We start from the raw sequence: 258,178 nt of genomic DNA, 5'->3' as shown, positions 1-258,178 counted from the left end.
GCGGCGCCAATTTTACGTCATTAAAATGAAAGCAAGAGGAGGGTTATCAGATATAGCCCCAGACGATGATTGGTAAAGGGGGAGGGTTATCAGATAAAGCCCCAGACCATGATTGGTGTCAATATGACCCACAATGTGCATAGAGATGAGATATGAATTAAAGATGAGCTGTCTTACATGCATAATGGAATTTGCTTTTCCTGTGTTTAAATATAAATATTTAATCCTAATATGAAATAGATGTTACTGCTTATGACTGGTTTTGAAATATCATCAACATGTACGATGACAGCTGCAATATGTAACTGAAATGGATGAGACTAAATGCATCCACACGACAAAGCAATTATTGTACTAACTGTATTACATGTGTTGTGGTTTTTAATGACTTCGAAATAATTAAAAACATTTCTGAGATTAATTGCATTCAAGTAATGGAGTACGACTTGGGCTATATAGAAATCGACTCATCTTACCGAAGTTTTAGAGGCAGTAGCTAAAAGCTGAATGTTTTATAAGAGTGTCAGTGAAATTTAGTACACGGACAGAAATTGTTTTAAAATTTAAAAAAAATGAATCAAAATGGTCATTAATGTTATTAGCTTAATGTATTTAAATAATGACGCATACCGATATTACAGTGTTAGTTGCACCATGTTATTGCTATTAGTTAAAGGGAGGGGGTAGTTTAAAGTTGTTTTAGTAGTAAAAAAGAGGGAAGTGAGGCAGATAAATCGCCGTACAACAAATAATATAGGAGGGGGGGGGGGGGGTCACATATAACAGCACAGTGTCAATAGAAACACGTGGGAGGGAACATATTCGACTTGTGGTAAAATATATATAGTCCAGGAAATTCGTCTTAACGCATGTCTGATTGTTCCTAAATAAAAACAACATATGGAGATTTTATACGAAGACCCTGAACCTAACGATACATTTTCATGGAAAAAATTTCCAAAGTCAATTTTTTGTAGAAGAATGTTGACAATATTATTTCTAAAATGTTCTTCAGAAGAAGTTATAAGCAATGGAAGATTGTTTAAAAAAAGGAGATGAATGGCGTGTGACTATGACCATCCGTCAGAGAGAAGACCACACATAGAAGGGATAGGGGAATGTGATCTGTCGACTATTTTGTCTGTGTATTATCATGATCTACTTGTTAAAACATATAAAAATGCAGAGGAAAAATTGTTTAACAACGTTATCAAAATTTGCGATCAGAGGAATATACCACAAAGTGTTATGTAAGATTTTGTAGATTGGTTAAACCATAATTATAGGACCAATGCAGATGGAGTGAACGGAGCTATAAACGACTATGTTTGTCTATTATTATCATTAGAGTGAAAAAGAAGAGGGTTTTTTTTTTTGGGGGGGGGTATGCCTGGCAACAGGATGGATGTTTAGAATGAATTATTTACTTCCGTAAATATTTATGTCCGAACTTCATCACTACAATATAAATAAATATATGAAGTGATGACGGGGGAAAAAGATTAAAATTTAAAATGACCAATCAAATATAGGAAATTAAAAAGGTGAAGGTTTGTTTTCTTTACATTATTCGGAAGTATGGACATGGAATCGAATTCAGAAGTTAACGATTTGATGGTGTTAAAGTGAAAAGAAGAATTAAAACTATCGGACAGAGTGATGCGGAGAAGGCCCGTCGGACAGGTGATATTTTATTGCACAATAGTTGCTATGATGACATTATTATCTGTTACCACGATTATTCTTAAGAGGAAAAAGAAATTAAATTAGAAGCTCTATATGCCCGTGACTATACTCAGTGGAAAAGCGAGAATTCCACAGGACTAAAACTAATGTGTCAATACGTGAATAAATTTCCACTCAGCGAAGATATCTTCGTGCGAATCTGCGTCAAAGAAAACAACGAGCAATAGATATTCGACGTTATAGAGGACACAAAGCAACAGAAGAAGGAATTATTTAAAATCATCAGTAAGACATATAGATTTCTCAATTACAAAGAGTGATTCGTAAGAGAATGTGAGAAAATATGTATTTTTCCGATGTATATAATAAAATTAATTTTGAAAAAGAAGGTTATCTGAGGGTTTTTTTTATAAGACAATTTATAATTGTGTATAAGAAGAAGACGAAATTTGTATGGTAATAAATTGCACGTAGACAAAGCCTTTAAAAAAGTAGGAGGAGGAGTCAGAGGTTTAATTAACGATGAAACGATTTTGAAATTAGGCTCTAGATAGTGTTAAAGAAAAATGGGAGGAGTCAAAACTAATATTTAAGAACACATCCATTTTATTGAAAGCACTGTGAAAAAACATCAAATAAATAATGCTACATTGATTGAAAGTAAACATCAATTATGGAAGTTATATCTTTAGCAAATCTTGGGAATGAAAGAGAAGTCACGGTTTGCATAGTGAACAATACAAAATAAATTATAATAGGAGAATTGGAAGGTGATGACCGGCAATATATTACGTTGGACAGATGCCAGTGGACACATTTAATGGGGTCTGCTGAAAACGCAACAAAAGCTATGCAAAGTATGCAAGAAGAAGAAAGCAGCGAAGTCAATTATATGCAAGATGTAGGAGGTGTTATTTATCTTCAAGTACATTCGCCATTTCAATGTGTTACTGTAAGAAAATTTGTATCTGTGCCATACAGTGATCCTCTTTTACCTTATCCGCATTGTCCAGCATACAGGGGGAAAGAATTGTGCCCCACTGAAGACGGTATAAGTATATGTGTTTTAGAATGAAACCGTTTGACTGAACGCTTGCAGCTTATATTAAATTTTTTTAATTGAACATTTAATTTAATTTAAGGGTGTTCTATGGTTATAATAAGATGTACAAAAAAAAAATAATAAATAAGTAAAATGTTGATTTTCATAGTTTTATTCAGTAAATTGTAATCTTTGTACAGAAAATCAAATTACAAGGAAAAATGCATAAAAAAGTCACATATAAGAAATGCACCAACAAAAAAATCCCCCAGAAAAAAAAATTACTATAAAGGAAATACACAGAACATTAATCTCGTTCAAAACATTTAAATGAAATGTCGAAAAAGATTTATAATTGATAAATTTGAAGCAAGAACTCACGAAATACTTACAGAAAAAGAGGTTATATACAAAGAATATATTATAAAAAATAATAATAACTTTACAGAAATAGACGTAACATCAATCTTTTAAAAACATTTAAATGAAACGTCATAGAAGATTTATAAGCAATAAAACGTATGAAAACTCACGATTTCAAATACATATCAAATGATAGATACATGTATAGGAATATGTCGTTAAAATTAAAATGTCGATAAATTTACAAAAAAAGGTTGGAAAAGTCACGGAAATGAATGTATTTGTCAGTAATTAGGCCAAAATAAATTAATAGCGTGTTTCCTATTCCAGCTTGAAAAAAAATAGGGTAGGTAGGTAGGGAAAACATTTTATTTTATTTAAACATTTTATTTTTGTTTTTCACTTCAACAACAATAAACAAGTTGGAAAAGATGAGTTTATTTTTTTTCTGCCAAAAGGGCGGCTTACAACTGGCAATTTTCCCAGAGTATAGCAGTCATTGGACAGAGGAACAACAATGTGCTTGGCAAGCACGATGCCATTTTCAACAAGAAATCGCTGTCAAAATAAATCTTTAAATTGGTGTAGAATATGTGTTTTCTCAAACACGGAAGTGACTAAGATTAGAATTTCTAAAAGTAAAACCGGAATAGTTGATATCAGGAGTAATATATCGACGATAAAATGTTTAGGGTCGGGGCATACTTTTAGGGTCGGTCGGGGAACCGGAAACACACAATTAATTTATCTACGCCTTAGTTACATAAATTAGCCCTCACTGTATAAAAGAGTAAAAAAGAGAGACCAGATCAAGCAGGCAAGATTCATTGGATAAACGATTGAAAAGTAAGTCACATTTTATGTTGTTATCTAACAAAATTGAACATTTAGTTCTAAACATTTCACATGGATGTCTCCTTTCAAGACTTCTAAATTGTTCGCCAAAAGTTTTATGTCCCTATTCAGAGCATCCGTTTGTTTGTTTAGGTCCCCTTTTTGTTTTCCTAAGGTTTCTTTGGCACCTTGTTTTGATGCAAGCTCTGTGGTCAGCTTTTTCTCGTTTTAATGTGATAAATAGTGACTTTGGTAGGTCCGAGATCTACAGTACAAAATTCATCATCGTCCGTTTGCGAAAAATAATGACTGAAAAAAGGTCATAGAAATCAACAACGATTGTTTAAATAAAAGCGGGAAAAATTATAAAATTAAAATTCCTCTTAGGGGGAGATGTTATTTCCGGCGAAGTAGATCGCGATGAGACAGTGGAAGGATATCTGAAAAAAAAATCAGATGATTTCATGCCGAAACACATAAAGTTTGTTTTAAAAAAGCCCACAAGATTGTAGTTTATACTTAAATCAAAACTTAAGAAAAGCTCTACCTTGTTATTGTCGAAAATGAAATCGACAGGTGACTTGAGGATGATGAAACAGACTCAGACGATGGTGATTTTAAATAGTAAGTAATAATTAGAAGAAAAAGTAGATTTAAAAAACCGAGAAGTTTTGTTGTAAAATTAGTATGACAGGAATAAAGAAATATACCCTATAGACTGGGATGCGGAAATTGAGGTAGATCCAAACCGCCCAGGATGGCTGCAATTAATAAACGAGCAGTATGTGTTCATGAAAGATCATGAATACGAGGCCATGTTGGAGGCAAAAGAAAAGGATCAATAAAAATAATCAGCATCTAGACCTACAAAAAAGAAATAAAACGAATCGATCCTGTGTGTACATGTTTCTCTCTCTTTATAAAAGAAAAGATGTGTGTTTAATTACTTACTAGAAATACTTAGCATTTAGTACATGCCGAGATTATGGTACATATAGTTTAGTACACGAGTAAGTGAATTAATGAATGAAATTATATTTATACTGCTACCCAAAAAGTTCACTTCATTTTCTTATAGTCTGAAATAAACTATCGCTTTTATTATTCACGGCGAGTGACTATAAAAATAAAATCTACTTAAAAAAAAAACAATATGAAGATCCATTCAAAATAATGAAACAACATTTATTCAACATATATATAATGTAAACTATTTTCACATTAAACATAAAAGTAAATAAATGATACATAAAATAGTTACAAAACAGATGAGAGAAAAAAAATATATATATATACACACATAAAAAAGAAAATTAATGGCGTCTGAGCACCCGTGTGCTTTCGCAGGTGGGCAACCTTGGGTTTCGGTAGGGACGCCTCCACCACCTCCTCCTCTTCCTGCTCCTCAGACGCGGGACAACATAAACAAAACACGGACAAAAACAGGACAACAACTATAAAGGAAACAAAATGTAAAAAAAAAATTAAGGCATTTACTCATTATACCCCCGCTCCGAAGGAGAGGGGGTATACTGTTTTACCCTTGTGTGTCTGTCTGTCCGTCCGTCTGTCCGTCTGTCTGTCTGTCCGTCTGTCTGTCCGTCCGTAACAAAAATTTCTGTCGCATTTATCTCAGCAACTATTTATCGCAGATGATTGAAATTTTAACACAGTGTTTGTTAAGGCATGCCATATCGTGGGATATATTTTTGTACCAATCGGACGTCAACTTCCTGTTAAATGACGACTTTGCTTATTTTTTAACCAAAATTTTCAAACAAATTTTCGTCAAAGATTTCTCAGCAACTGTTTATCGCAGATGCTTGAAATTTTTACACAGTATTTGTATAGGCATGCCATATCGTGGGATATATTTTTGTACCAATCATACGTCAACTTCCTGTTAAATGACGACTTTGTTTATTTTTTAGCAAAATTTTCAAACAAATTTCCGTCAAAGAATTCTCAGCAACTGTTTATCGCAGATGCTTGAAATTTTTACACAGGATTTGTATAGGCATGCCATATCGTGGGATGTATTTTTGTATCAATCGGACGTCAACTTCCTGTTAAATGACGACTTTGTTTATTTTTTGCCAAAATTTTCAAACAAATTTCCGTCAAAGAATTCTCAGCAACTATTTATTGCAGATGCTAGAAATTTTAACACACTATTTGTTTAGGCATGCCATATTGTGGGATATATTTTTGTATCAATCGGACGTCAACTTCCTGTTAAATGACGACTTTGCTTATTTTTTAACCAAATTTTCATACAAATTTTCTTTTATGATTTCTCAGCAACTATTTATCGCAGATGCTTGAAATTTTTACACAATATTTGTATAGGCATGCCATACCGTGGGATGTATTTTTGTACCAATCTGGTGTCAACTTCCTGTTAAATGACGACTTTGTTTATTTTTAGCCAACATTTTCAAACAAATTTTCCTCAAAGATTTCTCAGCAGCTATTTATCACAGATGCTTGAAATTTTAACACACTATTTGTTTTGGCATGCCATATTGTGGGATATATTTTTGTATCAATCGGACGTCAACTTCCTGTTAAATAATGACTTTGCTTATTTTTTGCCAAAATTTTCAAACAAATTTTCGTCAAAGATTTCTCAGCAGCTATTTATCAGAGATGCTTGAAATTTTTACACAGTGTTTTTTAAGGCATGCCATATCGTGGGATATATTTTTGTACCAATCGGACGTCATCTTCCTGTTAAATGAGTACTTTGTTTATTTTAGCCAAAATTTTCAAACAAATTTTCCTCAAAGATTTCTCAGCAGCTATTTATCGCAGATCCTTGAAATTTTAACACACTATTTGTTTAGGCATACCATATTGTTTATTTTAGCCAAAATTTTCAAACAAATTTTCCTCAAAGATTTCTCAGCAGCTATTTATCGCAGATCCTTGAAATTTTAACACACTATTTGTTTAGGCATGCCATATTGTGGGATATATTTCTGTACCAATCGGATGCCAGCTTTCTGTTAAATGTCGACTTTGCTTATTTTGCATATTCACATCAGAGCGGGGGTATCACTAGTGAACATTGGCTCACAGATATCTTGTTCTTAGGAGGATGGAACACCACATCAGACAAATTAGAGACGACAAAGTCGCCGTCCCCCTCTCCAGACAAGGGCAGGTGATGATAGTTCCTTTTAATATCACCAGGGGGAGGAGGGGAACCGTGACAACGACGACAAAAACACAAACAGAGACACAGACCAAACAGAACGACGAATAACAAAACACCTACAAAAAAGTCGTTTATACGAATGAATGAATGAAGTTAAACTGTAGTTGATTTACATATAGTCTCTAATTGTATTGATGCAGAGCGTGTAGGACGATGCGTGCGCTTATAATATTTAAAAAGCAGGACAAGCACTACAGCAATAGGAATGGATAATAAGGATAAAAAACTTAGATATACTAATCTGTGGGAGTCTCGGATGTTATCTGTTTGTTAAAAAAATTAATTAATTTAAAAAAAAATGTAATTATAAAAAAAATAAGACAGAATAAATAATAAATAGATGTGTGTTAAATTACTTACTAGAAATAATCAAAACTGCCGTAGGAGTCAACGTGATCTCTCCTGAAAAAAAAAAGCCCACGTCATTTTAATAATTAAATTAAAAAAAACAATAACAACAACAACAACCCCCCCCCCCCCCGTTTTTTTCCCAAAAAAATGTGCAATGTATTGTCATATATATTTACCTGTGCTTGACTCATGAACGGAGGTACCGTCTACTACTACAAAAAACCAATAAAAAAAAAACAAAACCCGAGATTAGAGCATGAAGGAAGATTGGAGAAAGAGAAGGTAATTCAATACATCGCTACCCCCCCCCCCCCCCCCATATATATATATATATATATAGCATTACCGGAGGTTGATGATGATGTCCAGGACACCCGGGAAGTCTCATCGTGATCTATAAGAAAACACAATTCTTCTAATTAATATGATATGGGAGGGGGGGGGGGTGTTTTATAAAAAAAAAAACATTCTTTTCTTTTAGAAAAAAATATATATTTACCATGCGTAGTGCGACGGGGACTGGAGGACGGGGGTGTAGTCTTATCTCCCTGCTCTACAGAGGGGAGAAAAATAGAAAAACTTACGACTATAATTAATATGTAATGGGGGGGGGGTATTAAATCAATCTCTCACTCTCTCTCTTAGAAATATTTATATATATATACTAACCATGCGTAGTGCGAAGGGGACTGGAGGACGGGGATGTAGTCTCATCTCCCTGGTCTACAGAGGGGAAAAAAAAAAAGAAAAACATATGACTAGACTATAATTAATTTGTTACGGGGGGGGGGGGGGGGACACACGGCTATAACTTATATGCATTGATGGATGTTAAATGATCAATCTATCGAAATAGAGAAAGAAATAGTTACCAGGTGTGGTACTTTGAGCTGGCTCGGACAAATCGACTAAAAAAAAATCAGAATAATATTAATTATGCATTGTAAAAGAAAAAAAAATAGTAGTATGAATAAATGGGGGTGGGGGTGGACACACTTACCTCTAGCAGGGTGGACATCGCCGATGTCCGTCAGAGTTATTTTCTTGAAACTGAATTCAACCCGGCGCACCCCTTCGCCAAATCGGATGTGGAGTGTACCGGCACCCCCGGTCATCCCCACCGTAAAGAAAATACACTCACATGCCCCCATACACGAAACGAAGTCTTCCTCGCAACAAATTGTTGCGGGAGAACATTGTAAATATGTACCTCTGCGGAAAATCGAGCATATGACACCGCAGGTCATACTGGACCACGTTAACCACGTCCTGACCAGTCATGAAGACATGCCCTTAGATGAAAGTTTTTTTCTTGACATCGGTACGGTTCAGGTGCCCTCAGGTAATATGATTTCCATTTCTCTCTCTCTCTCTTTTTTACTAAACAAAGACAGATAACTCTAAGTACATTTCTTTTTTATTTAATATTATAGGCGGTCGGGGAAACCAAGCAATCAGTGACTGGGGATGATTCATCAATTAAGAGTAAAAGGTCCATAATTACCATTGTCAATCAGGACTATACCTGCATGGCTCGCGCTGTAACTATGGCATTTGCCAAAGTCAATTCTGTCACCATCGCTAAATGGCGCGAGCTCACTGACGACGACGACGGGAATACAGAACAATTAATCTGGAGGTACAGAAAGGTTCCAGACTGGTATTATAACAAACTGCGAGACCCCAGAGACCCTTGCGACCGCCAGACAAAACTAACTACAGAACTTTGTAAGTTAGTAGATGCACCTACTCATCACCCATTAGCCGTTTCAGATTTACATGCTTTCGAACAGTTTCTTGATGTCGATATTTTAGTGATTAAGGCTTCCGGGGGAAATAAGTTTATTAAAACCCCTCCCACAGGCAGCGAAAAACAGCGTCTTTATTTATATCTTCATGATGTCGAGGATAAAGACACAGGATTTAAAGTACTGCATTTCGATGTTATTGCAAATATCTGCGGGTTTTTTGGCAACTCAAAGTTTTGCGAACATTGTTTGATTCCTTACAGAAATTTTCACCAATGCGAGCGTGCGTGTTATGTATGTAAAAGAAAAAAGAGGTGAAATTAAGTTGCAAATTATGTCACATGACCTGTAGATCGCTCTCCTGTTACAAAAATCATTTGATTCCGCAAGGCAGACGAAAAGAATCGTCGTGTGCTAGGTGGTGGAAATGTGTTATATGTACGAAAGTGGTGAATCGAAAGGTGCGTGATCCCGAACAGCATGAGTGTGGCGAATGGTTGTGTAGAACCTGTGATAAATACGTCAAGTCTGATCATTTATGTTATATCCATCCAAATGAAAACAAGAAATCGGTCCCGAAATTTATTTTCTTTGATTTTGAATGTACGCAAAGCGATAGCAGGTTAGAGTGTCCCGAAGGATATACTCACGACCCTGCGCGATGTAAATCCTGCTCCGGACCGACTTGCGCATTGTGTTCAAATTGTCGCAAGTCACACTGCGGAAAGTTTGAACACGTGCCTAATTTGGTCATTGCACATTAGGTTTGTGAGATGTGTGTAGACGAGGCAATTACGACCAACTCTACATGTCAATACTGCGGAACGCGTTGTCCCGAATGTAGTCATTTTGATAAAGAAAACAAATGTTTACCAAAGAACCATGCGAAGAGACTTGCGGTTTTCGCGAAGTCATGTTTCGCGGAGAAAACGTCAAACAAGAATTTGGTCGGTGGCTTTTTTCTAAACATAATAAAAACTATACAGCGCTCGCTCACAACATGAAAGGGTACGATGGATATTTTTTGTTAGAATATCTTGTAGATAATAGTATCATACCGCAAGTTATTTATTCGGGATCAAAACTCATGTATATACAAGTCGCAAAACAGTTAAACATCCGAATTCTCGACTCTTATAATTTTTTGCCGACCAAATTATCTAAGCTACCCAGTGCGTTTGATTTAAGCGAATTAAAGAAAGGCTACTTCCCCCATTTTTTTAACACGTTTCAACAGCAGAATTATGTTGGTCCTTATCCTGACTCTTCTCAATACGGGTGTGACACGATGAGTGATAAAGATCGCAGCGAATTCTTAACCTGGCATCAATCAAAAATTAACAACAACGAACAATTTGATTTTGCGAAAAAAATTGTTGAATATTGTCGAAGTGATGTTGATATACTGCTTCAAGCATGTCTAAAATTTAGAGAAATTTTAATGGAAATTACGGGTAAGGGTGATTTTGACCTCAATGATGAGGGAAACATAGAATACTATCTAAATGGTAGTGTAGATCCTTTCAAGTACATTACAATAGCAAGCGTTTGCATGGCTGTCTTTCAGTCCAAATTTTTGAAAGAGGACTTAAGAGTTAAGTTTCGTCACCACGACGAATGGATAGAGGGTAGGCGGTCAGATGGGGAAGTTTGCGTAAATTTCCCGGGAATGGGGTGGGTAAACACTAGGACTTTACAAGACCATGATTTTTTTGTCGAGAAAGAGGAGTATGTGGGTAGTCCCATTGCCCAGGTTCCGTCAGCCGGATACCATCGTGATCAGTATAGCAAAGTTTCGATCAGATGATTAGAGTGGCTTATGGAAAAAGAAAACAGGGAAGGAATTGTTCCCATATATATTCGGCATGCTTTAAATGAGGGAGAATATAAAGTTCCAAATTCAAATTTTAAATTAGATGGTTATTGTTCTGAAACGAATACAGCTTATGAGTTTAACGGATGCCTGTGGCACGGATGCCCTACATGCTACATAGACAAACGTCGACTCCTCGTCCCGCGCACACAGCACACAATACAAGAACTTTATGCACTAACTGTGGAAAAACATAGGTACCTCAAATCCATTGGTATGAATGTGGTGACAATGTGGGAGCACGAGTCTACAAAGTTAGTGCAAGAAAATAAGGAAGTTTCAGATCTCGTGACCTCTTTAGACATTCATGAGAGACTAAATCCCAGAGATGCTTTTTTGGGGGGGAGAACTAATGCTGTTAAATTGTACAAAAAAGTCGAAGATGACGAAAAAATTCATTATTTAGATTTTTGTTCTCTGTACCCGTCAGTCAATAAGTACTGTAAATATCCTTTAAAACATCCCCGCATCATAATCAAGGAATTTGAAAACATTGAAAATTATTTTGGCATAGCCAAAGTTAAAGTGTTACCCCCTAGAAATCTTTATTTTCCCGTTTTACCCCAAAAAATAAATGGCAAATTAGTTTTTGCCTTGTGTAGAAACTGCGCAGAGGAAGGGAGGCAACTGCGTTGTACTTGCTCGAACGAGGACCGGTGCATCACGGGAACGTGGTGTACACCAGAGATCGTTCGGGCAGTTCAAGTCGGTTACGAGATTGTCAAAATGTACGAAGTGTATCATTTTGATAGCGTCTCTTCACCCGGTGACCCTGATAATGACCTTTTTGGAGGATATATTGATTTATTTCTAAAAATTAAACAAGAATCAAGCGGTTGGCCTGCATATATTCAAACCGAAGAGGAGGCATTTCAGTACATTAGCAATTATGCGGCTAGAGAAAATGTTAAACTTAATTTTGAGGCTATCACCAAAAACCCTGCAATGAGATCCATTGCCAAATTGCTTTTAAATTCATTTTGGGGAAAATTTGGACAACGCTTAAATAGCCACAAACCTCTTTTTTTCACGAAACTGAAGCGGACAAATTTTTTAAAAGTCTCTTTGATCCGTCTAAAGAGGTTACAGATTTTCATATTATTAATGACGAAATGATCCATACTACTTGGAAAAACAAAAGTAACCTGGTTAAAGAAGATTATCAGACAAACATATTTATTGCGGCATTTACTACCTGCTGGGCTAGGCTAAAACTTTATGACGTTTTACACATGCTCGACACACGTGTCTTATACTTCGATACAGATTCCGTCATTTTTGTCAGTAGACCCGGTGATGTCGAACTGGAAATTGGCCCATATCTTGGAGAGCTCACAAATGAGTTATCTTCTCCTGATGATTATATTATAGAGTTCGTGTCTGGTGGACCTAAAAACTATGCTTTTAGAACCATACAAGGAGAGCAGATCTGTCGCATTCGAGGATTTTCACTGAATTATCAAAATGCACAAATTTTAAATTTTCATTCCATGTTAGATATTGTAACAACTGATCAGAGCAAAACTTTGACTGTCACAAATCCTAGAAAAATCACAAGGTCCAAATTCCCAATAAAAATTTATAACAGTGTAGAAAATAAACAGTACCAACTTGTGTATTCCAAAAGAGCAATACAATTAAATTCTTATGACACTCTACCTTTCGGATATTGAGGGAGATTTAAAAAAAAAAAATACACACACACACATATATATGTGTCAGAATTCTATTAATTATTGTATATGGACAACATATATTGCCATGCGAATTAAAGTTTAAACCAATGCACACTCTTCTTCTTCTTTTGTATTGTCTTATGTACACTGTGTTTTGAAAATCCAGGTGGAAGTCCATTTGTTTGTTTCTTTACAATGAATCCATACCCTCGTTGACTTCTTTTAGGCGTGGTCGTTTTCCGGACATTAATTGTCTTTGACGGTTCCTTCATTTGGATTTCACTTGGTACATCCTCTTTTTGTGAAGTAGAAGTCATTCGAGGGTCTTTTTCTTCTTTTGATTTTAAAATCATTTCATACTTTTCTTTTGGTATTAGAAGTAATTCCCTAGACATTATTAAGTACACTTAAAGCTGGTTTAATTAAAATCGGTATTATTGTATTTTGTTGTAGCAATAGTTTCCGTTTGACACTCTTCTTTACCGTCTTGCTGCTCAGTTTATGAATGACCTGTCGATGCGGAGACAATCGCTTAATATAGTACTTAGTAAGTGGAAAGGTCCCTTTGTACACATTTAAAATTACCTCACACAATGCCTGCTGTTGATTTTCGGTCATGGTTTTTATTAAAGCTTTTCTTTGTTTGGTATCCGTCGAATACAATATCTTGAGAAAGGCTGCATTCGATGTTACCAGATGGCTCATGGTTCCTGAAAATAACCACCCCCTGTTTATTCCTTTGGTAAATATATGAGTGTTTCTTCTTGCGGAAATATATGCGTGCGCAATCTATATTTATCATGACTGGCGGGGTTCATATCAACGAGTAGGTATCCGTACGATTTAGATGTTGCTTTTTGATATGCATCCTTAAAAAACGACGACTGGCCTGGGTACACTTGAGCTCCAAATGACAATATTTGCCTCGAGTCTCTCAATGACCGAAATAATACGACATAATGACAATTTAATGACAAACTGCGAAAATTTTTGGACTGAAAAAATAAATTTTGTGTTAAGAAAAACACAGTGCAGTTCTTGTGATGTGCCGTGATGCTAAATACTGCAACAGTTTCTTCGCTTTTCGCTACTTGAGTCATTAAATCGTCTAAAATTACCAGGGTATGATTTATGCCTTCTGTCCATTCTTCTATTTGCTCTTTAGACGATAGTCCTTGATATAGAACAAGATTCGTAATGTTACGTTCCATCTCCTCGTACAAAGGTTGATACTGACTATAACATTACATTATTTTTTGAGGAGGAATCTCAAACATCCCGTTTGCATTCAATAAAATACGATATATGAAATGAGTTTTTCCTGACATGGTTGCACCCGATACCATACAGGTTGTAGGTGATCGAAATGGTAAAATTGATTCGTTCTCCCACCAATCCATACTTCCTCCTTTGAAAACCAGGACTCAAATGATAATAAGCCTATTTTACAAAACCTTTTTTTTTTTATTAATTTTACAAAATACCATCATCTTGATTGACACATTGGTAGAATATATAATCTTTCACCTCAATATATAAAACATCACATAATATGCAATGTTGAATTTTTCTTTTACAAATATTTATGTACAAATTCTTTAACATAAACATCGGGATTAATGCAATGGCTTAGTAGTCTTATTACTTGTGACATCAAATTATTATAACATTTCATCCATATATAAAACAATACATGATATCCGCATGAATCACTGTCCCTGTGTTGAATTTGAACGTTATTGTATTGAAGCGAAGTTATGATCAAAATCGAAAATATCCCTTCGGTTCCCTGTGGTAGAATTGTGCTGACTAACTTCCGGTTTCATGTACTCATCCCATTCGATCCTCAGCTGGTCACGTGATACCCGAAGGGTATATAAGCTGAGAAAATCAGTAGGATCAGAGAGTCTGTGTTCGACGGCCGAGACATCAACACATCGAAGCCAGGAAAGAAATAAAGGTTGGTAAGAATAACCTGTCTGTAGTCTTACGTGCCTGTAATAGGCTTTCGAGACTATAGGTGTATATTTGGAGTAATAAATATACAAATTGGCTTGTTGACAGTAGTTAGAACGCTACAGTCCCGGAACGGCGCGTGCGCTCCTGTCTCCGAGCAGCGCATACGCAATCGTAGTTTGAAGTGCGTGCGCCACAGAGAACCGGGGGATATTATTTGTACATATTTCAAATTCAAATCTGTGATTGAGGAAATAGATCATTTAATTCACTCTTTGATTTGCTCAGGCGGAGCAGCCGAATCCCATATCGAACTCAGAAACGTTACATAAATTTGGTGGCAGCGGTGGGATTCGGCAAATAAAAGAAATAATCACATTTAAAATTACTTGTTAAATTAGAGTACTGTCTGTTTGTTTCTCTTTTATTTTTTAAATGATGAGTGCAATGGATGAAATGCTGGATGAGGAAATCTCTTTCCTTGAACAGAGTTGTGAGCGATTGCGCCTTGAAATAGAAAAGCAGTCGACACCAGTAGTGAGAAATAGATCGATGCGCGATTCTGGCATTGCTACTATACCCAAGGAAGTTGTAGTTCGGGAATGCTTACCTGATGGAATTGCGGATGATACAGTGGTGAGCGTGAATTTAAGGCAAACGGAAAACTCTCAGGCGGAGGGTAGTTACATTGATGGTGTTACTTTAAGAAAAACGGCACAACGAAAGCCTGCTTCTGCACAGAATGCACATTATGAAAGTGCACAACAGTATCAAGCGGATGCGCCGGTAGCCGTGACTGATAGGCTATCAAACGCATCAAATGCGCATCTACAAACGGCGAGTGCGCCGCAAGAAAATCGTATGCATGCGCAACACCATTTACCACTGCAAGTGCATTCGCAGATACCAGCGCAAGCGCAACAACAATTAGCTACAGGTGAATTGAGTACAGTTACAGATTCTGTGGGCCAGAGACGAAATAACGACTTTGCGCGAAGGAGTTTTAACAGTCGTCCGCCTACGCAAATGCCAATCACCACCGACAGGAATGCAACAAAATGCAATATAAAACCTGCGACTTTTGACGGTAGTCATTCTTGGATTGATTACAAGTCTCATTTTGACGCTTGTGCGGCCATTAATAACTGGTCTGATAGAGAGAAAGGACTCTATTTAGCCGTATCATTGCGAGGTGCTGCGCAAGGGGTGCTTGGGAATGTCTCGTCAGAGACGGGACAACAGTATAATCTGTTGGTTGAAGCACTGGAGGAGCGATTTGCGCCGCCGAATCAAACTGAGCTTTACCGTGCGCAATTGAAAGAGAGACGACAGAGAGCTTCGGAAACACTGACAGAACTAGGTCAAGCAATTAGGAGACTTACTTGTCTGGCTTATCCTTCAGTACTAATGGAGGTAAGAGAAACACTTGGAAAAGAGGCATTTATAGATGCGCTGGTAGATTCCGACATGCGATTGCGCTTAAAGCAAAGTAGACCTCAGAATTTAAATGAAGCAATACGCTTAGCAGTTGAGTTGGACGCATATTACAAGACTGAAAAGAGAAGCCACGTGCACAGTGTAAACTTCACAAAACCCACTAGTGAGAATGAATCGCAGTCCAAAGATTTATTTGAAATGATGCAGACACTTCAGGATAAGATAGAATCGTTAGAGAAGCGCATTGAGGAGAAAGGTAAAAATCAAAGCGTTCTTGAAGGTCACAGATTTGCCAATACACAAAGAAGCGGGAAAGTGAAGTGTTACAAATGCTCAGAAGAAGGACACATCCGTAGAAATTGTCCCAAATTGAAGAGAGAGCGCGATAATAGTACTCGACGCAGTGAGCAGCCTAAAGAGGGGAATGCGCGTCGAATTCGCGGTAAGCAGAGGCGAAAAAATGGAAAGAGTTCTAAAGGAAATGTAGGGGCAAGCAACTTATGTGAAGAAGCGGGTATTTTTATAGATTCAGAAGTAAACGGCCTCAAAACAAAACTTCTCATTGATACTGGTGCATCCCTGACTTTGTTGTCTAAGAGAATATATGACAATCTACCAGACAAGCCCGTATTAGAGGAGAGTAGACAAGTTATAACGAGTGCCAGTGGCTCAAGACTTTGTCAGTATGGAAAAGCCGATTTCGTTATAAAGATAGGAAGTGACGAAGAGGAAACCCACGAGACCACTTCCAGTTTATTTTCCTAGAGCAAAGGCCAAAGTGAGTCCTGATGCCGTTGTTCCAACTGCTCCAAGTCCTTTTGCGACTCCGATGATAACTCCACGTGAGCGAGCAGCTAAAGACCTCACCATTACTGCTTCTGCATCCAAATCAAGCACCTTACGGGCCGTTGCTGTTCAAGCTGGTATACTTACCGTGGACGCATCTACCCAGACCTTGACTTCAACGGGAGTAAATGTTGACACGCAGACAGAAGGAACTAAGAGGAGGCGCTTAGATCGAGTTCAGAAATCGTATCAAGTTGGTGGAGAATCGGTGATAGAAGTCCATGAAGAGGAAGAGTGGTTTTAAGATGACTTTTGGTCAATTTCAAGCTAGAGAGCAAAGACATTGCACTGTTGTTACTATTAACCCTTACATGTTTGCTTTGAAAATTAGATGTAGTGCATCTGAAAATATATGTTACTGTCTTAGATAAACGGAAAAAAAAAAAAAAAATGTATAGTGTTGTTTAATCTTGTTCCTTTTTGATATTGATTTGTGAGAATGCGGGACGCATTTCTCGGAGGTGTGGGTTGTGAAGCGAAGTTATGATCAAAATCGAAAATATCCCTTCGGTTCCCTGTGGTAGAATTGTGCTGACTAACTTCCGGTTTCATGTACTCATCCCATTCGATCCTCAGCTGGTCACGTGATACCCGAAGGGTATATAAGCTGAGAAAATCAGTAGGATCAGAGAGTCTGTGTTCGACGGCCGAGACATCAACACATCGAAGCCAGGAAAGAAATAAAGGTTGGTAAGAATAACCTGTCTGTAGTCTTACGTGCCTGTAATAGGCTTTCGAGACTATAGGTGTATATTTGGAGTAATAAATATACAAATTGGCTTGTTGACAGTAGTTAGAACGCTACAGTCCCGGAACGGCGCGTGCGCTCCTGTCTCCGAGCAGCGCATACGCAATCGTAGTTTGAAGTGCGTGCGCCACAGAGAACCGGGGGATATTATTTGTACATATTTCAAATTCAAATCTGTGATTGAGGAAATAGATCATTTAATTCACTCTTTGATTTGCTCAGGCGGAGCAGCCGAATCCCATATCGAACTCAGAAACGTTACAGTATACACAATATTTACAGTTATTTTGTAAAAATACATCAAACGCAACGCCGTAATATCCAGGCAAATTTCCGAAACTGTCGTAAAACTCGGCTCGTACTGGACTGTGGATCCAAAACACTACCCAATGACTTCCTGGCAAAAAGGTAGGGTCGGTGTTGCAAATGTATGCAGATGGGTATTTGGATACCTTTTGTGGCAGATTATTTGATGAAAAAACTCCCCTCATGACATCAGCAATATGTCTATTATTTCTTGTTAGACCTAGTAACTCATGTCCATTCATACTCGGGTGTACTTGATATCTCTTGACTGATCAATTTCGAGCAAAGCGGGAAATTCAGCATACGCCAAACAATTCAGTGTCTCTGTAGTATGCGTTGCAAATTTTACCTCTAATCTGATGCTTCCCTGGCGAACCAAATTTATATATTTTTCACCAAGATCGCTGGGAGCGATACTAAATGCGTAAACTGTGTACCCCTCACTAAACATTTTACGCGTTATGTTAAGTCCGGAGTCCTTGTTCCATTTCTCAGCCACCTCAAATAAATTAATAAATGGTGTGACGCAATTCTTGTTATCCCCGACATCAATTTTCATGGGTCTCGCTGGAATGCTTTCGCCATTTACGTATAGTGCAATTTCCTCCGCCAAATTTTGGAAATTAAATATGTTTTTGGTGTAATCTCCATTTACAGCAGCTTGTGAAATGAATGCAAAATATGCTTTTGATGGTAGATTGGTAGACCATACGTTCTGCCAAATGAAACTCCCAGAGCCTGTGGGACAAGTGTTCATCTTCACTTCGGTTCTGACCAGTGGGTATTTTGCGGTGGTTTCTTTCAATATTTCCGCGTGATTTATTAATACACCACTGTCCACTTTGATCATGCAGGCTTTAAAGGATACATCTAACAGCTGCACTTTGTACGAAGGAGATCCTTCTGCACTCATTATCAATAGAGGGGCTCTGTTTCGAAATAATTTCAGGTTAAGGTCTACACCATTCACAATGTATTTATCCAACCGGAAAATGTCCTCGTACAAAGGTCCTTCCAAATCAAAAACTTTGCTTAACTGCGTAAATGTATACCTCTTCGCCAAACCGCCGTTCGTCCCACCGTATGCATTTGCATCGTCCATATCAGCATCGTCCGTGAAAAAAAGTTGAGATTGCAATTGCGATTCTGAGCCATCGGTGCCACTGGACAAGATGATTTTTAAATAGGCTTTCCATGGGTATAGTTAGTGTTCAGAGACACTAACTTCCCGTTCATATAAGTGTCTATCTGCGACCAAAGTGACTGTAAAGGGAGGTTTATGATGCCAGTTTTTTCTTGAGATTCTAAAGCTGTTCCATCTGTTTTGACTATTTTACATTTTGCATATAAACGACTCCTTCGCAAATCAATGTATTCGTTTCCTTGACCGGGTATGGAAATTTCTATCGGGGCATCTTCCGTATTATATGCTGAGACTGGTCTGTGTTCCGCAAAATATATTTTTTCTACTGCAACCTGATTAGGCGGCACGGTAAACAGAGACAATTCAGCAGGAAGTCCAATTTCGGTTATTTTCTCACTAAGGAAGGACATAATTTTCAGGGTTTTTTTTACAAATACTTTGTCTTTGTTTTCTTTGAACGAAATATATTAGAATCCAAGTCTGTGACCTCTGACTTGCGTTTTCTTGAAGTAATGTGTGATGGTACAACTTTTTTAATTGGCTTCTTCTTCTTCTTCCTGATCGTAGGAGAACTGTGAGATTTCTGTGCGCTTTCTGCTTTTATACTGGCCACAGGAACGTGCGGAACATTGTCATGCATTTCTTCTTTCAAGTCTTCTTTGGGTCGTTCTTCTACTGCCGCCATGGGAGTCACCTGCTTACCAAATATTTCTTTAGGTTCTTCTACAGTAATATGTGGATTAACAGGAATCATGTAAGGTTTTTTAGAATACATCCCAGCTATTCCACTTCCTGACTGTCTACCTTTATAACTTCTAGGGTTGAAATTTCCATCTACCATGTTTTTGTAAAAAGTTTTCCATATTCTAGGATCAGACACGTATGTAGGTCCAGACATCCTTCTTATAGACTTTTCCACTTCAATAAGAGTGTTACAGATGTATCTTTTTGTAGAAATGACGCTTCCTGACCATCTGTATCCTTTATATATATGTGAACATCATGAACCTGTCCAAGTCTCGTAGATACTTCGTACGGATATTTAAATATCTGATTTTCTGATGACTTTTTTAAATACACACGCCTTAATAGTGGCAGTTCTTTGTCCCCGACTATCGTATCTTCGCAGAGATTTGAGAAAATATAGACATCCGTTTCAGATTCGGACGAAGGTAAACAGGTCTCTAACAGTGATACTGACCACTGTCCATTTAAAGTTAACGGTCTTGGAAGATGAACGTGAAAATCATAAGGTTTATTGTTTCTGTAAAAAGCAGAACTGTCTGTAGACTTTAAGATCATCCGAATGTCCATAACGAAAGATTTATATGTCAATCAATTCTGATTTTTTAATCCAAGAATTATACTTCGAAGGCCACTGGTACCAAGAGACTAAAACCTCCTTTTCACCTTTTCTTGTCCGCTCTTTTAAAATTTTATCCACTTTCCATACAGTGTCTTCCTTTTTGTTGACTTTTAAGGTCTTTCCACCTTTCAGGTGAAAGACCTTTTGTTTTTCTTATGTTTTTTATTATTATTATTATTATTATTATTTTTCTTCTCATTTTTTCCAGGGACAGCTTTTTTATTTCAAGAGATATTGAAACAATTTTTTCTTTATGTTATTGGCCATTAAAAGTTATGGTACCAAATGATCCTTTGCTCGATAACTCCCAGAACTTACAAAGTTATTGCCCTTGTGTACGAAAAGCTTGTTATCGCTACTCCTCTGAAACCATAAGAGATATAAACTTGGAACTTTTACCAATGTCTTCAGTACACTTAGAGGGTTCTTCAATCTATTCATACCGAAAGGATCTGAGCCCTGCTTCTAGTAGTTATTGCCCCTGAAAGTATTTACATATCTATAAAATCACTTCCAACTTTTTTATTATTTATCATAGAGACTTCAGACCACCTGGGATGGAAGCGTCTACCTCGGCCGAACAAAATGACATAAAGGTCAAAGGTCAAGGTCATCTGAAAATCTCTTGATTAATGAGTTTTTAGATCTCTTTTGTTTAGTGTAGTAAAGAAAAACTTTTTCATGGATGTAATAGGACATCTTAAGACATTTTTAAATATATTCCCTTGGCTCCTTTTTTAAAATAGTTACAGAGTTATTGCCCCTTTTGTACGAAAAGCTTGTTATCGCTACTCCTCTGCAGCCATAAGAGATAGAAACTTGAAACTTTTACCAATGTCTTAAGTACACTTAGAGGGTTCTTCAATCTATTCATACCGAAAGGATCTGAGCCCCCCTTATAGTAGTTTTTGCCCCTGAAAGTATTTACATATCTATAAAATCACTTCCAACTTTTTTATTACTTATCATAGAGACTTCGGACCACTTGGGATGGAAGAGTCTACCTTGGTCGAACAAAATGACATAAAGGTCAAAGGTCAAGGTCATTTGGAAATCTCTTAATTAATGAGTTTTTGTATCTCTTTTGTTTAGGGTGGCAGAGAAAAACTTTTTCATGGATTTAAAAGGACATTATAAGACATTTCAAAACGTAACCCACTAACCCTTACCATGTAACAATTATAGAGTTATTGCCCCTATTGTACAAAATGCTTGTTATCGCTACTCCTCATTAACCGTCAGAGATAGAGACTTGAAACTTTTACTAATGTATTCAGTATACTTAAGCGCTTCTTCAATCTATTCATACCAACAGGGTCCAAAGTCACTTTCTAGCAGTTATTGCCCCTGAAAGTTTCGAACATTCAATAAAAACACAAATAACTTTTCAATAAATAATCATAGATACATCGGACCACTTGGTATTGAAGCGTCTACCATGTCAGATGAAAATGACATAAAGGTCAAAGGTCAAGGTCAAGCAATAAAAAATTGCAAACTTAATCGTTTGACACTTTTTATAAATGAAGTAACGCAGAAAAAATACTTTATTCTATTGAAGCAATCTTATTTCAAACATAAAAAACAATGAGGTGGAAAGACCTCTAATTGTTCGAGAACAATTAGTCTACTAGTTGTAGTTCCTGTGCGTAAAATGTACCGGAAATAGATTTATCTGCATAGTCTTTTAGACGATACACTTCAATGCCTTGACGTCGAAATCTATGGGTTATAACGAATATTTCACCTGTCCATTTCTGATCATACTCACGTTGAAAGGTGTGCTTTAGATGTGAAATTCTAACTCGATCATTTACTTTAAATTTAAAATATCGTTTTCTCTGTTTCTTCCCCTTAAGGGAAACCCTCTTTTCGTTTGTTTGTTTATCATTTTGTGTTCTTTCTAAAAACGCACTAAACCTGGCCTCTCCTTCTGTATCTTTTGTCACATCCACTGGAGCCATGTCTCCTAATGGTCTAGTAGGTGTGGCGTTTATGCTTTGTGTAATGTTTGCTAATTCATCCACAAACTTGTATGAATCTTTCTGTACAAACATTCGAAATGTTTTCCAATTTTTGAATGCTGCGCTCGGCAAAGTTACTTTTTGTCTCGTTTTCTGTGTATACCGAGTGAACTTCCTCTTTTTTTTAAAATGATTTGACCCATTTGTTTTTAAATTCGCTTCCTTTGTCCGTTCTTGTTACTTTAGGTTTTCGTCCTTTTGCAAATATTGACCGAAGCCCTTTAATTACTTCCGCCGCAGTTTTCTGTTTAAGTGGAGCGGTAAAGAGAAATCGGGAAAAAATGTCTTGCAATACCAATATGTACTGAATTCCGTCATTGTACTTCGAGATATTCCTTACATCTTGTAAGTCTCCGCCCCAGATAGTATCAATTGAATCTGTTATAATATGACGTCGTTTAAATTTTCGTTGTACTCTTTTCTGCAAGGAGTATGCATCAGTGTCGGACAAAAATTGCTTAATTCTTTGCAAACCAATTTTATGTTTGCCTTCACGTTTTACAATTTGATATAACTTATATGGACCACTAAATGCGGCAGGCTGTGTAGTATCTGTCCATATTTTTTTTAAATAACGTTCCTCTTCGTTGGACAACATTATCAATACTAATTCAATTTTAAATGCGTTTCGGGTTTTTTTATTTTCTTCGTACCTTTTATACTACATAAGTATAAAAAAAAAAAGAAATATTCTTTGTGGAATTTTTTTATTGATATATGTGTCATTCATAACCTCACAAAATAACTCACGTCCTGATTTCGGGGTTTTTTTTTATCAATAATTCATAAATCCGTCTGGATTACAGCTTCGACATTCCAGCATTGGCATTTGATTGTTATGATCTAAATAGCAATATCTAATACTGTCCAACTCTTCCTGGAACCTTTTCCGTATTACAGGAATAGTCTTCTTGAGTTCTTTCCACATTGCAACAGTGAGAGAAATGCCCTTCCTGGTCGCAACAATCATTTCTGCTTTTTCAGGCAGCCACCATTTTCTTATGTCTACGAAACCATACTCCTGGTCCACGGTCACGTGAACATTATGACCAAGGTGTTCCTTGTTAGACACATTGGCATCTTCTTGCTTTAGGTCATCTAACGCTTTGTCAGTGTCACCAATACAGTCCTCTGTTAGTTTTTTCCATTTCTCTAACGTTAATGCTATGCCTTTTTTTGACGGGTATGGCTTTCCTCTGGGAGTGGTATCAAAATACCGTATATGTATGTACATATTTCCTTCGTAGTTCTGTGCTGACACATGACAGTCCTTCCCAATGTCAAACTCTACCATTGTAATTTTGTTGTAGGGTTTTATTCTCTTGACATCTTCTTCGTCATCCTCCTCCTCCCTCTCCTCCTCAAAGGTCCTTTCTGGTGACAATACTAAAAGATCATCGTCCATGCTTTTCATTCTCTTGAGGTCTTTTTTCCTTTCTTCATGAGGTATTTTTGGTGTCAATATAACAAGGTCGTCCATTTTGTTTTTCTTCTGTTTTCAAATTATGTTTACTTATGTTACTTCAGTCAACTATTTATATACAAATGATACCAAATAAACCATCCCATATTTTTATTACCCTGCATAAAATCTAACTATGTACGTGGTATGGATATAATTACACAATAATATGCTCCTCCCACTTATTTCTATTGCATGAATGCAATCTGTTGTGAAACCTTCTTAATTCTAATTACACGCCGCACCAATCATCGTCTGGGGCTATATCTGATAACCCTCCCCCTTTACCAATCATCGTCTGGGGCTATATCTGATAACCCTCCCCTTTACCAATCATCGTCTGGGGCTATATCTGATAACCCTCCCCTTCCTTTCATCTTGATGACGTAAAACTGGCCCCGCCCCCTGTATTCCTAGGGGCTATACATCTTGATGACGTAAAACTGGCCCCGCCCCCTGTATTCCTAGGGGCTATACAGACACTATTGCAGCAAATAAATGACTAGAGTAAGAACAAGCCACAGTTTTTTACCGATATTTTCTCTTTGCCGTGGAGTCTCATGTGTGCTTGATAACGCTTCTTAGCGATATTTTCATGTTTTAGCCCCCATTTTATTGCTGCTGTGGTTAATTGCTCATTATTCTCACCTATGATTTTTTTCAACCAATTTACCTGGGTTAGTGCTTTCTTTGCGTTTTAGTACATCATGAAACAATGATGCAGTTATTCTGCCTTTACGTGCCTCAAACCACAGCTCGTTGTCAGACTGTACCCTTGTTCTTAATTCAACCTCATTACAGACGTCAGTGGAAAGGGGCATTTCATTATCAGATGTAGTACAAGACTGAATAAATTGAAGACTGTTTTGAATTTCAATAAATTCATCTGATGCATATGTGATCGTATCTGAAGAAACTACTTCTTCTTCGTGCCCTACATTCAGATCCCCACTGACATAAATTTCATTATCAGGGGTATACAAAAGATGGTTAATAACAGCATTTTTGTTTTGTAACCTGCCACATAAACTATCGCGAAATGATTTGCAATCATTATTTTTCATTTCAATGATATTAGGAGTTTGATTTACATCTTGTTTATATTTTTTAAAGTTCAGCTGATCAATTGTTTTGCACTCTTTTGTTCTCTTGGAAGGTTTGTTCCAGGTGCACGGCTTTGATGTACAGGGCTTATTACTATGGTTCTCGTACAATTCCTCTAAAGTGAACAGAAGACCGGCGATTTGTGTGCAACCTTCTCCGAGGCTTTAAAAGAAAATATTTTTTTAAGCCCAAAATTTGTTTTAAACTAAAATCACAAATTCTATAAAAAAAACTGGTATTTATTAAAGCTGAACACACTCGCAAAAGGCGCTGTCCGCTACTGATATTTCTCTTTCATTGCCGATAATTCATACAACCCCAAATAGATGAGGTCTCACCTTGGTGAACGTACACCTCACATCGCAATTTTTCTCGATCGCGATGAAGTTATCGTATTATTATAAATAAAATATACAGAGTAATGCATTATTTACTAGTAAGAACAGAAAATGCACATATAAACAAGAAATAATTGTAAAAATATATGACAAACAATGGGATACTACATGCACTTCGGCCGCGAGTTTTAGGTATGCATTCGGGTGTAACGAAATCGAAGGGTTTATTCCTGTATGATGGTGCATGAATTATGAGTGGTGTTCAGCTTTGATAAATAGATTCACAATAAACTCTCGTTTTCATAATCTTCTTAAAAACTGTTGATCAACGTAGAATCAAATTATCGGTTTTGATTTATTGAATTGTCTGAATTTTATTTTGAGAAACTGAATGCTGTATTTAATTACCCTGCAGGACATGTACAACTGGCTGAGTGGATAACCATTGGTGACTCTTTGGAAACAGCTACCCACTGTGTGTAAATTTCTTTTTTCAATGATGCATGACATTTTGACCGAATGTAACAAAAACGGTGTTCGTCTGTTATTTTATTTGCCATAATTTTATGAATATATTTTTCCTTTCAAAACTTATGTCCCTGTATGTACTGTCGATAGCAAGCCATTTTCTGGCGATCACGCGTTCGGTTGCTACTTCTTATTAAATAATTTTCGATATCTTTCTGAGTTACAGGCAGGTTGTTTTTTTTCTGAAAAGTTACTTGACCATCCATCCGTAAGTTCTGCAAAAGACGGTATGGAAGAACAATCCTCAAACGATGCATCCGTGGGCGTTTCACTCGCATTGTTTATAATTTGATTGTGTTGTGATTGATTGTGATCAAATGCTCTCCTTGCTAATTCTTGTTTTGAGCCACTGATTTTTAAGTTTTCGGATTTAAGATAACTTTTGATTTCTTCCTTTTTAAAATTCAAAATATCCTCAAAGGTTGTTAAAGACGATAAATTCATGTCAATTTTGTATGTTCCCGCACTGATAACTATGATTTACCGGAAGTGTTCTATACCTGCTATAAGGAGTAGATAACTCTAAAAGTAACGATAACTCTATTTTATGGGAAGACCGAATAGAATGAGTATAGATTACGTTAACACTTCTTTCATCTTAATGATTATTTTAGTTTAAATTTTTTTTGTTCCAATGCTTGACCAAATTTTAATGTATGAAATTGAATTTAATGAAAATTTAACATTCTTCAGTTTCCGATGTCGGAAAAGCGTGCTCCGGAGAAAGTCTGAGGCAAGATTTTTTTTGTGCGCAATAAATATGCAATTTTTTTGAGTGGTTGGTACTTTAGCTCCCTGGTCGTCCATCCGAATTTTTTTCAGACCAGGAGCTAAAGACCTGCATTTGACTGTGTCGGACCGGAAGTATTTGATAAAACATCATTCGTTTCAAAAACCAAGGGTTTATCACACTGATAGTATACACCACACGTGATAAAATAGCTTATAAAAACGCTTTACATTTGTATATCAACTGCACGCAGTTTTATAAATAAAAACACTTAAAGCAATCATTAAATAGAGAGTTTTATTATAAATGTAAAACTGAACATTCAGCTATTGAAAACCTCACCTCAACTTATACATAATTATTTGGTTGGAAAGAGAATCGTTTCGTTAAGACATTAGTAATTATAATTAGACAGAGTATCCAAACACTTCAACTTCACAAAGAGTGAGATACTCAGTGATTATGGAGATCTTTACGAATCTTCCCTGTGGTAATGTCTGACAGGCGATTACTACCAGCTGTGACAAAGTACCGGGACCAGCAAAGAATCCACAGGGAGTGTTGACATCTGACTCTGTCAGCCCTACAGTGACGGTAACATTCCGCAGCCAGTCTGACACATCTAAGTAAAAAAACAAAACATATATTAATGTGAAACTGTTTACTTATAATTCGAAAACCTGCATAGATTCCATTTTTTTCTTATATTTTTTCGTTCTTTTATTACCTTGCAAAAAATAAAAACGTAAAAGATAAAAGGGTATTCCCCGTTTTATTTTCACGGATGTAATCAAAGCTGTTCTCCACTATTTTACGTCGTTTTACAATGACGTTACTTTGTAGACTATACCGATAGTTCGTTTAACAATGTTTCTGTTTACCCTTACCTTGTCCCCACTCGTCCATTCCTCTATTGAATATTCTGACAGATCTGATGGAGTACACAGCCTGCAGATCCACCAACCACCACGGTTTTGTGTCTCCACCCGCTGTGCTGGTACTCAAGTCTACGACAAAGTCTGTACCGTTGTTGCCATCAACTGCCAGATTGGCAGAGTAGTTCAGTCCAGCTTCTGGCCATGTGAACGTTGATGATTGTGTTGCAGGCTTATGGAACGCAAGGTTGGAAACAGCTGTCAACAATATTACAAAAATGCAGATATATATTGATTATTTAAAGGAAAAAACAAATATTATCGCTTTCCCTTCCCCTCCTCCCTTTTCTGTCTATCTCTATTTCTCTCTTCAAAAACCTATCATCCACCTCTCTCTCTCTCTTTCTCTCTGTGTTGATATTATAAGCATCCCATTTAACATGCAGTTATAATATAAATTGAGCCCCCTAAAGTTTGTAAAATGCAACGAATTTTTTTTTCATCATTTTAACGTGTTAATTTGAGAGAGAGTGTGAGAGAGAGAGAGAGAGAGAGAGAGAGAGAGAGCAAAGGATCAACTTGTTAATATTAAAATGTTAACTTTAAAAAAATGACTGGTTTATCAGATACATGATGTAAAACAATGTGGTTTCAACAATAATTCCAGGTACATTTGTACATGGCTTATTACTGAACACTTTGATTATGTGAAACATATTATCTTGTTATTTGAGAGTTTAATGTTTAAAGTATTAAACATAAGTCAAACATTCGATTTTTTAAAAACAATATTTTAATAGCATACCGCAGAACCTCAACTGCGCAGAAAATGTATTAGAATTTAAAGAACGATGCAAATAGAACAAAAACCCATTTTTTTTCGTTATATACATGTAACTATAACTATAACCATATAATGGAGTTGTCTTCCTTTGCTTGTTCATATTTAGTTATTTATCATTGAATATAATGATTAAGGACGTTTTATGATCAAAATTTAACAATTATCTTTGTAATTTCTAAATAAACAAATAAACTTGTTAATAAAAAAGTATTATTGGCTAACCACAATCAGTAATAAGCAACATTTAAAATGATTTTGGTATAAATGCCAGATGTGGAATCAATGAAGGTTAAATATTTAAAAGTTTTAACAGGAGAAGTGAGTAACACATGGTAGATTTTAGAGCTTATTCTTTAGTTTATATGTCCACAGGGAGAGTGTTTGTTCCCCAAGGGATTGGAGATGGCAGGTTGTTGTATTTAGCCACCTTGTTTTAGTTTATCTATGAAAGCATATACTGTTATACACATAAAAATTTATTGAAAGTTAACAAATATGGGAAAATTATTTTCATCAGTCTTGCACCTTTTAAATATGCACTTTATTCCTGTCTTTTTTCTTTTTTGTTAAAATTGTAGGCCTTATTGTCCATTTTTATAATATTTCTAGCAGGGAGGTGGTCGTCATTACAATATTACGATTTTTCTACTCCATTATGAAACTTAATTTAATGCATATATAAGACTCCTCGACAAGTATTTGTATAGGCTATGGTACTTAAGTGACTATTGCTTTTGTTGTTGTAATAAGCTAGACTTATGCATCTTTCTTTTTAACTTAATGGGTATTTGTTTTTATTGATCTTGAGATAAAATATAAGCATACGCCAACTCTTTGTGTTGCAGCAAAAGACATATCAATGAAACAAATATATTAATTATTTTAAGAAATGAGGATCACTGTTTTATTAGTTTCATTTTATATTATGTGAACAGATTTACATTGTCTGTATAAAATACTCGACATTTAACCCACCTCGAATACAATGGACTTCCTTACTGGACAGCGTCACGCACTGATCGTCTGAAGAGCACGCCAGACATTCATGGTTCATTTCTGGTACATTTACAGTCTACAAGACGGTCACGGTTGATTATAAAAGCATGTTATTCACTTTGGTTAAAATAGACATGTACATTATTTGTGACTGTCTGTTAGGTTTGGTTTTTTTTATAACAAATTTTGCGAATTTCAATCGCTGAAATTTTACTTATAGGTGTTCCTGCAATGTATTTTATGTTGCTGTTGATAAAACACACCAAGTCAATATTCAAAAGTAAGAAAGAATTCTCATTAATTTATTCCTCCATTTACTGGCTTCAATTTGCGAGCTATGAACTATACAGTACATGTAGGTCTCAAATTGGTATTGTAACTAAGCGTACCTGGGATTTTGGTTAATCGGTGCATTTTTACCCTGAGAAATCCTTTTTAATCTTTATTTTGCAAACTCACGTTTCTTAACTTCTTTTTTTCTATGATATATCTTTCATTCAATTTAAACATTACTATTCTAACTACTAATAACTTACATTGTTTACAAGATGCAGAAAAAAAATTATAATGGGTATCTAAAACGCCATGATTTAAACAAATTAGCCTCTTAACCAATTGAAGGTTCTTGCACACAATTTACAGCTTTTTTGAAGAATATTTTTTCTATATCTTGTAAATTTACAAGAATGCTTTATTATTCCCCCTTAAATATAAGGAGCCCGTTTTTCTAACAAACTCTAATTCCTCAGGACATATGATAAAACAAGCAATATTAAAAATGTATGATCTTAAAAAAATGTCATTGATACTTCGTATTATGAACATTTCTTACGTATTATTGACCAGTCAAAAACAGAAGAGAAAAAACAATACCTGATTAAGTTCAATTCTAACATAGTCGGGATTGGTTTCCGTTTTGTCGATGGCCGACACGAGTTCACACAACAGTTCCTGTTTCCGGTAGTTGACTCCCCGACATAGCTTGGGTCTGTGTCTACATTCTCGGACACACTGCTGTTGTCCAATGATCTCCAACATTATTTTTTTTTTTTTTTTCTACCACTTTTTGTATTATTACTATTTTTTTTTCTCTTACTTACTTGTGCTTACTAACACATGTAATACTATGTTGTATTATAATTTATATATAATTTATTAGACCCTTGACATCACAATTTAATGTAAATATGTTATTGTACCTCATGTACCATTGTATGATAATGGTTTGAGAGAATAAATTGAATTGAAATTGAAATTAAACAACGGGACCACGGTACCTCTCACCGGGAACAACCGCAGATGTCACTCCCTCATACAATGATACAACACACAGCAGTACTGTTGAAAATGTCACTTCATTCAAATATTTACCAATCAGAAGGTGAACTATTCTATGCTTGTTTCAGATTTAAGTATAAAATTAAATGATGGTTTTTAGGTTTTGTTTTTTGCTTTGCTTAAACAATTACACTTTGTATTATATACCACCAGCCTAATACGTGTATCTTTTTCGCAGAAAAAATATAAATTAAAATTGAATGAATTTCTATCAAAGAACTTTCCTTGAAAAGCTTTTAACGAAATTAATAATATATATTAAACGATTCTCTAGAAAAGCTGTCTTTGAACAATGGAATCGACAAAAAACCCAGTTCAATGAACGATTATATCGTAAACAGAATGTGATATTTTTGCAAGTTACTTTGTTCTTTATGATATTTCTACATCATTTACAATCAATTTCCCTTATAGCTGTTCTTTTAACTTCTGAATTCAAAATCTGTTGGTATTTCCGATAATTATAAGACATCGTTGCCATTTCTGTATAATCATTGTTCCCTTCTGTTAATTAACTGTACATCTACTGTACAGAGGCAATGTACTCTACTGACCATCCACTGTACGAGATTCTAACAAACATTGCATTGTTCTGTCACCTACTGCAACATTTCTTTTTTTATAATTTGTAAAAAAAAAAGTAACTGAAATTTAGTTTCTTCCAAAGTCCATATTTGATACCAAATCCTGGATTTTTATATTTTGTTTTTTTTTTGCATTCCCCATTAGGCCAGCATTTTTTTTATTTTTAGGTTTACAAACAACAAAATGATTAAGTTCCGTAGGAGGAGGAAATAAAAAAAAAAATGAAAATCTCTTTTGACCTACAATTTTTTTATTTTTAGGTTTACGAACCACAAAATTGTTAAGTTTTGTAGGAGAAAAAAAAACTTTCATGACATCATCTTTATTCTAATAATATAATGAATGACAACTTCATGATAGTGGTGTGTAACTGCATCAAGTTTAGCATGTGAAAGTATGTCATCTGTGTAACATATCACTGAAATAGTACAATAGAATATTAGACATACAGCTTTGATAATACATGCACATATAGCAACGTCAGGGGTGTGCAATTACAAAATTTGGCCACAAAGTTACTAGCCCAAGATTCAAAGTTACTAGTCAGACTATTGTCGGACATGTCAACATTTCATTTTTTTTTTAAAAACCTAAATTTTATGTACATAAAGTCATAATGTTTTCTCCTGTATGATACTAGTATATAATTATTAATATACAAAATATTTATTACTTTCATGTTTCTGCAGTTAAAAAATATTCAACTTCATTGATCTCTCACATTTTATTTACAAAATTGGTTTGGGTGTTTATATGTGAGAAAACTCAAACATAACATTGTGAATGTGAACAGACTCTATAAAATCACTGCAACTATATGTGTGCATGTATTTTATCCTGTTGAATTTCCATGTACAAAGTACAACTATGCAATTAATTATGTAATGGTAAATTTTAATTGAAAATAACGGAAAATACGCAAACAATAATATGATTTTTTTTAATTCACTAGGCAGGTCACTTTAAAATGTGTTCATGAGAATAGTTACTGCAGAAATTTACAATATCTCTAATACATCTCTCTCTCTCTGTAAAATAAATTTTAAAAAAAGCCAATTAATACATATGCCAAATCAACACAAAATGAAAGGGAATCATTTTACAGTGATGTACTTGAATACAGCTGCACAGGTAACTATCGAAGCCGTGTTCAGTGAGGTGTGACTATCTCGTCTAGCCACTGGTCAACACTGTCGGTAAAATTTCAAAGTATGAAACTTACAGCAGAGTGTTTGTAGAAGCTTCTCTGAAGAATGTTGCACAAGAAAAAGATGCGTAAGAAATTGTTAGGCTATCATGACACAAAAAGAGCAGATTTTATACCTCTGTGATAACAATGACGACACACTTTTCCTACTAGGAAAAATTTGCTGTCGGGGAGAAAAAAAAGATCTTGTTTGTAATTTTATTTTTTTTCTAAAAACTCAGAAAACCGAGCGGCGGGTTTGTAAACCTAAAAATAAAAAAATGCTGGCCTTATTACTTAAAAGAGAGAACAGGCTTCTATTTTTTTTTTTTTTTTTTAAATTTTTTGGCGAAATAATTATTACATACACATATTTAGAATTATTTCCGATGTAAGTGCAACATATGTATGTAAATTGCAGAAAGTTGAAGTTGTTTGTACCATTAAGTCAATACAGTAAAATTGATATTATTTTTTTAACAATGAAAAAATATTATTACATGATTGCAGAAAGTGGAGGTAACCGTTCACTCCCGACTTCGAGCTTAGTTAGTGAAATTTATATTATATTTTCGTGTTAAGTCTTTTTTGGTTCAAAATCAACTAACTATCAACTAGTTGACAATATTTGATCTACACATTATCGGCCAATAGTAACTTTTTTATTAACGACTGGTGGTAGCTTAACAAATGCAGTACACATTAGAGTGTACGTGTAACTGCCATACAAATCGCAATTTATTTTAATTTTCCAACGGTGTCTTACATTTCACCAAGTGTCCCTGTAAAAACGTTACCAAGCAGTCAAGGACAATGTCTGGGAAAATGGAAAAAATTTTATATCAATTGTTGTAACATTATAGAAAGTGTAATGTAACATTTGAAACATGCATTTTTTTTCTAAGCGTGTTTATTGAAACCGCACATGCCATAACCGACTTTATGTGTATACTACCCGTGTGATACACCCTCGTGCAGGTATGTTAAGGCTTCTTTCAGCGATGTATAGAAAAACATTTGTCTGTACTTCATACAATATGGCGGTACACTTAACTTTGATATCACAATCTGCATTCCATTCGATAGTACTCTGGGAATGTATCGTAACGTTGATATTGAAACATTTATTAAAACTACGTGTTTCCTTTACATAGATGTTGCTGTTAATCGTAATGTAGACAATAGACCTCATTTATTAGAAGTTCTTACTTCACACAAATATTGCTTATGATCAAAGGGTGTGTCATGACCTTGACCCAAGGTTAATTGAGGAAGTTCAAGGTCATTATTCTAAAAATGCTAAATTCTGTCTGTGTCATGTCTTGTATTAATGTAAAAATTAGAAGCTAAAATTTGACACAAAGCTTGCTTGTCTCAAGCCACAAAAAAGTATTTTTAGATTCTCATCCCCGTCTCTCTGAAAATGGACTGCCCCGATGAAATTTTTTTTGTTGGGGAAAAAAATGTGTGGAAAAAATATTCGGAAAAAATCGGAATACCAATAAAATGTTTAAATATTATATGGCTGGCTGACATGTGGATTTCATTTGATTCAAGTCATGGTTGTTAACGGAAGGATGCAAACGTTCTCATGCATTAACAGTTAACTTAAAATAAAATGGAATTAACGGATAGAAGTGGGTTTGTTTACTCCTATTAGCTTTAACAGTTTTGAAAAATAGAGCAGTTGTTATTTATAGAAAATGGACAGTGAAATAGATTAATCCAATATTTTCTATAATAGCAAAAATACACTCCTTATGATTTTTTTCTTAGCGGGGGATATCAATTGTGAGCTTGCTCACAGTACCTCTAGTGTTGATGTTAACTATCAAATAGTCGACAGATTATATAATTTAGGTTTATGAATATAAGTATGTTTACAAGGTATTGATTAAAACAAAACAGCTTTCTTACTGATCAAATAAAGTATCTAGCATTGCTGGGAATATATCATCAGTGTGAGGAGTGTAGCTTCTACAGTTATTCCTACCTGTAAAAAAGGTTGTTGTTTTTTTATTGACGGTTATAAAACGGAATCAAACCCAACACGTTCTGATTAGGTAAAAGCACTCCAGTGTAATAGGTATTTTTAATAAGAGAAACTCAATATAAAAGTTCATAAAAAGCATGCATGCAGTGTTATAGATATATAACATTTAGTTTAATGTTAAACTCCAAGAATAAGTATCGCTATGATTTCTCACATCTATAAGGAGTGAACCTGAAAGGGTGGAAACGCGCAAACATTTAACATAAAACGGTATCGTATCTTTGATATTAATTAGAAGGATAATCCAAACACGTCAATTTCACATAGAGTGAGAGCCTCAGTTGTCTTGGAGATCTTAACGAATCTTCCCCGTCGTAATGTTGTACAGTCGATCACGACCAGCTGTGATGCGGTACCGGGACCAGCAAAGAAACCACAAGGAGTTTCAGATTCTGTCAACCCTACAGTGACGGTAACGTCCCAAAGCCGTCTGACGCATCTTTAAAAAATTAAAACGCAGATGTAAAAGTTAACAAAAACATTTAAAGAACAATGTTGTCCAAGTTAAAGTTGTTTCTTCATTTTATTACTCATATGCATGTTATATATTTTTTAGAAATTTAATTACTTCTCAACAAAAACATTTGCAACCAAGTAATAATTTAGCAATGTAGTTTCTCTGTCAGCATACCTGATAACGTCACTTTGAACACTTACCTCCTCCTGCGTCAATCCCTCTGTTGAGTATTTTGCCAGATATAATGGTATACAGAGTCAGTAGGTCCACCCTCCACCATTTGTGTCGTTTCCTCTTGTGTATGTACACTCTTCTTGGAGAAGGTTTGTACCTCTGTTACCATCTGCTGCCAACTCAGCTCCATAAAGTTGAAACGTTGAAGACTGTTCGGTAGGTTTACCCAATGCAAGTGCTAAGAGAACTATCAACAATATTTGGTGATTGTGTTAATAAAATACAATGTGATACTGTGACTGTTTATGACCAAAAATAAAAAAAAATAAAAATTACTTTAAATAATTTTCCATTTTAGATGAACTTTCATTCAATGTCTACAATGCCAAATTATGTTTCTGTTAGAAATTTCAAAAAAATTAATTTCATAATAAAACGCTGTCTTTGTTCTTAATGTTGAAACTAATTTGACTTTCATTACTTGAAAATTTAGCTACTTTCCATTATAAATAGCTAATGCTGAAATATGATGCGATTAAACTCCTTCCGACTTTTGCAGCAAACATTAAGGAAGTCGTTTCCTCATGGTTTAGTTGTCAAATTAAAAACATTGTAAATTTTATTGTCATAAGTAAAATTTGTTCTGCACAAAATATTATTTAAATGATATTAATATAATTTTGCATTTTATGGTTTAAGCTGATACAAAAATAAATCTAAAACAAAACAGATGAAATTCGATCTAATTTCCTAAATTGTTTTCTTCAAGACTTTTTTTGCAGTGCTAAAAAAAAAGTTAAAATGTATTTGTTAGTCAAAAAAATTGGCATGATTTCTGTTGATTCTTTTCTTTATGATGATTTTTTTGTACGACAATTATATGGCACGCAATTTAAACATGTTTAAAAAAGCTGTAATATCACCGCAAATTAACATCAGTATAAAATCAGTATATAAAAGTTAAAGATAATTAATATTTAAGTATCATCATTCCTTGTTACTTTTAGCTCAAAACCTTATCCTTTTTGTTTGTTGAGCTTCACCGCCCTTCGTGAGTAAGCATTAAATGTTAAAAGGATTATTCGATAAATAAACCGTAAAATGTGTCGTTTCTATTAAAGTTTAGTCATTATACATTGTCTGTGGATGAACAAAGGCGTTTAAAAGTACATGCTTTTAAATATCATACATAATACATAGAAATAAGTGATGTTTAAAATCAATTTGTTTTAGAAATCAATACAGCTGTGTTTACATTATTTTTGTAAATACTTCATGATTTCCCTTCGCAAGCGTGGAAATATTCATTTTACAAATGAATATTTTTAAATGCTTTTTTTTTTTTTTTTTGTATATTCTGTGTCCAACATTTTTATTTATTGCTTTCTTAACACATTCCTGAAAATTGAAATACCAACAAAATAATTAAATAAATTGCTAGATATTTAAAAGAGCAGACAGGTATGAACAAATCTAAACTAAAATAAATGATCTATAATTGTACATTTGTGGTCTTAATTTCTTTTAGTTTGAGTTTCTTATTGTTGTGGTTATCCCATATGTATTGTTATTGGTGTTTTGAATTTTAAAACAATTATTGTAAAAAGTACCTTGAATCGAATGCGATTTAACAGATTTGTCTAATTTGTATACAAATTAAACCACTATCACATCGATGTAAAAAGCTAATCCACCTGGGAATGTGTGCTAAATAAAGCCTGTAAAGGTCTTAATTCATTTGGAAAACTACTGCTAGAAAAAAAGAATGAAACAAATGTATTTAGATGTAGGAGTATCTCATTACATGTGTTTTTCTGATTCCTGAGTAAAATTCAGATCACTAGATAACCCACCTCGAATACAATGAACTTTCTTACTGGAGAAGGTCACACACTGATCGTCAGAAGAACACGTCAGGCATTCACCTGGTACATTGGCAGTCTACAAAACGGTCACGATGGGTAATGAGAAAATTTGTAAGTTGTAATTGACTTGAATCAACAATATCATGCACATGATGTCGTTGATTAACCTTCACGAATCATTTGCAAAGTTTATTTTAACCATTGTAATAAAATCTTTTAAATTTGGTTCACAAATATTTCTAAATACCAAATTTTAAAAAGTGAGCATCTAAACGGTTGATAACGGAAAATAATAAATAGCAAAAACATAAGTCATAAACAACATCTCTGGAGAGTGTAGTTAGAAAGATCCTATATAGAAAGTCTATAAAAGGATGTGACATTTTTCTCCAATTATTCTTAAAATCAACATAAAAGATGTATGGTCACGATTTTAGCCAAATTTGATTTTCCTATTTTTATTGTTTACAAAGCTTTAGAAATGCACTTCTACGATTAAGGAAAACTCGAGTATCGGTTAAACAGTTATAGCAAGATACAGAGCTCACTATTCTTTTAATGAAAACAAGGCTTGTGCCTGTGTTTGTTTACGTCAATTAATTAACACGGTAACAATTCTTTTTCAAGCTGATTTCTGTCTCTTCTCATTCATTTTAAGCATGAATAAATAGTTTCTAGCATTTATCAGATTTATTTAAGGTCTTTAACTGGAATTTTTACTTCAATTTTCAAAACGTAAACAAAGACAAAGAATCGCGAGATGTGTATATCGCTTATAACATGACCCTAAAATTTTTTTTTGAATATTACCAGTCGAATATTAGAAATGCCACACAGAAGCATCGTTAATAACAAACCGTTGGCCTTGGGTTAAACATCATACTGAGCTGTTCCCTGGACCTTGGCAAAATATTCTGGTCTATTGACTACTCAAGCAATAAATAATTGCATACATTTATATAGTCCTATAGAAATTCCACCCTCTCCATTCTGGCCTCACTCTACCAACAGGAATCATGATTTGAATTAACTCACACCTCACAGCCTTATTAGCATAATCGGAGCCTTTCTGATTTTTATATTAACGAAAATGTAAAAAAAACCTAGAGAACGCCGAAATATGTCAATTTACGAGATTTTAACGAGACCAGTTGAAGACTCTTGCAAATCGAGAGAGGAGTTTAGATCGAAAAAGTAAGTAAAAGTTTATGTTTATTCCAGCGGCAAGCTTTTTAAATTATTTAAAGTTGCAGAACAATTGTTTATTAATGTGAAATCGAAGTTTGGGAGGATTAGTCTTATCTCGTCAAATATTGCTCAGCATGAAACCGCATGAAGAGCAGTTTTCGATTTTGTCAACAATCTGAAACGTGCTAGGGGTAGCCATCTATCGGTACGAACATACTTACTTACAATGTTAAACTAGATAAATACCCTTTTAAAAACCTGCAGTGCAATAATTCCACTGCATGTGTTACCTAAATGTAAATAAATAATGGTCGTTGTGAAATGTGACTTGAAAGACATGTTTCAGTATGAAATATGTATGCAGGTGTATTATAGTCAGTTTTTACACATACTGGTACCTAGTATACGTTAAAAAATAGTGTATGTTATTCCTAGAATATTGCGTTTGTGTCCATCATGCCTTCACTGGTTTCAGTCATTACAGAATTTCCTCGACACATACATGTAGTTTTGATACACGTATATCTCTTTCAAACTGTTAACTTTATGTCTTATTTATCTATTAACGACGAGAGTGTTTATTAATCAAGGGTCTGTATTTGTTATGTAAATATAACTTATACAATTGAGAGAATGAGAGAGAAATAGAGATAGACTGTGTGTGAGAGAGAAAGAGAGAGAGAGAGGAGAGAGAGAAAGAGAGATAGAGAGAGAGGAGTATGAAAAGCCATGACAAATTTAATAGTTACATATATATGTCATTTCCCACTCAATGAGTTGGTATGGCTGTTACTAGGGTAATGTTTTGACCCATGTCTCAGATACTGCATGTGCCCATAAAAAGTGTAATCTTGGACACACCCTTTGTTTTGATAATGACAGCATTTAGCTTTGTTATGATAGTGTGTCTTTTTTCTTTTAATCTACCGGTTTACCTGTGGCCTCCAGATGATCTGAAGATCAGGAATATAGAAGATATTGTCAATTTGATATAGCTTATGATCCAGTCAAGTCTACTGAAGCCCAGAAGGTACTTTCAACTTGTACTCATTATGTAGATATATATTTAGTTTAAGCTGATTGAAAGCCAAGCGAGGTCCTCTAAATAGCCACCATGTCTTGAAGGTTTGTATGGGCATCTTGTTGCAACACTGCATGATTATTGGTATTTGAAGTAGTGGGAATTTTTACCTCTGAAAGGAATACCGGGAGTTTGAAAATGTTATTTAAACTTAAAGAAATGTCTTTCACACTTTTTGAGAGAATGGGATTTGCAGAAATCCCATGAATTTCTTATGTTGTAAATATTTTTTTCAGATTAGTTTTTGTTATTGACACAATCTTATATTGGTGTACATAGAATGTTCATAGTTGCAACTCGTACAGACATTCATTTGTTACACAAGACTTTGTTCAACATCTTTCTGTCCACTGGAAATCTAAATATCTTTGAAGTAAGACCAGTTGGTAACAAAGGCAGATGGTTTCTGGTGATTCTGTTTTAAATATTTGATTCATTACATTTTTCACATGTGTGCAGACTTGATTGACCCAAGTTTCCTGATTTTGTTGTACAAGTGATATTGCTTTAAAATGCATATCACTTGTGACTTTAATACTGGTATATTAGTACATATTTGATTTGTTTATACAAAATTTGAAAAACTAAAAGTGTTTTGTAGGACTAAAATGTTTTTATGGCTTTTAAAATTTCTGAAAATACATGCACATAATGCAACTATCTTTTGACATTATATATATAATAAAAAAATAAAGAAACTGTCAGCTGTGTTTAAAATTAGCGGCAAAATGATGTAATACATGTATGTACAATATTAGAAAAGATAACATTGTCAGTATCACTTTATAGCACATTCTCGAAATAACTGCATTGAATATATAAGTATTTGGTGAGTGCACAATGTTTCAAAAATAAATTAATTCTTTTAACACTTTATGTTTATTCTATTTTAGTTTCCAGACCATGACATTAATGAATATTTCTAGAATGGAATGCATGAAGATTAGGATGGAACCTTATTCTGCCTGTTTACCAACTCACACCATCTTTTCAAGATTCATGGAGCCAACCACAGAAGAATTTGTTCTATACACATCATTCATAACATTCTTATTTATGTTACATAAAAAAGGTGTTGGCACTTTAAATGTTACTGGATGAATTGTTTCAACACTAAGTGTTCACATAATGAATACCAACACACTTTTTATTGAGTGCACTTATTTTGTATTTTTTCGATACATCTAACATATGTTTTTATATAACATATTCATATAGTACATGTAACATTTTTGGAAACAGCTTTCTTTATTTAATTTAAATTTGGCATTACTATTTAATATAAGTTTTCTAATATACTCTTTTGTATACAAACAGAACAAAAATACTCAGTTACAATTGGAAATGGACATAATACATATAAAAATTGTCTGATAAATGTATAGGTCTTGTGAATGAACAGAAGAAATTGACAGAAAAATATTAAGTTTTAGCCATCAAATACAAATATTAATATTTTTTAGATTATTATTTAATATAAGATGAAAAAGAATTAAAATATAATTTTTTCCCCTTTAATCATATGTTTGGAAACAAAGCCACTGAAATTTGTTCCATTTATATCTCATATTGCTGCACAGTATATCCTATTGATCCCTGTACAGTCAGTTCAAGCATATCTTTTACAACATACACCATATCATAGCATAGCATTGAAATCTCATAGCATAGCATTGAAATCTCTTAGCATAGCATTGGAATCTCATACCATAGCATACAATCTCATAGAATCGCATTCATCATATCATACCATAGCATAGCATACAACATTATTTTAACTCGGTTTTAAATGTTTTTGTTTGAAAAAATAAATGTTTACATGATAGATTTGTGGTAAACTTTGGCTTCTTATTATTTTAATTCGAAATGTGTGGAACTCTTCTGTGTATGGAGGTGTTTTTGTTCAAATCTCATAGCATACCATAGCATTGCATTGCATACCATATCATTAAGCCCTTCATTTCAATTTCTCATAGCATAGCATACAGATCTCATAGCATAGCATACCAATCTCATAGCATATCATTAAAATCGCATACCATAGCATAGCATTAAATTGTAAAAGATATGCATGAAATGACTGTAACATATCACTTTAGTTTCTAGAACAGCATGTCAATTACTATATCTTATCTTAGAATGATGTATAGGGGTCATTAGTTTAATTTCATTATATTAAACTAGATACAAATAGGCCTACTGCAACCATTTCATTGTTTAAATGGTATGGAGCTTTTGAAACAACTCTAGTGATTAATTTTGAATTACCTTTAATATGAAATATGACATCTTAATCTTTTAATTGCCGTACAGTATATCCTATCCATTTAATATATCACTTTATTTATGTTGAACTGCATGTCTATGAGTTTTATGATTTTTAAAGATTGATGCAATTTTATTAATTAAGAATATTTATTTTAAAAAAGATCTCTTACAACCTGTGTATTTTTTTTCAATTTGCATAATACAGTGTATTACTAGTACTACATTTGATAATGTACTTCTTTCATGCATTTTTCATACCTTATACTCATTGTAATATGTATTAAACATTAAAACACTTTGAAAACTTTTCTGAATTTATTTATTTTAATAAGATAAAGAAACGGACTACAGTCAATGCACGTTTTCAAGAGTTGTCTCTCTTGGGAGCAATAATGAATGCTCCCAAGGGTTCATGACCCTGAATATTGAGTAGGTTGTGAGGTGTGTTAACTAGAATATTCACCACTAAGATGCTTTCATACAACTTACACTATTTCTGGCGAAATCGTTTTCGAAAAGAACATCTTAACTTATTCTTTTAAAGTACAGCAATTACTATTTCCTCTTTTAAGATATAACCACCTTATTTTACATTAACAAACTTGAATTACTCAGGATGCTCTGGTTCGGTTCTTCTTGAGAAGAAATGGTAAATTAGCAAACAATTTACGGACAGACAGGCGCTGGACAAAAAGTGTTTATAACTAATTATATATGAGCTTTATATTAGAGCTTAATAAGTTTTAATAATATTCCTTTTAACGCGTGTAAATTTTCATGCTGCATTACATGTTATATTTAAAGAAACTGTTAGATTATCATGATAATTCTAACAAATTTTAAACTAGATTTTCATGTTTATTAACGTGACATTTATTGCAGGATGACAGTTGACAACATAGAATAAATATATATAAACAAAAACCAGGAAACATTACAAAATATGATGCATTCAACACATTGTTGTTAACAATTCGTATTATAATTACTTCTGACTATAAATTACCAGTAAAAACAGAAGGAACAATTGAAATAAACTGGATAAAACGATACCTTATCTACTTTAATCCTCACATAGTTTGGATTGGTTTCCGTTTTGTCGATGGCCGACACGAGTTCACACAACAGTTCCTGTTTCCGGTAGTTGACTCCCCGACATAGCTTGGGTCTGTGTCTACATTTCCGGACACACTGCTGTTGTCCAATGATCTCCAACACCCGGACAACAGGACAACGATACCTCTCACCGGGAACAACCGAAGATGTCACTCCATTGTATAATGTTACAATGCAAAACATAACTGTTGTGAATGCAACCTCTTTCAAAGATATATCAGTCATTCTGTTCTTGCTCTAAAACATAATATACAGTTAAGTAAGATTATGGTTGTCTTTGCTTAAGTGAATGGTTATATTTTGTGGTGAATCCCGCAGCCTTTTTGTGGATCAGTGCTGTTGCAAAGAGTAAAAACAAAGTTAAAAGCATCAAGTCGAGTTTTAACGTAAGAATTATTATAATTACCAATATTTCATATTACATTAGACGAAAGGTTTTTATTTTCTTATAAATAAGTAATTAGCTTTTAGTTGCAAAAACATTTCAAATATTAGTTTTTTGCAAAGCTATGCCCTTTTTCACATATTTCTACGGCATAAATAATATATCTTATGAATTTCTCTAGGATAACCGTCTTTGAAAGGTTCGGATTCATTTATTGTTCATCAATAAGAACACAAATGAAAATCCTCTTCAAAGAATGAATAACGTCGTCAACAAACTGTAATCTTTTATTCATGTAGCTGTGTTTAACAGTTCTGTGAAGATATCCCCCATATTATTGTGAACCATATTATACGTTAAACTTTAGTTTATGTTAATACCATATAATCCGCTAAATAAAAGATCGTTAGTAAATAAACTACATACAATGACTACATTTTTAATTTTTTTGGAATATTTAAAGATCTCGGTATTTTTATTAAATCATGTATAATCATTTACTCACTTACTTACCATTTTGATAAAAGAAATTAAGCAGTGGAATACCTTTGTGTTAAAAGAAATAAATTAAGCATATCATTAGAATACATGTGATGTTGCAAAGAGTAAAAACAAAGTTAAAAGAATCAAGTAGAGTTTTAACGTAAGAACTATTATCATTACCAATATTTCAATACCAATATTTCAATTATATTAGTTGTGTTTTTCCATATAAATAAGTAATTAGCTTTTAGTTGCAAAAGATTTTGAAAAATATCTACATCGCAAAGCTATGCCCCTTTTCACATGTTTTTACGACATGAATAATATATCTTATGAATTTTTCTAGGATAACTGTCTTTGAACGGTTAGGATTCTTACATCAATAAAAACAAAAATGAAGATTCTCTTCACAGATTGAATAACGTCGTCAACAAACTGTAATCATCTTTTCATGCAACTGTGTTTTACAGTTCTGTGAGAATATCACCCATACTATTGTGAACCATATTATACGTTATTTTAATATCAGATAATCCGCTAAATAAAAGACCGTTAGAAAATTAAGTACATACAATGACTAAATTTTTAATTTAAATTTATTGGAATGTTTAAATATTTCAGTATTTGTATTAAATCATGTATAACCATTTACTCACTTACTTACTTTTTTTTATATAGAAATTGAGCATTGAATTACATACAGTATTAAACAGTAAGCTCTTAAAACAATTACAATGTTCAGTTAGTTCAAGCATATCTTTTACAACATATACAATAACAAAAGCTGATACAGCTTTGAAAACTCATAGTATAACATTGTAATTTCAGACTATAGCATTGAAATATTATACGATAGCATACAATCTCATAGACTCTCACCATACCATAGCATAGCATGCAACATGATTTTAACTCGGTTTTAAATGTGTTTTTTAAATGTTCACATTGCAGATAAATTTTACTTCTCATCATGTCATCTTATCACCATTATGAACTGGTTGGAACTCCTCTGTGAATAAAGGCGTTTCTGTTCAAAGTTCATGTCATACCATAGCATAGCACTTTATATCATTTCGCCCTTCATTTCAATTTCTCAAAGCATAGCATACAAATCCCATAGCATTTGAAGACCATATTTTAAGCCACCTCCCCTAAAACATACCTGTACCAAGATCAAATAATTGCTGCTAGTCAATCAAATTAAAAACAATATTAATGAGAAAAAATCAGACTTCAATCTCCATATGATCAATACAAAAATCAAGCGTGATACACGAATACAATGTATACATGTAGCTAACCCCCGTGTTTAGTTTTCTGAATATAGTTATATAAATGTTACAGGTGGCGCACACAACTCAAATAACACAAAACTTTTAAAATCAGTCAAATGAAATAAAACAAATTCGAGAAAGTGATGTTTTACATGTCGCTATATTATTGCACTTGTTGCAATCAAATTTAAATACTGCATCACTGATTTCTATGCACAATGTATGGTGTGTACACATTTCTTCTTCAAATGCCTTTTATTATTCACACAAAGAGTAAGTTAACTAAAAAGTTCTGGAAACCACTTTGTTGTTTTTTTTTTTTGAAGTTCTTTAATTATCAAATACGTTTATCAATGATAACGGTTACTGATTACCAACTTGTCAATAATGCAGAATGCTACTAACGAAATCCATTACAAATGCAAACTGTTAAAGGTCCTAATTATTCTTTTGAAGTGCGTTATTCAAGCTGTTCTTGGTAGAGAAAGGAACTTTATTTCTCATGAAACTTCCTCCTACAGTACAATGATGTTGTTACAAATTGGTAGATGGTGGTGGATTTTATACAGTTTCCTTGTGCCGTGTTATGGCAGCCTAAAGCCGGGTTTCTCTCAACTTCAGCGAGGACACAGACTGGACGGGAAAGTAATTCAGTCATTCACAGAACTCAGTTTCTTGGACTGTGTGATAGAATGTCTAGTTACACCAAGGTGTAAATCTGTCAACTATTTCAAAGGGGCTAATTTCTGTGAAAGCAATTACGATAATCAGACGACAGCAGAGACTAAGTATGTGGAGATTGCTGGTTGGGTGTACAGTGACAAGGAACATTGGCCAAAGGTAAATGTGCTAGAATCCTTACGTACATTGTCTCTGACACTAAAATCGAATCGCATATTTTTAATCATTTGTATTGCAACTCATTTACATCTATACACCATTCAGTTGTTACACATATTTGAAAGTCTTGGTTGTAGTGATGTGAGTGGAACTCTATATTGAAAATATTACACTTTTATACGTTAAAAAACTTAAAATGTTTGATAACAAAGTCGATATATATCTTTCAAATAAAATAAATTTGTTCAATCAAAATTTTTTCAATGGAATCAGCAAAAACAAAGAAACGTTTTTTTTATATGTCCAAAAGTTGTCACATGATCATCATGTTACAACTTTTGGACCCATCAAAACACCGTTTCTATAAAAAAAAAGAAGAAGATGGATTTAATAATTCTTTAAAATCACCTATTACTTTGAAAGATTAAAAATAGGAGTTGATCAATTTCATGATTAACTTAATGCTGAAAAGGGTGCTAAGTTTGGTAAACCAAAAAATTGACAGAATTATACATATAGTTTGGTATGTAAAACCTTAAGATTTAAGTATATCAATGCACACATGTTTTCTCTCTTAATCATATTGAAACATTTAGCAAGGGTATGGATATAGTGTACGCTTTTTTAAAGTAAACTGTTTATCCACATGAACGATTACCGATTCATGCTGATTATGGCAAATAAAACTACAACGTTATATTTGTTAACATTCATGCATTGAAGTAACACACGCTTTAACTAATAGCCAAAAAAAAAAAACCTCACATTGCACCAAACACTTGTTTGATGGATTTAATCTCTAACTTATAGAGGAAATAAAGAATGTCTGTCTGTCTGTCTATCTTAATACTAAGTCTACTTAAAAAGAAAAAAACATTTTTTTAAATCCTTTTATAATATTTTATAAAATGAGCATATTTCATTATTTCTATAATTATTAATGAGTAAAAATAAGATGTTATGATAACGAACAGTATTCAGAACCAAAATCTTAAGGAAAAACAGTTTAAGGATGTTGGCACCTGAAATAATAGAAATGTCTTTCATCCGAAAACCACTTAGATATAAAAATGGGGAAAGGTCATTTATTTTATTTGTGACCCATGTCACGCGCCATTGTTTGGAAATATTGGGCTCCAAACAGAAATGATAATTTACCTAAAATTTTTGCTAAAATTTGACATAGAAATTGATTTTTTGAAGAAATCAAACAAATATCCATAGTTTGAACTACTATTTAGCTATGATTTTATTACAGTATGAAGCTGAACACATGTTGTGACTATAATGTAAAACATAAGTCAAAGTTTAAAAATTCTTGCTTTACTGGTGGCTTTAAAGGCCAGTACATAATGAACACAACAACACATGTTACAAAACTTTTGGAGTAATCAAACTATAACGTGAATAACAACGATCATAATAATGTCGTCTTTTCAAAACTTTGCATACAGATAGACATACTCTTAATGTCTCATTTAAAAGTAAAACAAGTAGTGGTCACACCTCAAAAATTTGATATATAGCATGAAATAAACTAATTTTAGGCCAAAATTGGAGTTAACTATTTTCTTAACTTCTATGAAATATAAGCTAAATATGACAAAATATATCGAAAGGAATATCTAAATAAGCTTTTTAGAACATTATTAATATATCGTACAGGTCATGATACTTATATCACCATTTAGATAGCAGGGTTTTTTTAAAATCTGTTTTACACTTGTTCATAGATATTTCTTCCAGGCTTTTTCATTTCTTTTAGAGTAGCATGTTCCTACATTGATAAGGCGTCGTATTAAATCAAAAGTACTACCGTTTTCAATCAAATCAACTACATTAACTGAATTAAACCCAAATAAAACTACAGAAAAGAGATACAGTTCTAAAATATTCTTATTTAACACAGAGCATGTCTTTATAATTTGATAAAACGGACAAAACAAATGAAGGGATGGACATTTTTGCTAAATCTTAACCGTTTGTGTCGTGTTATGTACAGTTAAAATTCAAAAATAAGGCGATATATTCACATCGGCGATCCTACAGAAAATGACACGTGTTTAACTATTTTCATGTAGTCTTAGCACTCTTTAACCTACAAAACGATCTTACATACATATTTTACAAAAAATCAAACAGGGAATTTAGCTCCTTTAGATAAGAAACCAGGTTTGAATACGTTTCGGTATTTTATTATTAGTAAACTAACTGTGTATCACGAGCATGAATATCATTTTTAATAGGATCTGGCTGGAGCTTGTTCAAGCTCGAATTGTCAACTCAACGAGACATGTAAACACAAGAGATATACTGAGGATACTGTCTTTGAATGTGTTTTGTCAGGTAATATCGATCATCAATTGTTTTGATTTAACATATAAACAAATATTTATATGACTTCTATAAAACTTCATACATGCCAATATTGAGAAGGTACCTTTAGTTTTATTCTGTACTTAAATAAGATGCAGATATTGAATTCGTTTACTATAATTGATTATAATATATTTAAATTCAAAGTCAAAGATAATTCATTACATAAGACTAACTGATGACATTGTTATTCTTTTTACTCCCTAGCGCAACTTGTTGCCCATCAGCATCGCTGCTGTGCGCGCGTGTGTGTGTGTATGTACGTCTGTCTTCGTCAGCTTGAAATCAACTACAGTACCGATCAGACCCAACCTAACAGAAAGTAAATCCCAACTAAACTCTGGGTTTACTAGAGTGGACCCAGAGTAAACCCCAAGTAAACCCAGAGTGGACACGGAGAGTAAACCCCGATCAGAAGTATACCCTAAAAACAGACGCTACATGTGTAGTCGGAATAAACAAGGGGCAGGAATTGCAGGCAGTATGATGATAAGATAAAATACAGGTCTGCTTAACACTGCAGTGCGTATAGTTGTCTCCAAAAGCAATAATCGAGTAAACCCAAAGTAAACCCCGAGTGGACCCAAATTTTCAAAAAGTAAACCTTAAGTAAACCCAATAAAGTAAACCTAAGGTTTACTTGGAGTTTACTCTGGTGTTAGGTTAGGTATGATCGGTACTGGTCTTTAATAAAAGAAAACCCTTGCACGGATATATATCAAACTTCGTACACTTATTTGGCATGGTAAAAGGATAAACCCTGTTTTCAAGGCAATTGGAAGTATATCGTTAAAATAACACACTTTTAAACATACATTTTATGTACGACTTGACGATAACTACTTCCGCTTCACTACTGTAAAAGTAATTTGAAAGTAGGCAGTTCAAATTAACTACTTGATTTTGTTTTAATTTAGTACAGTTAAAAAAAACTTTTTGTAGTAATAGAGGATTAGTACAATTACAAGTCATGTCGCGAGGGGATGCTCCATTTAGCGGTGCCCTTTTTATAACGCAGCTACAATAAACAGTATGTTGACTTAATTCTTAAAATTTAAATTTTACCAATGATTGTTTCAAATGTACCTTTACTCATGAGATTGTGGAATACCCGATCTAAAAGGTATAGACCTGAATACAACACGACGTGAGGACGCCATTGGTATACACAGGAGGATACACGCCTCGTGTGCTGACGGATACTCTCAGTCTGGTTCAGGACGGCTGAATTGTCAGTCAAACGGAGAGTGGAAATACGACATTGTCTGTAGAGAGGGTAAATGGTTAATGTTTACTTTTTAAATAACACATCTAAAAAAAACAAAGATATAATTTGTTTTGTTGCAATAACACAGGTATTAAACCATGGTCACAGCGCCAGTATTGTCAACTGAAATTTTTAATCCAACTTAAGGTTATCAAATACAACAAAGCATTCACCAAGATACCCTAACACAAACGATAAATTTTTCATTCATTCATGAGTTAAATTCAAAATGACACTGTTTTCATCAATATGTATGTCTCCATATTGTCTTCCTCATAAATTAGTTCACATATATCTCACGCCCGTTTAAAAACTAAAGTTAGTCAGACTCGGTCTTCAAGCCTAGTCTGAAAAGAAACTGACCTTGGACTTCCTACAAAAAATAGTTTTTTAAGCAGTTTGCTTAAATAAATACCGTGTTATTTATATTATTCATCTACGTGAATCCAATTAGTTGTAAAAAAATTAAGAATGTTAATGCCCAAATAAACTTTATACACTCTTTAGTGTTCTGTGATTACTTTTTTTTTTAATCTTGAGCATATTACATGTACTACATCGTGAACATTTTTTTTTCAAACCTTTTTTTTCAATAATTGCAATCCGTGATGATAAACATCTGTATCATAGAAATGTACGCCGAATAAACTGCACACTTTTAAACATTATTCTTACTGCTTTTAGCGAGAGAATCCGTTATCAGAATAATACTTTATTCATATATAGATTTTAAAACCATAGATATTAAAATCAACTGGATTGGATCCTACACAATTTCTATCGTATATCATTAGAGCATATAGGGTAAATGTACGGTACTTTGAAAGATTCGACCTTGTAAAATAATGTACTTATTCATGATCTGATTTGATTCGTCTACTAATTGAGATAAGTTTAGTTTTTAAAAAAAGCTACTTAATCAATGATGTTTTTTCACGATGACTATTGCATTTTCATTTGCATTATCACTATACCTTTGCATGTTTTCAATTTTATATCGTTGACAGCTAAAGACATCTGGTCTCTGTGCTATATTGCATTACTAAACAGTTCGGTAATATCATTGACAGTTCTGTTTGAACTTGCATTGGATAAACCGGCGAATCAGTCGTCAACGTTTGAGATGTACCATGCCCAGTATGCAGTAGATGGCAAAAGAGGTACAGACTTTATTTACGACAATTGTGCACACACAGGAGAACAAGACGAAAATCCGTGGTGGAGGGTGGATCTACAGGCTGTGTATTCCATCACATCTGTCAGAATACTCAACAGAGGAATATACAAGTGGAAAATAGGTAAGAGTACAACATAACGACACTGAAAAGTCAAAATATAATAAAGAAAACAATACTGTTATTTTAATTTTGATGTTCCAAGCTATAACGTTGACTTAATTATTGAAATTAACCGAAATATCTGATTTGTTACTCTCTTATTTTCCCGAATAAAATTCACTTTACACAAACTATTCTTTAGTCGCAAATATATTTCGTTATGGAGTACTTCATATTCTGATAAATGTACAAAAGCACCATGCATACAGAATCTATTATGATCATTAAAAAATACAGTTCTATTAATAAGTGCTGTTTTATTTAAAATATCTTATTAACATTATAATATCTGATATTTGTTTTAGATGTGTCAGACCGGCTAAGAAATGTCACCGCCACTGTTGGTCTAACAGAATCAGATGTCAACACTCCCTGTGGATTCTTTGCTGGTCCCGGTACTGCGTCACAGCTGGTCGTCGTTGATTGTCCGACATCACCAGAGGGGAGATTTGTAAAGATCTCAAAGACAACTGAGTTTCTCACTCTTTGTGAAGTGGACGTGTTTGGCATCGCCATCTAATAAATAAAATAAATGAATACTAAACTGGAACAATATCGTATGTATAGATACATGTGTATACTTGCGCATCCTGGAAAATTGATTATCTATTCATTTCTTAATCACATTACTAAGAACCTTGGGTAAAACTTTGCCTAATACAGCTGTGACCACATATATGCACTTGTTGGTTAGATTGCATATGCCTTTTATTCTTTTGTTATTAATGTTGAGTCAATTTATAAAACGTGCAGTTTTTATTCGTTTTTTTAAATAGTGTAATTTCAAATTTAAGCATTTTCGATAAATACAATTAAATCTATTGTTGTTAGTCTACAAAAGATCCTTTGTTTAAAAACAGGCTACATCTTTGATATATTTCAGTTGCGCAGTTTACAACATGTCCCTCTCACTGCTGTCCGTAAACAACAGCAACAATGACCTATTCAGAGATTTAATACATGTTTTACCACAAGACTATATTACGCCTCTCCCAGGGCCTAAACCCCGGACCAGGGGTCATGAATTTCACAATTTAGGTAGACAACTTCATAAACATGCATCAATTATAGCCACGCAGTTAGTTTTTTCTCAAAGATATATGGGGGAAGTTAGTAGGACCGTGTCGTGTCCATCCCTATATTTTAATGACGTTTCTCAGTAAGCCTACCTTATTTCGTCACTTTGGACCCTTAGCTCCTATTTCAATAACATCACTTCATAAGTGATGTCTTTGGTGTTTATGTTGAAAAAAAATTGGACTATTATTTCTGGATATTTAGCGACTTTCCATTAATTTAGATAACACTGAAATATCATGCGATTAAACTCGCATCGACTTCTGCAGCAAATATTAAGGAAGTAGTTTCATTCTGGGTTGAGTTGTCAAATTCAAATTTTATTAGGTATGCACGAAATATTACTTAAATAATATTGATATAATTTTGCAAATTTTATGGTTTAAGCTGATAAAAAATAAACAGGTTACATTCGGGCTAATTTTCAGATTGTTTTCTTCTACTCTATTAAAGCAGTACTAAAACAATTCAAACTGTATGTGTTGTTTCAAAATAATTTTGCATGATTTCTGTTGATTCTTTTCTAACTTTTTTTGTACGATACTTATATGTCACACAATTTAAACATATTGAAAAAAAGCTTTAAAAAAACACCACAGTTGCCATATGTCAAGTTCTGCAAACTCATAAAGATTCAATGCAAGCAGATAACATCAGTATAAAAAGTTGAGAACCACTAATATTTTAGTTTTACCATTCCTTGATAATTGTAGCTCAAAACCTGATGCTTTTAATTTGTTCAGCTTCACTGCCCTTCGTGAGTAAGCATTAAATGTTAAAAGGAATATTCGATAAATAAACAGATTAATGTGTCGTTTCTATTAAAGTATATTCAATACTCATTTTCTATGGTTGAACAAAGGCACTAAAAGTAAATGCTTTTAAATGTCATACATAATATGTAGTGATACGTGATGTTGAAATACAATTTGTTTTAGAACTTGTAAAAGTGTTATAGAGCATTTCCAGATTACTAACAGACGACAGTGTTGGATTGCACCGATACAATATCTGAAACCGATTGGCAGCCTTGAAATCATTCTATGAATTAGTTCCTCTTTGGTATATAATATCAACTCCTTTTGAAAAATATTGTCAACACTCTATAATGAACGGTAAATGCAGCATAAGAAAATTACCACCTGTTAGACCAATTATCGCACAATGCAACACGTCGACAAGGAAAATAGGACAGTACTGAGATCACTCTCTCGTCCCTATCGTACAAAAACAACGTATATTAAAGACACTGCGGAATTAATCAACAAAATAAAAGCCACACGCTGCCGACCCACCAAACGCATTATTAATTATTAATTACCTGACAAGCATGTACCCCAACATGGAATTCAATGAACTCTTTTCATCTATATACGAGGCTTATGCACGCAGTCTAATAAAATTAAATCAGACATTTTTTATTCCACACCCAGGGAGCTAACGTTTTCATTGAAATGCGTTTTAGAAAACAATCACCTTGAATTTGACGGAGAAGTCTACAAGTAAATCATTGCAGCAAGTGTTACATTAAAGTTTTAGAATTCAGGGAAAAGATAATTTTAAATTCCCTGAAATTTTAAACTTCAATCTAACCTAAATATGAAGTCTTAAATAACTTTGGTTAAATATATGTTTTAAAAGCAATTGCCTTAATACTGCGTAAAATTACAAACCTTGGAGAATAGAGTGTTATTCTCTTGCTCAGCGTCTTGATGATGAGAGACTGCTTCTGCTTCACTCAACCCCAGACTTCACCTTCAGTGGTTTTAAGGACACTTCTTTTTAACAATGTCTTTTAAGAAAAAATATTAAGAACAGCGAACGCTAACGCCTGTTTCCCGCCTACATTTTACATATAGATCAAAATATATCGGAATTTCTGTTAGATATTTAAAAAAAACAAAGTTTTCTGAAAGTTTAAACCAATTGCTAATGATTTATATAGAAATAAAATTGGATGTCAAGTAATTATATTTTAAACCAAAGTTTCGCTTACGGGGGGGGGGGGGGGGGGGTCTATTTCTTTCTTTAAAAATTTGTCTCTATGAGTGAGGCATCTTCGCTAGCCAAGGGTTTTCGGTCCACTTTGCTCCCCATAAACCCTTGGCGGATTTCATTGCGAAAACTCGGTGACGAGCTCCGTTTTATGATTGGCTGCAGCTGCGAGTAGCTGATCCAATCGCATTGCTTGTTAATATAAACTTTAAAAGAAAACACGTGTGTGATCTTAGGTAAATCATTCGGGGCTTTTAACAAATTAAGACACAAGTTCTCGAGTACAGTGCCTCGCCAACGATGGTCTAACCAGATCGCTTAAAAAACCTATATATTTTACTGGGATTGAACATAGTTCTACAAACTTGTCAAGGCTCGCGTGATAGCATGGGAAGTAAACATGGCGAATGTAGAAGCTGCCCATCCCGTTAGTATATACGTTCCTGCTTGTGGTTATTGCTTTTAAAGGTTCAATGAGATTTATTTTATTAAATTTCTTTGGTTCACATTATTTACGACAACGATACCTGGTTTTATGACATGAAAGCTTTGATATAAATCGCGACTTTTTCACTCCTGGTACAGGTCCTTACAAAACACTATGAATAAAACATTCCATGCTTTCCCTAGTTTATAACTTAATTCGTATTTAATAGCATCGTTAATTATGTTCCGATATTCGGTAGTCAACATGTTTTCAAGTTGTATTAATGCCGTAGTGTACATATAACCCGTTGTTTAATTCGATTAAAATGTAAATATGCAAGGGGCGCAACTCAAGTTGCTCGCTAGATAGCGCCACCACATCACCGAGTTTTCGCAATGAAATCCGCCAAGGGTTTATGGGGAGCAAAGTGGACCGAAAACCCTTGGCTAGCGAAGATGTCTGTGAGGAAAATCCTATTAAAATAAATAAATTGAACTTTATTCATTTTACAACGATTGATAAACAAGTTCTACAACTTATATTTATATCTTTCGTTTGCACGGATGTTAGAGCGAGTGGTTCTTTGATGTGGGAGGAAGCCGGAGTGCCCGTAGAAAACCCAGGTATCCAAGAGGGCGACCACCATACCCTTTTACATACAACCACTGTCGATCACGGGGATCGAACTCGGGTCGCAGTGGTGAGAAGCGAGTGCATAAAACTTAATAAACACATGTTAAATGTTAGATATTAAAGAAAATTATCATTTTAATTCATATATTTTAATTATTTTTTAAAAAGTAACAAAGCAAAATTCTTGTTTGGAATGTATTTCTGAATATACAATATAACAAAGTATAAAAATCCCCAAAATGTTTGTTTCACCGGTGGGGGAATGTTTGTTAAAAATCAGTGTTCCGTTAGATCTATTATAAAAAAGCTGTTTCAATCCAAAATACAAAGTTATCTGTCTTTGTTTGACCAAATCATTTATATTTAGTGAAAATATACATAATTTTTTTACATTATTAAAAACAAATTAAATAAGACAATCATTAAAAAATGACTTTTAGTAAGGCGGCTGGACAAAGACTTTTAGTTAGGCGACTAGACAATGCTACCGTTCGCTGTTTTCTTTGTAATTTGCTTATTCTGTTTTGTGGTGAATGGGAAAGCTATATTTGGCAGATCTTGTACAGCGTTCCTAATCCCTGATGTTCATGGCCTCATCCCGGTGTCTGTGTGTAACAGATTAATTTAAATAGAATGCTGTTGTAATCCCAAGTTTTTTTTCTATGCCCTGTGTGTTGTTTCCTGCACCTTGATAACAGTGTTATGAACTTTCTTTCTTTTTTAAGTGCTAATGCACATCGCCCATATGAAACAAATAAATAGTGATTTAAGAAAACCAAAAGCCTAGAATGCACCGAAGTTTTTTAAACATGTGATAATAAAGATAATTATATTTTTATTTATTATTTTACGAAGTTTTCTTTGAAAAAATAATTTTGTACTATCTTCTCATTTTGTATCACTAACACTACTGCCGCTGAAAACTTAATTCTGACTCAACATTAGCAATGATCAAGATATATATGTATACCAATAAACCGCATAACTTATTACATGTATTTTAACAAATGATCGGGTTTTGTAATTTGTGAAAAGAAATTCAGAAGAGTGCGGGAAATCTGCAACGTTCGGTGCCATATAGAAAGGCTTAATAACTCAATATGATAAGCACGTGCCGATAATCACATACCGATTCCAACAGTTGCGATGCCTAAGAATCGCGAAAACGCTAAAAAAAGAAACAAAATCTAGATGAAAACATTTTATTTAAGTAGTTTTTGAAGATGGATGAAAACAATATTCTTTGCTTATTCAGGAATACATTGCATAAATGTAGTTTTCGGAATTTTTCCTGTGTTTTCTTCTTTCAAGTTCGTGTACTTGTCTGAAAAATAAGATTGCTTTTATTGTAGTTATCTATATTTAATCACCGTACCATTTCTCACTTCTCCATCTCAACCTCTCTCTTTTTTCGCCTCTCTCTCCCTTATCTAGGTTTCCTTAACAATTAAACAACTTGTATCGAGTTCTATGTGTTTATATTTTCTTGATACACAGTATTGAATTAAAAGTATTTACAGGTTACCAAGAATAATTAGGAAACTCTGTGCACTTTCGCAGACGAATTACAAGCTTTGAGAGTGTGTAGCTGGCTGTAGCATTTATCGTTATTCTAACGATGTTGACTCTTGTAGATAGGCTGTTCACCACTTTAACGTCCCAGTGATCCAATCGTTCAATTTTTCTTGAATACTACAACACATTTAATTTCAAAAAAAGACATAGCTGAGTACATTTAAAACTTGACTACAAGATAATATCATAAACTCTGATAACGTCCTCATTTGTAATCTTTTTCAAGCAATAGTTCCATAAGATAAGAAACAAATCTATAATAATTCTTGTCTTTTTATTATCGACTTTAATGAAGGTTTGGGGGAGGTTTATAGGAATCACCTTGTCCGTCTGTCAGTTCAAAATCTGGGTCAAGTCCACATCTTTCTTTATGGAGAAACATTAAAAGGTGTGACTTCACACAAAGATTGTTTACATGTGTGGCCTGAAAGTTCATGTCTGGTCCATATTTGTTTTAATGGAGGAGCATTGAAAGTTCTTACTTCAAACAAATGTTTATTATAACCTTGATCCAAGGTCATTTTGGCAAAGTCAACTAGCAGAAATATTATTCAAATATTGCTTATGACCTGAGGGTATGTCATGATTTTGACCCAAGGTTATTCAATCAAAGTCAAGGTCATTAGAGGAAAAAGTTTATAATCCGTGTCGGCTTTGTACTGTTTTTATGGAAAAACATTGGAAGTTTCTTTCATAAACAAATTGCCGAAAATGTGTCATGAATTTGACTTGCATGTATCTGTTCAAGTTAAACATTGTCATTGTTTTAAATAAAGCTGTATCCTGTCTGGGGCAAATTATAATTGAAAAGTATTAGAATCTATAATTTGACACAAAGACTGTTCATGACCTGTAAAAAAATCCTGCCACTATAAGAGAAGGAGGCATATGCTTTTTTCTAAAAAAAAAAATCGTTCCCTTGAAAGACATGACGGTGAGAAACAGGTCATTCAAGTCGTCCAGACCTATCCTACATCTTGGCTCCTGAGACTGTTGGTGTGTAGCTTTCTTTGATTCGTTTCTGGAATCACGTATTTCTTTGGTAGGGATGACCAACGATCTTGCCATGGCTAATTTTTTTTCGTATTCAGACTTCGTGTCATCGTCATTGTTCATTAAGAGTCTCGATAAATCAGCTTGATTGGCTTTCATTAATGCCACTCTGAGACCCATAAAAGCCCTCGATCCTCGGCGTAAAATGATACTAATCAGTTTTCTGTTTTGGTCATAACTAGTTTTCTCGGCTTCTATCTGTTGTCTCATTTCATCTGTTATTATGTTTGATGCGTACAGATGTTCTGCTACTCGAATCGCCATCATCTCAGCTATGTTAAGGGCGTTCATACAAAAATAGCGATATTTATCACATAAAATGTTAGCCTTTGAACAATCTTAGTATTCTACTCCAAACATTTGTTCAACAAAGTGATATTTTATCGATTATAAAAATTAAATAATTTGTTATCGGATGAGCAATTTTTGAGTCTCTTGGGAATACCCTGTCACGTGATACTGCTAAAAATAGATGAACCAGGAATAATACGAAAAAATGCAAAGTGCAAGGGCATAACATAAACAAATATAGTTATTTCTGTTTCTAATTTGTAAAATGAACCTTCAAAATTTCGAAAAGTGCTGGGAGTTTAAAATATTCAAGTAAGAACAATTATTAAATTCAATGTAAACAGTGTATGAACAGCAATTTACTGGGATTTCCCGCAATTAACGCTTATTCATATGAAATGCGTAGCGACTTCATACAGCTCCCAGCACTTTTTGATATAATAGGGATACAATGGTAAGACATGGAAATTTTCAATATATTTGATCAAGTGTATGCCCTTGCACTACTGCTTTTTATCTGACCCACTTTACTTTCAGCGTCATTTGCGTGAAATTCAAACGCAACACTGACTAAGATCATGATTTTAATTTTCATTCTTAAAATAATTAAACGCTGTGAATTTCACTAAAATAATGTTAAAATGTTGTTTCTGTTCACACCAATCATCATTATAAAATTGTTGAAATTGGAAAAAAATAACTTCATCAGTTGCCTTTATTGGGGGGGGGGGGGGGGGAGGGGAGGGGGGTGGTGTAAGTGTTGAGTTTGTAAATATTTACACATTTATGTTTCATAATAATTTATGTTACTATGCTGGTGAATAAATTCTTTTAATGTATTATCAGGTTTACTTTTAATCATAATTGATATTTTAGTACTAATTAAAGAAAGCAAGAAGAAACAATATATCAATATTATCAAGAATTTATTTTGATAATCAACTTTACAAATACTATAGAGATTGCTTTTCTGTGACAAACTGTTCAACAAGACTAGTGTTTTCTGATTTTTAGTATTTTTCAGTCATAATGTGTAATTTATGGAAATTGACAATTCTTCTTGCACACTACATGTTCTTCTCTTCTGTCTTTTTGATATTAGGAGGTAGTCCAGTTGATAAGAAAACCAATACCTGAAATGATGAATATATATCAATTTCAAATTTCATTTCAATAGATATCAATGCAAATTATTATAATAGGTTACATTAGTATCATTATCAATATGATATTAAAAAACAACAAACTAAGCATGAAGTTGAAGTTAGTGAGTAAAAGAAATATTTATATAGTACCTACTTTTTATCAACATCCCAAGAAGTGTTTTCAGTGGACCATCTACTGCCTAAGTAACCCTGTGAAAAGTGTCATAATTAGCAAGCTATTGTGTAAAAGAAAACATGAAAATGAAACATTACTCTATTATAGGGCATATTAATGGCGGTTTCAATTTTAGTGATATTACAACAGGTATAATCAAATGTTTATTCTTTAAAATGTGTGGAAATTCAGTTTGAATACACTTTAATTTTGTCTTAAATAAAATTAATTAGATCTTCATAAAAGAAGGCTGAATAAAATAACACTTTTTGATTTACTTAAACAACATTACAATCTTGTCTATAATCATTCCAGATCCTCACAGTAATCGTTGTAGTGCTAGCACATACAGTGTTTGGCCATGGACTTTTTATTGTGTACTTTAAACATGGATGAAATGCGATCTAATATTATCGCGATATGAGACCAGTAAAAAGCTACAATGAGCCTCAATGTTCTTTATGATCAAAAGTAGCGAAACGCAGAACAATTACTTTGCCTGACTGAGTCACCAAACTGATGTTTGAACACAATATTACATGAAAAACAAATGTAAACAAGTAAACAAAATCGAAGCCGAGGAATTTCACTTCGTTTCCGTTCCATCCAACAATATTAAATAATATAAAACAATATCTAGGGGAAGTACAGATAAAGCCTACCTTGTTCAGTTGAATCCTATGCCGATTTCTGTCCACGCTGGTTGTAAATGGGTTAAATTCCGAGATATATCACAAACAAGTCCACATGTTTATTCTGATCACAGCTGCCAGCGCCGATGTGACATTGTCAGCCTCGACACGTCATCAGACGATTTAGGAATTTCATGATTTCGGGAGATGTAAAGAATAGTTTATGAATTCATTTCAGTACACCTTTCTTGAACCATTCAAACCCAATAATTAATCATATTCATTTTGGTAGATGTTTGTTAATTACCGAAATACTAATATCTCGCAAAATCTCATGAATAAGGGGCAGGGCTTATGCAAATTTTTCTCAATCAAACGTGGTAGAATTCTTAGACCTTCCATAACATAGCTGAGTTGTTTGTTTCTTGTTTTTCATTCTTGTTTGTTTCTTGTTTTTCAATTTCATTTCTATGACCTTTTATAGAGTCCACACTCTCTTCTTGACCTTTTATAGAGGTGACGCTCTCTTCTGGACCTTTTATAGAGGTGACGCTCTTATTTCTAGGACCTTTTATAGATGCTGCTCTCTTCTGGACCTTTTATAGAGTTGACGCTCTTATTTCTAGGACCTTTTATATAGTTGACGCTCTCTTCAAGACCTTTTATATAGTTGACGCTCTCTTCAGGACCTTTTATAGAGTTGACGCTCTTATTTCTAGGACCTTTAATATACTTGACGTTCTCTTCAGGACCTTTTATATAGTTGACGCTCTCTTCTGGACCTTTTATAGAGTTGACGCTCTCTTCTGGACCTTTAATAGAGTTGACGCTCTCTTCTGGACCTTTTATAGAGGTGACGATCTCTTCTGGACCTTTTTAGAGTTTACGCTCTCTTCTGGACCTTTTATAGAGGCGACGCTCTCTTCTGGACCTTTTTTAGAGTTGACGCTCTCTTCTGGACCTTTTAATGAGGCGACGCTCTCTTCTGGACCTTTTTTAGAGTTGACGCTCTCTTCTGGACCTTTTATAGAGGCGACGCTCTCTTCTGGACCTTTTAAAGAGGTGACGCTCTCTTCTGAACCTTTAATAGAGTTGACGCTCTCTTCTGGACCTTTTATAGAGGTGACGATCTCTTCTGGACCTTTTTAGATTTGACGCTCTCTTCTGGACCTTTTATAGAGTTGACGCTCATATCTTTGGGACCTTTGTTGGAGTTGACGCTCTCCTTTGCCTGATGCCTCCTCTCTTGAATTCTCTGTTTCTGCTCCAGGGACTTCCTGGAGCCAAATTTCTTTGATTTGCGAGACATGATTCTGAAAAATAATAAAAAATATTTGAAATAACAACCAGATTTTTTTCAATTGTTTATATTTTAACATCTTGGTTTTTTTTAATGTAAATAAAATTTAAAAACATAACAAAACAATATATTGGCCAATAAATGCTCTTTTAATAAATAAATGTAGATGCAGAGCTTTAGAATAAGGAATATTTTTTTTTTTAGTTTCTTAAATTTTATATTGAAGAGATACCCCCTATTCTAAAAACAAGATGCCCATGGTCCACATCGCTCACCTGAGGAACAACAGCCATAATGAAATAATGTTTATGGAGTCATATACAAAATATCTGGTTAAATAGTAGAATAGAAAAGATTTTCAAATGTTTTTCTTCAGGTATTCTATGTTGAACAATGAGCCACTTCTGAACAAGATGGAAATATATATCAAACTCATATCACATAATGTGTATTACAGTTCTCGAGAAGATCTTAAACAATATATTTCAAAATCAATAAGCCCTATTGGGTCAAAGTATTGTCCAGGGACAATTGAGAATATAATTTGTGAAGACGCTCACATATTAGTAAAACAATATAGTATAACAATTTATTTTCAAAATAATAACAATTGCTCCTTCCAACATAGTCATCCCCACCCTACCACCAAGAATCATGACTTGAACAACTTGGCCAATTGGTTTTGGAGAAGAAACGTTTTGGAGATTTTACCCAAAACATTTCTATGTAAAAATTTGACCCCATTGTGACCCTACTCTACCCCCGGGGATCAAGATTTTAACAAAATTGAATCTACCCTAGCCCACAATGCATACACACAAGTTACAGCTTTTATGGCCAATTGCTTTTTGAGAAGATTTTTGAAAGATACCAACAATTTTTCAATAATTCTTCATTATCTCTCTTTGAAAGAGAGTGTGGCTCTCCAAAGAATGCTTTGTGCTAAGTCTGTTTCATATCGGCCTTGTAGTTCTGGAGAAGAAGTAAAAAAAAAAAGTTTACATACAGTCGGACGCTCAAACAAAATTTGATCAGAATAGCTCACTTGAGCTATGAGCTATATTTTGAGCTATATTCATTATATCGTTTTTATGGGGCGTGGAAATCTCGGGCGCTCCGCGCCCGAGATATCCACGCCCCATAAAAACGATATAACCAATAATACGAGGCATATATGATGCAAACAACTTGTCGCATATCTGATGACGTAAATTTCACAGAAATAAAAATAATAGAGATTCATTTCATGATAGCTTGTCAACATGTCGGACGGTGTAAGCAATTTCGATTTTGATTTTTTGACGAATTTTGAAGATTTAGACGATTTGTCTTTGAGCCAGGCACTCGACAGATATGAAATTACTGAAGAAAATCTTTGAGATTTTAATGATATAGACTTCGTTGATTTTGACCTCTTATCTAAACATGAAAATGCCATTTTGACGTCTTCGAGAAAGACGGATTCTGATTGGACCATCAGGAATTTTAACTAATGAAATTGAGTTTAACATTTTCTATCACAATGGCCGGTCTGGTCAGAAGTTGATGTGGCTGCAGAATAAAAGTTCAGTTTGGAGAGTATTTAAGGAATTTTATCGGAATTTAAGGATGTAACACTACTGGCTCTAAAAACCCCTGTCCGTGTGAAAATCCCCTGTCTTCCCCTGTCACCCCCTGTGTTTTCACTGTCATCCCCTGTACATCCCCTGTGTGCCACTGTACAGAGCCCTGGTATACCCTGTCATCCCCTGTGCGCCCCTGTACACAACCCCTGTGTGCTACTGTAAGCCCCTGTCACCCCCTGTACGCCACTGTCATCCCCTGTAAGGCACTGTATACCCCTGTGCATGCCCCCGACATCCCCTGTACGGTCTTTAACTGCTCGCTAAGTAAATAAATAGCTTTTAATTAATTCAGATTTTTAAAAAAAATTATATTTGGCATTCATGTTTTAGACGGTGTTTGTTTTTCTTTGCATTTCATACAGGACAATATTACTACAAATGTGAATAATTTTGACTCAGTATTGACACAAATCAAGATAATTCTATACTTGTATACCAATAAACCGCTTATTTTATTACATGCATTTTAAAAAAAATAACCGTGCTCTGTAGTTTGTATTAAAAAAAGGAAGTAGAGGATTATGTGAAATATGCAATGTTCTGTGCCATGTAACCTGCCTGAGCTAAAGCGCATAATAACACAACATGATCAACGCGTGCAGATAACCACACAGAGATCGAAATGTTGAAATGATCACCTATATCTTGACTGTTTTGTCCAGTGTAACAGGCACGAAGCATCAGGTGGGCCAGGAAGGCCTGCCCCCCTACTTTTTCTTGCAGCAACTAGTTTTTTTAAAATGTACATATAAAAAATAGAATTATCATGGAGTTGCCCGCCCCACTTTTTGGGGAACATGTAAAAGATTAATATAAAAAAAAGGAAATTAGGGGTGAAATTTAAATTCTAGATTTACGACATACGACGCAAGTCCCCCCCCCCCCCCCCCCCCCCCCCCCTGGATTAGGATTTTGAAAAATTGATATTTTCCTTTTTCCCTTTTGCTTGTCATGATTTTCTGGATGAGTCTGCCCCCCCCCCCCCCCCCCACACACACTTTCAAAAACGATGCTACGAGCCTGTGTAATGATGCATAGTTCAAGTAAATCGCTGGTATTTGCTGTCAGCTTTTTTTATATATATCATGAGAGAGAGAGAGAGAGAGAGAGAGAGATGAGTGTTTTTGTCGGTAGGGGGAATTAGACCGGTCCATTGACACTTTTAACTTTTATTAGTGTGCAATTTTCAATTTAATTATTTATATGCATTACTGTATAGAATTGCCCTCATGCAAATGCCGGTAACGGGGTAACATGTATTCACACATGCATTATCTTAAACAATGTTCCGGGTGTCGGATTAGAAAAATACATTGTATCATACATTTATTTAAATTTGATTTCATTCGAAAAAAGAGAGAGCAATATACAGTTTTAATTCATATCACTGTGCAAAATAATGTTCTGAATTAAAAGCTCTTCAATCTTTTCATGTTTGAAATTCTCAGAACTGAAAAATCGAAATGTTCAATTTCTTGTTTCTATACCTTTAACAAATTGTGAAAAAAGTCACAAGGGTCTTTAAACAACATATTGCATCATTGTGTACCATTACCGAGAATTCAGACCTGAGGACGTGTGTGTATATACAAGTACACGTGTGTCTGACACCTCATTGTTTCCAATCTCGCTACCGTGCACAGCAAATTGTCAATGAAGGCTGTATACAGTATATAACTATTATATCATCACTGACCGACCAGCCAGATCTTAGGAAGTGTGTGTATATATACATGTACACGTATGTCTTTCATCTCTTTTTCCCGATCTTGCTACCGTCCACTGTAAATTGTCAACAAGGGCTGTGTACAGTAGCTATTATATAATCACTGACCGAGTGAAAAAAATGTCAACATCTTCTTCTTTTAGAACTGTAGCTTGAATCAGCTAGTTGTTAATCATGTGTCTTCAAGTTTTTTGATCAATTGATCTGGTGTAGAATAAAACATTGATGAATTAAAAATCAATTTGACAGCTCTAAGTTAATCTAGATAATTATAGAGAATTGGTTATGAAGATTAGTTAGGATTGCGTGTTTACTTATTAGGAAATTAATTCCCGGGTATAAACTATTAGTAACTTTTAATTTAAGATCAATGCAATATATCCTCATTCTCTCTCTCTCTTTCTCTCTCTCACTCACTCTCTCTCTCTCAGTATTTTTACAAACTCCTTAGGCTACATGTATATAGAAAACACTAGTTCTACAATGGCATGTATGTTGTGTATGTTATGACCAGGGCCGCGAAATGATAAAGAATAAGTGATGAAATTAGGATTGCATGTTAACTTATTATGAAATTAATTCCCCGGTAAACTATACAATTCATAAATTTAATTCAAAATCTTTCTCTCTCTCTCTTTCTCTCTCATGATTAATTAGCTGGGTTTTTTTTACATTTCTCAATATCTACATAACCTCCTACATGTACATGTATAGAAAACATATTTACATGTTCTGACCTTGGCGGCACACTTCTGTTCACTGGCAATTAATTAACACTAGTTGCAGTAAAAAGAGATATGAAAATAAGATTTTAGAAATTAATGGAATTAAATCATCAGTTGAAATTCAATTCAAGAGTCCAAAAAGCCGGTCAGAAACATACTAAACAAACAAACTAAAAAAAATTCTTAGGCAAACTTATATAAGCTATTGAAGCTTTATTTTGATATTCACGGGAAATTAATAAAGATATAACCAAGAGCTTGATTAAAAAAAAGAAGAAAGGTGTCATTACATGGCTGATTATAAATTCTATATTTTGACTGATTCATTGGTTTTAGTGCGCACCTATATGTTTAGATATATACACGATTTAAAAACCATGTGCCCCGCTTTATCTTAGTTTCTATTGTATTGTTTATTATCAAGATTCGTAAGTTTAAGATATTCAACAGTAAAGGGTATATATTTATATATATATATATATATATATATATATATATATATATATATATATATATATACTATTAAAAAATATAAATAATTCACTCTATGTTGTATTGTTCGTCTGTTTTTCCAACATAAGGGAGTAGCGATGTTCCCAAGCTCTAAAGGACTATATGCCCTGAGGGCTTTCACACTTATATTAGATATAATCCTCGCCCCTTACCTGAGGTTTACCACCCATTGAATCTCAAATTTTTAGTTGTTAGCATGATTATTTAAGTATCAATAAATTATCAACTAAAATATGCGATTTCTAAAATTACGATAACAGTGTGTCTTGGGATTCGGCACTGTTGAGTGCAAATATTGACTTAAAGCTCAAAATATAACATGTTATTTCAATAGTTGAATAAGTAAATAAATAAACATTGAAAAAAAAACCCAGTCAAAAGCCGTACAGTGGAGGTCAGGGGAATGCACAGGGGTATACAGTGGCTTACAGGGGATGACAGTGGCGTGCAGGGGGTGACAGGGGCTTACAGTAGCACACAGGGGTTGTGTACAGGGGCGCACAGGGGATGACATGGTATACAGGGGCTCTGTACAGTGGCACACAGGGGATGTACAGGGGATGACAGTGAAAACACAGGGGGTGACAGGGGAAGACAGGAGATTTTCATACGGACAGGGGTTTTTAAAGCTAGTAGTGTAAGTAGCGTGCGTTTGATGTGAGATTTTAAAAGATTAGTGCGAATATTTAAATCATCTAACACATGAGAAATACACGAAATACCCAGTTTAAATATCGCTATCCACTCTAGCGCCGTCGAAAAACGCTCGAAGTAAACTTCAGTTTGTAGAAAAATTCTGAAGTGTTGGTGATGACATAATGCGACCAATTTAACTACACTACACGTGTTATGCAAAACTTTAACAACTGCTCAGAATCCCTCCGGTGAATATAATCGTCTTACGTCATTGCCTTCAACCTTAAGAATGATATGATCTGGCTGTAATGTTTTAATGAAAGGTACATTGTGATGTAAAATGCCATCAATAGTACGACCCCCTGTTTCTTTGTACTTTATTGCATGTGAGTTAATACACAGATCATTAACATACCCTAAATCTTTATCGTCAATAAGAAAATGATGGAAACGACGAACAATAGTGTCCAAGATTCAAAACTTTGGTTGAACTCTGGCGTAGAAGTACACACAACTACCAAAAAAACAAATTTAATTGTTCGTACTATATAAAATCTAAATATTTTCAAGGTATTTATAAATACGGTTTTTGAAAAACAATGGTACAGCATGCAGTACACCGAATTTATCTATTATTTTCAAGATCTAAGTCTTGTCAGCGGTGATGATTTGTGCTTGGGTCCAAACACTGTTTCACTTTCGGTTTGTCAGAGTAACTGCATAGGAAAGTTAATTAAAATCAACTCTGAAAAATGCTATTTCGCAAGATGATGTGGATGTCCACTACTTTTTGTGCTCGGGAAAATCTTTCAGTCAGCATGAGAGGGACAAATTGGCTACTGAATTTACAACAAGAGAAGAAACTTTAGTTAGGGAGAAAACACAGAATGAGAAAAACAAAGTTTTAAAAAACAAAAAACACCATGGGCCATTCAATTCATACAAAATCAATAAAAAAGTACTTTAAAATGAATTGGGTTGTATGCCCTCAAACCGCCCTATTAGCTGGACTAGGTTACCTGAAAAAATAAATGTTACAAAAATCAAACAGTTTGCTATATCAAACGGCATAAGTCTAGAAACATTCTCTTTCAATGAATATTAACGACGAGTGAGGAGTAAAAAAAAAAGTGCATACAGATTATCAGTTCCAACTTCACGTTCGGCAAAAGTTTTCAAAAAAAATCATTAAAAGAAATATTCAGTGCAAGAATTTTTTCATTGGTGAGGAAGTCGCTCCAAAATGCTACAAGACAGATTATATTGACCAAGACGGTGAATTGCAAGAAAAACTAAAAAATATATGGCAGAAAATTCCCCCTCAAAACAATTGTCACAAATAAGATCGACCGGCTTGAAAAAGCTGGTGTAGTCAAACACATCAACTACATAGACATGAAAGAAGAACAAGTGGAACAATTCTGCAAGCTGATGTCAGAACCTGGAGACATTGATAATGCCAGAAACACACTACATCAGAAGGAAAAGGAATGAATGTTAAAGATGTGGCATGACCACTCATATATATTGAATCACTCTTATGTAAGTTTTATGTCATGCTTTCTCTATCACCCTATCAACTTTCTTACAGATGAAGAATTCAAACAAAGAAATTCAGAAAAGAAAAAAAAATGACGTGCAGTCATTCATTGAGAGATCCCATCTCTATATTTTTGGATTATCTGGTAAGACAATGAACAACAAATATTAGAAAAATAAACACACAAAAGTTACCAATACAAAAAACCTATATGAAATTGACAATCACATTAAAAAGGGGAGACAATTCTCCTACAAAAACAGTAAAAAAATACAGTCACATTCATGGCATGGCACACACTTACAAAACAATAAAAACATATCTTTAAGAAAAATATATTAAAGTAAAACATTTGAAATTGATTTTAAAAAATACCTTTAATTTTTTTTCAAAAGCTGTTTCATGATGTACACTGTTTAGTGTTACATGACCATACCTTAATTATACAATTATATTCAGTATTATACAGAACAGGTCACGAGTATCCCGACACCCACCGTGTAAAAACATTTGTCTGTCGGCGTTGGTGTTGGCATTGTCGTTGTTGGAAACTTTTCACATTTTCATATTCTTCTCCAGAACCACTGCGCAGATTTCAACCAAACTTGGCACAAAGCATCACTGGGTGAAGGGGAGTCAAGTTTGTTGAAATGAAGGGCCACACAATTGAATTCGCAATCGATTGAATTCGCGGAAAACAACAAATTGTATATGGAAAATGTTTTAAAAATATTTTTCTCGAGAACTATAATGCTACAGTCTGTGAGATTACTATGCTAATAATCCTCAAAAAGTGTAAATTCTAAATTGTTAAAGCCAACCATAAACCTTGGAACAATACTGGAGCCCCAGAAAGGGGTTCAAATTTAAAATAGAAATAGCATATTTTACGAATTAGAATGTTAATGGAACTGCTGTTCAGTTGAGCGATGTGGCCCATGGGCCTCTTGTCTTATTTTCTTTTCACCTTAAACCTTTTTCTTATGTTTTCTTCATAGGCGAGGCAACTTCTAGCAACAACTGCATACAAATACAGTGTATTGATAGTGCTAAAGATGGTCCTGATTATACAAAACAGCATTTTTGCCATTTCTGCCTGAAACCTCAGAAAAAAAATTTCAAGACACCTTTTGTCACAGCATCAAGAAGTGGATTTAGAAATTGCAGCTAAAGGTAATGAAAATAGAATGAAGATTCTAGACAAGTACAGAAGTCTTGGTGATTTCAATCACAACATCGAAGTTCTCTTGCAAAAGAGTGGAAATTTCATTGTTGGTAGAAGACCGAAAGATGATAAACTTTACAGTGCAGATCAGTATCTTCTCTGCCAGTATTGTCTAACCTTTTATGTTACAACTGACCGTTGGCGTCATATAAAGAAATGTTCATTGCGAACAAATCCGCATGATCCTTCGAAAATAAAGAACTTTCCATATAAAGAGTGCATGAAAGCTGGTAAGATGTTATTGCAAGGTGCAGTTAACTTGGGTGAAGACAATGCGTCAGAGGTCCAATCATGTGTTGTACAATCCATGCATGCAGATGAAATAAGCAGAACAATGAAATCGGTCCCATTGTTGTTACTTTTTGGACAAACACAATTCTTAAAACTCAAGAAAGCCTCCCTTGTTAGAGAAAAACTACGGCTTGCAGGAAGACTCAAATTATCTCTCAAAAAAACTAACTGGAATGGAAAATGCCCGTATTGAAGATTTCTTGATACCATAGCTTTTTGATGCATGTGTGAATGGGGTAAAAGAAATTGCAGAAATCACGAATCAAAACTCCCTAAGTGGAACCAAGGTATTTGCTAGGCCTTCTGCTCTCAAAATGGGGCAGTTGCTAAAGAAACTCGCAAGTTTGAAAAGGGGCCAGGCAATGAGGAATCGGAATTCCATATCCAAAGAAAAAACAGCTGAATTTATTGAACTATACTCAACGGAATGGAACGAAATATAGTGGCATTGCTCACCAGAATATGAAAGATTTGAAATTCAACAAGGAAACCATTCTCCCTTTAACTGGAGATCTTCAGAAATTGACGGTAAGTTTTATTTTTAAAGTTGTTTACTTGTTTAACGTCCCTAAATGAATGCACTTGAAGTTTCTGTTTATACCAGGTAAGTTGCCTGTCCATAATAGTTTCAGTTTAGAAGATGTTTGAACAGATTTTATTTTGTCAGATAAATTATGAAGGTTATTTAAAAAAGAAATAAGATTAAAATGGCATGTTCAGAGAACTATGATGTAATCTCAACAAAACTAAAGTGGTCAGAAGACCAGTGTCATAGATTTTGAGATGCTGTAAACCACCTTTTATTTGTGGTGACCTTATTTCACGATTTTACTTCTAATAAACTGGTTCATGATGACTTATTTTCATGACAAAGCTTTATCCCGACTAACAACCGTATGAAAAAGACAGGGTCGCACTGAGAAATATTTGCAAGGACAAACTATGCGAAAATTTTCTGCATAAGGAAAGTAGGTTTTGAGAAGTTTTAATTGATTTTTAAAATTGCACATATTTAGTGATAATTATAGTTCTTATAAAGATATGTTCAATCTCTATGCTGACACATAAACACCGCACAATTACTAAATTTGAATTTTCGTAAACTCTTATGTATAGTACTTTTTTTATACCCCTGCTCCGCAGGAAGGGGGGGGGGGGGGTACGTTTTACCTTTTTGTGTATGTCTGTACTGAACAAATTAATCACATTTTCCCCAGCAACTGTTAATCATGTTAATTGCAGATGCTGGAAATTTTAACACTCTCGTTTTAGAAACGCCATATGGTGGGATTCATTTTTATAGCTCGTTAGCTATTCTGATCACTTTTTGTCATGTCTGAAATGGTTCTTATTCGCTGAAAGAGACACCATGAGCTCATGGTCAGAAGAGTAAATTGGGCTATGAAGACAACTACGTGTGGTTTGAAAGACCGTTAGTAGCCTTCTCATGTTTCTGCCTATTTATTTATAAATAGAATGGATAGATTTACCCTTTGTGTATCACAAACGTGACCTAGTTGACTATTTATCTTTCTTTTGCGAACAGTTACTAAAAAATTGTATACCCTCATCTGACTTTATTATCTAGTATTTAGGACAATTAATGAATGGAAAGAAGAAAGGTGTGTACCAAAAATACTTTTTTTATGGACCAGCTTTTTTCAATCAAGTTACTGAGAATGAAAACTTTTCCTCCACTATTCTGGTTATTTTATCCACATATATACATGTACAGTATTGATATTAAAAACAATATTTTCACTAGCCTTTTGGACGTTTTTAGCTCACACCTGAGCTAAGCTGAAAGGTCAAGTGAACATTTCTGATCACTCTATCTCCGGCGTCCGTTTGTTTGGAAGTAATCTTCTTCTTTAGAACCACTGGTCCGATATCAACTAAAGGACTAAATCCATGTTTAGCCAAAATCGGCCTAACGTCAAAAGCAATTAATATTGTATTAAAAATATTCTAAAACAATTTTTCATTCGTCGTGTAACTTTTTTTTCGTGTTTAAGAATTCAGAAATTCTATTTCTGATGTTTATTTTAAGACACTACAATAGCGAAAAATGAGGGGATTTTATGGCGTCAAGCATGACGTTACGTCTTTAAACATGTTAAAAGTCTTCAAGTAAACTAAATATGAGCTATATTTTTATTTATGAAATTGAATATATTTGTCATTAAATTGATGTTAAAGATAAGTTCATTACCAGAATTTAATCGAGAACACAACGGCCATGATTTATTTTAACCCGCATGGCACACCTTAGTTTCCGTAAAGTCGGCCATTGTGACACGATTTCGCACGGTGACAAACAGGATTGTACAGCGACGGATGCAAAGGAATTAATCAACGCATTTGCAAAGTAAGTGTTATAAACCATCTCGATATTCTCTCTGTAACGTAAGGAAATATAAAACAAGAAATATTTGAATTATTTTATATGAAAAAAGTTAGATCAACGATCGAGTCACATGTACTGTTCAACACGCTGCGTAGCCACAGAGTATGGTGTGTTGGCAGCGTTTCAATTGTTGGCCCATTTCATTGCGGAAAAAAAGTTCACTTTACTATAGATATGTTTATTTGTTATTAAAGGTATTATTTTTTAACACATATCATGCATTTCATGGATTTATTTTTTCATCAGCTGATCTGAAACATTCACACATTTTCCCAATTCCAAGAATATACAAGGATATACATTAGATCCAATGCAAAACAAAACAAAGAAGAACAACAGCTATAACTATGCTCTATTTGCAACATTTTTAAATTCTACATAGCATACATGTAACTACCATTTTCAACCCAAACAATGTCATATATTCAAGAAATATATATAAGAATATTTACTTGTAACATGACTGCAGTTATTTTAAAAATTAGATGACACAATGAATTGATTCAAAATTAAACGAACATGATACAAAACAAATCATGCAAAAATGCACTGACATTTGTTTATACAAAGGAGATACCCCTATCTAGTGCAAACAATGTTTTAAGTTATACAGACATGTAGGTAAATATATAATCATGGTACAATTTATCTGCAGTAAAGATTTTGTAATTGACAAGAAAATTGCATGATAACAAGTAGGTAGTGTGCTTCCATCATGATTTAGATAGATTGTATATTGTACTTAAAGACAACAATAAACATCTTATTTAAATTAATGCACAGAAATATCTTTTGACAGTAGTGTATTAGAATTTTCTACTAGTACATATGTAAAATAATTATGATTATCATATAATTCTCACTTTAAGTCATAATATGTTACAATTGACAAACTGTTGATTACAAAACATTTGTGTTATAATAATGCAACCAGATCTGTATTATGTTTAAATGAATCAGATAAATGAATATTTGATATTATAAATCATAAATGTTCATATTTTCAGGATACCAACAGAGTCTGATTGATCACAAGAAGAAGAAAAATGAACTCAGTTACTCCTCTACCTCACTGTCATCACTGTCCTCAGATTCGTCAATGACAGCTGCATCAGTGACAAACTCGGACCAGTCTTGAATAGACGAAATAGCCTCCCTGTTGTGTCTCCCAACAGCAAGAAACCAGATAACGGCGGCAACATGGGAACATACTCCCACAACACGGGCACCCGCTCGACATCTGCAATACCATGCAGTGATCTCAGACTCGGAAAACTGGATCCAGAGCAGATACTGTCTGGAAGAAACATGACGGCTCTGTAGCTTGACCCTGATAAGACCAGGGAACTCACTGTGAACCAAGATATCCACACCCCCCTCCAAATACTCCTGAATATAACTTGGACACAACTTAAGTTTATAAACTCCACAGGTCAGATTTCGAATATCATCTTCGCTGATGTTGGGGAATTCCAAAGAATCAGTAGCCACTTCCCACTTTACAGACTTCTTATCTAGACAGTTTTCTTCAACAAATGTCTTTAAAGAGTTAACTTTAGTTGACAAATACCTCATTTTGCATGCAAGGGCCATATCGTCATCTTCACTTCCTGTTGACAGAGGCTTGCAGTATCGATTGGAGAGGGCACAAACAATGCGCACGTAGTCACCAATAAACGGCACTTGATTGGTTGGAAAAACATGAGCAAGGTACTTCCATCGCTTTATCCTTGCATTGGCTGCCTCAACGACCCAACGAATCTGTAAAGTTAAGAACAAGCACCACTAATAAAAAAGGTAAAAGTGCCTTATATAAAATTAACAGTGGATATAGCTTTACTGAAAGAAAAAATTATAAATGATGAATATCATAAAATCAATGATTTGGAACAGCATTTGGTTGTATTTTAGATAACAACAGATATAGAATTATTTTAAAAGTAATTGTATTGAAGTTTTTTTGACATGATGATTAATGATTGATTTTATGTTATAGGTCTGGTAATCAAAATATAGAAACAACTGACCTTGGTGACTAGACGAGAGGCATTAGCATCTAAGGTTGTCATCTGCTTCTGCCCTTTGCTCATCAGACGAGGCATTTCTGCCCTTATTCCCAGCTCCTCAAACATTTCGAATGAATCTCTGAAGCCTCTGTCTACAATGAAAACATCGTCTTCATGGAACCAGCCCTTCAGATCTTCTGCGTTGGTATGAAGCATATGGTTGAGGATAGTGGCATCATTATTCCTAGCTAGGTAGGGTCCAAGAACTGTAAGAAAGTATCCGTCTGTGGATGTGACAACCATGGGTTGAACAAGGGGCCTGCCTTTATGTAAACTATATGATTTCGATTGAAACTGGAAGTTGTTACTTTTCTGAATATATATATAAGTTCCATCCAAAACAGCAATAGCTTTCTTATTTGTAAAATCACCAAAAAGTTCCTGTGCCAGAGGTTTTGTATGATTTTCTATAATTTCTTCTCTTGTTGTATGTTGTAGTCCAAGATGATGTGGTACAAATGACTTCATGAGTGCTGTACGGACTGATTTTACTGCTCTACAGAGGGAAGACTTTGAAATTCCAAAAATCGTGGCCAGAAGTTGATTTGACATTCCTGATCTCAGTTTCAGAAGAAAGATTCCAAGTGACATCCTTGTGCCTCGGTTTTGTGTGTTTCGAATATCAGTGGAAATAAAGGAATGGAGGTCTTCAAAGTTTTCTGCTTGTTGAGGTATGGAGGGCATAATTTCGAATTTTTTGGATCAGTTCAAGCACTGTCGACTTGTTAACAAGAGAAGACTCAAATGTCTGTATATTGGTCAAAACACCAGGTCTGAACTCCCCTTCATCAATGTGGGATGGACAACATCTGCTTCCAGGTGGGATGATGATTTCATGGTGAAGAAATGCTGAAAATCTAGCTGCTGAAGACACGACAACAAGTTTAGGACCCGGTCGCTTGCAGATTAAGCAGTAAGCATGTGAAGAAGGTGTTCTCTGGAGAGGCAAAGATATGGATGGTGGACTGCACACTCCTGGTTGTCGAGGCCGAGACACAGGAACAGAACTGGACGTCTGGTGGCAAGTTTTCTGGTGTTCATGGTAGCGATGTCTGCACTTGTTGCACAAGATGTCGTTTGAGTTTGCCTCAACAAGAAAGTTCTTTCTGAGGAAGCGACGAATTGCTGTTGACTCGCATTTTTTTCTGTCGTTTGGTCTTGTTCTTTTTTTGCAAAGGATGCATGGGAAAAACTTTTTACTCTCTGTTTTCACTTGATCTTCATTCATTTTTATGTTCTGAAAATACAAAACAAAAATGTAGTTATACACAACTTTAATGTTCACTAAAAAATAAAGATTTCATTTTATATGTATTGTGAATATTTATGTTTACTACTACTAAGCAAATACTTGCAATGTATCAAGTATAAATTAACTTTAGAGAAAAACTCAAATTGACAAACTGTAGAATTACGGTGCCCCCCCCCCCCCCCCATTGTATTTAATGGAACTGTCTTATATTTTGTGGAGCTGTAGACCTTCAGCTGTGTTACAAGAGTTGTTTTAAACATGTGATCAATATATTATCATTTACACGTATTGCATGACTTTCTAGATTAACTCCAATTGCTATAATATGATGATAAACTATAATTACCATATTATTATGAAATTTTTTTTTTCTTTTTTTTTTTTGGGGGGGGGGGTTATAGAAGTGCCGTTGAAAAAAGGTGCACTCAATATTTTTTCTAGCCAATATTTAAAGAAAAAAAAACATCGCGCCGAGTGGTGTTCGATCCCGGATCATCGGGTTTGGAATCGAGAACGCTACCATTACGCCATTCAGACTCCGGTGAAACGGGGAGTTATATGTTAACAGTACACTAAAAAAACTTTAAAACAAAACACTTGGCCGTTTTTCCTTCTATTAAGAAAATAATTATATTTTATACAGGTTGATTTATTTACTAAATATAAAGGAATATATATTTTCCATGAATATTGCGTCCTTCATTTTTATTTCTAAATATAGACGACTAACTCTTTGCCTACATGACATCTGCTATACAGTATGCATTGTAGTATCGGCAATCGAATATTAATTGTTTTTAGACCAAATCTTCAGATTAATAACCATTCTTGTATGTTTTTAATTACATGCCTATATAAGAACAGTCTTTAAGGCTGAATAACGTACACACGGATTGAACAATTCATTGGCCAATCTTCTCATCTGTCAAATAGTATCATGCAGACGAACGTTGCGAACAATATTATTTATTCAAGAAAAATCAACAGAAATCTACGTATTCAATCAAATTCATATACATACCTTCAGAGTTCTTCTTTCTCCATTTTCTATAGGTTTTGTTCATCTTCCGTCCGTTGTTTTTCAAGATTCATTACGCAAAGTAAAAGCCTCTGTTTGTTTACGTATGCAAATAAGCATGTATGGAATGTCGTGCATGCGCAAAATTTGGTGTTAAAATTGAACACATATACGCTACATTAACAACACACTGTACCTTTTTATTTGTCAGATTTAAATGACAAAGACATAATGTGTTTGATTCTTGTGTTTTTATATTTTTAAAACAAAAAGGTGTGAAAAAAACGTGCAATACTGTCAAAAAAAAAGTAAATCCGGATTGCTCCTCATCTTGTTTACATTTAAATTTTCATCAACAGCACACCGTCTGATCCAAAAAATTTCACTTTGAATATCTTTGTTTATTGATACAATTTCATAATTTAAAAATATTTTTTAGATCAGAGGGTGTGCTGTTGTTGAAAAACACCACCAAAGAACGAAAATGCTGTGATTTTACCCCAAAACCGGTCCGGAACTGGTTTTGTCATTTACATATTTTTGCAAGCAGACGTTTTGGCGGGGAAAATCTGGCATGTCAAAATAGTATCAGGTCTAGACTAACACATAACACAAATTGTATATCATTTTGATCTAGTTTAATTTTTGAGATATCACAGGGCCATATATAGCTAAACATGGATTTAGTCCTTTGGCGAAAAGATTCATTGGAATAAGGGCATTCAAATTTGTAAACATGGGAGATAATTATATCATATTTTTATTTTATTAAACGGGCATGGTCACGATTTTGGTCAAGTTTTATTTTTCTGTTTTTATTATTTACAATGCTTTATTAATGCATCTCTTATGAAAAAAAAATTTGGGTGCTCGTCGATGAGTTTTAAGCAAGATACAGGGCTCACAATTCTTCGTCATGTAAACAAGGCTCGTGCCCTGTTTTTGTTTACCTAGGTTCAATATACCAGTAAAAATCTTTTTCAAGATAATTTGTCTTTATTCTTATTCTTTTTTAAGCATAAATAAACAGTTCCTAACTGTTAACACATTCATTTTAGGTCTAAAACTGGAATTTTTACTTCAACATTCAAAATGTAAACAAAAGCTTTGTTTACATAGCGAGGAAATGTAAGCTCTGTAACTCGCTTTTAACTCAACAAATGACACTCAAATTTCGGTTGCCAATTGAAAATGCCTTACTAAAGCACTATAAACATTAAAATCGAAAGAATAATTTTTTACCAAAATCGTGACCATGCCCCTTTAAAAATCATAAATAGCATAAACCATAACTAAGCTAAAAATAATTCAATATAAGATATTTAAACTTCAATTTTTGTGATAGGTTTATTACCTGTAATTCTATTCAATAAGGTGTATGGTAACATGCCATGATTTGCTGATCGTTTCTTTTGTGTATTCACACTATATAAAGGCGTGTTTCGAGTAGTTCGGTGGATTGATCGCCTTGCGTCCACTGCTTATAGCAGCCTAATTCACGGTTAAGCTCTTCTTCCCGTTCAAAGCACATTATGCCGACTTCGGTATTAATTTTGATAAGGTACTGTTCATGAAAACTATTTTTTTTAATCTCAGAAGTCTGTCCTTTTCAGACTAGACGCCATAGTTTATTAATATTTTGAATTTCGAGCCCAATGTAATAAAAACGTGTAGGAATTGTTTTCATTTTTCTTATTTAAACTCCAAAGTAAAATTTGTAACATTGTCAATGTAATATTGATTTGTTCCTCTGGAGGTACCAGTTTCTCATCTACTTTATTCATCTTTTGCTAAAAAAATTGTTATCAATTTAAAACTTAATATTTCCTGACCGTACTATTCAGCAACTACAGACAAGTATTAGTCACCCCCGTACCCGACTGTCCCAGGAGCAGGATTTATCCCCCTCTCCGGGTACCAGTCATATTACAATTTTGGTGGCCAGTGTAGGGGTGACTTCTTATTCATTTCAATTTGCAATTGATTTTTTTTCCTTAGTCAGCATTTTGTTTTTCAAAAGTTTGTGAATGAATTATTTAATAATGATTTTACAAGAAACAGTTACTTTTGAGGTGCAGGAAAAAGAGGTATACACATCTTTTTTGAGAGAAATTATCAGCACACTGATTCAAAAGCAAATGATTCTCCATTAAACCTGTCTTCAACAAAAACTCTGAAAATGTGCATGCAACTGATACTAACTTAGCACCAAAGACTGTTTTAAAACAAAAGCATCAACAAAAAAAAAACACGTAAGCGCCAGTCATCGTAAGAATAATGTGGACGGTTTATTGCTGGACATAATGGTAAATAACAGATCTTATTTTTCACCGTGGAACACACCCCTTCCGAGAAAAATGTCACAGAGAGAGGAAAAGGCATGAAAGAGAGAGGAGGAAAAAGAAAAGATGAAACAACTGTTAGAGGAGTGCGAAAGAAATCCCTTTTTTGATGAATAAAGAGCTGTAAGAACTAATGCGACAGTGAATCGAGATGACGTGATGGTTTTCCATGAGAATGGCAATGCTCAACGATTGAGGGTGTCCTACAAAAGTAATAAGAACATTTAGTGTCATTATGATGAATCGCTCATTGATTGACTTTTAATTATGAGTTTTATATTGATTATCTCTTTTTTTGACAAAAAACGCGGGTATGATAAGGCAACGCTCAGCGATCAATTGAGTAAAAATTCCTCTGATCGATATGACGTCATAATAAGCAGCATGATTTCATATTTTACTCAAGAAACCTGTCAATTTTAACTTTATCTTTGGTCCAAATTAAAAAATTACAGGCGTAAAATGTCACTAGTAACTATTCTAATTGAATATCTTTTCGATTTTTCTGTACTACGGATGTTTACTAAAGAAGTGTATGTATTAGTTTGAAGAAGAATGAATATCGATTTCATTAAATGCTGTCCGAGAAAAAGGGGGATTTTTTAAAATTAAAAATTACTTAATTTTGGTAGTCTTTTATCATGGCAGTATAAACATTTTTTATTACCTGTTATATTTCAGGCGAAGCTTTCGTTAACAAGCGTGATACCCTTTTCATATTCATTAAATTTTAGACGAGGTTTTATTAAATTTAATACACAAACTAAGTATATTAAGGTAAATCAGTTCACATATATATGTGTTCTGTGATTATTGAGTGCATACAAGCTTATTAATTTGCTGTATGACAACGCATAATTTTGTATAGAGTCACATAGCGTTACGTTATGACGTGACTTGGTTTTGTGGATGCTATTAAATATGCATTTGAATGGAAAAAAAGATGCATGCATGCATTTTCTTTACGCAAAAGAGGTATACGAAGCGACAGACAAAAACTACATGTTATACTCAAAGAACCTTTTTTAGAAAGAGTCTGATGGAGCATATTTTGATTTGTTAATAAATGTTATTATACTTTCAAAGAAAACTTAATACAAACAGTTGTTGACGTCCACTCCAGGTACATGATTTCTAGACCGCTTAGAACGAAATCAAGACGCACGGAAATGACTTCCATCTTTATAGAATATGGTTCACTGCAATCATACAGTCGAGCAAACCGCCACAATACAATCCACCAATCTCCCCTTAACGTCACTTCAATGGCATCATTGCCGTCTGATACCGTAACTTTGCATTCATCAGACACTTGTACAAAAAAGGTACAAAAATACTTTAAAATCTAACCCTTTGAAGTCATTTACTTTTCAAATTTCTTAACTTCTATATTCATTAAAGCACTAAGCATATTGGTAAAACCATTTAAATAAGATCTTAGACATTTGGTAAAATATACGTTGTGTATTTCTTCCCAGAGTTCAAATCTCACGAAGCTTGGAAGGAACGTGTGGTTCCAAAGATAAACGACTGCCTGAGAAGGAACGATAAGCGTCTGAAGAGGAAGTCCATCGTTATCCCTCAGCTGACCGAGTGCTATGACGCCGTTTTTGACTCTGTGGATTAGAAACGATCGGCGTACACGTACTTGTATGTGTAATGAGATTGTGTGTCTTGTGATACATGTATTAACTACTTGTCATTATGACGCACTTTTTATATGCTATGGTGTTAAATTTAAAATATATTAAAGTTTTCCGTTTTTGGAAGCTTTTTCATCTTGCGATAAATGTTTGAAACAACTTTTCTGTGTTGTAACTCTTTGTATATACACATTATTTATAAAGAGTTAACTTATTAAGAGTTAATGAAGCGAACAAGATCCAGGTAAAGTTTTCATATAAATACCCCCTAGGCATTTATACTACTAAATTAATATTACTGCTTTACTTTAGATGAGAGGTAGTACAGTGTCAAGTAGTTTGATCTCAAATATGATGACTGTATTTAATTCATTAAAAAGAAGTGGACATACACACAGTGAAAGATTTTAATAATTTGTTCACAATATCGTTATGGTAAAGTACTGGTTGATCGGGGATCATCAATCACCATGTGATGTTATACACGGACTTGTCTCAGGCCTGTGTATTATGGGCAGTCAAGCGGAGAACGATTTCCTGTCAGTGCTTGGGTTGTTTATTTGACACATTTTTTGAAAAACAGGAATCAAATTAGAATGTTCATGTTGCCAGTATTTTGCTTACAGAATGTCGTCAATGCAATCATTCTCTCTTTATGATCTTCATGAGAGAGACAGAGAGAGTTGAATGCGTAGTTTTACATACTTTCATTTGAACGATACCAGTTTTTTTTAATATTCATAAATTATTATTCACATAATAATAGGGTACATAGTGATTGAATCCAACATGCAGTTTAGTCTGAGTCCACGTGCTACACCTGTCAATCAAATCAGCTTGCTAGCTGCACTACGCGTTCCTTCCATGGTAAAGGAAAACAGTTTCGTTCTGTTAATTTTCATTCTCTCGATTAGTGTATATTGAAGGTTTAATGGGTTTTTTTGTGAAGAGGAACATTTTAAAATACGTTTAACAATTTAAAGGTCATATGAAACGATATCCTGACTATATTGAGTTATATACGGGAATGAGTTCATAAGTGCCTATTTAATAAGACTGACATTGTTTTTTGGATATTTTATGCAAAATGTGAGCGCCACAGTCGATCAAAATTACTTAATCGGGAAAAGGAACATTGACTTACGCGGATTATCTCCCTTGCTTATGACGTCAGTAAGACCAAATCGCCTTATAATGCTATGTTGTGAATACAAATATCCATGTCATTTTGGAGCATTTTAAAAGAAAAAAAAAATACTATTTTATATAAAAACTTGTATAATTATACAATAATCAACCACGTCAGTATTTTTTCTCTCAAGAAATGAAATCGTGTGCGTTTTTATTTACATGTAATAGCGTGTACATAATGATATTCAGTTTCGAGACTGCAGGGAGAATAAATGATTTTCTTCATAGATCCACATGCAAGTATAATATAATTTTAATATAAGCATAATTATATGTTTTATTTTGATCTTTTTAATGAAATTGACAAATTCAAAAATAAGTATGATCTTTTTTCCCCATTTGCACGTTCATGCAATTCATTAAGATTTTTTTTCTAAACAACTTGTAGGCCTCATTGTGCCTCATTCGCTTCACGATTATATTGTTTGTTTCACTTTCAAATTCACAAATATGTTACCATTTAATTATTTTCAGTCTAAGAGAAATTTCTTCAAATGTTTTGTTTTTGAAACGTGTACTTGAATGTGCGGTGTTTTCATTTTAAAACGTGTATGTGCGGTGTTTACTCACAGATCCCTTTTATCTCACTTTCTTCCGCAATGTTTTCTTTTGGGGTTTTTTTTATCATTATTGATGCTTGTTCTTAATAAAATCTGTTGATTATCTTCACGTTCGTTCACAACTATTTTTATCAAACAACCGATTTATTTTACAGATACATTTCTAAATCCTTAAATGCCATATTTCCGCGATCTAATTCAATAAAACGTTAATACACGTGTACACAAAGTATTTTCTAAAGATATTGCTACATGTATATATCAATAAGTCAGAAATTTATATTATTTCGAAATAAAATTTAAGAATAATTTTGCGGCATTTTATAGCAGCTCTTAAATACAAACTATGTACACAATGCCTCAAACGTACCGAAGAAGAAAATAATGTTTCTATTTCAAAAGGATAAGGATAATTCATTAATCAGCTGTAAATGTTGGAGCATTTCTTTCGTTAAATTTCCACTCCAGTACGGGATCTTCATCACGATTTTACTTTTGGTGAGAAGCTGATATTAGATTTATTTATTAACGACCAATTAAAACTAAGTCATCTGTAGGCTACTACGAAATCAAATGATCTCATTTGAAAAGAAAGACACGTTCATATATGCAAAAATTACTAAAATTTAATCGATAAACTACTGTAAAACTACACTAGTTTTAATGCATTGTTTACATCGGTGGGTCTTTGTGACGTCATAAATCCACAAAATCAAGAACGATAAGCGGGCAAGAATTTTTTCAGGTGCTCAGTTTTCACGGTTATTTCTCAGTTATGCAAAGGTAAAAAAAATCTTTCATCATGTATTTTAACATTTGTTTATACCAAGCTTTATATTCATGAAAGAAAATCATAGTGTTAAAAATCGTTTCATATGACCTTTAAGAACGAAGTAAAATGAGACAATAATTGTTGTTACTGTAATGTCCGTTTGTGGGTTCAGGAATACAAACACCAGCACTATTCAAGGTTTATCATTTATATCAACTTGAACACAATATGGCTGCGCGCCAAAACATACAAAAAACGAAAGTTACCGTATAAAAGAGAAAACCGATGGTTATCGGAAAAGTAAGTTCCGGAAATAAACATAACACTTTTCTCCCCTTTCCAATAAAATTGTAAATCATTACAGTTTGGTAAATCTAGAACAAGATTTTAACATTAAAAGTAAATCACACTTGAATTGATAGTTTAACACTGTTCGATTAGTCGCTGTGGCCTGCGACGTTCACGAGGTGGATATCTGGGTTGTGTTGGACTGATGTTTTCATGTTTGCGGTCATCACTGGTAGAGGGTTCAGTAGACAGTGAATCCTGGAAGTTAAGAACATCACCGGTATTGTTTAATGGTTCCTCCCCACTCTTCAACGGTGCACTTATGGGAACCAGGCAGTCGAACACACTTGGTTTTACTGGCTCTGAACCTCTTAATTCACACATGGCATCACATGTACGTATCTGATCTACATGTCGTTTCCACAGCATACCACAAACACTCACATGGTAAGTAACTGATCCCAGTCTTCTCGAGGTGGTACCTTTTATCCAAGAGACTTTTTTTTCGCAATAAATTCTCAAGTATTCTTTTCAGCTTGGAGTGATTTCTGATGGATACGGTCAGACAATTAGGGTTTCACCACATCTTGTACGAAGTTTTCTGTTGAAGAACAGCTCACTTGGTGTTGTATTGGTAGTTGTATGCGGAGTAGTGCGATAGGACAATAAAAATACTGCCAATTTCTAATTTAACGTTCCCGTCTCACTTGCCATGTTTTTCATTGCTTGTTAAAAAGTACGAACGGCTCTTTCCGCCTCCCCGTTTGATGCAGGATGATATGGTGCAGACTAAATGTGACGTATTCCATTCTCCTTTAAAGATGTTTCAAATTCCTCGGACACAAATTGGGGTCCATTGTCAGAAACAATTTCTACAGGTAACCCATATGAAGAAAACAGGTATCTCAAAGCATTGATAGTACTCTCTGAGGTAGTAGAAGTAATCATCACCACATCAATCCACTTTGAATATGCATCTACTACTACTAGGAACATGCGCTGCATAAAGGGTCCAGTGTAGTCAATGTGTACTCGTTTCCAGGGTGCTCTTGGCCATAACCACGGATTGGCTGGAGCTTTAGGTAAGTTGGGTAATTGAGCCCTACAGGAGTCACACCGAGATACTTTGGTCTCAATATCAAAGTCTAAACCGGGCCACCATACATGAAGTCTGGCTAATGATTTCATCCTGACCATTCCTGGATGTGAGACATGTAACTCCGCCAGTAAATCTTGTCGGTACTTTTCTGGGATAACCACTCTGATCCCTCGAAGTAAACATCCATCTTCAATAGTTAATTCATTGCGTATTCGATAGAATGGCATCAAGTTTGGGTCTGGTTGTGAGCTTGGCCAAACACTTTTGGTAAATTCCACCACACGAGACAATACAATGTCATTCTTTGTTGCAGCGGCGACTTTTTCAGCAGTCACAGGTAAGTTTTTTAGCTGTATTCTGTGTATCAACTCCGTCTCTCTGTCAAATACTGTCCTTGACTCTCCCTCCTCTGCAAGTGGAAAACGTGAAAGGGTATCTGCGTTTTGATGTTTTCCTGTAGTGCGATATTTAAACTGTCAAACTGGTAAGCTGCCAGTTGGATCGCCCACCTCTGCAGTCGAGAAGCTGTTAAGACTGGAATGCCTTTCTTGGGTCCAAATATAGTGGTTAGCGGTTTATGGTCGGTAATGAGTGTAAATTTCCGCCCATTTAGATACGCATGAAATTTGGTAACTCCAAAGATGACCCAAGGTCATCTGGGCAAGGTCAAGGTCTCTGGCAGAAAAAAGTGCAAAATTCGTGTCCGGTCATTATCTTTCTTATGGAGAAGCATTGAATGTTCCTACTTCACACAAATATTGCTTATGACAAACAGTTTTACAAAAATAGAGCAGTTGTTATTTATAAAAAATTTACGGTGAAATAGATTCATCCAATATTTTCTATAGCTGGAAAAATACACGCATTATGATTTTTATCTTAGCGGGGGTATCAATTGTGAGCTTGCTCACAGTACCTCTAGTTTAATTTTGACAAGGTGTTAATATTAAAACATTTGTACTGAAGCAATTTAATGCATTTTGACACTACTTGAAAGACAAATGACATAGAACCAGCTAGTGTTTGCACGTTTACAATATGTAAATATATAGCATATTATATTTGCAGTAAGAAAATTAGACAAGCTCACAGGTGATGTTGCCCTTTTGCGAAGAGAAGTGGCAAAGCTGAGGGGCAAGTCACCTGCGTCTTCCACCAGTAAAGCATTCAATATTAACACGGCTTCATGCAGGGTTCAAATTTAATTTGTTGTCAATATCAAAACCATAAAATACAATTGCTGATATGCCTTTATAAAAGTTTTTTTTATATAATTTTTATGTAACATGCACATGGAAGTGTGTTTACATGCATTGATTGACTCTGTATTTTAGAGGAGGTTCAACCTATATTAGAAGTAGGTTCTCATGTCCCCCATGGCTGGACGTCAAAAGTGATGACTTCAAGGTAAAAAATATATAGGTTGATAATTATCTGGGGCTTCTCGCTAAATGTAAGCTGTGATAAATGTATGTATGTATAAATGTAAATATTTCAGAATAAAGTTCACACTTGCCTGGCTATGGACGACATGAGAACCAATCCTGCAGCATTCCAGGAAATGGCCTCCCATGCATTACATTAGTTCACAGAGCTCAGGAATCAATTTAGGAGAAAGATGTGTAATCATTTGACAAAAAATTAGTGTTCGACTGTTATCTATTGTCCAAATTTTTCATGTTCACTTTATTTTTTTTTTACATGAGTTGTTAACTTAAAAGTCTTTATGTGTAAAACTTTGTTCAGGATTTACAGTAGGTGAATGTATGTATAATTTCTAGCATTTATTTTAAGAAAATTACCCAACTCTCCATAATACTTGTATGTGACAAATAGTTATACCGCCTACAATGTTCTTTTTTATTGGAAGGGGGAGGGAGTGTGTATATAGGAACTACCTTGTCCGTCTGTTTGTCTATAAGTCACTTCGTCAGTGCAATTGTGTCCCATCCATAGACCTTTCTTATGATGGAATATCAAAATCAGTCACTTCACACAAAAATTGGTTATCTAAACCAAGGTCATTTGGGCAAGTTCACGGTCACTAGAAGGAAAAGTGCATAAATTCCCTGTGTATTTGTGTATAGAGGGGGTAGATACAAACATATCAGATATGCTATATTCCTGATTCCTTTATTTTTTGATCAACTGGTTAAATTACAACAAAAAGGTTAAATTGAATTGGTTGCCTCTTGATATATGAAATAAAGTGCTAAAATATATGCATGCTTTTTGAATTCATTTTGCATAGATTCTGGCAGACAAACAAAGTATTCCATGTAAAAACCTTGGAGAGCTGTGCTATGACATCTTTCACAGCTACTCCAAGGCCGATGAGGCACACCATCCCAGGAAAGGATGCATGCAACAATTCTGTTGGTAATTATTAAGAATCAGTAATCAAAATATTTGAAAAAAAAGAATAAATTTTATATAAAAATGTAGAACTTGCAGAAGGATGGATCTTTGACAATTTTCATTGTCCATATCTGTATTGTCTTTTTTATATAATCCATCTTCAGCTCTAATGTCTTGATCCAGTGATATTACTTGGTTAAGTGTATGCTCTAATTACCAACATGCAATGATGGATTTAAAGAAGTATGTAAAAGCAGTTCACAGAGAGAGAGAGAGAGAGAGAGAGAGAGAGAGAGAGACCTGTTGGGATCAGACTATCTACTTTTGTGGAAACTGAAATGAAAAGGAGACATTGTTTCACGCATCTGTATTGTTTATTGTTAGTTTTTTTTTTAATTTCAGAGACACTTTCTTCCCAACGATGGGGCTGCGGCATCTTTCTGGGCGGAATTTAGGTCCTTTTGGGAAGAAGTAAGTTATCAAAACACATTTTCAATTTTTCATGGAGTAACAATTAAATCATTATGATAATTATTTTAAAAACTGTCTGACTATATAAAGAAATAGCATTGTGTTAACACATTATGATAAAAAAAGTATCTTGCAGTCATGTTTTTTTTAATTTTCAGAAAACTGGAAAACACCGAGGAGTGACTGTTACTGTAAAGAAGAATAAATCGGAATTTAAATTGTGAAAATTTGTTTTTCCTTCTTATTGTAAATTTAGATTAGCAGATTGTTTGACACATGATTACATGTAGTTCCATTGATGGGGAAGTAAAATAGTTATTTGAAGAGCCTAAAGCAGGGAGTTCAGGGATTTTAACAACTTGATCTGAAATACAAAAGAAACATTCGTGGACATTTAATCAAAGACCAGGATCATGTGTCTGTTATGTATACAAATGGTACTCGAATATTTTTATATAGAATATATACATACATGTTGCATGTTATGAGATACACATGAGATTCGAGTCACGTTAAATACATATTTAAGATATACATATGTTAAACGCATGTTATAATCCAAGTATATGAAACGTATGGTATTTACCACGTACGTTTAACGTAAGGTATCTACAACGTGTGTTAAACGTACGTGAAACGTGTGTACCACGTACGGTTTAAAACGTACGTTAAACACACGTGGTACTTAAATCACGTTAAACGTACGTGAGGTCACAGAGAGAGATAGACATGCAGGCATACAGACAGACAGACAGACAGACAGAGATAGGCATGCAGACAGAAATATTTCTTTATATTGAGTTTTAAGAAACTTTAAACAAATTTAATTGTTGCAGATGAGATGATGAATCCTAAACATGGATTTTTTTGTTTTTGCTGGGAACCAAGGAAGTATGCATTACCGCATTTAGGGAGATTCTAGGAATCCCATCTTCCACTTTTTAATGAAGTAAGGAAACTATTTCTTAGTAAGTATTATAATATTAAGTGTTTTAGTGTTTGATTGGTTTGGTTTGATGGGTGGATGGATCGATCTATCTATCTATCTATCTATCTATCTATCTATCTAAGAAATGTTTCTGTTAAATTATATTTTATAGACAAGCAGAAGGTAATTTCCAAACAAAGGACAAAGAGACGACAATCAAAATCAACGACGGCCTTGGCATGGCTCAGCACCTACGCAGAAAGTAATGGCGAGAAACAAAGCAACACGTTTTTAAAACCATGCTGGAGGAAACGCAAAATAATCTATTTCTCGTAGTCACTTTTTGCGCCTGTAGGGAAAAAAGAAGCCTCACATATTGCAATACCCAAGGTATAACAAGAAATTGACATGTACACTAATTGATTGAATGGAATCACTAATTAATGATTACTATAATGGATTTATCTTTCATGCGGAGATCAAGACCAATTTTATAGGAATGGGGGGAGGGGAGGGTCTCAGACATGTTTTCGGTAATTTTACAATGTAAATATAAGAAAACTCATTTTTTTCAGGTGATATGGACCCCTCCCGTCCCCTTAAGATTCACGTTTGTCTTTTTGTAATTGTCCTAGTCATTTATTTTATTCACAATCAATAGAACAAAATATTTTCCAAATGCAATATTTGCACTTTGGGGAGACAAGAGATCAAAGGGAACGCGAGGCACTGAAAATAAAAAGAGATAGACATCTAAAGAAACAGAAGTAAGTTTACTTAAATACGTGCTTTAAATCAAGATTAAATACAATTTAACACTCTCAATGTGTTTTGTTTTTAATAAATTTTTATTTGAAAATATGCTTCCTTATATGAACCTAGAGAATAGCGAAAACGTTCAATTTTAAATGCTTTATTTGTCCTTAAAAATTGGATCTAACAAAACATTAACCTTTTTTATATGTTGAAATTAAATCCATCTATTTAGCCAGGAGCGGAGAAAGTATTATAAACACCAAGAAAAGGCAAAGGCGTTTTCTTCCAAGTACCTATCTATAATTATCGACGGCATGGACCAAAATAAGACCGCCATCCCTTACTTCGTCCATGCCTCGAAATTCACCTCCACTATGTGGAGGATACGGACGCACTTAGTTTGGGTTTCAGTGTTTTATAAGTTTAGAGTATCTGATCCAATGATACTAGTATATTAAATTTAGTGAAATTTTAAGATTAAAAATTTTCTCATTGTAGCCATTTCACGAACTTGACGTTATCCATCATTCTGAGTGTTTTTATGGTATCAAGGATTCCCTGCCCGACACGCTATACCTGCAGATGGACACCTGTGCTAGGGAAACAAAAATAAGTGAATTTAAGAATTTTTTTTGAATTATAGAAATCCAAAATTCTAATGTAAAGATCATGTTTCATCACGTGTGCTTGTTTCTTTTTTATTCGTTGATACTTACTTGCCTTTTTGTGTTATTTAGTTGAGATGGGTCTTTCTAAGAAGATAGAAATTTCCTTCCTCATAATTGGACATGCTCATAAAGACGTGGACCAAGTTTTTTTCAAAGTAACCATTTTATATACATCATTTTTTAAACTGTCTCTCTCTCTTTCAATGTCTAATTTAAAACATTATGCAGATTCAGTCACAGGCTTATGAGGCACTCGGTCCTGACTTTTGACAAATTGATGGACGGGTTTGAAAAAAGTTACACCCGGCGACCACACAGCGTGAGGACATATCAGTAAGAATTTTAGAATTTATGGTTCCAATAATAAAATATTTCTTATTTTTATGCATTATGAAGACTTTTTAAGAGAGGAAAACTGATTTATGTGATTTTTACACAAAGATCAATGTATAAAATAGGCGTTTCAAAAAGCTTATAAAATTGTGACTTGATTGACAAATCATATTTCAAAAACATACTCTGAAACCCAAGTATCATATCATGAGTTCACATTAGTAAAAAAAAAAATCCAACATTAATGTTATTGTTTTTTAAATGCTAAGACAGACTCTTTAATCTGCAGCAATTCTGAATTGCGAACGTGATATTTTCCTACGCCAATATTCCGCCAAAAATATAGTCCTTGTTTGATTCTAAACATTGATGACTTTAACTATGCTAAATTATATGATAGTAGAAAAGAAAGAAAAATATACTATTTGAATTTCCTTTCATCTTGATTTAATGAACAATTAATCAAATTTACATTTGACAAGTCGAAAACCACAAAAGATTCCTTCCTTAACGGACTCTGTACGGAAGCGGCACATAAAAAGGGCGAACGCTAAATTGAATAAACACAAAATCTACATTGGTGACCAATTTGACAGATGGATGGACCTCCGGACAAAATTGATGATAAAATCCAACATTGAACTCGCCAAAATTCTGATGGATAGGTAAGTCACATCGCTGTGCATATCTAATAATAGTAATTTAGGAAGATCTTTAGACTAATACTAAACGAATATGAATTTAAATATTTTTTTTATGAAATAAAAACATTTAAGCTTAATTTAATTGCTCACGAAATCTGTCATTCAATATCTCCGATGTCGTTTGTAAATTTAAAGATGGGGTACGGAAGGGGTAACGCAACAAAAATAAATGCACGGATCAGGCGCGACAGGTCTGAGCCTGGGAAATACCACCTCTTCCGGATCTCGCGTCGGGACAAACTCTTTCCCTAACCGCATTTTAACCTCGGTATGAAAGTTCTGTATCGAAAGCGCGCTATCCGCGGCAGCCGTCAGCGTAGTCGGCTTTTGATGCATGATTTTGATTTGCATGTGATCGTCGGACATACCGTCAATGAACAATTGTACCAACTGGCGCTGTACCTCAGGAGGGTCAAGGCTGTCGAATGCGTCGAGGGCCAGTCGAGAGATTCGAGTGCTGTACACTTGGACATTTTCGTCAGGTTTTTGTTTAATTTTGAACAGGGATGCATATGCGTAATGTTTGTCATTGCTAAGATAGATAAATCCAATCGAAAAATCCAAAGTCTGTTAAAGAAGGTACGAATCCTGTTCACGGCACCAATCAGCCCGTATAACACTACCACGCGTATCTTACGTAAGTAGTGTACACGTTAAGTAAAGGTCTTAAGTGATCGTATAGTGGTTTTATTCGACAGAAAGCAAACTAGATACACATTCCCTATTCGGGGAAGTCAGAGAGAGATGTTGAGAGTTCGAAAGAGCGTCGGAATTAACCTAACTTTCGAGAAGTTGGTAGCTTTATACTATTTGGGGAAAACAACTATCAAAGTAATACAAGTGTTCATTGGGTGTTAAAAAGCCCCTTAAGAGGGCGCCACCACCTTGTTACTAAGATGCTCCAAGATGGCGTCAAGCTGATCAGTCAAGAACCCGCCCTTAATCAGTGTACTTAGGGTCAATCAAGGTTACGACAGATATTTACTAGTGGGAGGGTCACTGTATCGTGACCAATTACTGTCATCTACCTGAGCCGATCAAAGGGCTAATTGACTTCGATTAGCCGAATGATGTATGTAATTATTTAGTTTATATCAAACTTTACCCCCTCAGGATATTTGTGTACAAATCGGGAACCTAACGTCCAAATTGGAGACATACTGACCAGCAAGGATTTAATTACGGTCATTAAAGGATCATCACCTCAAAACAATACACCCCATAAATATGTAAACATGGTAGCTATTGGCTCTCTCTCTGACCTTCCTTTAAAGCAATAAAGTCTTTGATGGACACAGAATTATCGTGATTCGATTTACATGGAATATACATTAAATAAAGGTATTTACTTTACGAAAGCATTCTATACTGATTCTGAAATTAAATGATAAGTCAAATCACAATAGTTCAAAGAATAATATGTAACGTCCAATCAGTATAGTCAAAGTTATAGGATACGTAAAATATAAAGTCCAATCACCAGTGTTCGATTATATAATTACATGTAACAAGGGCTATTTTGTTACAGGGTCTAGAAGGGAAGGGGGGAATTCCAGACCCCACCCCCGCAAATTTCTTTCAAATTCATGTACATTATAAAAGAGATGTAATTATAATCGGGCGAGTATGAAGTCTAAAATTCTAAGATCTCCGCATTAATACAGAAAGATTATTTGGCGCTTGCGTTCGTAAAATATGCGTGTAAAATGTTCTTTTTATTTTCATACCGGGCATACCCACTGTGTGGGTAAAATCGTCGTCCATATTCTGTCTGTATTTAGTCAATTATGATGATTGAATTAGTTTCTCCAATTAAAATGCACATGGAAAAAAACAAAATGCGGCTAATCAAACTATACACAACTTTTATAGATCTCTATTTGCTTATATACATTAAGTATAGGACTTTGTTTCTTTTACTCAGTGTTTATACATCTAATATTGTACCATGGTCAGGTATCATTTTTTTTATATTACGTCACAAGTATGACGCAGCTACTTGCTTGCAGCGAGCTCGTCTCTAGTCTTTTATCAACTTTTCTAAAAAATAGCATAACAATTTACTGTACCCGGACCACTTTAAAAAAAGGCGAATTATGGGGGCCAAATTTGGCTCGTATCATTTATAGTCCTTTATAATATTTATAATATTTATTGACTCCTGGTATTCCTTTCAGAGGTCCCAGCTACTTCAAATACCGATAATCAGTGTTGGAACAAAGTACCCATACAAACCTTTCCCTTATACAACTTTTTCACAAGACAGTATAGCTATTTAGATTACCTTGCTTGGTTTTCAATCAGCTTAAGGTACCTCACTACACCTTGAAATAGTTTCTCAAATCAGCAGAAATTTACTTGATTATGATAGAAAGAATGATGGATAAGAATTATATATATCAAAGAGGCGAAAAAATGTACAATTTTAGATAAAAAATGATATTTTCAAAAATGTCATTCAGTAAACATGAACAAAAGCCCCAGATGGATTCGAACTCATTACCTGCGGTTCACAAGCCTGATGCTTTAACCACTGAGCTATGACGATATACATCTGAATCGATTGATACAAACAGATTAACAAAACATTTAAATCGCCATCTTGTGACGTAGTGTCTTAAAAAGTATAAGTCTCGGTGTAGTGAAGTACCTTAAACCAAATACATGGAGGACAAGTTAAAAGTTTAATACATGACAAATAAGAGACTACTGGGCTTCAGCAGCCTTGATGGGTCATTAGCAATATCAAATTGACAATATTTTCTATATTCCTGATTTTCAAATCATCTGGAGACTGCAGGTAAACCTGTAGATTAGAAGAAATTATACAAAACTACATGCTGTCATTATCAAACTGCAGAGTGTATCCCAGATTACACTTTTTTATGGGCACATGCAGTATCTGAGACATGAGTCAAAACATTACATGATAACAGCCATAACAACTCATAAACTATAAAATTTGTCACAGTTTTTCATACTCCTCTCTCCCTCTCTTTCTCCATGATCTCTCTCAACATTTTGTCAGCAATATTGCTACTGCATTCTGGTATTATTAAAATATATATATGGTTCATGCATGGAAGCAAGGCAATCAGACAATTACATTAACACTGTAATTGCTCTCTCTCTCTCTCTCTCTCTCTCTCTCTCTCATACTCTCAATTGTATAATGTTATATTTATATAACAAATGCAGACCCTTGATTCATAAACAATCTCATCGTTAATAGATAAATAATACATAAAGTTAACAGTTTAAAAGAGATACATAAATCAAAACTGCGCGTCCGTGTCGAGGAAGTCCTGTATGGAAATGACTGAAGGCATGATTGACACAAACACATTATTATAGGGAAAAATATGTTTTTAACGTATGCAAAGTACCAATATGTGTAAAAACTGACTATTATTCACCTGCATACACATTTCACACTAAAACATGTCTTTCAAGTCGTATTTTACAATAACCATTGTTTATAAACATTTTTGTAACACATGCAGTAGAATTATTGCACTGCTGATTTTTAAAGGAATATTTATTTAGATTATCATCGTAAGTGAGAATGTTCTTACCAATACATAACTACCCCCTAGCATGTTTCAGATTGTTGACAAAATCGAAAACTGCTGTTCAGACGGTTTTATGCTGTACAATATTTAACGAGAAAAGTCTATTCACCCAATACTTCGAATTCACATTAATAAACAATTGTTCGGCAACTTTAAATAATTTTAAAAACTTGCCAATAGAATAAACATAAACTCTTACTTACTTTTTTTAAATCGAAACTCCTCTCTCGATTTGCAAGAGTCTCCAACTGGTCTCGTTGAAATCCCGTTAATGACGTATTAAGGCGCTTCGGAGGGCTTAAGTTTTTCGTTTTTATAAAATTCAGAAAGACTCCGATTATGCCAATAAGGCTGTAAGGTGTGGTTCAGCTTGAAATATTTTGCAAACTACTTTATGCTTTTCTGTGGAGGCCGCCATTTTGTTAAATACGTCAGGTTTCGTTATCTTAAGTTAAAAAGATATTTTGTTCTTCATATTTACACACAACCCGACGGTACATCATCAGTTCATTGTTGTTGGATAGTAGTGATTTAAGTAATATGACGGACAGTGCCTTTCGACGAGCGGTGTTCAGCTTCAAATGGTTTTGTGTATAATAAATTATATTCCGAAAGGAAGTTATTATTTTAAATAATCAAGATCATTAAATATTATTTAACAAATACATTTCATTTAACTTTCATTGTTCTCGTCTACACTCGTTACATCTCTGTTTATGAGCGGAGTTTTCTTCGTTGCGATAAACCTTCTAGATGGATCGGTTCAAAACTTGCAACTTGTCGGTGGCAATTGTCCCAATTTACCCATTAAATGTATTTACACGGGCATCGCATGCAGATATTCAGTAAAGGTAATTATCCGGCTACGACGAGAGGTCACCATTTGTACCGGTAGATGTAGTTTAATAGTTTACTTCAACAAATATCCATCGGTAGTGCCTCTCGGCTGGCAGACAAAGTTATCAGTTTTCTTGTTTTATATATGCACAGGGTCTGATTTTTGTTTGTATTAGCTAAATTCTGTGCAATTAATGTATTATTTAGAATAGAAATATATCATAACAGGATAGTTTAATTTAAAAAAGAGAGTACAGTTCCGAGGGTCTTTATACTTGGGGGTGGGGTAGGAGGGGGCGGGGGATCGATCCTGTCCTCAAGCACCTGTGTTTAGTGTTAAGTGCTAGCGTGAATTTGTATTAAAGATACTGTAACTCTGAAAAGGATTTTTCCAATTTTTAATGTACACTATCTTAGGATGATTGCATAGTGATGTTACACATTGTAGCATTATATTTTTTAGAATATTTTTAAACATTTGTTATTTCCTCTTAAGATTTTAACTCTGTTTAGGGCGTTAGTCTGATTTTTACAATTTAAAAATTCCCCCTATTGAATATTGCTACATAGAACTATTGCAATTGTAGCACGAGGGTCCAACAAAAAAAAGATGTTTACACATTTTCCCTTGAGATATCTTTGTTAAACTTTAAAACCCATAATATGCACTAGTATTGTCAAGGATCACATATTTTACAACGTAAATTTTTTACTAAAACATACAAGCATTTGTATTAATATTAACATTTCTGGTTTAGTGGTTTTAACAATATTTTATTTTAAAAACGTAAACGTAAACCTTATGTTCACTATTTCGCAGCGTTTCATTTTAAAAAGGGTTTGGTCCTATATTCTTAGAATTTGCATACAGACGGACGACGAACAACATATAATCAAAAATGCCCCCTTTCACCTTAGGTTTAGGTGAATTTAAAATATTAATATTTTGTCCATTTTTGCTCTGCCTCTATGCCCCTATTAAGCAAGAGCCATAGAATATACAATTTTTTTTTCTTACACTATAAAAATGCTGCAAACTCAATTTATAAGTATAAGTCTTTAAAGAAGATATTATAATGTTTAATCGTAAACACTCGAGAGACGACGGTAGACGAAATCGGTCACCTTAGTTTCTCAGATGGCCCAAAAGCGTGAAAAACAAACGTTTCTTTTCAGATAATGGTCCATACCCCACTAGATAAAAAAAAATGCGTACAGAATTTTTTCATATTTTTCAAACATGTATCTGAGGATATGTTCTTTTCAAATTTTACCCTGTTTGGTGGTCCATCGGTATTATAAAAGCTAGGGTCGTTGCTAGAAATACATGTAGAACCGATTGCGGAAAATTGAGCTTTTTCATACATAAAGAATATGAGCCTAAGCTTGAAATTTGAATTTTACAAAATCATGTTTTGAATTATATCCTATGTAAAATAAAGGAATTATTATTTCAAAACAAAAAAAATTATGCTATACTTGTTTATTTATAATTAAATATTATTATATATATAATATTATATATTAAATATTATTCATAATTAGATAAATCTGCATTCAAATGAGATAAAATGAAATAAATTTTGCAAGAGATTTTAAGCTCTTATAGTTTGTTTTCACGTACATGATTCTCTTAAAAAAATTAGATTATTTAAATCTTAACGCCCTTTATCAATTGGAAATAAAATTACCCAAGGGACCGGCCTTTTCAGGATTACAATGGGCGTATTTTGGGTAAAAATCATTAAAATAGATATTTTGAAAAAAGAGAATTCAAAAATAGATACTTATTGACTAATTCTATAGATTTTTTTTTTGTCTCTTTGGCAGAAAATACCAATTCACCTTCTGACCAAAAACGATGTCTTTATCGAAATACAAGTCGCAGAAGGAAACAGCAAACCTTGGACGTTTATTGCAGATTATTTTGGGCCCTTGTGCCGATACATTGCGAGCAATTCTTAGGGAAAATGTCAGCCCGCAAGACTTGAAACAACAGGTCAATATTTTTGTAGCCCACGGAAAGAAATCACAAATCACCATAGAACAAAAACAATTAGTAGACAGTGGAAAGTATTCAGATTTTGATATCACATTACTATATGTTCTATTACGAAACATATCTGGAATTCCGCAACATACAAACGGATGGAGTAATGACCCAAGTCCAACAGACAGAAGTGTGTCAGCAAACGTAGAACGGATTCGCTTAATTAGAAACAAATATTACGGACACGCAACCCATTGTTCTATTTTGGACTCGGAGTTTGAACACATATTGAAAGAAATTTTTCAAATTGTACAAGACCTCGAGCAGAACCTTGGGAAATCCACTGTTTATCAAGATGCAATTATTGACATGAAATATCCTGATGCGGACTCCGAAGAAGTTGTAGCACTGCAACAAAGATTTGAAAATATTAAAGGTAATATATATATATATATATATATATATATATATATATATATATATATATATATATATATATATATATATATATATATATATATATTGTTTTTCTACGTTTGGTTTAAATATCTCCAAAGATAATCTGGTAACAGACCAGAAAACGTCTTAACAAAAATCATTGACACCTAAAGCGCCATTTGTTGGAAACTAATTGAAATAATTAAGCAGTCAACAACTTATCTCTGTTATAGCTTACACCACATCAAAATGCCCTGAACGTTTTTCATAGTGACTTTGTCTTAAAAATTTTTGTAAAAGGTAATAACCCAAATCAATATCTTCCTGGTTACCTTCTCAATGTAATACCACGTCTATGTCATGTACAAGCGAAAAGCAGCAACGAATGTATAACCCCCACCAAAATACAATGAAGCGCATTGAAGTGGCGACAGTTTTCCTTCGAATGGAATGTCCTAAATTTTGTATCGATATTTTTACATAAGACACGCCCATTCCTTCTATAACGATGAAAACAGTATTCGTGACAATGCGTTTGGAACCGCCTATCTTCTAAACAACACAAGCAGGGCTACGGACCCTAGAAATATGGACACAAGCTGCATTCCGATATTTTTCCGTATATTTTTTTCATGCCCCGCGCATATCCCAGTCCCCTCAACAAGCTGCGAACACAGCAACAAATGCAGAAGAAGACGAAGAACGTAGCTTACCCCTCTAAAACTGAAACATGTGCATATACATGTATATGTTGTGAAAAAAAACTTTTTTTATTTGCAATACAGTACATGTAACAAGAAGTTTAAAACAAAAAAAATTGTTACTAAAAATATTCTTGACATTTTTTTTTAACAATATTACTGTTTCTGAACATAGTTGGAACGAAAGAAAGTGTGTGTGTGTGGGTTTTTTTTTTTGTAAGATGTGCGTGTGTGAAATTCCTCCTTGTGTTGTTCAGAAGAGGGGTGGGTTCCGAAAGCATTGTGACGAATACTGTTTTCCTCGTTTCAAAAGAAATGGGTGTGTCTTATGTAACAATTGACGTTCGATACAAAGTTTAGAACATTCCATTCAAGCGAACATTTTTACCACTTCAATGCGCTTCATGGTATATTGTTATGGCATTGCAATCCCTCTTCAACACTTATCATGTAGACACAAAGATTAACAGACAAGGTAAATCATGAATATCATGATACCTTTATTTGCAGAGGTCAATTAATAAGTGAACACTTTTATCAGTTAAAGATTATATTGTATTTCTCAAAGTTAGAACAAAGTGTCATGCACAATTTCATACACAAAACATACATATGTGAACATTCTTTATAGCTGTAATAGTAGTAGCATTTAAAAAATGTTCACAGAGAGACAAACAGAAAGCTACACAAACAAATGACACACCTTACCATCGTATACTTTCTTCTGGTCTATGGCCAGCGGAGCTACAACATAGGTAATCACAGATTATAATGCTAATCGAGACGAGGCACCACCTTAATAAGACCACCTTAATAAGACCACCTTATCATATTATACGAAATTCATACTGCATGATCCTGGATATTCATGGATACTGTTTTGACACAATATTGTATATCATCTGTTAAAAAATTGTATGATAATCGTATGTTCATTTCATACGGTATCATAAGATACAATGTTTATTAATACAACTATATATAAGACATTATTGCATCCTATCAAACTTACAATTCATATTACATAATTCAATAGAATACCGTAATAAATTATAATGCAATATGATATTTTATTATACTTTCATCTGATTGGTTTAAACGCGGTTGGTAATCCATTCTTTTACCCTAGGCGTTAGCAACACACTTGGCAACGGGTAACACAACGAATTGTTACATGCGCGTAAATTATGTGCGTACAGTTCGGCGTAGAATTAACTTTATTTCTATATTAAAGCAGTCAAATAGTCTTTAAAATTAAGGCATTCAGTAAAAAATAAATAAATAGTGCCTGTTTGGGAGGGTTACTGTTAAAATTGAATCCCGAGATAACCATTGTCAACTGACGCGAAGCGGAGGTTGACAGTGGTTGTCTCGGGGTGTCAATTTCAACAGTAACCCTAAAAAAACAGGCATTATTCATACAGTACAATATGAAATGACATTGTATCATGTTATACATTATTGTTTTTGATCACATAATACAATACAAGAAAATAAGGTACAATATAGAATTATATGATACAATATCATATCACACAATACTTCACAATATTGTTACATTTAATATCATATTATGTAATATAGCACGATATTGTACTGTATGATACTGTGTAAGTTATGAATCATATTTGATACAACAAGAGATGTTTGTAAAACCCTTATGCCCCCCTCCCTTGGAAACATCTGCGAAGAAAATGAACGGAAACTAAAAATATCTGAAACTTTTTTTAAGTCCAAGCACATAACTCTGTCAAAAAAATGCTTGAAAATGCCAAAATCGAACTTGACCTAGATATTAAAAAGATATTTACCAATATACCAAATTTCATTTCAATAATTGCATCCTCTGACATGTAAAGGAATGAACTAGAAATAATTGATTTTTTTTACGTCTAATGGGCACATCTCTGTCAAAAATTGCTCGTTTGCAACCAAAATCAAACATGACCTAGATATTATTATAAACCTGTATACCAAATTTCATTTCAATATGTGCATCCTCTGCCAGGATACTAAATACCTGCATACTAAATTTTGAAAAAAAAACCGGAAACTGCAAATCAATAGAATTATTTTATGTCAAAGGGCACAGCTCTGTCGATAATTAGGCACCCAAAATCGAACTTGACCTAGATAATATTATGATAAATCAGTAAACTAAAATTCATTTCAATATGTTCATCCTTTGCGAAGAAAATGAACCTAAACTGTCTGTGGACCGACCGACCGAAAGACAGCAGCAAAGCAATATGCCCTTTCTTCTTTGAAGAAGAGGGGGGGGGGGCATAGTAAATAATATTGTATTATATGATTCACTTATATATATATATATATATATATATATATATATATATATATATATATATATATATATTTATATATATATATATATATATATATATATATATATATATATATATATATATTACAATTCATAATAATATATTGTATCATGTCATACTAAACAGTATCATGTGATATAGATATGATATAGAGTAAAATGTTATATAGCCTAATACGATATTATATTATGCATATTGTATCATATGAAACAATATTATATATTACAATATCAATAACACAATTTAATGTGATATTATATATCATACAATATCGTATGATATGATACAAATAGGATATATTACAATATATGTATATGTGGAAAAATAATCTATTATACAATATCATCATCATGATCATATAATACAATATTGTATCATAATATACATTTATATACTTTACATAACAATATCATGATACAATATCATATCATAAAATAAAAATAAACCCTGATACATTGTCATTTTGTATCATATTACTTTTACAATATAACATATATATATGATCTAATATTCTATCATATTAAAGAAGATGGGGGAACAAGATAGCGCAACTGCCCATTTGGTTTTGTCGTAAAAAAGAATTTCAAATCAATTTTTTCTAACCAAATATACTATATGATGTTATATTACAAGTTTACAAAAGCACGATTTCTAACTATATTCAGTTTTGAATATTTAAACAAACGATAAGAAAAGAAAAAAATATTCTTAAGTGATGGTGGTATCGAACCCACAACCTAAAAACCTTAGCTCTATAATGTTACCTAATGTCTGGTGCTCTAACCACTGAGCCATTTCAGTCACAACAAACGTCATTGTTAAATGCTAAATGCAACTTCAACCACGAATTTACGGACTTGTAGTATTTCTCTAAAACGTTCAATTGTTGGGATACAAAATGACATTTTTAAAGTATTGTGGGTCATCTCTCCATGTTTTTGTTGATTGAAATCGGTTTCATTTCCTTTAAACCTCATATAGACTATGACAAAAATATGGAGCCCAGACCCACTCTATAAAAGAAAACGCATTGGAAGTTCTAAAAATGACACTATTTGGAGGTTTTGACACGCATACGCCAGTTTAAATAGACCTACTCTAAATATTTAACATATTTAAAGGTTATAAATCGATGTTAAGGTAAATATACATTCGTTTTTAATAATTGAGAAAGAAATTATTAGATTTGTTTATATTTTAATTTTATAGTATCTTATCTATCCTCATATGGGCAGTTTACACGCCTTATTCACCCATCTTCTTTATAAATGAGCAATGGGGGTATCCCTTTGCAATATTCAAAAAATATGTGTGACCCTGTAAAATGTTTAGAAATATCAATGTCGCGTGATAGACAAGTGATGACACCAAATGTCGTAACATATTGGTCACCAGAATAACAAAAGAAGTATTTTAGAAAAAGTTTTCTGTGATTTGTTATTATTTCGACAACCGCAAACGTAAATCGTTTTTAATGACATATTTCTTAATAATTAAGGTGAATGTTGTGTAATTAATACATTCTTTTTTTTAAAAAAAATATTTTTTTTCTTGCAGATAAAGTAGACGTTTTGGAAAAAAGAATAGTTCCGCCGAATGTAAAGGGTAGACATCAATTATCAAAATATTAATTAAAAAATGTCTATAAATCTCTTATTTATTTAAAATGAATGCAAAAATAGATTACAGGTAAATATTACACAGTTTAACAAATGAGGTTGGTCACTACAAGTTGAATGTGTTTCCTATATCATCAGATTATTATTTTTTTTGAAAAGGGGGGGGGGGGATACATGTATCAGAATCACTTTGTCCGTCCGTCTGTCCGTCTCCTTATGGTAAGACATTGGAAGTTCTTATTTTAAACAAAGATTGTTTTTGACCTGAAGGTGTGTCATAACCTTGACCCAAGGTTATTCGGTCAAAGTCACTTGCAGAAAAATAAATTGTGTCCGGTCAATATCTTTCTTATGGTGAGACATTGCAAGTTCATTCTTCACACACAGATTGCTTATGACCTTGGGGATGTCATGACCTTGATTGTCAAGGTTAATGTCAAGGTAGGTCACTAGCTGAAAAAGTGCATAATTCGTGTCAGGTCCATATCTGTTTTATAACAAACATTTTAAGTTCATACAACACACAAAGATTGCTTTTAATTAAATTTCAATAATTTTTATTTTGCAATATATCACATAAACGGATGGGTTAGCAGGCATTGCCTTTATAAATTCTCTCCAACATACAAGGTCAAGGTCATATATACAAAATTTAGTGTCATACAAATATATATGTATATTTGAAATACATGACCAGAGATTACAATAGGTATAATAATACTTATATTTAAGATCTTTCTTTTCCAACAGAAGACCTTATTGCTATTGCTATGTATCTTTGTCCCCTATTATTATTCTTTTTTTTTTCTTACGCATTTTGTGCAGGCTATTTTTTTAGCGATGGCTCTATCGATTTTCACGAGACTTTCAGATGCGAAAAAAATTCAATCAAACGATTTTTATTTTGATAACGTCACTTCCGTATTTTACAGGGTCAGCATGCCCTGGAAACGCTCCCTTACCCATCAAAAATATCAAGTTCAAACTTTAAGAGGTTATATACAAAAGATTGTACAAGTGCCATTAGGCATTCATATTTGTCTGGCTCAAAAGGCAGTAAAGCTCGCCTGAACATGAAAATTGAGAATAGAAAAAGTCTCGATTTCTCGTGGTCTTCTTTGTTTATTTCTTTTCATAAAAATATTTTGTAAAAATGTCATACAAATAAAGTTTATATTTTCATTAGCAAATAGAGTTAAAGCATATTATGTATAAAAATCTTCATATCTATTACCATGCATCTGTAAGAAAAAAAGCATTTCATAATGATGTTAACAAGAAGTCATTTACTAAAATTATAAATTTCATGTTCCTTGGATTAATGGTTTTGATTCTATGGCAAAATCGATGTAAAGTGTAAATGAATATATTGTATTCAAATTATGTTCTCTACTCCTACACACTTGTAAAGAAAACTGAATGCATAATTTTCTAGTCCTCTACCAAAACTATAAATTGTTCTAATCCAGAATTAAACTTAAAATGCGTATAGCATTATCATCGACAAATAAATGTATGGACTCTGGTACTCAAGTGACCGTGAAGGCCTATTGTCCTATTGAATGTAAAAAAATTGTCGTCTCTGGAAATGAACTCACCTTTTTACAATCACTGCAACAAGATAACTAGAATGTCTCAATGGAAAAACAAATAGATTTAATATTAGAATAAAAGGAATTTTCGAACTATAGGATGACAAAACAAAAAAGTAAACACATACTATCATGTGAATAATGGAAATATTTTTTGACCAAGTTGAACACATCCTATGGACCAAGTTGGAACGATCTGACAGTTCATGATACCAATTTTTCTCCTTATTCAACTTTTTTTCTTTAAATGTCCAAAGTGATATTGCGTTTGCGATTTTGGTCAATTATTGTGAAAAAGACAGAAATAAATTTAACTGAATTAACTCCTTTGACAAATTGCGATAGTAAATATCAAGAACACCTCGTTCCGATGTCGATCCATAAACATTATTTTGTTTACATACTTATCTTCCGGAATCATTTATCCCCTGCAATTAATGTTATATTTTTTTGAAAATGTACCAATAAAACTTAAGATAACAAGATACAGATACGTTTATTTATTATGCCTAAAAAATGTTTTCATTACGATATCTAATAGGTCTGTATCAGCCGAGTAGGTTTTAATAGTTTGAGCATGTAGAAAAAGGAGTGACCTAGATTATTCATGCGCTACTTTGACCTCCTGACCCATAATGATGTTATGCAGAAATAAGAGCGGATTGCTCAAACAGTGTTATATAAAGGAAAACATTTGAAAGTGTAAATATAAATAAATAAATATCCCACTGCATGTGGGTTATACAAACAAATAAAGATGTTTATATAAATAAACGTAATATATTTGTTTTCTAAAAACTCATTCAGAAAGAGTGACAAATCTTGAAAATTTCAGTACTTGTATTTGGTTAACAAGTAAGAGAATGGAATGCAAAGATTACGTATGTTGTATGTCAATGTAATGATGGAATTTAAAGCATAGTTTGCATGTACCCTCTGTTTTACAAATTGTGGGGTAGATACAGTATACTTATATTTCAAATTCCTACACTATAGGATATATACTACTATATTAAAGTAATAGACTCAAATGTTTTGGGCTTTAATACCGAGAAATCAGAAAGAAATGTCTTTCTTTTGTATATATTTTAAACTGGTATTTGAAGATTGCCAATTTGTTTTTAGTTTTTCTCGATCAAGCTTCACTAATAAATATTCAACGAAATTTTCTTTAAAAAAATCCGGAAATCATATGGTTTATTTTTTATTTTACAATTCTGCGCATGCGCATTACATTCACGCTAAATCACTGGAGGCTCTTTAGTTTATGTTTCACAAAATATCATTTGCATATATAAACTCGGAAACAATATTACAAATACATGCAAATTTTCATTGAAAATTGGTCATATACATGTATTCTGTTCATCAAAGGAAATACGGGAGAGAACTCTAACTCAGTGCACTTAATATGACAAATTCCGAGAGTTTCGAATGTCAACATGGTGTGTAAATTCAAAGCGAGTAAACAACGTTGGTTAAGAAGTGTTAAATTCTTCAAAAATATGAATTAAATTTTTAGATGAAAGATAATCACAGCCTCAAAATGGTTTGTTATCTTCATCTGTTATTTTCAATGCAATTTTTGAGCGATTCTGCAATTTTTTGCTACATCACGGGTATATACATGTAGGAGGCATTTTAAGTGTGTGGCGAAGGCCTGTCTCGAGACACAGTTAGATTATTAAAACTAAGCAGGTTGTAGTGTTAATAGCATTATTGTAGGCTTAAAGCTTGGTATGTAAATATCAACAATACGGTCACAGGTGTGTTGATGTAGGTATTACGTAATTGTCCGATATCATATGATTGCGCCCATGAGAAAATGGTGCTTATGACATTTTTTGCACATTTTTAGATTTTTATATAATTGAGTTAAATACATCTTAATTTTGTCAAATCCAAAATTTTATGGCTATACGCTGATTCTAAGTAGAGTTTTTCCCCATATACAGTGATGCTATTTCAATACAAAAATCACGACGTCGTGTTTCACATACGCAACGTCAAGTAAAGGTGATCACACAGTACTGTGAATTAGCCGTTTAGTAAACGTAAAATACACCTTTTTGTTATCAGTATCTTATCACATTGTTGAGTATAGTTGTATGCTTGCATCTATGCTATTCATTCATTTCAAAAACAAAGGATTTTTGTTATTGGGCTTTTTAAAATTATAAATAAAAGTGTTTCTAATGACAGCGCAGTTCTCTGCCAGTGTAAGGTTATTATTCAAAAAATAAAATGATAGTTGTTCAGTTTCGGTTTATTTTGGGATATCCACGAGTAACCAGTTATGGAGTATTCTAAGTGAACATATTTGATTTACATATCACTGTCTTTCAATATAAACAATCAATAGCTAAAATATATAAGTAGCTTTTGTTCTTAAACAACATAATTTATTATGCGATTTTCGTGACATTATCAAATATGTCATATTTTAGTCTTGAACTTTGATAACAATATCAGAAGTTACGTACTATACAATTTTGTTTCTTCATGATCCATTGTACAACTTATTGATACAATTATAGTAGCAGCGCTGAACTATTCTTTTGAAGTTTTAAGAATAGTTTAGTATTAACCTGTGCACTCACAAACACAGTAAGAAAAACGTAGTTAATTCTACCACTGCGGGGATCATGCCTATTCTGTCCAAAAGATTTTTCCATTCGACTTTATGCAGAATTTATGGAAAAGAGTACCCCTTCCCTGGATCGAATGATATTCACCCCCTTCCAATGCTGATAAATTTCACCTAATTTAAAATAGTATTTTTTAGTGTATGTGGGATATTTTAACTTTCCGATCGCTTGTAGGCACATTTTTTTTCAAACTACTGTGATTGTTTTTCTACAATGCTTAAGCCCCCCCCCCCCCAAGCCTTTGCTTACACATTTTGGGCGTGCCCACACCTGAAAAACAACATCCAGACGATTATTATCTCTGTGTGACTATCTTGCAGTAAATTTGTTGGTTTAGTATTATTGATTCCGTGTTTTGAATGTATATTTCACTATCCGTTTAAGTCAACTATCAACTGTCCATTGCCCATAATCCAAAGCTTATGCATGCATTTAAAAACAACGTCAGTGCGCTGTCTTCTAGTTGTATAATTAGTCTCTATGTATCCTACATTCCAAAATCATTTGTACATTAAAGCCTTATATGATTTTATGAATCCGCTCCATCGACTAAAATAAAAGCGAAAATAAAACTCAGGTTTGGACGGGATCATGAAGCTGTCTGAATTCCTTAGTTCATCCGTAATGGTCACAATAAAATGAATAAATATTAAGATTGGTCTTGACGATTACAAAGTTATTGATTAATTATTGCTAATCGAATTCAAAAATAATTTCGGATATAAAACACAAGGTAGGTTCAACGCTTATAATATTAGCCATGTTTTTTTTTTATCGGTATTAAAGCAGAAAATAGCGAGTCAATAATTGTATATGCGGTATTATAACTATGAGCTGTAATTATGATGTCAAACATTTTTTAGCAATAAATTATCACTAACTACTCATGTTTGGAAAAATATTCCGAATTCTTGTGTCACCGTAGGTACTGGCGCAATAACAGTTCCTCATTTTTTTAAGCATAATGCGTGCGCCTAAAGAATCTTGTATTTAAAAAAATCATGCAAAAACATAATGTACAAATGTTTATCGTCTACGTTTTTGTATGTAACGTACATTTAGAAGTCAGGTCAATGTATAATTAGGTTGGATTTAACCGGTAATAGGATTCACATTTTTCTTTGATCTCTTTGTCACTACTTCATGACCATTTTGTTGTTCTGGCTCTTTGTTTAAATACATAACTTGAAATAGGAAGTTTTAATTTTTAGAAAAGGATAAGAGTTTGATTACATCATTTTTGATTTATTCTCAGGAATCAACATCTAGTTAGTGATTCTCTGCATACCGGTATTTAACTTCACTCGAGTTCATTACAAGGAATCAGACCACTAATCAGGAATTTGACTGTTTAACACCTTTTGAACAGTATTAAAAACAAAATCGACACCATAATGAAAGAATTAAAAACGAAATTAAAATATTTACATAGCAATTTTCAATACATCATAGAAGAAAACGTTTGTTGAAAACGTCCTTTTTTACAAAAACACAGCCGATAGGAACATGAAATGGTGTTTTGATTAAGTTGTACACTAAGTAAGTTCTTTATTTGTATTTACATCCACCAAATATTATTCCCTTTATTTCTGAAGAAAATTAATTGTAATTAATAGATCAGTAGAAACTGACAGGACTGAAATCTACAGGCTCCGTTTATCGATCGGTCGAAACATTTATCGACCTAGCTAAGAAAAATCCACGACTGCACGAAAGAATCTTGATAATGTCAGACTCGACCTTCCAATTTAAGACGACTTAGCTTTTCGGTTTATTTAACGTATTGATGTACATTGCCAATGATTTAATTAATTTTAATTACTCTTAACGACCAATCCATTAAATTGTTAAAAGAAGGATGTAAATATAAACAATAAAATACTTTCATTGATGATTCATGCGTGTTATAACGGCGTGTTTTGCTAATTTTATTTTTTTATTTATTTATTTTTTGCAATGTTGCCACCTTCATACAGTGCATGGATCACCAGAGAAAGCATTTAATTGTCAGACTCGCGCTTATCATACATACCCAATTTTGCCCCTCCAATTCATAAGAAAAACAGGTGTTTCTATAGAAACATAGCTGAAATCCTCACGATCCATTTTAGACATTAAATCGATCGGTCGAAAATACAAAAATATGCGCAAAAAGTGAGATTTAGCGCATTTTCAACAAATTCCAATAGGGCCTTCTAAAAAAATTGATAACATTCAAGACTACACAGGCAATCAATGTCACTAATTTTTCTTTTATCTAAGAACAATTTATATAACAGTAAAACTTCATGCAGGAAATTTCATTAAAATACATAGAGTAGAAATAATAAGACTCGGCATAATAGAATAAAACCAAGAAATTGTGGGGTTTTTTAATGGCATATCAGATTCATTTTGTACATGTAAATGCAGCGTTTTACTTAACATTAAGATTGTGTGAGGAAACACAAGCACATACTATCTAAACTTAGGACAAATTAAACAATACAAGTATTTACCGGATCGGTGAGATATATGCAGAACTGCAGACATTTCATCGGTCTTTTCTTTTTAAAATAGATTTTTTACTGTGTTCTTTTCAGCTTGTTCAACCAGACATGTTTCTAGTTACTGCATTTTTAATAATCTATCAAAAATGATTAAGAAAAAAAAGTTTATAGAACATGTATATGCAGCATAAATTAAAAAGTCGTACATCGTTATAACAATACTGGCAACGGTACTTGTTGAATAGAGACGATACATGTACATGTATTTCTTAGGGTTTTTTTCTTTTTTGCTTTCTTAATGAACACACTATTAGCGTAGATTCCTATTTAAACGCGTAGAATAAATATCGGGAGAAGCGCATCTCGCGAATTTTAAAATCTGGCTTTTTTTTGACAATTGTAACCTACATTCAACTATGATATTTACATTATTCAGTGTCTGTGTCTGTGATAACACTACGTATCGATTTTGTACTATATAACCCATAATACAAATGATGCCAAATTGAGGCACAGGCGGGGTTTGCTTATTTATATTTAAAGATTTAATCGTACGATGGCCTAAAATTATATAAATATAAGTAATAAGGAATCATTCTTTGAATATTATGAGGTGATAATTTCGGTCGGGGCGTGATCAAATCTATCATAAAACCCTTCGGGATTTATTGGATTTGATCATGCCTCTACCAAAATTATTACCTCATAATACTCAAGGAATGATTCCTTATTCCGTATATAAAAATTCGGCATTCGCGATTTGGTGGAAACTGCTGAATCGCGGAATTAAGTACTCGCGTAAAATGAGGAATCTACAGTATGTCGTCTGAATAATTATTTCCTATCTTTAAAATAAGATTATTTTTTTTTATTTGTGATGTAAATATGTTAATATCAATGCACTGTAAAAAAAAAAAAGGTGAAACAGACACCTAAAATTAATTGCAAATTAATAGCAAAAAAACATAGCCAATTTGGAGCATTGAGCTAATATTGGGAAAAATAGAAATACATGTAGTTAATCAAATGTGTGTGCAAATAAAGTAAAATAAGAGAAGATTCGAAAAAAAGTGAAAATAAATTTTGAAAAAGGTATAAAAACTATACGCGATGAAAATGACGCTTCATAAATTTCACGCTTTTCAGACGTTATGACGCACCGTCATATGTTTGTGACGTTATTTCTCTGTTTTGTCAAAAATGTCATACAGTCATTTCATGCATATCTTTTACAATTTAATGCTATGCTATGGTATGCGATTTTAATGATATGCTATGAGATTTGTATGGTATGCTATGGGATTTGAATGCTATGCTATGAGAAATTGAAATGAAGGGCTTTATGATATGGTATGCTATGCTATGCTATGGTATGCTATGAGATTTGAACAAAAACGCCTCCATACACAGAAGAGTTCCACACATTTCGAAGTGAAATAGTAAGAAGCCAAAGTTTACCACAAATCTATCATGTAAACATTTATTTTTTGAAATAAGAACATTTAAAACCAAGTTAAAATAATGCTGTATGCTATGCTATGGTATCCTATGGTATGATATGACGAATGCGATTTTATGAGATTGTATGCTATGGTATGAGATTCCAATGCTATACTATGAGATTCCAATGGTATGCTATGAGATTTCAATGCTATGATATGCTATGGTGTATGTTGTAAAAGATATGCTTGAACTGACTGTAAGCACCCTTTTCTCATGGGCTCAATCATATGTCAACCCGTGCACGCACGTGTCAAAGTCTAGTTAAGATAAAGAAAAAATAACCACATTGATATATTGTTGTTTAAATTAAAATTAATAAAATATAACAGAGATATTTTTAAAGTGATCGATCTGAATTATCGTTATTTTTTTTTCCTTTACAGTGGCAAATGAAAGAGAGATTACCGAGTGGAGAGAAGCTGACATTTTTTTTGTAGAAACTCACACCTTTGAAAATATGCTAGAAAAGGTTTGGGACCAACCTTTTATGACGTTTGTTGGAGCTCCAGGATCAGGCAAAACAGCCACAGCCCGACACATTGCCCTCAAACTACAGGAAAAAGGGTATAAGATTTTACCGATTAAAGACATATGTCACATTGAAACTTATTGTGATCCACATAACCCACAGGTGTTTGTTATTGATGATGTTTTGGGCTCATTGGGATTTGATATGTCAGCATATTTTTTATTAGACCGCTACTCAGACAAAATAAACTCTCCTACAATGCCAAGAACCAAAGTTCTTATGACTTGTCGAGAGGTTGTTTTTAGAAATGAACATATTTCCTTATGTCTGTTGTTCGACGAATCAAACGTGATATTGTTAAACGGTGAAGAACACGGGCTTAATGTCCAGGATAAACAAAGATTACTTTTAAAGTATAAATTAGAAAAAGATATTTTGAACACAGCTGATCTTTCTTCAACATCAAACATGTTTCCACTTCTTTGCAAATTTTATTCAACAAGAAACTGTTTTAAAGTTTATGGACCTTCTTTTTTTATTAAACCCGTCCCCTGTATCTTTAAGGGATTGGACGAATTGTGTATACATCACAAGGTTGCGTATGCGTCCTTAGTGTTATTGATGGCCAATCAAAACAGATTGTCAAAAAGTATGTTGGATAACACAAATTGTGGTGAAAATGCAAACATTTCACATCAGCTGAAATCACAGGTTTTAGCAGCATGTAAAGTAGAAAGTAGAACGGAAAGTTTTTGCTTTATAAATGCTTTGTCAGAAATGGTTGGAACGTACACAAAATCGTGTGATAGTGTGTTCACCTTTATCCACGAATCTCTGCTTGAAAAAGTTGCATATCATTTTGGTAGTCAAAATCCTAACCTGATTATACAGTACATGAATAGCGATTTCATTGCTAATAACATTAAATTAGAAACGTATGCCGACGAGAAAAAAACAAAAATGATGAATGCAAATTCAGCAAAAGGCTGCTACAAAGACAGCGATACAATCGGCAAACAAGATGCAATTGATTTGTGTATAAGTCTCGAATTATAAAATGCTTGCAGAGCGTTTGTATACAGACGTTAAACGGGGTGAACTTTATAATGTGTTTGGGAATGAGGCGTTGAAACACTCTTTTGTGCTAGACGCTTTCATTGACTTGATGGAGAGGGAGCCCTACGAAGAACTGCATTCTGTTTTTCTATCCCAGCTGAAGACAAATGTTGTAAAACACATTTATGACAAAATTAAAAGGCTTGATTACAGTAATGTTGGGATCAATTTCACTCTGGTAGGACTCGGAAAGTTTTATGACGGCAGCGTAAGGGCAATTAGTTGGGTGATTTTTTATGGGCATAATCGAATTCTACAAAGCATTAAAAATAGAGTTATGGAAAAGGACAAACATGTCGACAGTCTCTTTACTGGTTCATTTAAAGAACTGCGACAAAACCATTCACCAAGTTTGTGCAACTCGCAGACGGTGGGAAAGCTTAATAGAGCAACTATAGAGCACTATCGCCTAATTTGTCTCGGTTGCTATTCTGGAGATCTCAACATCGTAAACTCTTTACTGAGTAATGTCCATGAGAAACGTATTCTTAATGGAGAGATAGATTGTTATAAAATGGAAGGCATGGAACCATTAGTAATTGCATGTTTTCATGGATATTTGAGCATTGCCAAGGAATTAATAAATGCAGGCGCTTCTGTCAATTTAAATCCTAATTACTGGACTCCACTAGCAGCCGCAAGTACTAGGGGTCACTTGCACATAGTTAAAGAGTTAATAAAGGCAGGGGCTGATGTAAATATTGGATCGCCTCTAGACCTTGCAAAGTTTTCAAATCACAATGAAATAGTTAAAACACTTAAAGCAGCAGGAGCCAATGACATGAAAAGTTCTTCCTTTCAAAAACCTCATAGCTCTGCGGGTCATATTATGGACAGATTTGTCTATAACCAACGCAAATGCAGTTCCAATCAAGTGTATTATGAAAAGTTTGGCAGCCTATTCTGATTGTCTTCGATAGTATTATAAAATGCTTCTAATCCAAACCAAGATGGGAGCTGAAGATTTCAAACATAAACATCAGCGATTACATTTTTAATAACAATGCAACAATGGCTTGTACATTACCAATCAATACCGATGATGAACATACTGATAATCGAATCAGCGATGGCCTATATATATTTTTTCGAAACGGATCACATGATGATATATCACAATTTCATAAGTTACTAATTGATCTTCTTTAAACCGTTCAATTCACAATCAAAACAAATGAAAAAGAGCTCCACTTCTTGGACGTATTAATATTCAAAGAAATTTATACGAAAACAGGCAGAAACTAGTACCTTTTTTTAGTTTCTGTCATCCTGCTTATACGAAACGCAACATTCAATTTAATATGACCAGAAAGATTTGCACAATAGTTCCAGATGACGAAAGAAGAGACAAAAGATTAGATAAACTCAAAACATTTATTTTGTACATGTAGACCCGTGATTTACTTTGGGTTTACTGTTTGAAAACTTGTGTCAAGACGGAGTTTACTTTTGATCAAATCGGGGTTTGCTTTTATGGTCGTCGGCTTCAAACATTGAAATGTAAGCAGACCCGGTATCTAATTATCTTACTTTCTGTAATTCCCAAATTCGGATATATTGAATTTACGGATATAGCGAACTGATTTTGAGTCCCGTTGAGGTGATAACGAAATTTAAAACTTTTATAATGAATGTCTTTGCACTTTAAAAAAGTTTGCACTACCCTTAAACAAAATAGTTTAAATGAATTTATGTTCATATAATTTTTTCGACTCACAATCCAATTATTAAAGGTTTAAAAGTAATGTATTTTTATTCTAAGCCTCAATTAGCAAAAACTATAGTCTGCTTTAAGAATACATGTATAGAGCGTATTCGCTATAGTTATTATGAATTCGTTATAACGAATAAAATCCATCGGTCCTTAGGACTTCGCTATAACCGAGTTGTATTGTGATTGTGTGTGTATATATATATATATATATATATATATATATATATATATATATATATATATATATATATATATATATATATATATATAGATAGATATCTTGCCACGTGGATCAATATATATCCGGTATAGTGTATTTCTTATTGTGATATTTATGTTAAAATCGCTTAATTGCGGTTATTGATTTGAATATTATATTGTATTTAGGGATAATTGTGTCAAAAAGCGGTATATTGTTGTTGATTATTTATGTGTTAAAAACAGTATTTTACAGTTTGTAATTCTTTGGTTCAAAATGTTACATCACAAATTGTTATTACAATGTTAAAACATAATACTTAAATTTGTGAGCGTTGCGTTGAAAACGTTACATGTATATTAATATTTGTGATTATTCAGTTGCATTTAAAAAATATTGTGTTGAAAATATTAAATTGCAATTTGTGATTATGTATTGTGTTGAAAACGCTTTATTGCCAATTGAGTCTTTTTGTGGAAATCGTATATTGCAATTTTTAATAATTGTGTTTGAAACGTTATATGTACATTTTGACTCCTCAATGGCCACTTTTATTGTTCTTTTTTATTGGATTATTGTTAATATCTACGCCCAGGTATTGTACAAGCTTTAATTATTGTTTCTATATTTAGCATGTAATGTCCTATATGAACAACAAAACAGCGAAAAATTACTAGATTACTTATTACAATTTGAATAATAGAAATATCGACACATTTCTTTGTGTATGACTTGCTTACGTATAAACGATTTTCATCTCTCCTGTGAACAGTATGGCTATTACGTATATTTGGTTTAATTTATTAGTCGGTTGTTTGTATTTTTGTACAAATGTTTTTCAGCACCATAAAACACCGTATGTCCTACAATAGTTTCTATATAAGAAACAGTGCCCTATTAATAGATTATATATGTAATTATTATTCATTGATTTTATCGAAAAGTGTACTTGTATGTTTTAAACGGCTAATCAAGCAATCAATAAATTGAACTGTATTTTATTACGAGATATATTTTTTTCAAAGATTTTGAAAATTTCTCCAAAACCTCCAAATGAATTTCCACTTCATAGTCTTGAAATTATCTGTATGGATCTTTCAACACATTTCTCAGGTTCTTTGAATCGCTTTATGGCAATAATATTTAGACTTCTTAATAGATAACAGATGTTTCTGAGTGACTAGAACCGTAAATTTACATCGAAATAGCAGGGTACATAAAAAATAGCTCCCTGATGTATTGTATTTGCAAATAGACAATTGTGCTAGGAGAAATATAAACAGGTAATCCTTATTAAGGCAATACGAATTATTAGTTCATAAGAGTAATTTATTCATCAAAATACTGAAATTGTCAACGAGATACATTGTAACAAGTTTTGATGAAAATTGTAACATAGAATTGATCATAGATGTCATCTTTGGACTGGCTTCATTAAGAATGACATGTTGCCTTTGACCACTTGTTCTGGAGAACTATTATAACATTAAAGCATAATATTACAATTATTAAAAATGTAGAATATTTTAAAATTAAAAACTTAAATATAAGAATGATATTTAGGAAAGTGAGGCTATTTTTCTTTATAGTAGGTCACACTCAATAGGTTGAAGATAAAGTGTTTTGAAAGAAAAGACATACAGTTAAAATGAACACACTGTAATGCTGTTTGTCCACTATCTTTCCTTAGTTTGACTAACAATTAACTTTTATATTTACTCCTTGGTTGAGTCACCATGATGCTGCATGTACAATCTAATCGAAACTAAAGAGTTCGAGAAAAGTTTCACACTGAGATCCACAAGCAGCAGGACGTCGAATGTGTTAAACATTACAGAATGAACTACTCCACACATAAACGTAATAAACAGCCACGATTACAGACGACGAGTCGGACAAAGCAAAACTCTTTTGGAAAGACTGATACAATAAAGTGTCGTTCTTACCGTGTTACCTGGTTGAAAGTGAAGGGGTTTGGATAATTAAAGATTAACACATTAAATTTTAAAATTATCCATAATCAGTTTGTATTTTTAAAACGTAAAACTTATTTATAATTATCCATGTATTAAAAATGGAGACTGCCGAGTTCATCCTCAAATCTGAGGTAAAGGGTGAACCGAGCATTATTGCCCCCCCCCCCCCCCCAAAAAAAAAAATCATAGGATACAGATTTTAATACTTGTCTTTTTTCCTAATAAATATCAGCTTTACATTTTATAAACTTCGTAAATAAAATTGGGACAATTTTTTGTTCATCACAGAGGTCTAAAGTCGCTTGCAACAAAAAGTATAACGAGTATTGATCTAACTCGGGAATAAGCCAATGAAAAGTGTGAAAATGCTCAAAGGTATAAAAAAAAAGTCAAAACTTATTTACACATTTGTGTTTAACTCTTATACATTTTGTGGAGTTGTGGTAAATGTAATTTGAACATCAAACAATGCAAAAGGGAGTAAAATATCTGTAATTTTTCAGAAAAATATAAACTACGTCATCTGACATCCAGAGATTTTTTTACTGTAAATGAAGAGACATGCGGTAAAAAAAGAACATTTCGAGGAACTAACTTATGATTTTCGAACAAACGTGAACAAACTAGACGCAGAGTGAAATAGTGCCAATTTAAATTGTATGGTGAAAAGCACAAAGGACTCGACGCAGCTAGATTAAGGACGCCCATGGATTACCGTATGAAATAATTACACTAAAATCGGACTTAATTTAAGACAAAGTATACAAACTCATCCAAATATGGCAATCATAAAGTTTATATATCATTATGTTACTACCGATCTCCCCTACATTTTTCACCGGAACACAGTCACCGCATCAGCTGTTTATCACGTGATACGCTAAAAATAGAGCAGCTACATATGACTTCATTTATTGCAAAAGTTCAACGATATACGAATAAAATATTAAATTGTTGTTTATATCACTTAAAAGAAAATTAATTGCTTTAAAGTGCTGGGAGCAACTATAGCAGTACCAGCAACATGCTTAACTTTAGCATTGATCGTTCAAGTTTAATGAATTTTTTCGATAACCGAGTTAATTCACGTGTCAAAAAATGTTTCCTCTCAAGCAACAACTTGCTCCCAGCACTTTTTACAATCACTGGTATTTGATGAAAATAAAAAAGTTAGACACAGTCCTTAAAATTGACGGGATATCGTTGAACTTTTGCAATTTTAGACAGATGTATATGATTTTATGCAAATTAGCCGTTTTCAAACGCACTGATGATCAGGATCATGGGCAGATAATCTGGCGTTATGAAGCGCGGAAAATTTAAAGATTTACATTGGAAATCGTTGGTTATTCCTTACCTGCACATTTAATTAACCTTTTAAAACTTTCAATTCGTAAAATACACAGGAATATTACCAATTTATTATTTTTTGTTCAGTTTAAACAGAATGGATTGATAGATTCGTCAATGCACCAAAACAGAATCAGATAACCCCATGCGCGGATCTAAGGTCTGGGGTGGGTGCTGGTTTTTTATTTTAGACTAATTAAAGTGTATATATAACAGGCTAAAGAAAAGAAAATAAGAAGCCAGATCCACGCGAACGTAGGATCGTTTTTGAAGGGGGGGGGGGGGGCAGACTCATCCAGAAAACCTTGACAAGCAAAGAAATAAAATCAATATCTCTTTACATACTCTCAAAACAGTTGGGGGGCCAACTCCATGCATATTAATTTCTTATATGTAAATTTAAGAGAAAAAAAATTCGGCAAGAAAAAGCGGGGGGGGGGGGGGTGGGGATCATCCCCCTCCCCCATCGTATGCTACGTGCCTGCTTCAATCTACCCCTGTTTATTATTGTACTGATTCTGTTAGAAATTCTTCATTATTATTAGGGTTTTCCGTTTTCAACGGAAAACTCTTCTGTTATTCTACTGTTTCTTATTATTATTTTTTTCCCGCAAATTTTGTGTAGGCCATTTCTCGTACATTTGTTGTCTGATTGTTATGAAACTTTCAGGGTATGTAGACATTGTTCTAGGGACGTTTTTTTTCAATTTTTTTAAAATTTACTTCCGGTTATGAGTTATTGCCCTTTAATTGAAAATTGGGGGGCCTTTGTTTAGAGTTGATCTCGGGAACTACAAAAGATAGTTGCATGAAATTTAGCAGAATTGTTGGTAACATTTTATAGTTTTGCTTGCATGAAAATTTTAACAAAATATTTTTTAGTTTTTAAGTTATTTGCCGGTAAAGTTTAAGGTTTTGGGGGGTCTGAAATTTTGTTGCTTTTTGTATAATAACCTTTAAACTAAAAATATTTTGTTAAAACATATAGAACAAAAGTTGTTTAGAATAAAGAGAGCTTTCATTTAAAATTAAGAAAAAAGGGCTGGCCCCTATAATTAGGGGTCAGCAGCTCATACACGTATTTTTCTGATAGCAAAAATCGTTATCATTTTATGAAAAAAAAGTAATTCAGTTATTGTTAATGTATTTAATAATGTCATTTGGTATCAAATTAAAAAAGTTATGTGCCCTATTTTTTTCAAATTTCATAAAACAAATATGTGTGAACCGTACATGAACGAGTTAATTTGTCTACATAGACACACAAGCGAACAAATGGCGTTTTATGGCCCGGGGGATTTTTTGCATTAAAATGTGTTGCGTCGTAGATAAATTAGTATGATTTAATTTCATTTTTTTTTTCATCTATATCGATCATTTATTCAATGAACACACACAACTTTTTCTATATGGCCTCGCAGAGCAAATGTGTTATCTGGACTCCCTGTTTGTGAACCCCGCGCGGTATGTAAACAGTAACGATAGCTCGATAGGCATTGTAGAAAAGAGAGAGCCGTAATGCAGTTCTAAGTAATGCAGAATGTATTTTTTGATGTACACATGCATTTTCAATTTACTGTGAATCATATTTACATGCACAGGGAACAATACTAGGCTATAGATATTTGTTTAAGGAGGATATATTCTCGTGTGAATCGTTTACGAGGAAATTCTGACAGCCACAGTTTATGTTTCCATTGATCAGCCGTTGATAAGCTACGAGTAATAAAGGAGAAAAGATGGACATTAAAGTGTGTGATTTTATGTTGATGTTACTGAAGAAGGTGAGGCTTTTTACTTTTTTTCAAAGTTTCTTGTAAACTGGTTAACAGTTAGTCTATAGATGTACATGTAAGTATACGTGCACACTGTCACAAATGTGTGTTGTTGTTTTTTGTCAGGACAATATAAATCCTTTTAACAGAATTGAAGAATTGAATGCCAAATGTATAACGTTTCACTTGTTTTTTTTTTTTTTTTTCTCTTTAACAGAATTTTGTTTCAATTACAATTCAATTTATTGACAAAATTTACATGTGGCGATTCATACTGTATACAAATATATTTAGTACAGTACTGTACATACATTTTCTTATGTTAAGTGCATCACTGAAAAATATTTCTCTATGATTTAACATGTGCTTGGTTAAGAATTTTATAAGAATTACAGAGTTCGATGTTTTTGTTATGGTGTGCATGGGTGTACTAACAGCATGTAATTTTTACATGTTTACTGGATGTTTATACTCGATTGAGGTTCATGGGGAGTACTGGAAAGGATGACCGAATTTATCTATATATTTTTAAAAAATAACAGGATGTAAGTTTTGAACTCAAAATTCAAAGCATGGTCTAATTAGAAACATATCACATATTCTTGTGCGGAAGAGTCCAAATGTAGTCATGAATACCCTGTAGACATAACTTCAAGTAAATAAGATTGTATACTTCAAACTTCAGGGTTAAAACATGACTTTAATATTTTTATGAAGCCGATCATTGTATCATTAGAGAGGTTTAGCAGACCAACGGGCACCCCGTACATGTAGGTTACAAGTTAGAACTATGCGTACTACTCTACCAGTTCACATAATTGTTCTTGTTTAGCAGTTATGATGTGTACTTAAATTGTCCTTGTTAATGTTTTAAACGTAATTCTTATATTCTCTTTCTTTATTCTGACTATACTGGAAGTACTGGCGTGCGAGCAGTTCTCGAAGAGGACCATTTCTCGCTGGTTATTCATACTTTATTTCCCTCATATGAGGATTATTTCAGAACATACAATTATACATACATGCAACAAAAATCATTATAAGACAAAGCATAAGTATTTACATATATACATATTAAAAAAAAAAAAAGGGGGGGGGGAGGTCCTTCACGGGGTACAAACGTACACAGGTTATGCTGCTAACATTCGGTTAGGTTGGGATTTGAGGGTCTGATTATAGCGTGCAGCAATGTCTCGGATGTAACGAAAGTTAAGTATACGAACTGCACGTAGATCTTTTTCTGACAACGATGTGAAGTATTTCCCACCTAGGAGAAAGAAGAATATATCATCCTCAGTCATGGCACACAGGTCCGCGGAGAGGTGAATATCAAAGGAGTTGGGGATCTGATCCCACCAGTATGTACGTAAGTCATTAGTAGAGGGGCAGGAACAAGCGATATGTTGAAAAACGTCTACAGACATGGTGTTGCATAGTAGGCAGATAAAGGGAGTCTGTTCCGGAGGGCTAGCTATAAGCTTGCAGATAAATTTACAAAGAGAGATTTCGTATGAGATGGACGGAATAGACCAGATGAAACTTGGGTTTTGGTTTTGGATAATGGATTTGAAACGGTAAAAATCATTGTCATTTATCATTCTAATGTTACGGTTTGTTTGGTGTAGCTTAGATACAGTAGATCTCACTATCTTTTTCCAAGCCTGTTTCGGTGGAAATGAGCAATCAAGGAGCCACGTTTGTAGGTATTCAGTAAGGTTGTAAGTGGACAAAATATTGATGACATCCGGAATAAACCCTCGCTGTTTATTGGAAATGTTCTCCAGGAATGAAAATAGGCGTGTTGAAAATATCTTCTTTGAAAGAGACTGGTGATTCATGAGACAGAGTCGGCCTAGAAATAAGAGTTTGCGGATATCTATTTCCGATTTGATAGGTAGAACGTTGAAAACACTTTCACAGATATCGGATCTTGTTTTGGTCGGAAGATTTTGTGCATTTTTGCAAACAAAATGTTGAAAAACATTTAGGCGTTGAAGATCGTTGGTAGATAGATTGCTCCATAATTCACAACCGTAGAGGACTGGGAAGAACGATCGTCTTATAGAGGTGTGACAAAGTAAGCGCGTTAAGATAGTTGGAGCTTATATCGTTCAGAGCAAAATATGATTTTTGTCCTTTTCTACAAGCTGTTATAATCCTATCTGAGAGTGTAAGTTTGTTGTTGATAATAATGCCTAGGTGATTATAGTTGTCAGCACATGGAATTATTGTATCACCAAGTTTCCATATATAATCAAAATCTAGTTTGGAGCCTTTGGAGCGGACTTGTAAAATGCACGATTTTTGAGCATTGAAGGAAAAACGCCACTTCCTGGAATATTCGGAAGAGACATCAAGCATGCGCTGTAACGTCGTAGGTGTTGTTGCAATACACGCGATATCATCAGCAAGCGATGGACAGTTGCTGGTTATACTAAAAATACCAGTATTTGTACAGGACTTTTCCAGGTTAATAACAAGTTCGTCATTTTTTAGATAATAATAGAAATTATTTTTCGCTAACAAACTATCGATTGTTTTTTTTTTTACAAGTGTTCCCATACTTCTAAAAAAAAAGTTTATTTATTTTAATTTCTGTTGACCTTTTTAAGACACAGTAGACGAGGGGGGATTGGAGGAGGTTTATCCACCCCAGCATTGTAGGTTTCAATATCTTTTCATATCGTTATTTCACAGTTTCTTAAATTTTGCAGTTCGATCATGACTAGGTTTTGTTTTAATTTAATTAAAATCATCCTTTTTTGTTTCATTTAGAATGACACCAATTAACGGCAGTAATAGTGGGTCGGTAATCCTAAAGTTCATACATTCTTTATATCAGTTATATGAAAAACATTGACAATTAAAATAAACTTTCTTCAAAATCACTATATAAAGATTTTTTAAAAAGACACAATACATGTACCACACCTAGGGCCCCAAAAAGGAATTGTTAAATGTAATATTAATTAATATAATAATTTCAGTAGGGGAAAGGAGTAATCTGATCTCATAGTAAATATATCTAATATTTTCACTATTTATAAGTTATCTCTCTTTTCTCAGTAAACCAAGAAGACTTAACCGGGGAGAGGACGGTTCCCTTCAGTGGGAACTGTCGCCCATTGGGTTAGATTTTATTTTTATTTATTTTTTATCGCTCACAAGTCTTTTTAATTTAATATTAAATAAAACAAAAAACTAATTCCGATTATTTCATAAAACTTATAAATATTAATATACTGTTTTACAGTGCAGACTCCGCCATCATCATCGATTCGTCGTAGGTTTTAATCTTCTTTTGTTTCGTATAGACTATCAATTTTCATATTCTAAAAGAATTCAACTAAGGGAAAAAATTGGGGTTGTTTTTCACTAAGATTTTATTTTTTTTCTCAGTTCGGAAGTTCTAGCAATTCCCTTGTAAGTTTTTTTTATACACTACCTAAATTATCTATATAAAAAAAATCCATATTATTTTTAACACTCGCTCTTGTTTCTAATATAAAGCTTTTCCTTTGTTTTTTTATTTCATTGCAACGATAGAGACCTCTCAGAGTCCGACGAGATCCCTGTGTAAGTTCATTCACTTAAATTGTATATATTGCCTCTCATTTCATAATTGATTTGTAGTATTCGTAACGACTTTTTACAACAATTTATATTTCAGATCACAGGACTGCGTGGACGAAGAAAAGAATTAACTATTGTACAATTTAATGTTAATAAATTGTCAATTTTTAAAAATGTGTTTTTCCCTTTATCATATATCAATGATTCCATTACGAGAAGATTGGTAAACTTTACTAGGAGGGTTAAACCTCTATAATTTTACGACTTGTGGACGGATCACTGCACAACATTCATGCACGGATCTAGAAAAGGAGCTCGAGGAGGAGGGGACGAGTCAGAGATACCCTTCAAAATTCCATTTTTTTTTAATTAAATTATAAAATTTCAAAAAATACACCTCGAATCCCCTGGTAAATTCAAATAACCGTCAGACCCCCTCCCCTTTCGATTTTTTTTCTTGGATCCGCGCATGACATTCCTTCCTGTTCATTTTAAAAAAGAAGAAAATACTGAAATCATGTAAAAACAAATTTAATTATTTAAAAAAACAACAATCTTCTTCTTGGAAGCAGCTTTGGCGATCTACTCTGTCCTAATCTGTTGCCGGGCCCCATCTACTCTGTCCTAGGTCTGAAATTAAAGAGCAAAAAAAAGATATATATATATATATAAAATTGGTTTTGAAAAAAAAATGAAAATTAAAAATACAGTTCGTCCTATTTTGAAAGAGAAATGTTAAGAGCTTGTTCCTATTTTCATGTAAAAAAAAATACATTGGTATCAGAGAGAGAGAGAGAGAGAGAGAGAGAGAGAGAGAGAGAGAACTTTAAACATTGAATTACCTCTTTGCTGAGCGGAGATTATATCTCCCCCCCCCCCCCGCAGGCGCCCGCGGTGGTGGGTGTACCAGAGACCTGGCTGGAGGCGCCCGCGGGGGTGGCTCTGGTAGCGACCTAGCTTGGGGTGGCGGGGGTGGTGCAGATGGTCTTTGGGGGTTGAGTCCTTGCCGGGGTTCCATTTCAAACTATGTATAAAACAAAAGACATAAGTATGCATCTATGCTACAAAAATTTTTACTGGGAAACTTTACATGCAAACTGAATTTAATATGACTCAGAATGAATGATTTAAGAGTTTCAAAAATATTAATATAAAACAAATAAGTACATACACTGTCCTTTGGAACAGTTCCTAAACCTCTGTTCCTCCTCCTCACTCGGGCGCAGTATCTCATCATCCTCTTGGCTATCCACCCGAGCAGGAGGAGGAGGGCCAGAACCAATGCGGTGATGCTAATGTCTAGAGCTGTAATAAAAAAAAACCAATGAAAATTGATCTATTTTCTTGTTGAAATCAATACAGTAATGTATTTTAATATAATAAGAATATCAATACACTTTTTTTAATCATTAATTGACTTATTTCTTACATACACAAAACTTCCAGTGTCAGGTATTAATACATCATGTGAAAAAGGACAATTTCTTGAACATATATAATTAAAACATGATGGAATAAATTGAAAGAATAAAACCATGCAAAACCGATTATTAATCAGATAAATATAAGTTTTAAAAAAGATGAACATAATTACTTTGATTACTGAATGATTGGTGTTCCTGAAGGTCTGGCTGTTAGTCTGAGTAGTGGGAGAGGGGGTGGTGAGGGGTAGTAGGTTCCTTACCTAAGAAGTGAAAGGAGGGGGGGGGGGGATGTCTAACACAAGTAGTAATACAGGTGGGGGCGAAGACAGTATGTGTACTAGCCTGAGTAGTGAGGGGGGGGGGGGGCGGGGGTAGTGTGTATACTAGACTATGTCGTCTTAAGGGTGTAATAGTGTGTGTGCTAACCTTAGTAGAAATGACAATGGAACAATGTTCACGAGACTGGGAATAGATTGTTGTTTGTGGTTATGCTAGGGGGTGAATACTCAAGTGCATAACAGGGTAGTAACCAGGGGTTGGGTTAACACGCGTGTCCGTTCACTGTCAATCGTTATGCTCGTCGAGGTTGAACGATGAGGGATTGTATCTGAAGTAAACGAACAACTAGAAACAATATACATGAGCAAAAATACCAAAGTACTATCCTTCGGCGTTTGTAATGAAAATAACAAGAAAAAAACAAAAAAAAAACAAGAAAACAAACAAAACGAATAAATAACACGAACTCGAATAAATAACAATGTTAATACAAAACCAACTCAACAAACAATGACTTACATTCATCGGACTCTTGTCCCCGCATTCTGGGAGTGAGAAATTGCACTGAAAATAAAACAGAATCATAAATATTTCATCAAAAAAATATATAACCGTATTATCATTTCGAACACATGTAATGCAACCGCTATTTACCTGGCGGGCACACAGCACGTCCATTAATCAATCTGCAGTTCGTATTCATGTTCAGCGGCGATTGATCTGGTCAGAAAATGAAATTATCGAAGTTACATTCCTTGTAGTCAGCAGTATTTTACGATATTGCGATTGGTCGAGATTGCTTCAATCTGACAGGTGGCGGTGTTTTCTCACGCAGTAGAGTTCCTCAGGATTAACCACCTGTTAAAGAATGAAAGAAAAGATAGACAGAAAAACATTCCTTGTAGCTAGCAGCATTTTCTACAATATTACAATTGGTCGAGATTGCTTCAAACTGACAGAAGGTGGAATTTTCTCACGCAACCGTGTCCCTTAGGTTAAAACATGATAGAGAATGAAAGAAAAAGATAGATAGAAAAAATATTCACGTTCAGGCATCTTTACTCAGACATTTACGTTCAGGTATCTTTACTCAAGCGACAACGATATTTAAATCTACCCAATCTCCGTATCATTACTCAAACAACACCGATATTCAAATCTAGCCGATCTCCATTCATAGTTTCCTCTCTGTATATTTAAAAGGACACCTTTCACTCCATATCGATTTTCTTTTACTACGCTCGGGTAATCAATCTACTCCATTTTCATTCATAGGATCGTGTCCTTACTCTAACCCTGTTTTAAAAGTACACGTTCAGTTTTACTACACTCAGGTCTCCTTTCCCTTTCCTCTTTGTTAAGGTCAATGACAAATACTTGCTTTTGTCATCTCCATACAGTACCCCGTTGTGTTTTGATGGTCTACATATATCGGATCGGGTGACCACCCCCCCACCCCCCTACTATACCCATTGTGTTGTGGGGTTAAAAATCTTCATTGTCTTGGGGGGCTATAAATCTCCATTGTCTTGGGGGGTTAAAAATCTTAGGGGGAGAGGTGGGGCAGGTGGTCCCCACCTGCCTCCAATCGATACTCCCCCATTGTTCTCCTATTGTTCTTTTTTAAACAATAGCCCATTGTTTTGGGGGGTTAAACAGACTATACTACTATTATTTAAAAATTACATCAACTTACGTCAAACTTATAAAGTTAGACCATCCGCCATCTTGATTCTATAAATAAATATGATAAATATTGCTTCAGCTTACGTCATACATCTATAATTAGACAATCCGCCATCTTAAATCCATCTAAAAGGATATATATGCAGCAGCACTCTTAGCAAGTAAGGTAGTCATATCATGTTGGATGGGTAGGCACATCAGGCTGAGTTGTTGGATGGGAAGTCATATCATACTGAGTTGTTGGATGGGTAGGCACATCAGGCTGAGTTGTTGGATGGGAAGTCATATCATACTGAGTTGTTGGATGGGTAAGCACATCATACTGAGTTGTTCGATGGGAAGTCATATCATACTGAGTTGTCGGATGGGTAGGCACATCATGCTGAGTTGTTGGATGGGTAGTCATATCATCCTTATATTAAGGCGGATTCCCCCTTATTATGATTATGGATTCCATGAATATCCAAGGCGGAATCCTTTTACGTCAAAAGCGGAATTCATCCAACTTTGATTAGGAGGAATCTTTCCCAGGTTATTAGACGTGTTTAGGTGGATTTTATTTACACGGAATACGTTTTATCTCATTTAAATATATCGAGCCATATACCACCCTGATTCCACCCTGAATCTGTAAAATTTACAATGCATTCACAGGAATAAAAGACGGAGTCCGCCTATTAAATTCCTCCTTCTGTCCGCCTTAAGTCAGGGTGGATTTTTTTTCCGTACGGGTATTTATAACAGGACTAGGTAAAGGCTAGCTTTTTTTCATTGTTTTCTATATTATAAAATAAATATAGGATTTCATCGATTTTCATTATTCGAATTTTCGCCAGGAAAAAAACAAAGTAAACATAAAATATTTAATGTTATCCAAGAATCCACTCCTGTTTGGATATTCTTTACCGTATTATTTAGCCACAGAACAGAAGCATTTAAAATACTTTTAAAATGGCATTTCCTCTTTTCAGACGCAACGCTATTGATCTATAACTTTATGATGAATTGTTCTTTAAAAAGTAGTTGTGCAAACAAGGAAATACAATTTTAAACAAAAGCGTTGCCATCTCGCTTTAATGCTTATGAAAACTAACGACAAGTGGCATCCGCTACTCATTCGCTAGTAGAGACCGGTATACGTCAACCATTGTTTTTTCGTCATGGGCCTTTGTTTCTCTTTATAATGGCAACCATTGTCTGATCCAGTACTCATACACTCATAATATGCAACCAATGTTATTAATTTATTGGTATTTGGTTTGCATTTTCGAATGACATGTTATATATGACAGCAAACATATTTCGTAATGAAAAACTGAATGTTGAGGTTCAATTAAAATACATGTACTGAGGTTGTTATATTTACTAAGAATTGCGGGAAAATCATGGCATCGTATATTGGCGATCTCCTCTTGCTTTTTACATTCCTGTCAATTTTGGTTGCCTCAGTTTCTTATTATTACGATCTACGCTTATACCCATGTTTCGACTCCAGTTTCCCTGAATGTTCGTAAGATACCTATTATTTCTACAAATTAAACATTATTGCATCCATGCCAGGATATCCTGCCGGTAAAGTCTGGCTACAGCCAGGACAGCCTCATCGAGCATAAGAACTCTGAAATCCTGTTGATGACATAAAACATTATACTGATACATGTGAATGATTTATGATTGTAACAGCTTGTAAAAAGTTTCATTACTTTTTAATTTTGGTGACAAAATAATCCACTTACAGGTAGTCTAGAAATGCAACTCTCCGGATCATTTTGACAACACAGTCGTTCCCTCTGAGTTGGCATTTCCTTACAAAAATTGCAGACACACCAAGACGGTTGTGACTGCGAAGGCCCAGGACCTTCAGGTTGCTGTGGTTCCTTGTTGCTGGAGCCCAGAATAGCAAACAAGTACTCTTGATTCTCCTCGACAACTCCTATTGGAGATTCCTTCATCTCAGTAGGGGAGAGTGCATCAACTCTTCTCTAAAAAAATTAAAATGAAAGAATATAAATGCAAATTTATAAATTTAGTATGTTATTGTACATTATTACATATTAGCCGATAATAAGGGTTTAGTGCATAATTAATACATTTCTTCAAAATTTATATATGCAAAAGGAATCATGCATTATATATGCAAAAGGAACCATGCAGTATGCAATTTCATTATATTCAAACTTATGAATACCAGTATTGTCATTGTTTCTGTGTATTATTCTGTACTGTACATGCTCCTATAGCTAGAGGGACTTTATTCAGTCTGTTGAAATTACATGTCCGACTTAATACAAAATGGAAATAAAAAACTATAATTTTATTTAGTATATACCTCAATGTCTCGCCTATGCTCTTCCAGTGCTGCAAGTGCATCGTCAGCGGGTTGTTTTCTTTTGCTGGCTCTGCTACCAGGCCTGGTATCCCGCAGCTGTTGCGACTCAACCCAGACCATTCGAGGAGTCCTCTCCCCCTTCCCGACACCTTCTCTGAATTGTCTCCTCCTCGGTCGATTCGTCGTCTGTACTCTTAAAAGGAAATACAGTTTTGCTTTAATTGACACATTAAGCAATTTCAGTCTAATTCTCCCGCCAAACTGTCGGTATATCGTGTCCCTTCATGGGGCCCCACACAATGAAATCTACCATTTATGATTATTTTGAGGTAATTATCCAGACAAAACCGTTATAATGTTTAAAAAATATTTACATTCAAACCGTTAAAACAGTTAACGCTATATGCGATTGTACTTGCAAGTCTTACCTCGTTGTATTCCGATTCCATCCTTTTCTGTCGCTTGTCAATTAATATCACGTGACGCTAAACGTAAACTAAAAACCGTTCCGGATCATGCAATCTTCGTTTTCCCGTTGCATTCAAATTGCATGTTTTGTCTGCATTCCGGTGCAGACGAATGCACAAAAACTTGGCTTTGGTCATCTTTCTTCACAATCTTTCAATTTTATGAAATATATTTACGAAAAAAATATGTAAGTTTGAGTCACCATGTCTCTTTAAGCCCTCCTTTTTAGATTTTACAATTATAAGTGTCCCTGACAACACCTGATTTAAAAATAATAATAATTTGGCTTGATGTTGTTTATTGTTTTTAAACTTGACCTGCATTAGTAGGGATCTTCCAATATAGTTTTATTTGGTGCTGTTTTTTGCAGGGATTTTTTTTATTTTTGAGAGCTCATTTTTTGTTGAAAAAAATCCTAATCCTTCCTTGACATTAATGGATTTTTCTATCAAATGAACTTTTGATTTTTTCTTAACTTTTGTTTTGTGCTGTAGCTTTAAAAAGATACAGCTGTGCCTCTGTCATTGTATTGCATTTTGATATTATTGCCTATATGACCCTAAAGAAACATGTGATGCTGACGTTTCAAATTTATGGCATGTTTGGTATAGGTGTATGTTAGTCTGGGTTAATTGGTTTCATATTTCTAAAAAAATCTTTTTACAAACATTCCTTCTTTTTTGTTTTTGTTTCAATTGAATTTCTTTAATTACATATATGCTAATATTTTGAAAACTATTTAATTTTCTCTGATAATAGTCATTGCCGATTTTACATAGGGTAAGCTCTTTTTATTATGCAAAATGTAAGGAGACAGTCTAGTTTTTTTAAAAATAAAATCACGCTGCTTTTTTTAAAGCAGCATTTCAGTATTTTCCAGGTCACAGCATCAATCGTCTTGATATTTCACTGATATGTAACAATATACAATGTTGCCTTCCAGATGTTCGATAAATGCAAATGAGAGAGGGACAGACGGAGAAAAGGACAGATCGGGAGAGAGAAGAGAAACAATTCAGGAATAAGACTAATGATGCATACTAGTTCCCAGATCAAGATGGGAGGGGGGTCAATAGTCAACACCGTATTTAGTTGTTTTTTTCTTTGTTTTAGTGCATTTTTCTCTTGTTTTAATTATTAACAATTTTCGATTTACTTACCAGGGAGTTAAGCTGCGGGTTATAAGCAAGATACAGAGCTTTGCGCACAATGCTACTGTATGTTTGTACACAAAGCAGATGTCATGCTTTAGTTTCTTATGCCCCTTCTTCAACAATGAATTGCATAAAATCAACACAAATTTTTGATAGTTTTTCAAACATAAGTAAATGAAAACGACGTCTTTTAAACAGTTTCCGTAGTCCTGACACATTATTATTTTGAGGATACATGTAAAAGCATTATCGGTGTTCTTAAAAAAAATATTGCAACGAAAAATCATCTTTCTTTGTGGACATCTGTTGTTTATCAATAAAGCTGAAAATAATTTGTACAAAAGAGCGACATGCCTGCCAATACATTAATTTCAAGTATAACTCTTTAACATGTGACAACATTTTTCAGTTATGTTTATTCATCAGTCAAGTGAGTTTGGATATGAAACGTCATATGAAATGAATTCATGCCTGGTAATGGAGAAGGCCAATTAAATTTTTAATGTTTTTAATTTGAGGAATTGAGCGCAATCTTTCTGGTGCATTGAGGTACATTTTTCTTCTTTCACATATAGAATTTTTTTTTATATTGCATATGATATCGAACATTCAAGAAATAGATACACACCTTATGGTTGACATTTACATAACCAAGCTTTAAGCTGCTGTTAAGCCTATGATAATGCTATTAATTTCACTACACTCTACATACATGTAGTTAGAATAATCTGTGTCTCGGGACAGGCCTTCACCGCAGTTAAAATGCCTCTCATATACCCGTAATGTAGCAAAAAATTGCAGAATCGCCCCGAAACGGTTTTGGAGAAAATTAATGAAGCTGCATTGAAAATGACAGTCAAATTAATCATAACAAACCATTTTGAGGCTGTAAATACTTTTCATCTAAAAAAATAAATTCATGTTAATGAAGAATTCAACACCTTTTCACCAACGTTTTTACTCGCTTCAAATTTACACACCATGTTGAAATTCGGAACTTTCGGGATTTTTCATATTAAACGCACTGAGAGTTATCTCTTGTATTTTCCTTGATAAACATAATAGATAGCAAATGTTCAATGAAAATTTACACGTATTTGTATTATCGTTTCTGAGTTTATCCATGCAAATGTGATATTGACGAAACGTAAACTTAGCCTCCCGTGATTTAGCGTGAATGTAATGCGTATGCGCAATATTGTAAAATACAAAAATCCAGATAAGTTCCGGTATTTTTAAAGGAATGTTGGTTGATTATTGATATTCAAAGCTTGATTTAGAAAAAATTAAAATAAATTGGTAATCTTCAAGTACCCATGATGTTTTAAATATGAAAAACAAAAGACAGTACTCTTCCGATTTCTCGGTATTAAAGCCCAAAAGTTCGAGTCTATTATTTTAATATAGTAGTATAGATATTGCATATGATCTTATTTTCGCTAAAAATGGTACATGTATTCCATAAATGTAAATATGTCAAAGATTAGGTATATGCAAAAATAAGTGTAAAATTCGGATATTCATTTATGGTTAATCTACCGAGAGGCCACATGGCACAGTATTGTTTGAACGCCCATATTAATTCCTCGGACATTTTACTACAAATATCGTCACTTTACTTGCCTCTGATATTCTTTTAAACACGATCACCAGCCCTGTAAAGTGAAGTGGTGAAGTTTGTTTACATGTAAAAATGGCGACTTTCGATCTCGACGTGAATTAATAAACTTTATTTCCGAGGTCGGTTAGCATGTTTCAAAGAAAGTCGGAGGCAAGTTAAGTAACAATATCAGTAGTAAATTGTCTGAAGAATTTAATGTTACTATTTGTTTTCAAAGAATTTGTGTGAAAATAAGGTAAATCAGTCCAAAACTAGCGCAATTTCTTGCGCCGTAAATTGCAGTTTTTTACTATGGTAGGCATATGTAGCTCCCAGGTCGTCCATCTGAATTTTTTCAGACCGGGAGCTACAGACATGCAGCTAAGTGGTTCTGTGAGTTTATCTGCAGGTGATGAGGGATGAAATGGAGAGAATAGTAGGTATTGGTGGTGGTGAGTGGTATGTTGGGTTGGTTTAGTTGTTTTCCAAGTCCATCGATTCACGAGGCGACTCATCACACTCATCGTTAGAGGGTAGGTTGATCGGAACACTGTCTTGACGTATTTCCTGCGATGGTACTAAGTAGCAATCACTGTCTTTAACACGATAAGCTGTTCGTCGGAGGTGGGAGCCACTAAACGTACTAATGTGTCGCCAGTCGCCATCGCAAGATATTACGATATACATGTACCTGTCTCTGGTTTTTGATTTATTACGGTCACAATATACGTTCACCAAGTCACCAATTTTGCTCCGACATCCAGGGGCACTGCTCTTTCCGGGTTGTTTAGAGGCCTGACTGTGCGGGTGATTATCGAGCTTAATGAGCTCATCGTCCACAGGGATCTGATCATGCGAGAACTGGTCACGATGGGTCTACATCTTCTTGGCAGAGAGTCCTCTACTTCTAATTCGTGTATTCAGTCGAGAGGTAATTAAACACAAAGACAATGGAGTAACTGTGCGTAACATTGGATCATAACGCAAGATTTCCGATTCTAATTGATGATCTTTATACGCCCCACTTCAATAAATATGCGATGCTTGGCTTAGAGTTTTTCGTTGACTTATGCATAAATCCAGGTGCAGGATCTGTCCGGATTACAGCAAATGGGCCATCTACCGGTGGTAGCTCTAAACACAAAATGAGAGTTCCTTCCCGAAGTGTTTCATGGCGCTCATTTTCAATGAGTAACGACCGTGTATAGGAAGTTATGTACTCACGCAGAACCAGTACGAGTTGGCGTTCTCGCTTAAGGGCATCAACTGCTAACAGATAGCCAACTTTGTCAGGTGGTTGACTTAAAGAGTGTTCTGGTTGAAATTTAAGTGTACTTTTCAATGCAGTGCACTGATGACACTTGTCTGAGGTGTTGTTAATAGCTTTGCCCATGTCAAGTGCAAAGAAGAACCTATCTACCGCTTTTATTAGTTGATTAGGAGATAGATTGTTAAATGAAATGTGTATAGAAGTAAGGAGGCTGTCGGGAACGCTGCGAGGAACGATAATGCACTCCTGTGTTGGGTGGAATGCCAGGAATGGTATATTATGTTTGACTACCAATAACCCATCCTTGGCAATGGCTGCATGCTGTAAAAAACGCTTGACATCCCGAACATTTGTTAACTTTTTGGATGGTCTTGTGCCTTGCAGAAGGTGTGCATGTGTACCTCTCGGGTCTGGACAGTTTTGTTGGATGGCAAGCCACGAGGTTCTTGTGGTAAATTTTGGCTCTCCCCTCCTCTATATCCTCAGTGGTTACTCGTTGAACAACTGACTGGGCGGTAGTGTTAACAAAGGAACAGATTTGGCATGAGGGATCATCACAAGCGGGAGCATTTCGACTGCTGAAATCTGTAATATAGCCGCACCAGACACATGGCGCAAAAGATACTTAAAACCTGGTCACAGTTGACAGGAATGTTGATACACGTGGGCTCGTAGAAAATTCGCCACGGCACATTTTCTCGAAGGCCTGCACACATGGCTTACTATCATTGAGAACACAGGCGTTTAGTGACGACTGTACAATGTGTGGACTAAAATGCTTTACAGCTGCTGATATTGAAAGTGCTTCGACCTCACAGGGCAGCCATGTATGCTGATTAGCTCGGAGCTTAGCACTGAAAAATCCAGAGAGGTAAATTTTGTCATTGCGTTTTATGTAGAGTGTAGCCCCAAGTCCTCCACTACGCAGAGCACCGTCAGTGACTATCCACATCTGGCAACCGTTTCACTAACGTATCGTAGATCGTAAACGTAGACGTAAACGTGAACGTAGCACGTAAGTGCGTTTCACTAAAAGTTGCGAGTTGCGAGTTACGATGGAAGTTGCTCTTAAATCTACGAGCAGCCAGAGGCACTCGTAAATTGATTTACGTGCACGTAAACAAATAAAAATGGCCGCCGTGTTTTTATTAGCAGACGACGAGCAGAGAAAATTAATAAGAGAACGTGTTTCGTGTTTTTGGAGGACAAACCCCTTAGACTTTCTGAATGACACGGAGGTGATCGAACGGTATCGTCTACCAAGGGAATTTCTTTTCCGCCTCATAGATCTTGTTAGAGAGGACAACAAGATAGGACGCTGAGCCGGACACCCACAGGAGCCATGCACTATCAGCTTGCACACAGGTGAATAAATTTACTGAAGACCGAGTCCGACTTAAACTATGTATATTTAGAGTTATCTGCCATTATATCTTCCATTAAATGTACACACGGAGGAAAAATACAACATGCAGTCACAGAAATGTGTTAGTGTCAACTACTATGATTCATTGTATAAAGACATTACTCACCAAAAAATCTATATACTTTTAATTTTTTTCACCCTTTTTTTTTTTTTATTAAATTACACATTGACAATGTTCGCTCGATGATTAGGTATGCAGTAAAGAGAGAGAGAGAAAAAGAGAGAGAGAGTATAATGCATACATTCAAAACATTACAATATTAAAATTAATACACAGTGCCCATGATTTAATTGATATCCTCATTCACTATTTTGTCACTAAGCAATTATAATAACGTTTAGTAAATTTTATCTATATTACGATATACATGTACCTGTCTCTGGTTTTTGATTTATTACGGTCACAATATACGTTCACCAAGTCACCAATTTTGCTCCGACATCCAGGGGCACTGCTCTTTCCGGGTTGTTTAGAGGCCTGACTGTGCGGGTGATTATCGAGCTTAATGAGCTCATCGTCCACAGGGATCTGATCATGCGAGAACTGGTCACGATGGGTCTACATCTTCTTGGCAGAGAGTCCTCTACTTCTAATTCGTGTATTCAGTCGAGAGGTAATTAAACACAAAGACAATGGAGTAACTGTGCGTAACATTGGATCATAACGCAAGATTTCCGATTCTAATTGATGATCTTTATACGCCCCACTTCAATAAGTATGCGATGCTTGGCTTAGAGTTTTTCGTTGACTTATGCATAAATCCAGGTGCAGGATCTGTCCGGATTACAGCAAATGGGCCATCTACCGGTGGTAGCTCTAAACACAAAATGAGAGTTCCTTCCCGAAGTGTTTCATGGCGCTCATTTTCAATGAGTAACGACCGTGTATAGGAAGTTATGTACTCACGCAGAACCAGTACGAGTTGGCGTTCTCGCTTAAGGGCATCAACTGCTAACAGATAGCCAACTTTGTCAGGTGGTTGACTTAAAGAGTGTTCTGGTTGAAATTTAAGTGTACTTTTCAATGCAGTGCACTGATGACACTTGTCTGAGGTGTTGTTAATAGCTTTGCCCATGTCAAGTGCAAAGAAGAACCTATCTACCACTTTTATTAGTTGATTAGGAGATAGATTGTTAAATGAAATGTGTATAGAAGTAAGGAGGCTGTCGGGAACGCTGCGAGGAACGATAATGCACTCCTGTGTTGGGTGGAATGCCAGGAATGGTATATTATGTTTGACTACCAATAACCCATCCTTGGCAATGGCTGCATGCTGTAAAAAACGCTTGACATCCCGAACATTTGTTAACTTTTTGGATGGTCTTGTGCCTTGCAGAAGGTGTGCATGTGTACCTCTCGGGTCTGGACAGTTTTGTTGGATGGCAAGCCACGAGGTTCTTGTGGTAAATTTTGGCTCTCCCCTCCTCTATATCCTCAGTGGTTACTCGTTGAACAACTGACTGGGCGGTAGTGTTAACAAAGGAACAGATTTGGCATGAGGGATCATCACAAGCGGGAGCATTTCGACTGCTGAAATCTGTAATATAGCCGCACCAGACACATGGCGCAAAAGATACTTAAAACCTGGTCACAGTTGACAGGAATGTTGATACACGTGGGCTCGTAGAAAATTCGCCACGGCACATTTTCTCGAAGGCCTGCACACATGGCTTACTATCATTGAGAACACAGGCGTTTAGTGACGACTGTACAATGTGTGGACTAAAATGCTTTACAGCTGCTGATATTGAAAGTGCTTCGACCTCACAGGGCAGCCATGTATGCTGATTAGCTCGGAGCTTAGCACTGAAAAATCCAGAGAGGTAAATTTTGTCATTGCGTTTTATGTAGAGTGTAGCCCCAAGTCCTCCACTACGCAGAGCACCGTCAGTGACTATCCACATCTGGCAACCGTTTCACTAACGTATCGTAGATCGTAAACGTAGACGTAAACGTGAACGTAGCACGTAAGTGCGTTTCACTAAAAGTTGCGAGTTGCGAGTTACGATGGAAGTTGCTCTTAAATCTACGAGCAGCCAGAGGCACTCGTAAATTGATTTACGTGCACGTAAACAAATAAAAATGGCCGCCGTGTTTTTATTAGCAGACGACGAGCAGAGAAAATTAATAAGAGAACGTGTTTCGTGTTTTTGGAGGACAAACCCCTTAGACTTTCTGAATGACACGGAGGTGATCGAACGGTATCGTCTACCAAGGGAATTTCTTTTCCGCCTCATAGATCTTGTTAGAGAGGACAACAAGATAGGACGCTGAGCCGGACACCCACAGGAGCCATGCACTATCAGCTTGCACACAGGTGAATAAATTTACTGAAGACCGAGTCCGACTTAAACTATGTATATTTAGAGTTATCTGCCATTATATCTTCCATTAAATGTACACACGGAGGAAAAATACAACATGCAGTCACAGAAATGTGTTAGTGTCAACTACTATGATTCATTGTATAAAGACATTACTCACCAAAAAATCTATATACTTTTAATTTTTTTCACCCTTTTTTTTTTTTTATTAAATTACACATTGACAATGTTCGCTCGATGATTAGGTATGCAGTAAAGAGAGAGAGAGAAAAAGAGAGAGAGAGTATAATGCATACATTCAAAACATTACAATATTAAAATTAATACACAGTGCCCATGATTTAATTGATATCCTCATTCACTATTTTGTCACTAAGCAATTATAATAACGTTTAGTAAATTTTATCTAAATTTTAACTGAGCTGTATATCAATGGAAAAAAAAAGTTATTGTCAGATATTTACATTTACAGAGAAAAAAAATCATACGATGAAAAATTTGAGAGGTATACTAGCATATATTATTTTACATACATGCAGACATATATTTCACAATTATCATATAGGTACTACGTCCGATATGACTGTATTGTATTTTTTTTTTAAGTACCACTCAACAATTTCCTCCTAAACCCGCTGTTTCTTTTGGACAGTGAGCGATGGGCTGAATTTCCCGAGAATTACAGCTCATCGCTCGGGATCTTTAACAAGATCCACCAGTATACTGATGGACTCCTCTGTCCAGTTCGCTTTGCAAAAATTGTCGTCCATTTCGCGGATCGTGTCATCTGTCAAAGATTGTTTACGTCTGCTTGGTGTAGAAAATACCTCCGTTGATAGAAGAGTTCCGCAAAGTTGGACGTGTCTCGCAAATTGTAGGTGCTACGTTTACGATAGGTTTAGTGAAACGCTCGGATACGTGCACGTCCGGAAATCGTAAGTGTACTCCTACGTTTACAATCTAAGAATTGTTAGTGAAACGGTCGCCTGGTCTGAAGCTTGCGGTAGAGTAATTGTCTGATTGGATGAGGGACTTTTCTGGGCCTTTTCAAAGTGGTTATGGAGATCGTCAGTCCACTGAATTTTGTCATTAGAGTCCTTGCCAGAAGTGGCGGTATCTTAAGGAGAAATGACCTGTGAGCATCCTTTTAAGACACGTCCAAGGACTTTGAAAGCACCAATAAATGACCTCAAGCAACTGACAGTAGATGGGGCTTGACAGTTGGCTAACGCAGCAATTCGGTGAGAGCTTGCACGAAGAGTGCCTTCACGTCATATCCACCCAAAGATTTTGGTTTCCTTTGGAGTGATTACGGTTTTTGATGCAGATAAATTAAGGCCATTTCTCTGTAGAGCTTGAAGAGTCCTTGTGGAATTATTAAGGAGGTCTATAGGGGTAGATCCACCACAGTACAGATCATCGGCTAACTTAGCAACTACACCTTCTGGACTAAGTCACCCAGAACTCTACAGGTCAGCCTCTAAAATGGTCTCTGAGCCAGGCATACCCATTGCGGAACGAGCGTAAACTCTGACGCCACGAAAGGGTGTTACCACACCGCAGAACTTCATGGACTCTTTTGCCAGAGGGATTTGATAAAATGTCTGTGTAATGTTTGTTATTGCAATATATCTCCACTGAGCAATTTGTCGGATAGTCGAATCTACGTCAGGCATAAGCGATGGCTGGGGCTTGCTGTATCTCCCAACATTTGACTAGGACTAATGGGTTTACATACTCGAGATTGACTTTCACAACCATTGGCTTAGTGAAGACACCACATGCCTCCAACTCGTCAAATTTGTCCTGAAGTGTTGAAAGTAGTTGATTATTGTATTGAGGTAAGCGTCCCTTTCTTTGAGGAGGTTGGACTGGCACCATATTAACAACAGCCTTGAGTGGACCACTGGCACAATTGTAACCTTTAAAATCCGGATTAAACACCTCATCGTATGTGTCGAGAGTCTGTTTGAACTGTGCTTTCATTTCGCGAGAAAGGGTATTATCAGGGTCAAGGTTGACTGCAGCAGAATGTGTGGTTGATTATTTGCTGTATTTTGTGTTGAGCTTTGGGTCAGGCGTAGTGCTTTCATATGGAGAAACATCCGGGGAGAAATTGGATCTCACTAGGCACAAGAGCTGGTTTCTTTTAATGGTACAAGGATCATTTGACAAATTTGCAATCCGTACTTTTCCTGCTACACTCTCTATAAATGAAGGACGGGGCCAATTTGTTGTAGAACTCTGACATGATGTGGGCTCCAGCGAAAATGTGTTGTACTCAACCGGACTAGTCATATTGTCGGGAAGGTTGACCTCAATGTATTCTCCCGGCCACAGAGTTGTAGTGTGTGCCACTGGAGCTCGGAGTACTTGTGTGAGCCGAATGGAGGGACGTCCTTTCCGAGTTTTAGTGCCATACCGGAATACACACTTGTCACTAATTCTGACTTCCTGTCGGGCGGGTCTAATTGTAATGTCATTGGAATTCCAGCCAAAATCGGGGTGTCCAGATTGTCAACAACTAGTCTTTCAAATGTTAACTCTTGCCTTTCATGATTAAAGGTAAGTCGAGTCTCACCAGATACATGGAGCGGTGATAATACATCGGCCCGGTGGGCATATTGTGAAGAAGGGGTGAATATGCTTGTAGGTTGTCGGCAACATCCGATCGAATCATGTCACCAGTTGCGCCACTGTCAATGGTAATACGAACAGAATGATGTGCCAGAAATGCATCAATGTATGGAGATTGGCGGATTTATACCTTGGAAACAGAGGCATCCTGAGGGAATGATATTTCCTCTTCATCACTGTACTGGTTATTGTCTGTACCCATTATCTGTCTTACCTTGGCAAAGTACATTTTGTCACTTTGGGGTAGGTATGAACAATTACTAAGGTAGTGATTGTAAGGACGACCAGAAGCTTTACACAAAGAGGATGATTTCTGGACTTGCAGTGATGAGTTTTTGGACGAAAACTGAGTGCGCATTCCTCTGGCATCCTCTGTGGTTCGTAGTTCTTCTAGTAGCGAATCAAGGGCTTAGGGAATTAGGCTTCAATGTAGCTAGTTAACGTGATCTTAATTCGGCCCCATACCTTTGTTTCACTAATCTTGGAACATCGGGATGGATGAGGGTAAGCCAAGTGAGTACAATGAAGTTCTCCAGTGTAGGGGTAAGTTCTTCATCCTCATGGATTTCTTGACCAGTGTGTGTGATACCCAGTTTAGTTTTCAAGAGGTTATCTTCAGTGAACGCCATGAGTCTCTGAAAAAAGTCCTCAGGTCTTACGTTTGGCTGTAGTTGGATGTTTGTAAAGTCCCAGCAAATGGGCACCAGTGGACTGAAATCCATAGTGTAGGAGAATAATCTGCCATATGTTCCTAAGTGTCGTAGAATTATTTTTTATGGTGCTCCTCGAAATAACCATCTTCGCTAGCCAAGGGTTTTCGGTCCACTTTGCTCCCCATAAACCCTTGGCGGATTTCATTACGAAAACTCGGTGACAAGCTCCGTTTTATGATTGGCTGCAGCTGCGAGTAGCTGATCCAATCGCAGTGCTTGTAAATATAAACTTTAAAAGAAAACACATGTGTGATCTTTGGTAAACATTCGGTGCTTTTAACAAGTTGAGACACAAGTTCTCGAGTACAGTGCCTCCCCAACGATGGTCTAACCAGATCGCTTTAAAAACCTATATATTTTACTAGGATTGACCATAGTTCTACAAACTTGTCAAGGCTCGCGTGATAGCACGGGAAGTAAACATGGCGAATGTAGAAGTTGCCTATCCCGTTAGTATATACGTTCCTGCTTATGGTTATTGCTTTTAAAGGTTCAGTGAGCTCTGTTTTATTTAACTTTGGTCCGCAATATTCACGACAACGATACCTGATTTTATGGCATGAAAGCTTTCATATAAATCGGCAACTTTTTCACTCCCGGTACAGGTCCTTACAAAACACTAATCTATGAATAAAACAATCCGTGCTTTCCCTAGGTTATAACTTAATTCGTATTTATTAGCATCGTTAATTATGTTCCGAATGCCGTAGTGTGTATATAACCTGTTGTTTAATTCGATTAAAATGTAAATATGCAAGGGGCGCAACTCAAGTTACTCGCTAGATAGCGCCACCACATCACCGAGTTTTCGTAATGAAATCCGCCAAGGGTTTATGGGGAGCAAAGTGGACCGAAAACCCTTGGCTAGCGAAGGTGCGAAATAACAGGTGTATAATTTGCTATCTGACCGAGCATGGGTTCGAGTGTCCTGACTTTCTGTGCGCGGGTCTTGCAATTGGCCTCGGGGACATTTTCATCGTCGTCCACGAATTTTCTTTGGGGGTTAGCGCGGGTTTTCTTCCCACAAGTTGCACCGTCCTCTAGATATGGTAAGAAATTAGTGCCCAGGGAGAGAGTCTATAATAAATTTTGTCTCCAGTTTTCGAAGTAGTTAACAGTTTCTACTTTTGTCAAGCACCACTGTGTTGGCGCCCTATTCGACATGTTGTTCAAGGTGTTGTACAAAATACGACAATACCTGAGTGTCCGGGGTGAATCTTTTATCACGCTGTTGCTGTCCGCTTCTAGGAGAGTTGAACATGCATGAACAGTAGCTTGGGTTCGTAAATGACCGCTGCCAGTTAATGTATATCCAACACAGCAACAAACACACAGGTATTAACGCAGCATTTATTAAACAGGAAAACAGGCGGAGAATGACAGACAAAAATATCAACACAGAACCCTACGGGTCACACTCTGCAAACCCGGAATACATGATATTTAACATAATGGTGGTGTTTGGTCCTCTAATTCAAACTGCAAAGTTAACAAAAACATGGGCCGAGCCTTGTTAACATAACAAAGATATGTGAGCTGGGTATCTCGCTTATAACTCGACGACGGACAGTAAAAACAAAAAAATAAAGACCAAAAGCGTTAAAATGACCCATTCAACTTTTGTTCAGAATTTTCTGAAATTGTTTGTCTTTCAAATATTCATTTTTAATTAAATATACAATTCCTTTAAGAGCAATCGAAATAAATGATAATTCGGGGAATTGCAAAGAAATATTTTTCAGAATGTCAATTTCAACAACACGTTTTCAAGATAAAATATTTATTTCATGATGTTACATTTACTGTTAATCAATAAAATAACTCAATTAAGATGCAGATAACTGCAATGAAAGAATTATCTGGATGTTACAAAAAAAGTACTACACGAATTGAGTCTTAAATCTTACACTTGCCGTAGCATCCTGATAATCAAAATCACTCTAACTTTTATTTGAAGATAGTTATGAGTTATTTAATAAGTTTAATCAACCATGCAAGTTTGAATATGGACCATTATTTGATGCATATTTTCCAAACTTACAACTTGGAAAGCTTCTTTAAACGAAAGATTAAAAAGGTAAACGTCTGCACAGGTTTTAAAGGACATAAACACGATTTTAGATCAAAATTTTCGTTTCGATTTCAATGCATAAAATGTTATAAAATGGTTTACATACACATTTTGAATGGATGACCAAACTTTAAATGTTCGTAGTCAAGTTAGAGGAGAGATAATAAAGTAAGTATTCATTGTTATATAAACAAAGCTCGAGTCTTATATTTGTTTAGAAATAAAGAAAGATGTGGAATTACCATTTTTTTTACAAAATGACTCATGGCAAACAAGGTTAACTGATTCAATGTGTTTATAAATATTATTATCAACAAAAGAAAGCAACATTTGATGGAAACTTATACCAATAAAACAAATATGTAAACAATAGCAAGACTAAATCGAGTTCTGTTTACATAACACAGATTTCCAGATCCATATATCTTGCTTAAACTCAATGAATGACTTTGAAATTTTGACAAGGCATTAAAAATAGCCATATGAACAATTCTAAACATTAAAATTGGAAAACAAAAATTGAAAATTTTGAGCTCAAATCGTGTCTTAGTCGTTTTTATATTATATTTTACTTTATTAGATTTATTCAATTGTTTTTGTGTGATAATTTTGGGAGATAATACTGCAAAATAAGAATAAAAATATTCTCATAGTCGCTAAAATTTTAAAGTATACGTGTATCAATTATTCATCATCACAAAATAACGATGTGTTGAAACAATCAATATATCAGTGACGCTTTTTTCATAATCATAGTTTTCAAAATGATAATTTAAAGAATCTGTGACCCTGCTTAAAGAAAAAAAAGTCTAGAAAAATGAAAAACCTTTATTCTTCAATAACTTCGCTACAATACATTTGCAAGTCATGTAATATGTTTATTATGCGTCTATTTTTGATTAACTTGTATATAGAAATTTTCAATTTAGATTTAGGATACTGATTTATATTATCACCGGAAATAATTCATCAATAACTTAATAAAATATCTTATAACATGCATCAAAGACTTATGATTGTAACTGCTATGTTTTTCTTGCTTTTAAAATCTAGAGAATAAAATTGATTTTTTAAACCACAAATCAATATTAAGTCGGTGTACCATCCCTTCCATATTATGAGTTGTTTATCATCATGTTATTATGAAAATGACAAATGTGTACGGATTGGTTGATCTGGAATAATTATTGATCGAACTTTTGTATAAATTCTATGTTCATGTCAAATATCGTTCAAAACTATGACGAAATAAGAGGTTGCACAATGAACGTCTTTGCAGCGAGTTCATATTTACTTTGTTTTATCTTGATGTATAGTTATGGACAACTGTTACCGTTAACTTCGGACTTTATCAAGCAAGGCTATGTGTCCGAGAGCATGGATGAAGGTGTTTTTGCTGTACACACCCTTGAAATAAAGTCTCTTATAGAGTGTGCATTGCGTTGTGGCATGAATTTACTTTGTAACGCTGTGGACTTTTGCTTTCTTGATGGTTTATACACCTGCCGATTCCGTTATGGACATGCTAACCTTTCAAACACCATTACACAGTGTGAGGCTTATGAAAACACAGCTGTAAGTACAATTATATTAAGGGTTTTAGAACATAGATAGATAATTTTTGAGATTAAGTACACCTTACTCACATTATTTGAATTTGGCGTAGTTTGTATCTATATGTTAAACATCTGCTGAAAACTTATTGTCTAAGCCATTAAATTAAAAAAAATCATTCAACATAAAAATCTTCAGAAATATTTTGAACGTTTTTATTTTAATATATAATTAAGAAATAAAAGAATTTCAGTCATAAGAGGAATTAAATCTGAGTAAAGAAATTCTGACTTAATGAAAATCGTCATTTTATTTCAGACCTCTCTCTCAAAAACTTTTAAAAAAGCAAACGTTGGATAGAAAAAAATGAAATTAGAATTTTCAGCGACAATGCACATCTAAATATATTTTATTTTTTTATCTTTATATCTATTTGGTAGTGAAAGAAAAAATGTGCTTAAATGTGCTGAAATTTTTTTTAGTATTTTATTTTTCCGTGTTAAACATTTTTGAAAGGGAATAGAGAATGGGGAGTGGAAAATTAAAGAATCAGAGTTTTCGGTTGGGCCTTGTGTCCATAATAATGAAAATAAGAATGTAACCTGATTTGAAATGTTACTTTTTAAAAAATTTAAAGTACTGAAGGGTATATTGAATTGTCATAAATCCTGTTTGATCCTATTGGCGATACATGTTTTTATTATTATTTTTTTTAAAAATAAAGCAATCAAATGTTATTAGTTTGTTAAACTCAAATTTATATTTAAACTAAAATTTAGTATATCATTATTGTTCGTAGAGCGATCGCTAAGTGAATGTAGTCCATACTGGGCTTAACATACTTGAGCTTTGCTTGTAATTCTGGTATTTAAAAAAGGGGGTGGCTCTATATTACAAGCTCATGAACCGCTCCTGAATTTTCATTGTTTGTTTCAAGTTAAAATCGACCAGGGACAATTTGACGTTCTCGGGCCTTTCTGGTGGAGGCATTTATGACTACCGCTATTCGTAAATAATTTTATATATAATAGTATATTCTATTATATATATATATATATATATATATATATATATATATATATATATATATATATATATATATATGTATATATATATATATATAGATATATATATACTGTAAATTCCTAATTAAACGCGAGGAATAAATATCCGCGTAAAATCGCGAGAAGCCTGTCTCGCGAATTTTAAAATCTCGCTTTTTATTTTTAGACATGTAAGCTACATGAAACTATGATAAAATTTCGGCATTCGCGATTTTATGTTCTCGCGAATTGATGGAAAACCGTTGAATCGCGGAATTAAGTACTCGCGTAAAATAAGGAATCTACAGTATATGAAATAAGGACAACATATTATCTAGGTGTTTGAACTAAACTCAATGATACAAGCTAAAACGGGATCATTAACGTCTCATTTCCTTTTTTGTACTTTCACACAACCACATAAAGATCCTAAACCAATTATAAACATTCAAGACTGTCGAACCAGTTCTTAAAACGATAAGAAGCTACGCCATTTTGTATGATTTCTTAATATACCACGAGTTTAAAGTATTTGATGTGTTACATGTATCAGAGCTCTATCGGAAGTTCTGTAAAGGGTCGACGACTGGATCAAGGTTTTTTAATCATGGCGTACAAATTCAATTTGTGATGTTGTCATACGCAAAAATGACATTAACATTAATTATTCGTGATATTTTTTAATCAAGACAGATCTTACACATTTACAACCACATTGTTTGATCTAATGTAATCAATGCTAAGCTATGAAATTTATTCATCATTTGCGCGATACAATTCAGTCATTCGCTTAAGCAGTGGGATCCTATGGAGTTGAAACCCCCTCAAAAAATTGAATGATTACAGCTGAAATGACATCTATTGTGGTGCTAGAATGAAAATCTTTTCTTTAAATCGTTTATAGAATTAAATTTGGGGTGTTTGATATATGTTTTGTACAATTAGAAAGCATTTGACAGAGTATTAAGTTGTAGTTTCATACATTTATACTGTGTTAACGACTTTCTCAATCATTATACTTGATTATTAAATCCGACTTTTTGCGTCAGTTGCTGTAGTAGGGACGTTATATGTTTTCAGAACAAAATACACATGATAACAGCATCCTGATATAAAAAGGTGTCTAAACTAGTAGCCACAGCAGGGTGTGTCGCGGATGTAGTACGATTGTAGTACAATACATAGGCCAACTACATTATACACTGTAATCTTTCTCCTTTTACTCTCTAAAATCAAGTTTTATAATACTTTAATTTTTTTTTAACTAGACATCCAAACAATATGTAACCAAAACAATTGCTGTCTGCAAAGTTTGTTTACCTGACATGAATCAGTTTTAATATCTAAACTCAATTTACATGTATATTACAAATAACTGTAATATATCTCAGTGATATATTTGATAACAATTACTTCAAAAAACAGTGATTAAACGTTTATCTGTCATTGAATTCTGATTAATTAGTTAGTATTTCATTCGTTTATATATTAATGTTTAATGTATTGGCATTGTTTCTATTTTTACAGAGCAAAGACTGCCCGGATGGATTATTCTTAAGAGCTCAAGGAATATGCAAAATCAGTAAGTGGGTGCCACAAAGTAACAACACCATAATAAAAGTGATGTGTTTGTATTCATATAGTTAAGTAACAACACCTTAAAAAAACAATGTGTCTGTATTTCATATAGTTAAGATATATCTTAGCTCAATAATAAACTATCGGGGTTGCCGTTTCTGGTAAGACGAGGTTTAGCGGTTTATATTAGTGTCAGGTGTATGTATATATAATTTATATTTCACCTCTCTTTCATTTTGATATACCAGTATTATAGAAGCATATTATAGAAATGCCATAGGTGTTAATCTGGTTCTAGCATTTTTTAGTTTATAAGCAAAAAGTCTTAATTTATAAGATTTACCAGTCATACATTTTTAGCTCACCTGAGCCGAAACTCAACTGAGTTATTCTGATCACATTTTGTCCATCGTTCGTTTGTAAACTTTTTACATTTTGAACTTCATTCTACAACCGTTTGACCAATTTCAACCAAATTCAAAACAAAGCATCCTTACGGAAAGACAAATATAAGTGCAGAAATAAAAGACCGATCTTTATTCAAAACTCGAAACTATTCTGATCACATTTTGTCCATCGTTCGTCTGTAAATTTTTTACATTTTGAACTTCATTCTAAAACCGTTTGGCCAATTTCAACCAAATTTAAAACAAAGCATCCTCAGGGAAAGACAAATATAGATTGCAGAAATAAAAGACCGAGTTATATTCAAAACTCGAAACTGTAGCAAAAGGGGGGTATATTTTTAAAAACTTCTTCTCAAGAACTACTGAGTCAAATTTAATGTAATTTAGCATAAATACTCCTTATGGAATGGAAAATATAAATTGCAAAAATTATGGTCTAGTTCTGTTTCAAATCTGAGTTATGTGAAAAAAAAAAAAAGAAAGGGCGTGTTGCCATCAGTTTATAGCTTCAAGGTCGGTATTCATAAGTCTAGCTAAAATGGGTAGGCAAAACCGGGCCAGGGCAAAACAAATCAAAGTACTGAAAGTACTGAAAAGCGCTAACCTAGCTTGGTTCTAAGAAAATTTACTGTGTGCAAGCGTAGGCGGGAATGAGCCTTATTGAAATTTTGGTTTATGTTTAATGAATATCAATTAAAAGTATCTAAGGCCAGATTTCTTTAAATATATGTTACTTTCTGAAGATGATGTGAATTAAAGCTGAACACGACTTGTATATGGATACTTGCCTGAAAAAAGATGTGTTAAAATCACAAATTATACCTTTTGAACAGTAATTTATCACAGTTTTTGACATTTTCTTGCAAAGAATCGATTTTATTTTTCTATATTTTAGCTTCTGAATGCGCACTATATTTTTTCATCACTGCGTAGCATCCCGTGCTGATGTACGTAAGCCCCGCAAACCAATCGTATCTACTCGGCCATTTCCGTCACCCAGATAACTGGTTCCCTATACCTCTTACCAGTTTAAATGATGTATATTTCTGCTCATAGAGGGCAGTTATTCCTTGCACCGGAAATAGAAGTCTAACGACAATAAAGCGCTGAGCTATGCTTAGCGCTTTAAAAATGGCAGTTGGCCCGGGGCATACAAATGATTGGCAGTTATTAAGCTGCCAATCTCATTTAAATTTTCAGGAAATTTTGAGAACCAGTATATTTGTTTTCGCTGTATATATTACTGCAAAACAAAGCGTATTTTGGAATTGACGATTGCCGATCTACCCCGGCTTTTTTTTGCCCCGGCCCGGTTTTGCTTATCAATTTTACCAAGACTCGTATTCCATACTTCTAAAACGAGGTTCTTTGTTCAAAGCAGCCATGACAATAATGCGAAAATGGTCGATCAGAAAATGATAGATTTGTTTGATATTGTTGTGCAACAGTTCGCGTACGAAAGGAATCTTTGAAACATGCAAAATACATTAGTGTCGATTTTGTCAAGTAAATTGAGGTTAAATAGTATAATGCGTTGACAGTTTTCACATATGACGGTGGTGTTAGCTTTTTTTTCGTTCCGTTTTCATTATTTATGATATGTAACCTGGGAACTATCGCCTGTATTTTGTGATTTTTACGTATCAAATTAAACTTCGGTAAATCAGACAGTTAACTGTTTACCTGCGCAAATTTAAGCAAAATCTCAAGTATTAAAAAGTACTAAACTACAATTCATTCTATCGATAAATCGGTATGATCTTTTGCATAATGGAAGACTAATGCAATATCTTTTGTTGAGATGCCTTGCATTTTCTCCAGTTTATTCAGTTGAAATAGAGTTTAATATCGCTGACAGAAATATGTAGGTATATACATGTATCTGATTCATTTTGAAAAATTAATTGTTCTCTTTATTTATTATAGTGCATGTTTCTTATGTTTAATTGTTTACAATTTCTATTTACTAACAATATTCGAGTGTTAAGCTTCAAATTATAAGCAAGATGCAGATAATTGCTCACGATTCTATGTTTGTACACAGATCTGAGGCCATCCTTTTTTTACAATTTTAAATGCTGAATAGGAAATACCAAGTTAAAAATCTTAAACTGAATGTAAACAACTCATGTGAACAAAATGACTCAGAATTGTGAGTTCTATCTTGCTTATAATTCTACGATTGACGCTAATATGTTGGTTGATCATAAGACATTTTATATGAATTATAGTATATTAAATACTTGTACAAAAAAATTAAAGGATGATATGCTGTATATATAACCTCTCTAGGGCCCATCTTTATACAATGAATAATGTAAAATCTACAATAATTTTGATAGTTTTTCAGACACGAGTAAATAAAAACGACACCATTAAAACAGTTTCCATAGTTCTGACACATTTCTGTTGCGGGGATATAGGAATTATCGTTATTCTTAAGAAAATATTACAGCGAAAAATTATCCTGGTTTGTAGCCATTTGTTTTTTATGAAATAGGATGAAAATAATAGATGGGCCTTAGTAAATTAGAGTGATGTGCCTGTCAATACTGTAAAATTGATTTTTAAAATTCTTTTTATGTCACGTGAAAACATTTTTCATTCCAATGTATTCATCAATCAAGTGTGAATAAAGTTATAAAAGTCACACGAGTTTACTCGAGGTAAACAACAGTCATTGAATTATAATAGAGAAGACAAATTAAATGTTTAAATGTTTTTAATTTGAGGAATTGAGTGAATTGATGTACAATTTTCTTCTTTACATTTATAGGATTTTTAAAAAATGAAATACAATAACTATTATATTATATTTTTTTAAAAAAATGCAATAACTAGTTAGTAGTTGAAGAAGAAATGGTCACATTTGCTCTCGTATATTCTGATCGCTTTATAAAGTGGGGGAGGGGGAGCAGAACAAAATAATGGTGAATATGAAGTTAACGGTGAACCCTTACCAAATGTTAAGTTTTATTTCTTGCGTAGGATTTTCTTATTCTGTGTAAAAATGGTATTCATTGAAGGTACAATGTCAAATATTACGTGTATGCAAAAATAAGTGTAAAATTCCAATACATTACAATATTTTTTGTTTGTTATTTTACCGATGGGCTATATGGCACAATATCTTTTAACGCCCATTGTTTCTCAGGTGAGCGATGTGGCCCCATGGGCCTATTTATTTATTTTTTTAAAAGAGACAAAATGATTATAATGAATCACGTCCAGTTAATTTCAACATTCATACATTTCAAGATACTGATGAGTGCCAGAATGACCCATGTCTTAACGGAGCCACATGTACGAACACATCCGGCTCATTCAACTGTACATGTGACGCCGGATGGACCGGGATAGTTTGTGATGAAGGTAAACGACAATAAAATGCGTAAATTTTCACGTTTGTTTTTTAAAATCAAATGTAAAATAAGCACGTCTATAGTTGTGGAGGCAGCAAATGTTAAAATGTTCCTTCCGTTAAAATAAGGATAATTTTTGAAATCCAACTTAAAACCAAATTCTCCTTTGCAAAATTGTTATACGTTAAAGCTGACATGAATGCATAAAGCATTTGTTCGCCATATTAGTTACGATCGCTCCTCTACTGCCACTGGGGTATCTACAGTAGTTGAGAAAGTTACGGTCGGTTGCTTTCCGATCGAGGCATGGAGGTTGCACGGACTTGTAAATGCATGAACTACACATTGTAGTAAAATGTTTGTGAAAAAGAATAAAGGAAACAACAATCAATAAAATACAAGTTTTATTTATTCTTCAAAAGAATTTTCCAGGTATCAAGGTATCATTTTGCCCAGATTGCGCTCCCTTATGCATATCAAACATGTCTGCCGTTCATACGAATGCATAACGTATGCGTCTTTTTGAAAACCCTGGCGGAACTACATCCAACTCGGTAGCTAGATAATAGTAAATCCATGAAAGTAACACGTAACATCGTTCCATCGATTTCTACAAAAAGCTCAGTTTCTAAAATCCATCCTGTTATTGATATTGCTCGATCTGCCATAGTGTGTGGTTTGCGCATATGCGATGTTTAAGCAGAAACAACACAGGAAGCGGTCTACAATTATCGAGGATTTTTTAAGTATCTGTGCCTTGGTTTCAGTCTGTCTACTTCCTTGTTCGCTTAGATATACCTTGCAAGTTTAGTGGTTGTCATATTATTTTTGTTTAATACGTTTTTCTACACGTCTTTTCCTCCAAGGTTCGGGTGTATGAAATATATAGGGGGTGTGTATCGATGAGACACAACTAATATGGCGGTAGTCGGAGATAAAAGAGAAATAATGCGTATTTATGAATTCATGTCAGCTTTAAATACGAGGACTATTACATGCATTTTTATGTATTAATTGATGTTGCTGTGTTGTATTTTTTTTATTGTAAGTTTTGATGTTATATTGTTTTTCTAGTATTTATTATGGATGATATAACAGGTAAAAATCATAACTTTTAGATATCAATGAATGTCTTGACAATCCTTGTCAAAACGGAGGAACATGCAGCAACAGCGCTGGATCTTTCACGTGTACATGCGCTGGTGGATTCACAGGGGCACTCTGTAATGAAGGTAAAAATATATTATTCTTCCTCCCTCTATCAATATTAATGTATATTTCTCTTTTCCCTCTATCAATATAAATATGTATGCCTTGCTCCTCTTTTTCTGTGTTTCTTTCCGACTCTCTTAATTTAAGTTGATGTTTATCTACTCTGATTGCTATTTCTGTGTATCTGCCTTCCTCTCTCATGTTTGTCATTATCTCTCTAAATGGATACTTATCTTTCCAGTGTTCGTATTTTTGAATACAAACATGTTATTACATCTTTATCTTTTCTATTTGTATAAAGAAATAAACTGTTATCTGTAGATTCTTTTTGTTGGATATAGTTTCTTTATCATATCAATACAGGGATGTTTGACGTTTATATTCTTTGTAAAGAAGAGGTCAGATCTAATTTTAAAAGGTTTACAAATTCATAAGATTTATTTGATGTTGACGTATTTTTATTTATACCTTATTTTCAAACATTCAAATAAAAGGAACTGTTGTAAAGTACATCAGGTATTTTCAAATTTAGGTCACTTGAGGCACTCTGATTACTTATTAGAATTAGTATTTCACCGTCGCCGTCCGTGTTAATGCGACGCTCGTCGTGCGTTAACATTTGCCCATTTATAACTTCGTAATAAAAATTACTTTGGCCGTTTCCATTAAAATGTGACATGATGCATCATAAATTGTAAATTTTATGACTCTTTGCTACGATTGCCTATGGGCAGGTCCAAATTTGTTATAATTTTTTTACTTTTTCTCTGCGTATATAAGAAAATCTACTGAAAATAATGCATTCATATCTCTACCATAATTGTAAATTTCATGTGTTCAAATTTACGGGTTTCATCTCTAGGTCGATGCAAAAATGCTAGTTTAGTATCGTTGCATATAATGTTAAAAACTCTTCTTTTCACGTGCGGACACTGAGTAGAAATTGACTGTATATCAAGAAAGACTACAAAGCTTTTTACATATTTTTTTTTTTTACATTTTATGACCTCTGGGTATAGGGTTAATAATCCAAGTCAGGGTAAAATGGTGATGTAGAATGATTTTATACACACATGTATTAAATATTCAAAAAATCGGTTTTTTCTTCTTCTGCTGACACTAAGTAAAAACTGACTGCATATTAAGGAGGCATGGTCACGGAATTGGCCAAAAATTATTTTCTTGATTTTAAAAATTATTTTCTTGATTCAGTAAGGCATTTTTTATAGGCAACCAAATTTAAGTGTCATTCTTTGAGTTATAAGCAAGTTAAAATGCTTACAATTCTTTGCTATGAAAACAAAGCTTTGTTTACATTTTGAACGTTGAAGTGGAAACTCCAGTTTTAGACCAAAAACGAATGTAGCAAACGTTAAGATCTGATTTTTTATGATTAAAATTAATAAGAAGATGGAAAAATCAGCTTGACCGGTAAATTGAACTAATGTGAACAGAAACAGGGCAGGAGCCTTGTATACATGACAAAGAATTTTGAGCCCTGTATCTTGCTTATAACTTCATTACCAACTCTCCAATTTTATTTGGTCTTTGGAAATGCATTAAGTAAAATGTTATATAATGTTAAAAAATAATCGTTTTTACTTCTGCCGTCACTACACTGATCCTTATCCACATTATCTTTTCATCTTAGTTTTTGTTAATTTTTCCTTCACACTTTATAAATGAAATTGAATTAAGATATATATAAATGGTACATAAGCATTTTACAAAATTATTGCAATTTTCTCAATGAATATAATGCCATCCAAAAAAAATAATAATAATAATAAAGACGTTGTACATAATGCAACTCGTCTCGGATCCCTTTATCTTTTTGTAGTAGAACTTCTTGGAACAACTGCCAATCATTTCGTTGAATAACTGATCGTATTATTTACACTAGAAGACTAACAAAGTCAGTGTATGTAAATAGTACTAATAAAAAAATCTGGACAATTAAGGGTGTTCAAACATGGGTAGAATCAAAGACCGTTACAGTCCCTGAAACGTTCTACTTTCCCACTTGAATGGATGAACGGTGAGCGCACTCTGAAAGAACGGTGAGCGCACGCTAAACGGAATTTAGTGAGCACTAATGAACGGTCAACGCACGATGGACGATATGTTATTAACGCTCTTTGAAAGCTAGATGAACGATTTTTTTCGGAGTGCCTCGTGGGTTATCCTTATATTGTATTTCGTCGGTAATCAGGAAAGACATACTAGTAGCTAATAAACTATGTGTACATGCTGCTACATGTATCTTGAAAGTTGTCAAAACAATCCTATCATATCCTATATCCTGTATCTTACATCTTATCCAGCAAACAAGTAATTGCTTTCCGAAAAGCTTGGCTGACAAAATTATTCAGTGGAGGAATGCATGGATCGATGATGTTATCTTTTAAGAAATGAATTTTAATTTTCGCTGCTGATAATAAATTCATAAACGGAACGTTTAATATTTAAAAAGAAACTTCAATCTTTTTCTTCAATCTAGTGCATGTACATGACTTGAAATTCAATAATTTTATATTATTCTAGGAATGTACATGCGTACTTAGTATATCATTCAAATAACTGCAAGTAAGCATGAAAGCGGAAGATTAAACAATCAAATTTTAAATTGATTTTGTTATATTAAGAGATATTAAGGAAAAAGGAAAGGATATTCAAGCACTTGCAATCTTCAATCGAAAAATCTTGACAAGCAATTAAACAAGAGGCTTATGAGGCCACATCGCTCACCTGAGCAACAATGGGCGTTCAAAAGATATTGTGCCAATGACCCCTCGGTAGAATAACAAAAAATAAATATTCGAATTTTACACTTATTTTTGCGTACACGTAATCTTTGACATTGTACCTTTATGGAATACTATTTTTACCCAAAATAAGAAAATCTTACGCAAGGTATAAAACTAAACAATTGGCAGGGATATACTGTTAACTTCCAATTCCCCATATTTTTGTTCCCCCCCCCTTCCTTCCCCACTTTATAAAGCGATCAAAATATAAGATAGCATATATGTACATTTTCTTCCTCAACTACTTACTAGTCATTTTTTTTAATAAAATAAAATAGTTATTGTATTTTAATAAAAAAAAAATCATAGAGGTGTGAAGAAGAAAATTGTACTAAATGCGCTCAATTCCACAAATTAAAAACATTCAAAAATTTAATTTGTCTTCTGCATTATAATTAAATGACTTTAGTCATATTTCCGTCAGCGATATGAAACTCTACATATATTTAAACTGAATAAACTCGAGAAAATGCTGAGCATCTCAACAAAACACATTGCATTAATTCACCATTACGCATAAGACCATGCCGAATTTCCGATAGAATGAATCGTATTTTAGTAATTTGTTAATACATCAGATTTTGCTTAATTTGCGCAGGTAAACAGTTAACAGTCAGATTTACCAGAGTCTCTGTTTGATTTGATACGTAAAATGTACAAATTGCAGGCGATAATTCACAGGCTAATATGCCGTCATATGTAAAAACTGTCAACCCATTGAAATATTTAACCTCAGTTTACTTCACAAAATCGGCACCAATGTTATTTACATGTTTCAAAGATTCCTTCGTACGCGAACTGTTGCACAACAAACAAATTCATCATTGTCAGATCGACCCGTTCATCATATGTCATGGCTGCTTTAAACAAAAAACCTCGTTTTAGAAGTTAGGAATACAAGTCTTGGTAAAATGTTGTAGGCAGACTCGGCCCGGGGCAAAATAAAAGCCGGGGCAGATCGGCAATCGTCAATTCCAAAATACGCATTGTTTTGCAGCAATATTTACAGCAAATTCAAATATACTGGTCTGTAACATATCCTGAAAATGTTAATGAGATTGGCAGATTAATTATTGCTGATCTTTTGTTTTTGACCCGGCCCGGTTTTGCCTACACATTTTACCAAGACTCATGAATTACCGAACCCGAAGCTATAACTGATTGAAACACGCCTCTCCTTTTATATTATTTTCGTAAAAACTCAGATTTGAAATAGAATTATCCAATAATTTTTGAAATTTATATTTTCCTTTCCATAAGGATTTTTATGGAAAATTACATTGAATTTGACGTAGTAGTTCTTGAGAAGAAGATTTTTAAAAATTCACCCCCTATTTCTACAGTTTCGAGGTTTTCTCCGCTTTGAATTTAGATCTGTCTTTTTTTTTTTTGCATTTTATATTTGCCTTCCCATTACATGTAGAATGCTTTGTGCCAAATTTAGTTGAAATTGGTCGAGCGGCTTTAGAGAAGAAGTTCAAAATGTAAAAAGTGTACAGACGGACGGACAGACAGACGGACGAACAGATGGACGACGGACAAAATGTGACAAGATTAGCTCACTTGAGCTTTCAGCTCAGGTGAGCTTAAACAGGAGGAAATTCTCAAAATCATGAAGGAAAATTCTAATCCGTGGTGAGGGAACGGGGTTGAAGGAGGCGGGTAGTTTTCATTATAACTTCAATTCAATTCAATTAAAATCCCTTATTATCAGTGTCGTATATTACATGCTCCGACAAAAGTGGAGAATATGGTGCACCTATGACACTTCCTTTTTTTCTAATCAGTCAAGTTAAGAAAAGTGTATGCTGCGAAAAAAGTGTGGGAGGTAGCCCGCCCACTCACCCCCGATGCTGCGTGCTCTGGGGTATTCTCATGATCCCCATTTGAACTAGTTATGAATGAGAAATATTGTGGCGGGAAGCCTTGTTTAACCATTCAAGCAGCTGTTGAGATGGATGAACTCATCCACTGGCATAGATCCATTTGGAGGTGATCAACTGATTTTTTTTTTGTCCCCCAGCGCAACGCGAAGCGGGGACATAGAAATACCGGACGTCCGTCCATGTGTCCGTGCGTCCGTCCGTCACACTTTTTTGTAATGTATACATGTATTTATATATTTTTAAATATCGAAATGATGTTGTTGTGCAAGTGAAAGATAGATAATAAAACAATCTAAAACTGTAAAAAAAAAAAAAGTTTTATAATAATTAATAGTTAATTAAAGCATAAAGTTTTGTTAAAATGGAAAGGTGTTGAAGAGAGAGTAAGGGTATACTACTACTAGCATGTTTACGTTTTTGTAATGATGATTTTTTTCTTCCGAAATTGGATTTCTAAAAGTATTGAACAGGGTGGGTCAGATGAATTTGATCGTATATGAACTAGTAGAGTTTTAATTATAAAATATTTTAAAATATACATGTACTGTATTGACGATATTTTACAAAATTAAGTAGCTGCTTTATGGTAAACAGTTCATGTTCACAAGTGGCTATAAAGTTGTATTATAATAGCTCTCCGGAAAATGTTTATCAAAAATCTTCAATAAGTGAGTCTTTATTGAACTGACATTCAGGACGTCATACTCTTATCCCGTAAAAATTGCTTGAAATAAAAAAAAAATGCCAATTTTCACCAGCATGATAATCTTTTTTCCCTATGTATTGCCGACAATGCAAAATGAATAATTTTTAAAAATAATTCATACACATTTTAATATCACGACAGTTAACCTTAACTTTGGAATATTTTTTTTTTAAAGGGGGGTTTGCTTCTTATTTCTCATATTAATCAAAATCTCAAAACCAATGTCTTTAAATATTTTGTTTTTCTTATCGATTACTTTGCAACTAAGTTATTTAATTGACTAGTTGGCCGACTCTGTGTAATTTTTCGCGGTGGAGGGGTCTTTTCCCACCTTTGTGGTAGCGATTAGAAGCTTTTGGAGATATTTTCTTAATTCAACCTAGCTCTAGACTTTAACAATTTGTTGCATGTTTTTATATCTATATGCATGTATATTCAAGCAAAGTCATTATATGTAGTTTTTTTTCCAGTTCTTAAAATATATCTGAAGCCGATCGAACTCTTCCCTCGCATCTTTTATACATTCTCTTGTTAAAATGTACACCAAGCTCATAATTTATTTTTCCGAAAAATAATACTTCCCAAGAAAGGTTGTTATCCAGAGATAATACCATTATAAGCCTACCTAATATATATATATATATATATATATATATATATATATATATATATATATATATATATATATATATATATATATATTTCTTATTTATTCCGTCCCCATTACGGCAGGCCTTTACCTGCAGCTAGCCTTTTCTATCGTTGACGTCACTGTTTCCAAATATGGTCATGTCAATATTCGACAAACTTGTAGATTGAGCATATGTAGGAAAAATTCGATTGAAGGCCTGCGGGGTTAACTATATAGTGTTTATTCCTGTGTTTTATAGGTTACACGATCAAAATTACACTCATTCATACTCATGCTCACACACCAACATGATTGCATATTCGGATTTACAAGTTTACAGGTCTGGATATTTGAACACGATTACCCTCCATAAAAAAACAGATTCATAATTTTTTCACTCCAATGCCAGTAAATTTTAGAATAGAGGTTGACATAGTTTGGATGCAAAATAATTTCTTGTGTGTATTTTAATAATATCTAAAGTCATATTTAATATGAAGTCATTTAAGAAAAACTCTATAGTCTATAGCCTAATATTTCGAAAAAAAATGAAATGAAACAAAATTTTGCAGATCGGCTTCATTTTTGATTAACAACCATCAAAGTCAATGCTATAGACATCGGCATTTTTCTCTGTATTATTACCGATAGTTCTGCCGATCTTCGCATTAGTTAAACCTGCCAATCAGTCGTCATCTTACTATTAAATAAATAGGCCCATTGTTGCAGTAAATGGCTTAAATATTACATTTACAGTTCAGTTTTATAACAACTATCACAGCTATTTCTCTATTGAGTTACTTATATCATCATAACTTTATCATGCAAATATTATTAAGGTCTTCCGTTTTCAACGGAAGACCTTGTACTGATTCTGTTGGTAATTCTTTTTATTCTTTTTTTTCTTCTAGACGTTTTTTAAAACTCAAATATCTTGCTTGTTTGTTGTCCTATAAAGTTCAAATTTGCAGAGCTTATTGGTAGTTACTATTTCTCAATATCTATGGAAAATCGGTGATATCGACACTTCCGGTACCGAGTTATTCCCCTTTTTCCCCAAAATATAGGCATTCTTGTGCACGCAAAGGCTCTGAAACCGCTCACAGCCTGTGTTACAAAGTCACAAATCTTCAAAATAGAGAGTTTGAACGTTGTCCTCCGAGTTTTGTTTTTACAATTTTCCTCCTTTAAAGTTTCAAAAAATTAATTTGAATTTGTGTTTCAAAAAATCCTGATTTTTTGTTGTGTTTTTGTTATGTAGCTCTTTAGTTTAAAATTTTCTCTAAACACATATAGAACAAAATATGTGCAAAATGTCAAGGGCTTTCACTTGACACCATTGAAAAAGGGCTGGCCCCTTAAATTAGGGGTCTAGAGCACTTAAAAGTCTTCGCTTTATAACTAAAAAATGGTTAATATTTCGCTATAGCTGTCGATAGAAAAGTTGTTCATTATTGTGTTATCAATGTCGTTACAAAACTATTTTGTACCGGTAATGCGTATTATGAGTGTAAAAAGCTTGTCTTGTTAACATGTACCTGTATTCATTTGGCAAATAAGCGAATCGTCATCGTGCGAATAACGTACATATATTAACAGCTGAAAGTGTTCCAGCATATACGGGATGCTTTGATTCATTTGAAAAAGTGTCTAAAAAGTATACGTGTACATGTTTTTCTTACAGCCTTTTTTTTTGGAGTAACCTCTGTTTAGGTCCTATAGTGGACAACCGTTAAGAAAAACAAAAACGAGAAAATATAAACGTTCTTTTTCTTATCTAGTGAGATACATAAACTAGATTTTAAAAAAAATAACTTCCATGAAATGGATTTGAGTCATTTTACTGCAAGCATTTCAAATCGACCTTAATTCTTAGTTGTGTGCGTCATTACATAACCCATCTCGCCCGCGGCCGAGAAATTCGATCGCCAAGGTCGCGGCTGGACTACCTAGCGGTCAGCGGTTATCTAATACACAAGAATCGCGTCTGTCATATGTGATTTTACTTAGCAGCAAACACAAGAATCGTACACAATGACATTAAAGCTTACTCTTCTTAATTTGAATTAAACGATAGAATAAGAAATCGTTCTGTTTAATCATAAACTCGAACTGAAGCAGTATCAGACAGATAGATCAACTGTGGGATTAAAGGGGAAAAAAACTTATATTAATTAGAGTTTATTCATCATACTGCAAACATTGTAAATCTTCCTGGGTTCTGAGCTTTTTATGTGTGTTTTGACTTTACGTAAGTTATCCGATCCCTCATCCGCGGCCGAGGAAATCGGTCGCGGCTGCACTACCTAGAGGTCAGCGGTTATCTAATAACAGGATATATATACAAGAACTGTTTCAATTTTATTTTATTTTTGTTCACCTTCAATTTATTGAATGAAACATTAGAATGTGATTTGAGAAGCCCCTCTAAAAATTGATAAAAGCGATATTGTTCCAAATCAGAAACATCATCAGGCATAAATCAATAGTGAATTTGTAATTCTAAAATGTTCTAAAAACTATACATGTACTAATAATGTTATAGATAAACAACGAAAAACCACACAGATTAAACCTTCAAATGATCACCCCTAGAACATAGCCAAGGAGATCCCGCGCGAGTGGACAAGTGATCCGCGGTAGCTCGTGTTCTTCTGCATGTACTTGATCACACGTGCATGTTTATTGATATTTTGTACGATTCCAACTATTTGTTTATTCGAGATTTTGACCGGTACATGTAAGATTGACTTGTGTTTCAATTTAAGATTTTTTTTATTTACCCACGAATATTTCCGCTAGATACTGCTGAGAGGTTTTATAGATATCGTAGAAAGTAGTTGACGTCTTCATAAGGTTGCACATAAAATGAGAGAGAAGGAGAGAGAGAGAGAGAGCGCGCTCAAAATTGGAAGCATTATTTAGCCGAATTAAGAAAATGAAACAGTCTCCAAGCGTTCAAGGCAGGATAAAAAAAATCAAATATCAAATTAACACATGCGGTAGAGGCAATTGCAACTTCTCTGGCCTTTCTGGCAAGTTTGGAAAAACACCTCGAATGTATTAACATCACCGGATGTTAGAATATTATACAAAATGGAGTCGCTTCCCATTAAAATAAGTATCGGCAAGACGTTTTGTATGTCGTTTCTGTGTTATATTTTAGTGTATATTGATACCTTCAATGAAATATAGCTCACATCTCAACAGATCATAAAATGTGTTGTAATTAATACCAAGTTTTAAAAAAAGGGGGGTCGTCATGGACGCCTAGGTAATACATTCGAAGTGTTTTTCCGAGCTTGCCAGAAAGGACCGAGAAGTTGCGATTGGCGGTAGAGGCTGACACGATAGAATTGAGGGATTTAGTGATTATTTTTAGAATGTTCACATGAGTTTTTAAACAAGATTTGTTTAGATTATCACAGTGCAAGGGGTTTTTTTTTTCAAAATGTGGCGAAGACCCATTTTTGGCGACTGCTTAACATGTGTACATTTTTCTCCTCAATGTATGTCACCTTCCCACCCGTGTGTTTATTCGGTCAGTCTATGCTAAGTCAAATGAATCCGCTCCACGTGCGACCGAAAATCTCGTGTCGCGTCAGCGCACATAGCCTAGAATATTGCCCCTGGGCTGCAGATCAGCAATTGATAAATAATTGAGTAACATTTGAAAGGATGCTTTCAATGCAGCGGTCAATTGTTAAACAATAAGTGTTTAAATATTCGATGTCAATCAACCTCACATTAAAGGTGCGATATCGTAATCTGAGAATGTGGCTAAAAAATTAACCTGTTGAACACGCTAAACTTCTATAGTTATGAACAGAATAAAATGTATATTATCAGAGACTTAAATAACTTAATAAGTTATTTATGTCTCTGGTTTTATAAGTTAACAGTTTTAAGTCAAATATTAAATAAAATTTGTTCTCAGGATTAGAAGTAATGATATACGACTACATTAAGCAATAAAGTCGGTCGATCGTCATAAAATCATCAGAGTACTGCAAGTGTCGACAGTTTCTTATTTCTTTGAAATAATTGTAGTAGTTCAAGCATTATTTAGCCGAATAAAGAAAATGAAACAGTCTCCAAGCGTTCAAGGCAGGATAAAAAAAATCAAATATCAAATTAACACATGCGGTAGAGGCAATTGCAACTTCTCTGGCCTTTCTGGCAAGTTTGGAAAAACACCTCGAATGTATTAACATCACCGGATGTTAGAATATTATACAAAATGGAGTCGCTTCCCATTAAAATAAGTATCGGCAAGAAGTTTTGTATGTCGTTTCTGTGTTATATTTTAGTGTATATTGATACCTTTAATGAAATATAGCTCACATCTCAACAGATCATAAAATGTGTTGTAATTAATACCAAGTTTTAAAAAAAGGGGGGTCGTCATGGACGCCTAGGTAATACATTCGAAGTGTTTTTCCGAGCTTGCCAGAAAGGACCGAGAAGTTGCGATTGGCGGTAGAGGCTGACACGATAGAATTGAGGGATTTAGTGATTATTTTTAGAATGTTCACATGAGTTTTTAAACAAGATTTGTTTAGATTATCACAGTGCAAGGGATTTTTTTTTTCAAAATGTGGCGAAGACCCATTTTTGGCGACTGCTTAACATGTGTACATTTTTCTCCTCAATGTATGTCACCTTCCCACCCGTGTGTTTATTCGGTCAGTCTATGCTAAGTCAAATGAATCCGCTCCACGTGCGACCGAAAATCTCGTGTCGCGTCAGCGCACATAGCCTAGAATATTGCCCCTGGGCTGCAGATCAGCAATTGATAAATAATTGAGTAACATTTGAAAGGATGCTTTCAATGCAGCGGTCAATTGTTAAACAATAAGTGTTTAAATATTCGATGTCAATCAACCTCACATTAAAGGTGCGATATCGTAATCTGAGAATGTGGCTAAAAAATTAACCTGTTGAACACGCTAAACTTCTATAGTTATGAACAGAATAAAATATATATTATCAGAGACTTAAATAACTTAATAAGTTATTTATGTCTCTGGTTTTATAAGTTAACAGTTTTAAGTCAAATATTAAATAAAATTTGTTCTCAGGATTAGAAGTAATGATATACGACTACATTAAGCAATAAAGTCGGTCGATCGTCATAAAATCATCAGAGTACTGCAAGTGTCGACAGTTTCTTATTTCTTTGAAATAATTGTAGTAGTTCAATTGACTTGCAGACTATAATATAGCGACTTTTCTGCTCCCAAAAATGTATGCATTTAATTGCAATAGATATTTGTTCTTGGTGATTTTACTTATTGTTATATGCACAATGATAAAAAAAATCATTGAAGTTGTGTAATATGAGGTTGTATTGCAGATTAAAACTCAGCTGAATATTTTATTTTTAATCTAGCTTGTCAAAATGGGAGATTGTTAACTTGTAGCTTGTTAACTCTGAAAAAGTCTAGAACAGAAGAAATAAAGTCTTTATAGCTTTCGCTACATCTTCTTATTTATGTGTACGCGTACAAAAAGCTATTTTAGATTTTATTTTTACTGTATAAAAAAGTGTTGTTTTTCCTAACCTTAAATTTAAATCTATAGAAATTCAATATCTACATGTAACATCTCAATAGCTTTGATAGCTTATTACCGCTTGGAAATCATTTAGTGATGCAAATTGACAAATGCCCATGAAAAGACATTATTTGACCCCAAGGGTTTCTTATCCTTTCCGACGATGATGAGAAGAACTCAAATGTGCATACAAATCATACATTTACATGTATATTTATATGTGATATGATAGAAATAATTGAAAAATATAGGTCTTTTTTGTGCCGCACAAAACGGGCGAAAAATCTGGGGTTAAATAAAAATCACCTTGTCCGTCCGTACGTCGTGTCCGGTCTATATATTTCTGATGGAGAAACATTGGAAGTGTTCTTACTTCATACAAATAATACTCATTAACTGACGAAGCTTCATGACCTAAACCCAAGGTCATTTGGACAAAGTAAAGGTCACTGGCAGGAAAAGTGCAAAATTTGTTTCCGGTCCACTTTGGAATTTCTTACTTCACACAAAGATTGCTTATGACCTGAGGGTGTGTAATGATTTGTTCCTAAGTCATTTAAGGAGAAACATTGGGAGTTTCTATTTCATGTAAAGATTCCTGATGACCGATGATGTGTCATGAACTTGACCCAGGGTCAGTTGCGCAAGTTCAAAGTCATATTAAACATGTGTCATATCTTGTATTAATGGAAATGAGTAAAAGCTAGAGTTTGTCATAAAGATTACTTGTGACCTGTAAATATACCCTGCCTTGTCTGACTCACTTATTAATGAAAACGAACCATCCATTATTCTCTAATAGAGAAATACGTGAGTAATGACTTCTTTCTTAGCGGGGATATCATTTGTGAGCTTGCTAACAGTACCTTTTAGATGGTCCAGTGGGAGCAATGCCCCCTTTCTCTCAACCAAAATTTCCCATAAGTTAACGCTTAGAAAATTGATTTTTGGGTCATTTCCCCCACCGCCACATCCACACTTTTATTATAATTAAATTAATTATATACATGTACATAAATGATGTACTTTTTAAAGTTATCCTAAACTTGAAGTAAGTTAAACGAAGAACTTGCCTGGTATGAAAATAATACTTTGAAATTGAGTCTCGTTTTCGATTTCTTGAAATTACTATTATCATATTGATAATCCAGTATAATTAAAAACCATTTCCCTTCTCCTTACACTCGCCAGGTTCTGATAGACCTGTATCAATAACAGACTATACCCACTTGACCTCCACATTTGCATACAAATTAAATAAACACCTACTTAGCAAAGACATGCCTTTATCTGTTTAATGAGTAGTGCAATACTCAATCTAGAGGTTACATAGAAAACAGGTATGAATTAATTTTTATTGTCTCCATTTGAAGAGTTCCAATCAATTTTCTAAAGCTCTAATTCGTAAGAAGAAATTGTCATGTAAAGATGACCTTTTATCAATACAGGGTCTGTCAGGCTCTGACAAGTGTCAGGAGAAAGAGGTATTTTAATGAGACTGATGGACAATCCTTTCGCGACACGAAGTTGCGACGGAAGACCTACTCGTTGCTTTGCAACGAGCTCGGCTCTAGTTATTTATTGTAATTTCGTTGACAGTTCTGCCGAATATCGCATTAGGTAAACCTGCCGAACAGTCATCAACATTACTTGACTATAACGCCGCGGATGCAGTGGATGGTTACAACGGTACAGAATTTGGCGTGGACAAGTGGTGTGCACACACAGATGATGGCGACACAAATCCTTGGTGGAGGGTGGATCTGCAGGCTGTGTATTACATCACATCTGTCAGAATACTCAACAGAGGAAGAGATCAATACGGAGGTTAGTGTAAAAAGTAACAATATTGCAGGTTTTGATTGTGCTTTTTTATGTCCATACCTTATATTAACAAAAGAATAGATAGTTACATACAGGTAAGCGTAACTAACAACAACATTACAAATCGTTATATAGCAAATGTAAAGGAAAATGTTGCCTAAATTCGTTCATAGATTTGATCGAATGAAGCCCCCAAAAATTATTACTATTTTATTTTATCCGAAACTCTCTAAATTCCTCTTTTATTTTACACAGTGACTAATCATCTTTTGTAATTTGATTAGGGTGTCCTATAGATCTGCAATAAGGTTTCAGAAATTAAATTTTCATCAAAGGGGTCAATTAGATGCTGAAAATGACATTTATTTTGTTTTACAAAAAATGTAGTTCCAATAAATTAACTAGTTTATGCATAAGCCAAATCAACTTCTGGCATATAATTAGAGGCGTCGGGTTGATGTATAAGGTCGTAGAAATTTTATTTTAACCCTGAGGGTCAAACAGGAGCAAAAAATGACGTTTTTTAAAGAAATAATACTAAAAACTTCTAGAATTTTCTCTTGAATTATGAAATGGGATATCGGTTAGAAGTACAAAACCCTTGTGAAAAATTTTCATTCTGATGGGTAAATAGTAGCTAAAATGACATTAGTCCCCTCAACAAAAAATTTTCTGAAGTTTAATTAGATTGGCAAAAAGGTTTTAAAGTTAAAGTTAAATCCTTCTCCGTGCCATGAAGGCACATAAGGCCGGTGCTTATCCCAGGTTTCCGTGGTGCTAAGCGGATGAGAGTCATTGACTCCCCCTGGATGGGACACCAGTCCATCGCAGGTTAACCCCCAGCGTAAGCCGATACCCATTTTCAGCTGGGTTGACGGAGACAATGTAGATAAAGTGCCTTGTCTAAGTGCAAAACATCAAGTGACCACAGGTCAAAGGTTTTAGATGTTATAAAATTGGATTACTAAAGTGGTTAACCCCCCCCCCCCCCCCCACACACACACACACAAATAAAAACTACAAAATAAAATAAAACAAAAACAACAACAACAAATCTTTCATAGGCAATTTCGCCACATATGATTCTGATATGTTCTTTTCATATAAGAATCTTATCGAAATCACGTAAGAATGATATCAAAATTGATTCATACAAGAATTATATAATCCGTATCATATGATTCTGATATGATTTGAATTATATGATAACTACTTCATATGAGAATTATAATAAAATCATATCAAAATTATATAAGATTCATATCATAATGATATCATGATTGAGATTTACATCAAGATATTTCCAAAGGAAATGTATGAAAATCATTTTACATACCTTCGAATTCATTGCGGCATGATTATTATTGGTTTGATATGAAAACCTTTTTGAAATTATAAGCGAATTTAATATTTAATGAGTGGATTTCTATTGCTTTCAAGTAATGTAGGTAAATGGTGAATACATCTTAATTACTTCCTACATTTTTGTTCAATGAATAAAATCATTATTGATAAAAGGCATATATAATAAAATATATTTTTTTACGAATTATATAATCAACTTAAGCCAGGTGTAAACAATTCCGGAATGAAACCTGAATCAGATTCGATTTTGTCGTTCACATGTATACGTCATATTTTTACGTCACGAACGCAGAAGAGATCAGAAACTGCAGGATGATTTCAGATAAAAAGGTAAGGATTTACCAGTCTTATTTCTTTTTCATTTCCGAGCAATTATATTAATCAACTGACGGTAGATTGTGAATTAATCTGCACGTGCTTTAGAACTGTTGCTGTGTTTTCCCAAGAAAATTCGAGTAGATCGTCGATCGGAATCATTCATCATTTCTTTTTATAAAAACTACTATATTCCCTCTCTGGAGAGAGTCGGAGTGTTTATATAAACGTGTGATGAAATGCAGTTACAAAATTTAATGTAACAATAAAAAAAAAATGATTTAAAAATTCAGACCTACGTGTTAAATTATAGGCCTATTTCCCACAATGTAGAGACAGATCTGTGCAGCTATAGCTAATTAAATTTGATTAAGATAGTACAACACTTTTGTAAAACAATCGCCAAATCAAAATATATGTCAATTAATGAAGTTCATGCGCATTCTGAACACTAAAAACTTTCAAATTGAAAGTAGCCGAAATCTAGAGCAAAGCTTGATGTGAAGCAACGAGTAGGCCTCCTCTCAGCTGTCGAAGATCAACAGGGAAAGTCTTACTGATTATCTTATGTTACATGTCACGCATAAAATTATGTATAACTATTCATTAACATTATTTTTGTTATTTATTTTATTTAAAAAAATAATTTACCTGACAGATAATATAAGTAAATTTTACAAATATGTATATAATGTAATAATATATACTTTTGTGAAATCCGGTAATTTGATTGGTCAATACGAAGTCATTATTTTTTTATAATGACCGCTGAAAGCGAATATTGACTCGCACGAGCTGTCTCGTTTTCACTTTCGCTTCAGTCAAATATGGCGTCGAATACGAAAGCTCGCAGGTTTGCGAGTTTCAGTGAGGAAGATTTGAATGAAATAGTCAACAACTCTGAGGCCGAGAATACCAAAAAATTAACAAGGATAGCAGTAAACGTTTTTCGGAAATACTTACTTTCTAAGCAAATCAGTGCAGAATTCGAAGGCCTATCGTGTGAAGAACTGGATCGTCTGCTGGGGAGATTTTATGTTGAACTTCGAAATAACAAAGGGGAGATGTACAAAAAAAACTACTCTCTTATCATATCGTCAGGGTATACAGAGATTTTTGCAATCTATTCGACCAGACGTTGACATTATCAAGGGTCCATTATTCCGAGAGTCAAACAAATTTTTCAAAGGTAGGACTTCCGATTTCATTTAATTAATACTATCAGCTCATAATAATTTCCCGAATTATCTAGTCATTGAGCATACTCGTTTCAATATTTGATTATGAGGTACATTTAGAGGATTTAAAACTGTATTTATTTCTTGACAACAAATATAGGGATGACAATGGAGTTAAAGAGGCAGGGACAGGCTAACATAGACCATCACCCTCCAATATATGATGCTCTTAAAACTCTTCGAAGATCAGACTTTTCTGTTAGTACTGACGGAGAGGGATGTATGAATGTATGTATGTGGAGAAAATTCGAGATGAAAAAACAAAGAATCATCAAGATGACAGCTGCAAAGCAGAGGGCAGAATGTATGAAATAAAAGGTATGTTCTAATACTATATTTAAGTTGACAAAAGTTATATTAAAATTGAAAAAAAACCTGGTAATTATTAAAAGTTTTTTAGATAGTGACCGCTGTCCCTTCAGGAGCTTTGTGAAACTAATCCGAAGGTTGAACCCAAAGTGCCCTTTTTTATTTCAGCAGCCGCGTGCGGTACCAAAGGATAACGTACACTTCAATAATGTAGTGTTAGGCCACAACAAGATGGGTAACATGATGAGTGTCATCAGTGAGCCAGCCTCCTTATCGAGGCGTTATACCAATCATTCTCTCCGGGCAACCACTGTCCACATTCTAGACGAAGCACGTGTGCCGAGTAGACATATCATGAGTGTTACAGGGCACAAATCCGAAAGTTCCTTGAAAACTTACTTGGGCCAAACAAAGGAATGTACAAAACGTCTAATGTCAGAAACTTTAAGCGCATGTTCAGGAGTTGTGTGATCAAATTCCAAGTCTAAAGCATTGCAAGCGTTGGCTACCATGCTAACTTTGATATTGGGTTACCACTGCCAAAGCCCTGTTCTTCAACTTTGACGACTTTTAATGATGAAGCAACCTTGAATGATGGTTTAGACAATCTTTATGAAAACATTCCCATGCCAAATGTACCCGTTTTACCAACCATGTACATTACATCTTCAAATGTAACAATCACCTACAATATCAGTTTTAAGAGTAATCAGTAGACCAAGTATATTGGTGAAATCTGTAAATGAAATAATTCAGGAATATTTATTTTAGTGTTGTTACTGTTATTAAATTTATTACTGTTATTGTTACACATTGTTATAAGTTGTTTTTTTGTTGAAAATATTGTCACTTTTCATTGCCAAGATAAAATAATACATATATGTGATATCTATTCTTTATTAATTTGTTATTCATGTTGTGATAGATTTACAATTATTGTTATTGATTATTGTTATTGTTGATTATTATGATTTCTGTCTTACAATATGAGGACTGTTGCTCAATGAAAAGAAACTCTGGTTGTTAGGTTTGGAAGTAATATTCAATAAACTTTGAAACATTTTCATTCAAATTGTGCTTTACAACATCAGCAAATCACTATCTCTGTAAACATTAAGAAGATATACATTGTACTCATAGATTTGGGATATTATATAATATAATAAATATGGACTCAATGCACGGTCAATATGCATTTATAATGACCCAGGATGACAGATATTGACCTCAGATACATGGAGGATATCGACCTCGGGCTAGCGCCCTCGGTCAATATCCTCCATGTATCTTCGGTCAATATTGTCATCCTGGGTCATTTGTTGGAAATGACCAGTCAGTCACATAAATGAGTATTATTTTATTACATTTTAATTAAAACAGGTTATTCACAATTTGCTTACATCTTCAAAATAGTAGCATGGCATTTATTTCTACTAGACCTTCAGTAATATTGTAGTATGAAAGTCAGTATTTTTTTTAAAATATGAATGTGTTTAAACTTTGTTTATATTCATCATTTTATTTTGTGTTTTATATTTTTCAGCAAATGGTTATTAAAATACACAAGCTTAGTATTAAGGTTTCGCTGGATGTAGTCTGAAGATGTATGACTATAATTTCAAGATCTTGGCATTCTCCTCACGTTCATAGAAAGATTGCGTCCTGTGTTGAATCTAGTATGATACATATGATACATATGATAACATGAAAATTAATTTAAAACTTAACTGCACTGTTAATACTTATATTTAAACTTTCCAGATTCCTTAGAATGATATTAAACCTTTTGAAAGCTCATTTAATAGTTAACAACACGTGAATGATTTTGCTTTTTAAAAGTTGTGATGTTCTTTGTCTTAAGCATGGCTAAAATGTAGTTGCATTAACATTTCAGGATAAAATTCAAACTTGTCTTGTGCTTTGGTTAACACATCAGAAAGGGAGAAGTGGGTGGAAAGACTTGAAGGGCTAAATGAATTTAGGGTAATACTTTACTTTGTCAAATTGATACTGTAGTTGGACATTTAATTTAGGATAGGAAATTCATGGTTTATTTGCATCAAATTGTCACCAAATCTGGTGAATAACATTGACACATCGTCGCATACAGAAGATACATGTGTACTATAACATTGTGCTTATTTACAAATCTTAAAAACTGATATCTTGATTTCTAAGTGTCAACATATGTTTCTTTTTCAGAAAACTAATGAAGCACCAAAGAACAAGAAGAATAGAAATATATAAATGTTATCATTTGCAGGAATTAAATTCATTTTAATTCTGAGAACTGTTGTGGGGGTTTTTTCTCTAGCTATAATTTTAGATAAACTCAAGTGGCTTGGAAAGGAAAACCAATGACATTTCTCAAGACCAATTGATGAGAGGTTGGAACAGCAAGTTGAGGAGTATCAACAAATGATTTTAAAGACTGAAAACATTTATTTTACACGTATTTGCATGTGAAATATGTGGATAGCATATATCTATGTATCTTATTACTACTGAGATTTAACATGTGTCAAATAGGGGGAATATTTTGCTTTGCAAAGCCATAGTTTGCACACATATTATATTCATACGATTCTCATATAATTTCAAAATTACATGATTGTCATATAAGAATTATATAATCAATATATAAGCGATCATATAATTTTGATATGATGCCCTTATCAAAAAAATCTCATATCAGAATTATATGATTCAAATATGATACCCATTGTATGATTCTGATATGATGCCCTTTTTTATCATCTCATATCAGCGCAATTATATAAGAATCATATTATTTTGATATGAGAATGATATGTGGCGAAATCCCCTGTGTAACATTCATTTTTTCCATAATTGTCAAAAATCTATTGAAATATTTTTGGTGGTCTTAAAAATACTATTAACTGGTAAAAATGGCACTTTTTCATTAAAAAAAATATAAACAATATCGTTTATTAACTTTAAAAATTTTATAAACGTTGGAGTTTGTTAGATATCCAGAATTCTTTATAATGGGGGGGGGGGGGGGGGGTGGTCGGGGATCAGTAACATATACTCAAGTTATAATAATTGACTATATACGGTTAGAATGATGCACATTTATTCCCATCCTACAGTATCGATCAGACCAAACATAACGGAAAGTAAACCTCAACTAAACCCTGGGTTTACTTTCTGGGATTACCCCGGGTTTACTAGAGTGGACCCAAAGTAAAATCATAGTGGACTCAAAATGTAAACCCCGATCAGAAGTTTACCCCAGACAACAGACGGTACATGTGTGTTCAAAATATACATGTACAATGAGCGGGAATTACAGGCAGTAGGATATTAAGATGAAAAATGGGTCTGCTTCACACCTCAGTGCGTTCAGTTGACCCCAAAAGCAAGTGTAAACCAGGGGTTCAGATTGAATTTTAGAATTTTTTAGTTAAAATTTTAATACATTGTCATAATGAATTAGAACTTTATATTTGTGGTGGGTTTGCAGCAAAGATTCAGGTTCCCACAGTTTAAAGGGTAAGGTACTTTTCAATTTGAAATACAGTTAGATCCATAAAGTGGAAATAATATCAGATTAGCTCGATCTCTTGATTTATAAAATGCAATGCAATTATATGCTATTAGTTATTGGTTATAAGACTGTTATTACAAAGTAGTTTTATTAATGTGAGTTATCTATTTTTTGCAAATTATTGAAATATAAAAGCGTCACGTCTAGGTTGTTTCCTACGATGTTCATAGAAACATTACATATAATATCTAAAATATTAATATTTTTAAAGAACTTTGCCGTGACCTTAACCCTTGGCTTAAGCAACCCAGTTCAAGCATTTTGTTTCTTTGAAATAAATATCCATTTTATATTGGTGTAGTATACAGGAAGTAAGACGAGAAATATGAAGTAAGCTTTCACTTAGAAACTTGACGTAAAGTCAGCGCTGAGACTATGATAGACTGATTACTATCGGGCAAATACATAGTGGGGCAATAATTAAACTGCTTATAGTAACAAACGTCTACTATACAATTACCGTTTTCCCTAGTCATCACGATATAGTCATAAAAACACTATTCATTTACAACAATAATGATATATTTACATCCATCACGTATGATTCCCTCTACTTCTTACGAAACGTTATGGTAAATTTATAGCTCTATAGAAACAACAATACTGAAATCTACACGCCGTTCATTGATTGGTCGAAACCTACATGTACAGCAGCCTACGTAATACCACGGACTGCACAAAACAATCATGATGACGTGAGACTCAAATTCCAATAGGAGACGACTGTTACTTTTTGCTAACGAGTGATGTACACAATGTACATTAACAGCACTTTAGTGGAATTTACCTACTTTTTACAAACAATTTATTAATTTGTTAAAAATAGATGAAAATATTTATGTGTAATAAAAAACAATCATGATGACGTCAGACTCAAATTCCAATAGAAGACGATATAGCTGTTACTTTTAGCTAACGTTCTGGTGAACATAATGTACATTAAAGTCATTTTAGTGGATTTTACCTACTTTTTACAAACAATATATTAATATGTTAAAAATAGATGTAAATATATATGTGTCATAATATAAAATACTTTTTTGATGATTCTTGCCGGTTATAAAGGAAGCCATCATTGCAGAAAAAAAATCGTAATAACCCGCTAAAGAAAATGATTTAGCATACTTATTCCTGCCCCATCTTACAATTAAGGTGCATAACATGTGTCAACTTCCAAAAAAATTTATTTGTCAATATTAGGCACATTCATTGTAATTATGACCCGGAACAATATTATAATCGCCAAAGCAAAGATCTCGTCAAACTTTAAACATTCTTATTTATTACATTTTTCTTGAAGAATTATCTCACAAAATTTCAACTTTTTCTTTTTTACGTTATAAACAAAATAATCATAATTTGATTAATGTGTAGCCTTTATGGATTAGTCAATCTTGCAAATTATGAAAATAAAACTTGTTCTGGGAAGTGTAATTTAGGGGAAATACTTGGGTTAGGCTTTTTCTGTGTTATATTTATATGTAGTAGTTACCCTATATAATATTGTTGGTTATGTGCAGATACCCGATGGGCGTGGTCATATTGGCACGAGGGAACGAATCTGCACATAATCAACAATATTATATGGGGTAAGTCACTTGTACTATAGTTTACGATTATTCATTATATCTTATTATTATAGTAATATCGGGAGGGCACTTGCGTCTAATCAATACGGTGTCAATGCATTTGTCTTTATATATGTACATTGTACTTCGTGTATTTCCTAAATGACTTTCTATCCCCAACAAAGATTAATTATTCTTCATTTTTTGAAAACATTCATAACCCTAATGAATAGATCGACTTCTCATTGTTATATTTTTATTTCATATTCATTCATTTTCCGACTTATTGTACAGATATTTGCTTCAAAGAATTAAACTTATTAACACAATTTCATATGTACGAACCCTAAATTGGGCAATGCATATGTTTAAATAATTGAAATTAAATTTAAATTGATGAAGGTAATTAGTTTTTTAAAATCTTATTTCATACAATGTATCAATGTATGTTTTTTAAAAGTGGCTGAAAAAACATGTGTATTTTGAACAAAATCAATCACAAAGCAAAAAAAAAATTATTTGAGAAATGCATGTCGCGAAACCGTGATTGGGTAATTTCAAATTCGATTGGCTACCGCTATTCACTCAGTCCACAAAACAAGTCTTCTATTCAAACGCTTTCTTATCACGTGATTGACTTTCTATAAAACCTTTAAACATGATACCCTTATTTCATTTAACAAACGTTTCTCTACTTGTCCGAACATATGGAGAGGAATATTAAGTCTTTTTGACAAAGCCATTGCCGATATTGTTTTGTCTGGAGTTAAAAATGATATTTATTTGACGACCTAAATTAGTCGAGTCATTTATCCGTGTTGAGTTTTGGCAATTTTGATCTGGAGGAAGCTCTTACTGTGGAGTATTATGGATGCGCTAAAAACAACTTTGTTGATGTTGTTTTTACTCGAGATAGTGGGCGGAGTTTTAAAAAAGTGTGGGGTATGTACATATAACCCACACTTTTAACAATAGATATCTCGCCAGGCTATGGTACAATTAAATATATTGTGCATATTTTTGTGACCATTAGGCCTACAAAACAAAAGATAACAGCATCTAGTTTACACCTATTATTTGACTTTTATTTAGATTTGTCATACCGACTTCAGGATGTTACCGTCACTGTAGGGCTGACAGAATCTGATGTCAGCACTCCCTGTGGTTTCTTTGCTGGTCCCGGTACCGCGTCACAGCTGGTCGTCATCGACTGTCCGACGTCACCACAAGGAAGATTCGTTAAGATCTCCAAGACAACTGAGTATCTCACTCTTTGTGAGGTTGACGTGTTTGGCGTCTCTGTCTAAAATTCATTAAAGCCGATTACTAAGCTGAAATGTTGCCGACTTCAGACACATGTATATGTTTTCGCATCCTGAGGAGTTGATTATCTGTTCCTATTCAATGTGACTTTTCAAATCGCTTCAAGTTAAAATTCTACAGCTATTGCCCTATTTATACCTTTATATGTTTTTTACTTTTAGTGTTACATGTTTGACTTTTATTTATAAACTTACTTACATTGGATATACATGTAACTGTAAAGCTTTTTAATGTACCTAAATACTTAATTCAACGTATTTTAAATTATTTTGATCAGTACGTATTGGTTTTATTTCTGTTTAATTACTGTGGTGTCAATAAATTGCATTTATGGTATATCTTGTTTTCTTTTTAATAGAACAGTAAACAGGGCATGGTAATTATTTGCACAACAAAATATATACAACTTTTCTTCGATTTGAGTGTTTTAGATTTGAAATCCTTGAAGACAATTTGAAACCAAAACCTGTTCTGATTGCTCTGTACAGATTATTTAACATTTAAAATTGTGAAAACTAAAATATAAACCATTTGATTTAGTTACAACCCGTCGCTAACCCGAAGATTTTTTAAAGCTGAACACCGCTCGTGAACAGGCACTTTCTGCCATATTTCTTTTTCATCACTGCTGTCCTTACAACCCCTATATAAGGCACATACCTCTAAACAGTTCAAAGTACTTTGCTGTAGAGGTCTCACCTGTGTGGACATACATCCTCGCCGTGCTACTCGGTTTCAATGAAATTATCAAATTTTACACACAGGAGAATACTTACATCAAATTAATCGGTCAATTTATTATTTACAAACAGAATATGCACATTATTAAGAAATAAATGCATTAAATCCAAAGACCACAAAAGTAATACCAGTAGTCGGCCACGAGTTTCAGGTGTGCAATCAGGTGTAACAAAATCGAAGGGTTTATTTACAAGGTAATTGACATTGTGTGCCGGTGCCTATTTATGAGCGGCGTTCAGTTATAAAGTAAATTCGGGTAAAGAAATGTCACACTGACTTTGCAATATACATGTATTTTCTTTTTGATTTTGCAAATAGCCATACTAGATAGAACTATTGGACGACATCATAGCATCGTACTCTATCATTACATTAAAAATATTAACTCATTATTCTTTGAAGAATAAGGAATGTATTATTTTACTTCATCCCCGTATAGAATCGTAATCGTATTAAATTCTCACGTATGCCGTTAAAATCCCCCTTATATCTCATTCACTTTCTAACATAATAATTCAAAATTTATGAAGAATCAGCAAAAAAAAAAACTCTAAAAAACTGACGCAAATAAAAAGTACACATTTCACCTATGTTCGCAAATATTGTTACACGCGAAAATAACTAAATATTGGATATGTTTCAAATATCAGACTGTTTAAGAGTCTTAAACCCAACTCAATTACAAAATCAAATATATATTTAAAACAATGTTGCATCAACTCATTTCAGTTAGTTATATTAAGAATTTTGTAAAATAACAAAGGATGAGGCTGATCTATTGTTATTTTAAAATCTGAGTTCAAACCTAGGAAAATTATCAGTGTGCATTAAAACTTAATATCAAACTGGTTCACATTATTACATGATTTATAGCTATGAGGTCTGTTTCAAAGACACTTTCTTAAAAGGTGTCGTAATCGCAAGTGGTATCTCCTTCATATATATAGTCTGGCTGATTGGTGCAGAACTAAATGAAGAAAGCACCAACTTTTGCTTGGTGGTATAGTTCAATTTACTAAGCATAATTAACAATGGACCAACTCTCAAAAATCAATATGGTCGCCATTTTCAGGATGGCCGCCATATAGCTTATCGTTTTATAAACTTTTTCAAAAGAATAACTTTTTTTGATCCTATGAGTTCAAATTTTACACAGTTGATAGGTTGTGAATGCTTTAGACGTTCTAACATTCAAAATGAAAAAAATATATTAATTTGGCCGCCATATTAAAAATGGCTGCCAAGTAGATTATCTGTTTCATCTCCGGGGTTTTTTTTTCAAACAATACTACTTTTGATGGTAATTCAAAATTCAACAAAATATATTAATTTTAATAAAATTTGGATCCTTAATTAATAGTCAAATTTGATCTTTCAAAATGATTGCCATATTTTTTCTCGCTGGTTTTATTAACAAAGATTTCAAATGAGATCATTGATGACTGATATGAGATGAAAATGAATTACATAAAATATTTTACTTAATTACAATATAAAAGTTGATAAAATTGACTGAAATCTTAGTACAAGGACCAAAATCTCGGGACAAATGTATTGTTCACTGCTTTGCGTCGGGTTATATTCTGTCCCTCGGGGGCTAATATAATCACTGTTACTCTTAACCGCAGTCAGTATTTGTATTATATAGAAGATTCACATGAATATTTATTCAAATATTATATTACATAACAACACTTATACAGCAACAGCAAAAGAACAAATATTTGTTAAAAAAGTTAACAAAAGTTCAATCATTTAAAAAAGTATGGAACGCCATGGCAGTAAAAAAGTAGCATAATATGGTAGGCTATTTTGTTATATATGTGTAAGTTATCCCTTGCGAACGACCATCCAAACTATGCGAGATGGTTTCCTGTTCACTAACTAGACATGGTTATGCTACAGGATAATGCAACAGAGGTGGAAAAGAGGTTTCATAATGGTAGATTTGCTACGAATAATCTTATAATAGATTTTTATCCATATATCCACATTCAGGCACATAAGCAGAACAATATTTTATTAAAAAGGAGATGGTGGAACAATGAGCCTTAGAGAGAATAAAGGTCAGTTTCAAAGGTTGATGATAGCGGGTCCTACACTGATGATGTGCTTGAAAACTCCTACACTGATGATGTGTGTGAGACTCCTACACTGATGATGTGTTTTTGAACTCCTACATTAATGATGTGTTGGAGAGCTCCTACATTTATGATGTGTTTGTGAACTCCTACACTGATGATGTGTTTGTGAACTCCTACACTGATGATGTGTTTGTGAACTCCTACACTGATGATGTATTTGAGAACTCCTACACTGATGATGTGTTTGTGAACTCCTACACTGATAATGTGTTTGTGAACTCCTACACTGATGATGTGTTTGAAAAATCCTACACTGATGATGTGTTTGAAGACTCCTACACTGATAATGTGTTTGAGGACTCCTACACTGATGATGTGTTTGATAAGTCCTACACTGATGATGTGTTTGAGGACTCCTACACTGATGATGTGCTTGTGAACTCCTACACAGCAAACCATATTGATATTGATATTGAGAGTCAGACAGAAAATGCAAGAGATGAAACAAACTCATATGCTGAAGAAGGCCATGTCTGTGTCATTACAAGAGGACAAGCGTAACTACCACTCCCCCTAGTACAGTTACACTGCCTGGTTGAAAGCCTGCTCAGTTCCGACAGCTTTAACTTCAGGAGAAGGACATCTCCCCGTGCATGACGCTCCTCGATGATGGTTCCATAAGACCTGACTGGAATGATATTTCTCACCTGTCGTGCACTGCAAAACGAATATGAAAACAATGGGACAGATTAGTTCTACATGATGGTATATTGTACCGCAAATGGCAACCAGGTGATCAGGAAGTTAAGACACAGCTTGTTGGAGAAACAGACTGAAGTTATGAAATATTTCCACGACAGTCCATCAGCTGGAGATCATGGCATTGAGAAGACCTTTGAAAGATCAAAATAAGTTTTACTGGCCTGCCATAAAAAAATGTTAAGAATTACATAAATACCTGTTCCATATGCTCTGCAAGAAAGAAACCCCCAGACAAAAGACTATCTGCCCTTAGACAGTATTTAGTTGGTGATCTTATGGAGCGAATTGAGATGGATATCATGTGTCCTCTTGCCTTATCCCTTGAAGGCAACAGATTTATTCGTGTTGTCTGTAATTGTTTCACTAAGTTGACTGAGGCATATGCTAAAGAAAACAAGGAAGCAGAGACAGTATGCAGAATATTTGTAAATGAGTCCATTTGTCGATTCGGTACACCTTTTCAGATTCACACTGATCAAGGGCGCAACTGTGAGTCCCAGAGACCCTAAAGCAATGGAAATATAAAAAGTTTTAACCGCACTTTAGCTGCAATGCTTACCATGTATTGTGAAAAAGAACAGTAAAAATGGGATGAATTTCTGCCCCACGTCATGATGGCAGACTGTTCTTCAGTCAACAGTAGTACTCATTTCACTCCAAACATGATGGTCTTGAGTAGAAACAACACTATGTCTCTAGAAGCTGTACTGTGCTCCCCATCTACAGAAAATGAAACAGAACCAAATTATATTATTACCAAACCAAGCTCCATTCTATTCATGAATTAGCTAGGCATAATCTCAAGGCAAATGCAGAGCGCCAGAAACGTTACTATGATATCAAGTCCAGTAGATTTTCCAGACACCGCCCTCCATGACTGCTGTCCATTGTCCTCGCTGTGGGTCCAGAGCACTTTCAGAGCATCAGGAAGGGAACCCCCCCCCCCCCAGCCTATGTATCATCTAAGATGTCCAGTGCATGCCATCCTCAGGATCCTCCTCCCATCCCAGGTCAACCAGAGAGCTCCGCCATTTCATGCAAGCCCAAGGATCCCTTCTCCATCGACAGCCAGCCAAAAGGCCCTCTGCCATTGATTGCCAGCCAGAGGGCCCCCTACCATTGATAGCAAGCCAGAGGGCCCCCTGCGATTGACAGCCAGCCAGCCACCCCCCCCCCCCCCTCCCCGCCATTGAACATCTTCTTATACTCTCAGACCAGCCAACTTTTGCAATTGATTTGCAGTTGATTTCCGAGCGCCACCTGAAATTTCCCTTGCCGAGGACACTCCTGCCGACGAGCCAGCCAGTATTCCAAGTGGATCCATTCTGGTAGAACTGGCAGATCCAGAAGCCCTGGCCTCCCTCAACGTACCAGCATTTTGCTTTGGGTTGACGAGACAGCCAGCGAAGCAAGCCAGGTAGTTCTTACCATGCCGTCGCCATTGCTCCAGCTGTTCCCATCATTACTGCAAGCATGCCACTGCTGCCCCCAGAAAGGTGAAACTGGTCGGGACTTGCACCATTTCCGATTTCTCCAGATAGACCCAAACTCACTTGGCCACCCTCAGGCTGGAAAACTACGACTCCGGATCAGAAGCTGCAGGCGTGGGAGTTCACGGCCCTCTCCCTTGAGACGGATGGTGTCATCAATTCTTCATCCCTGACCTTTTCTGTAAATACGACTTCTTTTGTCTTCCTGGGTCAGCCAAGCCGGTAATGATCAAATAAGAAGAGACAGGAAGCTTAGTTTTTATAACTATTAATATCATCATTGCTAAAAATGTTCCAATTATACTGTCCTCAATTCAGGAGAATTTCATTTTTTTAAGTGGGGGGGGGGGGGGGTGTAATATGATCATCTATGATCAATTAAGTTTTCTATTAATATTATCGATTGTTTGATGTTCTGAATTATCGTTCGTGTTTTGACACTACCCCCGTAGTTTGTTTACATTTTTACGAGATCAATTTATCTGTTTTAACCCGTAATTATATCGATTAAATACACGATAACCGTTTTCAACATATTTATATTTACCAGATGAATCACCTTGTTCAGTTTCATGTCATTTTAATGCTCTTTTCGCGAGATAATCGTCATTTTACCGTTCACAAACTTCACTCGTCGAATTTATACAGGAAGCATGTAACTTTTTGATCATCCAATTAAAAGCAGTTTCGGATAAAAGTTCGCATCGTCTCATAAAGTAAGGCGTTCAGTGCGTGCTTGTTTTTAATAAGATATCCTGATAGTCCACTTGCTGCATAAATTGCCTCTGATACGCATTGCAAAGATAAACATTTATTCGATAAAAACGTTTTGTACAAATACATGACACATTTAACGTCTTTTGCTAATATTCTAACATTTAAAATATTTCATTTTGTGGATTATTGGTAAAATATTGTAAAATTTTTATACTTTATAATTCTAAATCCATTTCAAAATGATTTGTACAAATAAGACACTATCAACGTTATCTTAAAAAAGTGTTTGTGTGTGTGATAGAGAGATAGAGTAAGTAAGATAGAAATTAATAATTTATGCATATAACTTTAAAATAGGAGATTAATGCCACCCAAAAGGAAGCAGTGTAGTTGCAAGGAGCACGGCACCTACTCCAAAGGAAAGGATTTTTTTGTGTTTAAAAACGATGGTAAAAAACACAAAGAAAGAGTGTATCTGAAGCCATCATATAAAATGGTGTACTTTTTTTCAGAATTCTACTTATATTAGCCATGTTTGTGTTTTCTATGCAGAGGAGAATGTCTGTAAACAGAAGAAAATTACGATCAGGGAATACCTTAATGACTTTTTTAGAAGAAATTGATTCTGGTATGTTTAGTGAGGAAAATTGCAAAAGATGCCACATCCTCTTGTAATGATTACAAAGACGCAACCTTCATCCAACAACTCAATTTTGATGGTTAGAAGTAGTTTTACATAGCCCTTCTGCTCTTTAATTTTTAGCACCTACCACCTGAGGGCAGTTGACACTGAGGAAAAGGACATTTTCACCTCAAAAGACTGCAGACGTTAGTCTATGTTGGAGCCCTTTCTTTCAGAGGGCCAACTTTTAAAGGAAAAGAATAAGACAATACCACATTTAAGCTGTGATCTCTGTGCCGACAAGTGTGAGAGTAGGGCACGTGATTTGCCCCTACAGAGAAACGTTTTATAGTGAATCCTGTTGAATTTAGTGACCATAGTTCATCTGATACAGAATCTTATACTTATGATGAGGTTGACGACAATATTGATGATCTTTTGTCTGATTAATTGTAGCACATTTTGAAGAGTGATATAAATTTAATTAATAACAATCAGTTTCACAGGTTTTTTTTCTTCATTTAACTATTTTCTCTATAATCAAAATAATTTTTAAAACTAAACATCGTAACATGAAGTGTGTTGAACATTGCATAATTGTGTACTACAAGTTGTAAAAGTTTATATACACATGGAATGTATAAATGTTCTTAATAATAACCTGTAATATTCACATGAGTTTCAATTGTTTATTTAAGGGGGCTGAATGGTCAGACTACTGATTTCCTTAAGAAGAAAAGCTTGGTACAAAATTACAGGAAAATAATCAAATCTTAAAGGTAGAATTATTAATGGATTAATTATTTAATTAATGGACTTTTTTTTTTTACTAAATTATCATAATTTATAGCTACACAAACCAAATACATGTATTAAATTTCATGGTATATTTGATGGGTAATTAGTTGACCAGCCAGTCTGCTTAATCATGTTAATAAATAAAACCTTTTGGTAATCCATTTTGAAAATGTTAACTGTTTTTATACTAATATTATAGCCACAGTTGACGGAATGACATACTCTTTAACTCAAGTGGAAACATATGTAATGGTATATTGAATATACTTTGATTTTGGTAATAGTTCTAATGATAACATCTGTTATGGCATATACTACTTTGTCAAATACAAGATGCACTTAAATTGGTGCTCAACAATATTGATGAAACCACACGGTATAAACCTGACATATGGCAAAACAATTCTTATCAATTTTGACAAAAGCGTTATAAATATCATATCAATATTATGCATAATTAGCATGATTAGTATCACAACAGCTGGCTTAAACTTAAAATTGTTTTGTTTCTAAGACAATGAAATGCAACAAGAGGTGTGTGTGTGTCTATGGACAAGTTTGGCAAACCCTTTGCAACTATCATTAAAAATATTTTTGTTTGTTCACAAGGTCTTCTACCCCTAACACGCAAAAAAGTATTCTTTAACATTTTTTAACATCCTGTTCATAAGAAGGGAGGTTGTGTATTCCCTTTTTGGTTGTTACACCACAGAAAGTATCATAGTGCTTAACAAAGTTCACAAAGTGTGGAAACTCTTTTGAGTGTCTAAGAATACTGTCCTTAGTTTTATAACCCGAGCAAACTATTTTACTGTCTCTATTCAATAACTCTACATATTCGTCCAACGACGTTAATATTCTTTCCACTTTGTAGGTTTACACACCTGTTTGCAATAAGTCTTTCCTTTTCTTCCTCATCCAGTATTCCTTCTGTTAAAGAAATATGATGGATAGATCCAATGGCATATTTAGTTTTGTTTGTTTTAACATAGATGGGAAGTTCATATTTTGCAGAACGCACACTACGGTTTCATTCTTCCATGTCAACGGCTGTATCTAAGTTTCTATGAAGTTGTGCAAATTTAAAAAAAAACCAGTTGACAATAGTTTCCTACTTCATCGTTAACCTTTTCTGTTGATCTCTTTGTTTCTGGAGTTTTTGTACCATGAACGTTTTCCTCATGCATTTTCAAGGAACCAACATACGTGTATGATTTTAAACAGAAAAGGCATTGTACTCTTCCATTTTCAAGATTTGAAAGATAATAGTTTTTCAGGATGACCCATGTCTGTTAAAATCTCTCTAAGATCTTTCATAATGTCTGTTTGGGATTCAAAAAGTATTCTTGTAAAATTTTACAACATGTTCCATTGAACCAAACTTTTTTTTCTTTAGATGATAAATTCTGAAAGTTATGTGGCAGTGGAATTTCTTTATCAGATGTTTTACTGAATTTTTGGAAAAATAAAACACAACACATGACATCTAAAATTGTTTAATAGAGAAGTGTGTATGGTCGATAGACATTTCTTACTTCTCCCTTGACATTTACGGCATTTAACAAACTTCTAAAGTAAGCTGCAGTTCCTCTAAATGAAATGTACTATCAATGCATATTGAATTATGCTTTTGCTCTATTAGATGGAAATGGAAAAAAGATGGGAATCAGCCCCCACCCCCACCAATATGAGCGGGTCAATCACTACCCAGAGCGGGTACACCATCCCAAGCGCCACCGGCACCACCACCCAGAGCAGCTCAGCAATACCCTGAGCGGGGACAGCACCACCCTGAGCAGCTCCAACACTACCCCAAACGGGGGCAGCACCACCTAGAGCTGCTATCGCACCACCCCGAGCAGCTCCAGCACCACCCACAGCGGGGCCACCACCACAAAGAGCAGCTGCAGCACCACCTAGAGTAGCTCCAGCACCACCCCAAGGGGCGGCAACACCCAGAGCAGCTCCAGCAGCACAACGCGCGGGAACAGCACCACCAAGAGCAGCTCTAGCACCACTGAGCGGGAGATGCACCACCCAGAGCGGGGCCACCATCACCCAGAGCAGCTACAGCACCCCCACAAATGGGGGTCGCTCGTTACAACCTCTGCCCTGCTAATAAAGAGGTAATTTAAATGGTGCAAACTAATTTTACTTCTTTCTCGTTCACTCTGTTTAATATATGTGTTCAAATTAATATATATATATATATATATATATATATATATATATATATATATATATATATATATATATATATATATATATATATATATAATTTTTATTTATTGCAGATGTGATGATACCTAGAACAATCTTGACATCAGATGGATGCAAGTTATTGTTGAGCTGTTTGATTTTTTTTTTGTTTCTCCTGTTATTTTTATTGGGAACGGCGAGGGAAAAATCTTTTGTATTTTGTTAATGTTTATTTCTTCTAGTTATTCATTTACTGTATATTCGAGTTCACTCCGTTCAACATCGACGGGCAGTGGATGGATACACCACTTTCACAGGCAGAAACAAGAAAACTTTGACGCAAGCGTCAAGATTCGGCCGCAAATCTCTTTCAGACATTATTACTGTTCATTACATGTACATATGTACTGTTTATTTACTATAATATAATTATTTCACAATCAATTTTCTGCTTATTTGAGCATCTTTTTCCAGCTGTGTTATTTCACGTTAAGGAGAATTCCTACCACTATTTCCACTGTAGTAAATACAATTATATTATATACAACGAGAAAACTGACCAGTCAGGAAGGGCCCCGCTATGACAATTAATATAGAGAAGTGAAAAAAAACTTTGAATTCCATCCTCTTTATATTAACAATGATGAAAAATGAGTCATATCCAGGGGATAAAGGGGGTTAACATGGGATGAAATAAAATTTGTTAAAAAAACAAAGAATTGATACCAATGCAATGATACCTAGGCTTTGCCTCAACTTCCAACAAACATCACTTGCAGACACATGTGTACGGTAATACATATAACAGATAAAGACAGACCTTAGATTTTCTGAAACAGGCAAGATAATTAATCTCAGGGGATTAATTATCCTGCTCTCATCCATTTATTGAATTTAATCAAGGCTTACAGAAGGAACATTTTCATGTACTATTCTTGAAGGCCGAGAGTGACCTAGCAAATTTTACACCCCTACAGCAATTAAGCCGATATGGCAAGAGGGGCAGGGCTTACTCAGAAGCAGTTTAAATTTAGAGCTTGTTATCAGCATTGCTTGCATCCTACACGTGCTCCTTTGTAGCAGACGAAACTGATAAGATTCCAGTGCAGTGATTGTTTAATACACTCTACAATTATACATATTATTTTAAAGAGAAAACAAAAACTTTTAAAGTTTGTTAATTTTTAAATACACAGAGCTCTCAGGACACAAATTTTAATATAGAACAGCCATTTGTCTCTTCCATATCCCCTCTCTATAATGATATGTTGCAGCCTTATAAACCTTTTTTCCCTTTCTACTGCGTGGTGCATTTGGTCTCACTGGATTCCAAACGGAAGTAAAGGCTCTGTCCACATTTTCATTCCAGTGACAGACAGCCAGAAATGATCTTGTTCTGTAGGCTTGGTCACCGAATGCTATCCTCTTATCTTGGAACATATTCATAGTATTATTAAAACTTTCTACATAGTATGTGTCCTTAGCTAAAACATAATCCTCTGGATATTTGTAGAGGTTGGAACCTGTTATGACACCTAGCAGTAATTTTTCTGAGAATTTGTCTGCAATGACCAGTCTTGATGGTTCGTAATTTTTGTCCTTCTTACATCTCGAAGAATGATGACACTCAGAATGGTTATTTTTGTAGTGATCAACTATGTTCACTAAGAGCTTTTTCAGTTTTTCTGGATTTTGCTCACAGTTTCTTAGTGCCCAGTGGCAGTGGGTTGCAACAGGTTCTATTTTGTCGTAAAGGTGTTCAGACCAATTTTTACCTTTTAAATACGCTGGTCCACTTGAATTTTTTTTCATTTTTTCTTTGATTGGTTTCACTCCGTGCCAGGAATCGTTCTGATTAACCGGGCCTCGCAAATCTTTGACAAATTTGTTAATGGATAGGTTTCTGTCATGAATGTGGACGTTAATGGCTATTCCTTGATCTTCTAGATATTTATAAATTCTCTCTGTTCCAATTTTTTCATGTCTCTGTGAGACGATGTCATCTTGTTTTGTCACATTTTCACACTTGATGACTCTGTGTGTCTTTTCACCAATTGCAACCACACTTGAATCTTTTGCGTTTTTACGCCATCCATGTCGGGCATCGGTCATTATGGTGATTCCATCCTCATCCTCACCTTGACATCCTACTTCTCCCACAGAGCAAGGTCAATGCTTTCCTTATATTCTTCTTCTATTTCAGTGTTGATACTTTGCATACACTTATCTCTATTCTTTTGGTGTATAATGCCAATTTTTGCTCCTTTGACAAATCTGGTATAATGAACGGGTAACATACCACTGCAAGCAAAGCCATGCATCACTCTTCTGTTCACAAGGTATTCATTATTAGGAAGGTAGGGTGAAGAGGACCACAGCAAACTGTGAGTTTTGTTGGAACTGCAGTTGAATCTCACTGCTGCAACATGTCCTTTTTCATTCACTATTTTACAGGCAAGACTCCCATCACAAACTTTGGCGTGATTTTCCACAACTTTCACTAAACGTTTAAGTGACGTTTCAGCTGTCAAAAATATTTTCTGTTCAGTCCCCTTTTCTGGAACTTGGATGTAGGTGTTAAAATCCAGTGGTTCGTGGTGTGCTTCATTTCTTATTTCAAACTTCTCCAAAAATAGTTTCAATGATTTTTCAATAATATCCGCATTATTTACAGGATGATCTAATTGCCTGACTAATACCTCTCGAACATCATTGAGTAGTCCAAGTATCAAAGTTTTCCTTTCTTCATCTCCAGGAATGGATATTTTAAATGATGGTGGTCGTTTTTTCGTAGTAGCTTCCATGCTCAGAACTTTACAGAGAGAACATAATTCATGTAATGTTGTGTTTGGGGACCATTATGGAATGTTCCAATTCAACGGACAAGGGGTCAGATTATAAACTTATATTTTTTTGTGGAATCTTTTCAGTGTTTTTCAAGGACAAAAATTAATTTGTTTAATATCAGATTAGTATTTCCCTTCAAATTTTGTTTTTCAGTAGGAAAACAGAAATAATCACTGGTTTTTCAAATTGATACATGTAAATGTCCCTGGATCATATAATGAAATAGCCCAAAACTGACATCAGTGCGGGAAATCTCTCTCAGGAACTAATGAGGTCCAGACAGGGGTACTTAAATTTCAATGGATAAGTCTACTTTTCAGCAGGTATCTCTTAATATTTAGAATATTTTTCAATATTTCTTATCAATGTCAAAGTGTCAATTTTGATTCCATTTATTTGAAAAATGAGATAAATGTACCAAGTCACAAACCTTGCTGCGCCCCTCTGACATTTGAAGGACATAGAGGTGTAATGAAGTATTTTCTAAATTTTGCATCAAATTGATAAATCTTCATTTGCAAAAAAAATAAAGATCAAAATATTTACCTATTTATTTTATGAAATAAAATAAATTTAATTATATTTTCTCTTCATTTTTGTTGGTATTACAATGTGTATGAGTATAAACCTCAATCTCAGTAAGGCATCTGCACCAGCAAAAGCTGCTAATGGGCATTAAATCACATTGGTTTGGCATTTACCCGCCAAATGTCCTATCTCAACTCTTGAAATTGACATATGGAATGGAAATAAGAAAATGACACAGGCAAAAGAAATTAATTTACAATTAAGTGATGACCAATTGGATAATTTAAGAGGTGTTTTCTATCATTTTGGTTGGGATTTTGATAGTGTGGTTGTTAATGAGAACAGTTCATCTGTGGATGCTGAAACACAAACAACAGCAATATGTAAACCTAATGAAGTATCTGATAACACTGAGGAAAACCATGAAGATTATGAACCTTTTAAAATTCAACAAGACGAGAACTTTGATGAGTGCCCGCACTGCGTTTGCAAACCATGCATTACTGATGTAGTAAACAAACAACTTTGGTGGGAAGATGAACCCCATCCAGGTCATGCACGTAATAAAATTTACGTAAAGAAACGTACAAAAGGTTTTGGACTATGATGTACCATCGGAATGTTTGGAACCATCCTACTTACATTCAGAAAAAAATAAGCGCACTTCAGAGAGACCCTAGATATAGAAACTTTGTATATCATCGTAGAGACATCATGCCAAATTGTGTTTTAAAATGTGTCAGAGGTTGGTTTCCAAATCCAGAAAATGTGCCCTACATGGGCCACCTTTGGGAGTGAAAAATAATCAAGTTCAAAGTGATTATTTATATGCCTCCATTAATGTTTTTAAATGTGCTCAAAGGAAGTGTAAATTAATTGTTTTAATTTTGAATGCTTCAAGCATTCTCACATTAAAATATTAAAAGTTGTGTTACAAAATCAATTAAGTTAACAATTTTACTTCATTGAGGTCAACTTTATGATCAATCACCCCTATGTTGGTTTCAGCTGCACATGGTTTGTGGGGAGTCCCTCCCGCCAAATGTCAATAAATCAGACACCAAGTCTGGGAACTTGTGAAAGAGGTTCCATAGAGGTTTATGTTATTTACCTCATTTATATACTCTGAAGTTTTTAAACTTTTGCATAGAAATATTTTCTTTATCCAATTTTTTTTATTAGTTTGTTTAATAATACACGATATAACTATTTTATGATTGTTGTACATGCAATAGTTGCATGTTTATATAACGAGTTTCCTTTTGAATTGCCTCGGTCCCGATAAAGTTCCCTCCAAAATGAAATTATGGCGGAAAAACATCGAAAGGAGTGATTAACATGGAGGATATTGAAGCAATTACAAAGTTATCGACATTTTGATTGGAATATAGAAGAAATGCTGATTAAGCAACAAAAGTGATGACTCGCAAGAAAAGTTTGAAGAAATATTTCAGTCATTCCAAGACAGGTCGCGGCTCTGGAATGTTGAGGAATATGTTACGTCTCCATTACAGACCCAGCATTACAAATCTGGACAATGCTGTGCCACAGATGGGTTTTTCTGATACTAATATAAATTTTACCCAAGTGAAAGATTGAGTGCCTATATCATTTGCAGTGATGGGATGTTCCACGAAGATTACGAAGATTATGACCTGCTAATCCAAAATAATGTGCCGTGCATAGATCATCTATTACTGGAAGTAATCCCAGTGCTTTTGAATACGATTTTATTATAAATTATGTGATTTATACGCAATCAATTATTTGTCTGTGAATGTTAACAAAGGCCGGCTTTTATATAGTTCAGAGAGAAACTTGATACTATCAGTATGGGAGTAAATCCGCGGGGATAACTATCATTGGAGCATGTGTATGTTCCTCGTGTTCTCTTTATTTATGATCAGCAAAGTGATATCATAGCAATAAACCAATAAAACGGATTATCTTGTGTTACATGTATTTAGTTTTAAGGTAAGATATGCTGTCAGCCATTTTTATGCGTCTATAGCAATGAGCATTTCCGGTAGAAATGTAAACATAATGCCGGTTCTCGCATCTGTCAATCATTCTCGGGAAATTTGAATTTCTTGATCACTTCATAATTTTAAATGAAAATTTCAGAAGAAATATAATATCAATAATTGATTTTTTTCTACCAAAAGATGCCTTTCAGTGGACTTTAGCTCTGTAGCAAAATTTATTTATTGCTTTTTGTTGATTAAAGTTTAAATTCAAGAATGTCTTCTCTGAAGTGAAAGGTGGCAAGAAAATTGAAATTTCCTCCATTTTCGTGATTGGCTGCTATTTATACCTAAGGTCCGGTCTTTAAGTTTCCTTTAATATAAACATAGCAACCAAAAACAACAACAACACCAATACATCCATAAAAGAAAAGAAAAAGAATCAAAAAACTGATATCAAACTGATATCTAATAAAAAAAAAAATAATAATTTATTGTCATTCATATATTTTTTTTATTTTACAGAATATAAGTATTTGGACTAGAATGAAATATATTCTTTATCAAATACCATCCTTTAAACTGAGGGGTAAAAATATTAGGGTGCAGCTCATGGAATGAGAGTTTAATTTGCTTCAAAACAAAGATCAGTGCAGACAAAGGTGTTCATTAATCTGGATATGACAGATAGAGATAAGCCTCTAAATGTTCTGCAGCAGGCAAGATAATTAATCCCAGGGGATTAATTGTTCTGCTCTCTCATCCTTTTCTTCTAAATAATTAAAAAATAAAAAAGTGAAAAAGGATATCTTGATTTTAGAATTCAATAAAATTATCATAAATCATTGTGTACGGTATTTTAACCAAAATATAATATCATATTATATTTCAATCCATATTTCAATATTTCAAAGAATGTACACAATACTACACATCATTCAAAATTGACCTTAAATTCAAAACAAAGTTCATTTGGAGACACAGGCAGTGCAGTAATTAATCTCAATGTGACAGATAAAGATAAAGCTTAGAATTTTCTTCCTGTGGAAGGTTAATTAATCCCAAAGGACAAATATTGCACAGCCTTCCATGTATACAATGGTAACATTCTCAGCAGTTATCTCTCTTTGCCCATTCATTCTCAGCAGTTATCTCTCTTTGCCCATTCATTCTTATGCATAGTTAGGAATCTACCCCACCACCCCAGCTCCAAACCAGAAGACATAGAGAACCAAACTTAGCATCAAAATATGTATTTCTGCCTACTGAACTACCATACCAAACTTGAACTTGATTGGGCAACCATAAAAAAAGTTATTAGAAAAAAACAGGAAATTTGTGGACGGAAGAGTGACAGACGGACGGACAGAAGGACGGACGGACAGAGTGATTACTATAGGGCACCCGCAAATCCTTGCGGGGCCCTAATAATTAATATTTAAAATAAAATAAAAACTTCGGTAAGTTTAAAGGTTTATTAACAATAACAAATACTTATCTGAATATTTAAAAAAAAACAATACAAATAACAAAATGTTAACATTAATGCATTTGAGAGAAAAGATAAAATGCAATTTGGTACATTTATAGTTTGAAAAAATTGTTGGTTTTAAAACAAACAAATTGACTAGGAAATACGCAATATCTTGACTAGCACATGAAAATAATACGAAAAAGGCATTATATAATAAGAAATGCAATAAAAAAAACAAAAGTATAATGATAAGAATTAACACTTTCTAATAAAAAAAATTCAGCCATTTTAATTGGAATCAAAACCATTGAATTGTAGCACTTTACATGTGGTAGTTATTTGCAATTAAATTTCTTACTAGAAAAGCTTTTACATTTTGTATAAGTGATCAAAACAGAAATATTTTAAATGGAAAAGAAAAAATACATAAAATTCAACTACAAAATAATGTACATACAATACAAAAATTCAATTGTAAATAAATCATAGTTTACAAAACATGAAAAAGAGTAAGTATTATGCACTTTGGACTTTTAATAAAAAAGTCACACTTAGGTACTGTAGATTAAAAAAAATCCTGTAAACAAAGTATGATTTTGTAACTCTTAGTAATGTGTGTACTTAACATTAGACCAACTTTTCTTGTTGTTTGTTGGAGATTAATTTTATAAAAATTGAGTTGGGCGGTCAATTTAACAAAAATGGAATTTAATATATATTTTACGCAGTCAACTAAAATAATAGAAATATAAAATTTAGTATGATTTTTTTTTATATTTACAAAAATCAATCTGATTTGGTTATTGACCAATCATTTAGAAATTAGTATCAATTATACTTACTTTTTAAAAACAAATACATAAAGACAAATACATAAGTCAACTTTCAAAAATAAAAAAAAAATATGTTTTTATCACATAACTAATTAAATTACAATTCATTACAAATTGACTCACCTAATTCTTACAAAAATTTGAATGTTGAATAAAAATCTTTAGAAATATCTTAGGAGTTAATTTTTTTTTTTAGATATTTTTCTCTCTATTCATATAGAATTAAATATTTAAATTATGATTGTGTTTATTTCTATATATTGTAATTTGTATACTGCTAATAAACACACTGTCTCTTATTATCAATTTGGTTTAAAATTCACATGGATCAAAATGACACGGGCCGAAAAGATCAGGGAAAGATGAAAGAAAGCACCCATTCACGTTGTTTACAAAGTGACAGTAGTTCACTAGTTGGTTTAAAATAACTTTTGGTTGTAGATATACTTATCAGTTAATGTAGGAAGTTTTGTTTCTAAAAGATTAAACTTTTGTGCACTGTCAATATTCGATATGGATACAAAATAATCTGTTTTGCAGTCTGGTATTTTTCATAACCAAATTGAGTATGTAGGCGTAACTATCGCATGTCTTCGTGCAAGTGTATTCGTCCGCTGAACTGCTGAAACCAAGCATATTGTCTACAATAACATATGAACATTTTCAAAGACATCAACCATTTCGTATCTGCCAACTCGTTTTGTTGACGTACAGTTCTGCTCGAAGTTGAAGTATGTCATCTGTTTTTCTTCAAACACATAAGAAAACTTTGCACTCATTTGAGTTGTTTGGCTCCTTAAAAATTTGCAAACTTCCGGACGCACGATCCCTAAATGGCTTTCGAGCTTCGCTCGACGCCATAAAAATGTTCAAAGCCATCAAACCCTCTTTATATTCTTAGGAAGAAGCTATAGCTAACAGATTATTCTATACATAACAAAGTGACTCCACTGATGATGATAGCACCCACATGAGTAATTAATCAAATGCAAAGAAAAAAGCTATACATGTATTCAATCTAGTCTAACCAAAAGCAAAAGAGAGGAAAGCCACATGTGTAGAGTATAATTAAAGCCTACTCAAAACCATATCTGATGGGGGTCGTTTATTTCTTTGAGGGAGAGTTCTAATTACGGGGGGGGGCGATTTTTTTGTTTTTTGACAATTTTGAAACATAATTTACAACAATTTTGAAGTTTTCTGTAATTTTATTAAGAATCTCATAAATTTTAAAAATATGCCCACTTATTATATTTATCTGGTTTGATGTATAAAGGATAAGTCCAGATATAACTCAAAAAAAAAGAGAAGAAATAAATAATAAAGGGTACTAAAAAGGTAAAATAATAAAGCGTACTAAAAAGATAATGTTCCTAATTAGGTTACTAAGTAGATGAGATCATGCATAGCAGTTTAGATTTCAGAGTAGAAATGGGTGACTTCATCATCGTCATCATCTTCGAAATTATATAATCGATTTCTAATTGTGTAAGTTTCAAAATTATCCATCTCCGCTCTTGCTTTTTGAATTGCCAATTTTCTTTTATATAAAAAACAGAAGAATTTTGAAGTGAGAAAAATGACGGTTAAACTAGACGAGGCTAATGATCCAACTGAAATAAAAGTTAAATATAAAATAATGAGAATTTTAGAAACATCTACATAAGTGAAAACATGCATTAATTAACACTCTATATATAAGATGCACAATATACTACAGTGTAAAAAAGCAAGCATTACAGTCTAAATATAGCATGTATTAGTTTCTGCAGTAAGCAAAGCAATCTACAATATGCATATACTTGTACAGGTGGGATATATATATAAAAACATGCAATACTGTATAAAATCAATGTTTCTCACCATGTGGACTAGAAATGTGGGTAATTAAAAACAAGTGAAAAGCTGTCAATGTGACAGCAAACCGGGTTTTCTTTTATGTAAACTGTATCCATAATCCATGTCAACCCTTATCCAGTGAAATGGAGTACCCTACATGTATATGCAACATTTTGCCAAAAAATGACTAAGTTCAAAAGCTAGTATTTTTTTCATAAATTATCGGAAATCAAAATCCTAGCAATATGCACACCTCTGATATATGTACAATTGATCTGCAAAAGAACAACTTCCTATCTTGAGAACTGTAGGAGGAGTTATCCGTACAATGAGGGTACCCTATATGAAATATTTTGCCAAAAAATGACTCGGTTCAAAAGCTGGTATTTTTTTTATAACTTATCAGAATTCAAAATCCTAGCAATATGCATACCTCTGATATATGTACAATTGATCTGCAAAAGAATAATTTCCTATCTTGAGAACTGTAGAAGGAGTTATCCGTACAATGAGGGTACCCTACACTACAGCCAACGCGGATCCCGTATTTTCCCGCGACACCGTGATGGTGTTTTAATCTTTTCCGCGATACACCGTCGCGGTATTGTCATCGCGGTGATCGCGGGGTCACGATTTTACCGCGATGGTGTAAGACACCGTAACAGGCGTGTTATCTGTATTAGGGATTAAACCAAGAAGGAGAAAACAAGCGCTGTTTTAACTATTGTTAGAATTTAGATATAAATATTATAAGAAGAAAATTCATTATTCTCTTTGAAATGTTTTTAACAAAAACTTCGAGAAAACTATTGCTACATGTATTTTGTTAATGTTGTTCAAGAGTCCCAAACATAGCAATGTATTACAAAATCATGCATATACGTGTACTTGAAATTTAGTTATATTTTAAAGTATTATTTTTTGCATATGATGAGTTGAAAATATGCCACATATTTAAAGAAGACAAATATTCCGCGATGTACTATTATAAGGTCGCTACCGTAGGCATCAACGCAACGTGTATGTTTTCCCTCAATCTTACTCTTATTTAACGCATTAAATATTTTCTGGCCTCTCTCTCTCTCTCTCTCTCTCTCTCTCTCTCTTGCTCGTTTTGAATAAATACGATTATATGTACATTTAGGACGATCGGTGTTAATTATAGTCTAGGCAAGGGTATGGTCAATCATGGACAATTATCACCTTGCAGGACAAGTGTTACCTGAAGAAATTCCCGTAACACGGGTCCCGCGTCTAATGCCTTGAGCCATTTAAATGACAAAGTAGGTGTTAAACTTAGGTAACGCTTGCATATTCTTACATATTAATATATATACGGGTGTGTATAACTATTACATAACACTTCCTGTCTGTGACAGCGCCCGTGCTCTGACCACGTGTCGTGAGAAGTTGAGACAACTCTCTCTCTCTCTCTCTCTCTCTCTCTCTCTCTCTCTCTCTCTCTCTCTCTCTCTCTCTCTCCAAAATCAAAATATATAAAATTCTAAGAAAATTGAAATTTAAAACTTTCTTAATTTTTACATGGCTAGAGGAATAAATGATATACCACATATTGCGAAAAGAAGATTTTTTGTACTTATGCACACAAACACACATCTTTGTTCATTTGATTCCCATAATGATTCAAAACTTACATTCATTCAAACAATCACATTTTTACCATTTTAAAAAGTACAAATACTAGATGTGTATATAAAGTTTACTTTAGCTGTGTTTTCAATTACTCTCTCCATTCCTGATTAACCCTGATTATAGTCTGTTCGTTAATTGTATTTCAATCGAGTGTACGGTATATCATTAAAAGGTAATTTTATGGATGTATTTTGTAAATACTGTGTTATGAATATGCAGAATAAGTTCCTTTAATTTAAATTAAAAACAAATTTTCATTTGTTTGAAATTAAATTATTCTATCAAGAAAATTTTGCTGTTTGAAAGAACGGACTATTACTTCAATTTAGCGGACCCCTAGTCACACTAATTGCTGCAGGTCACCCACCCCAAAATTCTATATACACATACGTAATGTTACGCAATTTACCCCCCTCTGTTGGTCAACTGACACTGCGAAATTTTAACATGTGATGGATACCCCAGAATAAATGATCATTCATATTTTTAAATCCCGGGTTTTGAACGACAAACATATAAATATTGGGCGACCCACTGAACATCATACTTTTGCTAGATCGGATAGGAAAGTCAATTTTTAAATACACACGATTTTAACATTAGCATTTTCGTAACCTGATTGAACCTTTTTTTTATTTAAAAACGTTTGATAAACAAGTTATACAACTTATATTAATAGCTTTCGTTGGCACGGATGTTAACGCGAGGAGGTCATCGATGTGGAAGAAAGCCGGAGTGCCCGGAGAAAACCCACGTGTCCAAGCGGGCAACCAGCATGTCTATTCAACTAATGTCGATCGCGGGGATAGAACTCGGGTTGCAGCGGTGATAAACGAGTGCACTTTAAAACATTCTATATCTACATGTATTTTGTTATTCATTAAACGAATTGTATTTAAGAGAAATGACCAAGTGTAAGGTATGTTTTAAAGGTAAGAATTAAATATGAAAGATTGTAAATGAAACGCTAATTAGTATCCCTTTCTCGAGGCGAAATAAGATATTTTGGTGAAGTGTTTATAACCGGGTATATAATTATCAATCAAATTTATTTATAACGTTATAACGTTAATGTGTACTCCTTTCTACAGATGAGACTGATCAATAGGTTTCATAAGGGGGTGAAATGTTTTGATCGGCATGGGGTGCGGAGACCGCCGTGAGGTCCCATGTAGCTCGATTGCTTCTACTGTGTTCTAAGAATTTTGAGAGAAAATTTTTAACTCGGTGTTCCGGTTATAAAAACAGGGAAAATGGCGGGCGGGGGAGTGGCTGCCATAAAGGTATCCTTATTGTATCGATAACCCCTAGTACAGGATAACTCCTCGTACAGTTTTGTAGACGGAGGCTGTTTAACAGCCTCCGTATATTGTGATTGGCTTGCCCGTGACGTCAAATAATGAGGATGCCTTAAGCACCATCTAGCGGTGGACGAAATAATGAATAATTATAAGATTCGATGAATAAACATGGTGTGCCTCTTTGTCTCTGTCGTATATCGTTTGCATATTATCAATTAATATCCCGCGGAGACGTATCTCTCGTTACAGCCCCCCCCCCCCCCCCCAAACGAAAGTGATTTGGGAAGTCAGTGTGATTTACAGGCTGATAAGAGTGTTGCGCATGAAAAAACCCCAGATAGAATTGACAATAAAATCTTTTATATGATGCAAACAATAGCCGTAATATATATCATTAAAACTGGTACCTTATAACTGAACTTGAGTTCTTCGCAAATTCAAAATAAATAGCAAAATAAAGTACGTATGTTTATTGTGTCCATAGTCTTAACGAACGAGAGAGAGAGAGAGAGAGAGAGAGTTCTGTTGAGAAAAAAGAAGTATACGAACTAAACTTCACAAACACAGAATATCAATCTTTAGATCAAACATCATAAACAGTGTATAATACGTCATTGTTAAGTATGCTTCCTTTCTCTTATTTGAAATCAAACATCAGAAACAGTGTAGAATACATGTACTTCATTGTTATACATACTTTTTTTTCTCTTTGCTAGAAATCAAACATCACAAACAGTGTAAAATACCTATACTTCATTGTTAGGCATGCTTCCTTTCTCTTTACTAGAAATCAAACATCACAAACAGTGTAGAATACTTCATTGTTAGGCATGCTTCCTTTCTCCTTACCTGAAATCAAACATCACAAACAGTGTAGAATACTTTATTGTTAGGCATACTTCTGTTCTCCTTACTTGATATGAAAACTATTAAAACTTTTTTCCCTTATCTTGGAAGGAACACTTGGTGCACCTCGCGTGTTGATTTGATTAACAGGGGTTAAACGTGGAGTCGGACTGAAACTGCATGCTGGATTAAATCACATTGTACTATATTCTTTCGTGGATACTAATTTATAAATATAAAATATTACTATATTTCAAATGAATGTACGTAAAATTATGCCTTAAACGCGCGCTCTCGCTCTCTCTCATAACGATCATATGAAGAGAATATATAGATCGACGACACTCATTAATCAAGAAACCCCTTCTGTAGGATAAAAAAGGAGAGGGGGGGGTGTACAGTTAGACAAAAAAGTTTGCAATTTATAGGTTATCTTTTGTCTTGAACAGGTGTGGAAACCTCTAGGATATGGCGTTTTCTACCTTGGGTTTGCAAATCATTATACACAGGAAATAATATCAACTTGTGTACATAAATAGTTTGCATTGTATTTTTAAGTTCGATTGTAGGCATTTAATAACATGTACAGTTTCCCATTTTGTTTTTGTGATGCACAATAATTTCCTCATTCCTTTTTAGTAAAGAATAAACACCTTTAAGTAGTAATATAACAAGCTTATAAGGTTAAGATGAGAGAACCGCACTAAATATTTTAATTTATCTACCTAACTCTGATGTCAACCTGAAAAATATCCTCGCGACCTTAAATTGCCATAATACTAAACCGCTTCGCGTATTTTCCAACATGAGAAGCGGTATGCGCGCTGTTTTTCCTTAAATAAAAAAAAAATCATATACATTTTCACTAGTTTAATTTCCTCCGAAATGATGCCTCCGTCTATCAGTAGTTTCAGTACTTTGATTAAGATAGGAAGTTGTTCTTTTGCATATCAATTAAACACATATCAGAGGTATGCAAAATGCTAGGATTATGAAAAAATATCAGCTGTTTAACTTGGTAACTTTTGGCAAAAACATTGCATATAGAGTACCCCATTTTTCTGAATAGGTAGTTTGTATCAATTCAGTATGGACAAATGGATTATGGATACTGTTCACACAAAATTAAAACCCGGTTTGCTGTCACATTGACAGTTTTTCTCTTGTTTTAACTAATAACTAAATGACTTGCAAAGACTTGGTAATTTTTCGCTGAAAACGTTATGTATAACTATACATGTATTTATACTTTTTTAAATATCAAAATGATTTTGTTGTACAAGTGAATGATAGATAATAAAACAATCTAAAACTGTAAAAAATAGAAGTTTTATATTAGTTAATTAAAGCTCAAAGTACCACTACTAGCATGTTTACGTTTTTGTAATGATGATTTTGTTTTCTTCGGAAATGAGATTTCTAAAAGTATGGAACGGGGTTGGTCAGATGAGTTTGAGCGTATATGAACTGATAGAGTTTTAATTATAAGATATTTTAAAATATATACTGTATTGACGATATTTTACAAAATTCAGTAGCTGCTTTATGTTAAACAGTTCACGTTCACAAGTGGCTGTAAAGTTGTATTATAAAAGCTCTCCGAAAATTTTTAATCAAAAAACTTCAATAAGTGATTCTGTATTGAACTGACATTTAGGACGTCATACTCTTATCCCGTAAAAATTGCTTGAAATAAAAAAATGCCAAATTTAACGGGCATGATAACCCTTTTTTCCTATGTATTGCCGACAATGCAAAATAAATAATTTTAAAAAATAATTCATACACATTTTAATATCACGACAGTTAACCTTAACTTTAGAATTTCTATTTATTTTTTAAAGAGGGAGTTTGCTTCTTATTTCTCATATTAATCAAAATCTCAAAACCAATGTCTTTATATATTTCGTTTTTCTTATCGATTACTTTGCAACTAAGTTATTTAATTGACTAGCTGGCCAACTCGTGTAATTCTTCGAGGGGGGGGGGGTCTTGTTTCAACTTTGTGGTAGCGATTAGAAGCTTTTGGAGATATTTTCTTAATTCAACCTACCTCTAGACTTTAACAATTTGTTTAATGTTTTTATATCTATATACATGTATATTCAAACAAAGTCATTATATGTAGTTTTTTTCCAGTTCTTAGAAGATATCAGAAGCCGATCGAATTCTTTACTCCCATTTTTTATACATTCTCTTGTTAAAATGTACACCAAGCTCATAATTTATTTTTCCGACAAATCATACTTCCTACGAAAAGTTGCTATCCAGAGATGATACGATTTTAGGCCTACCTAATATATATATTTTTTTATTTATTCCGTCCCCATTCCGGCGATAACAGCATGCCTTTACCTGCAGCTATCCTTTTCTATCGTTGACGTCACTGTTTCCAAATATGGTCATGTCAATATTCGACAAACTTGTAGACTTTACATTTGTTGATTTGTAACATGTCAGCCGTGCTATTTCGGAAAATTGATGTACAAATGAGAGACTACAGATAGAAAGAGTGTATTATAGTGGCAGGTTTCATGTAAATAACAGACAGCATTTTATAGCTGTAATTAAGCATAAGGAAACATTCGATTGAAGGCCTGCGGGGTCAACTCTAGAGTGTTTCTTCTTGTGTTTTATAGGTGACACGATCAAAATTGCACTCATTCATACTCAGGCTTACACACCAACACGATTGCATATACGGATTTACAAGTTTACATGTCTGGATATTTGAACACGATTACCCTCCATTTAAAAAAAACAGATTCATAAATTTTTCACTCTAATGCCAGTAAATTTTAGAATAGATGTTGACAAAGTTTGGATGCTAAATAATTTTGTATGTGTATTTTAATAATGTCTTAAGTCATATTTAATATGAAGTCATTTATGAAAGACTATAGTCTATAGCTTAATATTTCAAAAGAAATGAAAGAAACAAAATTTTGCAGATCGACTTCATTTTTGATTAACAAACTGTTTTTTCATTCCATATTTAAATTGTATTGTATTTTCGTTACGTAATCACAAGACATCGGCATTTTTCTCTGTTTTACTGTCAATAGTTCTACCGACCATCGCATTAGTTAAACCTGCCGAACAGTCGTCATCTTGCTATTTAATATATGGACCCATTGCGGCAGTAAATGGCTTAAATATTACATTTACAGTTCAGTTTAATAACTTAATAACAACTATCACAGCTATTTCTCTATTGTAGTTAATTTTATCCTCATATCTTTACCACGCAAATATTAATATGTATTGTAATTTTGTTGACAGTTCCGCCGAACATCGCATTAGGTAAACCTGCCACACAGTCAACAACGTATATAGACTATAACGCCGCGAATGCAGTGGATGGCAACACAGGAACAGATGTTGGTGTAGACAAGTGTACATACACAGATCATGGCGACAGCAATCCGTGGTGGAGGGTGGATCTACAGGATGTGTATAACATCACATCTGTCAGAATACTCAACAGAGGAATAAATGAATACGGAGGTAAGTGTAAAAAGTAACAACATTGCAAGCTTTGATTTTGCTTTTTATATCCATACTTTATATATGTATAACATCACAACTGTCAGAATACTTAACAAAGGAATAGACAGTTAAACACAGGTAAGCGTATCTAACAACAACATTACAGAATCGAAGTATAGCAAATGTAGAGGAAAATGTTGTTTAAATTCTAGTTAATTGGTTCATAGCTTCGATCGAATGAAGCCCCCAAAATATTGATTTACTATTTTGTTATATCCAAAACTCTTTAAATTCCTCTTTTATTTTACACAGTATCTATCTTAATCATGATTAGGGTGTCCTATAGATGTGCAATAAGGTTTCGGAAATTTAATTGTCGGCCAAGGGGTTAATTAAATGCTGAAAAGTGACGTTTATTTTGTTTTCAAAAAAATGTGGTTTCAATAAATTAACTAGTTTATGCATAGGCCAAACCTACTCCTGGCATATAATTGGAGGCGTCCTGTTGATGTATAAGGTCATTGAAATTTTATTTTAACCCTTGGGGTAAAAAAGGTGTGTCTTTTTTTTTTTTTTTACAAAAGAAATGGTTCCAAAAACTCCTAGAACTGAGTTTTCTTTGGAATTATGAAATGGGATATCGGTTAGATGCACAAAAACCTTTTGAAAAATTGTCATATTGATAAGTAAATAATAGTTAAAATGACATTAGTTCCCCCCAGATAAATTTTCTTTTTCAACACACAAATAAAAACAAGAGGCCCATGGGGCCACATCGCTCACCTGAGTAACAATGGCTTTATATAGGTGTTCAAAGGATATTGTGCCATATGGCCCCTCGGTAGAAAAACAAAAAAAGAATACCATAAATAAACTGTATCCAAATTTTACACTTTTTAAGGTCTTCCGTGTCCAACGGAAGACCTTATTGTTATTCTTCGGATTCTTTTTCTTCTTCTTTTTTTTTCTTAACACTTTTTGTGCACGCGATATCTCAGAAATGGTTCAACCGATTTGCACGAAATTTTTAGTTCTTACTACCTATGTCCTGAACCTTACCGGAATTTTTTTTGGTTGATGACGTCATTTCCGTTCTTGAGATATTGTCATTTTAAGGATTTTTAGGGTGTTGGTTTGTCCAAGAGTGTTCTCATGAACTACAAACGATATCGATTTCAAAATTTCAGGGATGATAGACAAAAAATTGTTTGTATGCACAAAAGCATTCATGTTAGCCTACCACAAAAAACGCCGGAGCTCGATAGGGCTCGAAAATTGAGATAAAAAAGCGTTGTAATTTTGCTTGGTTTTCTTAGTTTATCTCTTTTCTCGCAAATATTTTGTTAAGACATGTAGAATAAAAAATATTTTAAGTTACAAGATCTTTTGTTTCAAATCAAGAAAAAGAGGCTGGCCCCCCAAACTAGGGACGATAATGGATCAGCCCCTAAAACATTTTTTCACATAAATTTCATGAGAAGTAAGGAATTTCCAAAGACTATGTTTAAAATTTAAAGACCTTTCATTTGATATCAAGAAAAAGGGAATGACTCTTCAAATTAAGGATCAAGATGATCCAAAAGTCTGTTATCTATATAGTCGTTTACTGATAGATGTTTTGTAATAGGATATAAAAGCAAAATTAAGTATAATACGTTTATATATCTTGATTTTCTCATGCATTACCTAACAAGGGTTTTTAGGGGCCAGAGGTAAAAAAGTTTAATCTTTTCTATCTTTATTGGAAGAAATGCAAGTATTTAAAAAAGCAACATAAGAGAACTTATAAAAACATTACAGACAAGCATTAGTACTCAACTCCTATTTCGAAATCATGTTTTGTTGTCGAAAGTTAAAGTCCATGACGTCATATCGCCTTCTGAAAATCGGACGGAAGACCTCCTCGTTGCTCACAACAAGATCGTGTCTAGTTTTCCTACACTTATTATATGACATTAACCCCCCCTTTTTTTTTTTACCAAAAATAAGATCCTATGCAAGATAGAAAACAACATTTTGGTAGGGGTACACTCTTAACTTCCAATTTTCTTTATTTCAGTTCTGCCCCCTCACTTTATAAAAAGATCAAATTATATATGAGAATATGCACATAAGTACATATTCATCGTCAACTACATTGTACTTGCTAGTTATTGTATTTTATTAAAAAAGATTCCTATATGTGAAAGAGGAAAAGTGTATCTCAAGGTGCTCAATTAAAAACATTCAAATATTTAATTGGTCTTCCACATTATAAACGATTGTTGTTTACAAGGCGTGAACTCGCGCTATGTTTTATAATCTTACTCACTTGATCGGTGAATGCACTCGAATGAAAAATGTTGTCATGTAATATGTTAAAGAGCTATTACATGTATAATCAATGCATAGGCGTCGGAACTGGGTGGAGGGGTAAGGGGTTTTCTCCCCCCCCCCCCCCCCCCACACACACACACACACTTTTTTTTGCAAAGTTAGACATAGCCACACTCAAATTCTTTTTTTTTTTGCTTGTCAAGATTTCTGATAAGGTCTAACCCCCCCCCCCTTCAATGAGCCTCGGACTGCAATGTATTGACAGGCATATCGCTCTATTTTACTAAGGCCCACGCTTTATTTCCATCTTTATTCAAGATCACATTAAAAAATGGCCACAAATCAAGATGATTTTCCGCTGTAATTTTTTCTTAAGAATAGCGATAATAGATTTATCCCCGTAACAGAAATGTTTTAAACTGTTTTAAAGAGATCGTTTTAATTTAATTGTGTCTGAATAACCACCAAAGTTAGTGTAGATTCATCGCATAAGAAAGTGGCCCCAAAAAGTTGTTATAGCATATTATCCTTTTAATTTTTTCTGTACAAGTATTTAACGTTTAGTGAGACATTTCTAGTGATAAATCAAAATTTCAGCGTCAATCGTGGAATTATAAGCAAGATTTAGAACTCACAATTCTGCTTGGTTTGAGTCAATTTTTTGTTCACATCAACTTAAGATTTTTAAACTTGGTATTTCCTATTCAGAATGAACAAAAGCATGACCTCAGTTCTGGGAGCAAAGCTCTGTATCTTGCTTATAATTCGAAACTTGACTCAGCTGAAAATGATTAGTAAAGAGAAAATTGTAAATAAACAATTAAAACAGAAGAAACATGCACTAAAACAAAGAAAGAGCACAATTTATTTTTCATAATATATATATACCTATATATTTCTAGCAGCAAAAACAATCTCCGTTTAGACTGAAAATGCAGAGCATCTTAACAAAACACGTTGTATTATAATCAACCATAACGTAGAGATCGTACCGAATTACCAATAAAATGTATAGTATTTATAATATGATATGCTGTTAGTGCATCAAATTATGCTAATTTTGCGCAGGTGAAATATTAACTGTCTGATTTACCGAAGTCTATATTTGATTTAATACCGAGCGCAGCGAGAGGCGGGCGAAGCCCGCCTCGCGAAGCGAGGATTAATGGTAACACGTATATATAAGAAAATCAGTGAAAAATGAAAGTTGAATCAGGGGTACTAAGGCCAAAAAAAATTTCTTCCAGCCCTGGGCGCCGCCATATTGGCAGCCATTTTGTTTTTAAAAAGTTAGTTCGATCATTGATTGACTGGCACTTATCGATGTTTATTGCCCCTAGGCTCGATTAAATAAGTTCCAGTGTTTCAATAGAAGGTGATTCGAATTGAAGAAATTAAAAAGGAAACCAGATAAGTTTCAAAAGTGTTTTAATCAAGAAACACGACTTATTCTATGCATGTCTTATCAAATTATCAGATGGAAAATAAAAAAAATTAAGGTCAAGGAATTGATCTCTTAGATACTGAATAAGGTATTCAATTTTATTGCAGCGGCATTCATATGAATAAACAATGAAATAGGAAATATATATTTTTGGGAATAACGTAACTCTCTTCGGCTATTTCCGAAGACAAAACGTGTACGTTTTACGTATGAAACATGACGTCATAATGTAGACTGAGCACGTGACGTTTAGTTTAACTTTGACGAATGATTTGAGTAGGCAACCATACTGGCGGATCATACTTTGTACGTTTTAAATAGATTTTATTAGACAAAAATCAAACCTCACTGTGTTAAATCTGCGCTCGGTCCAACGGTCACACCGTTTACATATTACATAAAATCCCTAAATACAGGCAATATTTCCTCTCAAGTTAAAAAGCATAAACGAATTCAAAACAACGTAAAACCACGGTCATGAGTGAAATGGTCAACGCATCGAAAGATTGAATCTCAATTGACTTCACTAAATTGGCACAAATATATTTAGCATGTTTCAAGTATTCCTTCGCATGTAAACTGTTGCACAACAAGCAAATACATCTTTGTCAGTTTGACCCGTTTACCATGCGTCAACATTCAAACTTGCATGCCTTACACAATGAACTTTCGTTTTCGATATGGAATACCGAACCCGAAGTTATAAACTGATTGACAGCGATTATCTCTTTATTATACCCCCGCTCCGAAGGAGAGGGGGTATACTGTTTTACCCTTGTGTGTTTGTCTGTCTGTCCGTCTGTCTGTCTGTCTGTCTGTCTGTCTGTCCGTCCCTAACAAAAATTTCTGTCGCATTTATCTCAGCAACTATTTATCGCAGATGCTTGAAATTTTAAGACAGTGTTTGTTAAGGCATGCCATATCGTGGGATATATTTTTGTACCAATCAGACGTCAACTTCCTGTTAAATGACGACTTTGCTTATTTTTTAACCAAAATTTTTAAAAAAATTTTCGTCTAAGATTTCTCAGCAACTGTTTATCGCAGATGCTTGAAATTTTTACACAGTATTTGTATAGACATGCCATATCGTGGGATATATTTTTGTACCAATCAGACGTCAACTTCCTGTTAAATGACGACTTTGTTTATTTTTAGCAAAACTTTTCAAACAAATTTCCGTCAAAGAATTCTCAGCAACTGTTTATCGCAGATGCTTGAAATTTTTACACAGTATTTGTATAGGCATGCTATATCGTGGGATGTATTTTTGTACCAATCAGAGGTCATCTTCCTGTTAAATGACGACTTTGTTTATTTTTTGCCAAAATTTTCAAACAAATTTCCGTCAAAGATTTCTCAGCAACTATTTATCGCAGATGCTTGAAATTTTAACACACTATTTGTTTAGGCATGCCATATTGTGGGATATATTTTTGTATCAATCGGACGTCAACTTCCTGTTAAATGACGACTTTGCTTATTTTTTAAGCAAAATTTTCAAACAAATTTTCCTCAAAGATTTCTCAGCAACTGTTTATCGCAGATGCTTGAAATTTTTACACAATATTTGTATAGGCATGCCATATCGTGGGATATATTTCTGTACCAATCGGGTGTCAACTTCCTGTTAAATGACGACTTTGTTAATTTTTAGGCAAAACTTTCAAACACATTTTCGTCAAAGATTTCTCAACAGCTATTTATCGCAGATGCTTAAAATTTTCACACACTACTTGTTTTGGCATGCCATTTTGTGGGATATATTTTTGTATCCATCCGACGTCAACTTTCTGTTAAATAATGACTTTGTTTATTTTTTGCCAAAATTTTCAAACAAATTTTCGTCAAAGATTTCTCAACAGCAATTTATCGGAGATGCTTGAAATTTTTACACAGAGTTTGTTAAGGCATGCCATATCGTAGGATATATTTTTGTACCAATCGGACGTCATCTTCCTGTTAAATGAGTACTTTGTTTATTTTAGCCAAAATTTTCAAACAAATTTTCCTCAAAGATTTCTCTGCAGCTATTTATCGCAGATGCTTGAAATTTTTACACACTATTTGTTTAGGCATGCCATATTGTGGGATATGTTTCTGTACCAATCGGATGCCAGCTTTCTGTTAAATGTCGACTTTGCTTATTTTGCATATTCACATCAGAGCGGGGGTATCACCAGTAAGCATTGGCTCACAGATATCTTGTTTTTATTTTCGTTATTTATTCAAAATTGAAACAGAGTTCGCCAATAATTTTTTGCAATTTATGATTTCCTTTCCATAAGGATTTTTTTTTTGCAAAATTACGTTGAATTTGCTTCAATAGTTCTTGAGAAGAAGATTTTTTAAAAATGCACCCCCTTTTTCTACAGTTTTGAGGTTTTCTCCGTTTTAAATAAAGATCGGTCTTTCATTTCTGCAATTTATAATCACCTTTCTAAAGGGATGCTTTGTGCCAACTTTGGTTATAATTGACGTGGTTTTAGAGAAGAAGTTTAAAATGTGAAAAGACGGACGGACGGACGACGGACAAAAGGTGATTAGAAAAGCTCACTTGAGCTTTCAGCTCATGTGAGCTAAAAACCAAAAAAACAAGAAAAAAAAACCAACAAAAAATCCGAACATTCATATTTAACATAATGGTCAAAATTCTAATGAAATATAAATGGTGGTTTTAATATTAACTGGTAAAAATGACAATTTTTCTTTTAAAAAAATATAAACAATATCAATTTTTCTAATTTTAAAGAATTAATAGACGATTTATCCAGATACGATCGTTGGTGCCTGTTAGAGTTCAAGAATTTTTTAAGGGGGGATCAATAACATATACTCAAGTTATATTTATTGACTATATACGGTTAGAATGATACACCTTTATTCCCATCCTACAGTATCGATCAGACCAAACCAAACAGAGGGTAAACCCCAACTAAACCCTGGGTTTACTTTCTGGGATTACTCCTGGTTTACTAGAGTAAACCAAAAGTAAACCCATAGTGGACACAAAAAGTAAACCCCGATCAGAAAGCAGACGGTACATGTGTATTCAAAATATACATGTACAAGGGGCGGGAATTACAGGCAGTAGGATAGTAAGATAAATCAAAGTACTGACGGGAGTTGATTTTATCATTTATTTTAAAATTAACTTATCTTGCGTGGCAATTAGTTTCTAGTTTTTATTTAAATTACGCACTTTTTTTTATAATTAGACTTTTCAGACAAGAATTAAGAGAAACCCCATATGAATCATGTTGTGTAATATTTAAAGATAGATTTCAAACTATGTATTAACAATCGAAACAATTCTAAAAAGTGTATGGATCAAAGCAATATTGATATTGAACTCCAGTCTCGTTCAACCATACGCTTATCTGTCTCCGTTAATCTCCGACAAGCAAGAGAGCCTCTCTGTTTGTCGAAGATTTACGGAGACAGCCGAGCTTTTGGTTGAACGAGACTATTAAACTCTGGCGTAGGAATACAAGAGAGTACATGGATATCTAAATTGTTCGTATTATATAAAATCTTACTATTTTCAAAGTGTTTATATACAAGTACCACTGACGAAATCCATGTTGATCTTTACGATGTCTTGTTGCATCTTCTATTTGCAAACATGTCCCGCTATTGTAAATATCATTTTACCAAAAAGTGTCATCTTTTAATTGGACCAATAACGTTGTGGATTTTATGTTATGTTTTATTTTTCCTCTAATATCGGCGTTCGTTTTCTACATTTTGTACCGTTAATAATACCCGGTACTTATTGAAATTAGTATTTTAAGCAGTGCAATTTTTTAATACGCTTGCGTTACTTGACAGTTGTTCATTCCTGCAGCTATATACATAAGATCTGAATATAGATATCTAGACGTTGCCTGGTTTGATTTTCCGTTTATAAATTGGGACTATGGTGTGCTGATCCCAAAATATAAATAGTTATACAACACATTTGGACGATTTTTAAAAACAAAATATACATACCTGTGAAAGATGCAATTAATTCAGATGAAACGGGAAATATCAAAGAAAACTTCATTGACACATTATCATTTTTTTTAATCGGAAAAATTCAGAGGATCGAAAACAGATTTCTTACGAAGATTTATAATGGGAAATGTTGACATCTTTTCTCCATTCGTAGGTCACTCAGAATACCTCGCACAATTTTTCAACGTTATCATCCGGGTCAGTTGAAATGCAAAACCATGTAGACTTCTTTATTTTTAGCTGTGTATTGAACCTAATGAGCTAGAGAGGACGTTTTAAAGAAGAAATCATGAAAAATGTTCATGCTTCTGAAAGAACATCGCTTGAACCATGAGGTACATAAAAATATCGAGCTATTCAGCAAAATGTGAATCGAGGATATTTTAGGACAGGGTATGGTGGTCAATGCATGTACTGTTGATTTTAGGGAAATATTTAGTCTTGAATAAATAATCTCGGATTGATAATCTTTCAAAAAAATTAAATATTAGACAAAGGATATCGGTTTTAGCATGATAAACAAATCTATAAAGTAAATAACATTAGATAAGATTTTCCGTTTTCTGTTCCATTCCGCTCTCCGTTCCGTTTTCCGTTCCGCGTTTTAGCAACACCCCGTTTAGTTGACCCCAATCGCAAATCGCGAGTAAACCCAAAGTGGACACAAATTCTTAAGAAGTAAACCTATAGTAAATCCAAGAAAAACCTCAAATGTAAGCCCAGGGTTCAGATGGTGTTTACTCTGGTGTAAGGTTGGGTATAATCAATACTGTAGGGTTTTTTTCTTCAAAAACAAAATATATTTCAGTTGCAAAACCATCTCTTGGAATAGGATTGGTATTGTCATACCCCTGCTTCAAATGAGATTGGGAGTATACGTCATATACTCGTCTGTCTGTGTGTTTGAATGTATTTGTGTTTGTCTGTCTATAACACATTTATGTTCCATTTTTCCCGTAATTTAATTCTTGAAATTTTAAGTCTTTGATTAGGTATGTCATGTGGTGGGATTCATTTTTATCATTGTCAATCTGAAGAATCAATATTGAAATATGAGTAAAAATGGATTAATAGAAATGTGGATCTTCATAATCATTAAAATATTTTATCATTTTCTATTTGGCAACTCCTCGGGATTACACCATTTGATGCCCCCGACATAAAAACACATGAATATATATGGCTACAGTGTAGGCGGTAAGATGAATCTCAACAGTTTTTAAGATAGTCAGCCTTTTTTTTCCGTTTCATGAGGGTCAAAACCATCCACAGGATCATGATATACATAGTATTTGATATGCCATAAAACATAAAAACAGAAAAAATATAATTGATGAAGAATGCATGTTTTCAAGATACTTAGTCGTTTTGAGTTAGTTGGAGGGTGGGGTGAAGGGTGAGGTGATGACCCCAGGTGTAGGGGCTATGTCTGAATTGCGTCTTGACATGATCAACGGGAATATATATGGGTAAGGGATATCAAAAAATGTTATGGTCAAGGGATAAGGATTAAACCATATACAAGACATTTTTCAATAATTTGTAAATAATTGATAAAGAGGGGGTGGATAAAGCCCCTGAGCTTTGATAAATGTTATAAACATAAATCAAATTCAAGTCAGTTCCACAGCCTTTTTATTTGGCAATATTTTGAAGGGAGTTATCCATAACTGTTTGTTCTGCAGACAGTTTACACATTTGTATACAGAAATTACTCTTGCGCGATTGTTTAGTGTAAAGTTACTGATAATAAATTTATTGGCTACTACGCAATGGAAGTAAAAAAAGTAAAAATTTCTCAGTAGAATTTCAACACATTGTCATAATATATAAGAGTTTTTAAATGGCGGTGGGTTTGTAGCAAACATACAGTTAGATTCATAAAGTGGAAATAATATCAGGTTTAGCACGATATCTTAATTTATAAAATCAAGTGCAATTATATGCTATTAGTTATAGGTTATAAGGCTGTTATTACAAAGTAGTTATAATAATGTGAGCTATTCAGATCTTTGTTTTTGTAAATTATTGAAATATAAAAGCGTAACGTCTAGGTTGTTTCCTACGATTGTCATAGAAAATATTACATATAATATCTAAAATATCAATAATCTTTTAAAAGAACTTTGCCTTGACCTTAACCCTTGATTTACGCAATCCAGTTCATGCATTTCGTTTCTTTGTAATAAACATGGATTATTTAATTGTGTAGTATACAGGAATTAAGTTAAAGAGGAGAAATAAGTCAAGACGAGGATTATGCAGTGAGCTTTTACATAGAAACTTGAAGTAGAGTCAGCGCTGAGAATATGATAGACTGATTACTATCGGGCAAATACATAGCGGGGCATTAATTAAACTGCTTATAGTAACAAACGTCCACTACACAATTAACGTTTTCCCTAGTCATCACGATATAGTCATAAAAACACTATTCATTTACAACAATAATGATATATTTACATCCACCACGTATGATTCCCTCTACTTTTTACGATACGTTATGGTAAATCTATAGCTCTATAGAAACAACAATACTGAAATATACACGCCGTTCATTGATTGGTCGAAACCTACATGTACAGCAGCCTAAGTAATACCACGGACTGCACAAAACAATCATGATGACGTCAGACCCAAATTCCAATAGGAGACGACTGTTACTTTTTGCTAACGATCTTATGTACATAATGTACATTAACAGCACTTTAGTGGAATTTACCTACTTTTTACAAACAATTTATTTATTTGTTAAAAATAGATGAAAATATTTATGTGTAATAAAAAACAATCATGATGACGTCAGACTCAAATTCCAATAGAAGACGATATAGCTGTTACTTTTATCTAACGCTCTGGTGAACATAATGTACATTAACGTCATTTTCGTGGATTTTACCTACTTTTTACTAACAATATATTAATATGTTAAAAATAGATGTAAATATGTATGTGTCATAATATAAAATACTTTTTTGATGATTCTTGCCGGTTATAAAGGAAGCCATCATTGCAGAAAAAAAAATCAAAATAACCCGCTAAAGAAAATGAATTAGCATACTTATCCCTGCCTCATCTTACAATTAAGGTGCATAACATGTTTCAACTTCCGACAAATTTATTCGTCAATATTAGGCACATTCATTGTAATTATGACCCGGAACATATTAAAATCGCCAAAGCAAGATCTCGTCAAACTTTAAACATTCTTATTTATTACATTTTTCTTGAAGAATTATCTCAGAAAATTTCAACATTTTCTTTTTAACGTTATAAACAAAATAATCATATTTTGATTAATGTGTAGCCTTTTCGGATGAGTCAATCATGCAAATTATGAAAAATAAAACTTGTTCTGGGAAGTGTAATTTAGGGGAAATACTTGGGTTAGGCTTTTTTCTGTGTTATATTTATATGTAGTAGTTACCCCATATAATATTGTTGGTTATGTGCAGATACCCGATGGGCGTGGTCATAATGGCACGAGGGAGCGTATCTGCACATAATCAACAATATTATATGGGGTAAGTTACTTGTACTATAGTTTACGATTATTCATTATATCTTATTATTATAGTAATATCGGGAGGGCACTTGCGTCTAATCAATACGGTGTCAATGCGTTGGTCTTTATATATGTACATTGTACTTCGTGAATTTCCAAAATGACTTTCTATCCCCAACAAAGATTAATTATTCTTCATTTTTTGAAAACATTCATAACCCTAATGAATAGATCGACTTCTCATTGTTATATTTTTATTTCATATTCATTCATTTTCCGACTTATTGTACCGATATTTGCTTCAAAGAATTAAACTTATTAACACAATTTCATATATACGAACCCTAAATTGGGCAATGCATCTGTTTAAAAAATTGAAATTAAATTTAAATTGATGAAGGTAATTAGTTTTTTAAAATCTTATTTCATACTTTGTATCAATGTATGTTTTTTAAAAGTGGCTGAAAAAACATGTGTATTTTGAACAAAATCAATCACAAAGCAAAAAAAAAATTAGTTGAGAAATGCATGTCGCGAAACCGTGATTGGGTAATTTCAAATTCGATTGGCTACCGCTATTCACTCAGTCCACAAAAAAAGTCTTCTATTCAAACGCTTTCTTATCACGTGATTGACTTTCTATAAAACCTTTAACCATTGCCGATATTGTTTTGTCTCGAGTTAAAAATGAGATTTATTTGACGCACTAAATTAGTCGAGTCATTTATCCGTGTTGAGTTTTGGCAATTTTGATCTGGAGGAAGCTCTTACTGTGGAGTATTATGGATGCGCTAAAACCAACTTTGTTGATGTTGTTTTTACTCGAGATAGTGGGCGGAGTTTTATAAAAGTGTGGGGTATGTACATATAACCCACACTTTTAACAATAGAAATCTCGCCAAGCTATGGTACAATTAAATATATTGTGCATTTTTTGTGACCATTAGGCCTACAAAACAAAAGATAACAGCATCTAGTTTACACCTGTTATTTGACTTCTATTTAGATTTGTCATACCGACTTCAGGACGTTACTGTCACTGTAGGACTGACATAATCTGATGTCAACACTCCCTGTGGTTTCTTTGCTGGTCCCGGTACCGCGTCACAACTGGTCGTCATCGACTGTCCCACATCAACACAGGGAAGATTCGTAAAGATCTCCAAGACAACTGAGCTTCTCACTCTTTGTGAGGTTGATGTGTTTGGCGTCTCTGTCTAATATTTATTAAAGCTGATGACTAAGCTGAAATTTTGCCGACTTCATATTTTTGGGCATCTTGAGGAATTGATTATCTGTTCCTATTTAATGTGACTTTACAAATTGCTTCAAGTTAAAATTCTACAGCTGTTGCCCTATTTATACCTATATATGTTTTTGATTTTAATGTTACATGTCTGACTTTTATTTATAATGCTTCTTACATTGGATATAACTGTGAAGATTGTTAACGTACCTTTATATATTTAATTCAACGTTTTTTAAATAACTTTGATCAGTACGTATTGGATTTGTTTCTGTTTAATTACTGTTGTGTCAATAAATTACATTTATGGTATATTTTGTTTTCCTTTTAATACAACAGTAGTTAAGGCATGGTAATTATTTACACAACAATGCCGGTTTTTATACAAGGTACTTGTGTGCCGGTGCCTATTTATGAGCGGCGTTCAGCTTTAAATAAATCTGGGTGAAGAAATGTCGCACAAACTTTTCGATATCTTTGTTTTTTTTTTATTTTGCAAATATCCATACTGGATAGAACTATCAGACGATATCATAGCATCAATTCTCTATCATTTCACTGGAAACATTAACGCATTATTCTTTGAAGAATAATGAATTTATTATTTTACTTCATTCCCGTTTAGACTCATAATTACGTTGATTCAATTCTCACGTTTGCCGTTAAAATCCCCTTTTCTTATATCTCATTCACTTTTGAACATGATAATTCAAAATTTATGAAGAATAAATTAGCAAAAGAAAAAAACCTAAAAAAAAAAACTGACGCAAATAAAAAAGTACACATTTCACTTATGTTCGCAAATAGTGTTACAAGCGAATATATATATATATCTATATATATATATACATATATATATATATATATATATATATATATATATATATATATATATATATATATATATATATATATATATATATTGCTAAGGAAATTAAATTTGCGTAGAAAATCACACAAAAAATCTTACTTTTTGAAAAGTCCATAGCAACGGCAATATTTTTAAAGCAAATGCCAGAGTTTTTTCAAGTTGCTTTCAAATTCAGGAAATACTTGATATTTTCTCACCCATTTATATAAGCTATCTATACTTTTTATGCAAATATGACCATTTTAATATGCCTCAAAATATTAGAATATACCTTATTTTTTAGCCTTTTACCATAGCAACGGTTCTCAATTTTTGAAATTCTTAATTGCACAACCAGTATATACCAAAAAGTTTAAGATTTGCATTTTAATTCAAATTAAATGAAGAAATCATATTTTGAAATTTCTCTTTAGTTACCATGGAAACACATTTAATATATGTGTTTCTCCATAAATGTTTTTCTTTTTCTTGAAAAATGACAATTTTGTTTAATAATATATTCTACCCTAAAGGCCCTTAGTTGTGCACACTATGTTCTCAAATAAGCATTAAAATGTCATTTTAACATCTTTACACTCTGTTACGATGGCAACGGGACCAAATAGCAACAAATAAATGGTGTTTTTTACTGATCAAAGTCTATCAAATTGTAAAGTATGAGGAAAATTAGTGACTATGCGTGGCCACCGAATTTTGATTCTTAGATAGAATTGATCTTAAAACTTAACAATATCAAACTGGTACACATTATTACATGATTTAAAGCTGTGAGGTCTGTTTCAAAGACACTTTCTTAAAAGGTGTCGTAATCGCAAGTGATATCTTCTTCATATATATATATATATATATATATATATATATATATATATATATATATATATATATATATATATATATATATATATATATATGTAACCCGGGGTATTTGGGTCGGTCTTCAGTCCGTTGTGGATATAAAGTTGAGATGAATTCAGTTTACTTCTTTATTTGATGTAATCAATTACAAAATAGGTATAAATAAACACTGCAATAAAATAAATGCGAGTTAGGAAAGATAACTCTTACAAGCATGTAGTTTTGACACAATATGAAAATATTCCTCTTTACAAACTAGACTCAAAAATATTTGTGTCTATATTTAAATTATCTGCTTATTAAATAAATAAACAATAATAATCACATCTGTATAAATAGAACTGTACGTAATAATGTCAAACTTATTTCACATGAGTTTATAATTAAATTGTAGAAATATTAATCAGTTTCATAATACTACTAATACTATGATATATATTTATATATAACTATACATGAACTAAACTTAAACCATGTTTAAACAATGCTTACCTCACATGAGGTGTAAAGGTTGATTAGGAACATTATTCAGGATGTACAAATAATACTGTAGTTGATAATCTAAATTTAAGAAAAGAAAATACACTTACAATGCTTTGTACTCACTGATCAGACTGAATTTTACTATTAAACAAACTTTCTGATATTTAGTCATTTCATTTCTAAGCCAATTATATAATATCTTAGATATCTTTATAAATAATCTCACAATAAAACTGTATTTAGATATAAGGTAGTATAAAAAATTGTAAATTAACTGACCTGATAAAGAATGTAAATTTCAAGTATACACAAGTAGACTTCCAAATAGGAACTGGTTTAACAAAGAAATTTCCCACTAAAATTGTCACATGACCAATAAAGTAACAGCTGACCAATTTTATCCAATAGAAATACAGGAATACAGGAAAAAGGGTATTCCTTCTAAATATAGATTTTGCATTGCCAGAGTTAAAAATTACAAATGATAGGACTCTTACATTAAGGTTAGATAACTGTATTAAATATTTTTCTTAAATATTGCATTGACTAAATAATAATAATATAATATAATACACTGCACCAATATTCAAATATTTTCATGTTAGAAAAAGATTTGAACATAATCACCAAAATTATGCAATAATACATATAATATAATAAACATATTTAATTCATGAAATTTCGCTCTACCACATATATATATATAGTCCGGCTGATTGGTGCAAAATTGCTCACTTAACGAAGAAAGCACCAACCTTTGCATGGTCGTATATTTCAGTGTACTAAGAATAATTGGCAATGGGCTAACTCTCAAAAATCAAAATGGTCGCCATTTTCAGGATGGCCGCCATATAGCTAATCGTTTTATAACTTTGTTTAAAAGAATAACTTTTTTTATCCTATGAGTTCAAATGTTACACAGCAGATAGGTTACGGATGCTTTAGACGTTTTAACATTCAAAATGATAATATTTTAATATGGCCGCCAAATTAAAATTGGCTGCCAAGTAGATTATGTTACATTCCGGGTTTTTTTTTTCAAACAATATTACTTTTGATGATAATTCAAAATTAAAAAAAAAATATTAATTTTGATTAAATTGGGACCCTTAATTAATAGGTAAATTTGATCTTTCAATATAATTGCCATATTTCTCCTCCCTGGTTTTATGAAAAAGTTAAATTATATCTACACTGATGATGTGTTTGAGAACTCCTACACTTAAAAATTTATTTATTTAATTAGAATATCAAAAATTGATAAAATTATATGCATTTTGGGTTTGATTTTTTAAAAAAGTTTGTTTTAGGTAATTTTTGGCAACAAATGAATAAATAAGATTAGAAATATTTCATAAAAGGATAATTTAATTAAAATAAATAAAGTCCCGGGGGTCTACATACTTGGGGGTGGGAATGAAGGGGGGTCGATTCTGTCCTCAAGCACCTGTGGATAAAATTCACTGAACTATTAGTTCAAGGACCAAAATCTCTGGACGAATATATTGTTCACCGCTTTGCATCGGGCTATATTTTGTCCCTCGAGGCTAATATAATCACTGTTGTTCTTAACCGCAGTCAATATTTGTATAATATAGAAGATGTACATAAATATTTAATCAAATTTTACATTACATAAAAACACTTATACACGAAAACAGCAAAAGAACAAATATTTTTAAAATAGTGAACAAAAGTTCCATCACCAAAAAATTATGGAACGACATCGCGGTAAAAAATATATAATAATTTTGAAGTAGCATAATATGGTAGTCTATTTATTTAAATGTGTGTAGGTTATCCCTTGCGCTCGATCATCTGAGCTATTCGATACGGTTACCTGTTCACTAACTAGACATGGTTTACAGGATAATGCATTAGAAGTGGAAAAGGAGTTACAGAATGGGAGATTTGTTTCGAAGAACTTATAATAGATTTTTATCCATTAAGCCACGACCAGGCACATGAGCAGAACAATATGTAAATGACAAGGAGATAGTGAACCAATGGGAATATAGCTCAGCTTCATGGGTGGATGGTAGCGGGTCCAGTAGTAGCTAAAGTAATACCGTATATCAGGTTTTTACTGCGTCATGTTTTTTTCCGCAAATCAGAGGCTAAAACGGTATATAAAATTTACGCGAATCGAATTTTCACTTTTTCAAAGTCACATTGAAATTATAATTCATGATTGTGTAAACCTGTGAGGAAAGATGGGAAAAGAATCTAAATTGTCGCTCTTTGTAATGAAAAATTCAGACAATGAAAACATTTACACGATTTCCTTAATGTGAAATAATTACCGATAACTATTTTCAGAGATCAGTCATAGATAAATAGATCATGTACCGTTACATATACCAGTAGCTCAGGTATAATTGGACATCGTTTTACCCAAGGAAAGCGACTGTTTTAATTAGCTTGTCAATGCATTATTAAATAAACAACGAGGCTTACAAATCTATTATCTGGCACTTGTCCTCCGATCCTGCAATTTGTACCTTTAACTGATATAATAGCGCTGGATGGTCTTGGCAATTTTAAGACAAATTAAACTTATTGTGTTAAAGAGTTCGGTATAAACATGAGTGGAAGTATTAAATATCTAAGCTAAACAATTTATTACCAAACATATCGTATTTATAGATTTAAGATAGATATGATGGGTTATTTTTTGACCACCCAGCGTCTTGAAATAACTATTAATGTAATGTTCTCTAAAAAAAAAAAAATGTTGATATTCGTTGATATAATTTTGATTTTTTTTTTAACTTTTTAACCACCATCAGTTTGCATATTTAAATACAATAACATTTCTTTTCTAATGTTTGCAGCTACAAAGTCATATAAGAAACATTTTTAAAATATCTAGAGCAAGACCACTTTATTTGCGTGGATTTAATGTTATATTTTATATTAATTTATTTGTTATATTAAAAGTGTCAATGTAGATGTATTGCACCAAATCATAATTTGTTAAGCCACCAAAAAGGTCCTCGAAATAGAGTGTGCTGTAAATGAACCAATAAATCAAGGACGACTCGTCAATTAGGAATAATACTTTAACACGTGTGGCGTATTTTCTATTCTTGTCTCTCTTTGGTTCTGATTGATTTCCTGTATGTATGATATCAAAGATTGTTTCCGATCACAAATTTATAATATAAAGAACTCTGAAGTACAAAGTCTGGTTCAACTATGCATTCGATGTGGCTGTACCTTACAGTTTTTACCATTTGTAAATGTTATGGTGAGTCAATTTTCTTTTATTTAAATTAGACAATTCGTATATTTATAAAGTGACTGTGACATTTCTGTTGGCACTCATAAAATGTGCTTTTTTAGCAGAAACTGTTCTTTTTTTGTATTTAATCTAAACTAATATTGATTGATTATAAGTATATACAGTATTTGTCCATTTTACCAATAATTTGTCAGCATATTTAAGCATGTGAGGGTGGATATATATAACTCATTATTTGTCCCTAAATATTTACTTCTCTGATGCGTTCTTTATCGTCAGAAAAAAATGAAGCTAAGTTTAATGAAACAGAGGTTATGGAAAAAATAACTAAGAGAATAAGAAACGAACATATGCACGCCATAGAGTTTAATTTTCTACAAGGAGTTTAATCTCATTGCGCTTGTTTTATATTATTTGGCAAATATTTTAGGTGTTTTGTTGGCTATGTTTTCATTGGTTTTAAAGAAGATATAATCATAGTAACAAAACTACTTGAAATATCATGTACTCGTTTTTATGTATAGAAAATATCGCATTACACAAGCCAGCTTTCCAGCAATACCCATTCATCGACGGTGAAGCTAGCTACGACGCCAGTAGAGCGGTTGATGGACTGAAATCTGACTTGAGTTGGTCTGGAGGTCAGTGTGTTCTATCATCTGGCAGACATACAGCCATCTGGTGGGTACATCTCACTAGCATCCTCAGCATCCATCACATTACCATCTACTACAGGAAAGATAATGTAGAACCAGGTACTTAAATGTTAAATCGTTTAAAAGTATTTGTTTTAAACAAAATTAAATTCATTTTATCAGTGTTTTTTACAGTATGTTTAGTTTAGTTTCACAAATGGTTCTAAAACAATTTTTTTAAAAGGAGTTAATGCACATCATTCACGAGAATGCTCAAAAATGCGCTGTGAAGCCAAAATTGGTCACAATACATTTCCTTTTTAATTTTTTTTTAGGGAAGGTTAAGACGAAAATTACATAACACTTTATGGAATTCACCGGTTTACGCAAAATCGGCAGAAGTGTGGTCATGCGTGTAACAACGAACTTGTAAATAGTGTATAAATTACAATTTATAATAATTAGGAGTTCTTTATTCATATTGCTAATACACGAGTGTAAAAAAATAAGCTTCAAGTATATAATATACTACAAGACTTGATAGATTGTGTTTAACTAAGGATAAAACTAATTATGCAACTTAAAGAAAATCAACTTATCTAAATCATTACGCATTATCAAAAACTTTTAATCGATAGATGATTTTCATAGGACGTTTTCTTCTTGATAAATTAACGTTCAATTACCAGCATATTTTAAATCTAAATGAAAATGTTATTTCAGCTTTTAATTTACAAAATAAGAAACATTAAAGGCAATGTCTGAACAGATACCTCCGATCAGGAAGATGTGTTTATTCACAGATACTTGAAGTATCACGCGTTTGAATTGTTAATTTCCGTCATCACTTAACCCTCAGCAGTTGAAAGGTTGCTTCCTGCTATGATTGCGGAAGAAATGTTAATCGTTTGAAATAAAAGCTATCAACAGATTGATAGAATATCTCTTTATTATGAGAGTGTGATAGTGATATTCCTCCGAGGGGACGAGTTTTACGGTATAGGACGAGGTTCTGTTCCGAGTACATAATGAATAATTATAATTATTTTGTTATTCCTAAAATACTTATTTCTAAATCTAAAAATGTTTATTGTGGGATTTAAATTTACAACATTAGCAAGGATAACATATATAATGGGTAATATATACATATTTGATAATGAAAAACTTCTCTAGAGACTCTCGATCAGGAATTCACAGATACTTGAAATATTACGAGCTTAAATTGTATTTGTCTGTCATCACTTATCCTTTAGCAGATGAAAGGTTGCTTCATGCTATGGTAACGGAAGATATGTTAATCGTTTATTAATTTAGGTTTATTTTCAATTCTCACTTAAAATGTATGATATTTAAAAAACATTATTCAAATAAAAATGAATCTATTATGTATTTCTTTACTAACTTGGTATGAATTACTGATTAAGAAAAGAAAATCATAAAAAGATGCAAACTTAACCTATAAATATTTCTTCCAGTGAAGTTTTTTTTAGCTAAGCCATAGCAAAATTAAGAATGTATGTTCTTTAACCTTATCAATTCTAAAGGAAGTATATCATTGCTTATTGCATCTTTGTTTTATATAACAACAACACGCTTTTAAAAAATATATGACTTGACGCTTTTCTCATAGGAATCATCGGACTGGAGGCTGCAGCAATTTTAGGATTCTCAGTTTACGTTTCAAATACATCAGATGTATCGCAAGGAATGTTGTGTTTTAAAGATAACAAATTTACCAGGAGCACCGTATCCACATTTTTCAATATCACGTGTCCTGTTCATGGGCAGTATGTCATCTATTACAACGAACGACTGATGGGAGTAAACTACCCTTTGGAATATTCTGTTCTTGCTTACAATGACCTTTGTGAAGAAGAATTATATGGTAATATTTCTTTCAATATTCTTTTGAAATTTCATGTACAGAAACTCGAAATTTGAAGATTGAAGCATAATATGGATGACTTTTACTCAGAATGCCAAAAATAAATTTCACTAATGATAATTAAACAAATATGCGTTATATGCCACAGAATTTTGATTATAGTGTTGTGTTCAACTTTCAAAAGAGCTAGGCAAAAACTTTCGTTTTAAGTTAGTGGCCTCCAAATACTTTTTTGAAAAATGAAACAATCCCTCAAAATTTGAAAAAAGAAACCTAAATGATGTATTTAAACACATTTCCATTTTATTTTAGTCTTATTCTATAATGTTTATAAAAAATATTGAAATGTAACGTCATTTATAAAAATGCTAAACGTTGGTCTTGTATTGCAAATACATTTAATACTTTGATTGAAAAATAATAAATCCCCGAAGGCTGTCCAACCACCAGATATTACGGATTGAACTGTTCCGTACCCTGTCCAGACGTCAACTGTCAGTACTGTCACATAGAGACGGGCACCTGTCAGGGCTGTAAACCTGGATACAAAGGTCACCGATGGGATTTAGGTAATTTTCTGCTACTTTAAACAACCAACACGCTAACCTGCTTTCGTTATCAATTTGATATGACCTTAAATTTAGAGATAAAAACACAACCCCTAAACCCCTCATCCCCCCCCCCCCCAAAAAAAAAGAAAGAAAAAAAACAAAACCATGACCCCACCCAAAAACAAACATACAAAAACCTCCCCCCACCCCCACCACCCAAAATAAGAAAAAACAAACAAAAACCTGTGCAACACAATAGATGGCCAATTTACCAATTGCAGTTAAAATTATCCTGTTACTGTTGATAAGTGGCAAGTTTGATTATTTTTTGACATTTTTTAAATTGAAAATTTAAATATAACGACTCATTTAAGCTGTGTTTATTCATATAACAGATTAAACTGTATAAATATAAAAATAGGTAAGTTAATGTCTCTCATAATATATAATTAAACAAATAAAGATATGTCTTAGTTATTTGATCACATTTGATGTCATTGACAGTCAAAAAGCAAAAGCCGAAACCATCAAACTGAGAAATTTTTATATATCGTAGTCTTCAATATCATCTTCTATATTTGTTGTTTTTTATATTGTTGTTAGATTTTATTAATCTGTCTGCTTAAAGCCTGTGATGTTGGACGGTTTGGTGAAGCATGCAGAGAAAAGTGTGGACACTGTCAAGACAAAAACAAATGTTTCCATATAAATGGTACATGCTTAACCGGATGCAATGTTGGTTATGAAGGTGACCTTTGCAAAACACGTAAGATTATTTAATATATACTGTGGTTTCATTAATATTCAAGGGTATCAATTTTTGTGGATAGAGTGAAAATCACAGTTTCAAGCATACGTAAATTCGTGGTCAATGACACTATCAATACAAAATGTTAATAGAAATTGCAATTCAATTAATACTATATTCTGTGGATCAACTAAATACCAAAATCCACGAATGTTTATATTGAACGAATATTGATTAAACCACATTAGAACAAATTTCTTAACAATACCGATTGTTATGACATGTACAGTATTATAGAAAATAAAGTTTCCAAGATCTTCACGGTCCATTTCCTACCAGTTTATCAATCGATCAACACCTTTAGCAAGCTGAGTATAATCACGAACTGTACTAAATAATCTTGATTTCCCATATGTAACAATTTCTCGTCTCGCTTTTATCTACCGAACTGATGTACCATAACAATCATATAGACACGTTTACATTTTCTTTAGAATAATTTCATTAGTAACTTTAAGAAAATAAAATGCTTTCTTTGATGATAATTGCCGGTTTTGAAGGTACCGATCATTGCGAGAAAAAAAATCAAGTATTGACCGCTAAAGCGGGTTATGCATTTTACATACAGTGTCGCTATGCATGTCACGCATGAGTCACCAAAAAGTATTTCATTAATAAATATTTAAAACAAATATTTTAAAATATTACAGCTTGTCTCAATGAACACTTTGGACAGGATTGTGCTTACAAATGCAACAACACATGTACAAATTGTAACCATCTAAGTGGTGTGTGTGATTCTGGATGTCTTTCAGGCTGGAAAGGGAAGTACTGCCATGAAGGTATGACAATACTTTTATCATATACATGCTTTAAAATGTATGACTAAGATTTTATTCAAATATTATACAATTGTTCAATAATTGTAAAACAATTAGACTTTCTACTTTTCTGGATTAAAAAATTCCGAGTTCATTCACGGGATTATTTTATAAGAACGTGTGAAAATTCTGTTTCAGATGGATTTGATATCATTTGCTATCAAAGGTCTCGTTTAATTGACTTTTTAAACTGGACGCAGTTTTCAATTTGTAATAAATAAGTAGGAATTTTATTTGTTCGAGCGAAATCAATATTTATAATTTATCTAATGTAAACAAAACTGATTTGTTTCATAGCATGCAGCAACGGATCGTATGGTATTGCCTGTAAGGAAATGTGTGGAAATTGCCATGGTGTGACACAATGCGACCAAATCAATGGCACGTGCCTGAATGGATGTAAACCTGGGTTTGAAGGGAACCTGTGTAAAACACGCAAGTACATCTTGCTGTTTAAAAATATCAATCAAAAATTGGAATAAAAATTAGGTTCTTTCTTTAGCAACGATTTGGTTTTGTTGAATGCCATTGACTATTTTTAAGTTCTCAAACTGAAACTATTTTTAGATTGTGGCTTAGGATCGTTTGGTGCAGACTGCAACGAAACATGTGGGCACTGTCGGGACTTAAACCAATGTTCGAATGTCGATGGAAGATGCCTAACTGGATGTGAAGCTGGTTACGAGGGGGAACTATGTAAAAAGAGTAAGCTTTATCTTAATCCAACTTTGTGTACGTTGTGTGGTATTATTAAATATTGTCGAATTAAAGTTTGGTGCATTTTTAGGACAGAGAGACGAAATGTGCTCGTTTAACTTTGATTTTAGATAACATATTGTTTACATACGTAGGAGAGGATGCATTAGATTCATGATTATTCCCTTATTATAGAAGAAACTGCCTTATACTTTCAAAATAATCCCTTTAAAAAATAAAAAAAAAAATATATAAATATAGCATCACCAATTATAGTGTGTTTATTTTTATACATTTTTTTTTATCTTTTACAATTAACTAACACGTAGCATGTGACAAAGGATCGTACGGTATTGGATGTAATGAAACATGTGGACACTGTCGTGACATAAATCAATGTTCTAATGTCAATGGGATGTGCTCAAATGGATGCAGTGCTGGTTTCCTTGGACAGTTGTGTAACACACGTAAGATGATATTAAATGCAGTCTTTAGCAACATCTATAGGATATGATTTTTTACCAATCTGGAAATGAGACTTCCTCTTTCAGTAGCTTTGTGTAAAAGTTATTTTTTGGGGTCTGTTTATATATATATATATATATATATATATATATATATATATATATATATATATATATATATATATATATATATATATATATATATATATTTGCTTTCCTGACAGTTTATGGCTCAAAATCAATATTTGAAAAATAGAAAAAGTATGGTAAATAAAAGTCAATTTGTATATACATACAAAGTTAGAAATACAAAACAAAACAGATTCAGAAAGATATATGTTATGATAAATTTTATTTTTGTGTAATAATTTTCAAGAGAAAACAAATCTTTTCCATGAAATTTAGATCAAAATAATTATCTTTATGTCTTGATAGCTTGTGAAACAGGATTGTATGGGGATTTATGTCATAAAGAATGCGGACACTGTCGTGACATTAACCATTGCTCAAATATTAATGGAACTTGCTTAACTGGATGTGACGTTGGTTATCACATGGACCTTTGTAGAACACGTAAGTGAACTGGAATGTCATATTAAATCGATATTATTTGATTCAAAATTGTAATGGAAAGATAATCCATATGCTTCTCTTTATTTACCCCAGCTTGTCCGTACGGATACTTTGGTCAAAACTGTGCAAGGAAATGTATCGACACCTGTGCTGGTTGTAACCATAGAGATGGTTTATGCGATTACGGATGTCTACCCGGATGGGTGGGCTACTTTTGTCTTGAAGGTACATATATTTAGATTGTTTAACGTTTTTCTAATTCAAGTATCGCCGTAAAGTAATAACGAATTAAGTTTTGTTAAAACAATTGTACCTTATATTTGCTACGTTCAAATCCACACAAATATATTGATTAGATTAACTATAGCTTACAACCAGTTTTGTAAAAAAAAAAAGAAATGCTTCATTGAAATAACATATAATGCTAATTAGTACGTAAAATGAGAAACATATTAATGGATACTGAAACAAAAATTACTTAGTAACATGTCTTTGTCTTTCAACCACATATTAAGACATATATTTAATATACTAGTTATGATCTAAATAATTATTAGAATTTTTTTTTTAATAATAAACGTATGAAAATAGAATTATAACAGTGGCGTCAGGAAATGTCAAAAAAAAAACCGCAGTCAATAACTGGTTTGTATATTAATGATGCATGGCCACGATTTTGTTCAAATTTATTTTTCCGTTTTTGACCGGGTTTTGCAACAGAAAAAAATCCGGTTTTTGAAATGGTGAAAATGGCGGGCGGGCGGCTGCCAAAAGGATACCCTTATTGTACGGATAACTCGTCCTACATTTTTCAAGATAGAAAGTTGTTGCAGAATAATTATAAATTATTAGAGGTGTGCATATTATTATGATTTTGATTTCTGATAATTTATGAAGAAAGTACCAGCTTTTGAACTTAGTAATTTTTTGGCAGAATATTGCATATATATATATATATATATATCTATTTCACTGGATACGGTGTGTTTATCAATTCAGGATTGACATGGATTATGGATACAGTTCACGTAATAGAAAACCAGGTTTGCAGTCATATTGACAGCTATTCACTTGTTAATGTTTACAATGCTTTAGTAAGGTATTTCTAATAGTCAACTAAAATTTTGAGTGTCAGTCATCTTGTTACAAGCGAGATACAGAATACTCCTTTGTTTTGTAAAAAGAGGTTTTTTTATTTGAAATGTTAATAAAATAAAATTCCACGTTTAGATCTTGAATAAATGTAACGAACACCAGGAACTGTATATTGACGTTCAAAACTGTAGAAAGAAATATCAGCTTAAGAAGAGCATTTGCCGGTATATTAATAAAATGTAAACAAAAACAAAGTACATGTTTACAAAACGAAAAAGTGTAAGCTCTGTATCTGTATCCTGCTCATAACTCTACAACTGTCAATAATTTCAGTTGATCATTAGAAAGAAATGTTAAAAAATATATTAATAAAAAAAGGAAACAAACTTTCGCAGCTATGTTAAGGCTTCCCATGGACTTCAGGAGCCTTAAAAAATTCCGCGAAAAAAGTGATGTATTTGTGACGTCATAATAGCATTATTCTGCTTAAACACTTTTCATCGAAAAAGAGTTAAATTACCAGATGATGAATATTTAACTTTCGTATTTTAACATTTTATGCATAATAAAATTGTTGCACAAAATAGATTCACTTGTAAATGTATAATTCTTTTACTTTCGTGATTTGCTGCTTTATTATGCGCATGCGCAGACGTCGATCGATGTCTTAAGAGCTCTTGACACGTGTTGATAGTTTGGCCTGCAGGTGCGAGGGGAAAGTAGGATGTACACGGAGAAAATGCATATCTTAAAGAAGAAATCGTGCAACAGACTGATCTTACGGTATGTTTACACAGAGTTTAACGTTGTTTTCTGTTTTTATTGTTGAGCTTGTGAGTTATCGACGAAAACAATTAATATCTGAACGTTCAGCGTGGTCGCATGTGTCTCCGCTATCGGCCATGTCATTTTTTTTTAATCTTTTGCACGATGATTCAAAATATTGTAGGACTGATTTAATGTGTTATAAACTTTTAATCTCCTATAAAATGTGAACAATTTTTATTACCATTGCTGTTCGGTTGTAAATATTTGACATTGACGAAAAACAGGTGATAATTTTACAGGTATGTACTGATACACACGCCATTCATATAAAGTAAACCAACCAAGTTTTGAATGCGTGATTTAAATCGACACTCTAGGCTGTAGCTCGACTTCGCACTTATTAAATCGATGGTAGCCAAAAGCATGTCTGTCTTGATGAGAAATTTTACACTTAATTAATAGTAGTTATGAATTAAATAAACAAATGACATATTCATGATAGGAAACATTGCCATAATGGTTATGTACCAGTTATCGGCTTAAATTGAGCGTGTTCTTGTCATATTTCCTTAATTCTTAATATTTTGGTATAAACAAATAAATTTGAATCTTGTAAGTTGTAACTCTGTTTGGTTTTATTGAGATTAAGGACCCAAAACATCTTGCTTTTGTACTTTTTAGAACACACATAATTTGCTGAGTTTTGACAATTTACCGTACCAGTTATCGGATATTTGATGATATAACGTAAATGTCTGTGGACATTAATTCGGATTTCCTTTATATTTTTCCTTTAATTAAATAATCAACTTTTTAATGAAAATATCAACCACCATGTGCTTTCGTTTGATCAGAAATGATTGTTGTAGTAAATGTGTTCCTGTCTTAAGCCAAGAAATGCATTGCTCTTTCTTTTATTAGATAAGATCTTGTACAATTAATTTTTACTGATTTTGTTGAATTACACATTGCTGAACATTATTATTTGACAATATGCACTCGCATTGCTACACTGTGTTGTAAATATTTTTTTTTTTGGAAACTGCGTTATCTCTCGCGTTTCACACGAAAACTGTTGTGAAACTGTGTGACAATACTGTCTGATATTTAAAATGAAGTACCGGTAGTAATGGGAATCCGTGAGATTTTCATAATCGATAATCGGTTCCCTGCAACTTCCGGAAGCTAATTATCGATTGTAAGCAGATTTTTTTCTATTTCATAGCTAAATAAATGTAACTTAACAAAATACAGTTAACTGACTTATTACTAGGCCTTTTGTATTTTAGTTTACTGAATATTTCTTGCTATAAAATGTTGTATTCCAAAGATTTTCTTTAGTAGATGGTTCAACATAAACTTTCTTGAAACTAAAATACGCCCAAACACGAGAATGTGCTTTATTTTTTTAGGGTAGGGATCTAGCTCATCTGACATGTCAGCCATTTTTAGACCGCGCACCTTTTTGGGGGTTTTGATGGTCTGCCTCTAAAATATTCTGCTTATGATATGCTTTTGTTGAAAGTAAAAAAAACTCAACTGATTAATTGTAATGAAACATTTTATAATCGAGCGCTTAGAATGGAGTAACAATCAATTAATTTTCTATTAAAATCGATGATTGGAACATCACTATTATGAAGATCTTTTATTTTAATCAGATTGACTTGAGTGAATCCGGTTATATTTTATAAATTGTGTTGTACAACTATTGCACAATCACATGTTGGAATTGAAAAAAAATGTTCTCTAAAACGAGTTTGGGTTATTAGCCTCAAAAAAGTAACTTGGCTCACTTGAGATTAAATGCTAAATTAAAATTTCTTTCAATGACACCAAAAACATTTTAGTCATTCTTTGCAGAGGCAATTATTTGTACCTGTAAATTCACAATAGTTACATATTAATGAAGTATAGGTACATTAATATGAATACCTTGCCTAATATTAAATTTGTGATGGTCAGACCGGTTTGAATGCCAGTGGCCAAATAAATCAGTTGGTAGAGCACCTGTCTAGGGGTATCAGGTTCGATTCTCGGTCTTGTCCGTCATATTTTTTTTCCCTTTTCACATTACAATCTGGTGAAAACAATTTTAGATTGAATGCTCGAAGAAACAAAAACAGAAGAGAAAATATTTGATTGGTGCATAATTTTTTTATCAGCTATTGAGAAATTTCTAAGTAAGTCACATTGCATTAGGTAAAATCTAGCAATTAAGAAAGGGCTTGATTGCTTTGCTCCCTATGCCCCTTCTGAATCACTAGAATTTACTTAATATGATCTTTCACATAGACTTTAAAGATCAAGACAAGATTTCAATGATGCATTGAGTGACATCTGTAAACTGATTAGTTGTAGAATTTAAAATATACAACTGTGCAAAACAAAAATCTATCGCTGGTAATTTTAGAAAGGTCTCTGAAATTCCTGTTATGTATTAGACATGTAGACAATTATATATGTTCTTTTTTATATATACAAGAATTTTTTTTTAACTTACAAATCAGCAAAGATTTTTTTATAATTTACACTTTACAGTAATACAAAATAATTTATTGATTATCAAGGGAAATAATTGCCTTGTCATATTGAAGAAAAATACTGCCTTTAGATATTCACGGCAAACATTGATAAAAAGTGATAGATATTCCAATGAACTAAGAGTTTTTCTGCAATTTTAATGAGCGGATGTGATTTCTCATCCTTCTTTTCCATTAGCTCTCTGTGCTTTCTGATGATGGCTGTTTGGAGTTTAGCTAAAGCTGCGTCGTAGAAGTTTCTAAGAAGTTTATCATTCGTGCTTTTGAGGATTTTCCTATACTTTAGAAACTCCTTGACAGTTGGGTCATCACTTGGCAGAAGTGCTGCAACCATGGAGACAGTTGAGTCTGAATCTAATGAGGTAAAAAATAAATCAATTTAAATGTATTTATGTGACATATATTTTCTTTTTATTTAATTTATCATATTTTCAAAAGTGCATATACCTTTTACATCTGTAAAGAGCTTCCTCTTGCATGACTTCTTTTGAACAGAGTAAACTGTAATAAGATTGTAAAACTTGACATATATGTTTATACAGACTTGCATGTTTTATAAGATATATCATGCATTTTTGATTTTTTTTTTACCATCTATAGGGTTCTCTCTTGCTCTTTTCAGGCCACGTCTGTTTTCTGCAGCTTTGGTCCCATCATGCTTTCTGATTCTGAGAACTTAAGAAAATAAAAGGTATTTAAGTTTTTTCCCAAGTCTTTGTCTTTTGATGCATAATTTTGTCTTAAAATGTTTAAAGATATACATGTTATACAAGATTCAAAACATGAGGGAATTACTAAAATATCTGGTAATTTTTTTTATTTCAAAGATATTAACATAAAACGCTACCTTTTAATTACTTTGTTTGAGAAATGCCCCCCCCCCCCTAAAAAAAAAGATAGGTAATGATCCCTCCCCCCACTGCCAAAATTAGCAAAAACTCAAAGAACTAATTTACGGTTAGCTTTAAAAATGGTTATAATAAGTGATAGTTGATTTGTATGTTAGTGTACACATTATACACATTAAACATGAAATAGAAAAAAATATTTGATTGCGATATTTTACATGTTCATGCCACCTGAAAGTGTGATATATTTTTAAGGTAGAATAACACACCTTGAAAAATTTATTTAAATAAAGAGTAGATTATTTGATTATGAAAGATTATTTGATTATGAAAGATTATTAATGAAAAATAAACTGTACATGTGTCAAATATGCGAAAAATTTGCAGTTTAGGATGAAAAATGAATATCTAAAACTTTTTATTCAGTAAATAAATGTTGTTTCGATGAGAGGTCAGCCATTTTGTAATGATGTGTTATTCCACCTGAAATGCTTGTATTACCTGGGAGTGTTGTCTTTGCAGACACAATTGAAATGTGTTCACCTCTATTGTTTTCCTTATAATTATTCAATGTATCGGCAGAATCTGAAATATATATTTTCATTTAGATAAGATCCTATAAATCAATAATAAGATATCTAATCTCATATTTTGATTGAAAATTTCGATTTAATACAAGATTAAAATTCAAAACAAGGTTGTGGAGATGTGATTAGTGCATTGGTTCACTATTTATGTTAATTAACTTTGACTCAATCTTTTTTTAATTACAATGTACCTCTTTCTTGTTTTTCATTTTCATTAGCTTTGAGTGTGTCTTGAATTGATGCCACAACGCTTACTGGTTCCTGCTCATCTGATGCATCTCTTGTTTCTGGTTTTTTGTGCCTGTTGGTTCATCTTGAATCAAATCTAAGAAGTGATAGATGGATCAATGGGAGAAAAGCATTAAGTATGAACTATGTTAATATTCTATGATTAAAACAAAATTTACAAAATAAAAGAGATTTTCATCGGGGAAAATCATTATGTGGATATAATTTGACTTTAAAATATTTGAATACCCTGGTATTTAATTGACAACAATAATAATGTTATACCAAGCACTTTTTTTGTTTTATTTTTTCTATCAATTTATTGTCACCTTTGTAAAATTACCTCTGTTTCTCATGCTAAATTGGCTTGAAACTTCATTTGGTTGTGAATTACTATCATGCATTGTTCCAGTATCAATAAATGGAGCACTTGTGTCAGTACATGTCTCGGTGATGAAAGAAATCTCTGTAATATTGAATGTATTTTTAATTTTGTTATAGATAAAATATCATGAATGCAACTCCCACTGACAACAGTAGATGGTATTTAGGCAGTAGATAGTGGTAATAACATGTACAATCAAATGCCAAGCCAAATGGGATATTTCAATTTAAAAAGTACATCTACAAAGCTGCTACATATTATGCATCATAATTTTTTGTTATATAGTTATCTTTCACATACTGTGGAATCATTAAAATTCGTGAGGGCCAATTTTCGTGGATTGCTTAAATTTTACAGGTTCGTGGGGATGTAATCTCGTGTATTTTCGTATACATGCAAGAGGAAGATCACTTTATAGATCTAATTTATTAATTCGTGGGGGATGTTAATTCGTGGATGAGAGGTACCCACGAATTCCACGAAAATTGAGCCACCACGAAATTTAATGATTTCAGAATATTCAAGGAATGAATTGGCTGCTTATAATTTAATTTTTTGTAATTAGCTGTAGATAAAAACAGTCATTTGACCTTCAAAATGACATCAAATTGTACAATAATCAAACGTAATATCAGGTGGATTGATACATTTTTGACGTTAGTTTAACTGTGACGTAGGCAACATTCTTGATACGATATAAAACATTTTTTTTAGCCAATCAGAAATCGTGTTACAACCAGAATTAAATTATTACAAAATAAGTGTATTGTAGATACCTGGTTCCAAAACTGGCTCTACTTGAGGAACTTCTTCACCTTGTTCCAAAACTGGCTCAACTCGAGGAACTTGGACTGAATCTTCTCCTGTTCTCTGTGGTACATTTTCCTGGTTCTCTACACTAGATGATGTTCGGTGAATAAATGCTGGAAAACCATTGAATATATATTTCAGTAAAGATTTAGTCATTGACCATCCTAAATTGTTGACAGGTGGATTGATACATTGTTGACGTTAGTTTTACTGTGACGTAGGTAACACTCTTGATACGATATAAAACATTTTTTTAGCCAATCAGAAATCGTGTTACAACCAGAATTAAATTATTACAAAATAAGTGTATTGTAGATACCTGGTTCCAAAACTGGCTCTACTTGAGGAACTTGAACTGAATCTTCACCTGCTTCCAAAACTGGCTCTACTCGAGGAACTTCTTCACCTGCTTCCAAAACTGGGTCTACTCGAGGAACTTCTTCACCTGCTTCCAAAACTGGCTCTACTCGAGGAACTTCTTCACCTGCTTTCAAACCTGGCTCTACTCGAGGAACTTCTTCACCTGCTTCCAAAACTGGCTCTACTCGAGGAAATTCTTCAACTGCTTCCAAACCTGCTTCCAAAACTGGCTGTACTCGAGGAACTTGGACTGAATCTTCTCCTGTTCTCTGTGTTACATTTTCCTGGTTCTCTACACTAGATGATGTTCGGTGAATGAATGCTGGAAAACCATTGAATATATATTTCAGTAAATACTTTTTCATTGACCATCCAAAATTGTTCACTTTCCTATGAAAATAGGGTGTAAAAATGAATTGCATGGGGCTCTTGTTAAATCAAAGTACATATATAAGATTAAGAGATGTGCTGTATACAGTACACTGTACTTACCTTCATTTTTGAAAATGGTGCAAAGTTTTCCCTCCTCATATATCTTGATCTTGTAGAGCGGCAGAATCAGTTTCTATGCTTTGCACTCCTGGACACTTCTTCCAGTCCTCTGCCAGGAGCATTTGTAGGTCCTTGTTAGACGAGGAGCGAAAATGAACTAAGGGAGGGTATGAAGAACTATCTAGCTCGTCAGGTCCATCATGAAACATCACACTGCCGTCAATTAACGACCACATGTTTTCTCCACCATACATGAAGTCAGCAATTCTCTGGTAATGTGCTTGAAATAGAGTTGGTCTTCTGCGTATAAAATCTATATCAAATGTGTGTTCTCTGGCTTTGGTAGGAGTTTTGCCTGGTGGCTAATAATTGATTCTTGGTGTCGTACATAGTCTTTTTTTGTTCCACTCATCTGTTGGGCATTGTATCTTAACACAGCATTGTCGATTATTTTGCCGCATTGCCTGTTGGCTGTATTTAAGGAAATGCTGCAAAGATCACCAAATGTCATTTCCTCTTGCTGTGGTATGAGTAAGCGTAGACACACTAATCTGTAAGTTTCAGGTGTGTGAACGGTCAGGCTATGAAAGTGGCAGCCATAGAATTTTCTTGCAGTCATTTTCTTTGGTATGCTGATAATTGTTTTTGAAAGGATGCTGAATTTTAAGCAAAGATTGTACAGTCGAAGAATTTTCTTTTGTGTTCTCTGTTCATATGGACTATAGCAAATGGATATTATTTCTACTAATGATGTGCAAAGGTCGTAAATATCTTTACTGATTTTTTTTTCTGAGAACTTCAAATGGGCAAACATAGCAAGGTTGACCGCAAAGAGACGAGCATCTGATCCTTTAATTTGGTTTTTGTCACCTATGGTTGCAGTCAAAAACTTTTCAAAGTCCTTAAGTGTATCAGGGTTATTAATATGGTAGGGAAGCTCGGTTATCAGATTTTGCACTACATTTGTAATGTCATGGAGGGGCTCACCTGGTGGCACTTCGTAATCATGCAGAAGATCAAAGACATCTTAAGGTGAAGAAAACATGGCTGGTGGTCTCTGAATGCCTCTTAAAGTGTTACTTAGTTCCTCCTGCAGTTCAACTTTGTTCTTGTCATCTGTATCATGGCCCCTTGCAACGAGTTCTCTCATAATATCTTGCTTCTTCAAGTTGGCAAATGGTGATGGTCGCATCAGTGAAAATCCTTTCCACAGCTTCCCTTCTTTAAAGATCTTAAGTTTTTCTTGCAAGGACGGAACATCAATCTGGAAAGCATTTTCTAAGTTCATGTGGTCTTTTGATGGAATGCCACATTAACAAGCAAAATTTCCCCCTCTTTGGTGACCAGCTTCAAATTGGCGGGCCAGACCATCTCCACTAAAGAATCTCATGACATACCGGACCTCTCCACTCTGTGCCTTTAGATTCTGAAGTTCGTCAACTCGGACAGGTATGTATGACAACTGGTCTACATCACTGCTAGATGACTGGCCAAGTACGTAGAGGAAGGGCTTTTCAACCATAGCTTGAACATCTGCTGGTGGGCGTTCTGGGTACTTGTCTCTGTATTCTTCATCTGTGATGAAGGAGGCAGTATCATACAGTGTGCTGACCATGATGGAGATGTACGTGTGGTTCAGTATGTCCGAATGGTCATGCCAAATCTTGAGATGTCTTGTATGAGTTTCATTGGTCTCTGTTTCCCGTTGATAATCCTTGTGCATTTCTCTCATATGTTGAATTATTTTTGTCAGTGGGATCATTCTCCCATACACTGTGTAGTCTAATTTGGTAAGTGTTCCTGATTTGTCAATTCTGTTGATTTGCACATTTTGGGAGCTATTTTTTCTCCAATATAGAGTTCTCTGTTTTCAAGTTTACTATGGATCTCCTCCATTAATTTTCTAGCTGGTCTTGGGGTCGGAATTGATATGTTTCTGTAAATAGTTTGTCTTGATCTTTGAATTCTTAGAAGAAAATCTCTTCCACTTACTCTTTTACACTCGTTTAACTGGTCGGTATTCATTTTGCGTAGCGAATGTCATCAGAACTTGACCAGCATTTTTAGGAAATTGACCTGATTTGTTCTTAACATTTGATGGCTAAGTACCGCCAGATGACCTTTGAACCAGAGGGAAGTTTTTTCATGTAAGTAAGGAAACCCTGACGGTCAAAAGAATAGTTATTCATATTTCCTACATGGTTTTTAGCTTTTTTAACACCTTCCTTGATTTTTTTGGAGGTAAGAATAGTTCTCTCCCTTGCTGATTGTGTTTTTTCAAAAAACATACCTAATCTGTCTCTGTCAAATTGGCTGTAGGATTTACCTGATGCCAAAAAATTTTGCAATTCATTTTCATTGTTGGTAATGATTTTGTTTATTTTGTTTGTGTTTTCCCTTGTTTGCATTGTTTTCTGTTTGCGATTCTGCTCACTGGGCAGTTTTTTTGTTAAGTTGTATCGTTTTGAAACTACAGTTTTCAGATTTGTTTGAAATTTTTCGTCAAAGATAGGTTCAAAAACATTTAGTATGTTGTTTACCCCTATGTTGTTTTTGTTGTCAAGTTCATTTACAATTTCATTGGACAAATAAATCAAGTTTTTTGTAGATTCTGTTTCAGACTTGTGTAGTAAAGAATAATTCAGAAGTTTTGAATGTTCACAAGGGGGACAATCATGTATTATGTGGTCCAGTTTTTCTTTGTTAGACAATGATTCCCATTTTTGCAACGAAAAATGCTCAAGAAACTCTTTTCTATGTCCATTTTTGTTGTTGTCTCTAGTATGTAGGCATGGCTAGGTAGTTTTGCAGTCGTGGCAATTGACGTACAAACTTGTCATACGGCAAATGCATTTTTGGATATCTGTGCATGACATTGTTGAAGAAATTGTATCTAAATGATGGTGATTTATTTGAAGATTTCACATTTGAAATGGAATTTATGTCATTTTCCCTGGTTGACCACCACTTGATAGATTCAGGATCTTTACTACTTCGACCAATAATAACTTTCGCAAAATTGCAAAAATTCATTATTATTTTGATCTCTTGGTATCACTAATTATTTTGAATGTCTTTGTTAATTTTCTTTCTCACATTTTGTTGTTGTTTTTTAAATATCACATTTCAAGGTCAGGAACATGATATTGCACATCAGCCATGATTGTTGCACACTATTAATCTCAAATAAAAAAAATATGCAAGAAAAATTGGTAATTTTTTTCCCTAGATTTGAATTTTTTTTTACTGTACAGGTGAGGGGAGGATGTGCTAATAATATTAAATTAAATTTAAAAAAAAATAAAATCAAAAAAAAAAAAAAAACAAATGGTTTGCGTTTGTGGGGGTTTTGATTAAAAAAAATGAGGTCCATGACTTTTAATTTTAGGTTTTATGTTACATTTTTACAAATTTACTTTTTTTCTTAATCTTATTCACAAAGCTTTTTGTGTTGGAGATTATCTGTTCTCAAACGAGTCAATATGCTTTTTAATTGTAAAAATACATGTGGGTGATATTTTGTTTGAATAAAGAATACTTAAATTTTATAATTCTTGTTATTTGTTTCTTATGATTCATACACTTTTTAAAGCGCTAGCGCTAAGCATAGCTCAGCGCTTTATTGTCGTTAGACTTCTATTTCCGGTGCAAGGAATAACTGCCCTCTATGAGCAGAAATATACATCGTTTTAACTGGTAAGAGGTATAGGGAACCAGTTATCTGAGTGACTGAAATGGCCGAGTAGATACGATTGGTTTGCGGGGCTTACGTACATCAGCACCGGATGCTACGCAGTGATGAAAAAATATAGGGCGTATTCAGAATTTATAATTTCCCCTTTTCCATTGCTGCCAAAATCTCACTTTTTTCTAACCTAATTTACCAAGACGTAGTTCGTCTTGTCACTGACTGATGAATATTCATCTTGTGAAGAGATGTATTCTATTAGAATTGTCATTTAAATTCCATATCTGATTTCCAAATTACATAAAAATTACTTTTCCCCATTTTTCACAAATTGAAGTTTTACCACATGTATAAGTTGTAAAAAAATAACTCATTGTTCAAACAATTTTGATTAGTTAAAATATTACTTCAAAATAATTTGTACAAGGTCTAATTTGAAACATCTGCAAATAAACGTTATCTTTCCTCATTTTGAGTCATTTATTGTTAGGTGTATTTGCAAATTTCTACCACACCTTTGGTAATTTTTATATGGTTTTAAGAACTATTTTATTATTGTTGACACTAGTTATTTAGCTTTGCTGCAAAATAACCTTCAATGGCGCCAATAGCTTTATAACAAAACAAAATAGAATAGTGTTATTAAAGGTGGTATAACACACCTATTAAATGTCGGTGAAACTGGTAATAATCTAATATAATATGAAGTGAATTATGATGATGAACTGTATGTATATCAAAAAAGCAAAAAATATGCAATTGTGCAAACGTATAACAACAATATAAAGTGCAAGCATTAGACCCCAAAAAACATTCAAAACGTCGAACACAAGGTCCACATGAGAAATTAAGTATTATAAAATCAAAGGCTTTTATATACCATGTTTCAGGCAAGTATCCATATACAAGTCGTGTTCAGCTTTAATTCACATAATCTTCAGAAAGTAACATATATTTAAAGAAATCTGGCCTTCGATACTTTAAATTGATATTCATTAAACATAAACCAAAATTTCAATAAGGCTCATTTCCGCCTACGCTTGCACACAGTAAATTTTCTTAGAACCAAGCTAGGTTAGCGCTTTTCAGTACTTTCAGTACTTTGATTCATTGTTTTACTTGCTGCTCTTTAAAGGCTATGCAATAGCTCTTGAGCTGTTGGAGGCGGATCCAAGTTTATATTGAATGACATTTGTTATTACTAAGTTCTTGTAGGCCTAGATAAAAAAAAAACCCAATAAATCAATATCATATCATTTATTCATAAGTAAAAAAAAATCACAAATCCTTGAAATGCGGTAGCATTCAAGGGGAAATTCCAGTATAGCTGAGATAGGGATGATCTTGAAAGCTTGGTGGCAGCACTGTCGTGAAAGGAGGAATAATGGCTGGTTTTACATCAGCAGAGCTGGACTGCAGTCTGAAAACAAAATTTCACTTAATAAAAATATCTTAGATGTTGCATACATTGCAAACGTAAATGAAAGTGTGAAATAAACATTTTTTTTTACTATGCACTCAAATTTCGCGCTCTATAAACTTAAAAATGAATTAGAGTTATCTGTCCTTGATCGCAATCAGCCGTGCGTTTGAAATTATGCTTCTTGCGTGAAATATCAGCGTCTTTTATGAAAAATCACAAAGTTCGAAGATAATTTCTACATTTAAAACATATCGTTTGTGGAATAATTAAATGTGTGTAATTCTTTAAAGGCTATGCAAATAGCTCTTGAGCTGTTGGAGGCGGATCCAAGTTTATATTGAATGACATTTGTTATTACTAAGTTCTTGTAGGCCTAGATAAAAAAACCCCAATAAATCAATATCATATCATTTATTCATAAGTAAAAAAAAATAAGCAAGATACAGAACTATGCTCACAGAACTGAGGCCATGCTTTTGTTCATTCTGAATAGGAAATACTAAGTTTAAAAATCTTAAGTTGAATGTAATTAACTCTTGTGAACAAAAAATTGACTCAAACCAAGCAGAATTGTACGTAAGTTCGGTATCTTGCTTATAATTCTAAGATTGGCGCTGAAATTTTGATTTATCACTAGAAATGTCTCACTAAACGTTAAATACTTGTAGAGAAAAATTAAAAGGATGATATGCTGCAACAACGTTTTGGGGCCCCCTCCGTATATGATGAATCTAAACCAACTTTATTTGTTTTTCAGACACAATTAAATATAAAAACGACCTCTTTAAAACAGTTTAAAACACTACTGTTACGGGGATAAATGTATTTTTGTTATGCTTAAGAAAAAATTACAGCGGAAATAATCTTGATTTGTAGCTATTTGTTAACGTTGATTTTGAATAAAGATAAAAAAAAGAGTGGGCCTTAGTAAAGTATAGTGATATGGCTGTCAATACATTGCAGTCCGAGGCCCATTGAGAGGGGTGGGGGCTAGACCTTATCAGAAATCTTGACAAGAAAAAAAAAGATTTTGAGTATGGCTTTGTCTAACTTTGCAAAAAAAAAAAGTGTGGGGACCTCTCCCCCCCCCCCCCCCCCCCTCCCTCCACCCAGATCCGACACCTATGCATTGATTAAACATGTAATAGCTTTTTAACATATCACATGACAACATTTTCATTCGAGTATATTCATCGATCAAGTGAGTAAGGTTATAAAACAGCGCACGAGTTCACGCCTGGTAAACAAAAATCGTTTATAATGCGGAAGACCAATTAAATTTGTGAATGTTTTTAATTTGAGCGCCTTGAGGTACAATTTTCTTTTTTCACATATTGGCTAAGCATTTTTTAAATAAAATACATTAAATAGCTAGTACAATGTGGTACCTATATGCATATTCTCATATATAATTTGATCGTTTTATAAAGTGAGGGGGCAGAACTAAAATAAAAGGAATTGGAAGTTAACAGTGTACCCCTACCAAAAATTTAGTTTTATAACTTGCATAGGATCTTATTTCTGGTAAGAATAGTATTTCATAGGGGTGCAATGTCAAAGATTAAGTGTAGGAAAATATGTGTAAAATTTGGATACAGTTTATTATATGGTATTCTTTTTGTGATAGGCTTCGGCCGATCACTGTTGTGTCCATATGAGGCATCCGGCAATTGCTTGATTTCAACATTCATTTTTCACTGTCAAATGTTCAATATAGTTACCTTTTCCCTTTGCCATAGCATAGATCTTTAAAGCAGATTTTTTCTGGATTTTCATATTTTCTATCTGCTCTAAGCTACAGTCGGAACTTATGGGTTCCAACCCATTATTACCCATAATGTGGGGGATACACTCTATATTTCCTCTGAAATGGTTTTAAGGGAGTCCATCCAATTTTCGGTGGTTTCGTTGTAATTTGCTTTCATTTTTAAACAGCCAGTTAAGCCATTGTCACTTGGGAAAACTCTTTTGAGTGCTTTCTTCTTTTTGTCCATAACATGGATGATCAGTTCCTGAAATGTTGAACTATATGTAGTTTGCTTAATCTCAAAACACAAGAAATACTCATTGTCTAAAAAAAAAAGAGTTTAAAAATATATTATAAACCCATTACAAGTGGGTTACTTTCATTAATAAATCCAAATTAATATGAAGATTTAATTGAAAGATAAACATCATCTTTGGGCCAACACCATCATAATTTATTGTTTGTCGGTCCCCGCAAGCTTGTATGTAAATAAAACTATACAAATTAATTACTAATTTCACGCATCCATGAAAATGTTGTGCTGTTTTCTGTTCTATTTCCACTTTATTTTTCGCATTTTAAACAGTTTTAATTTATAAATCAGAAACAAGTAGAAGAAATATAGTATAGATATATATGTACCGCCTAAAAATTTAGGCTACAAAAAATAGTAATTTTTTTTTCATTTAAAGGGGCATGGTCATGATTTTTGAAACAGATTTTTGACTGGTTTATTGAACCTATGTAAACAAAAACAGGTACCGAGCCTCGTTTACATGACAAAGCCCTGTATCTTGTTTATAACTCTACGAATGACTCTCACATTTTATTTCATTATTAGAACTGCATTTCTAAAGCATTGTAAATAATAAAAACATAAAAATATAATTTGTTATCATGATAAAATAATGTAAATAGATTCAGTATTGAATAAAATTTCTTATTAAAGGATGATGAACAATAATTGACCTGTAAAAGATTAATTAAGTAAAGATGTTTTAATGAAGGAAAACCCTATGAGTCAGTAGAATGAAATGGTGGGTTCACTTAAATGGCCATATTTTTCTTAAATCTCAAAGGAATTGGCAATATGTGGCATACTTTTTCTAAGAATTGCATAAGCTTACTCATTCTAAGCCAAAATGTCTTTTCAGAGAATGTTAGTGTAAGTTACAGGTAGCAAGGGACAGTTTCGAATAAAGTACCTGTCAATATTTTTGTAAAATTGAGAATTGTACTTGAAGACTTATAAGTGTTGCTTAAATTCATGAAATGATTTATAATGATTATCATTAGTTATAGAGGTATGGCTCCAGTTGAAATTAGTATACAATATGTATAGGCCCCTAATGTTAACTATATATATAAGAATCAAAGTAAAATGCGAAACTTGTGGTTATGACTGCAGTTTGGGTTGACTTTGCACTTTGAAATTGCAACTTACAGACAGGAGGTAAAATAACATGAAAAGTAGGTAGATGGGAAATAGTAAACTATACACCAGTCAGTTTCTGACATATAAAGGTGCAATACACACATTGCATGGAATTAGATGGGGGAGGTCTAACAAGCTAAAAAATTATGAAAAATAGGGTAGAAATCTAAAAAAAAACCACTATGTAGAAAATTTGACCCATACTGACAAGGGATTTTCCTCAGAAATTGGTGATAGTCCTTATAAGTAAAGGAGTGAATTGAATTTTGGATTGAAACTTGTATTCTGCTATGGGATGCAATAGGTAATAGAAGATCTTGTGAATTTAAGACTGATAATACTGACAGGGGAAATTAAAGCTTTTAAAAAATTGACATGAAGATACAATACAAAACATCGACTAGTTATTGTTAATTTTGTATTAAAATTTTAAATCAAGTTTAGGGGCAATAAACACTGATAAGTGGCAGTCATTTAATGATCGAGATAAAACTTAGTCGAACAAACATCTGTCAATATTGTGGGACCAACTGGGACCGAAAAAAAAATTTATAGCCTCTACTACCCTTTATATATTTTTCATCTTTCACTGATTTTCTTATGTATGCGTGTTACCATTAACATTAAATCTTGCCAGTCTCTCACTACACTTAGTATAAATTAATAGTGTGTAAAGAAAACACCCAAGTAAACATTAGATATATAAATGCTGTATTATAAAAATTAAAAGAACATAATTGCCTAAACATACCAGATAGGATTTAAAAATCCTTTTATCAAGAAATACACTAGCTTAACGAGTGTTTTATCAAATTAATAGAAGGAAAATAAAAAGGATTACTGTTCAACATGTGCAATATGGCCAAAATTGTGTAAGAACCCCTCATCATGTATCAGGACACTGTCCTGGACTCGCTGGAGCGGCCTCCCGACCCCCACGTCTTATTTGGTGCTTATGGCCTTATATCATTATAATTCTAGCTACGCCACTGAATAAAGTGGAAATCATACATTTTAAGAATACAATGATTAACTGCAGAGAATATATAGGTGGCAGTGGATAGTTTCGAAGGAAAGACCCAGGTTTCGAAGGAAAACCCGGTCAAAATTTTGAAATAAAGGGAAAACCTGAGGTTTGGCTGGTTATTTGAGAGGTATAAATTGCTAGAATATTTAGTGCATTCATTTTGTGGACAGAGGAGCTCTTGTTAATTTCATTGAAAATGTGAAAAAGGGCAATTTTTCAGAAAATTTTGAGACCGCTCCTGGCTATTCTATATAGTGATATATGTAAGTTGTACTTGTTTTATTCTGAAATGTTTAAAAATTCTCAATAGTCGGGACCATGTGTCCCTTCAATGCAAACCAATTTTAGCAAATTTAAAAATCCACTGAAAAATTAAATCACATATATGAGCACTATCTGCCTCACATTTTCTCGACCAAATAAAAAACGATCCCCTGCCATCATAGCAACAAACACACTACGTATTATTTATTAAAAACATTTTTCTGTAACTTACTTTTTTTTTTTGAATCGTAGTTCCTGTTAGATTCTCCGGAGTAATAACTTTCTCTGAAGACTTGAAGAAGAAGAAGACAGTAAATGAACTTAATAAGCAAGTATATCGTCAAAATATACCGGCGAGGGCAAACATGCACGAACGGTGTCGTATAAAGCTCGGGACAGTTAGTTTCGTATAAAAATAAACCTCGGGAGAGTTTCGTATAAAGTACATATCGGTAGTTTCGTATTATAAAGTACATATCGGTAGCTTCGTATAAAATCCAGGGGGATTTCCCAAGAAAAAAGCATGATGGGTAGGGATTTTCCTGCTATTTTTATGCGGTTTACATGAAAATTTAATTTTTTCTCAATTCTCAATTGCATAATATATAGTTATATCTTCTGAATATTATGTAGAATTTTTTTTATAATTTATTTTGTGAGACTCTAAAATGGAGGGAGGCAACTCAAAAAATATACGGATTTCATGCATGCTTAATTTCATGAATTTAGTACAGGGTAATATAGCTCTTTTAAAAGCTGGCAAATGTACCCTAAAAATACTTCTATAAAATGATAGAGAAACCTTTAGTTGTGTCATTTTTTTGATTTTTCGTAAAAAAAAAAAAAAATGAGAGACAGTCGTTCTAAGAGGATACTGCGAAACCTTTCGTCTTTCGGAGATCTGCAACTACCCTTCAGGCCGACACCATCCGTGAAGGTTTCCAACCTGCAAGTTGCAAGGCTTCCTAGGAGTAGCGATAACAAACTTTTACTTGCACGGGTCAATAGTAACGAAACGCAAGGTGTTTTCAAGACGCAGGGCCAAATGCCCTCATAATTTTCCGAAAGAAGTACGACGTGAATGAGAGTGTTTCGATAAGTCGCAAAACAAAAATTTCACTTTGCTTACGGAAGAAAAATAATAAGAATAAAAAGAAACAAAACAATATCAATAGGCCTTTACACTGTGGTGTAAAGACCTAATAATAAAAAACATAAGAAATACAAAAGGTCTTTCACCTGAAAGGTGGAAGACCTAATAACTAGTAGACTAATTGTTTTCGAACAATTAGAGGTCTTTCCACGTGCCTTAATCAAAGTTTGATATATTAATTAACTTAAATGTGTTTCAAGCAATTGAATGAATTTTTTGTTTTACATGTTGCTCAAAATGATTTAAATATTAGGTAAGAAATGAAATGAAATCTGCATGTTGTTAATTGTGTTTAATAGGGTGAAAACACGAAGTATCTTCTATACTATAAATTAAGACATTTTGCCAATAAGCTAAAGCATGCCTGTACCAGAGTAACTGCTTACACGTTTGGTATTTCAACACAAGAAATATGATGTCCGTAAGCTATAATTGAAGTTTACCTGATAAGTAGTTATTGCAAACTTAAGTAAAAACTTACTTTCAATTTCGATAAACCAGCCCGAAATAGCAAAAATGAGAGTTAGGTGGTGGACACGCTTCGGTGGATCCAAGTCAGTGGAAATCTGAATTGAAATACATGCTTACAATTAAATGATATTGTATGATTACGCGCAGAGTGAATATCATTACTGGGAACTTACTTGCAGTATACATAGAAGTTAAGATTCGACAAATGTTGGATAAATAAAACAAGGCAATTCTTTTCTTGAATGCGCGATTTTAGTTTTGATGGATAGAACGCTTGCAAAGCACGACCTCTGGCGAGAGAATCCAATAGAACTTTCCAGAACGGAGTAACCAAAGAACGCGGTTTGGCTAATGAACGTCATGGCAAATACTCAGTATAAACAATTCATCAAGCATTACCGGCAGATACATGTACCTTAGATAGGACATCTTTGGTTAATACAAAAAAGCTACTATACAAAGTGGAACAATTTGATGCGATTTTAATTTTGATGGAAAGAACTTTCAAGAACGGGGTGCCTTGGAACGCGGGTAGACTAATTAACGTCAAGGCGGAAGATGTAGGGCGAGTTAGCCATCGGACAGATACTTTAGATCTGACAACTTTGGTTTAAAATAACGTAATAAAGTTGCGTACGCTAGCGATTTTTTAATTTCATATATTTTACAGCACGACAGGTTGGTACAGTAGTAAACATTATACATTAATTTGTAAATCATGAACAGTCTATACTGCAGTATGAATGATGTATGCATAAAACGGGGAAGTTGAATTGGGGGAGGGGGTGACCTCCTCCTCAGTTTTTTTTTATTCACAACAGGTTTATTTTTTACTGAAATTCTGTTTTGGGAGAATGGTAAAAATAATAGTAAAATTTGACTTAAAGAACAAAATTAAGAGATACGACGCACTTAATACCCACTTACGTGTTTGAAATAAAATAAAAATGTTTGTTATTTTTTGTTTCCAGTTAGCTGCGAGACTCTTAATATTCAGCCTTGCAGTTTTGTTTTTATTTCAATTTAAAAGAATAGGCTAAGAAAGCTATTAAGAAAAATTTCAGACAAAGCATGTACAATAATGAACAACCCCCCCCCCCCCCCCAAGGTTCATCATTATAAGCATTGTATCATATTTATGTGTAACGTGTTGATTCCCGCACTTGCGCGGGATATCATCTAGTTTCATAGAAATGTCTAAAAACATCCGCAATTTAAGTCGACCACCATAACTTTTGATATATACATTTCTTCCTAATATTCACTTTTTTATCCAGAATGAAATATATTTTTTTCTTTAAACTACACGAGCGCAGTTACTTACATTTTGCTATGTATTTTGTCGTTTGCAATTTACGGCATACACAAATGCAATAGTTTTGGGCCAGAACTATCTCAGTTTTTATGTGCCATAAATTGCAAGCGTTTAGCGTAGAAGGAATTATAGCCACAAGGCATGTCAACGCGGATTTTACCGAAGAGCTACAGATCGGCAGCTAATGGCGCACCTTTTATTGACCAGTCTAACAGATTGTATAGTTTCATATCTCTTGCAACTTGACAAGTTGAGAATTCAGATGTTTGGTTGAACAGTACATATATCTTTGTAAAAGTCATGCAACAATTTAAATTGGAACTGTAGACTTTCAAAAAAAATTCAACCTTTACTATATCCATGATCGTAAAAAAGGTATTATGTTACCATGTTGGTTTAACAAATATTAAACGCCATTTGTAAGCAAGTTTTCCCCGAATAGTGTACAAATAATTCCTTCATTCTTGCAAAACAATGAAAATGTTTCATGGCGAAAACGTTGCATTCTCAAATTCATCAAAATAAAATATAATTCAGGTTCTTTCATTTTTTTTTATTTTGAAATACATAAATAGTCTCTTCTCACTCATTCATTTCATACATACATTTTAAAGTACCCTGATCCTAGTATGCAAATTTATTATGAACTTATTTAACTGAAACGTAAAATGCAAGGATAAACATTAACAAAATAGGGGAAACAGTATGGAAAAACACCAAATATCTGAATAAAAAATATTGTCAAAAATGATTTTGCATGTTTTGTTTTTAAAGTAACTGAACTTAAAGTGCCGACCCCCCCCCCCCCCCACTCCTTTGGATCAAGGTACTTTAATGACTCTCACAGTTTCTCACATCTTGGCCTTCTTCACATCTCTGAAAAGAAAAAATAAGATTATTAGAAATTCATTTACAAATTGATAAAGCAGGCGAAATATCACATAGCTTTATAAAATGATTAAAGATAATAAATTTGACTTACATTTCACAAATTTCTCCATTTCTTTTCAGTCCGGTAACCTGTACCGCACTGAATTGTCTGCCTGGAAAAATCTTAGCAAGGTTGTCCTTCGATATTGTCAGCATCATATCGTTAATCTCCATGAGATTGCTGCAATGATAAATTCATAAATATCAGTTTGATAGAACATGGATGTAGACAATTGGTTTATGTTTATTGAGGTTTTTTTGCCATGTTAAATGAAATTAAATCATTTAAATGTGATATTTTTAAAAGCTCTCTTTTAAAATCATTTTAATACCTTACCTTGACAAACGTAAAAAGGTGGCATGGCAAGGAAAATTATGTTAGAAAGAAATTAAAACAATAAACATAATCAATGTAATAAACATCAGCAATAGTTTTAGAACGGAAGATGCATCTAAAAAATAAAATAAAACGAAACCTTTCTAAGAGAAAAAGAAAGTAGTACCTGGCAAAGGACACAGATTCGACCACCCCCTTAAATGTTTCCTGGAGTTCTGTGCATTCATATGGCTGCAACTGTTAATCAATATCAATCAATATTAGAGTCTGATGAGGCATCAAAATAGCATCTTAATATGAAGAAATTCGTTTACAATATTTCAATATTTTACTTAAACTAAATAGAATTCATTTAATTTTGAAGCAATACTTTGTCTCTATGTATAGATATTACAATGACTTTTTTGATAGCAAAAACTATTGTGACGAGACAGTGTATGCATTTTCCTCGAACTTTGTCAGAGGGGTGGACGAGTAGCACCTCTGCTTATTGAAGTCGTTACTGGGGACTATATTTCGGACAATATACATGTCCCCAGCAACGACTTCCAGGTCTGTCGCCTTACCCCAGAGGGTAAGGAGAGCAGACCGACCGTCCATGGACAGCTGCACCTCCCTTCTTTGCGAACCGGTGGACACCACTCCCGTCTCACCAATCTAAATTTAAAATCAATTATTAGAATAGTACTCACTTGTACATACTCAAACAGACATCGACGCTTTTTACTCGGACCGGGCCAAGCGACAGTCGTGTGCTGTTAGCCAATGACGATGCGTCAGCCATGTTGTAGGTTTTAGGATTAAAAAAATCATTTCTGATTTTTTTTCATCCTCGGTCAGTTCGAATGAGGTGTCCATTATCTATAAAATATATTTAGATCACTATTCAATATTCCTATTATTTTCATTGATATACGTCCTCTCGTCGTATGTGTGTGTGTATTTGAGCGTTTGTGTGTGTTTGCCATTATTGTGTTGTTGTATTATAACTGTTAAAATATTTTTGAAAAAAAAGGGATGCAACTCCGTAAAATAAAAATACTTACGACCGAGTCCGCCTTGAGCTCAATGCCAAATTTGGGGTGGCTAGTGGCATTCAGAATTTTGTATTTCTTTCCAGGAATTAAACTTTCAATGGTCGATTTTTTGAAGCTGGAAACATTTCGCACAGCCCCCTCCCCCTGAACAATCGCTGGTATATAATACTTGATGCTCCGGCCAGATGAGTCGAAACGGCTCTTAATTGTTCTCATCGTAAATTGATGTAACATGTACACTCTGAGATTCTGAAATTAAAGAAAAATACTATGAATAAATATCTAGAGAAACGAATGAATATATGCATCTATTGACACAATTTAAATGTAAATTGTACGTCCTGAAGCAAAAAAAGAAAAGAAAGCACAACAACAACAACAAACACGATGTAGTAAATACTGATGATACATATATTATAGAATGAGAGATAAAAAGCAGGGAATACTTAATTAAATAAATCTGCAATCTTAATATCACGCATTCGTTTGCACACTCACGCGTTTGTAAATTAACAAAACATATAATTTCGACAATGTCAAATAAAAACATCAGTATAAAAAAGGTTTCAACAAGTATTAACAACTCTTACTTTTTTGGTCGCAAGTTCCCCCATAATTCTACTTCAGGGGCCGAAATGATTTTAGCTGGTTTTTCTCGCTATATATATATGCTTTGAAAAAACTGCTGACTATGCAATTCTTAACCTTTAACTGTAAAAAGGATTGAATTTTATTGGCTATCTTGTAAAAACTGTAGTTTCTGGTTGGATACCAATCACGCAAAAAGTCAGGAGATTGGTGTGTTCGAATGGGTTCATGTAAATGACCCTCAGGCGATGCGTGCTTACGTGGAAGTGAGTCTGCAGTTCTATATCTTGAACTCTTTGTTTGCTTGCTTGAGTAAACCCGATGAATGAATTGGCAGGAAAGTCACCTGATTTCCAATAAGTGACCGCTATAGTGTGCTCTTTATTTCCACTAAGTTCTATAATAATGCAAGTAGTGAATACAAGAAACATATTTATATGCATGTAACAATGACATGCTTACATTTCATTAAGATATATTGCATGTGCACTGTTATATATTAAAAATCAAAACACAATGACCAAATTTTAAACAAGGTTAAACATAAATTCCTTCATGAATAAATATGTCACAACAATCAATTAGAGATACAGTCTCCATGGCGTATTCGGTTGTGCGTTGGCTGTCAAATATAAAGGTCGTGGGTTCGAACCACGCTTCTATACAAACATGTATATTCCTCAGAAAGGGAAAAAACATTTCTGATAATTCCCCAATGACAAATTTTCACATTGAAAGTGCTGATCAATTTATCAACCTGCACAAAAAATACAAGCAATGGGAATAAATTTCTATGTCTCAGCATATGTCTTAAATAGTGTCTAATATCTCACTGATATCTGAATTTACAAAACAAATATGTCTAAAAATGATGCTAAAATGTCAGAAGTGCAATACCTTATTGTGACATTTTGAAAATTGAACATTTTTTTTAAAGATCTGTGAATAAATAATAATAGTTTATGTTGAAAATAAAGACTTCCCAGATGATATTCAAAGTATTATGCTTTAAATGTAGACTGTAGGAACTTTTTTTGACCAAGCTGAGCTTATACCTTGTCAGGAGTTCAACAGAAACAAGAGTCCCATGGGCCACATCGCTCAAGGGGGGTTGGGGGTGTTATGATTTGAATTAAATTGAATCTACACTTACTAAGAAGTGGTTCTTGAGAAGATTTTTAAAACATGATACCAAATTTTTACAATTTCTTAAGTATCTCCTCTTGAAAGAGGGTGTGGCCCTTCACTTGAACAAAATTGAATCCCCTTTACAAAGGATGCTTTGTGGCAAGTTTGGTTGAAATTGGCCCAGTGGTTCTAAAGAAGAAGTTGAAAATGTGAAAAGTTTAAACAGACAGACACTGGACAAAATGTGATCAGAAAAGCCCACTAGAGCTTTCAGCTCAGGTGAGTTAAAAATGTAGTGTGGCCAAAAAAACATCAATTTTAAAAATCTGAAAGACATTCAAATCAAAAACAAATTTTTGAAGTGTAAACCAACTTGATTTTTTTATTTTAGAAAATAAAGACACAAAGAACATTTTTACCAAATAGATTTATCAATTAGAGGGTGTGTGTGTGTTTCAGATATATATCTGTACAGTCAATATTTTTTACTTCCCCCTATGATACCTGTTTTCTCTTCTTAGAAGAAATCATATTTTTCACAGCAAATTTCATTTTACTCCAGTGAAATTTTTTCAAGGATGGCTCTTTTTGTTGAGCATTCAAACAATCTATTTGACCTGGAGTTTTGTTTCTTCTAATGAACGAACTAAACTGCTTCTCTAACGCCCTCTTCTCCTCGGCTGTCCATACATGTCTTTCAACTACAATGATAGAACCAGCATGACATCAAAGTAAAGAAAGATAAATTAATGAAACTGTCTTCATACTTTTATGTCTTAATTTTTTAAGTCACTAGATAATTTAAATTCAAAGGCCTGATAGGCCTATCGCATTGAATGCAGGGCATATTAAGTTGCCATAACAGCTCAAATTTTTGATTGGTGGCTTCAATTTCTCTAGAAGTCGCCAAATTGGCGACTATTTTAAACTGACTTGACTATCACCGAATTCTGGAACTACAACCATTTTCACTTTTTTTTTTGGTACCTGAAGAGGTGAAAAGAAGTTAAAAAGCTGTACGTATAATGAGTTTTCTTTGTCCCCTTTATTAGTTTTTTCAGTCACACAAATGCAAATGAAATTTCACTTTGCATCAGTGCACACAGAGCTCATGTAGACCAGATAATACAATAGCTGCCCCAGGTAATTGTTGGCTCCACCAAATTGACAGTTGTGAAATGCTGCATTAGCTGAGGGTCATGAATTGAACATACTTGAATCTACACTATGTAATGACAGGTTTCACAAAAGTTTCTTTCTGGCCCAATGGTTCTTCTCTAAAAGATTTTTGAAAGATGACAGCAATTTTTTACCAATTCTTAATTATCACCCCTTGCAGGAGGGCATGGTCCTTTATTTGAACAAACTTGAATCCCTTTATCCCAGAATGATTTATGGCATTAAGTTTGGTTGAAATTGGCCCAGTGGTTCTTGCGAAGTTGAAAATGTGAAAAGTTTACAGGACAAAATGTGATCAGCTCACTTGAGCTTTTGGCTTATGTGAGCTAAAAACGTGAAGGAAAATGAAACAACTCACCAAATTTAAATTTCAACAATGAATTACTGTTCTTTGTGGTATTTTTAAATCAAGGAGTGGGTTGGTATGATTGTTAATAATGTAGAATGTAACCATGCAAGGTATGTATTTCCAAATGATTTACTGTCATATTACCTGTCTTTTTCTTCCTTTTGATATTCTCCATGTCATAGTCATGTTCTTCGTCACCCTGTTCATTCCTGCTCTGATGTATATTGTCCAGATGTAGCTACATGAATTAAGAATATGAGCTTTCAGTGTACGAAATGATTTCTCTCTCAATAGTCATTTAAAATGAAATTCAATTACAAAATTACCTGGCATTTCACAGAAATCTTCCTCCTCCTCGGCATCCAATTCCTCTTCATGAACTTCATCTTGAATTAGGAAAGATTGACAATGGGTTACTATGGATTTTTTGTTTCCTTTTGCAAAGAAATTGCATTTTTATTCAATACAAATATACAGTAATAAGCTTTCAACATGTAGATAACTATAAAAATTATTACCTGTCTGGCTAAATTCTATGTCATCAAAATCTTTGCCTTTGTATTTGGACATATTCCCAGTGTTAATAAGGTGCATTATTTTAGTGACTTTTGCAAGTTCTACAGTATTTTCTGGTAGTCGATAGAATTGGCGATGTATTCTGATATCGTGTCCCATAAATTTAGCCAATACATCCAGATTTGTTTCCGAGAGTCCTAAATTTTGAGTCATTGTTGCTAAGTGCTTTCTTAACTTTGTGGAAGTAAGAGTTTCTGGGCATTTAGCTCTACAGGCCTTTGACAATTTTCGTAGACAATCACTTCCCCTTACGGGACAGGATGACTGTGGCTTGATAAATATGAGAGGTGATTTGATTCCCAGCTCATCTCTAATTTGTAAAACTGTGGAGAGGTGTTTCTGCATTTCATCTGTCAAAATCACAGGTACCTTTCTTCCCCCTTTTTCCTTTGATTTCAATTCTTTTATGGGTTGAGCAGAGTTCTTGTTCAAAACTTGATAGGCTTTTCTTAATGTCCTCATCTAAAGAGTTGTTTCGAAGGCCGTTCTCCAGATCTTCAATTTTGATTCTTTGCGCTTCCCCACTCTTCCTCCTATTGAAAAGGATTATCTGTGCTAAAAGAATTTCAATCAGGTTGCTGTAATTAGTTGCTAAATCTTTCTTTGCATGTAAGAGGGTACAGCAACTGCTAGCCTTTTGCTTTAGATATTTGTTCAGAACAATAACATCTTCAGCTAAAGGCACAAACATGGGTTTATTGAATTTTGCTCCGTGTAGTGCACTGAGGGCATAAGAGGAAACCCTGTACTCCCATTCGTCCTTATACAACTAAAGAAAACGATCTGTTTCACTTAGTTTTTCATCATTTCCCTCAATTAGAGCTTGTGCTCGAAGGATCTGTGCACATTTGGTAAGACTGTGTCCGATCTTTAGTGACAAGGATGGTACATTAACCGTATTGTTTTCATACCCTGCAACAACCATGATTCCCTGGATAAACTTTTTCCAATTCTTTGGCTTGATTACTTCTACCAAACTTCTAATACCATATTGATCCTTCATGACTATCAGAAAGGTACCAAGTTCTCGTAGTCTCTGAGAAACATACTGAAACTGATGATCATTGCAGCCAACTTTCTCGAATAGTCTGTATCCAAAAGACAATATCAAGTCGTCAGTCTGTAAAATTGATTTTACATCATCATCCCTCATTTTGATAAGCACTTTTTCATAAAATTCTTTCTTCTCTCCCACAATCGGCAGTAAGAGTTTTCCACTTTGGACAGCATTTTTGTTGGAAACACTTGGACTTTTAAAGGGACATCTTTTTTTATGCTTCCACAAGTCCTCTTTTTTGTATGTACCAAAACAGAATTGGCATGGGATATACAACTTTGCTTCTTTTTGCTCATCTTCTATTTGTCTGTACTTTGGTACTATCATTCCTGATCCTTCTTTGATAACTTCGTAATTATGTTCATAATTCCCCCGATTCACAAGTTTAGTCCAAAGTTGTTTCCTTTGAAGTGATCTTTTCGGAAATGACAATATCCTAGCCACTTCACTTTCTCTGTAATGACATTCAGTATAATGCCTGGAAATCGTTGTATTGTATTTGCCGCAAAATAGACAACACTTTCAATTTTCTTCTGACGCCGCTGAGATTAACATTTGATAATTACGTTAAAAATATAAAACTAGACAAGGAGTTTACAAACGCCTTTCCCCAAATTTATTTCAAAATTAAATTTGTTGACGGTTTATAATGATGAAATTATGGTGTACGGATTCAAAATATTCTATATTTTGTAAAAAAAAAAAAAAATACCGTACTTTTATAATTATTTTACATCAAACTGATCATGTTGATTGCTTCTAGCTATCAACATATCATCATAGCCGATCATACCTTTAAAATGAATACTTGTTCCATATCTTTTTAATATTTCAAATTCCTTATCAATACTTATCAAATACTTTTTCTTTGTACATTTTTATACTTTTTAATGAGTATTTTTTTCAAACTTTGTACATTTTTGTACTTTTTCTGTGTTCATTTAAGTACTTTTTGTATACTCTTACATTCTTTTTAGCAGGTACTTTTTTGTACTTTGTACTATACTTGTTCTTTCTCTTTGTACTTTATGTAAAAAGTACAAAAATGTATCAAGTACAATAAAAGTACTCTTGTTAAAAGTACAAAAATATGCCAAGTACAAAAATGCACAAAGTACAAAAAAGTACTAAGCACGTTTTTGTACTTTGAGTGAAAGTACTTTTTTGTACTTGATACATATTTGTACTTTTTCTATGTGAAAATACTTTTTTATACTTATCAAATGCTTTCAATGTACTTTGATGAATAATAAAAAGTATATGAAGTATACTTTGTTGTTTTATTATTTTGTGACAATGTTTTAAAGTAGACTTTTAGTATAAAAAAGTATAATTTTTTTTACTTAAGTTGGAACGACCATTAGCATGGTTTCAAATTTAGTCAAAAAAGTATACTTTTTCATACATTTTTTGTACTTTTTTCGAATACTTTTTCTGTACTTAATTTTGGTATGGGTTAAATCACTTGCTGACTAAAACAGCACCAGCAGTGTTTTTCCTATGAAAACGCAAATTTCCAATCTTGCTCTGAATGGGGCTGGTTTGTGACTTTGCATTCATGTTGTCAACATTCCTTATTGTTGTCCATGCATGGATGTACTCTAAAAGAAATAAAAAATGTAACAATATTATACATGTGACCAATTATGAAATACATATTTTCTTTAAGGGTATATTATTTGTTAACCTGCCACTCTAGCTTTAAATTTTAAATATAATGATAGGTTGTTCGTTGTACGCAATGTCTTGTACAGTGTATAATTTTAAAAAAAAATTGATCATATTAAACAGTTGTAAAATATGACATAAAAATATTCTGACAATCACCTGTGAAGAATAACCAATACAATTATAATTTTACAATTGACAGCCTCCATTTTGTGGGCATCTAGGGATCTTACACACTTAGCTGCTGCAAGTTCCTGTTTTGTAAATATTAAATTTCAACACTTTGTTCAGTAGGTAAGCAGCTGGAGATTTTGCCACCAAAGCCTTCGACTCTGCCTGTCTAAGTCTACTCAGATTCTCAAATATATCATCATAAGTTCCACGTTCTTCTATGAGTAATAGGATTTTACTCTGTATACATTAATGTCTAAATACAGACATGTTTTTCAACATTATCAGAGTCACAAAATTAATAGGGCCTATTTAAATACATAAACACTGAAAATTAAAAAAAAATGTTAAATCTTCCTACTTATCAGTCCGCTTACAATCTTAATTAAAAGAACATCTAAAAGATCAGAAATCTTGATCATTACTTTATATCACACAAGTAGCTTACAGTCGTACCTGATCACTTTCACCCGTAGGCTGCTGCTGAAAATTTACTGACTGCTGTTGGGCTTTCATCAAGCTGGAATCTGATGATGAATGTCCATATGTGACACCTTGCAACTCCGTCACAAGCACATTCAAAAAACAAAACACTGTGACTTGTGCATTGAGGTCCAGTTGATTTTAGTAATCTATAAAATAAATGATAAAACAGGTGAAAACAGTTAAGGGCTACTGGTAAACAACATCAAAAGTAAACATATGTGTACACACATACATGTAAATAAATTCTAAAAATATTTACTTTCCTAATAACCACAATTGCTTTAAAACAGATACCTGCGGTACATGTACTTACTGATTAAACCCTGAAAAGGAGGAAATGGTCTACAAACCGGAATTTCAACTATACTGGAATCTACATTGTATACATATTCTGGAGAATAATAGGCATCGGCAAAATGTGTGAGCTGAAGAAAAATGAATTAAAATAATTTCTGCATTTAATTTTTAATTTTTAATTTTTTTTCTCGGATGGTTAACACTGTGCATGTGTTTAATTTGATATATAACTTAGTTCAATTTTAAACTCACTTCATCATCAAACTGCACTCCCTCAGAACCCCCAGCAACTGAATTTAGTAAGTTTAACCTTGATGATACAAGTGAAGAAGTTGCAGTTTCAGAATCAAGACCAAAGTTTTGTTGAGTTTCAGATGTTGGCTTGTCTGTGGCTTTTGATTGAAGTTTGAATAATGTTGATGTTTTCTTTGGGCTGTTAGAAGATTTGGAATTTTGATGGAGGTCCAGATTATTAACAGGAGTGGCTGTTGATTTTTGTTTTCTTGGACTTTTCCTAAGTATACCAGTAGCTCCTCAGCAAGTTTTTGTAAGGTTTCAAAGTAGTCAGAGTTACTGCTAGGATTAACTTCTTCATTGATTCTCGTCTTAAGTCCTCTGCATTTTGATGCACCTGTGAAATATTTGCAGAATATAAAGGAAGTGCCCCAGAATTTACCCTTATACATATATTTAAATAATCAACCCCTATTTATGATCACCGGTACATTAATTAATTAGCCTAAAGATTCATGTATCGTTAATTTGTAGACGTAACATTTTTGAAACCCAGAGCTAGGAAATAATACTTTGAAAATGAATTACAAATGTAAATTAACTTTTATTCACTAGACTTATCGTATACTCGTACATACTAAGATTCAACGCCTTTAGAAACCCTGACGTGCACCTGGGCACACGACACACCTGTTGTGTATATCTTGTATATTCTGTGTTAGTTCCAAGGTTTTTTTTTAAGTTGGACAAACAATATACTTTAATTAGATATACACAAACATGCACCTGGGCACACGACACAACTGTTGTGTATATCTTGTATATTATGTGTTAGTTCCGGGGGTTTCAAACAATAGACTCTAATTAGATATACACAAACGAACAAAACTATGTCTACACAAACAAAGCAGTAATATCCTGCCCGATAAAACAAAGGCAGTTGATAGTTTTTTTTATCTTTAACATGTATATAGCAGATCTAGAGTTAGAAATAATGAAAATTGAAAAAAAAAATACAAACCATAAACCGATTATCAAATTAAAGAGAGAGATTTTTTTCACCGATTAATTTATAATAGGAAACAAACATACTTTAATTAGTTTTATGCACATATTAAGATACAGAGACTGCGCTCATCCCTACAATAATTTTGAAACCCCCCAAAAATTATAAAGAATTTTATAACGGCAATCTGTGTCCATCGGAGCGGTGCTGATGATAGCGATCTGTGTTTAATGGGGCGACGATTAAAACCGCCTGGAACACCCCCCCCCCCCTTTCTTGGAAATTATATTATCACTCGGATGACCCCCTCCCATCCCTATAAAAGAGCTTTTGCATTTAATATATGTTTTTATTGTTCAGCTTGATCAATATTGACTTAAAGGCCACTTAAAGACAGTGTAAAGGCAGTGTAAAAAGAGCGTAAATGCCACTTAAAGATGCTTAAAGGTGACTTAAAGGCGGCTTAAAGGTTGTATAGCCTTTAAGCTCCTTTAAGTCACCTTTAAGCCACCTTTAAGGACTTGCTTAAAGATGGGTTTTCGCCCTGTGACACCTCAGCTTTGAATCTTACTTCATTTAACTCTTTATAAGTCAACTAACTCTTGCATCCTAATTGATGGACACTTTTAGCTCCCAATCTTGGTTTTAACAGATGGACATTTACCTCATTTGTGTACTAAATCTTTCCTCTTTATTGATGAACACTTAAGCTCCCAATCCTACTCATTTAACTTTTTATACGTGAACTATGTCTTTCCTCCTAATTGATAGACACTTTTAGCTCCCAATTTTGCCCTTAACGTAGCCATTTTTCTCTTTGTGGACTATATCTTTCCTCTTTAATGATGGCCATTTTAAGCTCTTAATTTTTTTAACATTAGTTTTGACACTTTTACCTCTACAGCAATCTATATTTTCATCTTATATTTCTCTCTTAAGCCTAGCTGAAATTTATGCTGTAAATTTGGCATCAAAAAAGATTTTCTCATCGTTAGATGAATTCGCACATTTCACACAGGCTTTCCTTCAATTTTTTACTATCAGAGATGTTTCAAGATGTAATTTCCCAAACTCCAGACAATAAATTCCCAAACTCCAGACAAAATCATTATGATAAATTATTAAAGATTGCTTTTTCAGTCTCAAAATAAAAATGTTTTCATGCGATTATATATGAATGTTATATTTAGAAATATGACTTTTTCTATTGATATTCAATGCTAACAAAAAAAAGATCTCACCTTCTATTATTCAATTACATACTTCTTATATTCAAATCCATTCACCAAACAGTAATGAACAGTTGCTTGCAATTCAAGAACATCATAAAAAATAAAGTATTGTGTACATCAACAAAGACTTCTAGCACATAAAGTCCAAATCTGCACACATACTACATATCTCAGAGAATTCAAATGCAGACTTTATGATTAATAACCCAACAGGCAAATCATGGTCATCCATAATTACTTGTGGAAATTAACCACTTGCCTCAATTTAAGTCACAGTTTCCTGTTAAACCACGGGACAATAAGATGCCCAAATATTAGGAGTTAAGCTGATAGTAATGGGCACACCTATACAAATTTGGCTAGCTACAACTACTTCTTGTCCAGTTAGCAAATATTATGGGTTAAGCAAATAAAGCCATCATCTATTACTTATCCAAATATTATAAGACACACTTTTGGGTTCCTAAAAGATAGAAACCATGGTAACATGGAATTCCATCTACCCAAAAATGCTCTTTATATATATTGCAAAAATATGTAAAAATGGTTTAAATTCTTTCTTCAGACTTAAATTCCTATGTTGGATTAATTTCTTTTTTTAAATAAAACCAAGTTAAAATGTTCTTTTACTTTCAGTCCAAGTTATGAAAATTAGGAGCTAAATACCTGGTATGTCAATCAAAAGTCAAGAGAACTACCAGGTTTCCTGTTAAGTTTCATTAAGTTACACTCACCTCTGATGATGAATAATTTGCATGAGACAACAGTATTGAATTACATCCTCAAATTCTGCAATGGATTGAAATTCTAATACTTGTTTAAGTGTCATTTCCATAGAAACTGGATCAATATCATCTTTCACAGTAATTGAACACTTATAGTTATTAAAAAGCACATATGAAATAACCAGGACAGTATCAAATTGACT

The 258,178-nt window shown here is 33.7% G+C and overlaps 5 protein-coding genes, 2 long non-coding RNA genes and 3 pseudogenes across 10 annotated transcripts; 3 read left to right on the top strand and 7 right to left on the bottom strand.

The window, feature by feature from the left end:
- Window positions 1–7,229: 7,229 nt before the first annotated feature.
- LOC128172832 (uncharacterized) lies at window positions 7,230–7,890 on the bottom strand. Its single transcript, XR_008242339.1, has 4 exons — window positions 7,843–7,890; window positions 7,673–7,708; window positions 7,506–7,547; window positions 7,230–7,408 (listed from the first exon to the last, which is right to left on the bottom strand). It is a non-coding gene; the product is annotated as an uncharacterized LOC128172832 (long non-coding RNA).
- Window positions 7,891–27,189: 19,299 nt separating this feature from the next.
- LOC128174708 (uncharacterized) lies at window positions 27,190–44,121 on the bottom strand. The gene is made up of 9 exons (XM_052840193.1): window positions 44,113–44,121; window positions 42,746–43,045; window positions 37,168–37,231; window positions 35,448–35,537; window positions 30,775–30,835; window positions 30,371–30,536; window positions 29,477–29,573; window positions 27,670–27,915; window positions 27,190–27,404 (listed from the first exon to the last, which is right to left on the bottom strand). The coding sequence occupies exons 1-9, from the start codon at window positions 44,119–44,121 to the stop codon at window positions 27,190–27,192; spliced, it is 1,248 nt and encodes a 415-aa protein (XP_052696153.1).
- Window positions 44,122–44,697: 576 nt separating this feature from the next.
- On the top strand, window positions 44,698–173,961 carry LOC128172654 (neurogenic locus notch homolog protein 3-like). The gene is made up of 7 exons (XM_052838431.1): window positions 44,698–45,790; window positions 48,037–48,136; window positions 49,266–49,442; window positions 149,336–149,449; window positions 150,558–150,671; window positions 163,837–164,064; window positions 173,520–173,961. The coding sequence occupies exons 1-7, from the start codon at window positions 45,338–45,340 to the stop codon at window positions 173,732–173,734; spliced, it is 1,401 nt and encodes a 466-aa protein (XP_052694391.1). The 5' UTR covers window positions 44,698–45,337; the 3' UTR covers window positions 173,735–173,961.
- On the bottom strand, window positions 58,731–59,886 carry LOC128172823 (uncharacterized). Its single transcript, XR_008242331.1, has 3 exons — window positions 59,804–59,886; window positions 59,121–59,176; window positions 58,731–58,954 (listed from the first exon to the last, which is right to left on the bottom strand). It is a non-coding gene; the product is annotated as an uncharacterized LOC128172823 (long non-coding RNA).
- On the bottom strand, window positions 122,629–125,377 carry LOC128172768 (uncharacterized). Of its 4 annotated transcripts, XM_052838520.1 has the most exons (5): window positions 124,471–125,377; window positions 124,336–124,380; window positions 123,285–123,418; window positions 122,956–123,137; window positions 122,629–122,743 (listed from the first exon to the last, which is right to left on the bottom strand). In XM_052838520.1, the coding sequence occupies exons 1-5, from the start codon at window positions 124,517–124,519 to the stop codon at window positions 122,728–122,730; spliced, it is 426 nt and encodes a 141-aa protein (XP_052694480.1). In that variant the 5' UTR covers window positions 124,520–125,377; the 3' UTR covers window positions 122,629–122,727. The 4 variants fall into 4 exon arrangements, 1 of the variants encoding a protein (XP_052694480.1); XR_008242326.1 differs by lacking the exons at window positions 122,629–122,743; window positions 122,956–123,137 and adding an exon at window positions 124,068–124,144 and having other exon boundaries at window positions 123,314–123,418; XR_008242325.1 differs by lacking the exons at window positions 122,629–122,743; window positions 122,956–123,137 and adding an exon at window positions 123,964–124,144 and having other exon boundaries at window positions 123,329–123,418; window positions 124,471–125,376.
- Window positions 126,675–127,951, bottom strand: LOC128172767 (uncharacterized). The gene is made up of 3 exons (XM_052838518.1): window positions 127,832–127,951; window positions 127,239–127,484; window positions 126,675–127,128 (listed from the first exon to the last, which is right to left on the bottom strand). Exons 1-3 carry the CDS (start codon window positions 127,949–127,951, stop codon window positions 127,045–127,047), a joined length of 450 nt encoding a protein of 149 aa, XP_052694478.1. The 3' UTR covers window positions 126,675–127,044.
- A 21,593-nt stretch (window positions 173,962–195,554) lies between the features above and the next one.
- On the top strand, window positions 195,555–212,422 carry LOC128174707 (fucolectin-like; annotated as a pseudogene).
- Window positions 212,423–218,402: 5,980 nt separating this feature from the next.
- Window positions 218,403–223,276, top strand: LOC128174705 (multiple epidermal growth factor-like domains protein 10). Its single transcript, XM_052840192.1, has 6 exons — window positions 218,403–218,655; window positions 220,858–220,992; window positions 221,603–221,740; window positions 222,433–222,564; window positions 222,901–223,042; window positions 223,171–223,276. Exons 1-6 carry the CDS (start codon window positions 218,403–218,405, stop codon window positions 223,274–223,276), a joined length of 906 nt encoding a protein of 301 aa, XP_052696152.1.
- A 22,138-nt stretch (window positions 223,277–245,414) lies between these two features.
- On the bottom strand, window positions 245,415–247,100 carry LOC128172747 (uncharacterized; annotated as a pseudogene).
- A 2,010-nt stretch (window positions 247,101–249,110) lies between these two features.
- On the bottom strand, window positions 249,111–252,028 carry LOC128172700 (uncharacterized; annotated as a pseudogene).
- Between the last annotated feature and the right edge of the window lie 6,150 nt (window positions 252,029–258,178).

Source organism: Crassostrea angulata, chromosome 2 (assembly GCF_025612915.1).
Source record: "Crassostrea angulata isolate pt1a10 chromosome 2, ASM2561291v2, whole genome shotgun sequence".
NCBI classification, from domain to species: domain Eukaryota; kingdom Metazoa; phylum Mollusca; class Bivalvia; order Ostreida; family Ostreidae; genus Magallana; species Magallana angulata.
The sequence above is the reverse complement of the archived record's forward strand: the minus strand, read 5'-3'. Positions and strand labels throughout refer to the sequence as shown.

Excerpts from the sequence above, each read along its gene's own strand:
- LOC128174708 (XM_052840193.1), bottom strand. Across the intron at positions 37,232-42,745 it reads TGAGGATTAAAGTAGATAAG|ACTGCCAATGTACCAGGTGA; the intron begins GTATCGTTTTAT and ends ACCGTTTTGTAG. Across the intron at positions 27,916-29,476 it reads GGAAGTCCATTGTATTCGAG|CTGTTTCCAACCTTGCGTTC; the intron begins GTGGGTTAAATG and ends TATTGTTGACAG.
- LOC128172654 (XM_052838431.1), top strand. The coding sequence starts at position 45,338 with ATGCAGAATGCTACTAACGAAATCCATTACAAATGCAAACTGTTAAAG. Across the intron at positions 45,791-48,036 it reads ACAAGGAACATTGGCCAAAG|GATCTGGCTGGAGCTTGTTC; the intron begins GTAAATGTGCTA and ends CATTTTTAATAG. Across the intron at positions 48,137-49,265 it reads CTTTGAATGTGTTTTGTCAG|ATTGTGGAATACCCGATCTA; the intron begins GTAATATCGATC and ends TTTACTCATGAG.
- LOC128172768 (XM_052838520.1), bottom strand. The coding sequence starts at position 124,519 with ATGAATACGAACTGCAGATTGATTAATGGACGTGCTGTGTGCCCGCCA. Across the intron at positions 124,381-124,470 it reads ACGTGCTGTGTGCCCGCCAG|TGCAATTTCTCACTCCCAGA; the intron begins GTAAATAGCGGT and ends TTTTATTTTCAG. Across the intron at positions 123,138-123,284 it reads GAACTGTTCCAAAGGACAGT|TTTGAAATGGAACCCCGGCA; the intron begins GTATGTACTTAT and ends TTTTATACATAG.
- LOC128172767 (XM_052838518.1), bottom strand. The coding sequence starts at position 127,951 with ATGGTCTGGGTTGAGTCGCAACAGCTGCGGGATACCAGGCCTGGTAGC. Across the intron at positions 127,485-127,831 it reads AGCATAGGCGAGACATTGAG|AGAAGAGTTGATGCACTCTC; the intron begins GTATATACTAAA and ends TAATTTTTTTAG. Across the intron at positions 127,129-127,238 it reads GTTGCATTTCTAGACTACCT|GATTTCAGAGTTCTTATGCT; the intron begins GTAAGTGGATTA and ends TGTCATCAACAG.
- LOC128174705 (XM_052840192.1), top strand. The coding sequence starts at position 218,403 with ATGTACTCGTTTTTATGTATAGAAAATATCGCATTACACAAGCCAGCT. Across the intron at positions 222,565-222,900 it reads AGGGAAGTACTGCCATGAAG|CATGCAGCAACGGATCGTAT; the intron begins GTATGACAATAC and ends TTTGTTTCATAG. Across the intron at positions 223,043-223,170 it reads AACCTGTGTAAAACACGCAA|ATTGTGGCTTAGGATCGTTT; the intron begins GTACATCTTGCT and ends AACTATTTTTAG.